Below are 288358 nucleotides of genomic sequence, written 5' to 3'. Positions count from 1 at the left end.
GCTGGAAGGGAAAAGCAAACTGTGCCACCATAGAGGCTCTGGGGTATAGATTTGAGGTGTCTGTCCCCCACGAATAAGGATTTCAAAGTGGATGAGCTTCCCTCAGAATATGGGTTTATTTCAGGAAAGAGTAGAAAGAGCACTGAGCAGCAAGGAGGTCTGGGTCTTTGCCTACCAATTTGTGAAGCTTTGGGAAAATCACTTCATCTCTACCTCAGGTGCCTCATCTGTCAAATGAGAGTGCTGAGCTAATTGGTTCCCAAGGTTTCCTTGAGCACGTGGCCTGGCATTTGTGTCCAATGGCACATTTAGTGATGAGTTGTCAACATCTGAGGTTGTTTCCACCCACTCATTCTTAGTGGGAAACTACTTCTTAGACGACCCTTGGTCTTTCCAACAAGTCTTAACCTCCAAGCATTAATTTTTTCAGTCCTGTCTCTGGCCTGGCCTTACTAAATCAAGCAGTTCACCCCACAGACTCCATTTATACATCTACTACGAGATGGTGAGTGGCAGTGGGCAAGTGACAAGAGCATGAGTGCCCTGGATAGTGGCTGCATCTTGTAGTGATTGGCTTGGGTCAGCCAGCTAGATGACCTTCAGCTTTGAACAACTTCGCTTTGACTGGGAAACACATTAACCCCTATTGATCTCATGTGCTGGCTTTCTTCCCCGCAAATAATTTTTTACTTAAAAAAAATGCGGTTTAATGTACATACCATGAAATTTACTATCATAACCCTTTTTAAGTGTACAATTCAGTGACAGGAATACATTCACATTGTTGTGCAAGTCATCCATCTCCAGAATTCTTATCATTTTTCCAAACTGAAACTCAATACCCATTAAATAGTAAGTCCCCATTCCTTTTACCCAAAGCTCCTGGTAAACACTATTTTCCATCCTGTTTCCATCCATTTGACTACTCTAGGGACTCTGGAAATTTCTAGTAAAATTAAACATGTAGAAACCTGTGTCTCAATTCCACTGTAGGCATTTGTCCAAGAGAGAGAAAAAAAAAAAGATACAACAATTGTTTGCAGAAAGACTGGCACAAAATTATTCTTAAGAGCCTTACTCATGATGATCTCAAACTGAGAACAGCTCAAATGTCCATCAACAGAAAAACAGATTTTAAAATTGTCTTATGCCCACAAAGGAATGCACAAAAGAATGCACTCTATGATTCCACTTATGAACTTCCAGAACAGACAAAACTAATCTATAACAATAGATATCAGAAAATGGTTGTCCCTGGGTTGGGGTTGAGAGGTGAGGGTGGACTGGAAAGGTACATGGAAGAACTTTCTAGGGTGATGGAAAGTCTACATTTTTGCCCTGCATGTACAATTGAACTTATCACTTAAGATCTTTTTATTTCATTGTATGTTAATTGTATCAAAAGGAAGGAAGCGAGGGTGGGAGAATGGGCTAGGGGAAGGCAGGAAAGGAGGAAGACAGCCAGGCACCTGTTCTGGTGCGCTGTGCAGAAAGAGCCCCACCTTGCCCATTGGGACAAAACTGACTATGACTTTTTTTTTCCTTCTGTAGGCAAAGGCAGGCTGAGTGATTCAGACAGGTAACTTACATGTGTGCCTTAAAAAGGTAACCTTGATAGATGAGGTTTAGGAAATTAGGCATCTGCTGTGATCAGGGTGATGTTACAGAAGATAATTTGGAGATTCCAGTTGGTAACAGTGGCACATACTATGTTATTTTTAACCTCCGCAACAAGAAGCAATAACATTTTCCTGGTTGCTAGGGAAATTGTGATCTTAGTGGTTACATATTGGTTCCTAATTTAAAAAAGTCTTAGTGGGGAAAGAAAAGTCTTGGGGAAAACTGGAAACCTTTATAATCCAGCACCAGCACAGCATGTTAAGAATGTCCACCTGTCAAACAAAGTGGCTGTTTTTCTCTTAATGTACTCTGGGGTGATGTCACCAGAGCAACAATGAGGCTGAGCCGTGCTGGGTCATTAATGGAGGAATCCTGCTGGCTTGTGGTGGAGGCCAGTGTGGGAAGTCCTTGTCAGAATTGGAGGCAGGTGCTGGAACAGATGGAATACACTGGTATGCATGGAAGTGCCAGGGCTTGGGGAAGAATGTTTGGGTGCAGAGGGTAATTGGACAGGAGCACAGGCCTCTGCCAGCCCTTGATGGTCATAACAACCATTGGGCAAAATCCTGCATTTTAGGATTTGCATTTCTAGCCTGGGCATTAGGCTGAAGCTTAGTACGGCTTCTTGGGCAAAGTCATCTCGTGGCTGTCCAGTTAAAGGCATGCTCTAGTGGCAGTGGGAGAAGAATCCCAAATCACCTCTGAATTTGGAGACAGAATTAGGGAAGTAATAAGGTTAACTTTGGGGCTCTATCTTCCCCACAATTTCCATAAATACTTGTCCCAGTTTAGTAGCATGGACAGCAGACCTAAACCATTTTCTTTTTCTTTTAAATTACTAAAAAAAATTGATTTACCATCATCTAAACAACTATATAAATTTAGGGTTGCATCTTCACCTTTCTGTGCATGTACGTCTTACTTCCTCCTCCCCCCACCAAAGTTCAGCGTCTCCCCTTCCTTCTGCCCCTCCTCCCTCTGGTAACCACTACGTTTTTCAGAATCTAAGAGTTGCTTTGGTTGTGATTTCTTAGATTATTTGCTTTGGTTATTTATATTCCACATATGGGAGAAATCGCCTGATAATTATCTTCCACTTTCTGATCTTTCACTCAGCATGATCACTGTGAACACTATGCATGTAACCTACATTTTTTGTTAAAGTGCTAGTCAGACACAGCCCATCCCCGCTCCCCTGTGGAGAATATGCAGGCTTCTCAGTGGCAAAGTGCAGGGCTGTACCCCAGCAGCCTTGACCTGTTTCAAGCCCAAATATAGTCTTCTCTGTTCTCCCCGCTGGAAAGCAATTTTAGTCAGCTTCCCATCATTGTCCAAAAGTGGTTCTATGATGAGATAAAGGGGCTTCCCTTTGGTTTCTGACTTTCATCCTATTGGTACAAGTGGGAGTAGTGGCAACCCCCCATCTTTCTCTCACCCATTCCAAGACTAGCCCAGCCTCCCTGGCAGGGGTCAGAAGGAGCCTTCAGAAATTACTTAGACCGACAAGTCTCACTGTTTTTCCCCTGCCACATCACACATGATGGATGAAGTTCACACGCTTCACAGGATTCATTGGATGCACTTAAATTTTGATGGGATAGCAAAAAAAAAAAAAAATTGTGTGTGTGAAAATAAGGGCCTGCAATGCACTGTAGACATTAACCCCTCCTGGGCGCCTGAGGGAAGGCTGCTCCTTGCATGAGACGGGGGCCACAGGTGCACTTTGCCATCCCACCTTGTCCTGACCATTAGGACACTTTGAATGCAGGTAAGTTAGTATGAATTTATCTTGTGGTAATAGCAAATTGACACTTAATTCATTCTGCAGTATTAAATCATCCACAAATCTTACTGAGACCGGATAATCACAGAACCATTAGCAGCTCCCATCACCCACAGAAACCCATTTGTCATCTGGGCAAGTCTCTCGAGCTACCTTCATGTGCTACTCTGTCCTCTGCTCTGTGCTACATACAGTCTTCATGGTTCCAGGCTATGGAGGACAGATACCCTATTTATCTGCTTTTGTGTGACATTAATGTCCAGGGAGAAAGAAGTTTGCACCCCACCCTTTCTTGCAGAATGCTGACTTTTGGTACCCATCTCAACACCTCCAGAAGAATCTAGACACTTGCATATTAATTTCTTGTACATTTTCTCCAAGCTGTCCTAAAGGACACAAGAGAGAGGACAGAGATAAGACCCTCCAACACAGACACCCCTCACCATCTGTCGAATCCTCCCAAGTGTTCTCAATACACCTGAATGGAGCTCCCAGAATAGGTCATTTCCTAAGAAGATTGGAAGGGAGGGAAATACCCCCAGGGGGGGAAAATTAGAACTTTCTAGAAGGAAGGTGAAGGCAGGGCTTCATATTTAATTAGAGACAACACTGTCCATACCTCCCACATATTTGAGACTCACTGCTTTAGGGACTAGCAAGACATCCGTGCAAGAGTCACACTTTTTTAAAAATTGTGTTCTTATGTGGAAAATAGTGTAATACAGGAGTGTGTGGAGACTGTCAGTCAGGATAGAGGTTCTCCCAAGCAGTACTTAGATGGCTAGACATTGGCAAGAAGGAGGAAGGAACACTATTATCACGCTGGGACGTCCCGTGTTAGCTGTGACCTTGCGGGGATGCGCTCAGCAAACTGAATCATCTTCACTCTCATTCATGAGTGTCTGCGGGAAGATTGCCCATCGACACCATGAGCTGCCAGTGAGGGCCCTGGAAGACGCGCACCCGGAGTGGATTTAACGTGAATTCTATGTATTTAGGACAAGTTAGAAACTGTCCACGTAGAAAGCAAGTCATTTTTTTGTGTGTGTGTTTTATTTTGTGTTCCGCCTCTCTCCAGGATTAAAATGTCCTGAATGCCCTCCTGACTCCTCCTCCTGGGAGAGAAAAGGGGAAGTTTGAAAGACAGATGGGAAGGAGACCCGGGGGTGGGGGGGTGTGTTGGGAGGTGGCATCCAGACTGGAGCTTCTCCAGGCCCTACAGGTTGGATGAGACAGACGTGCTTAGTTTAGATGCTAAATTAAGTGGAGGGGAGACCTTATGATAGGAGCTGGGCAGAGGAATAAATCAGATAAGAAGGCAAGCAGTTATCCAAGTATAATAGGCTTATAGCCATGGATATTAATGAGGCTTTTACTTTAAATGGATATGTTTAATCAAGCAACGTTGATCCATGTTGGAAACTGGGGGAATTATGGTGATTGTGTTGGGATTATGCCAAAAAGATGTTTGACTGTGCTATCTTGTGTGAACCGAAGTGGCCAGTGGAGCGAAGGAAGCCCTGAGCAAAGGGCTAGGGGTGCTGTGCTGGGGCAGGGGAAGTAGAGGTGCCCCCTCGCTTCTTTGCCCTGTTGTTGGGGAGGGCCCAGGCCCTGGATGCAGGCTGCCTGCATTTGTATCCTGGACCCAGGTAAGCAGGAGGCTGGGCTGGAAAAACCTCAAGGCAGAAGGCCAGGAGAAGCCAAATGACAGGGTGGGAGGGTCATGAGGACCCCAGAAGGAAAGGAAGAGGAGAGTGAAAAACTCTAAGTCAGAGCGCTTGCCCCCCCTGCCCCTCACTCTCCCCTCCAAAAATTCTGGCCTGGTCAATATAGGACAGTATTCACAACACATGACAGGTTTTTGTACTTGTCACGTTAATAATGTGGACAGTAGGTATTTAAAAGTAGTGCCATTTCAGTGGGAAAACATGTCCGAACAGCGTTGTAGAATTCCCTTCTCAGAAAAAGCAGGCCAGAATTGCATTTTAGAATCTGGTAGTTGACATTATGACACAAACAGATAAAATATAGCATTCAAATCACAAATCAAAGAATGAAATGTGTTATGCCATCAATAGGCATTTCATGGGCACCTGTGTAATAAAAGAACCTATACTTTTCCAGGGGCTTGTAACATCAAAGCGTCCCACTTCTGGTTGTGGTGCACCCTCCTGGCCAGCACCTCTGGGAGCAGGCAGGTGGAGCAGGTCCTAGTGAGCATAGTTTCCCACACCGGAGTGCCCTGCCCTGCAGATGGCGGCGGGGAACGTGCTTCCGCATCCTCTCACCTTTGTCACCGAAGCATTTAGGTGCTTCCAGGAGGGCGGACCCTGGAAGAACAGAGAACTGAGAACCTTTACTGATCTCGGCAGTTGGGTAGGAAACCTGAGAGGCTGAAGGGGGACATGCATGAAGGGTTAATTTTGATGGGCTGAGCAAATGGTAAGAGTAGGGATTATAGAATAGGAGATCACAGGAATATATGGCATTGAAAGGGATTTCAGAAATTTGAGGGCGTATGGGTGGTCCCCACTGTGCTACTCCAGCTCAGGGAGTCTTTAAGAAAAACTTGGTAGTGATTTTAGTTACCAGGTCACAGTGGTGGGGTCTTGATGGGCTCTTAGACTTTTAAAGTCAATGGATTTTAAATATTCATTTCAACCTCTTCATTTTTTTTTTTGTTTATTAAATGTATTTATTTTCTTACATTATTGTTAATTTGGGGGCAGTTTCTGGTTTCTCCCCTCTGCTGTAGTCCTGTAGTTCTCCCACCGCCAAAGTACCCATGACCCCTCGCCCTAGTCCCTTGAGCTCTTCTTCCCTGGTTGGTCCTCTCTCTCCCACCTCCCCTGCTGGATGCCTCAGATCTACGGTCAGCTTACATGTTTTGTTTTTTCCCTGACCCTTTGTTTGATTTCTCTATATTCCACATGTGAGTGAAACCATCCGATACTTATCTTTTTCCTTTTGACTTATTTTGCTTAGCATAATTCCTTCCAGCTCCATCCAAGTTGCCACAAATGGCATGAGTATACCATTCCCATTGTGTGTATAGACCACATCTTCATTCATTCATCTGTTTGGGGGGATTTAGATAGTTTCCATATTCTGGCTATTGTAAGGAGTGCTGCAGTATACAGGAGTGCAGGTTTCCTTTGAATTACTGGTTTTGTGTCCTTTGGATAGATTCCTAGGAGTGGAATCACTGAATCATGTGGCAGGCCCATTTTCATTGTTCTGAGGAACCTCCATAAAGCATTCCATAGTGGCTGGACCAAGTTACATTCCCCCCAGCAGTTTAAGAAGATTCCTTTTTCACCACATCTTTGCCAGTGTTTGTTCTCTCTAGTTTTTGGTGTGTTTTTTGTTTTGTTTTGTTTTTCAATAATATGGGCCATTCTCACAGGTGTGGAGTGGTACCTCACTGTGGTTTTGATTTGCACTTCTCTGAGAACAAGTGATGTTAAACATTTTTTCACATACCCATTGGCCATTTGCATTTCTTCTTTGGAAAAGTCTTTTTAGTCCTTCTACCCACTTTTTGATTGGGTTATTTGCTTTGTTTTAGTTGAGTTGTGTGAGCTCTTTGCAGATTTTGATATCAGTCCCTTATCAGTTGTATGGTTTGCAAATACTTTCTCCCACTCAGTACGATGTCTCTTTGTTTTGGTTATAGTCTCTTTTGCTGTACAGAAGCTTTTTAGTGACCATTGTCCTTGCAAGAAGACATGAGGGCACAGACATACCTAGAGACAACACCTTGTCAAGACATAGGGAGAATGGCTGATTATATACCAAGGAGGGAAGTCTTGAAGGAGGGAACACCTTTACCTTGTACTTCTAGCTGCCAGAGTTATGAAACAATAAAACTTCCCTTTATTATGTCAACCCCTGAAAACTAAAGTAGCTAGTGTTGTAATAGTAGTTTTAACTGTTTAAATTTAAATTGAACCAAGAATCACTAAAGCCCTTCATTTCACTAAGAAGTACTTTTTCTTACCTTCCTGCAAAGGATGGTCAGTGGCCTTTTAAGGCATTAGAATAATGCTTTTGTTTATGAGTTCACTTGAGCAGTCCAGAAGCCACAGGGAGTTAAATCTAGCAGGCTTTGAAAAATAATACAAGGAAGGCTACTTGATATCACAAGTACTTTATTATTTCTTCTTTTGAAAATCTGCAGAGCATATGTGTGAAATTTTATCTCTATTTAGGATGTTGTTGCTTCCTCGGAAGGCTCAGCTGCTTTCCTTTAGCTGGTAGGGAGGGAGGACAAGAGAGAAATTTAGTCTTTATTTTCTCCCTCTTCTAATCACCTTCCCCATATGGCCTCTGTGTATGATGCATGAAATCAGCCTTGAAAAAAAAATATATCCCCAATTATAGGTTTCCTGCCCCCAGGGGGAATGTGAATTTTGAATTGATTTTTACCTACTTATTCAATCTGATTTTAATCCCTCTAAAGCACACAACTCCCCACAGTGCCAAACTGGAAGGTAATAGAGACAGCCCAATGAAGGGGAGAGAACGAACATTGTAGCTAGAGCAGCCTTAGGCTCGCCTGCCTAGTGAAGCAGTTTCGACTTGTAATGAAATAGTCTGCTAATGATTTTCAAATCTTTCCAAGCAATTCTGGGGAGGAAAAGGCTCTTGGGCTTCTAGGGGGTGCCCTGGCCCTTTCCCACTGACCTCTGTCCTCATGGATCACTTCCCTTCAGTGTTCAAAGCTATGGTCAACTCCTGGGTGCACTTTCCCTCTCCAGGGTCCCTGTGGGGATCTGGGATCCCAATACACTGTGACCAGCAGGGAGGAGGGCCCTGTGTGTTCACATGTGTATCCTCAACGTGATGCTGGCAACAGTGTCACTGAACAAATGGATGAATGAATAAATGAACAAAGGATTGAGTCACTCTATATAGAGTAAGCCCTTTCCTAGGATAACACCCTATCTACTCAAGAATGGCACATGGAGTGTGACTAGACTTAATTTCTCACCCAACTTTGTTGCTAAGCCTGGGTTTGCTTTGGAATATTTACCATGTGGTTTTCCCCTAAAGTCTGTGTTTTCAAGGAGTAGATGAATCTGACTGTAGATGATACTCCTGTTGCTTGAGCCATGTTCTCATTCCCTGGCTCCTTGGTTGCAGCCAAAGCTGGAGGGAGTGTCCAGGTAATTATTGTGCTTTGAGTGTTGTAATATAGATTTTACTATTATTTAAGTAAAGTAAGGCCAACAGACCAGGAGATGATTGCCATTGAAAAGAGCTTGTCACAGCTCCCAAGAGAAAAGGGTACACACTGGGGGCTGCACAGAGAAGCACCGGGGCTGGTCAGGGGGAGTGTGGTTTCTGCAAGGGGAACAGGCAGAGTAAGCAGGCTCAGGATTGGCCAGTTTGAGTAATTTCAGGGCTCTTGGGCGTAGAACTGTCCCTAGTTGCCTGATACCCGGTCCTGGGAGATCAGGGCCAGAGGGTAGAGTCTTGGAGCATGAGAGCCCATAGAGGGTATGGTTGGGGTATGAGTTCTGAGTGGGTGGGCTTGCAAGTATAAGTCACACTTGCAGCTTAGTTGTTTACTATCTCTAGGAACTGGCTAACCCTGGGAGGGACAGTCCCTCTAGAGTTGCAAGCTCCCAGATGTCAAATGTTTCCAGAAATAGAAAATTAAAGACAATATAGGACAAGCAGAATTTTTTTTTAGGGAGGGTAAGAAGAGAAGGAGAAATCCTAGAGAAAGCTGACAGAGAGGAAGTGGCAGGGTGGGTATTGCTGGGATGAACTCACAACCCAGAATCTCTACCTGCTCCCTCGTGGCACCGGCTGGCTGTCATTTGTCCATGACGGCAGCTCGGAAGCAGAGTAAACAGGAGCAGGGCCTTTGCATGCAGCCATTTTGGTTCAATGACCATTACAAATATCAACACGCTTTTTGTTGCTGCTAGTAAATTTCCAAACTCATGCTAAGGCATATTTTGTGTGGGTTTCATCGTTTTCTGTGCAAATGAATTAATCAGTGGCTGCAACAGCTTTACAATTTTTTTAATCAGAATCTGAATTTTTTTAAATTTTATAGCTAAAAGTACCCAAACATTACATCATCCAAGCCTGTCATTTTATATACAAGGAAAGGAAGGCTCAGAGATCCCACGTGGAATGCATACTAATTGCAACAGACAACCTTGACATCTCATCTGACAAGGCTTGGCAGAGGGGAGGCCATCAGGGAATGGGTAAGGATGACTGGTTTTGCTGTCATTTAACAAAATAAACCTGGAAGAGAGTGCCCTTTTAAAATTACAAAGCAATTCATTTAGATGAACTACAGAACAAATTTAAGATGAGAAATAGCTTTCTAAGTAAGTTGCCAAAGGTTAGGGGGAAAAGCCACATATAGAGAGATTGAATACCTGAGGTAGAGGGTTGTCATTTGGGGGGGTGCCCAGCACCAACAGCCCCTGGGGGAAATCCCTCGCTATGGGAGCTTCGGGAGGAAGCGGATTCTAGGTCCCCGTGCTGATAAAGTCAAAGTGGGCCTCCTTCTTTCCGAGTGGACCACACCTTCAGAACCCAGCATAGACACAAAGTCCCCGACTTTGTCCTCGGACACAGACACACACACAGCGCAGATGCCGTAAGGATTCGGGTAAAAGATGACCACCTGTTAGCCCAGGGAGAGGGCTCAGGAGAAGTCAACCCTGCTGACACCTTGACCTTGGTCCTGTGGCTTCTAGCACTGGCTGGTAGCTTCCAGAGGAAACAAATGTCTGCTTGTAAACCACCCAGTCTGTTAGGTGTTATCATGGCAGCCAGAGCAGAATAGCACTGTGTGTGTGTGCACGGTGTGTGTGTGCACGGTTGTGTGTGTGCACGGTGTGTATGTGCGCCCGTGCACATGCATGCTTATATTCAGTCTTTTCTTACAGGGACTAAAATACACTGTGTGGAAAGCTGAGCTCGGTGAGCCTGTAGAACTGCAGAGCTGTGTGCAAACCAGGCGGGAACAGTGTGACCACACTCTGTACCCCCAAGCTCACCTCAGCTATCTTGGTCTGGGGACCTCCCTGCCAAAGCCTCACCTTTCCTCCTCCTTTCTCTGCCGACTCCCTGCTGCCTGGCTAGGCTAAGGGAGGTGTGCCAGACAGACTCGAGACCAGCAGGCCTCCCTGGGGACCAAGGCAGGGACAATGGTGAAATGGCAGGAAAACATTTGCCCATTCAGAGCGGGAGGGGATGGAGTGATTGAAAAATAAACAAAGGATATTTTACGCAATATGACTCAGTTAAAAAATGAAAACAAAACAGATACATTTTCCTCACCATCAACATCCTTTTGCTAAAACTGAGCTAGTTGCAATTCCAATTACACTGACGAAGATAAAGAAATGAACTAATAAGACAAGAAAAGACATGGAGGACCCGCACATGCATGTTACTGTACAAGTCCAGCTACAGGACAGTCTGTAAAAGGCAAAGCAATGGAGAAGGTGAAAAATTGAGTGGTCTCCAGAAGTTAAAGGGGATGGTGGGTTGAATAGAGAGAGCAGAGTATCTTCAGGGTGGTGAGGGCTGTTATGAAATACTCTGCTAACATGTGTCAGTGTACTCCTGTCACCTCCTGGGGCCGATGACACTGCTCAGAGCCCCAAGTAAGCTGTGGACTGGGGTGATGAGGATGTGTCAGTGCAGCCTCATGGATTGTAACAAATGTGTTCCCTGGGTGGGGGCTGTGGATAGTGAGCGTGCAGGGGTGGGTGGTACAGGGGAAATCTCTTCTTTATGCTCAATTTTACTGTGAACCTAAAATAGCTATAAAAATAAAGTTTAACAAAATTAAGGAAAGTTAGCAGGAAAAACACATAGGTATAGACAGAAATGACAGTCTAGTTTTTATTGAACTGGAGAATAAGCAAAGAAGCTGTGAGCTGGGCCAGGGCAGGTACCCCACCCTGTGCTGAGGGCTAGCGTCAGGACAGGGCCCCTGGCTGTTAGGGTGGTGTTAGTGTAAGGTAAGGGACACTATGGGACCCTGTTCCTAAGTGAATGTGCCATCTGGGAAATACCTTGGGGATGTCGTGAAGGAGATGGAGGATCCCATGTGAACAAAGGTGTGCTGAGCGTTTGGGAGTTTATTTTGTAGTTAAGGTTGCTAGAGGCTGATGCGTGATCACATTTTCAGCATGAGAGGCACATGAAGGGGAGAAGAGGACATTCTTCAGAAATACCCACGAATCTCTTCCCCTTAGGTTTAGGAACTTGGGAAATTCCTTCCAACATTATGTTTGTTTAGTTTTTGTTTGAGTCTTATAGGAGGTTTGAGAGACTTGGGGCTGATCAAGGAAAAAGGTAGGACCAGGAGACTGAATAACACTCCAGCTGTGTTGAATGCGCCGCGACAGAAGGCTTGAATGGGAAGGGAAGTCCTCCAGCCCCGATGTCCACCTTTCCCTGGCATGAGACCATCCAGAGGCTACCATGAAGCTTCCCCACCCAGAACAGGAAAAGGTCAAGGGAACACGGGGTAGAAGAGGGTTGACGAGGAGTCTACATGTCTAGGTGATGTTACTCAGTAGCCCAAAATCAAGCCTCTGGGCAGAACACTCCATAGGGCCTTAGCACCTTAGGGCCTTATAAATTAGGTTCTACCTTACCAGTGGCCAGCAGATATAAGATGAAATTCCATGAGAGATGCAAAGTAGGCAGTTTCTAAATGATTAAGAAATGTGCTTGTTTGGAGTATTTTTAAAATAATTGGATGTGTAAAAGCTTGGCACAATTGACTTTGAGCTAAAGGGTCTCAGCCTGCAGTAAAGAAATAAATAACCTAGGCACAATCAGGGGTGCCATCTTTGGCACATTTATATGGCAAGTCTATAAGCTTGTACCCTAGCTTTTCAAAAAATACACCTTTGGTGTTTAAGCTGGTTGAGTTGAAGCTCTGATAAGGCAATCAAGAGGTCTTGTCCAGTGCAAAGGTCTAGCTTAAGTTTTATTGTCTTAATGATGCTGCTTACAGTAATTTATCTCATACTCTGCTTGCCTGGGGCTGTGAGGCTGCACCTTACACAGTCCTGTCTAGTGCCATGCTTGTAAAGGTTCATGTTTTGTCTCACTGACCTCCCTTGCTTGTTAGCTCTTCAGGGGTAAAATCTTGCCTGTTCACTTTTGACAGACCTTCTGTGCCCCTCCTACCTGTGGCTCCTTCCTTTTCTCAGCAATTAGAAGCATTCCTGTCCCTGCCCGAAGGCCTCAGATACCCCAGCCTGGGGACAGACTTCCTGCAAGATGGGAAAGGTGTAAGAGTGCTGGAGTTGACCCAAAACATTGCCTTGGTTTTTGTCCTTTGAGCGACTTTTCTTATTTCAGCTCCTGCATGCTCCCTGATGCCTTAGATTTTTTTTTTTTAATCACCTGCCTTGTTTATTCCTCTTGGTACCTTCAACAACTAATCACTTAATCAACCCTTAAAAAAAAAAAAAAAAGTGCCCAGATTCCTGGTTCTGTTCCTGGGACTGTGTGACCTTGGATGAGACTCAGGTTTCTTACTGTCTCTACTAGTTGCTGTAACTCCTGACTCAAGCTGACCACCTGTTGGGAGCAGTGCCTGCATTGTCATTGTAACCAATAATATGGTGGATATGTGATAAGGACCCTGGGCTCACCAGACATGGGCATATGGTCTGGGATCACGTGCCAGGAAGTGGTGAGGCTGCAGACGGCCTGCCCCTCTCTACTACCCCAGTGTTCACAGCTAGGCTCCCCCCAGATGCCTTCCATTGCTAAACCCCGGCACCATGTCTCTCCTGCCTCGCTGGCCCCAGGCTGGCCATGTTCCCTGGCTCTTGACTGAGGATCCATTTGGACTCATGGTGTTCTGACTGAGCACAAGACACATTTGTGAGACTTTAGGCAAATCGTTGTGTCTGGGCTTTGTCCCAGAAGACAGAAAACATTAAAAAGGCAGTATTTAAAATGAGTTTTGCCAGTTCCTTGTTGTGTCGAGAACAATGTTATTTCAGGGAATGGCTCTGATAGCTATGTTGTGATGCATGTAGAGAAGTGTCCAGAATCACTAGTAATGAAGATAATTGTGAGTGCTGCTCAAAAAAATAATAAATAAAATGGGGTTTGATGTGCCTGTGGTGAACAGAGCTCTGGAGCACCCAGAGAAGGGGTGTTGATTTGTCACTTAGTTATTTCTCTCTGTCCCATCCATTTCAATCAGATGGGCATCTGCTCAGGGAAGAACAATTGGAACTGACTGCTTTGGAAGAGCTGCAAAGTGTCAATACTTTTTTTGCTTTTGGCATGGGGTGGCAGCGACACAGAACTGGCAGCACAGAGGGGCCTGGGGGACTATTTTTGGAAGCTACATCAGGAGAGCAACCTCACGAGTCTGTGAGAGGACTTTTTTCCCTTTTCAAAATATTCTTTAGTGTCTCAGTGTTCCACTTTCCCGGGAATTGAACGGCTGCTGCCTTTCAGAGGAGCTATAAATAGTCCTCACCAGTTTGAATAAATAATGCAGTAGAATGAGGGTGAGGAGAACCAGGTGTGCCGGGAAATCTGACTTGGCTGGCGGACAAGAACAGGGTGTGAGGAGGGATGAGGGCCCATCTTTAAAGCCAAGGGACAGAGGGGAGAGAGCCATTGTGATATCCCTGGTCTGGCTTTTGAGTGGCCTCGCTGCCCAAGTGAACAGAGCCAAGCACAAGGGGCTGTGTTGGAGCTGACACAACCAGGTGTGCAGGTATGCTGGTGCACCTGCTGTAGCTGCTGTCAGAAAGCTGGTCTGAGCAGGGAGGTGCTCAGTGGGTATCAGGGCTCAGCACTCTCCCCTTGGGGCTGGGTGTTCATGTTGACCTTGTTCCATACTTGCCTTAACCAACAAGAACACCCTGGGTTAAAGATCACAAAAACAATAATTTGAACGGAAACCTGCACTCCTATATTTATTGCAGCACTATTTACAATAGCCAATATATGGAAACACACTAAATGTCCCAAAACAGATGAATGGAAATGTGGCATATATACACAGTGGAATACTACTCAGCAGTCAAAAAGATAAACTCATAATATTTCAGCAACATGGATGGAGCTGGAAGAGATTATGCTAAGCAAAATAAGTCAGAAGGAAAAAGATAAACATCAGGTGGTATCACTTATGTGTAGAATATAATGAAATCAAGCAAAGGATCAGGAAAAAGACAAAACTTGCAAGCTGACCATAGATCTGAGGCATGCAGCAGGGGTGGGGGATGGAGAGAGGTCAAAACAGGGGAGGGAAGCGCATAAGGGACTGTGGTGATGGATCATGGGTGCTATGGTGGCAGGAGGACTATACCTGAGAGAAGAAATCAAATACTGTACAAAAATGAACAATGATGTAAGAAAATGAACGTATTTATTACTCATGCACATAAAAATATTAAATCATGTCATTGGGTAGTTGTACTAAAATTTATTTAAAATTGTTCATTTGCCTTTTTTAAAAAAGATTTGTTTTTTTATGCATACAAGAACTAGGGTACAGGCCAGAGGTGCAGCGGGATGAAAGGATTCACCAAAGACTGAGCAGGCAACAGAACAGGCAGACCAACTGAAAGAGGCTGCAGACAGCTTCACAGTGCTGTGCTTAACCCCTTGCCCCACCAGGAAGGCCCTCATTTGCCTTTCTTAAATTGTCTCATAAAGTTTTTCAAAAACATCATGTAGTTTGAAAAGGAATGCTTAGAAAAAAATATAAATTGTCTGAGCAAGGTGATAATCTGCAAATAAAAAAAGAACATCCTGGGCTGTTTGAGTGCTCTGAGTCACAGCAGATAAGGCGCAGGCGATTAAGCCCAATGATGTGAGGCTGTCAGCAGCCTCTGCAGCGCTGGTTCAATCCTGGCCGGCCAGTGAGGGTCCCACATGGCGTGGCAGACCTCTCCTGTTGTGCCCGCTGCTCCCCTCAGCAGTGTATTTCATCAGTCTGTCTGTTCTGCTCCCTGCTCTGGCTCTGGTGAATCCTCTCACCCTCCCTCGAATCTGGCCTGTACACCGGTTCTTGTATAAATAAATAAATAAATAAACAAACAAATGAATAAATTTTTTTTAAAGTTTTTAAAAAAAAGAGAGAGTAGGAAAGTTTCTCTGCATGCACAGAATTATCTGGGGGTCAGTGATCAGGGAGCCTGATTTGGAATAAGTCATTGCATCAGCGGTCCCCCTCTCCCTCCCCTCTTACTGAACCCCTGATCCTATTGCCATCAGGACATAAATGTTCTGTCCTCACTGTTTTCTCCTGTGTGATTGGAGAAGCTAACCACTGGCTTAGGAGAGGCTGTGCTTCCAGACTGAGGTAAGCTCATCCCTGAGGACAAAGGAAAGGTTTGGCCAAACTCTCAAGGGATGTCATGTTCAAACTGGTCCATGCTAGTTGCCTTCTGCCTGCCTGGGAGGGCCTTCCCTAGTGGGTACAGGTGTGGCACAAAGCTCCCTGCTGCCTCAGGCTTGTGACAGAAGTGGAATAGTTGTGCTGCCAACAGCATTCTTCAGGATGTATTAGTAACTCCAACTTCTGTGTCCACGCAATCCTGACCTGGATGTTCTGCCACCTGTGTGGAAAAGACCGTCCGTTGTCTGAAGACATGAACTCTCACCAAAGCCTCTGTTCTGGGCCCTGCAACAGAGCAGGCACATGTGTCATTCCAGGTCCCTCCCCAAGTAAAATGAAGAAAACAGAAGAGGGTTCTGAAGAGTTAAATTGCTTGCCTGGGTGTACATGTGCAGAGAGCACCCTTGGTATTGATTCCAAAAAGAAACTGGGAGCATCCATGGTGAAAGTTAAAGGTCATGTGGGAACCTGCAGCCTGTGTCCCTTAACCTGTTCCCTCATCCCACAGACCAACACCAGCAACCAGTGCTTGGGAGTGAGGCTATTTGTAAACAAGTCGAGAAACTCAAGTCTGTTTTAATGAATCATCCTGTTTACTGACGATGTCTTCCTGGTAGCAGGAGCTAGGAAAGCTTTGCATTCTGATGGTGAGGCTGGTGATTTCTTTAATAGGGGTAAGCATTGTTTAGTCTCAGTTGGCTGTATTGCTTATAGAAAAGATACCCCTAGAGATATAACCCTAGAATGGCTTATGGGCTTACACCCAGCTGAGGTGTGACTCTACATCCTTCCAGTAGAATCTTATGGGTCAAAAACTTGATAGGAGGGAAATAGATAAAGGATATTGATGGGTGTGACCATGTCTGCAAATGTCATGTCCAGTCAGGGCCCGGCAGATTTCTCCTTGTGGTGTAGGGATAGTCAGAGGAGACTCCTGCAAGGCTCTACTGGCCTGATGGAAGGCCAGTGTAGACTCCCTGTCTCTGACCCCACAGGAAGCTCTCTCATCTCAGAAGGTCAATTAAACATGCATTGCAAAGTGTTGCCCTGGGCGGCACAGTGTGTAGACACCAGGAGGTAGGACAAATTAGGGGTATCCAAACAATTACAGTGCTCAATTTCTCTGAGGTTCTGAGCAAGTGGCAATAGTGACTTTCACCCAGTACCCAGTCAACCCCAGTGCAGCATACAGTGGAGTCAAACATGGCACAACCTCCTCACCTTGACCTCATTGCCTCCTGGTCTGAGCCTGTCCTTCCTCCTTTTTCCTCCATTGCTCCTCCTCATGAGACCTGCTGTGTTCGCTGGCTGGGTGCACTGCTTAGGCCTGGCACACATGCCACCCACCACATCATGGCTTTCTCTCTTGGTTAACACTCACTTTTCAAGTTGGAATCTCCTTTCTTCCCCACCTCTACCTAGTCAAATACTACTTCTTTTCCAAGACCCAACTCAATTGTCATTTGATTTACTCATATCGATTTGCATCTACTCTCTCTTCATTGAGTTCTTACTTTGTGCCAGAAATTTTACATATATCAATTCTACTTCTTTCAACAATTTCCTAAGACAGAGGTTATTATCCCCACTTTGTAAGTGAGGAGATTGAGTTTCTAGAAGCTAAGTAACTTGTCCAGCATCACACAAAACTGACAGACCTGGAACTCAAATATATGAATATATTAATAAATTATTTAGAGTCTATGTTACCAATAAGCAAAAAAAAAGGAAAGAAGGAAAGATACTCAGCATCATTAGTCATTAGGAACATGCAAATGAAAGCCACAATGACATACCTCTTTATACCCCCTTGGAGGGATGAAGTCAAAGACAATAACAAGTGCTAGCAAGGATTTGGAGAAATTGGAATCCTTAAACATTGCTGATAGGAATGTGAAATGTTTCAGCTACTTGGGGAAGTCATTTGGAATTTCCTCAAAAAGTTGAACATAGAGTTAACATAGGATCTAGGAATTCCACTTTTGGGTGTATACATGAGAATTAAAAACATATTCATAGAAAATTTCATAATAGCATTGTTCATAGTTGACAAAAAAAGTGAGAACAACTCAAATGTCCATCAGCTGATAAAGGGATAAATATAAGTGGTATATTAGTCATAAGAAGAAAGGAAATTCTGACATGTACAACATGAATGAACCTTGGAAACATTATGTTATATGAAAAGGGCCAGTCATAAAGGAATATTGTAATAATACCATTCCTATGAAACACCCAAAATAAACACATCTTGATATCAAGAATACAGATTGGTGGTTTCCAGGGGCTGGGGAATGGGAGAAATTAAAATTACTGCAAATGGATAGTAGGTTTTTTTTTTTTTAAAAAAAAGAGATTTATTTATGCATACAAGAGCTGGGGTACAGCCCGCAGGTGTGTGGGGGGATATAAGAGGATTCACCAGAGACCGAGTGGGGAAGAGAACAGGTAGACTGACCGAAGTACATTGCTGAGGGGAGCAGCAGGAGAGTCAGGAGAGGTCTGCCTCGCAATCTGGGCAGCTCCCTGGCCGGGGATCAAACTTGCACTGCAGTGGCTGCGGACAACTTCGTATGCTCATTGGTTGCGTCTTAACCGCTTGCGCCACCAGGGAGGCCCCAAATGTGGGTTTCTTTTTGAGTGAGGAAATTATGGAATTAAATAGTGATGATGATTGCATGACTCGGTAAACTAAAACCCACTGAATTGTATACTTTAAAATTATCAATTTTATGGTCTATGAAATATATCTTACAAAAAATTTATACTATCTAGATTCATTCCCCAAGTATTCATTGAACTACTAATGTGTTCCTAGAATAGTGTGATCCAAACCTAGCACATAGTAGGCATGCTACAGTGTATGTTAGCTCACTGATGGCTTGGTCTTGCTTAACCCTTAGGGTAAGGACATGATTAAGGTTTGGTTTCCCAAGAAGCTAGACCCTCTCCCATCAAGAGTAGATATATTATTCCATTTCTATAAAATTCTGTAAAATGCAAATGAAACCACAATGATGCCAAGCAGATAAGTAATTGCCTGGAAATGGGAAGGGAGACCATAGAGGGAAATGAGGGAGAGATTATAAAGAGGCATTAGGAAAGTCTTAGGAATGTAGATATGCATTGAGAACACATAAGTCTTCACACCTGCGGCTCCATTTTTATACTGAAAAGGTAACATGATTTGAGAGATACCAAAAGATATTAACCCAGAAATTCTTTTAACTGGCTGTTTGTGTGAATGGCATTGCATGATATCCAGAAAGTCTTAACTAGGAGAAAGGATAAAATAAATGACAAAGTCATAAGCATTTTTATTAGTGAAAATGATTTCACCACACAGTAGCTTTCTACAAAATGATATACATGGTGAGAAACTTGAAAGGAAGAGTGAAGAATTCGTCAAAATTACTTTTTACTTTGTTTAAAACTCATTTTTGGTTCAAATATAGTTGAAACAGGGCCTCCCCAGTGGTGCAGTAGGTTGAGCGCAGTGCTGTGAAGCTGTCTGCAGCCTCTGCAGCACAGGTTCAATTCCCGGCCGGCCAGGGAGCTATCCATATGGTGAGGCAGACCTCTCCTGTCTCCCTTACTGCTCCCCTCGGCAGTGTTTTAGGTCGTCTGCTTGTTCTGCTCCCCACTCTGTCTCTGGTGAAAATTCTCACCTTTCCATGCCTCTGGCCTGTACCCCAGTTCTTGTATAAAGAAATAAATCTTTAAAAATATATATAATTAAAACATTCACAAGGAAAAGTAATTGTTCTTTTCAGTTAACTGTCTTTAAGAAGTTATGAGTAGAAACAGTTTGGTAAAATGCCGAGACTTTAATAAAAATAAACAAATCTTTCTCACTGTTAAAATAAGCATTATTCAGTGCTGGGAGATGTTGGAGGATATGCTGGGAGAGGAGGTGAGACAGTGAGTATCCTAGTTCCACAGTGATTATGAAGTGAGAGATAAAGTATCTTGCACACACCATCCGCATGCTGCGTATAGCAAATGCTGGAATGAACCCTGAAAGCAACCCACAGATTTCCAAATGTATCTTTTCAAAGCCAGCCTAGTTTCACAGTGACTTCAAAGTGGGAGATAAAATATCTCATCATAACTGATTTAATGCCTCCCTTCGCCTCCATAACTTGGCCCAATTCCAGGCAAGGTGAGGGTATGGAGCAGAAGTTAACGTTTTGGAGGCAAGAGAGAAGCTAATATTCAAGGGTGAGACAGCAAAGTTTGGAAATGATGGTAATTATCCAAGCACATTTCTTCTTTTTTTAGCAGATGTTTCTCTTAAATCTCCTGACCAAGACTATCCTCCAAACAGCTATGGGCCATGAAATACATTGCTCTCCCTTCCCTTTTTTCAAACTTCAGTTCCTTTCAACTGGTCTCCAAATTCTGAAAAATCAAAGATGAGCATTTTCCAGGCCAGGAGTCAATCTAGACAAAGCAGCCAGAGTTGCCACAAGTACTTTTATACCCATAGCCAAGAGATGCAGAAACTAATCTTACTTCTAAGCATGATGTTATGAGACCAGGGCACCTGTATCCTCACCACTTAATCTGTCAGGCCAGCAACTACCAATTTTATTTTCTAATTACACAGAAGTTTCCAATCCCCTCCAGAAATGGAGTGCAATCTAATCACCAGGCAATTGTTAGTGCCCACACAGCATTCCCACATCTTGGTTCCCATCTTTGCTGAGACCTATATCCTCTTCTCCATGTCTCCAGGAGCCTCCTGACCAATCATGTAGTCCAGACTGAGCCATACATCTCACTCCTGACCCAAATTATCTAACGCAGCACCTCAGATCCAGACTCCCACTTAGTCCTGTGTGTCGAAGTCACTGACATGACTGAAACCACCCCAGAATTCCTCCTCTGACCCGTGCTGAACCAGCAACAGGACAGACTTAACCTCAAAATGGTATTTTCCAAGCAAATGTTTTTCCTCCCTTGACCTCCACTTGTCAAAGGAGAAAGTAAAATGCCCTTTGCCCCTGGGGGACTTGCAGTGCTTTGACCAGTCTAAGAAGTAGGTGGATGTTCTGTCCAGTCCCCAGGGAGGGCACTTGGAAGTGCTCAGTTACATCAGGCTGCCCCTCCCTTTCCTAAACTGCTGGCTCAGCTTCTACTCATTGTTCAAGTATGCATATACATTAAAATCCTTGGGGGGCCTCCCTGGTTAAGGAGGTTAAGCACTGCACTATGAGGCAATCCGCAGCCTCTGTAGCATGACCAACCTCTCCCTGGCCAGCCAGGGAGCAACCCACATGGCACAGCAGACCTCTCCTGTCTCACCCGCTGCTCCCCTCAGCAGTGTATTTCAGTCAGTCTGCCTGTTTCTGTTCCCCACTCTGTCTCTGGTGAATCCTCTCACCCTCCTGCACATCTGGCCTGTACCCTGGTTCTTGTACGCATGAATAAATAAATCTTTAGAAAAATTAGAGAAGTGATTAGTTACCAAAGTAACACTCTTCTAGCTGGGAAAAAAGCCCTGTGGGAGGCAGGTTGCAGGCTTGTGAGGATCCAGGCTCCTTCCCTGTGCCTCTTCCCTCACTGCAAAAGGGGGAGGAATGGATGCTGAGCAACCACACAGAGAACGAACATCTCCCGTCTCCCCACGTGACTGCAGAAGGTCCTGACTCAGCTCTGGCCTGGATGGACCTGGAAAATATTAGGTTAAGCTGAAATAAGCCTGTTGCAAGAGGACAGATACTGTATAATTCCACCTACATGAGGTAACTGGCATCGTCAAATTCACAGAGACAGGAAGTAGAATGGCAGGTGCCAGGGCTGCTGGAGGGGCGTGAGGACACAGTTACTGTTTGGGAAGGTGACACAGTCACTGCCCTAGAGATGGGCAGTGAAGATGGCTGCACAACAATGTAAAAGGAAAAAAGGTCTAACATATTTTGTTAGACCTTTTATTTTGTTTGCACTTTAGCAAAAATTGTCTTAGAATACTTGCTAATGGCAAGGGCATTTTTGTAGGGAATCTATGTATCATTTAAAACTTCTGGAAAAAACCAACATCAACAACAAAAGAGAGATGGTCAGTCTTACAGTTTGTCTTTGATCCTTTGTTTAGTTTCTCTATCTTCCACATATAAGTGAAAACATCACTGTACCTCTAAGACACTCAGGAAGAGAGGGACTAGAGGAGGGAGGAGTAGAGAATGGGGGGTTAGGAAAGTGGGTGGAAGGTGGAGGGCAGTGGGCACTTTAGTGGTGGGAAAACTATGGTGACTGCACCTGAGGGGAGAAATCCTATATTGTGAAAAATTAAACAAGGATGTTGCTGAAAAACTGACCTTGATAACTGACTACAGAACTGAGATACCAAGGAGGGAGGGTGGAGGGAGGTCTGTGGGTGACTTGGTGGTGAGTACACCATGGTGGTAATACCTGGTGGGGGTACCCCAGTTAAAAATAATTAAATAAAAATTTGGTAGATTTTATCACTATTTTTTTAAATAAATGAAAATAAAATAAATACGGTAAAAAACAGATGGGTCAATTTTTTGACTCCTTACTAGAAGCTTACATTGTAGTGCCTTTTGTTGTATGCCAATCCAGGTTGTGGGGTGGTGGAAATGCAGGATCCTGAGTCGGTAGGATGTGGGAAAGTGCCTGCGGGGGGGGGGGGGAGGGGGGGCTGCAGGGGATTGGCCCCACAGAAGGAAATGAAGACACCAGGAGTTTTGCCCCCAAGCAAGATCTTGAGTCTGGGCCCCCCCAGAGGAGAGTGGGGAGGGGATTCTAGGGCTAGAGTGAAGCTCAGGTAACTTCCAGGGGGGAGACTAAGGCCCAGTGACAGCAACCAGAATGTGGGGGGCACCACCCTGCTCCTCACAAGGGCTAAGGGAGGAGGCACTGAGAAAGCAGGATCCCTAACACCAGGCCCCAAGGAGGAGACTATGTCACTGCCAGGGCCCCAGTGTTCATGGCTTCTCCTCTTCCATGGTCTCCAGGAGGCCCCAGCCCCCTCTGCAGCACCTTCCTTTGCAGGTGGTCTTTTCTATTTTACGCCTGCATGTTCTTTGCATTTCAGAATGTTTATACTGGCTGCGTGGTCATGGTGGGACCAAGAGCAGCCACCCGACAGTGCATTTGATTTCCCAGCCCTCCGGGAACCTATGACCTACACTCGCTCCAGCCCTGACCCCCAAAACTGGGTCCACTGATAATGTGTTGAAAAGGAAATTGTTTAAAAAAAAAAAAACAAAAAAACTGAAATAAACAGGAGCCTGGCCCTGAAATGTCCAAACTCCTGACTGTTGACATTTTTGTATTATAAATAAAATTCAAAAGAACTCATGTTTGACATGTGTGTGCCTGACACCCAAGTGAGGAGTGGAGATGCAGGGTGAGGACACTGGCTGGTGAAGTACAGATGTTGCTGTGCCCCTTAGAGAAGGTCCTCCAACCTCCTGAGCCCCAGCCCTCCCCCCTTTTCCAACAACATTCCTGGCTGCTGGAGAACCTGGTCAAATCTGCTGATGCAGATTACTCTACTTTCAGCTCAGCCCCAGAACCCTGGCCCAGCTTCTGCCCTTGAGCTACAGAGGCCGGACTGAGGCAACAGTTTCTGGGCCTAGGTGGGTGAGAACAGAAGGAGTGTGTAGTTGGCAGTGGGGCAGCTGGGGCACCGTGACCTTTGGGGCTTTGGACATGTCCCAGGCAATGGTTGAACTTTGCATAATGGGTCCCCACCACTGCCTGCAGGACCACAGCTGCAGCAGTTTGTAAGCCCACAGGGTGTCGCGCTTTACCCAACCTTATACCCATTCTGAGCCAGGGCTGTCTAAACTCACAGCCCCTGATGAAGAGTCATTGATGTCAGGCACCAAGACTGCAGATGGAGGTCCAGGGTTAAGAAGCCTTTCCCATCACTGGTTATTAAATCTGTGCACAGTGCCAGAAACTGTTAGGCTCCAGCCAGACAGAAGAGAGTCTTCTACCAAAAGAGCTCAGATGGTCGACGTGTGTGTATTTCACAGGGATGCCCCGCCCCCTGGACCTGTGTGGTCATTCTGGAGACCTAAAAGTGGGAGGGACAGAGAGACTTAGGGTTGACAGGGTTTAGTTATCAATGGGACTAAGTTCAAATTCCATTTCTGTCCCTTCATAGCTGTGTGACTGCTCGAGGCCAACGTTTCCTAGGCTGTGAAGTAGTGTTGCTATTACCTACCTCAAAAGGTTGCTGTGGAGGTTACATACATAAAGCCCCCAATGTTACTTCTGGGATGTGATGCCTATTAATGGCTAATTTGATGATGGTAATGAGGATCTGCGGTGCCTTGCATTCTAGAATCACAGAATGGTGAAATCTCATTGAAAGGGAGATGATGGAGAAAAGCAATGAATTGAATCTGTATTCATTGTACAGGTGCTGTAAAAAGTGCCAGCTATAAACAAAAGGAAATGAAATAAATGCTATATAAACCTGCACATCACTGAGCTTTCCCAGTCCCCACTTGATACCATCCAGATCCCTCTGATTCTGAGTGTGCTCTTCAGTCTAAATTTTTTAGGAACTAATAATTTCTCTATATGATTTTATTTACTTATTTTACATTGTTCATGCTCTGTGACTTTTGATCTCTATTGATTCAAAGTAATTAGACATGACCTCTCAGTGAAATCATTGACCTGTTCATGACCTAGCTCAGTGTCCTCATTTGACCTTTCCAAGGACCCTGAGCTCTTACCCTCTAAATTTTCAGTCGGAAAAATCCCCATGACCCCAAGTTACTCTGAATGACCTCTTCATGAACTCACTGACCTTTTTATGAGCCCAAGTAATTAGGAGCAAACTCTTGGTGAACCCTTGACTTGTTCATCATCCAGCTTAGTGTTTTCATTTGACCCTTCTGAGGACCCTGAACTCTTTCTAAATTTTCAGTCAGAAAACATCCTGATGACTCCCAATGAACTCTATGCGAGCCCAAGTAGCTCTGAATGACCTCTTGGTGGGCTCACTAACATTCACGACTTTATTTACTACTTTCATTGCCGACTGTAGGGCAGGAAGGATCACGGAGCAGGTTTTCTGATCCAGCAGACCAGGTAAAGGAGGAGTCAGAGTCCTGGAGCCCTCAGTGGGTTTTTGTAGGTTTTTTTTATTGGGATTTACTCAGTACACAGCAGGCACGGATGCTGGGGGGCCAGGAGGCTGGCAGGCCTCCCAGCCCCCAGCAAGTCTTCACTCTATCTGGGCTCTCTGGTGTTCTCTGCTTCTCTCTCGGCTTCTCTCCTTCTCTTTTGGATTCTGCTGGCATCCCCATGATGCCCTTAAAAACCCAGTCTTAGCCCAGGTGAATCCCATCTACCTATGCCCACACCCTATTCCAGGTGCCCGCCATCAGGCATGCATTCAGGACTGCAAGGATCCATCATCTATCCTGATGGTGGGAGGGCAGAAAAGCCTGATACCTTTTCCTTACCCTACACCAACTTTGAAATTAAGATTCAGAATCTAATCTAGTACCCTGAGGCTTTCCTCATTAGATCTGCCACAGGTATGGCCAGAGGAGCCTCTTCACTCTGCCTCCAAGTTTCTGCCTCAGAGCAACTTTAGTATAACCTGTGAGGAGGTAGTCTAGCCCTGTTAAGTGACTTGCCGGCTACCACCCAGAACCCCAGGAGCACTTAGGACATTGTAACGCAACCAACACATACCAGGTAGGTTCTTTACTGGTTCTAGCAGCCATGTTGTCTTCATGCTGTCGCTGTTCCTTGTTGCTTTACTCCATCAGGCTCTGCCACTCTCCGCCGCACTCCTCCATCCTCTGCACCGCATCACCACACTGCACTCCGCTGCGCCACCCTTGTAGGCCCCGGCCTTGGCCCAGGTGAATCCCATCTACCTATGTCCACACCCTACTCCAGGTGCCCGCCATCAGGCATGCATTGAGGACCGCAGGGATCTACCATTATGCCTAATGGCGGGAAAATAGAAAAGCCTGATACTTTTTACCTTACCTTACAGATATTCATGCTGTTTAAGTCAGAGTCTCCACTCCTCCCATTCTTTCCTCCTCTCTGCAGGGTCATTTTTGGCTTGTCTTGCTGTAAAGCAACCAACCCATTCTGAGCAGGTTTATGAACGGTTCTAGCAGCCACATGCTCTTCGCCGTGGTTTGTAGTCGCTCCAACACTCCTCCGTACACTCCACTCCTCCACCCTTAACACCGCACTACCACCACACCGCACTCTGCTGCACCACCCTTATATTATCAGTCTTTTAGCGCAGGTGTACCCACTTCAGGTGCCCACCATCAGGCATGCACCCAGGATCACAGGGCTCTCTCATCTATCCTGATGGCGGAAGGGCAGAAAAGCCTGATACCTTTTACCTTACCCTACAGTCCACCCCCTCAGGGTTTTCTGCCATATAGTCTACGTATGTACAATTTTTTTAAGCAAACATAAACAGTGCAGCCCTGGACCACAAAAGCAAATACATCACAAAATGACTAAACTTAATTTTCCTAGGGGCGGAAGGACAGAGAAGTTACTGGTACCAGCAATGGGAGATCCCTCCCATCGGGCAATATACATGCCAATTTGGCATCCAAAGACAATATTGTTGCTGGCATCAGTGGCCTTCCAGGGCGTGAATACCACACTCGCTTTGCCAGTGAAGAGGCATCAGTGGGTTCTACATGCAGCAGGAGTGGAGAGCTCATAATGGGCCACAGAGTTATTACAAATGTCCCCTTGAAGACTGCCCGCTGATCTGTCACTCCAGGGTGGGTAACACGCACCCGTGGCGGCCACTGCGCACTCACCCATGGTTTTATCTGTAAATTGGCCTCCAGGCCACGACCCCAAGGGGCTATCAGAGCCACCCACCGCATGTGGGGAGCCTTCACTGTCCAGGGCCATTCCCAGTCCACAGTCTGCCCTGGGTCCACTCCAGTTGGGGCTGGCAATAGGATGTTGCCCTGCTGTCCAAGTCCCGGTTTTAATAAGATGTCTGACGTCTTTATTTGTAATTGGATGGGAGCAGCGGCACGATGTAGCAATGCCTCCACTGGAGCCAGGCCGCCTCTCCTGCTCCTCTCATTCAATGTCTGCAACACCTCCCATAGACGTCAGCTCCACCCGGCCAGCGTCTGAGTGGGGGCAGTGGCTCTTAGTCCTTGCTTCAGTAGGCCATTATACCTCTCTATAATCCCTGAAGCTTTGGGATTATAGGGAGTGTGAAACTTCCATTCAACACCCATGTTCTTGGCCCACTGCTGCACCCGGGCTCCTGTAAAATGAGTCCCTTGATCGCTCTCCACTACCAGCGGACGTCCATATGCAGCACATAGACGTGCCAGTGCTGCCAAAACTGCCTTTTGGTCCGCATGTGGAGCAGGGTAAACTGCCAATAACCCGGTAGCAGTGTCCACACAGGTGACAGCATATTGTTGTCCATCGGAGCGAGGTAGTGGTCCAATGATGTCAATCTGCCAGCGTGTCAGGGGTACCTGCCCCCGCAACACCTGGCCTGTAGATGCAAAAGGTCTCCGGGGGTAAGTCCTAGAACATACCACACATGTTTCACATGCAGTCTGGATTTCTTTTAAAGTTACAGGTAGACCCCAGGCACGTACAGTGGCCCACATTGTCTTCTGCCCTGCGTGGAGCAAGCGTCTGTGTAGCCACTGCGCAACATCCTACCCTGGAGCAGTTTCAAGCCATCGAACCCGGGCTAGGGTATCTGCCTCATCGTTGCCTGGTGAGGCTAATGGGGCATGTCCTGTGACATGATAAACAGTCACCTGCTTCTGATGCCCCAGATCCCATAGATCTTTCCATAGGGCCTGGCCCCACAATGGCCGATGCATAACTGTCCAGTCATTTAAATTCCATGTGGAAATCCACAGTGTCAGACCCCTGTACACAGCCCAACTGTCAGTACAGATTACTAGAGGGGAAGGCTCATGGGCCACCACCATCCATACTGCTCGCAGTTCAGCCCATTGGCTGCTCTGTCCCGTCCCGGTTTCGAACCAGATAGTGTCTGTTTCTGGGTGTACAGCCACCGCTGTCCAAGAGGCTGGCTGGCCCTGGCTGGAGCCATCTGTATACCAGGCCTCTACTGGAATCGGTGCTCGACCCTCCTTGTAGGGACTAGCTTCAGGTTGGGCTTCTATACAGGCTTCTGAATTTGGTTCCATACTAGTATATGTCACAGGACCAAGAACCTCCTGCAACTCCACCCTTAAGGGGCTAGTTGACAGGGTGCAGCGCTGTTCTAAGTATGCCCCCCACTTCGCCAAAGTGGGCGTTTGAGCAGTGCCACTATGGGGCTATTGGGTAAGTGGTTCTCACTGAGACAGGGGCTGTGGTAGTTATACTTTCTGTGGCTAGTAAGGCTGCATATACCGCAGCTAACTGTTTCTCAATTAAAGAATACCTAACCTCAGCCCCCTTCCAGAATTGGGACCAGAACCCAATAGGCTGTCGTAGCCTCTCTGATTTCTGCCAGAGTCCCCACCCGAACCCTTCCTGAGTAACATGTACATCGAGCTCACAGGGTCGGGCTGGGTCAAAAACCTGCAAGGCCTGAGCAGTCTTTATAGTTCGTTTGGCCGTGGCAAATGCTGTGTCTGCCTAGCTGACCAATCCCACCTGGCTCCCTTACGTATTAACATATACAAGGGTCGTAAGAGCTGGGCCATGTGAGGTATAAATGCCCTCCAGTAACCCAGCAGACCCAGAAAGGCTTGCAGCTGCTTCACTGTGGTTGGAGTGGGGTAAGCTTGAACTTTATCTATCACAGCTTCAGGGATAACCTTTGTCTTACCCGACCAAACAACTCCCAGGAACTTAACTGACAGTCCAGGCCCCTGCAGTTTGCTTTCGTTGATTGCCCAGCCGCATGTTTTCAGGTGTGTTAATAAGAGAGGTACTGCCTTTTCCAGATCTGTAAGAGAGTCACTTGTCAATAAAATATCATCAATATAATGGTATAAACGCACTGAAGATGGCCTTTCCCACCGGGCCAAATCTGCTGCCACCAGCCCGTGACACAGAGTCGGGCTGTGCAGGTATCCCTGTGGCAGCACAGTGAATGTCCACTGCCGGCCTTCCCAGGTGAAGGCGAATTGGTCTTGACTTCCTGGGGCTATATCTATCGAAAAAAAAGCATTTGCCAGATCGGCTACAAAATGGTACATTCCCAGCTCGTGGCTCAGACGATCCATCAAATCTGCCACTGAAGGCACTGCAGCATGCAAGGGGGGAACTACCTTATTCAATTCACGATAATCTACTGTCATGCGCCAAGAGCCATCGGGCTTCTTCACTGGCCACACTGGCAAATTGTAGGGGCTGTGGGCAGTACGCACAATGCCCACTTTCTCCAGCTCTGATATTGTGCCTGTAATTTCTTTGTAGCCTCCGGGCAACCGATATTGCTTGGTATTAGTCACTCGCCTAGGGACTGGCAGTTGTAGGGGCGGATGCTTAGCGTGTCCTCTCACCACTGCCTTTACCACATGCACTCTAAGGCGAAACTCTCCGACTGTGGTTTCTAGCCATAAGCCACGTAGTACATCCACCCCCAGGATGTACTCCGGGATGGGCGATACATACACTTTATACTCTTTAGGGGGTAATCGCCCAATCCCCAGAGATAGTTTTACTGCTGTCACCTTGACACTCTGGCCTCCATAGCCATCAATATAACAAGTAGACCCATGAAATCTTTCCGGATTTCCATAGAGCAGAGTACATTCTGCTCCTGTGTCTACTAGCGCTAAAACCCTTTGTACGTTAGTCGGGGACCAGTGGATGGCAAGCTCCACATGTGGCCTCCGGTCCCCGCCCGTCCCCTGTGGATGGGTTCCTTGGCCCTCACCCTATTCAAAGGATATCAGGCCATCACCCGAGGACGGGGCTGGCAGCAAGTGGTCTTCCAGCCGCAGGGCGCGCGCCTGAGGCCTGGGGCTTCCAGGCTCCCCTTGAGCAGCAGTCCTTCTCATGGGTGTGAACCTCTGGTCTTCTCGCAGCTGCTGCCATAATTCCAACAAATATGCATTGGGCTGTGCGTCTATTTTAGTGCTATCTACGCCTGCTCTTATTAAATCCATCCACATTTGTTTACGGGTGACTTTTATAGGTTCTGTGATGCCAAGAGGCCTCCTTGCCCTCCTTGGCATTCCTTTTGACCTTTCTGAAACTACCCGTATTCCTTTCTGAGAGCGCCGGCTCTCAACTTCTCCCAAGCTGGCTATCATGGTGGTGACGTCATGTATCTGACGTCCCACATAGGGTGCTAGTACTGCCATGAGAGATCCAAAGGTAGATGAGGGGGCATCCTTTAATACCAAGTCTCTCATTCCTGCTGTGAAACGCTCGTCGTCAGGACCACGCGTATTCACATTAAACATGGCCTGCCGCATCCCCAATTCCCGAAGTACCTGCACCAGCTCGGCGTACGTCTGCCATCCGCTTACTGTCTCCGGCACGTCTCCCGCATCTGCCCATATTGTCCGTATGGCAGCCATTATCCACTCCAGGAGGGTGTGGTCGCCCTGGCCATACCGCCGGCTGTTCTGCAGCCTCTGTCGCAAGGATGGGTGTGAAGTCACGGAGGCCAGTCTCTCCATCTCTTGAGCCGTGCAAATAATCCCATCCACCCCCAGCTCCCATAAACGTAGCAGCCAGGCTGCCAAGGGTTCCCCTGGTTTCTTGCAGAACTGTTTGCCCAAGTCCACCAGTTCCGCCTGGGTGTAAGGTCGGTAGGTAGTAAATTCCGTCATCCGTGGTGGTCCCGCAGCCAGACCCCCTGGGGCCATGGGTCGCTGCCGCTTCATTTTCTGAGTCACCACCGGGCGGGCCCGGAGCATGGGCCCAGCATCCTCCTCCTCTCCAGAGGAGTCCGGCATCTCCGGGGTGGCGGGTTGGTTTACCACTGCTGGTTGGGACTCAGGCAAAGGTTCAGCCTCCCTCTCCTCCTCTCCTGAGCAGGGGTCTGGCATCTCTGGAGTCGCAGGCTGGTTTGCCACCACTGGCTGTGATTCGCGCAAAGGGCCAGCCTCCCTCTCCTTCCTTCCTGAGACGGAGTCTGGCATCTCCGGAGGGGTGGGTCGGTTTCTCCGAACTTCTTCCTCCAGAATCCTCAAATGTTGTTGCTGTATCCGCATCTCTTCTCGTATCTCTTCTCGCATCTCATCCAGTACTTGCTGGATCCTAGATTGCTCTTTCCACCTGGACTCTCGCAGAGCCGTGAGAAACACCCATCCCACGGCTCCTGCCGCCTCGTGGGCACTGCATCCACTCAGGGTTTCTTCTATTTCATACAGGGCCTGTTCCAACTGCCCCGGGGATCCATCTACCTCTGGCCATTGCTGGGGAGGTGCCCACTGGGTGAGGAGGTCGGCCACCGGGTACCATCTGCTCGTGGCCGGCCATCCAGGGATCCCTCTCCAGATTTCAAAGGGTTTCGTCTGCGTAGAGCTGTCCTGCCTCGAACCGTCCTGCCGTCTACGCTAGTTGTAAAGCAACCAACCCATTCTGAGCAGGTTTATGAACGGTTCTAGCAGCCACATGCTCTTCGCTGTGGTTTGTAGTCGCTCCAACACTCCTCCGTACACTCCACTCCTCCACCCTTAACACCGCACTACCACCACACCGCACTCTGCTGCACCACCCTTATATTATCAGTCTTTTAGCGCAGGTGTACCCACTTCAGGTGCCCGCCATCAGGCATGCACCCAGGATCACAGGGCTCTCTCATCTATCCTGATGGCGGAAGGGCAGAAAAGCCTGATACCTTTTACCTTACCCTACACTTGCCAACCCTCCAAAAGTTCCATCTAGTAACAGTGACTGCCCGTCCCCTGCCCCACTAGACTGTGAGCCCCATGTGGACGGGCAAGTGATCCAGTCCTTTTCTCACCACAGTATCCCCGCCAACCAGTACAGTTAACCTCACTGAATGAAAGGATGAAGGCTCAGGAGATGCTGTGGTCAAGAGTCGGCCCCCAGAAGACCAGGAGCCCCAGGCCATTTGCCACACAAATCACTAATGGCATCTCATCTTCCATCCTCCAGTCCCGGGCTTCCGACAGTACTGGGAATGGGCATATTAAGGGCAGAGGTTATGGGAGCACATGATGGTCCTTTTGAATGGGGGAGGGGACTAGAATTTTGATTTAGATTTATTTTTGTCTCTTTTTAAATCTCAAATTTTGTATATGTTTTATAATGGACATAATATTTTAGTAAAGTAGTACATGAATATAATTTACAATAAAAATTATACAATTAAGAAAGTGAACTAAGCTTTTCTTTACTGCTGGGAGGCACAACCTGTGCTCAAGGGAGCACATGTGCCTGTGGAGGATAGAGCTCACTTCTCTCACCCACTGTCATGAGGTAGAGTGTGGGCGCCGACCCCAGAAATCAAGGGACGTTTGAGATAGTAATGAGGATCCCCATTACTATGGAGAAAATGCAGAGAGCTCTTTTAGGTTGCTGCATTGCACTTTCAGTTTCATTTAAAAGAACATTTACTTCCCCTCTGCAAAACAAATGGGCCAGATGGTTTGGTTAAAAAATATACTAAAACTGATACAAATTAAATAATCTGGATTGAAATCACTGTGTCTCTCCACAGAATCAAGTGTTGCAAAGCAGCAAATGTGAGTGGGCTTGTAAATGTTGGGTATTTAGTTGCAAGGTTGGCTTGCATTATTAAATAAATACAGTGTTGCAGAGGTCAAACAGATTATTGTTTAACAAATAGGATTTGCCCATCATAGCTGCAGTGAAGGTGCCATCACCCTCATCACTTGTCAGTCTGAGGAATTCAGAGTTTAAAGGAAACTAGTCTGTAGTCACATGTGACAAATTTCTGTTTTTCTGAGACATGTCCTTATATAGCATTTCTTAGTCACCAGAAGGGTATAAGAAATATCAGCATATAATAGATAAGCCTGAGAGTGAACTTAAATTGCCTACCTCTTGAGGCAATTTCTCTCCTAAGGGATACATTCTGGGGGTTATCTGCTCACAGATATAGCCCCACAAATAGTTCCTCTGTGGGAAACATGGAGACCTTATTCTTCCAATTCAGATGTCACATGAAATGATATAGTCCTTTATTTTTTAAAATATTAAATCAAATCTGAATCCAAGCTCCCATATGCCATCATTGGGACTTTCTACCTCCAGAGTGGTAAAAAGATCCCAGGGTTCCTTGCCAACCAAGGAGATTATTTTCTGCTGTGTGAGCCCACAGGCTCCCTTCAGTTGAGGCAGGGGCACTGGCATCTTTGACAAACTCAGGCACTGGTTCCCTTGATCCAGTCCCATAGGGCACATCGGACTCCACTCCTTCTGAGGTGTGTCATTCCTGTGCCAACATCAAGTTGCCCTCTGGGCCTAACCCCCTACCTACTTCTTTTTAGTTAGAGGGAAATAATCTCCCTTGTTCTCGCCTCTTGTTACCTGCAAGTCATTCTTCCTCTTCTTTTCTCACTTACAAAGACATGTTCTAGTGTAATCTCCTTGGTGAGTTTATTAACTTCCAATAACCTCTATTTTCTGCCTGCAAAAATCACCAAAGCACGAAATTACTAAGGATCCACGTGCCCTTGAGATAGGGGGTAAACAGAGAACAATGCACAGATAATGCAACACCCACACAAATTGAACAGGATCACATAAATGGGTCCTATTGTACATGATATTCTTTAGTTTGCTTTTTTCACTGAAGAACATATGAGACATAGTTCTTTGTCTTCTTTTTAAAACAGTTGAGCAATGCTTTATCCCATAACTTATTTATCCATTTCTCTCCTAATGGAGATGTCAGTTTTCTTAAAAACAAAACACCACCAATCAATTCCTCACCTGCACACATATATTTATGCATCCATTTCTGCACACAAGAAACTCAGGAGTGGAATTACTAGATAACTGGCTTAGTGACATATGTACATTATGTTTAAATATTGCCAACTCCTTAAAAATGCTGAACCAATTTATATTTATGCAGGAAAATTACATTATTAGTTATTTTCTTTTTTTAAAATCCATTTAAATTTTTTTGTGGGTGAAAATAACCTCTCATTATTATTTTATTTTGCATTTCCCTAGTTACTGGAGAAGTTGAGCATCTTTTAAAATTTAATACTCATGTCTATTTCTTGATGAATTATCATCTCCTAGCTTTATCTATTAGTTTTTAAAAGTCCCTTTCTTACTGATTCTAAGGAGAATACATATTTCTCTTTCATCGGTATTAAATCTTTGTCTTATTTAAGTTACAATGTTTTATTCTAGTTTCTGTACTATTTTTTGTGGTGGTGATTCTGACTTAACTGATAAAGGGTAGGCCAAATCAGTGAAATTTTCAAAGCTTCATCAAATAATTCTAACCAGCCAGATCTGAGAAGCATCAGCACAAAGAGTAAAAGATCAAGAGATGCACACCTGGGTCATTTTCCTTGTAGTTCTGCGGTGTGAGAGGGGAGAGAGTTGGATGGGTTTCAGGCCAAGCTTACACTGAAGGTATATTTCTCTGACATCCCAGCTCTGTGGAAAGAGTCTCCAAGGATGTGTGGCTTTGGCTGTCCCATGCTGTCTCTACTGGTTCCCCCGAGCAGGGAAAACTGCAGCTTAGCTTCCCCAGCTTGGCTAATTCCCCTGGCTCAGAGCTGATTCCACACGGTCTCACATGTTCTCTCAGTTCTCACTTTCCCCTGTATTTTGCCCAGTGTATTTTTTGGTTTCTTGCCAGCTCATTCGTGCTTTTAAGAAATCTTTGATTTTCAACCTTTTAAGCTATTTTCAGCAGGAAGGAGGATTTGGGTGATTCGATAGCCATATTGCCAAAGAGAAATCCCTAAGGGCAGGTTTTTGTGGGTCCTAAAGCAAAGGAAATGATGTTTAATAAAATGCACAGGTTAATAAACAAAGCTGAACTATTAATTTTGTAAACAGATATCTGAATCCTATGTGAATAAAGCACAAAATGACTTTCCCTTTCTTCCCAGGTGGCATGAAGTGTTACAAGTCAACTTCATGCCTTTCTAAAGAAGAGAGCAAAGCCATGTGATGAAGGAAATGGATCACAGAATTGAAGTGGGAGGATTTCTCCCCTTGCTTAGGATTGTGGCATTTCCAAGTAAAAGTGAATAAATCTAGACCAGTGCAGAATAATTATAGGAATGTAAACAAATAATCCTGAATACATAACATGATCCTTTGCTACTCTCAAATAAAACTTATAAAATTATAGTTTACCTGCTAATGTTCCCCTAATAATAGACACAAAAAATAAACTAAACATGAGTCTCTTTTCTCTTTTACCCACATATAAAAAAGACTTTTCTATAATTAGATCAAGTTCTTCTATTTTAACTTATAAAAATATGAGCAAAAGCATTCCACTGACAGTCCCCTTTCTAAGAAACATTGCACTAATCTATGGACACTCCTCTTTGATGCAGGTGGACACTGAGGTTTCTTCTACGGAGGCAGAGGTCAGCTGCAGGTGCTGCTAGTCTGGTGCGGGGGAAGTCTGCATGGACCGTGTGAGGAACAGGCTTCCCCATGAGAGATGTCCAGATAGGCCTTCCCAAGCCGTGCCACTTCGGCATGTGGATATTTCAAGCTGAGCTTAGCTGAGGCCCTGCAGGTTGACAAGAAATTTTACCATTCCCTTAGCTGCTTAGAAGAATGAAAATTGGATATTTAAGTCAGAATTAGAATTTTTATCAGAAATAACCTTTCTGTCAGAGAAACCTATTTTTATGGCAGGGCAAAAAGGAAGTTACAGGGTACCTGGTCTTTGTCATGTGGGTCACCCTCTCCTCCTCATGTGAGTCCCCTACCTCCCCCCTTATAGCCCCAGGTTCTAGTCATTTCTTATCTCAAAATATAGAGATATATAGACATACATATCTTCATTTTGCCCATGGACTTTAGAATCCACATCCATGTACATTCTCCATATGTATGTAGTTAAATTCGGTTTTTCTCCTATAATCTATTGTTGATTTGATTGAGTAGCCCAGAGTAATCCAGAGGGGTAGGGAGAAATTTCCTCTCTGTCCCTACAGGTATATGAGCTCAGTGCTTTTTTCAGCCACTATGAACTGACCTAGATTGGCTCTGAGGTCCCTCCAGCACATCAGTCTATCTGCAGGGATCCTTTGCTCTTTGTAGAGCCACATCTAGAATCAGTAGTCTGACTTTTCCTTCTGATGCTCCTTCCTAATGTCGGGGAGGCTGTTGGCCCTTGCTCTGCAAGGATTTGACACATACCCTAAGCTCCCCTGCAGGCCCACGTTGGCCCTGGTCTCAGAATGTCCACCAGCAGTTCAGATGGGCATCATCCCCTAGAATGTCCCTCCTTTGTGTGTCCTTTTATGAAGGAGTGAATGGCCATAGGAAGAGGGTTTTCTCATTGGGGTGAGGTCATAGCAGGTCCTCGAGAATGAAGAAATTAGATGCATCTCTGACACTGAACTAGTCGAGGGTTCTGCTATATGAAAACTGATATCCTTACCCAGGAAATAAGTCATGACTTTCATTGTTTCTCTCACTCAAGTTCACATTACAAGCTATGGTCAGTTTAACTTCCTAAACATTGTTATTATCATTGACTTCTCATGCCCAAATCTCTATAGCTGCTGCTTCTTGCACAGGTTCAAAATGCATGTCCTGGCTGTCAGGGTCCTCCTGGACCCATGGCCAGCTATAACCTCCCCAAATTCTAGCACCCTAGAAATGCTTGGATCCACATCTACCCTTGAGCATCTTACTCTGTAAAAGTGTTCCACTCAGCTCTTTCTATGAAACATGGTGGGACTTTATTCTAGAGTTGGCTTCTACTTGAATAAGAAGGTAGAATATTCCAGGACAGCGGCAGCCAACTGCCTCGGCATTGAAAGTACTCTATATCTGGCTCAGGACATCCCCATCTTGCTTCTTTAAAACTTCCTCATTTGTGGCCAAGTACCCCTCTGGCCAAGTCCCACATGGTTACCTGTTTCCAGTCTCCCTCCCAGGGTGGGAGGCACCGGCAAGGTCTAAACTGCTTAGGGAGAAGGCCTAGACTCAGATGGACTTATCTATTTCTGAGCTGTGGATTCACAATTACCAAGCACACACATGGGGCAGAGCATTCATTGATTCCAAGTATCAGCTCTCTATGGCTGTGTGAGAAATTACCTCAAAGTTTAGCAAATTAAAACAACACATAATTGGGCCTCCCCTGGTGGTGCAGGTGGTTGAGCCCAGTGCAGGTGGTTGATCCCAGCGCTGCTCTGCAGCACCAGTTCGATTCCAACGGGCCTGCGAGGGTCCCACATGGCATGCAGAACTCTCCTGGTGCGCCCGCTGCTCCCCTCAGCAGTGTATTTCATCAGTCTGCCTGTTAGGCTCCCCCTCTGGCTCTGGTGAATCCTCTCACCCTCCCACGAATCTGGCCTTGTATAAATAAATAAATAAATCTTTTTAAAAATACAACAACACATAATTAAGTAACTGTTACCTCACACTGTTTCTGGGGGGACAGGCATCTGGGAGCAGTGTAACTGCTGGGACAGGCAACTGGGCGCTTCTGTCTCAGGGCTTCTCGTGAAGTTGCCATCACATTGAGTCAGCTGTGTCATCAAATTCATGACTGCTCTGTTCCCTACGACATCCACAGTTTGTGTGGGAAAGGCATTCACACACTCTAGCACAGAGAACGGGGGACAGGTGCCTGGTATGTTTTCACTCATAAAAATAGGAGCTTCATCAGACCAGGGGGTTAGGAATAAAAGAACAGACACTGAACGGAACTCTTATAAATGGTTTAATTTGTTGTCTTTTACTTTTTTCAGGTTCAATTTAAATAGTAAATTGATTTAGTCTACAAAAAGCTATTGAAAAAAGAAGGGATAGAATGCATGAACTGCAATTAAAACTGACTGGAAACTCAGTAGAGAATATTGCTAAATTTGAGAATTTTCTTTCAGTTTCTTGGATAATTTCCCACCTATCAGAAAAAAATCAGTGCTAGATTATTGCAAGAAAGACGTCAGGAAAGACCTTGGACTGGCTCTTTTCTGAGACTGGCTGGAGAGCATTTCCATCACTGGAAATATGTGTGGGGATAAGAATCACCATCCTCTTCTCATGCCAGAGAGAGATAGATCATAGGCTTAAACATAAGAGCTCAAACCATAAAATGTCTAAAGGAGGACATAGAACAAATCATCTATTTGGGATGAGTAAGGCTAAGTTGGGCCAGGTAGACTATTCCTTGGGCACCACTTTTCAATATGGGGGCAGAAAATAGGTCAAGACTCTATTTGAGGGGCCTCCCTGGTGGCACAGGGTAAAGTCTCAGCACTATCAAGCTATCCCAGCCACTGCAGCATAAGTTTGATCCCTGGCCAGGGAGGTGACACACATGGTGTAGCAGACCTCTCCTGTCTCTCCCACTGCTCCCCTCAGCAGTGTATTTCAGTAGATTGACCTGTTCTGTTCCCTACTCTGTCTCTGGTGCATCCTCTCATGCCTTGCACCTCTGGCCTATACCCCAGTTCTTGTATGCATAAATAAATAAAAATAAAAAGACACTATTTGGGTCCTAGGTCTAAGCCATGTTGGCCCATCTAACCTTAAATACCTGTCACATATAACTGAATTATCAGTCTAGGTTATATGGCCAGGAGAAGAATGACTCATTGGCATCTTCCCTGAACTCTCTCTCTCTATTTTTTTAAAGATTTATTTATTTTACACAAGAACCCGGGTACAGGCCAGATGTGTGGGAGGGAGAGAGAATTCACCAGAGCCAGAGCAGGGAACAGAACAGGCAGACCGATGAAGTACACTACTGAGGGGAGCTTCGGGCACGTCAGGAGAGGTCTGTGTGCCATGTGGGATCCTTGCCGGCTGAGATCGAACCAGTGCTGCAGAGGTGCGGACAGCTTCGCAGCCCAGCACACAACCGCTGCGCCATCGGGGAGGCCCATCTTCCCTGAACTCTTAAGAGCTCATGGGTTTAATATTCTTTAATTCTCCTGGAGTTGGGAATATCAATTATATAGAAAGCACTACAAGAGTAGATGAGTGTCTACCAAACACTGAGGTTTCTAGAAGAAGGATATCTAAGATTCAAGGGACCACAGGAGTAACTACTCTTCCCAAGAATATGTTCTGACTTGCTGCCAAGGGCTGTCCATGACCTGTCTTAGGACATCTGTGTTTAAACACTTGCTGCCAGTGGGATGGGGGGAAGGCGGGGGGGATGTCATACACTGCACAGTACCCTACCTGCTCTGTGCCCTCTATTTTCCTTCCTGTTCCGTAGTTCTCATTTAGTATGTGACAGATAAAAATTAGCTTGAAAGCTCTCAAAGAACTCTCCCATCAATGTGTCCCCGGGTATCAGAGGAAACGCCTAAGTCCCTGTAACAGGAGATGGAGACATGTCCCAGCTTAACAATGTAATAGATGTGATACCCCCATCCCTTGCACGCGGTGGGGAGCACTAATCATATCCATTAGGGAACAAGTTGCAGAGCATATATCAAAGGAGGAGGACAGGAGTGAGGAAAAATAATTATATTTAACAAATGAACTAAAACAATTATGCAGCCACCCACTGAGTGCAGAGCTTTGAACTCTGCTTCCAAGGGATATGAAATAATCAGCTGAGAGGCGGTGTTGCAGTCAAACTGGACAGTATTTCAGAGACCCTTTCCTACGAGGACGCAGACATTATTGGTTAAGGAAGTTTTAAAGGTGCCCTCTCATCAAATCACCTGTGACTCTACAGTGATTCTTTATAATCATCAGAAGCTCAAAAATAGCCATTTGGAAATATTGAAACCCTAATTCTGTTGGTTTTGTGAGTCATGTTTGTCATAACTTGTGACTACCAGCAGCTTTTGGATACACTACCTATGTTTGAGGAATTTCCTCCATTTTACCTTTCCCCCCAAAGTAGAAGCCAGAAAAGTACTTTCCCACCTTCCCCCCTTGCAGCTAATGAGAGGCTAAGACCTAGCTCCTCCCCACCAGATGCACACCCTGTCTTAGAATCCACCTAGAAATAATCATTTGGGGAACGTTAAAAAGGACCACAAAATGGATGATTTTCTTTGGGGGGGCATTACTTTGTGTTATTCCCTACCACTATCTCATATATTCCTTTGTGTTCTTCCTCTCCCTTTTAACCTCAGAAACCCCACTGAAAGCTTATTAAGGACCGCTAGTTTTTAGAAGTATTTTTGCTTTATCGAAGTGTGTTGTGTAAGTTTCCAATATCTGTCTTAATCTTTCTCACTTGCTTTACCATAAATAATTTCCTCAAACTCATTTCATTTTGCAGCAAATGGAAGCATTTTGTCTTTTCTTATGGCTGAATAACAGCCTGTTGTGTGGATATGACACTTTTTTGTCTTTTGTAACTTTTAAATTTAAGGTAACATTGGTTTACAACACTGTATATTTTTCAGAAATATAGGAGTCCACCTCTTCAGCTGTGTGTGGCCACAGCACACCTGCCACCTGCAGCCCCCCACCACCGCGCTCTGGCTTCTGGTTTATCCTCCCTCCCCTAGTAGCCTCTGTTTTACAGGGAAATTTCTAGGGTTTGTTTTTGATTTGGTGTTATCTGACTCCTAGTTTTGTTTCTGTGTTCCATATATGAGTGAAATCATCCTGTAACTCTCTTTCTCCTGGCTTATTTCACTTAGCTAATTCATTCCAGTTCTAGCCATTTTGTTGCACATGGCAAGAGTTCATTATTTTTTTTAAACAGCTGAGTAATAGTCATGTGTGAGTGTGTATGTGTGAGAGAGAGGGGGGGGGAGAGAGGGGGGGAGAGAGAGAGAGAGAGAGAGAGAGAGAGTGTGTGTGTGTGTACACCACATCTTAACCCACTCCTCTGTCCTTGGGTACTGAGGTTGCTTCCACAACTTGGCTATTGTAAATAGGACTGCGGTAACATGGGAGAGCTTCTAGCTCAGGCAGGTCCTCCCGGATGGATTACGGAAGACATTTTTACCAGAGGAGGTGCCAGCTCCATGCAAGTTACTGAGGACCCCCGTGTGACAGGGGCTGTCACTGATACTGATGGTCATGACCTGGATGGGCCAATATGTTTGTGTCTTAGATTTTAAAAAGTGTAAAAGGCTTGGTTTATAGTTGCTTGTTGATTTTGATTTTTACTTTATTATAATTAGTCTTTTTCCTAGTCCCTATTTAGGGTTTCTAAATTCCTGCTATGAGTGAGACCATCTGGTATTTTTCTTTTTCTTTACAGGGGAGGGGGGAGGCTGGAGTAGGATCAAAACAAGGGGGGATGGGAATTGTATGGGGACTATAACCGAGATGAAAATGCATATTGTGCAAAAATGAAAAATGAAGTAAGAAATATATATAAAATTTAAAAAAAAATAAGTAAACTGGAATAAAAAAGTTAAAAAGGCTTGAAAGTTAAAAATTAAAACTTTCAAAACAAAAATAGAAGTATATAAAAAAGAACATTTGGACAGCTGTACAATGTATTGTGTTTTAAACTAAGTGCTATTACAAGAGTTCAAAAATTTAAAAAATAAAGTTTATAAAGTAAATATTTTAATAACCCTAGCGTGGCCCGGGCACGGCGTTTAGCGTCCACCCCACGCACAGCGCGGGCCGCGCGTCGGCCACCCCCCAGGCCCGCTCCCGCTCCCGCTCCCGCCGGCGGCGCCGGCCCCGCAGACCCCCGCGCGGCAGCGCCTCTCCGGGCGCCGTTTCCGTCTTCCCGCGCCCGTCCGCGCGCGGCGGGGTGAGAGACACGGCCCCGGGGTCCCGACGGGAGGCCGCGCGGGAGCAGGACGCCCGCCACAGCGCCGGGGCAGCGGGCCCTGGGCTCGGGCCCGCGGGAGCCCCACGGCCGACCGCGCGGGGCCGAAGCCCGAGAGGCCACGTGTCCCGGACGCCGCAGCCGGCCCGGGGACGGCGCCCGCGGAGCCTCCCCCCGCCGCCGCCCTCGCCCCCCGCGCGCAGCCGCGTCTCCCCCGGGCGCCCCAGTACGGGCCCCTGTCAGCGCCGGGAGCGCCGAGGGGCCGGCGCGGGGCAGCGGGGGCAGAGCGTTGGGACGTCGGGGTCCCCGCGGGCAGACGGAGGGGCCCGGAGGGCGACACGCCCAGGGCGCGGGGACGTCTCGCCCCGGCCGCGCGCACCGCGGCCCGCGTCCCCCGCCCCGTCCCTGCCGGCGCGTCCCCTGCCCGCGCCTCCCCGAGTCTCGGGGTCGCTCCCCAGGGGTCCGCGCTGCTGGACAGAACGGGATTCTCCTGGTATCGCCCGTACAGCCCGGGGAGCTGGGAGGTCAGCCCCGCTCACGCTTCGCTGCTTGGCAGACTCGCGGCTGCCCGCGCCGGGCAGATGAGGGGGCGCGGCGTCCCCTGCGGGCGGCTGCCTCTCCCCGCCTCTGAGGGCGCGCGGACCCCCTCGGGCAGGCGGGACTCCAGATTCTCCCCCGGTGGGAACCAGCCCGGCAGCGGGTGGCGGACCTGTCGCCCCCACCCATCCTGGGCAGCCGTTGTGGGTCGGGAGGGTTTGCCAGCTCTCGGGAACCCCAGGCCTCAGAAGTCCGTGCCCCGGGGGCTAGAATTCTCCGGGGAACCTCGGGGGAGGTGGGCAGCCCTTCGGTTTGGCTACCGATGTCTAATTAGCTGTTTGTAAAGGGAGAGGAAACAGAGGAGCCCTTTACGCAGCCCTGATGCTGTGTCCCCGTCCCTGTGGCTCACCTCACTCCCTCTTGCTCTTCACCCCATTCCAAACAACCCCCATCAGCTTTTTGTCACAAGTCAATAGATGTGCAAACCACTTACAATACCACTTCTGAGCCCAGCTGACTATCCACTGCCCGTTTTGGATTTCTTAGGAGAAATGGAAACCCTATACTCAAGCAACCAAAGAGAGCGGTTGAAAGTCCGTCGCCCCCCAGCACCCTTCTAAAACACTCGCCCTGACCCCCAATACACATGGCTTTGTCCACCTTCCCACCTTTTTGTGCAGGCTGGCAGCTCCTCATCCTCCGCATCTCTTATTGGCCAGAATATACACTTACATTCTGTCAACTTCGTGGTGCAGCATCAGCTACCAGGTAAGGATGGTCCTGCTTCCAGGTGAGTGTCTGCCTCAGCACATCCTGGGCACTCATCTGACACAGACGCATCTGGAGCAACGTCCTGCAGCAGGAGGATCAAAGAGCTCGATTTTCACCCACCCTGCTAGTAAGGAAGCAGCGCCAGCGTAGTTAAGTAGTGTAAGAATAGAAGGTAGTGAGAGGGACCATTCCTGGGGCCCAGCAGGTAGAATGGCATGCTGGCAGTATCGGCTTCACGTGTCCAAAGTTTCACAGTCATAAAAATTTTGATGAAGTCTTTTCATAATTCCTACAGCTCATTTCATAGGCTGCTCATTACTATATAACCAACGTGTCCCCTCCCCCCTCTAAGGGACGTTGTCACTTTTAACACTTTCTATGTTTTTCTGATTTTTGAGATTCTAAGAGCAGTGCTTCTTAGTGTCATAAATTCTCAGATTCTCTCATAAAATTTGAATAAGCAGAGTTGTCAGAGAATGGAAGGAAGGAAGGTACAAAGGGTCTCTTGCTTACGTGCTATAACACTACAGTATTTCTTTTTTTTTTTTAAAGATTTATTCATTTTTTATACAAGAGTTGGGGTACAGGCCAAAGGGGCAGGAGGGTGAGAGGATTCACTACGGGCAGAACAGGGAGCAGAACAGGCAGACGACAGAAATACACCGCTGAGGGGAGCAGTGGGAGAGACAGGAGAGGTCTGCCGCACCATGTGGGATTCTCACCGGCCTGCTGGGATCGAACCTGCACTGCAGAGGCTGTGGACAGCTTCACAGCATGGCACTCAACCCGCTGCGCCACCAGGGAGGCCCAAAACTACAGTGTTTCTAAAAGTGAGGTACTCTGAGACTGTACTTCTGACTACTCCACATTACTAATTTCATTTTATCCACCAAAGTTTTTGGTCACTGTTAGAACTCATATTGCTAACATTGTGTTTTGTAATTTACAGCAGATACCAAGGTGATATTTTGAATTTGTGCTTAACTTTGGGGAATTTTTTTTTTAATCTAAATGGATAAAGTTGATTTCTTTTTTTTTTAAGATTTATTTTTTATTTTTTATTTATACAAGAATTGTGGTACAAAGCTGGTTTCTTTGTAAAGACAGTTGACAAATTAAAACAGTGAGAAAGAAATTTTTACCACGACTTTCAAACTATCTCATTTCTCATGCACCTAACACTATCAGCATGAAGTCATCCTGGAAGGTGCGTGTGGTCACATGGGGAACTTTCTGGAGACATGACTGCTGGATAGGACCTGGTGGACGAATGGAAGGATGGATGAGGACACACCCCCATTCCCCATGACAGGGGTTACTTGGCACTGGCCCCGCTGGCAGGCAGGACCCTGGGTAGGATCTAGGGCTAGCTGAGGCTCCAATCCCCAGACATGGGCACTGGACACACTTGCAATTTTTGTGATGGGAACCCAGTGAGTTTTCCTGGTGCCCATCTGCCGTGAGTTCTTCCCTGGCTGCATGTGTGCCTGCACTCAGCTCTGAAGGCTCTACTCTTGAATGCGCCCTCTACTCCCCTTCACGTCTGGTCTTCCCTGGCCTTAGAACTGATGACCCAGCAGGCTTTGCCCCAGCTGCCCACAGGGGTGGGATGTTGTAGTGGCCTGCCCCAGTGACATACAGGGGGTCATCAAAGCTGGCAAACAACAGGTTAAAAGACCTGCTGACTCTAGGCCAGGGCACCTGCTGTCAGAAATGTCTGGTTATTTTTTTGTTGGTGGTTTGTTTTTGTTTTTGCTATTTCTGAGCTCTTTTTCCACAGCTTTATCAAGTTGCTGGGAAATAAGGGAGTTGCAGACCCAGAAGAGTCACAGACCTTGAGGCCAGACAGGTTCACATAGTGTCCATGAAATGCTCACCTGGACACGGTCAGGGGCCTGCACCATCCTCTGCAGCAGCTGACTGGCCGCACATCAAGCAACAGCACATGGACTTTGGCCAAGTCACAGTTCTTACTTTCTCAGCCAGTACAATTTAATACCTTTGTTCTCCAAGCTCAGTCCTGAACCCTCCACTCTCATGCCCAAGGAGGCCTCCCCAGAGAGCTCTTTGCTTATTCCCTAATCAACAGATTCCTCGCCTTCCCTCTCCAGAGTCTGTGGAGTCCTCTCATCAGTCCTGACCAGAGCTTCTCAAGAGCCCTTTCGCTGACAACCATGGGAAGGTCGGCAGGGGCTCAGGTCTATCCCTCCAATTCCCTGCAGGTGGAGCAGTGGACCGCGGCGGGCCGGCCCCTCGTTTATCCGCCTGTGATGGAGGCGGGACCCGGCTGAGGGGATCCCAGCGTCCTCCCTATACGGCGACTCCGTGGGATGCCCCTGCGCTCCCAGGCTCGGGCGATCAGACCGCGGGGGTTTGCCCAGCGACTGGGTGTGCTCCCGGCTCCCCTGAGGCCTGCGGCGGCCCACAGGCCCCTCCGCGCCACCTCTCCAGCCTTGCGCCTGCTGTGCGTCCTCCCCGCCCTGCAGCCCATCTGCCCCGCTGCCGGCTCCGAGGCTCGCCCCTTTCTGCATCGCTCACGTGGCCGCCGCGGTTCCTCCCGGCTCGCTACAGCCTCCAGCCCGCGGTCGCGTCGGGTGCGGACAAGGAACGAGTCCCCGCTGCGTGTGGCCCGGGCTTCCCCTGGGTTCTGGTCCAGGTTACCGCCGGCACAATCCATCAGGCAACGCCAAAGGACCGCAGGCAGGTAGCCGCTCCAGCGCGGTGGAGAGCCCAGCGCTGCCCGCTAGCAGGTGCTGAGATTTGAATGTCGCGGCCTCGCACGTGCGCTCCGGGCACACTGGCCACTCGCCTCTGCTCAGGCGCACTGGCGTTGCGTGGTGAGCTTTCTGGAGTGAAAGTTTCCAAACCTTCGTTGGTTAGGGTTTGCTCCTCTGTAAGCCTTTGGCTCATTGGCTCCTCCATAAGCACCGCTATGGAACCAGTGAAAAGCTGGGAGGGAGGTGAGGTGTCTGAAGCCCACCAGCTGGGCCATGAAGAGCATTATTGGCTTCAGTAAGAAGAGCAAATGGCACTGTGCACCCTTCCTCAAGCCACAGCTTTTCCGCACTGGTGTCAGTTCAAGGCGGGTAGGGTACAGCAAAGTCCAAAAGAAAGATCTCAGGAAGATCCACAAAGCTGAGATTGTAAGGGATGTAGAGAGAATGCAGCAGCTTCTTCTGATGCAGAAAAGCCATTTGACTGAGAGACAAGTGAAGCAGGGCCCTCGAAGCAAGGCCCCCTAAATTATTATACCTAGCCTGGCTGAGGGGCATCAGGTGCAGTTTGCCTCTGACCCCACTGAGTCTCCTGGAGCCTGCCAGCCCCGGAAGCTGCTGTGCTGCATGGCAACCACAGTCTTCTGAACAAACTGAAAAACTGAACCATACCTTAAAGAAAACATTGTACTACTGAACTGTGAAACTGTGCCAAGAAACACAACTGCATTGGGACCAGGTACTATCCCCTGCCCTTCTCCGGATAAGAGTGGCACCTAGAAGTGGGCTACAATTACGCCCCTTTGAAATTGTCTTCAGAAGACCCTTCCAGGCCTCAGTTCTGAAAGCTACTCCAGAAACAGAACAAGATTGCAGGATCACACAATATGTGAAACATATCCAGGACGTTCTGGCAGTGATTCACAACTTTGCAATCTCAAGAATCTCTATGCCTCCTGATCAACCATTGCATCCCTTCAGACCTGGAGAAGTCTTACTGAAGACTTGGCAGAGTGGGGATGCCCAAAACCAGCTGTCAGAAAAACGGACTGGTCCATGTGACGTTTTACTAAGCACATACACGTCTTTAAAACTTGCAGGCATAAAAGCCTGGGTACACCATTCCAGAATTAAGAAAGCCCCAGAAAGAATTAAGAAAGCCCCAGAATTAAGAAAGCCCCAGAAAGAACTGACAAGAGATGAAATCCCATTGGTCTTGGAGCCCATCAAGGACCTGAAACATTTATTTAAGAAAAAGACAAAAGCTTTAATGTTACTGACTTCTTCTCCAACTATCGTAGCAGGATACCCAGGGATTCACTTTTCTGAAGAAACCCTCAGGTGACTCACATGCTCTAACCAATCTCTTTCCTTTCCAAGTTTAGGAGACGTGAAATAATATCTAGAATCACACATATGCTGGCAGTACTTTTTTACACAGAAAAGCTTTCAATCTTGATTTTGGTTTTTTCCTTTTCACTTTTGTTTTTTAACTTTGAGGTTTTTTTCCTGCTTGTTTTTGTTATTTTGATCTATGAGTGAAACTGCAGTTGTATAAGATATCGTGGGATATCTTGAAATGAAAATGAAAACTAAAAGATAAATGAAAACTAAAGAGCTCTCTGTGTCTAGATGTTGTATGTCTGTATGTCCTTTCCTTGTATCCTTGTCTTGGCCTCTAGTGGTTGACAAATTGGTATATACAGTGCCTGTAGACACTGGGGGAAAAAAGAGAAACTAAAGGTTATGGCTTGATTGTCACCATTGTACTACTGAACTGAGCCACTGCCTTCATAGAGATTGAATATTGTTGTTGCTGCTGTTTTCTAATATTTATGGCAAAGCATCCCAGAAATCTAAATTGAAGTAAAATTTGGTAGCCTGTTATTTGGTTGATCGAAGGAAAGTTTGTGGAACCTCAGTAGAGCTCCTAAGACACTCCACAGAATTTCTCCCTTTCCTCCTGGGAAAGGCATTAAATGAATTTGTCCTGTTTGGTTTACCTAGTAAAGTAAAAATAGAAGGGAAGCATTGTCACTTGGGAAATGGTAAAACTTTGGCATGCACAGAAATGTTAACATTGGTTTTCTGAAACGCGTATAAAACCTTTCAGTACCTGATACGTATGTAAATTGTCAATGTTGATTGTTGCCTCACAATATTGTATACTTCAATGGTTTGATAACTACAGAAGTTGTTTCTGGAGAAAATAGGGGGGAAAGGCCTCAACAGATTCCTATTGATGGAATTTTTGATGGTAAAAACTTTCCTACAAGGACTGAATAGGCCTGGAGATACACCTGATTTTACTAAGTTTTGTTTGACATAATACTGGTAATTTTTTGCATTTTGTTTTGATTCAAAGAAAGTTTTCTTGTTTTGACTGACAGGACCTGCAGCAATGTTCCTTTTTTTTTTTTTTCCCAGCAGAGCTAACTTGTATTTCCATTTTCTCTCCCCTTGATACCAACACAGCATGAAAGTAGTGGTAGTAATTTTTTACTACTCATGTCAGAGTCTATTTTTGCATAACTTCAGTAGGGAATTTTGTCTGCTCAAACTATAAATTGGAGACGTGTTTCATTGTGTGACTTTGAGTGGAATTCTTCCTAAAAGTTGAGATAGAGCTGAACCAAGAAGAGGAGGACCTGGTACTTTGTTTGTAGGGTTCCAGAAACCTCCAAAGAAGGTGAGGCAGCTTGCCTCCATGGGCAGGACTGGACAACCTGGGAAAAAAAAAAGCCCTGGTACCCTCAAGAAGAGTAAAACCCAGGTAGAGTCTAGTGAGACCAACTTTGTTCTTGAAGCCTACATGGATTGAATGTTAAGAGTTCGCTCGGCTCCTGTATGGAGTATTCCAACAAAGCCAGCTAAAATTGCTGTTTGGTTATTCTGCTCTATGATTTTACGCAAAAATAGGTAAAATGGTTTAAAAGTGGATTTAGTTTGCAAATTTTTGCTATGCTGTTGAAAAAAATTGGGATCAAGGTGGAGAAAACTTGATTTTAGATAAGTTGAACCAATTTTAAGATCTTTTTCTTCCTGTGATTTTGATATATTTGCTGTCTTGTTTTGGCTAATGCCTCCAGATGTTTTCTTTTTCTTTTGGCTTGGACTGATGTACTATTTTCTGGCAATGAAGGACTTTTGTTTTCCACAATGGACAATACCTGGAGAGACTGATTTTTCTTTCAAACTAGAACCCTGGAAAAATTTTCATCTGAGGCTGCACCCCAGCATTCATACATTTGATCTTCATCACCATGGTAATGGTGGCAAAAAGTAAAAGGGGGGAATTGTTAGGGAGAAAAAATGTCCTGAGCAAATTCCATACAGGTTTTGTGGACTCCACCCCACTCCATCAGGACATTGGGAACTATAAATCCCATGATCACCAAAGGGAGAGTAGTGAGGACCTGTGGGTGGAGTTAAGCAGCCATGTTTTTTGTTTGAATATATAACCAGCCATGTGAGCTGGGGTCACTCTCTTGGCCCCATGGCACTTGGCTTTTTGCTAGCTCTCTGTGGATCATTGGGATTCCAGGTCAGCGGAATGGGTAGGATGCATTTACAAATTTATCTTCCTCTTTTTCTCCCTGAGTTATTCACTTCCTTATTTCCCCTTCCCTTTTATTAACCTTTTGTGTGTACCTACAGTTTAGCATTAATAAGTCCCCTTTAAGTGTGCAGGTGAGGACCCACAGTCAGGCAACCCGGTTGCTCTGTAACAGATCCAGTCTGGCCGGGGATTGGCTTTTCTGTTTTATATCAGGCTCCAATTTGATTGGAACGACCAATCAAACAGCTGGGGTTGGAGTGCCACACTTTCCTAGTGCTCCCAACTGTTGCAATTCCTGCATCTCACCACCCTTTTGGCAGTCATGCAAATATAAGATTGAAACATTCCAATCTGATTGGCGCTCCCATGGCAGTTATGCAAATAGAGCATGGAAAACCCTTCTAATCTGATTGGGACTCTGTGGGTAAATAATTATCAGGCTTATCTGCCCTCCTGCCATTAGGATTGATGATGGATCCCTGCGGTCCTGAATGCATGCCTGATAGCAGACACCTGGAGTGGGGTGTGGGCATGCATAGGTAGGTACACATGGGCTGAGAGGCTGGGCTTATAAGGGTGGTGTAATGGAGATGCCAGCAGAGAGAGCGAAAGAGAAGAACCACAAGAAGGAGAACAGATGAGAGCAGTACCAGCAGAGAAGAAGAGACCACAAGAGAATGCTGGACAGCCCAGAAAAGAGTGAAGATTCACTGGGGACTGGGAGGCCTGCCAGCTTCCTGGCACCCCTGCCTGCTGTGTACCTGGTAAACTCAATAAAAGCCTGAAAAAGCCACCAAGGGCTCCAGGACTCCTCCTTTACCCCATCTGCTTGGATCATAGAGATCCTGCCCTGTGTCTTCCTGCCACTACAGAGTCTTTTTTTCCCTAAAGATTTACTTTTATTTATACAAGAACTGGGGTACAGGCCAGAGTCGTGAGAGGATGAGAGGACTCACCAGAGACAGAGTGGGGAGCAGAACAGGCAGATGGACTGAAAACACTGCTGAGGGTAGCAGCAGGCAAGGCAGGAGTGGTCTGCTGTGCCATGTGGGTATCTCCTCAGCCAGCCAGGAATCGAACCCATACTGCAGAGGCTGTGGACAGCACTTTGCTCTACCTGCTGCACCACCGGGGAGACCCCACTACAGACTCTTAATGGTGCCCATCAATTAAAAGGGCCTATCAGGTTCAAAAGTATTTAAGCCAGGCTCCAGCTAGCTTGAAGAGAGAACTGGAAGAGAGAGCTGGAAAGGAGGTCTTGGAAAGATCTTGGTGGCAAAGCTTGAAAGAAGACTTGAAGAGGCAGTTGGAGGAGCAGTAAGATTTGTCAGGAAACTGTTACACTGAACCTCATGCTCTGGCACCGTACCTTCACAGATCTGACCTCTGACATCACCTGCTGAATGATACCAGGTGTCCCTGCAAGAATTAGCTGCTGCTGGCTTTATGCCCAGCATCTCTGAACACTGTAACACTAGTTCCTGCTTCTGACAAGTTGGCATCACCCCCTGGTGCTGGTGCCTTGGTGCTGTCTAGTGTTCAGTGCTGCCCAGCTTATAATGTGAGGGTTCAGGTAGGCTTTGCTTAGAAAACTTGAAATATGTGCCGAGTAGTAACTTGTAATCACTTTCCCAGAAGTACTAATGGAGATTAAGATTAAAAATGGAGATTAAAGATTTTATATATATATATATATATTAAAAAGAGTGGTGAAAGCAAATGCCAAAAATATCCTTGAGGGAAAGTTTGTTTTTTAATCTCTTAATTGATTTACTAAATATATCTCATGGCATCCTTCTTAGAGCTGCCCCAAAAGGCAGGAAGGCTACCCTGGGAGTCATCTCCATCACTGACATTTCCCCTATTTGAATTACTTGTGAGTCAGGAGTCCCCCTAGAAACATAGGCACTTCTTCAGAACAAGTTTAGACCTATAATTGTAAGCAGACCTATGCTTCAACACATTTTCAGGGTTAAAATACTGCTTAATGGGAAAGTCCATTCACTGTTATTTTAAAAAAAAAAAAGGTCATTAGCAAAAATTAAAGTCTGTTTAGTTTTATTTTTTAAAATGCAAGTCATTAGTGAAAAATGAAATGTTAAGCATTTTCCTGTTGCAATCCTCACAAGTCTCACCTGGCACTGGAGACTTACAATAATAGCCTAGTGCCAAACGTTTAACTTACTGCCAGAGAATATGTGGCAATTTCCCCTTCTGCCTCAAACCAAGGCCTTCAAATAACAGCATGGAGACTTACTTGACCCAAGGTAAGTCATGTTGCATCCTGTCTCACCGCGTTGGCTGGTGCAGCTTCTCCTTGTCACCTGGACAGGGCGTTCCCACGGTTACAGGACCACTGCACACTTGCTTTAGTCGACCAGCCGGTGGCAGCACCTGAGTCATACTCTGTCCACGGGGAGGGCCAAGGGAGGGCGCCCCAGGTGGCTTCAGCTGAGGCTGGCAAAGGGTGTTCCAGGCAGAAGGAACTAAGGAACTTTTCTGAGATCTCTCATTTTAGTGGCATGGAGTGAGAGGATGCAATGACAGGGAAGAAAGCTGGCGGAATGACTTAATGTGATATACATGCCAAGGAAGGGATTTCGTCACCACCACCCCCCCTTAAAATTTTCGCATGGCCTTTTGTAAATGTGACTATAAACCAGTACTTTATTTGAATATTTCAAACTTAGAAAAGAATTTTTAAAATATCTTTCCCTCTCTCTCTATCCGCATAGGAAACGTAATTGACAGCCATGGACATTCCCTAGGGCGGATTTGGATTCATGCTGACTTTTGGCAATTTGGTGTGTGTCCCATTTATCTACAACTTCCTAGCCTTTTATTTAGTCAGTCATCAAATAAAGCCACTGACCACTGACTTCTCTAATTATGCTCTGAAGCTTGAGTATACATTTCAGTCCCTGAAATGTTATTTACTGTGTCCATCTGTTCTGGTAAGTGCAAGTTTGTAACATACCCTTCGCAATAGCTATGATTAGCTCAAGTCTGAAGTAACTTATATCATTTTGAACCAATCATTTTGCTTTCAAATTTAATAAATTTAATTCAAAACTACCTCTGCCACACACTAGTAGAATTTTACTCATCAGCTTAGTTGTTTTCCCCATTATTGGAGAAAATGAAGTAATCTTACGGTTCATTCTTAGAGGATTTATGGAAAAGCAAGAAAAACTTAATATTGTATAATGGCGATAAAAACACCTAACCCTATCTACCTGTTATTATGCACAGGTTTTAATCACATTCTGCCTAATTGCTATGTGATTTGTTTCACCAGGTTGCTTGTCCACTGAGAAACTCAGGATGAACTTTATTCTAAGAAGAAATATGTCTGACTTGGGGAAAATCCTCTGTGCTGCATATTTCCATATTTACTAACTTTGCTCTGGCATATTTGACATGACTGCAATGGTGACTTCCACTGGCAAAAACAAAAAGAAAAATCTAAAATGAACCAAACTTTTTTCACTGCACTGAGAGTATCTTTACGGTTTTCTTCTTGAGTCAAGACTATACAGAGCCGAGAAGTGAGTTACTCATAACAATTCATAGAGAAAATAAAGATGTTAAAATCTACATTCTAAAAGGAAATTTTTAATACTTAAAAATCTGAAGAGTCTTATAAATGGACTGAAATTAATATTCGTGTTTGATTTTGATTATCATTTACATTATCGTTTGTTGTTGTCCCTTGGTGTTTCTTAAATGAAAACGCTGCTACACTCCAAGTATACACATGTCCATTCAGAGAATGGACTTTTCATTTGTTTCCTTTAAATCATTTGCTAGTTATATGATTTGAAAGTAAAAATTGGTCCTGTAGTGAAAGCTCTATGTGAAGAGTGATGAAAGATTATTAGCACTGTGTAAGGAAAGAGTTTGACTAACCTCAACTTCCAAAACCATGTTTGAAAATGTAAATATGAAGCTTTATGTAATACATGATGACTGCAGATTTTCCTGTACAGTATTGTGCATGTGAGATAATTACCAGGACTACATATCATTTTAATAGAAACAATCTCAGTATTTTAAATTAAGTTTGTAAAATAAAAGTTGTGAATTAAAAATTCTGAAACAATTAGAATTTACTTACTATTGCATAAAAGATGCTATTGAGACATAGGAGGGTTTTTTTTTTTAAATGATTCAGTAGAAGACAGTCTTTTCTTTCTTTCTTTCTTTTTTTTTTTCAAGATTTATTTATTTATTTATACAAGCACTGGGTATAGTCAGAAGCGCAGGAGGGTGAGAGAATTCACCAGAGCCAGAGCGGGGAGCAGAGCAGGCAGAAGGACCGAAATACACTGCTGAGGGGAGCAGTGGGCAGCAGGAGAGGTCTGTGCGCCATGCGGGACCCTCCTCCGGTGGCCGGGGAGCAGCCGGGGATCAAACTGGCGCTGCAGAGGCTGCGGGCAGCTTTGCAACCCAGCGCTCAACTGCTATGCCTCCGGGGAGGCCCAAGAGGGATCTTTTTCTTTATCCAAAGTTCATGAATTTGGTTTTGCTACCTCAACTGCAAGTGTTTATTTGTCTTTATAAACAGTCGTAAATAGAAAAATAAAATAAGTATATTTTCAGAGTTAACATCAGTAAACATTTTTACAGTTTGGTGTTTGAAAATTAGCCATTTCAGGGCCTCCCTGGTGGCGCAACAGGTTGAGCACTGCACTGTGGGCTCTGCAGCATGGGTTCCATTCCCAGCCAGCCAGGGAGAAACCCATATGGCGTAGTAGACCTCTCCTGTATCGCCCGCTGCTCCACTCAGCAGTATCTTCGATCCGTCTGCCTGTTCTGCTCCCTGCTCTGTCTGGTGAATTCTCTCACCCTCCCACACCTCTGATTGTACCTCAGTTCTTGTATAAATAAAAAAAAAATCTTGAAAAAGAAGATTAGGCATTTCAGACTAATATTTTTGTGTGTTTTTGATGTTTTTAAATTACATAGTGTTTTGTTACTATCTACCTTATGCAGTTTAATATTGTATTCTTTATATCTGTAAAGGAGCATTGTATTCATCTTTAGAAGTCCATTCATTGAAAATAATTTAACAATTTAACATCTTTTAGCTTAATAGATATGTGTAAGGTAGCTTTAGCCATTAAATTATTGATAATTGTTGATATAGTCTTGTCAATTGTTCTATCTACAGTGTTCTACACTGTGATTTGAAATGTGTGACTTACCTCATGTTAACATGATCATGAAGTTAGTTTACTCCTGAATTCTGCATCCTATATAGTCTTTAGACATTGTTTTGTTGAAACTGTCAGTGTTTTATTATGTACTGATGTAAGCAAGCAGGTTTTTTGGGTTTTTTTTTAAATTACATTTTTCTCCTGGTATCATGAAGTGGTGATCCAGCATATCCTGTGCTAGATTCACCAGGGAAGCTTTGGGGAGGAAGAAGGACATTGAATTATTTTCTTTATAATGAAAGAGAGCCTGTTATCAATAGTGCTGCAAATTTTGGGTATCAACTACAATTTGTTTTTAATTTTTGACATATTTGACAAGTTTTATAATGAAGTTTTAAGTTGGAAATTAAAATTTTTTTTAATGTTGCTTTGGTCACTTTGCAGCCTTGTTTTTTTCTTTTTCCTATAACCCTGGAATCACTGGGACCAAAACAGAAGGCCTGAGTACCAGTCCCCACCTTCCCCCTTTTTATTTTCTAGTATCCTGTGCTTGGAATCTTCCCAGGCCCCAGGCAAACCAGCTGTCTGCAGTGAGGTTCTCAGAAAGTTGGCAGTTGGAGGGTTAGTTGAGGGTCCCAACTCCCACATGATGGTCATTTACTCAGTATTTAGTATTTGAGGGACAATAACAATAGGTCAAAACTATTGTAGATTCAACAATGTTTTCAAGTGAATATCTATTAATTACAGAAGCATCCATGTATGTTTTAAAGACAATCCATGTGTGAACGGTATTAATGGGTCAGTGAGATGCGCTCACACCCAGCTCCCCGACTCCATCTCTTCCCAGCATGACCTTGCTGTACAGGAGGTGGGTGCCAGGATCTGCACCAACACTAGGTAAGTTAAAATGCCACATTGTGTGAGTCTTGGTCTTTTGCACTGTTTAGAGAAAAGCCTGTGTATCATGGTGTTCACAGATCATGACTCATCTAGCAAATCGTGGATCATTCTTAAAATTACTTTTGCAAATGAATTGGACCAAAATAGATCTCACCTTGTATTTTTGTTGAAGTCGTGTGTTTTACCATTTTCTTACTGATTCCTAAATGACAGGATTAGATCTTTATAAATCTTTTCCATAGTTGTGTGTGTGATTAGGTTCTAATAAATAGCTTGGTTGATGATGTTACTTTCAGACATTACAATTTCTTAGACACAGAAGTAAGTAGATGTTGATGTTTTGTTCATGGCGGTTACAGTTTAGTTCTGGATATGACCCCCCCCCATGCCCTACCTCTCCTTCTCCTTCACTCACAGAAAGAACAAATTGTGGGTCTTCATTTTTGTGTACATGGGATGTGTTTTCTGTCAATGGACCCATTGCCAGGGTAAAGGGACAATGACTGTGGCTTTGAATCCTGCCTCTGTTCACTTCAAGCATTATGGGCTCGGAGAAGTCACTGACTCCCTGAGCACCTGCTTCCTCATGTAGCAAACTTGCCTGGGGTCTCACACAGTATATAGGTGGTCTGAGAGGTAGAATTCTCATCAGTGCTCAACAGAGTGCACAAAAAAAAATTAAAATTCTACCTGCAGAAGCACATTTTGATGTTCATTCAATTAGCTGCATTCTCAGAACCCCTTTTCTGTGGATAGAGAAGGTCTAGTGAAGTCAGGAGAGACAGTGTCATACTTTAGGGGAAGAAGAGCCTCCTCTGTTGTCTCCAAGTCTGCAGTCAGGCCTGCATTGTCATGTTCTGTTGGCTTAGAACAGCCAGGGAGGCAAAGTATTCCAAAGAGCTACTCTTCACAGGAATATTTTAACCTATCAAATGATACTGTATCTTGATTCCAGAAATATCTGGGATCAAGTTCACGAAAATACGATATCTTGCCAGCTGCCATCATTTTTGCTTTTGGAAAGCAAAAGCTGCTTTCCTGGACATGCTCAGTCACCAGAACCAGAGCCCCACTACAGCGCCTCTTCCTGGAATAAAGAGCAGCTGGAAGATCCCCTGCACATTGCATCAAGGCTTCTATATGGGGTGTTGCCTACATGTGAGTCTTGAATCATGTAAATCCAGGTAAAGTAAAAAAGTAAACAGTTTGGTCTGGAAGTTTATTTTTCCCTCTTCTCACACAGCAGTGCAATCTGCATGGTGTTCCAGTGACTGGGAGGCTTCCTTGTGGGCAAGTAGACTGACGCAAAGAAGCTGGAGGATAAGCTGGTGCTTGTCGAAGTTCTTGACCTCTCTGGTGTCTGATACATGGGGCATTCAAAAGTGTAGAGCTCTGCATCTGTGTGAATGGAGGCACTGGGCCTTTCAGTAGAAATCTGGAAAAGAAAGTCCTTAACTGAAATGGCATAGCTCAAGCATACCAGTGACTCCCCTTTTTATGTTAGGTTTGTGGGATTTGCTACAGCATGGTTGTATGACTAGTAGTAGAAATAATGCTGAAGAATGCACTTTAAAGAGTAATTATCATGTCCTTCCAGTGCATATTCTTGAGAAATAACTTTGGATGTTATTGTAGCATCTATTGATATTTTGGGTTTTAGCAATAGTTTGGCCTGTTTTCAATGTTTGCTGTCTGAAGCATATTGCCAAATTTCCCAAGTGAAGCTGCAGGGGGTGGGGATAGAAGGAGTTGGTCTGTAGGTATTGCTGAGGGAAGTTCAAGAGATTTAAGACCACAATAACAGGTGGGTAGTTACCTTTGTGGGCAGGAAGTATATCTCAGGAAAATCACAGCACGTCTCAAAAGGAAGTGAATCTTCCAGTACTTTCTTTTCATGATTCCACCTTGCCCCCTCAATGAATAAACCAAAAACATGAGCGCCGACGTGTGTGAGGTTTGTGCCCTAAGATCAAAGCGAGGTGGTGTCAGTGGGTCCCCAGAGAGGAGGCTCCAGTGGGTGGGTCACCTCCCTTCCACCCTGGGGGGGACCGCGCCCCCACCCCTAAGACCTGTTTCCTCAGGTTATAAGCTGTCGGTGCTTTGTAGGCTTTGGTGTATATATATGAAGATACTATACTGAAAAGTATTTCAAATAGTGAACCCCCAAGTTTCTAGAGTTATCCTCCTTAGCCCAGCTTTTTAGAAGACAGAAAAATTAGAGTCAAAATACTCTGCTTAAATTTATCACCTACTTCTATGTGCTACAATGATTGATTTAGGCTCTGAAAAGTTTAGAAGGCTAGGAAGGATTCTTTATCTTATTTTTGGATGATATGAAAAAGGTTAATAGATTTTGTATAAGTTCTGGTAAGTAGAAAATGTACTTTTCTGGGTGACTCCAGGATGCCAGGGGCTCTCTCAGATGTGTGCAGTAGCCATGTGATCCAGCATGATCCACCCGGTTCCCCCCAACCCCCTTATTAAAAAATGGGCAAAGGGCTTGAATGGACATTTCTCCAAAGAGGCACAGATGGTCAATAAGCACATGTCAATACTGCTAGTCACTAGGAGATTGCAAGTCAAGCCCTCAGTGAGCTGCCTCTCACACCCACTGGCCACCAACAGCCAGGAGACAGCAAGCACTGGTGAGGATATGGAGAAACCGCCCTGGCATCTGGGGGTCTGTGGGCACTGGGCTTTCTTCCTACGCTGCCTCCTGGTTATCCTCAGCACACCCTGGGTGCCATTGAGTTTCACTGCAGGCTGGCTGGGGGTTTCTGCTGGGAACCTGCTCAACTCTGGAATAAGGGGCTCACCATGAGAAGTTCAGGCTGATGGCAGCCGAGAGGAGAGGCCTGCCCCAGAGTGTCTAAACACACATTTACACCCTGATTGCTACAGTGTCTGGTCATTTGTTGTGGTTATTTAAATCTTTTATCCATTTCATTTACTCATTCGTGATTATTCCTATCCTCTTAGGGAAAGAGCAGGAGGATGAAGCAGAGCTTGGGGGCCTGCCTGGTTATGCTGCCCCTTTCACACCTATGGCAGGCCTGGCCCCTCCTAAGTGCCAAGTGAGGGTTTGCTGAGGGGATGACCATGTTTGAATGAACAGTTGCCCTTCCAATCTTTTAATCATTCATCACCTTAAAGGCTCTCCTGAGGATGCTAACTTTCCTCTGGATGGTGATGGGGAACTCCTCATCATTGATGTCAGGGCTGTCGGAGATCACGTGGTGAGTAAAAGTGAGGGCATTTGTAGAGATTCCTTGGGACCTCCCATAGTCTTGAAGCAAGGCAGTAAGAAAGGCTTTGGAGCAAAACACACACCAACAAATACCTTGTGAGTCCAAGGGGCCAAAGTTGTGCACCTCCCAAATGTTCCCATGGAGGCTACAACAGATATGTCTTGTGGGAGCTGAGAGTGGAGAGCGAGAGACTGGTGGGGAGTCAGGAGGTGGGCACAAGTTGGCTGGGCAGGAGGAGACTTCAATCCAGCCACCTCACCGCCTTGGTGACATTAGTCTGGCTAGTTGATGGGCCTCTTGGGGAACAGTGGTTGCTTTTGTAGAAATGGTTTCCCACCCCCATGTGGGTTTAGAGGACCCTTAAATACTTCTGACCAAGCTTGACTGATCATGTGTCATGCTCCTGACAATCAGGATGGCTCTTTAGGAACAAGCACAACACCCAAGGGTGTCTGTCTTTCTTAAGAAATGTCACATTGACTTAGGGAAAAGACAGAGTCTAGAATTGCTAAACAGGTTGTGGTCATTCCCTGCCCTCCACCCCTTGGTTTCTTGGAGAAAGGCTGTGGTCAAGAGACACACCAGGCCCCTCTGGCCTGCAGTCTGAGCCCAGAGGGGGAGCGGGAACTCACCACCGGGGCAGACCAGGCACTCAGGGGAGTGTGTCCCCGCATCGGATTTTAGAACAGGGAACTTTCTTCAGTAAAGACTGCTTGAAACCGACAGATGGTTCCCGGAGGAGCCAGAGGGGAGCAGAGAAGTTCACCCAAGATGCCAGCCAGTCCCAGCAACACAGTGTCCCAATGCATACGGCAAATTAGAAAACAGACAGGGAGTAGAAGAACCACACGCAACCTAGCAACTCCTCAAAAAAAAGCACACCACAAAAAGAAAGCCACCCCCCAGATGGAAACAACAGTAACTTGGAAGAACTTCTGAGCCTTCCGGAAAGAGAATTTAAAATTGCCATGATTAAAAAACTGACAGAAGTCATAAAGGAAAACAATGATAAGGGAAAAATAATCAACGATCAGAAGAATGAAATTGAGTCCCTAAAGAGGGAAGTAAAAGAAATGCAGGAGATCAAGGAATTAATGGAGGCACTAAAGAACTCTGGGAAAAGCAATGAAAGCAGAATAGATGAAATGGAAGAACGAATAAGTACTCTTAAAGACACAGAAATAAAAAGAACCAAAACAGAAAAGAAAAGAGAAGTAAGAAGGAAAAAGACCAAAGAAAGACTTTGGGAACTATCTGACTCCATGAGGAAAGGAAATATAAGAGTTATAGGAATACCAGAAGGAGAGGAGAGAGAGATGTAGGAATAGAGAAAATATTCAAGGAGATAATTGAAGAGAACTTCCCAAATGTGAAGAAGGAGCTGAAAATTGATATACAAGAAGCAAGAAGAACACCAAACTTCCACAACAAAAGGAAAAATACAGCAAGACATATAATAGTAAAGCTCCCAAGAATCCAGGAAAAGGAAAAAATAATGAAGCTGAAAAGAGGGAAGAAACAGGTAACATTCAGAGGAAAACCAATCAGGCTGACATCAGACTTCTCCAGAGAAACACTACAGGCAAGGAGAGAGTGGAGAGACATAGTCAACAGACTCCAAGAAAACAGATGCCAACCAAGAATACTCTATCTTGCAAAGCTCTCCTTCCTCTATGAAGAAAGAATAAGGACCTTCCCAGACAAACAGAAACTCTGGAATTTCATTGGGGGCCTGCCTGGTTATGCTGCCCCTTTCACACCTATGGCAGGCCTGGCCCCTCCTAAGTGCCAAGTGAGGGTTTGCTGAGGGGATGACCATGTTTGAATGAACAGTTGCCCTTCCAATCTTTTGGACTACAAGGAGTCCAAAAGCCAGAACCTCAGAGGGATGAATAATAACGAAAGAAGGCCAAAAAAAAAAGTTATTAAAAGAATAAATAAATAAAATCAAAGTAAAGACAAACACAATGGCAAATACAGATGGTAACATATCATAATTAGCTCTAAATGTAAATGGACTAAACTCTTCAATAAAAAGACACAGAGTCGCAGGCTGGATTAAGAAACAAAACCCAACCTTTTACTGTCTCCAGGAAACACATTTAGCTGCAAAAGATAAAAATAGACTCAAAGTTAAAGGATGGAAAACAATCCTACAAGCAAATGGAACAAAAAAGAAAGCAGATAAAACAGATTTCAAACTCAAAAAGATAAAAAGAGACCCCAACGGTCACTACATTATGATCAAGGGGACAATACTTCAAGAAGAAATAACACTCATTAACATATATTCACCAAAAGAAGGAGCACCAAAATATATCAGACAACTATTGTCATCTCTGAAAACAGACATCAGAGAAAACACCAACGTAGTGGGAGACTTAAAAACACCACTATCAACAATGGATAGATCAATGAGACAAAAAATAAGTAAAGACACTAAAGTTCTAAATAAGATCTAGAGCGCTTGGGCTTAACAGACATCTATAGAACACTATACCCCAAAAAAACGGAGTACATTTTTCTCAAGCGCACACAGATCATTCTCCAGGATTGATCACGTATTGGGACACAAGACAAACATCAACAGATACACTAAGATTGAAATCATACCAACCATCTTTTCTGACCATGAAGGAATCAAACTAGAAATAAACCATAAAAAGAAGGCAAGGAAGTCTCCTACCTCATGGAGATTGAAAACCACACTTCTGGAAGACCACTGGACTAACGAGGAGATCAAAGAAGAAATTAAAAAATTCTTTGAATGAATGACAAGGAGGACACCAATTTCCTAAATGTATGGGATGCAGCAAAAGCAGTAATAAGAGGAAAATATATAGCAAAAGAGTCTCACATCAAGAAACAAGAAAGAACTCAAAGAAACAACCTAATCTCAATGCTCAAAGATCTAGAAAAAGAACAACAAAAAAACCCCAAAACCAGTAGAAGAAAAGAAATAATAAAAACCAGGGCAGAAATAAATGAAATCGAAACTAAAAACACAATCCAAGGATCAATGAAACCAAAGGCTGGTTCTTCGAAAAAAATCAATAAAATAGACAGTTCCCTAGCCAGGCTCACAAAAGAAAAAAGGGAGAAAGCACATATAAACAGGATCACAAATGAAAGAGGAGAAATCACAACGGACACAGCAGAAATCAAAAGAATAATCAGTAACTACTATGAACAGTTATATGGAAACAAGTTCAACAATCCAGAGGAGATGGACAAATCCCTACAACTCTACAATCACCCAAAGCTAGATAAAGAAGAAATAGAACACCTAAACAGACCAATTACAAGCAGCGAAATTGAAATGGTAATCAAAAACCTCCCCAAAAACAAAAGCCCAGGACCTGATGGATTTACAAATGAATTCTACCAAACATTCAGAGATGAATTAGTGCCTATCCTTCACAAACTCTTCCAAAAAATTGAGAAGGAAGGGACAATACCAAACATGTTCTATGAAGTCAACATACACTAATACCAAAACCGAACAAGGACAACACAAAAATGGAAAACTACAGGCCAATCTCCCTAATGAACACTGATGCAAAAATCCTCAATAAAATTTTAGCTACCAGAATCCAACAATGTATCCATAAGATAATTCACTACGACCAAGTAGGATTCATGCCAGGGACACAAGGATGGTTCAACATCCGAAAATCAATCAACGTTATCAACAAAAAGAAATATAAAAACCATATGATAATATCAATAGATGCTGAGAAAGCTTTTGACAAGCACAACACCCATTCATGATAAAAGCCCTTGAAATTCTTGGGATACAAGGAACATACCTTAACATCATAAAGGCCATATATGACAAGCCAACAGCCAGTATCATTCTCAATGGTGAAAAGCTGAAAGCATTTCCATTAAGATCTGGAACAAGACAAGGATGTCCACTCTCACCACTGCTTTTCAATATAATACTAGAAGTCCTAGCCAGAGCAATAAGACAAGAGAAAGACATACAAGGAATCCAAATAGGAAAAGAAGTCAAACTATCACTATTTGCAGATAATATGATAAATACATAGAGAACCCCAAAAACTCCACAGAAAAACTAATTCAACTCATCAATCAGTTCAGTAAAGTGGCAGGATACAAAATCAACACGCAAAAGTCAGTAGCCTTCCTATTCACAAACAATAAATCTGAAGAAGAAGAAATAAAAAATCTATCCCTTTTATTATCAAAACAAAAAAAAATCAAATACTTGGGGAATAAATCTAACAAAAGAGGTAAAGGACCTATACAAAGAAAACTATAAAACACTGTTAAAAGAAATAGAGGAAGACAAAAAGAAATGGAAAGACATCCCCTGCTCATGGATTGGAAGAATAAACATTATTAAAATGGCCATCCTACCAAAAGCAATATACAGATTCAATGCTATTCCAATCAAAATTTCAATGTCATTCTTCAAAGAAATACAACAATTATTGATGAAATTCATATGGAATCACCAAAAACCCCGAATAGCCAAAGCTCTCCTGAAAAAAAAAGAAGGGAATGGAGGTATCACACGCCCAGAGTTCAAACTATACTACAAAGCCATAATCATCAAAACTGCATGGTATTGGAATAAGAACAGACTCAGAGACCAATGGAATCAAATAGAAAATCCAGAAGTAAACCCACAGATTTATGGTCAACTAATATTTGACAAAGGAGCAAAGAATATGCACTGGAACAAAGAAAGTTTTTTCAATAAATGGTGCTGGGAAAACTGGGTTGCTACATGCAAAAGAAAGAAGCTTGACCACTACCTCACCCCATACACAAAAATCAACTCAAAATGGATTAAAGAACTAGACATAAGACCTGAAACCATAAAATACATAGAAGGAAATATAGGCGAAACACTACGTGATATGCACATCAAAGACATCTTACAGTCACATCACCCAAAGCAGTGATAGTTCAGGCAAAGATAAACAGCTGGGACTACATCAAATTAAAGAGCTTCTGCACAGCAAAAGAGACAACAACAAAAACAAAGAGAAACCCCACCAACTGGGAGAACATTTTTGCACACAACACTAATTATAAAGGACTGATCACAAAAATCTGCAAAGAGCTGATGAGACTCAACAACAACAAAGAAAATAATCCAGTCAAAAATGGGCAGAAGAGCTAAAAAAGAAACTTCTCTGAAGAGGAAATGCAAATGGCCAACAGGTATATAAAAAAATGTTCAACATCACTTGTAATCAGGGAAATGCAAATCAAAACTACCATGAGATACCGTCTGACACCAGTGAGAATGGCACATATTAAAAAAACTAGCAACAACAAATGTTGGCGAGGGTGTGGAGAAAAAGGAACTCTCCTGCACTGTTGGTGGGAGTGCAAACTGGTCCAACCACTATGGAGAGCTGTGTGGAGATTTCTGGACCTACTAAACATAGAGCTTCCATATGATCCAGCAATTCCACTCCTAGGTATTTACACAAAGGACACAGAAACATCAATTCCAAAGAGCACCTGCACCCCTATGTTTATAGCAGCACTGTTTACAATAGCTCAGCATTGGAAACAACCCCAATGTCCAAAAATAGATGACTGGATCAAGAAGATGTGGTACATATACACCATGGAATATTACTCAGCATTCAAAAAAGATAAACACATGCAATTTGCAGCAACATGGATGGCGCTGGAAGGGATCATGCTCAGCGAAATAAGCCAGAAAGAAAAAGAAAAAGACCGGATGGTCTCACTCATAGCAGCAATCTAGAAAACTTAAATAAGGGACCAGGAAAATGAATAACTATAAGAAAGTGAAAATCAAAAATCAACAAACAACTATAAACCAGAGACACTCTAAGGGGGGTGAGGTGCGGGGAGGGGAGGGATTGGGATCAAAATAAGGAGGTTGCAATTGTATGGGGAATATAAAAATAAAATTTATTTTAAAAAAAGGCTGTGGGCAAGAGATAGAAAAGGAGGTGAAGATATCGTGGAAACAGTTGATTTAAGAGGAGGCAGGTGGAGCGTGACACAGAGGATAAAGGACTCCCTGCATCTGGACATGTCACAGGTCAGACCCTTATTTCCTTCTCCTTATAGGTAGGGCCTATACCTCCTCCTCTTGCTACCAACTCTTCTTTCCCTACTTAATCCATTCTGCATAATTGGCCAGTTTAGTAATTTCATGCTACCTTTGATCATGTAATGCCTAACACCCAGAATATTTTGGCCACCTCACCCCACCAGTCCTGCCTGAGCCTGCCATGGTGGCTCATCTCTGCTCTGCTCAACACAAGATATCTGCTTAGATAGGACATTTGCCTTGGTGTCTGCACTCAAGCCACCTACCTGCAGGTTGCAGGAGACAAGACCTGGGTTTTGACAATTCTTATGCCTGTGGTGGCAGCTCTCACAGTGTGGCTTTGCCTGAGGTGTTCAGTGGCTCCTGGTCACATGGTCTCTCTACAGCTGCACATACCCAACAGCTTACCAGACATAGGGTTTGTTCATATTCTCTGAATGTCTCAAACCTGACATGACTACCATTTTACTCCTCTTCAGTTTGCTTCTCTCCCTGTGTTTTCTATTTCAGTAAAAGACATCAGCATCTGCCCAGCCTTGTAATCCCTGGGAATCAAGCTTAACCAACCCCTCCTCTTTCTCATCCCACCCTTATCAAGCTAGGGGTACACCGGGGAGTAAAATCAGCCTTGTCTCCTGCCCTATGGAGTTTACAGCGTGGCCCTGTACATTGCCTTGCTAGTTCTTATTAAATGGATAAATGGCTGAAGCACAAAATCAAGCCCTGGCTAAGTGCCCATCTCCAGGAGTCCTCCCTTATGGTGCAGTGACCTTTGGGCGGGGGGAGATCTGATGCCAGTCAACATCTAGCATCATAGAATCAATGGCTTAGAGATGAAAAAATGAGACAGTGCCAAGGTTTGGGTGAGACAAGAATAGGTCTATTTTGAAGGGGGGGCGTGGTTCTGGAAGGAGAAGAGACCCTGCTTCAGTGCGTGTCTGCCCTGGGACTCAGAGGGCGCAGGCGCTGACATGTCCAGGGGAGGAGGGGGGAGAAAGCGGAGTCAGGGACAGACACAGTCGGTCAGGTGTGGGCTGGTGCTTGTTCTCACGCTCACCTTGTGGAAAGAAGAAAGCTGGGAGCCAGTACCTTGCAGGACATCCCTCAGAGAAACAGCCGTTCGCATCATCAGCACACTGGGGCAGCTTCCTGGATGGTGGGGGAGCAGCCTTCCATATCGAGTTTAATCTCATGTACCTGTTGGAAGGAAGACCCCAGGCTGCAGCGGGTAAGGGTCAGATATCCTCAGCAGTTTCCTCTACTCTCTCCTACGTTCCTCCTTTCCTTTTCACCTCAAGCTCTCCCCAGCTCTGGACCCATGTCCTGTACTTTAATGGAAACCAACTCCAGCTATGGTTTTAAGGGGCCTCTGAGATCATAAAAGGCTGGGGAACAGGGATGTTGATATTCCAGTGGGAGTCGTGGCTGGGCCGTGTGGAAACCTGTGGGCTGTTTTCAAGTTACTGACTTCTCCAAAAGGATATCTAATTGCACTCATAGTTAGATGGCACAAAAGGCTGATTCACACAGACTTTGGAACCAGCTTTTCTGGGTTCAGATCTCAATTCTGCCACTTTATAGTCAAGTTACTTCATGTTTTTGTGCCTCATTTTCTTCATCTCTAAAACGAGGGTGGTGACAAATGGCAGGACTCGCTTCAAACATACGGTTACTATAAGAATGAAGTGAGTTAGTATGAGCAAACACACTGCAAAATGTTGCACACACTTTCAGGTACTCACAAAATATTAACTACTCTCACATCTTTCAAATTATTTTCTGTGAGGTAGTAAAACCACCAAAAAATTACATGTTGGTAATATTTATTTTCTTTCATATTTTCCTCTGCTACCTTCACAGAACTCAATAAAGAATAATGGAGAGAGACATGTGTGGGATTCTGGTTCTATCCCTGACTCTCAGGGGAGGTGACCTTGGATGAGGCTCTCAACTTCTTAGGCCTCCATTTCCTCATCCTAATGTCAAGCTAAGGATCCATTCCTTGCTTAATCCACAGTGGCAGTGAGAACCCAAAAAAGTCCAAGCATGGGAAATCATGCTGCAAAATGGTAAATGCTAAGCAAAAGTAAGGATTTAACATAAAGCACTTTCATTCCTACCGATGATAGATTGCAGTGTAAGCCATTTTGGCCCAGGTATTGAAGAAATTCACTCGTTGGATGAGATCATCAACCCAGGAACTCAGGGGCTTACATGACTTGTAGGCATACTTCTGTTGGGATTTAGAGAGAGACACATCATTTTCTTTAGATTTGTCTTTGGCATCACTAGGGCATATCTGAGAACTTTGGTAACAGACTCAATTGTCAGAGTGAAAAAAACTTGGCAGGAGGAAGTCATTTCCATCAAATCATCATGCTGTATACTTTAAATATATTCAATTACATTATTCAACTATTCCTCAGTGAAGTTTTATTGTTTTTTTTTTTAATTCTATTTATTTGTTGCAAGGGAAGAAGAGGAAAAAAAAAACAAAACAACACAACTCCTCTGCAGGCCTCAGTCTCCTTTTCTTATAAACAGCCTTCTGGAAGAAGTTCATTGATCCTTCTTCCCTAATCCTGCTCACTTCCAAACCCATGGCCTTTCAGCGATTTCATCAGGTCCTTGTGTTGGTCGTGATGTCATCCTACCTTATCCCACCTGCACCTCTCCTGTTTGCCTTATTTGCATTTTCTGTAGTTCTCCACTCCTCCTCTCTTGCCTTGGTTTCTGTGACCACATGCATCCCAACTTCCAATTCTCTGATTCTTTCAAGGCGTCAATAGGCCTTTCTTCTCTTTTGGTTGATGTTGCCTTGGATCCCTTCTGTCCTCTTCTCTTCCTACTTTATATTCCTTTTCCCAATGCTAACCCATGGCTGGTCTGTCTAGGCCACTGATATAAAAATCTTGCTTTGCAGCCTGTACTTTTAATACATCTCTCTTCAGTAGGTCCACTGGAGGCCCCTCTAATTCCTCAGATTCTGTGTGCCCAGGACAGGATGGCATCACCTGCCCTCACACAGCGTCTGTCTCTGTCCAGCCCATGTTTGCATGGCACTGCACCCACATGTCCAAGCTGACAGTTCTATCTGGATAATTTTAGCTCTTGTTACTGTTGGGTATGCCCTTGTCTCGGCCATCAGCATCCCAGAGGGCCATATTCTCTCAACCTAACGTTGAATCCCAGGTCTTACCCAAGTGGGCTTTCTCAGCAGCTCAGAAAGCCTCTCTGTTCCTCAGCTTCCAAATCTGTATAAAAGCATTGAAGGGATATATCCCTAAGTTTCCTTCAAACTCTACAATCTCATGATTGTAAATGTGTGAAGACTGCAGACTCCACAGCTCATTTTTTTTCAGCAGTTTTCACTCAGTTTTAAAGAATTAACAATTGTTATTGCTCTTTTTTTTTAAGATTTTATTTATTCATGCATACAAGAAACAGGGTATAGGCCAGATGTGCGGGAGGGTGAGAGGATTCACCAGAGACAAAGCAGGAAACAGAACAGGCAGACTGACTGAAATACACTGCTGAGAGGAGTAGAGGAAGAGGTAGGAGAGGTCTGCTGCGCCATGTGGGTATCTCACCAGCTGGCCGGGATCGAACCCACACTGCAGAGGCTGCAGACAGCTTCACAGTGCTGCACTCAAGCCCCTGTACCACCAGGGAGGCCCTGTTATTGCTCTTTTAACCTCTATAATTCCTACATTTTTTTTTAAAAAAAGCTATACACAATATACCATTTAAAGTGTACATTCAATATTTTCAGTATATTTACTGAGTTGTGCAAGCATTATTATCAATTCTGGAAAATTTTCATCACTTCAAAATAAAACATGCCACACCTTTTAGCATCACTTCTCAAGCCTGCTGTCAAACTCAGCCCATGCCAACCGCTAATCTACTTTCTACTCTATGGATTTGTCTACTGTGGACATTTCAATGTTTGTGTTTTTACAAATTGGTTTTTACAAATTTCAGTGTTTGTGTTTTTACAAATTGGTTTTTACAAATTGGTTTGTAAAGGGTATGGCCTTGTAATCATTTCTTTTTGTTTTGTTTGTATGCTTTGTGTTTTTTTATTTAGAAGGTGTTCCAATTTTCTGCTACAAAACAATATATTATCATCATCAAAATATGAAAAGATCAAAAAGCAAAAGGCAAAAATAGAAATCACTCATAATTTTATCACCCTAAGGAAATCTTTTATTTTCGTATGCATTTTCTTTCAACTCTCTCTGCTCTCCCTCTCTCTCTCCCCTTACCCCCATTGATTTTCCTTATCTGCAGTAGTTATATTCCATAAAGTTGATTGAAAATGACATTTTTCTGAAAGTAAAAAAAATAACAATATATCTTTTTTTTCTTTTCTTAATTTTATTTTTATATTCCCCATACAATTGCAACCCCCCCATTCTGACCCCAATCCCTCCCCTCCCGACCCTCACCCCCCAAAAAGTGTCTCTGGTTCATAGTTTTTTGTTGATTTTGATTTTCACTTTCTTATAGTTATTCATTTTCCTGGTCCCTTATTTAAGTTTTCTAGATTCCTGCTATGAGTGAGACCATCCGGTATTTTTCTTTTTCTTTTTGGCTTATTTCGCTGAGCATGATCCCTCCCAGCGCCATCCATGTTGCTGCAAATTGCATGTGTTTATCTTTTTTGAATGCTGAGTAATATTCCATGGTGTATATGTACCACATCTTCTTGATCCAGTCATCTATTTTTGGGCATTTGGGCTGTTTCCAAAGCTGAGCTATTGTAAACAGTGCTGCTATAAACATAGGGGTGCAGGTGCTCTTTGGAATTGATGTTTCTGTGTCCTTTGGGTAAACACCTAGGAGTGGAATTGCTGGATCATATGGACGCTCTATGTTTAGTAGGTCCCAAAATCTCCACACAGCTCTCCATAGTGGTTGGACCAGTTTGTACTCCCACCAACAGTGCAGGAGAGTTCCTTTTTCTCCACAACCTCGCCAACATTTGTTGTTGCTAGTTTTTTTAATATGTGCCATTCTCACTGGTGTCAGATGGTATCTCATGGTAGTTTTGATTTGCATTTCCCTGATTACAAGTGATGTTGAACATTTTTTCATATGCCTGTTGGCCATTTGCATTTCCTCTTCAGAGAAGTTTCTTTTTAGCTCTTCTGCCCATTTTTTTGACGGGATTATTTTCTTTGTTGTTGCTGAGTCTCATCAGCTCTTTGCAGATTTTTGTGATCAGTCCTTTATCATTAGTGTTGTGTGCAAAAATGTTCTCCCAGTTGGTGGGGTTTCTCTTTGTTTTTATTAAAAATAACAATATATCTTAAGGATCTTTCCCTATCAGCATATACCTCACTACTGTATCATAATTTAGCTAGCCAGATTCCCATGAATTCAAGTTGTTTTCAGCTTGATGGTATTATATACATTTCTATGATAAACCTCTTTATTTAAGTAATTGCCAAATTGCCTCCTAAGAGGTTATATTGACATGCATGTACTCACTCCAATCATGTCAGCATCTTTTAATGGTTACATAATATTTCATCATGAGACTAGACCATTGTGACCTTATCCCTTCCCTGAAACTAGAACATTTATTTCAATCAATCAAACAAATAGGAAAGAATCATTGCTTACCAGCCACAATGCTGGCATCCTCATATCAAGGAAAGAGTTATATATTTCCTCTAGTTCTTGGGTCAGGATGATCATTCCTTTCATAGCAAGTTGAAGGTCATTCAAAGATTTATGTATAATAAATAATAACTTATCAAAGCGTCCAATTTCTTGGCTCAAAAGGGTCAGTAAGACACAATGGACTAGGGGGTCATAGCCTAGATTAAAAAAGAGATAAGTTGATGATGTTTGGACAGAGGCATATCCATGTTCCCTGCCTCCCCACCCCCATGAGGGGCAGAGGTGAGCAGCGAGGGGTAGCTTGAGACATAGGGAGGGGAGACATCTGGAGAGAGACAGAGAGAGACATGTGGAGAAGGAGGAAGGGCCTGCTTGCTTCTCAGCTTTGGACTTGAACCAGGGACTTGGAGGACTTGGAGCAGAGACACATAGAGACACCAGCAAGGGACATGTGGGTGAAAGGCACGTGCAGAGGCTGCCAGTGGCAGCTGTTATTTGTATTTGTACTTTGGTTTTGCTCCTTTTGTCCCGGCCTTGCCTGGCCCCTTTCACTCCTTTTCTGTGGTTCCCCTCCAGAAGGTGCCTGCACCGTGTGGCGACCTTTCAGGCCTCAGTGGACCCATTTCAGGCCAAATCTGTTTGGCTGGGTATTTACACAGCAGGGGGTGGGTAACTTTGGGTGTTTTATTGGGAAACTATTATCCTTTCTTCTCTTTCTATGCACAAAAATTGGAGTAAAGATCTTTTACACTGAGATTCGCTTTTCTTTGTGACAGAGATGGCCAGACCCCTTCAAAACTTGCAAGTTTGAGAGTTCTGGAGCCCCTAGGTGAGCCCACTAACAATATTTTTCTAATGAAATGAAGTTTTGCATGTAGAGATAGAGGTACTGGAAATTAACAAAACCTTATGTATCTAGACTGGGAGTTAGACACACTTGCACAAAGGCCAGTGGAGGCCATTCTTTGGGGGCCATCCTTTTCTATCACAACTTCTTAACTCTCCCAGTGCAACGTGAATATCTAGTGTGACTACACAGACATTATGTAAACAAATAAGCGTGGTTGTATTTCAATAATGCTTTACTGGTGGGCACGCAAATGTGAATTTTATATAATATTTATGTATTATAAAATATTTTTCTTTTGATGTTTTTCAACCACTGAGAATAGAAGAAGTATTCTGGCTTGCAGGCTGGGACAAAACAAATGGTGTTCTGGGTTTGGTCAAGTCTGAGTTTGGTCAAGTCTGAGTTTGCCAACCACTGATCCAGACTTAACAATATTAACTATTTTCATAGTTGACCAACTAAGTGTTGGTCAACATTTAGTTCCAAAATGAATATTTTTCAAAGGGTTGAAATATGAACACTCAAGTTCTACCTGGCAAACTGGTACAACCCAACACGTTAGTCCCTGAGCGCTGGGCCTGGGGCCAGCTCTGGGCAACCAGACTCACACTGGCCTGCCCTCCCTTCTCTTATTTCCTCAGGGTCCAGAGGTCTCCCATCAGAGGACCCATCTACACCTCCCCGCCCGAAATGCTGTTCTCACAGGCAGGGAGGACAAGAGAGCAGGGACGTAGAAATCAGAGTTGCGCCTTTCTAGTTCGCTATAATTATTATTTCTTCACGGTTAGTCTTGGGGCCATGCCTCCCTCCCCACAAAACAAAACCAAAAAAACCTTCTGGCATTATTTTCTCCTCTGCTCCCCATCCCCAACTTGGACAAAGAAGGAGATGGCGGAGATCTAGTTCTCCAATTCACCTCGGCCTCTTTGTCCTGTCTCTACTCTTCCTCTCTCCTGATGCCAGAGGCCTTCCCTAAGGAAGATGAGGGGAGGGGGTAAGCTCACGGCCACACTGACCTTTGAGATGCTTACTAAGAGACTCCCAGATGGGGCCGGACATGATGCCCTTCAAGGTGCTCTGGGTGCCACCACAGTTGTCCTCTACACACCGCGGCAGCCGCTTTTGTAAGTCAGATAAAATTTCCATCACAAATTCATTATCGTTCTTCTCTTCACTGCAAAGAAATCAAGAGAAGAAAGAGAAACAAATCTGTCCAATCTGGGAGGACCCTCTAATTAGGTCCTATAAAGTCTTTTTTTTTAATTTATGCATATGTAGGGTAAATGATTTTCAGGCTTCTCTGCCCTCCCACCATTAGGATTGCCCTGCCTGATGGGACACCTGCATTTTGTTACATTCTTATAAGTTGTGTTGTTTGACTTCTGTGAGCCCTGGCTGTAGTATTGAGATAGTCACAGAGAGAAGCAGAGGCAGGAGAGAGGAGAGGAAAGAAGCCCAGAGAAGCCCAGAGGGAAGACTTGCTGGGGGCTTGGAGGCCTACCGACCTCCTGGCCCCCCAGAACCCCTATACCTGTCGTGTACCTGGTTGATGCATTACATGTAAAAGCTCAATAAAAGCCTGAGAAAGCCACCGAAGGCTCCAGGACTCTCCTTTACCTGGTCTGCTCAAATCATAAAGAACCTGCCCTGAGCCCATCCTGCCCCTACAGTATACAAAAACTGGGGTACAGGCCAGAGGTGAGGGAAGTGAGAGAATTCACCAGAAACAGAGTGGGGAACAGAACAGGCAGACTGACTGAAATACACTGCTGAGGGGAGCAGCAGGCAAGACAGGAGAGGTCTGCTGCATCATGTGGGTTGCTACCTGGCCAGGAATTGAACTCAGCTGCAGAGGCTGCAGATAGCTTCATAGTGCTGTGCTTAACTCTGTGTGCCACCAGGGAGGCACCTATAGGGTCTTATGGAGGCTATGGTGTTTATTTTACAGGTAAAAACTGTCCATTGCACTTCAGACATCTGCAAGGAAATAAGTATTTTTTAAAGTTTTCTTTGGATTTCTTTGTGAAATAGCCTTTATCTGAATGCATGAAGGAAATGTGAAGATGGAAATGAAGAGGAGGAGACAAGCAGACCAAGCATGTTAAGTGGGCTTATAGGTTATCCAACTGTTTGTCAAGTTCCTCTGTGTTCACACAAGGGTCTCTTGATCGCACTGAGAGAGTGATGATGGGGCAGAGAGTGTGCACCAGTCAGGTTGTGATATTAAACAATTGAGATTCTATATTTTTAGACTGTATGTTGAGTTTATTTTGGACTATCTTTTTCTATAAGTTCAATACTGTATCCTTTCAAATAAATGTTTGATAATTTTCAAGTTACAATTTTTCCCAGGGAGTTCTTTACCTGGTCGTGAGGCTGGAAGTGACAGTTCTTGGTTGCATGGCAATGAGATTGTCAATGAACTTCTGGGCCTGGACCTTCCTGACATTCCCTGTGGCCTCAGGGTGCATTCCTAAGAGCTCAGGAGGGTCATCGTCAGGTAAGGAGTGGATAATACGCATGCAATCCTCTATGCTTGCAGACTGTGACACTGGCTGACATATCTGAAAATTTAAGCCCTTTTTAAATTTTTGCCTTGGGAGATGTGCGCTTTCAGTAATAGGTGAACACAATGCTTTCCCATGAAATTTGACACAAAAGGTGGATTTTGGAAGCTTTAAAACATTTTAAGTCAAATTATTTCATTCTCTTCCTATCAGTCTGATTCTGTGGCTGCTTGACTAGTAGAATGTAGAACAAAGATTTTGTATCATTTTCTGGTCCTAGACTGGGGGAGGGGAGGGAGGGGAAGAAGAGAAATGCATTGTTCATATGGCCAGGAAAGTGAGTAGTGGTAACTTTCTTGATTATCCTCAAGCAAAACTGATGTATTAATGAGGACCACAGAGAAACATCAGGTAACAATGTCATTGATTTAAAAAAATACATATATCTTCTGAAGAAGCTAGGATTATGATGAGCAGGAAGAGCTGGAAAGTTCAAATTGTCATAAAAAGCCAGTGTTTAAAGCAGCTAAATAACTGAAATATGTGACTTCAGAACACAAGTCTGCCAATGGTATTTTCTGCTGTATGGTACAGTACACTTTATTCATGTATGCACATTTAATGCAACAACCTGTACACAAAAGCTTTTCTGGCAATTTAAAAGATTTTCAAGGGTAATTTTATCTTATGAGCTAAATTTAGTCTCTAAACCTAAAATGTTACTTAAACAGACTTTTAAATGGAATTAAATCTTAATAACTCATAGCTTTCCCCAACTTAGCAAATATATTCAAAGGATATAATTTAAGTCTTCTTGTTGACTCAACAGACTGTTCTATAGATCTTACAAATGAATCTTCCTAAAATATCACTTTCACCATTTCATCTCTCCATCCAGCAGTCTCCACAGATGACCTGGATATGACCTCTGTTCCTTTGATCACTCAGGGCCCACAATCAACTTACAACAATCACACAGTGAAACTGCTTGCTTCCTTACCATTCATTCATCTCTCTTGTGTAAGCTCCCACCCATCAAAACTGGAGTCAAGTCCAGCCTCCACACTCCCAGGGCAGAGGTCTACAGAATTTGTTTCCTCCACTAGCTACCATCAGCCAAGGCACAACTGTTGATATCTTACCAGGGGTTTTTGTGCCACTAAGGTGGAGTTCCCTGCAGGACAGACACTGTGTGGGAAGAGGCAGCAGGGAAGGGACAAAAGAAGATACAGTTTCATCTTTTTGCATGAGGTAGGGGCAAAACTGAGTCTCAGCTCTGCGCACATGGTGCATGAGCTTGCCCCCTGTCTGTCACTGGGGATAACATCTTTTTTTTTTTTTTTTAAGATTTATTTATTTGTTCATACAAGAACTGGGGTACAGGCCAGAGTTGCAGGGGGTGAGAGGATTCACCAGAGACAGACTGGGGAACAGAACAGGCAGATCTACTGAAATACACTGCTGAGGGGAACAGTGGGCAGGTCAGGAGAGGTCTGCTGTGCTATATGGGTAGCTCTCTGGCTAGGGATTGAACTCGTGCTGCTGTGGCTGCAGCGAACATCACAGATTGCATCTTAACCTCTTGTGCCACCAGGGAGGCCCCTGAGGATAACATCTTTTTCACATGGCTGCTGTGAGCATTAAATAAGAAGGACATGGAAATTCATGGCAGGAAATAGTTGAACAGAGCTTGCTCTGCTCCCTGGGACTTTGTATTTGTATACTACTCCGGGTTCTCAGAGAACATCAAGCATTTCTTCACCATCCTTTTTATTAACTGCCCAACATAATGCTGTATCTAATAGAGTGATGGCAACTCATAATGAAAATTAATATGACATGAAAAGTGAATGTTGGGATTGTAATACAGGTTTAAAAATAATTCAATAATGGTGAGTTGAAAATAATCAAATAGATAAGAAAATAGATCCCCTCTTACCTCGTCACTAGAGAAACTGAAGCTATCTTTCAACACTTCGGGATTAAAAAATTTGTAAAGAAGGGTGTTTAGACACCGCTGGTCCCAGCAGTCGGTGACCCAGCCACCGTAGATCACCTCCCCAAACAGGTAGCGCAGCGTCTTCCAAGGCACCGTGGGGTGTGTGCTCAGCGTATTTCCCAGCAGCTTGATGGCGACCTTTAGGAAACACACTCATTTTTATTTCATTGTGTTTGTAATTGACATTGATGTTTTAACATAAAATCAACAACTCTCAAATGGCTCTTTAAAAATAGATGAACATAGCAGGAGGAATAAAAACATTAGGATACACATTTCTAACCATTAATTCTTCATTAGTTGTTGATCCAACATGTAACTTCTTAATTATTATTTCAAATAGACAAAACGAGTATGTGGTGCTGAACTCAAAACGTACAAAAGGATAAACAAGGGCAAGTACGTTCTCACCTAAGCATCCTCCAGCCAGCAGATCCCTACCCCGGAGGCCACTCCTGTGAGCAATTTCTTGGGCACCTTCCCAGACAAAGGATGTGACTATATGCACACAGATGGATTTTACCACTGTCTGCTCCTCTCTTCCCTCTGGCACTCACCAATCTCTCATCTCTCTTGTCCTCGCTACTTTTCATCTTCTTTATTTTCCTGTCTTCCTTTCCTCCACAAATGCAAATTTTATCAATTTTGAAATCTCTCTATTAGGGTTCTCATGAAAACTGCATTGAGGAGTCTCCTTGGTGGAGCCAGGTTTAAGTCACAGTGCTATTAAGTTATTGCTAGCCACTGCAGCACGAGTTCGATCCCCAGTCAGGGAGCTACCCACATGGCACAGCAGACCTCTCCTGTCTTGCCCACTGCTCCCCTCAGCAGTGTATTTCAGTCAATCTGCCTGTTCTGTTCCCTACTCTGTGTCTAGTGAATTCTCTCATCCCCCACACCTCTGGCCTGTACCCCAGTTCTTGTATGTATAAATAAATGAAATTTAAAAATAAAAGAATTGCTTGTTGAATAATATTCCATTGTGTATATATGCCACATCTTCTTGATCCAGTTATCTATTTTTGGGCATTTGGGTTGCTTCCAGGTTTTACCTATTGTAAATAGTGCTGCCCATTCACAGCAACGTGGATGGAACCAGAAGGCACTATGCTCAGTGAAATAAGCCAGAAGGAAGAAGAAAAATATCGGATGGTTTCACTTATAGAAGGAATATAGGAGACCCAAATAAGACATCAGTGTAAAAAAATTATAACAGTACAAAACACAACAAAGCAAAAATGGACAATTATAAACCAGAGACATCTTGCAGGGGAGGAGAAGGGAGAGGGATGAGAGGGAGGGATGGAAGAGCACAGGGGACTGAGGTGATGGTGCACAGGTGCCTTGGGGAAGGAAACTCTATGGGGACTACACCTGAGGGGGTGGGGGAAGCAATTATTGTTCAAAAATGAACAATGGTGTAAAAATTAAAAATAAAATTAAAAAAAATATAAAATAAAATTCAAAAAAAGAATTGCATTGAATTTGACTAGCAAATTTTGTAGAATTGATACTTTATACTGTGGGAAATCTCCCCATTCAAGAGCATCTGATATATTTATTTAGAGAAGTCAGGATTTTTTAAATATTATTTTATTTTATACAATTCGTACATCATTTTTCATTTTTGCACACAGTCAGGATTTTAAAAAAAGAGGTGTGGAAACAGACTACCTCCCCTATTGACTTACAGCTTGGGTAAGTTCCTTAGTGTTCTGTGCCTTTATTTCCTTATCTTAAAATGAAGATAATTACAACATAAGGTTGTTGTGAAAAATAAATAATTCGTATAAGTAATTGGAAAATTTTAAGTTTTCCACAAAAGTTCTTTTTCCTCTACTAATTTACAAGAACACATACATTTCTTGTTACATTTGTTCCTGAAAATTTAAATTTTATCATTATTGTAAATATGCTTTGTTTTCTCTCCTTCCATTTCTAAGTGTTTATTGATAGAAGTCATTGGTTTCTATAAGTTCATATTTTATCCAGCTACTTTTATAAATTCTCTAATTAATCGTAGTAATTAAAACAACTTTCTAGATACAAGATTACATCATTGACAAGTTTCTCTCTTCTTATCCTATCTTTTATCACATTGTATAGAGATGTACTAGGTTCCTGTTTGTATCTTACTGTCACTTACTTTACTTACTGTTATGTCTGCTTTCAAGATTCTACACTTACCTCCAAGTCTGAGAAGCTAAACTCATAAGCAATATTCCAGCCCCACGTGCCATAATGTTTTCTTTCGTTGATCAGAGCATTGAAAAAACACAAGCTGAATAAAAGTTTTTTCCACCATGGTCCACAGTTAGGTTTTTCGAATATCTCTTCCGATACTACTGTACTCCCATTGTGCCCAAACGTCTGCAGCAAATTGTTTTTCAATCTCTGAGGATTTTCCACTGCGATCTTTTAAACAAATTGTGAATAAAAATCAGCTGTGAGCACAGAGGCAGGCACCGAGACTAGAGGGGTCTCTGCATAGCACTGACAAAAGCATTAGCTGAGGATGTAAGCATTTTTTTTAAAAGATTTATCAATTTTTATACAAGAACGGGGGTACAAGCCAGATGCGCAGGACGGTGAAAGGATTCACCAGAGACAGAGCAGGGAGCAGAACAGGCAGACTGACGAAATACACTGCTGAGGGGAGCAGCGGGCAAGACAGGAGAGGTCTGCTAGCCATGTGGGACCCTCACAGGCCGGTGGGGATCGAACCGGCGCTACAGAGGCTGCTCGCAGCTTCACAGCGCGGTGTTCAACTGCCTGCGCCACCAGGGGAGGCCCACAAGATGTAAGCATTTTTAAGATTCAGTGGCAAATCAAAAATCTTGTGTTAGTCTTCCTTTGTTTGAAAACTTCTGTGAAAGGAGTGTACCAGATTTCTTTTGTTCCAAGTCATATATTAAAATGAGAATAACATTGTCATTAAAAGCACTTTGATTCCCTCTAAGTATAGAGTTGTGAAAACACAAAATTTTAGGAAGTCTGACAGTGAGAGTTACTGTAGTCTAAACTTTGAATTAGAGTTGTGGGTGAAACAGAGCCAGACCACGTGGCCTCAGCGAGGCAGCTGATACAGGAAGTGTCAAGTCACAGGAAACAGAGGACTACGGAATCAATGGAAGTATTAGTCATCACTTATATTAATGAGAGTAGTAATTAAAAATCCTTTGGTTGCCTTTTTAAATGGAATAGTTCAAGTGAGGAGGGACTGAAGGTTAAGTAGGGGAAAGAATTAACTGGCAGGCATTTTTAAAAGTTTGGTTGTTGAGTCTGAAACTATGAAGTGTAAGAAATATTATTTACTTGAATAATGACATATACATACATGAGTACATTCAATATATAAAAATTGGGTGTATATGACCTATATGTATTGTATGTATATATGTATGTGTGGAGACATACATGTGATACTTGATTCTGTGTGTGTATGTGTGTGTTTGTGCATGAACATGAGATTTCAGGATCAGTAACAGTAAATGTGTTTGGGTCAATATACAGTATCAACTGGGAGGAGCAGGGGGAAGCTCATTTCTTTGTTTCCTAAGAGTGAAGTTGAATTATTCTCAGGCTGGGGAAGGATCCTGTTGGGAAACTGCCCTATCCACCTGACTACCTCTATCTCACCTGCTTCTGTCGATGCTGGAAGTGTGTATGTGCTCATGTGTCTGGGCACAGCCATCTGTCTGTGCCATGGTCAGTGTTCTTTTCTATTAGGGTTCCATTTTTTGGTCAACTGGACATTTGTGTAACAGAAGTGACCAAGTCTTAGTGTTTATTCAGACTCAATGAAGGATATAAGTAGAAGTCATAGATAATAGTGAATGAGGACTTTGCAGTTAATAATTTCAACCTTCCCCAATGCACCAGTGCACCATCACCTCGGTCCCCTGTGCTCCTCCCTCCCTCCCTCTGATCCCTCTCCCACCTCCTCCCCTGCAGGATGTCTCTGATTTATAATTGTCTGTTTTTGCTTTGTTCTGTTTTGTACTGGTATTATTTTTTTTACACTGAAGTCTTATTTGGTTCCCCTATATTCCTGCTATAATTGAAACCATCCGATATTTTTCTTTTTCCGATGCACTGGTACATTGGTGAAGGAAACTCTATGGGGACTAACCTGAGGGTGTGGAGAAGCAAATATGGTTTAAAAATGAACAATGATGTAAAAAATTAAAAAAAAATTAATATAAAAAAAAGCTAGTGGAGGGGCCTCCCCAGTGGCGCAGCGGTTGGGCGCTGGGTTGCGAGGCTACCCTCAGCCTCTGCAGTGCCTGTTCGATCCCTGGCCTCTGGGTGAGGGTCCCATATGGTGCGCAGACCTCTCCTGCCGCCCGCTGCTCCCCTCAGCAGTGTACTTCGTCAGTCTGCCTGTTCTACTCCCTGCTCTGGCTCTGGTGAATTCTCGCACCCTCCCGTGCTTCTAACTGTACCTGGTGCTTGTATAAATAAATAAATCTTAAAAAAAAAAAAAGCTGGTGGAGCAACCAAAAAAAAATAATAATTTCAACCTGCTCTTTAAACCCCTTCTAGAGAACTAGTGAACTATAAAATGGTTAGAGCGAGCAGAGATAGGAAAAATAAGAAGCAAGGGGCAACACAAGTGCACAAATTCTATATTCTGGTTTAGAACAGTTGGAAGACCAAGCATCCTTGTAGGAGAAAAAAAAATATTTAATAAAGCAGGGATCTTGTCTACTGCTTTAGTATCCTTCCTGGTCCATATATAGGGCTGAGCAAAGAAATTTAGCATACTAGAGCAGAAATTTAGCATTTTCTTCTTAATTTAGAATGATGAATGCAAGATGATTTATATTCCTTGTTTATCAATATTAAACCTGTTACATTTTTTCATTTAATAAAATTTTATTGATAATGAAATTGAGAGATTTTATCAATTTACAATTGATTTATAGACTCTATAAGTTTGGGGGCACATCTTCACTTCTACACATGTACAAGCTACACCTCAACAATCACCAAAGTTCCAGTGCCCTTCCTACTATAGAGATGACACCTCTAACATTCCCTTCCACCCCACTTCCCCCTTTTGGTAATGTCTATTACCTATATGTCTCACAGAGGCTAAGAGATATTTTTGTTGTGACAAATTTGTCATACTTTGTCCTTACCTTTAAACTCTTTTGAAGAATAGGAACTGGGAAAGAACGGTCTGATTTTGAGCTTAACCATAGTCTAAATTTAGGGTCGATAGTGACAGCTGGGCTATTAAATCTGCAAAACAAAATATTCATCAATATTTTAATGTGAAAAATTAAAAACATTTCCTAAGAATCATAATACTTTAATGTTTGAAGTGACCTTAGAAATCACTTAAATAGGGCCTCCCTGGTGGCACAAGGGGTTAAGTACCACACATGAAGCCATTCAAAGACTCTGTAGCACACATTTGATCCCCAACCAGCCAGTGAGCAACCCACGTGGCACAGCAGACCTCTCCTGTCTCGCCCGCTGCTCCCCTCAGCAGTGTATTTCAGTCAGTCTGTCTGTTCTGTTCCCCACTCTGTCTCTGGTGGATCCTCTCACCACCTGCATCTCTGGAGTATACCCCAGCTCTTGTATGCATAAATAAATGAATCTTTTTTTTAAAAAAAGAAATCACTTAAATAATCAAAGGTCTTATTTAGACTACTCTGATTATCTCCCGACCACTTTTGTGTTGCAGAAGGATTAGCACAAAAACCCAATAATTTTTATTTTATAAAAGCATTTTTGACCCCTCAAGTAGAAAAGTTTATGTACTCATTGCAAAGAACATAGAAAAAAATGAAAAGAGCAAAATGAAGAGTTCCCCTGGCTTTATCTATGTAAACTGAATATCAAAATAATGAGGATAGTAACAGATTTCAACTTATTAAATAAAATAGAAATCCATGAGCCCATGCAGATATAAACAAGTAATAAACAAGACAGAAAGAAAAGTTCTTTCTTCTAATAGAACATTATTTACAAATATAGCAGAATTATGCAGTTAGAAAGCCACAATTTAGCAAATAATATAAGAATAACTCAGTCAAAAAGTATCCATGGATATTGAAAGTAATGGGTGAAAATTTGACATGGGTACATGTTTTGAAAGTCATGTGTCATTTTAATGAAATCATTAGGTATCATTTTAATGAAATGGTCAAAGTTATTATCATGAATAACAGAACAGACTGACATGGTATGTTTCGTGATAAATGTATTAAGGAGACAGCACCCCTGCTGTGGTATTCCTGCCAAGACTGCATAAACTTGATCCAGCCATGAGAAAAGAGCAGACAGGCCCAAACTGATGGGCATTAGAAAACAACTGGCTTGTGCTTCTCAAAAAAACTTCAAACTTATGAAAGACAAAGACTGACTAACTCTTCTAGAATAAAAGATATTTAAGAGACATTACAGCTGAATGCAAAGAGAAATCCTGACTTAGAACTTTTTTTCTTTTTTCTTTTCTTTATTGTTTTTTTGGTTTTTTTGCAGTAAAAGATATTATTGGCACAATAGGCTACATAGGACTAAATTGGGTTGCTTGTATAATCACTAAATACACTGAAGTATTTAAGGATCAAGTAGCATCATGTTTGCAGTTTACTTTCAAATGATTCAGAAAAAAAATTACCTACATATGAAAGAAATGATAAGACCAATGCTAACAATGGGGAAGTAGAAATAAAAGTTTCAGAGGAATTTTTGAACTCTTCTAGAAACTTTTCTGTATATCTGAAGTTATTATTTTAAAATTTACAAAACCAAAAAAACAAAAGCAAAATAACAGCAGACAGAAAATTAAAAACAAAAATAATCTGCAAACTCAGTAAGAAGTTATAGTTTCCTCCACTTTCGCTCTCCCTCCGTTTCCTCCACTTTCTCTCTCCCTCCGCATCTTTCTTTTTTCCTCTCATTTTTAAAATGAATATTTTAATTGTGAATATTTTCTTTTTTTTCTGAATCTAAGAAATTTATTAAAAATCCACATTTTTCTCTCCTACTGTGGGTTTCTAGAGTGCTAGTCTTAAATATTAAAATCTTGATTTGGTAAAGAAATATGAATTTCTTTTTAGTTACATTGCGATTATATAAGAATTTTTTGTTTATTATTAATTACTGTTAGTAAAACTTTGAAACTGTTTTAAAAGTCATTTCTCTAATTTCTTTTTTTAAAACCAACCATCACTATCTATTATTCTATTGTTTCTCTCTATGTAAATACACTTTTTTTTTAATAGAGGCATGTTTTATTTATTTGTTTGTTTTGTTTATGCATGCGCTGGGTACAGTCAGAAGCGCGGGAGGGTGAGAGAATTCACCAGAGCCAGAGTGGGGAGCAGAGCAGGCAGAAGGACCGAAGTACACTGCTGAGGGGAGCAGCGAGTGGCAGGAGGGGTCTGCGCGCCATGTGGGACCCTCCTCTGGTGGCCAGGGAGCAGCTGGGGATCGAACCGGCACCGCAGAGGCCGCGGGCAGCTTCGCAACCCAGCGCTCAACCGCTGCGCCACCGGGGAGGCCCTATGTAAATACACTTTTGAAGAGTGATACAATATCCGTCTGGTCCATACTATGTCCTTAGTTTCTAGAATGATTCTTGGCAAATAATAGGTTCTCTATAAATACTTTTAGAGTGCATATGAATAAGAGACCTGGTAGAAACTATTGTATCATCCTTCTAAAATTTATATGCATTGAAATCACATAACTAAGTAGTCTTCTTCTGATGATGAAATAAATGTGAAAAAGAAAAATTATATATTTAATATAACATATTTAGTTTAATCTGCTAAAATATGAACAGAGAATGGAATAATTAGCAAAGATTTTAGAAATTTAAGTTAGGCAATTGTGTTTTGCTTTTATAATTTCCTTGAGCATGTTTACAACAAAAATAATAGCATGAAAATTGCACAATACTTTATGTGCACTACTGTCCCTATAAAGTAAAGAAGACAGAAAGGCAAGGTTGAGGGAGAAAGTATAGGGTGTAAAGGACTGAAACATTACTATTTCAACACATGGAGAACTCTTAACTCAAAGTTATAGCAACCAACTTCTTCATACTTTCACTGCAAACAAATAAGCAAAACAATATTTGTGATATGGAAATTTCTGCTTGAATAAGTGCTTTGGACCATACAGCCTTTCAGTGAATGTGTTGAGCTACAGAAAGTCAGAATAAACTCAAGATAAGCCATAAAATAAATCATCACTGAAAGGCTAGTTATGAGTTTTTGCATTCTACTGTTTGGAATCTTATAATATGACTATCAAAAACCAGGTTATAGGGGAGCCTCCCCAATGGTGCAGAAGGTTGAGTGCAGCACTGTGAAGCTGTCCGCAGCCTCTGCAGTGCAGGTTCGATTCCCAGCCAGCCAGGGAGATAACCACATGGCATGGCAGTCCTCTCCTGACTCACCCGCTGCTCCCCTCAGCAGTGTATTTCGGTCAATCTGCCTGTTCTGCTCCCTGCTCTGTCTCTGGTGAATTCTCTCACCCTCCCACGCCTCTGGCCTGTACCCCAGTTCTTGTATAAATAAAAATAAATAAAAAAAAACACAGGTTATAGATCTATACATCTGTATGTGTGTGTAGGTATATAAGTATATTTATTGAAAATGAAAATCTGATGTGAGAAAGTGATAAACCATGTGGAAAGTAAAAACTAAAGAGACCTCTGATCTAACAAAAGCTTATTTACTTAGTGTAGTTTTCAAATTCTTGGAGAAATGGAAACCCAAGGAAGAAATGGAAACCCAAGTTTCCTCTGAGTGTCCCAAAACATTATCTTATCATTGTTGAAGCACAGTATATCTTGCCATTTCCAGTTTTACCTCCCTGTTTATAATTAATATGATTACTTAGAAATAAACATAAAACTCACGATTCCACAATAGCACAAAGCCTCATCATAAATGATGCTGCAAGGTGGCAGTTCTGGAGGAAGACCCACTGTTCTGTCTCTCCTTGGGCCTTTGCGATGAGGTCTTCTGCTTTAGCTGCCTGGACATCACCAAAAGAAATCACTCTGACATGTTTCGTTGTTCCTTTTAACTCTTGTGCAAATTTCAGGAGAATATTTGTGATATCAATCTCTGTATAACAACATGGGAAGTTATATGTAGTTGTAAATTCACTTACATAGTAGAAACATTACACTTTTTAAAATTATTACCCAGAGTTCACATTTTGGCTCTGCCAGTTACTGTCGAGATGGCCTAGGATAACACAGGAATGATAACATCTCCCCACAGTGGCAACTGCTGGTTACCTTCCCCACAATCTGCTCCCTCCTCTGCAGCTAGCTGAGCTGTGACACTACTCAACATGGCTGTGAGTCCAGCTAAAATAGATCATTTTTAGCTTCTCTTCCAACTACTCATGGGCATCTAAGTTTTGAACAAGGTTTTTGTCCAATAGAATTAATTTTGAAAATGGTGAATTGTAAAGACCTACTTGATTTGGAGATGATAAAATACATTTCGCCTAGGAGAAAATATTTTGTTTTGACTTTACAGAACAAAAACAAAAAAGACATTTGCAGTTTTGAGGAACACAGCATTGGATAGTAAGGTCAATTTCTGATTGGTTGTAACATTTTTTTCTCATTAGTCAACATTCATCAAACAATTAACAAATGCAAGGGAAAAAGTCAACTTTCATATCAATGATACATGTTCAGGCAGTATTTTCTGCCCAGAAAATTAATTTCCATATTTGTGAATCTTAGAAATCGTATTCCTCTTTGTTAGCTCATATTTTTTAGAATGGTTCACTCTTAATATAGTTTAATGTTTTTAATAGGCCCCTTTCCCAAAATATTTAAAAATAAAATAGGAAAATATTTTAAACATAGAATAACTGGACACAGAACCTATTTTTCTACATCTTTTGATGAATATTGTTTATCATCTTCACTATTCAAAAACAGCTTACCAGGGGAATGAATAAGTATCAGTGGAGTTTTGGCACTAGATTCCTTATATACTTCATTCAAATTAGTTCCACTTGTATGAAGATAATGACTTCCCATTTTTTCAGTTATAAACTTTCTCACTGAATTCTCTAAACATTCTGGTCTAAGAATTTTTATCTAAAGAAGAAAATTTAAAGATTAATTTTCAAAACCACTCAAGGAAATATTCCCTATGGTAAAATGAGACAAAATGAACAAGTATTTATTATTTAGATTGCCAGAGCTTGAAGGTGCTCCTGTGTTGGGAAGTTTAATGGGAGCAAGACTATGTGCGAGAGCAAACGGCCACCACTGCTCCTGAGCCTCGACAGCCCTTTCCAGACCTGGGGCTACCTTGTTCTTCTTTCTCTCTGACACTGACCAAGATCTCTTTTTGAACCTAACTTATGGTCCCTGATTCTGCAAAAAGAGACTGTTTCTTGATTTTATTTCTGCTCTTACCTAGAGAAAGAAAAGCACATTCATGTTGAGGATATGAAAATCCAGAGTAGCACGAGTGGGAGAATACTCACTGTCCCATTAAGACATTAAAATGAAGAGAGCACAATATTTATATGTTTGTGATAACTTAATACAGATCTAAGAACTCTACAGGGACTGAAAGATTTTGAACAGTATACAAATATTAAGTTCAGGTGCTACTGGAAATCACTGTAAATTTTATAAGAAAGAAATTTTCCATGGAAACTGCTTTATGCAAGGCATTACATGCTATTTCTGGACAGAATGTCAGGAGTTCTGCCCTGAGACTTTTCACCATCACAGACACCATCATTAAGCCCAAACTGTATGTGTCTGTGCATCACCAACCTGCCAGTGAGATGCTGAAGCAATTGAGAAAAAGAGGAGTTAGGCAAAATATCACCTTTACAGATAATAAGGTCAAGGTGGCAGATGTGGTTTAGGTGTGTGTGCTTCCTGATGCCAAACCCCAGAATGAGATAGATTTACCTGTCACAACCAGTGCTAGGCAGCTATTGGCTTCTTCCTAAGTGGCCAGAACCTGTTTTTATAAAATCTATGGCAGTGAGAAGTATCCTCATAAGGAGCAGAAAATGTGATTTTTGCAGTAAAGCAGATCCCAAAAGGGACAAAGGAGAAAGGGCTTAGCCATGCACTCTGAATTCATCTTTCAAATTTCCCTGTTTTGTAAGAACTTTGTCCTCTCAGGGAGGAGTGAATGAGGGTGGAGGGAGGGAGGGAAGGTACCAGAAATATTATTCTAATTGGACTTGCCCCAATTAGAGGAACATTAAGATGGATTATAAGCACTTCCCTCTGCCATTAATGTCAATTTGAAACATAGATATCTCTTGCATATATAATTTTAGATCTGAAGGTTTAAATTAGTAATAAAATGCTCAAAACAGTCATAATGTCAGTATTTTCTCATAGCACATCTTACCAAAATAAGTCTTTGAAATGGAGTAAGGTTCTCCCAGGGAAAAGTTACAGGACTCTGAATTTCTTCATCTTCATTAACTACATATAATTTAGAGGGAAAGCATGAGATTAATAATCAAATACCTTGGTTCATTAAAAGTTAGCACAATGAAAATATTTTTTATAAAAATTTTAAAAGCATGGCTAACTTATTTTAAAGGGAGCTTTATTTCTATAGGATTTGAATATCAATAACTATCTTTTAACTCACAAAAGAACTAGTCATTATTAGGTATTTAAGTTTCAACTTGGTGAAGTGGTTGATGAATACTGTAGGATGCTGGACATCTGAAGGAAATAAAAAGACAAGCAAAGGGCAGAGCCAGCATGTTATAACTTGCTCCTGCATATGTGATGCTTTTCTGATGAACTGTAGAGATTTCTACTGATAATCTAGCTACGATAGATAACAAGAAATAAGAAACAAATGGAAATGCAAAGATTCTCAAATCTTTTTAAAATTGAATAATATGTAATATTATATATGTTACATTAATAACATAAAGATAGACATGTGTATATAGTACCCCTCTAACCACTGCAATCGAGTCCTAATGGCTCACACACTCATGCAAGGTAGGAAGCCTTCTAGACTTCATGTCCATCTATCCCAGATAATAGTTATCATTTCTACCTACCTCTACCTTATAGTCTATGGCATTTTCCCAACGTCTACCTTCAAGTACAACTTAGATGACAGAATAGGTTATTTGAATATGTTTAAAATAGGATTGACAATCTTTAAAAAAAGCTCACAATATGTGAAAATCTACTTACAAATTGATAAACTGGTATCACTTGTAAAGTAAAAAGATCTTCACTTTACAAAAAGGTCCAGAAAGAATTGCTTTAAATAAAAGATATTGACTCATAGTATAATAAGTAATGAACCCAGGATAGATTAGTGATGCATGTAAGAAAACAAAACAGTAATATTCCAGACTGACTACGCTAAGAGAGGAGGAGAGCTTATCAGAATAGCAAATCAAGAAAGCATAAAAGAAAAAAAAAAGACATGATTTACTGGACAAATATTTAAACATTTGTATGGTACAGATACAATGAACAAATCCAACAAACCTTGACAGATTCTAAAAAAATATTTGAATGAACAGTGAATATATTTAACAACACAGAAAGAAATTACCTGTTAAGCTGATGGAGTTTTTACAAACGGACAAAAATGAAATAAATTATCCTGCAGAAAAATGAGCAATGTACATGAACAACTAGTTCAAATGCTCAACAAACATCTGAAAAGGTACTTAAACTGGCTAGTAATCATGGAAATTCAAACTAAAAGTAACTTTAAACTTTTTAGATTGGCAAAAGTTAAAAAATAATCAATACTGTTCACTGGGGAAAAAAAGGGCACTCATGTATTGGCAGAAGTAGCAATTATGATTTTTAAAGAAAACCAACCTAGTAGCAATTTTTAACATAAAAGTACACTTTTGATCCAGCAATACCACTTCTTTCTATCCCATAAGGAATACATATAAGGATGTTTTATGTTATTGCATAACATACTTGCATATTGTAGCAAAAAGTCTAGAAGCAAAGTGGAGAAAAAAGTGGAAGGAAACATGTGAGAAGGGTGATGTGACTAGATGAAGCAGGGAAAAATAAGGAGTTTGAAGTGCAAAAACAGGGCCTCCCTGGTGGCACAAGGGGTTAAGCACCACACGGTGAAGCAATCCGCAGCCTCTGCAGCACGAGTTCGATCCCTGGCCGGCCAGGGAGCAACCCACATGGCGCAGCAGACCTCTCCTGTCTCGCCCGCTGCTCCCCTCAACAGTGTACTTCTGTCAATCTGCCCGTTTTGTTCCCCACTCTGTCTCTGGTGACTCCTCTCACACCCTGCATCTCTGGCCTGAATCCCAGCTCTTGTATGCATAAATAAAAATCTTTAAAAAAAATAAAGTGCAAAAAGATATGCTAAAAATAGCAAAGCATTTAAAGTAAGTTCTATTTCTTATGCAATTCTTAAACACATATCTATTATACAAAGTAATATGTAAACTACTTCTCTGTTATATAAAACACATATCTGTTATATGTGTAGGCTCATTCAGATCTAAGGTTCAAAACAAGTGTGATGTAATAAAATTTAGGTTGTATATTCATCTATATGAAGGTTTTAACTTCTCATCAGCATTTCTCATCAACAACAGCGATCTTCATGATAATGTTGCAAAAGTGCTGTGAGGACTATATTAAATAACAGAGATATGTTAACAACATAGTTATGTTCCACCTTTCAATTTTTTCAATGGGAGATGCAATTTATTAACATTTATAAATTGTTAATCTTTGCAAACATATATGGAAGTTAGATGAAAACAATAAATGCTTTCTTACTTTCCTCTGGTGATTTGTCACTTTTTTCCAGTGAAACATTTTCTGAAGAGAAAGGTATGCTGATCAGAGAATATACAGCATTACTGTTACTAAAAGCACTCCATTGCAACACATTTGATACCAGGGATTTGCACAAAAGGGAAAATGTTTCTAGTTCACCACTGACATACTGGCACTGCTTCCACCTGGACTCTGACAGCCACTGTAGATGCTGATACATGCAGACTTCATGCATGCCTAGCAGAAAAGGAGAAAATCACACCAGAGAGATGCAACCTTAACCTTTAGTTACTACACAGTAAATGCTTAATAAATATTTGTTGTGGAGGGGAAAGTCAGATCATATAAAAATTGATTACAAAGAAGGTAACAATTTTTTATATTGGTAAAAACATATAGCATTAAATTTACCATCTTAACTATTTCTAAGAGTATACAGTTCAGAAGTGTCAAGTATATTTATATTGTTGTGAAACAGATCTCCAGAATTTTTTCTGCAAATCTGAAACTCTGTTTAAAAGAAGCTCCTCCCACTCCCAATCCCCTCATAATCACCATTCTATTTCCAGTTTTTATGACATGTAAGTAGAATCAGACAGCATTTATCTTCTTATGACTGACTTATTTATTTATTTTTTTTAAGTTATATTATCTTTATTGCAGTAACAGTGGTTTATAACTTTGTATATAATTTGGAGATATAGTTTCACACCTTTCCAGATGTATGTTACCACATCACACTCACCACCAAAGTACCCACAATCCTCCATAAGAGTGCATTAGGCCTCCTTTCCCTCTGTCTCTGACACTGCCTTCCATAACTCCCTCTCCTACACCTTTCTCCTCCAGTGGCTTCATGACTGACTTATTTAATTTAGCATAATGTCCTCCAGCTTCCTCCATGTATCAAGATTTCCTTCCCTTTTAGGGCTGAATAATATTCCATTTTGCCTATATACTATATTTTGTTTATTCATCCATCAATGGATATTTGAGTTGCTTCCATCTACTGGCCATTGTGAATAGTGCTGCTAAGAATATAGATAGGCAAATAGATCTCCAAAAATATATCTCCAAGACCCTGCTTTCAATTCCTTTATGTGTGTGTGTGTGTGTGTGTGTGTGTGTGTGTGTGTGTAGTGGAACTATATATGTATATGTGTATGTGTGTATGTGTATATAGATGGGGTGGATTGATAGGTCATATTTCTAACTTTTTAAGTAACTTCCATATGGTTTTCTATAGCAGTAGCACCATTTTACAATCTCACTCAACAGTGTACAAGGATCCTAATTCTCCACATCCTTGTCAGCGCTTGTTATTTTCTACATTTTTAGTAGCCATCCTAACGGATGTGACATGATATCTAATTGTGGTTTTGATTTGCAATTCTGTGACTAGTAATGTTTAACATCTTTTCATGTGGTTGTTGTATTCAAGTCATCTGTCCACTTTTAAAGTGGGATGTTCGATTTTTTATTGTGGAAGTTTAAATAATTTTGAATATGTTTAAAATAGGACTGACAATTTTTAAAAAATATTCTGTATATTTTCTTATCATATAGATGATGTAAACTATTTTCTACCATTCTACAGACTGTCTTTTCTCTCAGTTGATTGTGTCCTCTAATTCACAAAGTTTTTAATTTTGATGTGGTCCCATTTATCTGTTTTTGCCTTTGTTGCATGTACTTTGGGTGTCATATCCAAGAAATCATTGCAAGTTCAAGTTAAGAAACTTTCCCCTGCTGTTTTCTCTTAGGATTTTATAGGTTTAGGTCTTATATCTAGGTTTTGTATTTTGTAGAAGATGAGGGCCCAATGCTTTTAGCACTTTTCAGGATACATGTTTTTAATGTGTTTGTATGTTTTGTTTTGTTTTTTACTAAATCCCAAGCAATTAGTTTTACTTACTATTTAGTCTAGGCTGGGGAATTAGACCTTTACTATTTATCAATATGCCAGAATACAAGAAGATATTCCATTCTTCATCTGGAAGGGATCCAATTTCATCCTGCATTAGATTTCCCTTAGCATTATTTTGCATGATTGTAGTGCAAAGAAGAAAGGAGAAGCAAAGTTTATGTTCATTAAATAGAGCTGAAGAGACCACCTGTAAGGAAAATATCACTATTACACTGATCTTGTTAGGTGAAATAAATATGTAAAAATCTTTTTTTTTAACAAATGTCTCACCTTAAAAATGTTTCTTGTCAACATGTCTATTGAATTTTTAAGATACCTGTCTAAAAGATTTGTCTTGCTTTCTAATTTAGGCTCTTTTGAGATATTTGTAACTTCATGAAGTTTTTTCGGATATTTTTTCTCCTTTTTCAAACTTTGTTCTTGTTTCAACTTGTCTTTGGAAACTATTGCTAAAACAAAAACTTGATGAAACCAGTCTAGGGAGAACTGGTACATGTAATTGATTTGTGTAAGACCAGCCACTAGAAAGTAGAGCAGGGCTCCTCGAGTAGCAATGGGGAGATATGTACTGCGTGTTTCTTGAATTGCTCTTTCTGCTATTTCTGTTGATTTGATGCGTCTTGAAATTTCATTTGAAGTCATTTTGGATTTTCTTAAATTGTCTGCAATTTCCATGTCATCTTGTATAGCCCCTAAAGGTGAACAAATAAAAAACAAACTGAAATAAAGTCCTTTGGAATATCAAATGGCAGTTTCCTTATTATGTACTACTTTACCTGTACACTTGTGGTGGTTTTGATTTGGAAATAGGCCTTTAAATGAAGATAGATCATGTTTCTTAAAAGTTTGATAATGACAAATGGTCTCCTTCTCATTCTCTCACCTTTTCTCTATATTTTTTTTGTGTTTGTGGATTTTATTTCAAAATTAAATTTATTCTTTTTTTTATTGAGGTGACATTGGTCTACAACACTGTATCTGATTCAGAGGTACAGGATCATACCTCTTCAGATGCATGTTACCACGCCACATCTACCACCAATACACCTATGGTCCTCCTTGTGAATTTTATTTTTATTACAGGCACATTAGTAGTCATTCTATCATTAAAAATAAATTTCTAATGTAACCCATTATATACATAGAAAATGAAAATTAAATTTTCAGGAAATAAAAAGCTCACCATTATTTCATGGGATGCATTCTGACACTTTGCATTGTGTTTTGTTTTATGAAACAAAGTTGACAATGACCAATGAAACAGATTTCTGCTACTACTGGTAGGTTGCAACTCACTTTTTGGAAAAAAAAAATGCCGCTCTAGGAACACAGATAATAATTTTATCTCTTTCAGATATTTAAGGTAGATTTCCTATTTCCATTATAAACTTCTACTTTATGGAAAAACATTTCTATTTTCCTCAACTGCTTATTTTTAAATAATATGATTTCTGGACACCTTACAACTTTTGAGGCTTACCTCTGGACACACTTCAGTTTGAAAATAGCCCTTTTCAGTTGTGGTATTGAGAACTAAACATGGTTTGATTGCAAGGAGTTCTGGGATTATTATATTGCATGATCTAGATACCATATTCTTAAAGATGCAGATGAAATTTCTAAGTAATGTCTGGACCTAAGGTGTGGCCCACCTTTCTCAGTTCTCATCCTATCACACTATTTTCCATAAGCAGAAGATCATACCAAAGATAAAATATTTCAAAAGTATCCTAAGGATGATCTGTTTTATTAAAACTTGGGGAAAAGGAAGAAAAATATGTACAGAATCAAGGAGACTTTTTATTTCATTTTTTATTAAAACCACTGTTAGTAAGAGGTTACAATCTTTTAGAAATATTACAGATTTCTAATATGGGGAGCAAGTGGTAGTGAATAAATAGTAACACCATAATAATAGCATAGATCACTCTGATGTGTGTTATCTAAAACAACTTTCTTTTGCCTCATTATGTTTGTCTTTTGTCCAATTCAGACAGAAGTCATAGCAAAAATTGACATTTGTCATATGAATGGTTTATATAATACAAGTGACTGTGCTTCTGAATCTTGGTTTGTTTGTTTTTACCATTTTCACTGATTATAGGGTGTGCAGAAAATATCCTATGACATAATGAGCTACAGAAGAAGTAGGAATTGAGGAACATAAAAATTCAGTGTTTTAGTTTTAGAAATGGGGTAGTTCTGAAAAGATGGCCTGATAGTTTTGGTACCACTTTATAAAATCATCCTTCCCTATAATTTTTATTCTGTCCTTCACAAAGGTAAACAAAAGTCTCCTACTATCACTAAGTATCTTAACTTACCTAGTGCATTCTGCAGTAAATTTAATGTTTTGTCCTCCAGTTCTTCAAGAGTTCTAGAATCAAGGAAAATACTCTCCAATAACTGGAAACGTTGGTTTTCTAAATGAGGGGCTTCATGACTTAATACAGTAGATAACAGTTGATCTTCCAAGCCTTGGAAAGTTACCATAAAGTTGATCATAGTAACAACAGTACAAACTGATAGAGGAAAATGAGGGTTGTCTATTTCTGTAGACATGTATAACCTAAAACAGGAGAAAGGAACCAGTTACTTAAAGGAGGAACAGGGGAAAAAGTGAATCTGATGCATCAAATAATGAAAAAAATTATCTGAAAATAATTATCTTTGATTTTTATGACTGTAAAAAATACAACCATGGGGGCCTCCCTGGTGGCACAAGGGGTAAAGTCTTAGCACTATGACGCAATAGGCAGCCACTGCAGCACGAGCTAGATCCTCAGCCAGGGAGCTACCCACATGGTGCAGGAGACCTCTCCTGTCTTGCCTGCTGCTCCCCTCAGCAGTGTATTTGTCAGTCTGCCTGTTCTGTTCCCCACTCTGTCCCTGGTGAATCCTCTCACCCCCACCACTCCTCTGGCCTGTACTCCAGTTCTTGAATGCTTAAATAAATAAATCTTTAAAAAAATACAACCATAAATTATGCCCATACTTTATTTGGCTAAGTATACAGAGTAAATAAAAATATTAAATAGTAGGAATTCTGACCTGCCATTAGATCACTGTAAAGACTAGTTTCTACTTTGAGTAAGAAGCCATTGGAGAAATTTGAGAAGAGAAGAGACAGGATCACTCTAGCTATTAACTTGAGAATATGAGGTTGGGGTTTGGTAACAAGATGGAGGCTGGGAGACTGTTTACAAAGTGGATGATAGAGTGACTTGGAGCAGGGTAGCTCTGCTGGGAGTGGTCAGATTTTGAATCTTGTTTAGCATGCACAGCAACCCAATGAAATAGGGGTAATTTCTGGTTCCACTTACAAAGGGTGAAGTTAGAGACATCAAAAAGTTCACGATGTCACATGGTCAGAAAGTGACAGAGGGCAGTTTTGATCCCTCTCCCTCTCCATCCCCTGCCGAATGTCTCCAATTTATAGTTTGCCTGCTGTGGAATCAAGCTTAGCCGAGGTTTCGCCATTTTGTATATCCTCCACATTGATATGTTAGTACTTGCACAGCCACATTCCGGAGATAGTTTCAGCAGTCACAACCCTCACTCCACTTGGTGACGAAAAAGCAGATCACCCCAGCCGCCAATGAGGGCAGTCCTATCCATAAATGGGACAGCATATCTAACCGTCCAATCACTTTGAAACTGTAACCACTCGTGCCAAAATGTCTTTGTAGTAGCCAATGAGTAATTGCCAGCTTCTTTCAAAATTTGCATCGCTCGTGATCCTATAATAGACCCCTGCTTCCTCTGTTCGGGGCTCTCGTTATCTGCCACTGCATTGATAGGTGCCGTGGGCCTGGACTCGAGCCTGTAATAAACTCCCTTTTGCATTTGCATCAGCTGTCTTTGGATTCTTGGAGGCTATGCTCGCCGAGTCTGCTGATCTTGGGCACAACACCTGCTAGTTTTGCCTTTTTTTTTTTTTCTAATCCCTTGTACGGTTTCCCTATGTTCCTCCTATAAGTGAGGTTTATAAAGGTTTCCCTGCTATCAGAAAGTATCAATAGATTATTCCTATGAAATCTTTTGGAAGCCAAATGATATAAAGAAAAGTAACTGCCAGATCTCAAAGCCTTCACACTCAGATAAAGTTGGCACTCTCCGACCAACAGCAAGGAGGAGGAAAAAAAAAAAAAAACTAAAACAACCAACAAGAAAAAACTATGCATCAAGCAGGACTGGGAGCAGAGAGCAGAAAGGAACTATTTCAGCCACCACACCCTGTGAACTGGAACTGTAGAGAACCATGTAGGAATCACCCTGGAGGTGAGGAAATGGCTCCAGGCACCATTACAGAAAAACAAAGACTCCAAGGAGCCCTACAAATAGCCCAAGGCCAGCCTGTAAGCTTGTGCAGAAAAGCAACTCACTTGAAAAGCATATGCAGATTGCAGCTGCCGAGGTCCCAGCACCTGTGACCTAGGCTTGCAGGGAGACCCAAGGGATTCCTCATTGAGGTGAATGTCCCTCACTGAGTAATCAGAAACCACGCACCCAGACACGGGAGCAGGGTACAAAAGGCACCATTTCTGCAGACACTGAACTGGGCTACAGCCCACGTCCTGGACCTGAGGGTTTTTGGAACTGAGACCCAGGGCACAAATTTCGGGGTGTGGAATCCCCACAACGGTGGAACACAAGGCAGACACAGCACCCCCACACCGTTGAGGCGCTCCACACCACTCCCACTCTGTTCCCCCAGACCCACGGGGTAAAAAAAACAGTTCCCCAAGATATCTGGTACCACCTAGAGACCAGAAAAAATTACCAACACCCTATAGTTGGAAATCAGAGATCCCAAAAACACCCTCAGGTGCTGAGAGAGGGTGGGCCATGCAAAAGGGGGTAAGGAGGGATAAGGCGTGGAGCAAGACCCCATCCTGGAAATGAGAGCTAGGCACGGGATCCGGGGCGTGGGACATGCCATAACATCGGGCACTGCTCAGGGTGAAAGCCAGCGTTTTGGATCTGATAGCCCTGGAACTGTGACCTAGAGTGCAGAATTCAGGGCGTGGGATCCATACAGCTGTGTGCACAACACTGGGTGAACACGGGGCAGACACAGCACCCAGCTTGAATAAGAGCCCCTGTGTTGAGGAGCTCCCCTGAGAAAAAGCACAGGTCAGCAAGTATGGGTCTCTGGCGCCACCTCGTGACCAGAACGAAATCACCAACTAGCATATTCCCTTTTGGAACTGAGTAAATACAGAGGGAGGTAACTGTAAGGGACAGAGCCCAGAAACACTGGTGGAGTTTTGGCCAAACAGTGCTGGTCTCAGTCTGGTAAACAGTTTCCAACACCCCTAAAGGAGCACTCCAAAGAGATGCCCGCCAACACCAGTGGCACAAAGCCTCAATGCATGGAATTAGTTAGAAAGCAAACAATAGGGAGAAGAAAAAATATAAATAACCAAGTAAGCAAGCAAGACACACCACAAAAAGAAATACAGGCACCAGTGCTCAACAATGACATGGAAGAACTTCTCTGCTTATCAGATAGAGAATTAATAAGCATCCTGATTAAAAAAGCAGAAAGAAAACGAAAAGGAAAAAAATGATTTGAGACAAATAATAACTAAACCGAAGAATGAAATTGAGAACTTAAGAGAAGAAAGAAAAGAAATTCAGGAGATAAAAAGATTACTAGAGGAGATAAAGAACTCTGGGGAAAGCAATGAAAACAGGATCGATGAAATGGAAGAATGGATCAGTACTATAGAAGATACAGAAATAAAAAGAGCCAAAAGAGAAAAGGAGAGAGAAGTGCAAATGAAGCAGTATGAGGAGACTCTTAGACAATTATCAGACTCCATGAAGAGAGGAAATGTAAGAGTTATAGGCATTCCAAAAGGTGAGGAGAAAGACAAAGGAACTGAGAAATTATTCAAGGAGATAATTGAGGAAAACTTCCCAAGCATGAAAAAGGAGATGAATATAGACAAACAAGAAGCAAGAACTCCCAATTACCATAATGAAAAGAAAACTACAGCATGACAACTAATAATAAAGCTTGCAAGAGTCCAAGACAAGGAAAAAATAATGAAACTGGCAAGGGAGAAGAAACAGATAACATATAAGGGAAAACCAATCAGGTTAACTCTGACTTCTCCGAAGAAACATTACGGCAAGAAGAGAATGGAGTAACATATTGAGCAAACCTCAAGACAGCAAATAAATCATGAAAAGAAAACTGGTCCAACCACTTGGAAAGCTGTGTGGAGGTTCCTCAACCTACTAAAGATAGAGCTTCCATATGATCCAGCAATTCCACTCCTAGGTATCTACCCAAAGGACACAGAAACATTAATTCCAAAGAGCACCTGCACCCCTATGTTTATAGCAGCACTGTTTACAATAGCTAAGCTTTGGAAACAACCCAAATGCCCAAAAATCAATGACTGGATCAAGAAGATGTGGTACATATACACAATGGAATATTACGCAGCACTCAAAAAGATAAACATATACAATTTGCAGCAACATGGATGGATCTGGAAGGGATCATGATCAGCGAAATAAGCCAGAAAGAAAAAGAAAAATACCGGATAGTCTCACTCATAGCAGGAATCTAGAAAACCTAAACAAGGGACCAGGAAAAAGAATAATTATAAGAAAGAAAAAATCAAAATCAACAAACAACTATGAACCAGAGACACACTATGGGTGGGGCCGGGGAAAGGAGGAGTTGGGGTCAAAATAAGGTTGTGCAATTGTATGGGGAATAAAAAAATAAAATTAAAAAAAGAGAAAGTGACAGAGGGGGGAGTTGGTCATCAAACTCTACCTTCTAAAATAGTTCCCTCTTTATGAAAAAGTGATCAACATCATTTATCATTGGGAAAATGCAAATCAAAATGATGAGATACCACCTCATTCCTGTGAGAATACGCCATATAAATGAAAAGAAAAAACACAAACAGAAACAAGAAATGTTGACTACGGTGTGGAGATAAAGGAAAACATTACACACTGTTGGTGGGAATGCAGACTGATTCAGCCCCTATGGAAAACAATATGGAGGTTCCTCAAATTATTAAAAATAGATCAACCATCTGACCCAGCAATTCCATTCAGTATCTGCCCAATGAATGCAAAAACACTAATTTCAAGAGATATATGCCCACCTATGTTTCTTGCAGCACTATTTAAAGTAGTCACATAATGGAATAGCTCAAGTGTCCAACAAGGTAGGAAGGAGTAAATTAAGAAGAAGTGGTATATAGACACAATGGAATACTATTCAGCGATTAAAAAAAATAAAGATAAGGCTAAACATAAAATTACCACATGACCCATTTGTTTCATTAATAAATCTATACTCTAGAGAAATGAAATATTTGTTCACACAAAAACTTGTACATGAATGTTTATAGCAGCATTTCTAACAAGAATCCAAAAGTGGATACAAAACCCAAAGATCTGACAGCTGATGAGCAGATGAACAAAAGGTGGTATGTCTATACCATATAATATTATTCAAGAGTGAAAGGACATGAGGTATTGATACCTTATACAAAATACATGTACCTGAAAAACATTGTGTTAAATGAAAGACAATCAAGAAGGACCACATATTTTGTGAGTCCATTGATATGAATTGTCCCAAAGAAGCAAATCTAAAGCGAGTGCGTGTGCAGAGGAATGGTTCCCAAGGGCTGGGGAGAAAGAAGGTGAAACTGGCACGGGGTGATGGCAGAAGTTTGGGTTTCTCTGTAGGTTGATAAAAATGTTCTAAAACTTGTGACAATGATTATGTCAATGTCTAAATACATTCAAAGGCACTGAATTGCACATTTTAAATGAGTTAACTGCATGGTATGTTCATTACAATACAATAAAGCTTCTACCAAAAATAAGTGAATGAATGAATGTCTCCATCCTCTACAACCTTCTTAAATACACAACTCAAACACAAGGACCATACTGACAATTCAAAAAATGTAACTTCATTAGCATTTCTAGAGCTACTGCTTCAGCATAATGCATTCAATGAGAAAGAATGAGTTAATATGATGTTTTCTAAAGTGTATTTTGAAGAACACTATTTTCTAGAGAAGGTTCTCTAAATAAAGGGATTTTAAGTTTGGATGGGAAGAATGCTGTTTAACTTTGCTATAAACTACTATTGGAAACCAGTGGATTAAAACACTAAGGGAAATCTTTTCTTGAGTGACATTTATTAAATCACTGGAAATATTTGAGAAACATACTTTAGAAAATGTTTTCTTAATAAAGGAAGGAGACCAGGAGAGAGAATTCTAAGGAGTAAGAAGCTGATGAGCAATAACATGTGGTAGCTCTGCCCACAAGAGAGGCCCACTGGCCACACGGCGAGGAGCCAGTCCGTCAGTGCTCTGCAAAGAAGTTAAGTGCCCAGGCAAAGGATGTGAAAATCTTCTCGTTCTCCTGGCTAATTACCAGCTTACCCAGCAATCTTCTGATTATGAGTTGAATGACAGAATGCACATGACTGATGACTCAAATGTCTTATTTTCTTGAGAATTTTATTTTGTAGTGATTAAACTTGACAATATAATAGTGCTTTGTGAAGTTGCCTGGTGGGAATCAGTTTCCTGGAAGCCCATCACTGTCTAGGGCATGGATATCTGCCTAGACAAAATCTTGATTTCTTTGCTCTAGATATGAAACATAAATTTTGTTTTTGGAAGAAGTAGATGCCCTTCCTGATTAAATTGACAGACCAAATACATCTCCTCTGGATCCAGCAGCCATATTTCCTGCTTGGTACCTTCCCTGCACTGCTTCTGAAGATTATTCATGGAAACCATAGTTTTCATCAGGGCACCATTTGAAAAATATTGGTTTGAAATGACTTCATAAATAAAAATCTGCTCTCTCTTCTCTATACTGAGAAGTGCTGCTGTTGAGTATGGTGAGTGCTACTGGGAACATGAAAATAGAAAAGAATATTCAAAGTGTAATCTCACTTTTTCCTCCAGAGAAGCTTGTCAAGACTGAAATACAGGATGAGGATGATGATGATGATGATTATTATTATTTGTCTTAAAAAACATAACTCTTTGACATAATTTAACTGTGAGAGACATTACCTAAATTTGGGATTGTATTCAATCTCAGAATCATCAACCCTTATGAAATATTGTCCTCTTTTCTGATAAATATCCTTCTTCAAAATGGCCTTTAAACTTGGAGTTAATGTTTCAGAGAGATTCTGAAAAACACAACAGACATAAACAAAAAATTCACTTTTCAACAAATAAAATAAGATACAGCATTAAAAGGACATAAATACCTGGACACCACATAATACCTGGACACCACAGGAGGAGAGAACTAAATATTGAAAAAAAATTTATTTATTTACTTACTTAAAAATGTCCTTTTACAAAGCTACTTGTCACTTAAAGCTTTTAGTCTTTATGCTCAATGCATGCAATACATGTGCCAGCTGTATGGAATTAAGAAACTAGACCATTTGGTCCAAATACCTGCAAGAGAACACTCCCTCCTGCTTTTATAGCATTTTCAATTTTTTTGATGTAATTACTATCTTTGGTGGAGAGTTCCTGCAGCTTAGATCCTTCCATCTGACGGATCCAATTGTGTGCTTGCTTGTGTGGGTCAATTATCAGTGGCCACTGCAGGGCATTCTTGATCAAGATGGCATTCTCTGTTGAAAACTGACCAAGAGGCAGTCCTTGATGATTCCATTGTTGTATCTGGAATGAAATTATTAATACTTTCACTGTTTCATATAATTCTTCACATCCTAATACCCTACAGGATACTATGGATCCTACAGGATCACTGCCTCTAGATCAAGCAATCCTTTATATCAAACAATCTCCAAAAGGGCTAGGAAATGAACATTTTTAACACTTGAGATATGACATTTTGAGTCAGGTGAGTAATCACACACTAAATTACAATTTTCTGTTCATTGGTAAATTTAGGATGCCCATCACAACAATGATGTCATGGAAGACAGAAAAGAACTAGAAGATTCTGGGCCTCCCCGGTGGCACAGCAGTTGAGTGCTGGGTTGCGAAGCTGCCCGCAGCCTCTGCAGCGCAGGTTCCATCCCCGGCTGCTCCTTGGCCACCGGAGGAGGGTCCCACATGGCGCGCAGACCTTTCCTGCCGCCCGCTGCTCCCCTCAGCAGTGTACTTCGGTCCTTCTGCCTGCTCTGCTCCCCGCTCTGGCTCTGGTGAATTCTCTCACCCTCCCATGCTTCTGACTGTACCCAGTGCATGTATAAACAAAACAAAACAAACAAACAAACAAATAAAATGCCTCTATAAAAAAAAAAAAAAAGAACTAGAAGATCCTGTCCCCCAGGATCTTAGGCTAGTGCATGTGTGAAATACATGACGACACAGAAACATGGAGACATAATAATGGCTGCTCAACTGTGCTCCTATCGCCTGCCAAGCACAGTAATAAATGTAGCTAAATTACTGGAATCACCTCCATTTCTCAGAAGAAGGAACTGAGACTAAAAGAGGTTAAGGACTTAGTGATGGTCACACTGCGAGATTGAGAGACAGGCTGAGGGTTTGACTGAGATAGTGAATCCAAAACTTTTTTTTTAAATATATTTATTACATTATCCTTCATTTTTGTACAATATATGATTTCCCCGTGATTATACTCATCAAAAGAAGTCGGAAAGAAAAAGAAAAATATTGGATATTGCATGGTTTCACTTAGAGGAGGAATGTAGAGGAACCAAATAAGGGATCAGGAAAAAAAATAACTATAATAAAGTAAAAATCAAAATCAACAGGCAACTCCAAAACTTTTATCCTCCATGGCCTCTCTTTGCCACCATGCCTGCCTCGGGCCATCACCAGCAAGCTGGGAGAAAAAGCCAGGGCAGCCCGTAGACAGGACCTCTGCGAGAAGCCAAGAGAGGTTTTAGTTTTGAAATGGAAGAAGAGGCTTTTTGCTTAAGCCTGCAAAAAATTGTGTGCTCTCAAATTCAACAACAACAACAAAATAGGAAATATGAAACATGAAGAATCCTGAAAAGCACAAGTATTATTGTAATATTGCCATTCAGATATAATCTGAATGGCAGAGAAGAGCATGAAGGTCATTGTGGTGAGAGAAGTCAACTTTGAAACCAACAGCAAGTTAGCGTTTCTATTTTTGAAAATGATTCACTCACTTATTAATGTTATTTTATGGTTCTATCCCTTCTCATATTGGTAGAGCATTCCATTTTATGAGTATAACTCGATTTATTCATTCTTTTGTTGAATGCAATTGTATTGTATCATTTGTAGCTATTAGGAAATGCTACAATGAACATTCCTTTATAGTACAATGATTTTTTTCCTCCCTCTCCAGTTTTATTGAGAAATAATCAACATAAATCACTATATAAGCTTAAGGTGTACAGAATGATGGCCTGATTTTCATAAAATGTGAAATGATTACAATAGGTTTAGTAAACACATCACCTCATAGATACAACAAACAGAAAAGAAAAAAAAAATCTCCTTGTGATGAGAACACTTTCAGTGTGAAATCTTCTAAGAGCAAAATTTTGAGCAGAATTAAGCCAATAATTATTGCAAAATAAGCTTAGTTAATCTAACAGTCCTTTTTTTTAAACTTAGAATCTATTTTTTGGTATTCTATATTTAATTTCTTCCCCTTTTTTACTGTGAACATTTTTATGTCTTAGATATGTCCTTCCTAAATAACATTTGGTTTCTGTTTTGTGCCTTGGTTTTATTTTTATTTTTTTTTTTGTTCTCAAATGACTTTATTGTTTTTTTTTAGCATTTTCAATATTTTTTATTTATTTATTTTTTTAAATAATAAATTTTATTTTTATATTCCCCCATACAACTGCACATGCCCCATTCTGACCCCAATCCCTCCCCTTCCAGCTCCCACCCCCCAAAAAAGTGTCTCTGGTTCATAGTTTTTTGTTGATTTTGATTTTCACTTTCTTATAGTTATTCATTTTCCTGATCCCTTATTTAAGTTTTCTAGATTCCTGCTATGAGTGAGACCATCCGGTATTTTTCTTTTTCTTTTTGGCTTATTTCGCTGAGAGCTTCCATATGATCCAGCAATTCCACTCCTAGGTATTTACCCAAAGGACACAGAAACATCAATTCCAAAGAACACCTGCACCCCTATGTTTATAGCAGCACTATTTACAATAGCTAAGCTTTGGAAACAGCCCAAATGCCCAAAAATAGATGACTGGATCAAGAAGATGTGGTACATATATACCATGGAATATTACTCAGCATTCAAAAAAGATAAACACATGCAATTTGCAGCAACTTGGTTTTATTTTAATGTAATCCTCCTATTTTATCGTTATAACTGGATAATTTAGTTCATTCACATTGAAAGTAATCACTAATATATTTGGGTTTAAATTGGTTATTAGTGCTTTAAAATGAGATGTCAGTACTTGCTTTTGAGATTTTGTAGATTGGATGGTCAATTTATTTTTTATTTTTTATTTTTTTACATGATAAGTCCCCAAAGCTTTACTTATGGATACACATATAGCCTTAAATTATTTTATTCCTAAAAATCATGAGACTGGATGAATCAGGACGAAAGTGGTCACCAGGGTCAGAGAAAAGAGGTTCTAGAATTTAGTTGGATTCTCAGTGGGTAAACTAGACCAAAATCACTCTCTGAGGATGAAAAAAAAGGTGTATTTCTTCTTTCATCCTCTCAACATGAGTATAGAAAGAACTTACATAGACAATACCAATAGATAGTTACTAGAACTATGTTTTTGACTATTTCTAATAATATTACCTGCAGGCCAACAAGTTAATCAATTTTACTAATTAAAGGGGTTTCAGGGAAAGAAATTGACTATATTTGTTAGGACAGGGTGGTATGATTATAATGTGAAAAAGGATATTTTGTGATTTACGCAGAGGATGAGAAGCAGGAGATTTAAGTAATTGAGGTACTGAAACTTAAAAAAAAATTTAAGGCTTGTATTAAACTTCAGCATTTTTTTTAATAAAAATAATTTCAAGAAAAGATCCAAGCTGAAAAGATGCACATACACACAAAATACAAATCAACAAGTCACTTAACTGGAATATGTTACTACCTCAAGTTTCTGTGCCATGACTTCAATTAAAGAAAAATTGGGAGAAAAAGAAATGTTGTTTTCGGTACAGAGTTTCTCCCATTTCTTCACAATCAACTTGCGAAATTCTTCTGTTAACACTCCACTGTAGACAATGCATGCTGCTGATATGAGGATGTCACCCAAAATTCCTTCCAGTTTCACGTCTATTTGATTGATTATTTCTTGCCATCGAGTCTAAATGTTAAAGTAAAAATAGCTATTCATATTTGTTATAAAACATACTATTGAGACATTATAGATACATATATAGGAGATGAAAATATATTCTTTGTTTACATATAAAGCACTGATGTACATACAGCATGTAAACAGATGTGTAATAAATCAGCAGTATTATAATCTATAAGAAAAAATATCTAAAAGGATACTTTAGGAGGTGGTACAGTTGTATGATCATGAAAAAGGGCTGAAAACACTAATTTAAAGGAAGGGAGTGGGTAGCAGGAGGCTAGAAGACCATAGCTGAAATCAACTTTGTTGTGTTCTCTCTTGTAAACTCTGATCACTCCTTCATTTTTCTAAGTTTCAGGCTGTTCTCAAATCTAAAATCAATATTAGACTGAATGACCTCTTATGTTTTCTCTAGCACTAAAATTACAAGGAGGATTTGAATTTGACTATGGGATGTGGAGGCATTATAGATATTAATGGTTTCCAAGTTGAACCTATTATTACTATTACTATTAGTGTTTTTATATTGTTGAATTTAAAATTAAGAATGGAAGTTGTTTAAGAGCAGGCTTTTCTGCAGGGAATATGAGTTGTATTCTTGAATTGTCAATAGTATCATGTATGGTAAGGGTGATGGATAACCATTTCAAATCCTTTGTGAATAATGTAAAACATATCAGTTAACTAAAATATATTATTAATAGTGTATGTTAATAATAATAATATTTATTGAATTTATTTATTGAAAATATTTATAAATTTTTTTATTTATTGACTCTACTTACTGTACACTTTACTTTGAAAATCTCATTTGATGTTTTCAATATCCTGTTAAGTGAAAGCAATTGATTTCAATTTAAGATGAGAAAGTTGAAATTTCAAGAAGTTAAGCACTTGTTCAAATTTACAGTTTCTGAGGGTTATAGCTGAGACCTGAAGTCCTATTCCCTGGCAGATGACCTTCTTCTACAACTATGGGTATGCTTGATTGGTCAATAAATAAATAAAGCATGTTGAGCAAGAACCCTCTTTTCTGAATATGTAAAATCTGGAACAATGTTGATGTCCTACTGTCGTTCAACATATATTTTCACTCTCAAGGACAAATTTTGAGGGCTGTATTTTCTTTCCCTTTGATTGGTCTGATTTTATAACCTCCTTCTCTCTATACTGTAAGATTCTTTCGTGATATTTATTTAAACAATGGAACTGACCTAAACTGCTTTTGAGAATGATGTTAGATGGTTCTGAGACAGCTGAGGCATGACAAAGCAGAGCTGCTCACCATCACAGAGGGGATTCCAATACAGAAAAGGCAGACGGATCAGAAGAGAAATTATAAGACCAAAAGATTTAGAGCAAAATGAAATAATCTCTTTTTTTCCTAAACATATCTCCCTTTCAGTCCCACTGAGCTCCGGCTGTTGCTATGCTAGCAGCAGGTTTGCTGTGGGCCTCGTCAGACAAAGTATGCTGAAGTTTTTAGAACAAAAGAAAATAATTTCTGAACTTTGTAGTCTGTTACTTCTGTTTTAAGACTACTTGACTGGGATTTCCTTATTGTTAGTAAGACTGCCTACTGTTTGCAATAAGAAAAAGGATAATTAGTTTTAGGAGGCATATATCATCATCGTCAATGGAAAGAACATTTGGAGTTTGTGAAGCCCCGGGGAAATTAACAAAGACAATGAAACCAAAGGCAGACGCGCCTTCTCATCCTCCAGGGTGGTCAGCAAGACAGAGGCGCACTGCAAACGCCTGGTGGCCCGTTGCTTCCGATTTGCTAGCTGCTCCGTATCAGCGACAATATCCTTGTAGGCTGCCTGCAAATTTAGCAAGTGCTCTTCAATCTGAAAAATAATTATTTTGTGATTGAGACAAATCTTACACTCATTTTGCCTTAGCTCTTTGCCTTTCAATTATGTCCCCTTTAACTTACAGTATGTCACCACAGTTCTTCATGAATGGATGGGTTACATTACCATTGAAAATGTACACTGCAGGAATTTAATGAACAAATCCTTGAAAGCAGAGTTTGCTCTTTAAAATACCATATTCCTACAAGGAGTCCTGAAGCCAGAAACTCAGAGGGACAAATAACAACAAAAGAAGGCCAAAAAAAAAAAGTTATTAAAAGAATGAATAAATAAAATCAAAGGAAAGACAAACACAATGGCAAATACAAATGCTAACATATCAATATTAACTCTAAATGTAAATGGACTAAACTCTTCAATAAAAAGACACAGAGTCATAGGCTGGATTAAGAAACAAAACCCAACCTTTTGCTGTCTCCAGGAAACACATTTAGCTACAAAAGATAAAAATAGACTCAAAGTTAAAGGGTGGAAAACAATCCTACAAGCAAATGGACCAAAAAAGAAAGCAGGAACAGCTATACTTATGTCAGATAAAACAGACTTTAAACTCAAAAAGATAAAAAGAGACCCCAACGGTCACTACATCATGATCAAGGGGACAATACTTCAAGAAGATATAACACTCATTAACATATATTCACCAAACGAAGGAGCACCAAAATATATCAGACAACTACTGTCATGTCTGAAAACAGACATCAGAGAAAACACATATGTAGTGGGAGACTTCAACACACCACTATGAACAACGGATAGATCAACGAGACAAAAAATAAGTAAAGACACTAAAGCTCTAAATAAGGATCTAGAGTGCTTGGGCTTAACAGACATCTATAGAACACTAATCTCAAAAAAAAAACGGAGTACACATTTTTCTTAAGTGCACACGGATCATTCTCCAGGATCGATCACATACTGGGACACAAGACAAACATATCAGATACACCAAGATTGTAATCATACCAACCATCTTTTCAGACCATGAAGGCAACAAACTAGAAATAAACCATAAAAAGAAGGCAAGGAACTCTCCTACCTCATGGAGATTGAAAACCACACTTCTGGAAGATCACAGGACTAACAAGGAGATCAAAGAAGAAATTAAAAAATTCTTTCAATTGAATGACAAGGAGGACACCAATATCCTAAATATATGGGATGCAGCAAAAGCAGCAATAAGAGGAAAATATATAGCAAAAGAGTCTCACATCAAGACAAGAAAGAACTCAAAGAAACAACCTAATCTCTAAGCTCAAAGATCTAGAAAAAGAACAACAAAAAAACCCCAAAACCAGTAGAAGAAAAGAAATAATAAAAACCAAAGCAGAAATAAATGAAATTGAAACTAAAAAAACAATCCAAAAGATCAATGAAACCAAGAGCTGATTCTTCAAAAAAGTCAATAAAATAGACAAACCCTAGCCAGGCTCACAAAGGAAAAAAGGGAGAACGCACAAATAAACAGGATAATAAATGAAAGAGGCTAAATCACAACGGGCACAGCAGAAATCAAAAGAATAATCAGTAACTACTATGAACAGTTATATGCAAACAAGTTCAACAATCTAGAGGAGATGGACAAATTCATACAACTCTACAATCACCCAAAGCTAGATAAAGAAGAAATAGAACACTTAAACAGACCAATTACAAGCAGCAAAATTGAAATGGTAATCAAAAACCTCCCCAAAGACAAAAGCCCAGGACCTGATGGATTTCCAAATGAATTCTACCAAACATTCAGAGATGAATTAGTGCCTATCCTTCACAAACTCTTCCAAAAAATTGAGAAGGAAGGGACAATAGCAAACACGTTCTATGAAGCCAACATTACACTAATACCAAAACCGAACAAGGACAACACAAAAAAGAAAAACTATAGGCCATTCTCCCTAATGAACACTGATGCAAAAATCCTCAGTAAAATTTTAGCTATCAGAATCCAACAATGTATCCATAAGGTAATTCACCACGACCAAGTAGGATTCATGCCAGGGACACAAGGATGGTTCAACATCCAAAAATCAATCAACGTTATCCAACACATCAACAAAAAGAAATATAAAAACCATATGATAATATCAATAGATACCGAGAAAGCTTTCAACAAAGTGCAACACCCATTCATGATAAAAGCCCTTGAAATTCTTGGGATACAAGGTATATACCTCAACATCATAAAGGCCATATATGACAAGCCAACAGCCAATATCATTCTCAATGGTGACAAGCTGAAAGCATTTTCATTAAGATCTGGAACAAGACAAGGATGTCCACTCTCACCACTGCTTTTCAATATAATACTGGAAGTCCTAGCCAGAGCAATAAGACAAGAGAAAGACATACAAGGAATCAAATAGAAAAAGAAGAAGTCAAACTATCACTATTTGCAGATGATATGATAATATACATAGAGAACCCCAAAAACTCCACAGAAAAATGAATTCAACTAATCATCAGTTCAGTAAAGTGGCAGGGTACAAAATCAACACGCAAAAGTCAGTAGCCTTCCTATACACAAACAATACATCTGAAGAAGAAGAAATCAAAAAAACCATCCCTTTTATTATTGAAACAAAAAAAAACAAATACTTGGGAATAAATCCAACAAAAGAGGTAAAGGACCTCTACAAAGAAAACTATAAAACACTGTTAAAAGAAATAGAAGAAGACACAAACAAATGGAAAGACTTCCCCTGCTCATGGATTGGAAGAATAAACATTATTAAAATGGCCATCCTACCAAAAGCAATATACAGATTCAATGCTATTCCAACAAAAATTTCAATGTCATTCTTCAAGGAAATACAACAATTATTGATGAAATTCATATGGAATCACAAAAAACCCCGAATAGCCAAAGCTCTCCTGAAAAAAAAAAGAAGGGAATGGAGGCATCACACTCCCAGACTTCAAACTCTACTACAAAGCCATAATCATCAAAACTGCATGGTATTGGAACAAGGACAGACACACAGACCAATGGAATGGAATAGAAAATCCAGAAATAAACCCACAGATTTATGGTCAACTAATCTTTGAAAAGGCAAAGAATATGCATTGGAGCAAAGAAAGTTTGTTCAATAAATGGTGCTGGGAATACTGGGTCACTACATGCAAAAGAATGAAGCTTGACCACTACCTCACACCATACACAAAAATCAACTCAAAATGGATTAAAGAACTAGACATAAGACCTGAAACCATAAAATACATAGAAGGAAATATAGGCGAAACACTACGTGATGTGCACATCAAAGACATCTTTACAGACACATCACCCAAAGCAGTGATAGTGAAGGCAAAGATAAACAGCTGGGACTACATCAAATTAAAGAGCTTCTGCACAGCAAAAGAGACAATAACAAAAACAAAGAGAAACCCCACCAACTGGGAGAACATTTTTGCACACAACACTAATGATAAAGGACTGATCACAAAAATCTGCAAAGAGCTGATGAGACTCAGCAACAACAAAGAAAATAACCCAGTCAAAAAATGGGCAGAAGAGCTAAAAAAAACTTCTCTGAAGAGGAAATGCAAATGGCCAACAGGCATATGAAAAAATGTTCAACATCACTTGTAATCAGGGAAATGCAAATCAAAACTACCATGAGATACCATCTGACACCAGTGAGAATGGCACATATTAAAAAAACTAGCAACAACAAATGTTGGCGAGGATGTGGAGAAAAAGGAACTTTCCTGCACCTTTGGTGGGAGTGCAAACTGGTCCAACCACTATGGAGAGCTGTGTGGAGATTTCTGGACCTACTAAACATAGAGCTTCCATATGATACAGCAATTCCATTTTAGGTATTTACCCAAAGGACACAGAAACATCAATTCCAAAGAGCACCTGCACCCCTATGTTTATAGCAGCACTGTTTAGAATAGCTCAGCTTTGGAAACAACCCCAATGCCCAAAAATAGATGACTGGATCAAGAAGATGTGGTACATATACACCATGGAATATTACTCAGCATTCAAAAAAGATAAACACATGCAATTTGCAGCAACATGGATGGCGCTGGAACGGATCATGCTCAGCGAAATAAGCCAGAAAGAAAAAGAAAAATACCAGATGGTCTCACTCACAGCAGGAATCTAGAAAACTTAAATAAGGGACCAGGAAAATGAATAACTATAAGAAAGTGAAAATCAAATTCAACAAACAACTGTGAACCAGAGACACTCTATGGGAGGTGGGGGGCAGGGAGGGGAGGGATTGGTGTCAAAATAAGGGGGAAGAAAAAAAAAAGAAAAAGAAATAAAATAAAATACCGCCTTCTGGGCCTTCCCTGTGGTGCAGCAGGTTGAGCGCCGCACTGTGAAGCTGTCCGCAGCCTCTGCAGCGCCGGTTCGATACCGGCTTGTGGGTGAGGGTTCCACATGGCGTTGCAGACCTCTCCTGGCTCACCCGCTGCTCCCCTCAGCAGTGTATTTCAGTCAATTCGCCTGTTCTGTTACCTACTCTCTCTCTGGTGAATCCTCTCACCACTTCACCCCCCCCCCCGCATCTCTGGCCTTACCCCAGATCTTGTATAAATAAATAAATAAATCTTTATTTTTTTTAAAAAAAGGGCACCAGATTATATTTTAAAAAAAAATACCATCTTTCCCAGTAGGCTTTCTTACAGTCTTAGCATTTTGAGGATACATAATTTTCTGATTTATTTTTTACACAGAAAAAAATTATTTCAGCTTTTTTCTCTAAGAAAATTATTGAACTCTTCATCCCAGATACACTGACAGTGCAGAGTAACTAATGAGTTTCTGAAATTAGTCAGGTAGGATTGAGTGACTGTTGAATGTATCCCATTTCAGTGGCCACTTTGGTTCAGAAAACAAAACCCCACTTTCTGTTGTCTCTCAGGAGATGCATCTGAGTTCCAAAGGTAAAAGTAAAAAAAAAAAAAAAAAAAGTCAATTCAAAGCAAAAAAGTTGGATAACAACTTTATAAATATTTAAAATATTTATATATATTATATATATACTTTTATTTACCCATTAACTCCATAGTATACCAACACAAGCTAGCTTTCAGCAGCTACATGGGGTTCAAAAGCAAATGGGGTACAAAAAAAGGCAGAGGAAGAGATGCTTCTATCAGATAAAAAAGACTACCAGATAAGAAAAGTAACAAGAGGAAGAGGTGAACATTAAATGATGAGGGGATCAATATCTTCAAAAGATATAACACTCGGGCCTCCCTGATGGCACAGGGGGTTGAGAGCAGCGCTGTGAAGCTGTCTGCAGCCTCTGCAGCACAGGTTCATTCCCTGGTGGCCAGGGAGATACCCACATGGCGCCCCGACCTCTCCCACTGTGCCCCTCTGCAGTGTATTTCCGTCAGTTCTGCCTGTTCTGCTCCCCACTCTGTTGCTGGTGAATCCTCTCACCCCCCCACACCTCTGGCCTGTACCCCCATTCTTGTATGCATAAGTAAATAAATCTTTAAAAATAAGATATGACACTCATTGATATATGTGCACCAAACAAAGAACCCTCAAAATATATAAGGCAACTGTTATCAAATCTGATACAAGGCACAGGCAGCAACAAAATAGTACAAGACAGGCTTAAGAGACAGTTTCAGGAGACTGAACCCCCCCAAAAGCTGAGAACACAGTGTCATAAGTGCATATGGGACATTCTCTAGGATAGATCACACGCTGGGTCACAAAACAAGTGCTGGTAATTTCATGAAGACTGAAATTACATCAAGTATATTCTCCGGTCAGAACCCACATGGGGAAAGGACACAATAAACTGCAGTGAAGGACTGTGGGTGCCGTGGTGGTGGGTGTGGTGTAACAACATGCGCCTGAGGAGGTGTGAGCCTATGTCTGTGAATCACATACAATGTTTCAAACCAACATTAACACAATAAAAAAAATTTTAATAAGTAAAAAAAAAAAAATTCTTACCAGCTGTAAACCTCTCTGTTTTTCAGTCAACCTCAGTCGATTAATATTTAGGACATTTTGAGCCTCAGCTATTTTGACTTGCTTGGGTCTTGCCAGCTTCAAATAGAAAGTCACATCATTTAAGCGTTAAAGTCAAGTTCACTGTTAAGAATGTTCACTGCTAAGAATGTTGCTTATGTTTGAAAGACATTTGTGGATATCAACTCTTTAAAACCTTTCCCAGAATTACGCATACAAATATGTGTACAAAAGGGATACAGTTATTTTAATATGGTGAATAGTAAAACAAAACAACATCATAGTTGATTTAAATAGACTAATTCAATGGGTGCACTGAGTTAACAAAGGCGTTGGCTAACATCGTATGTTTGATTGAAGTGCTTTCATTAGGTACTCTGTCACAGAAATTCATTTGATCATTGTTAAATAATAACTATTTCAGGGACTAAGTGTGTCACTTTCACATTGTTAGAGATATTTGGGAGGTGAACAATACCTTCTGCACATCATGGTAGTTATTCAATGCTATAACCCACTGGCACATAGAGCAACAAGCAACAGAGACTAGAGCAATCTTGTTTGGGTTGAAATCAGGCAAAGTTAAAATTTTTTTCAGCTTCGCGAAAACCTAGAGAGAAGATAGTTCATGTATGACATGAGAACAAAATACAATTGATCTGAAATTTTTCTCAATCTAGGTTAGAATGAAATTTTATGTAAGAAATACTCAACAACTCTTCAACAGTAGAATCAATGACACATAACTAGGTATAAAAGGGCCCTAAAATGGCACTCAAGGTGTGTCTTGGCAGAGCAGCCCTGATGCAATGGTCTCTGGAGACAATGATGGTTGGCCTGGGACACTCTGCTGCTCAGCAGGGATATTCTCTAGCTTTGTTGTGTCACATACCCATAGACCCACTGCACCGAAACCATACAAACTAGCTGAGATACATGGTATTTCTCATCTGCTTTTTTGAACTATAACCAGAATAAAATTCTCCTCAGACTAAGATTCATTCCTTTTCTCTTCCTTTCCAACCAAGTATTTCCTATTTTAACTATAAGTACAGAACCATTTTGCTGAACAATTTAGATATCAGGTAGTCCATTCTCTATTTTTTTGTGCTCTCCTTATAGTACAATTACCTTTTTAATCATTTCTATAAATGAGCTATTAATTGTTATTAGCTTGAAATATTTAATTAACCAAATCCATGTTTTTGCTAAAAGTGCTTCAGAGAGTAGTTGTGGCATTAATTCATGAATATGAATATCAGCACTAACATTCTGCTAAAAAATTCACCTTGTTCTTTTACTACCCTCTACTTATTAATTGCACATTCCATAAAATTTAACTAATTAATTATAGTATTAGTTATTTAATGTCTTTTTTCCTATTACAATGTAAACTTCATACTATCAAGGAGTGAGTTGGTCTTGAAACTATCTTAATGTCTCATCATGTCTCTTACAAACAAGAACTATAAATACTTTTCGAATGAATTAATGAATATTCACTCCTTCAGTTTAGGACTGTGCCCTTTACATGTCCACAAAATATCCCAGTCCCTCAACATCCATGTCAGGTCAACTCTGATGTAATATTTGCATTTGGATACTCTTCAACCTCTACAGTATTCAGTTCATTTCTACCAGGGTTTTGCTGTGGCAGCAGCCACTTTCTGGCACTACTAAATAAATTAGTTTCTTAGGGGTATTGTAAAAAAATGCCACAAGAAAAAGAAAAATACCGGATGGCCTCACTCATAGCAGGAATCTAGAAAACTTAAATAAGGGACCAGGAAAATGATTAACTATAAGAAAGTGAAAATCAAAATCAACAAAAAACTATGAACCAGAGACACTTTTAGGGGGGCGGGGGCGGGAGGGGAGGGATTGGGGTCAGAATGGGGGGGCTGCAATTGTATGGGGAATATAAAAATAAAATTTATTATTTATAAAAAAAAATGCCACATGACTTCAACTTAAATGTGGAATCTAAAAAAAGAAGTAATAACCTATAAAACTAACTTGTAAATCTAGAGAACAAGACTGATGGTTGCCAGAGATGGGACTGGGAGCTGGGCAAAGTGGGTGAAGATGATCAAAATTCCACAAACTTGTAGAATATATACACAATGGAATATTCCGTTATTAAGAAAGATGAAATTTTGGCATGAAATGGATGGATCTCGAGGTGATCATGCTGAGTAAAATAAGACAGTAATTAGATAAATCTTGAGGATGTACAGTATTGACTATATTTAATAATAATGTATTGCATATTTGAAGTTGAGGGAGTAAAATCATAAAAGATCTCATAACAAGGAAAAATTGTAGCTGTTTGTAGTGATAGATGTTCACTCAAATTACTGTGGCCATCATTTCACAGTACTGCACACAAAATTGTATCTTTATATTATAGACTTGAATTACTATCATCTTATGTGTCCAATGTATGTCAATAAAAAAGTATCAAATATCTTTATCCACTCAATGTACTTTCACAATATAATGCAATTCATCCATAAGCTTTCTCTCAACATTGACCTGTTCTCCATTCTTACTATTTAAAGAGATTTTGAGACATGATGTTTTCTTTTTTTTTTTGTTGTTGTTGCTAATACTCCATTTATTGATGAATTAAGCTTATCCATCTTGATAGTTAACATGTTTTGGCAATTATAAGCATTTTTATGCTGATTTTTTTTTAAATAACAAATGTTATTTTTATATTCCCCATACAATTGCAGCCCCCCCATTCTGACCCCAATCCCTCCCCTCCCGCCCCTCACCCCCCAAAAAAGTGTCCCTGGTTCATAGTTTTTTGTTGATTTTGATTTTCACTTTCTTATAGTTATTCATTTTCCTGGTCCCTTATTTAAGTTTTCTAGATTCCTGCTATGAGTGAGATCATCCGTTATTTTTCTTTTTCTTTTTGGCTTATTTTGCTGAGCATGATCCCTTCCAGCGCCATCCATGTTGCTGCAAATTGCATGTGTTTATCTTTTTTGAATGCTGAGTAATATTCCATGGTGTATATGTACCACATCTTCTTGATCCAGTCATCTATTTTTGGGCATTTGGGCTGTTTCCAAAGCTGAGCTATTGTAAATAGTGCTGCTATAAACATAGGGGTGTAGGTGTTCTTTGGAATGGATGTTTCTGTGTCCTTTGGGTAAATACCTAAAATGGAATTGCTGGATCATATGGAGCTCTATCTTTAGTAGGTCCAGAAATCTCCACACAGCTCTCCATAGTGGTTGGACCAGTTTGCACTCCCACCAGCAGTGCAGAAGAGGTCCTTTTTCTCCACACCCTCGCCAACATTTGTTGTTGCTAGTTTTTTTAATATGTGCCATTCTCACTGGTGTAAGATGGTGTCTCATGGTAGTTTTGATTTGCATTTCCCTGATTACAAGTGATGTTGAATATTTTTTCATATGCCTGTTGGCCATTTGCATTTCCTCTTCAGAGAAGTTTCTTTTTAGCACTTCTGCCCATTTTTTGACTGGGTTATTTTCTTTGTTGTTGCTGAGTCTCATCAGCTCTTTGCAGATTTTTGTGATCAGTCCTTTATCATTAGTGTTGTGTGCAAAAATGTTCTCCCAGTTGGTGGGGTTTCTCTTTGTTTTTGTTATTGTCTCTTTTGCTGTGCAGAAGCTCTTTAATTTGGTGTAGTCCCAGCTGTTTATCTTTGCCTTCACTATCACTGCTTTGGGTGATGTGTCTGTAAAGATGTCTTTGATGTGCAAATCACGTAGTGTAGTGTTTCGCCTATATTTCCTTCTATGTATTTTATGGTTTCAGGTCTTATGTCTAGTTCTTTAATCCATTTTGAGTTGATTTTTGTGTATGGTGTGAGGTAGTGGTCAAGCTTCATTCTTTTGCATGTAGCGACCCAGTTTTCCCAGCACCATTTAGTGAACAAACTTTCTTTGCTCCAATGTATAGTCTTTGCTCCTTTGTCAAAGATTAGTTGACCATAAATCTGTGGGTTTATTTCTGGATTTTCTATCCCATTCCATTGGTCTGTATGTCTGTTCTTGTTCAATACCATGCAGTTTTGATGATTATGGCTTTGTAGTATAGTTTGAAGTCTGGGAGTCTGATGCCTCCATTCCCTTCTTTTTTTTTCTGGAGCGCTTTGGCTATTCGGGGTTTTTTGTGATTTCATATGAATTTCATCAATAATTGTTCTATTTCTTTGAAGAATGACATTGAAATTTTGATTGGAATAGCATTGAATCTGTATATTGCTTTTGGTAGGATGGCCATTTCATAATGTTTATTCTTCCAATCCATGAGCAGGGGATGTCTTTCCATTTCTTTGTGTATTCTTCTATTTCTTTTAACAGTGTTTTATAGTTTTCTTTGTAGTGGTCCTTTACCTCTTTTGTTAGATTTATTCCCAAATATTTGATTTTTTTTGTTTCAATAATAAAAGAGATGGTTTTTTTGATTTCTTCTTCTTCAGATTTATTGTTTGTGTATAGGAAGGCTACTGACTTTTGCGTGTTGATTTTGTATCCTGCCACTTTACTGAACTGATTGATGAGTTGAATTTGTTTTTATGTGGAGTTTTTGGGGTTCTCTATGTATATTATCATATCATCTGCAAATAGTGATAGTTTGACTTCTTCTTTTCCTATTTGGATTCCTTGGATGTCTTTCTCTTGTCTTATTGCTCTGGCTAGGACTTCCAGTATTATATTGAAAAGCAGTGGTGAGAGTGGACATCCTTGTCTTGTTCCAGATCTTAATGGAAGTGCTTTCAGCTTTTCACCATTGAGAATGATACTGGCTGTTGGCTTGTCATATATGGCCTTTATGATGTTGAGGTATGTTCCTTGTATCCCAAGAATTTCAAGGGCTTTTATCATGAATGGGTGTTGCACTTTGTCGAAAGCTTTCTCAGCATCTATTGATATTATCATATGGTTTTTATATTTTGTTTTGTTGATGTGTTGGATAACATTGATTGATTTTCGGATGTTGAACCATGCTTGTGTCCCTGGAATGAATCCTACTTGGTCGTGGTGAATATCTTATGGATACCTTGTTGGATTCTGATAGCTAAAATTTTATTGATGATTTTTGCATCAGTGTTCATTAGGGAGATTGGCCTATAGTTTTTCTTTTTTGTGTTGTCCTTGTTCGTTTTTGGTATTAGTGTAATGTTGGCTTCATAGAATGTGTTTGGTATTGTCCCTTCCTTTTCAATTTTTTTGAAGAGTTTGTGAAGGATAGGCACTAATTCATCTCTGAATGTTTGGTAGAATTCATTTGGAAATCCATCAGGTCCTGGGCTTTTGTTTTTGGGGAGGTTGTTGATTACCATTTCAATTCTGCTGCTTGTAATTGGTTTGTTTAGGTGTTCTATTTCTTCTTTATCTAGCTTTGGGTGATTGTAGAGTAGTAGGAATTTGTCCATCTCCTCTAGATTGTTGAACTTGTTTCCATACAACTGTTCATAGTAGTTACTGATTATTCTTTTGATTTCTGCTGTGTCTGTTGTGATTTCTCCACTTTCATTTGTGATCCTGTTATTTGTGCTTTCTCCCTTTTTTCCTTTGTGAGCCTGGCTAGGGGTTTGTCTATTTTATTGATTTTTTCAAAGAACCAGCTCGTGGTTTCATTGATCTTTTGTATTGTTTTTTTAGTTTCAATTTCATTTATTTCTGCTTTGGTTTTTATTATTTCTTTTCTTCTACTGGTTTTGGGGTTTTTTTGTTGTTCTTTTTCTAGATCTTTGAGCTTCAAGATTAGGTTGTTTCTTTGAGTTCTTTCTTGTTTCTTGATGTGAGCTTCTATTGCTATATATTTTCCTCTTATTACTGCTTTTGCTGCATCCCATACATTTAGGATATTGGTGTCCTCCTTGTCATTCAATTGAAAGAATTTTTTAATTTCTTCTTTGATCTCCTCATTAGTCCAGTGGTCTTCCAGTAGTGTGGTTTTTAATCTCCATGAGGTAGGAAAGTTCCTTGCCTTCTTTTTATGGTTTATTTCTAGTTTGTTGCCTTCATGGTCAGAAAAGATGGTTGATATGATTTCAATCTTGGTGTATCTGTTGATGTTTGTCTTGTGCCCCAGTATGTGATCGATCCTGGAGAATGATCCGTGTGCGCTTGAGAAAAATGTACTCCTTTTTTGGGGGGTTTAGTGTTCTATAGATGTCTGTTAAGCCCAAATGCTCTAGGTCCTTATTTAGAGCTTTAGTTTCTTTACTTATGTTTTGTCTTGTTGATCTATCCATTGTTGATAGTGGTGTGTTGAAGTCTCCCACTACATATGTGTTTTCTCTGATGTCTGTTTTCAGAGAGGACAACAGTTGTCTGATATATTTTGGTGCTCCTTCGTTAGGTGAGTATATGTTAATGAGTGTTATTTCTTCTTGAAGTATTGTCCCCTTGATCATAATGTAGTGACCATTGGGGTCTCTTTTTATTTTTTTGAGTTTAAAGTCTGTTTTATCTGATATAAGTATAGCTGTTCCTGCTTTCTTTTTTGGTCCATTTGCTTGTAGGATTTTTTCCATCCTTTAACTTTGAGCCTATTTTTATCTTTTGTAGCTAAATGTGTTTCCTGGAGACAGCAAAAGGTTGGGTTTTGTTTCTTAATCCGGGCTGCAACTCTGTGTCTTTTTATTGAAGAGTTTAGTCCATTTACATTTAGAGTTAATATTGATATGTCAGCATCTGTATTTGCCATTGTGTTTATCTTTCCTTTGATTTTATTTATTTATTCTTTTAATAACTTTTTTTTTTTGGCCTTCTTTCGTTGTTATTCGTCCCTCTGAGGTTCTGGCTTTAGGATTCCTTGTAGTATTTTTTGGAGTGGGGATTTAGTCATAATGAAATTCCAGAGTTTCTCTTTGTCTGGGAAGGTCCTTATTCTTTCTTCATAGAGGAAGGAGAGCTTTTCAGGATAGAGTATTCTTGGTTGGCATCTGTTTTCTTGGAGTCTGTTGACTATGTCCCTCCACTCTCTCCTTGCCCGTAGTGTTTCTTCAGAGAAGTCTGATGTCAGCCTGATTGGTTTTCCTTTGAATGTTATCTGTTTCTTCCCTCTTGTCAGCTTCATTATTTTTTCCTTGTCCTGGATTCTTGGGAGCTTTACTATTATGTGTCTTCCTATATTTTTCCTTTGGTTGTGGAAGTTTGGTGTTCTTCTTGCTTCTTGTATATCAATTTTCATCTCCTTCTTCGCATTTGGGAAGTTCTCTTCAATTATCTCCTGGAATATTTTCTCTGTTCCTACATCTCTCTCCTCTCCTTCTGGAATTCCTATAACTCTTATATTTCCTTTCTTCATGGAGTCAGATAATTCCCGAAGTCTTTCTTCATTCTTTTTCCTTCGTACTTCTCTTTCCTTTTCTGTTTTGGTTCTTTTTATTTCTGTGTCTTCAAGAGTACTTATTCATTCTTCCATTTCATCTATTCTGCTTTCATTGCTTTTCCCAGAGTTCTTTAGTTCCTCCATTAATTCTTTGATCTCCTGCGTTTCTTTTGCTTCCCTCTTTAGGGACTCAATTTCCTTCTTCTGATCATTGTTTTCCTTTATGATTTCTGTCATTTTTTTAATCATGGCAATTTTAAATTCTCTTTCTGGAAGGCTCAGAAGTTCTTCCAAGTTACTGTCGTTGCAATCTGGGGGGGTGGTTTTCTTTTTGTGGTGTGCTTTTTTCCTGAGGAGTTGTTAGGTTGCGTGTGGCTCTTCCACTCCCTACTGTCTGTTTTCTAATTTGTCGTATGCATTGGGACACTGTGTTGCTCGGACTGGCCGGCATCTTGGGTGAACTTCTCCACTCCCCTGTGGCTCCTCCAGGAGCCATCTCTGGCTTCTGAGGGAGCTTTCTGCTGCCTTCAGGAAGTCTTTACTGAAGAAATGTCCCTGTTCTAAAATGGCAACGCGGGACGCAGTCCCTGAGCATCTGGTCTCAGGCACACTCTTCTGCGCGCCCGGTCTGCCCCAGACGTGGGTGCCTGCTCCCTCTGTGGGCTCAGACTGCTGGTTGGAAGGGGCCTGGCGTGGGCTAACTTCCCAGCTGTCCACTGTCTCCTCCAGGAGCCTTCTGCCCTTTTCAAGCAGTCTTAAGAAATTTCCCTGTTCTATGGGGTGTTAGTGACTTTTTTTTTCTGGTCGCTAGGTGGCGCCAGAGAGCTCTCCTATTGTCCTTGGGGGGCTGTTTTTCGCCCCCCCCACCTCGTGGGACAGGGAACAGAGCGGGAATGGTAGGGTAAACCTCAACGGCTTTGGGGTGCTGTGTCTGCCTTGTGCCCCACCGTCGTGGAGAACCCACGCCCCGAACTTCGTGCCCCGGTTCTCAGTTCCAAAGCCCTCAGGTCCAGGACGCGGGCTGTAGCCCAGTTCAGTGGCGCGGGAATGGCGCCTTTTGCACCCCGCTCCCGTGCCTGGGCGCCTGGTTCCTGCTTACTCAGTGAGGGACTTTCACCTCATTGAGGGCCTCCGCGTGTCTCCCCGCAAGCCTAGGTCGCAGGCACGGGGACCTGTGATCCCGATCCGCGTTTGCTTTTCAAGCGTGCTAAGTGCCCTGCTTTTCCGCGCAAGCTTACCGGCCGGCCCGGGGCTGAGTGCAGGTCCCCTCCAGAGTCTCTTTGTTCTCTAATGGCGCCGGGAGCCGTTCGCTCACCTCCGCAGAGAATCCTGCAGGGTTCTCCACAGCTCCCGTTCACGGGGTGTGGTGGCTGCAATAGTTCCTTTCCACTCCCAGTCCTGCTTGCTGCGTAGTTTGTTCCTGTTGGTCGTTTTAGTTTGTTGTTTTCCTCCTCTCTGTTGGTTGGAGTGTGCCGACTCTGTGGGTGGGGCAGGGAGCAGGGTTCTGCGCTTTCCTCCCTTCTAGTCCTCTTTTATGGCCACTTTCTTCTTCGGGTAGTTTGCTGGAGTCGTCCGTTTATCTTCCGTGTCCCAGTTCTCACTGGGACCTGCCGCTTTTCTTCTCTGTTAACTTTTTTTTTAATGGGAGATCTTACTCGCAGCGTCTCCTCGCCGCTATGTTGCTCCGCCTGATTCACATGATGTTTTCTTATCTGGGTGACATGTTGCTCTTGCTTGAAACTTTCAGGAGGTCTAAAAAGTTTGGATACCCACCTCGCTCTCTGACCTTTTAACTTTTACCATTGCCTTTGAATTTTAATATGATTCCAATTCCTAATACACCTATTTGATATATAAATTGTATAACTGATTATAAATACAGACTGCATCAGTTATGCATTAATTATGGTTAAACTTTTTACCTTATCAGGTATGCTGTCCTTGTCAAGGTTAGTCAGTTTTTTTAGGAAACCACTTTCTAAAAGAAGTAACTTTGCTGCAGTCCAGCTTGGCTTCTTTTGCAGGAGGATGCAAACTGCATTCATAACAGTCAGTACAAGGTATGGAGGTCGTGTGTATACTCTGAAATAAATGGTAAACATTCAGTTAAATTTACAATTAAATCAAATGTACTCTGTAAATTATCTCAGAAGACAATATGCACAGTTTTTAAATAAGCATTTTGATAACAACTTGCCAATAAATTGCTATTTCATTATTTGATTATCTTTTATAATCTGTTTATCTTTAATATAACCGTATCTTTGCTTTAGGAAGATGACATGCATAAAACATCTGAGTTTTATGTAATGCAATTCATCCAGAAACTTAATGTAGAACATTTGAGTTAGAGAAAATTCTTTTCATTATAAAAGTTTAAAAAGTTCTTACTGAAGAGTCCCCTAAAGTTGAAACCCCCCTAGTTCATCTCAGTCTTGATTTACTGAAAACTAATTGAAAAAGATAGTGTGTGAACATGAAGGTAGAGGGGAGAGTTAGGGGTTAGCCTGATTTTTGTGATTTAAGGGATGCTTTAAGGTGCAACCTCCCTTAAATACATCCTGATTTTCCTTCATTCTGATCTAAAATTTCTACCATAAATATCACTGATAGAACGGTGTGTGTGGGTAGGAGAGGGATAAATGGAAATTTGTCCCTAAAGTGATCAAAATGTGATTATTGGAACACCTAAAGCTGCCTCTGAGCTATGTCCTAATCAGTTGATGTGCGGCTGGCCTTGCATTGGAGAATGGGCAGCCACGGGTCAGAATAACACCCACAGAAAGTAAATTTCAATGAAGGGCCACAATGGGGTGATAGTGTTTGTGCAACAACGTGTGGAACTTGGAAGCAAAGAGACAGGGTAATGAGGCTCCCCCAAATAAGAATCACATAGACTCTCCAAAGGAAGAAAGGAATTTTTTTATATTTTTTTTAATTTTATATATTTTTTACATCATTTTTCATTTTTGCACAGTGTATGCATTTTCATAAAAAAAAAAGAAAGGAATCTTTTGAGAGGGAAAAAAAGGCACATGCAAAGACTTCCAGCTCAACACTAGTTTTCTTTTTTTTTTAAGATTTATTTTAATTTATTTATGCATACAAGAACTGGGATGTAGGCCAGAGGTACAGGGTGGGAGGTGTTGAGAAGATTCACCAGAAACGAGAAGGGAGCAGAACAGGTGGATCTACTGAAATACACTGCTGAGGGGAGCAGCAGGAGAGGCAGAGGAGGTCTGCTGAGACATGTGGGTTAACTCCCTGGCCAGGGATTGAACTCAGGCCACAGTGATGATAGCACAATGTGCCACCAGGGAGACCTCTCAAGGCTTATTTTCTTGACCTTTGTAGTACTAGGGCAGGATACAGGGTTTGATCAGAGGAAACCTCTAATTGGCCCTACAACCCAAATGCCCAAAAATAATGACTGGATCAAGAAGATGTGGTATATATACACAATGGAATACTATTCAGCAATCAAAAATGATAAATTCATGCCATTTGCAGCATCTTGGATGGGGCTGGAAGGGATTATGCTCAGTGAAATAAGTCAGAAGGAAAAAGAAAAATACCAGATGGTTTCACCAACAGGAGCAATATAGGGGAAACAGATAAGGGATCAGGACAAAAAATAATAATTATATATATATTTTTTAAATTAACAGGCAACTACAAATCAGAGACATTCTACAGGGGAGGGGGAGGGAGAGGTATCAAGACAGGACAGAGAGGGAAGAGCACTAGGGACTATGGTGATGGTGCATGGATGAATTGGATTTGGAAATTTTACAGGGACTACACCTGAGAAGAGAAAGCAAATATTGTACAAAAATGAACAATGATGCAAAACATATGTAAATAAATTTTAAAATAAAAAAAATAAAGTAAACTTATTGAGCACCTGCCTTATACCAGACTCTATTTTAAGCATTTTTACATTTTATATTAATTCTTCCAAACTTCTCAACTTCTGTTATCTTTGTTGTATAAAAAAGGAAACGGAGGTATGAAGATGCTACACAACCAGAAGGTGATAGTGACAGGATTCTAATCCAGGAAGCCTGGTAGCAGAGTCCAAGGGCTTAAACAAAATGATGTACTGTCCCTCAGAAATCAGGCTACTGGGAATTTCAGCTGATTTCTCTCTCAGGAAAATCTGCCACAGAAAAAACTAAGAGAACAGAATTTCTGAAACCAAGTCCCAAGATTAAGGGGGAGCTACGTTGGGGTAGGGCTGGGTCCTGCTGCTTCCCTCGTGTCATCTTCTGCTACTCCCCTTGCTAACTAAGCTTCAGTCATCCAGGTCTTTTGCAGTTCCTGAAACCCACCAAGCATATTTCTGCCTTAAGACTTGTGCTTTCCATTTGTGCTGTTTAGAATACTCTTTCTCTAGATACCTTCCTGGTTTATATTCAGCTTCATTCCATTCTCTGCTTCAGTGTTACCTCATCAAAAAGGCCCCCCCCCAGCTGTTAATTGCTGTAACCTCAACCTCTAGAGTGGGGACCCTGTTCATAGTGTGCACTGGATATATTTGCTGAATAAATGAATAAATTAAAGAATGCTAAGACTAAGTACATACCAATGAGGTAACTGAGGGGAAAAGAAGTAAAAAAATTGCCCTCTTCCTATTTGTTTTTCAACTTTAGGTGGAATGACTTCAGCATTGTGAGAGTCTGTTCTTAACCATAAAACACACGGATGACTGAAGGTGCCGTGGTGGCGGGTGAGCTGTGGTGACATTCATGTGAGGAGGTGTGACACTATCACTTACCGTGCTGCAAACAATGTTACCACAATAATAAGATAAATGGGAAGAAAAATCCTTTTTTGCCATTTTCTGTTCTTATCCCCAGAGTTAATAATGTTTATACCTATTATAATAGATTTGCTTCACATTTTCTGCATCTTAATTAAAATGCTATTTCCTATATGTAAGAGGAAGTAATACATTCTAAGGTGTGCTAGGCAAATTCTGATTATTTGTGAAATTGGAGAGTCCAAGTTAAAAATGATCCCATCCTAATATTCAAATCAAAACTATCAGGTTCAGATCTTTGTACCTTAAAGTATTTCATTTCTTATATTCTCTTGTGAATTTCTCTTTAATGGATTACCACGACACTGAAGATGTTTGTGTTTGAGAAAGAACATAGGGGAAGTGCTTTATTAACTTTTTTTCGGCAATGGCCAGCATTACAGTATCACATGTAGTATCCATATTTTTACAGAATCACAAATATTCTGTCCTAAACTGGTAGTGCCATAAATATTGTCTTCATATTTTCAAAAATGCAGGTCAGGTGTTTATATAACCACCATGGCTTTTGTCTCTAGTCTACAGAACACAGTGTTTTACCTATTATAAGATGCACATTTTCACATCCTTGAGATGAGGACTCAGTTTATAATCAATGGCACATCATACAGGGTACTTGGCAGTATTTTATTCTTTCTTAAGAGAATATTGACTACTGATACACCTTAAAGTGGATGGCATCATTAAATTGATGAGTATATAACACATGTAAAGAAAAACGTAAAGTAACCAAGATGGGTAAAAATAATTTAATGGAATACAGAGTTAGTAACTTTTACCATGAATTTGTGCTTTTTTTCTGAGACTTTCCAACTCAAAAGAAATATAGGTAAATTCCTCACCTTAATTCAGCAATATAAGCTTTATCCAGGCCATTTAGAGCCGCAGTTGCCTTTTCTATAGCTGACAGTACACTTCTTAGTTCATTAGCAGTTTTCTGCAATAGAGTTATAAACCCACCAACACATACAAATGAGTTCAGTTGCATCCTTAAAATGTTTATACTGTGAACTTGGAAAATATCATTTAACATTTTATGATGCACATGAGTTTTGTACCACACATTGCTTATGAATATACATGTATACTTACACTGTTGGCTATATGTGGCACAATCCTAAATGTAGTATGTTACCCAAACTCTGATGAGAAGCAAGAACACAGAGTCGCTTCTGCCTTCTATTAATAGTGCCCCTTTGATGAGTCATCTAGTTAAAGGTGGAATTACTTTCAAGCGAAGGAAGCTTAAGTTTCAGAGGCCCTTACTTGCATGGGACCCTCCCAAGACCCTGAACAGAGTTCTACTAACATGTTTTTGGGTCATTTGTTTTTATTAGATTTTCAAAAGTGAGACCTTTTAACTGCAATCAGTTAAGACCAATTTCCTTGTACACTTTGATTTGAGGTGATAGGTTTCCTATCATGTCAAGTGGTCCTAGAATGGCTGTGGACATTTTGGGGACCTGCCTAAGGAACTGAGTTGGGAATTCTAAATATTTGCTCACAGTCACCCCTCAATCAAGTTATTGCAAGATAGCTCAAATAGTAATGACTCTCTAGAGATGCTGCCAGTGTCTACTGTTCCAACTTCCTCAGTCATGTGATATTAAAGTGCAGAGTGGGAGATCATGTTGTAGTAAAAACTGATACCAGAGTAGAAAGAACTCCATCTCTTGTATAGTGGAGTAGAAAGAGTTTGCAATGTATGGACCCAGAATCTAGTCTGTGGAAAATCCTTCCATTTATTAGGTATGTCAAATTGTCAGGAGAGATGAGGGACTAATTCTTCTCTTCAACACTTACTCAAGATGGAAGTTTCCTCCTTCATGAGCATATTTGATAATGCAGCAAAAACTTTCTAACTCTACCATACATTTTCCCTCTTTTGATGGCAACTGTGCAAAAAGGATTAATCAGAATCCCTAGATTGGCAATGATTATCGCAATTCAAAAGGATGTTTTGGAGTGTCTCAACGAAGTAAGAAATGATAGATTCCTTAGATAGATACATGTGAAAGAGGCCTTACTTTATCATTTTAATTTTTTTAATAATTTTAATTTTATTTACAATCAAATGAAGACAAAATTTATGAAATATTATGTAAAAGTGATTGAGTATTTATAAAAATAGAGATTATTCTAATGTTGAGGAACAAAATATAATGCAAAATTTCAGAATACAATGAAAGTAGTAGTTTATTAAGAAGAGAAATAAATTTAGGATAGAAGAATGAGCTGACTCTTGGCCTGTTCAATAATCCAGTTAATGAAGAAGAATGCATCATATGGTCACATTGGAAAAATTCAAATTTCTGGCTGAGTTCGCAAGAAATATTTACATGAATGAAAATATAAATACCAGGGCCTCACTGGTGGTGCAAGGGGTTAAGCGCCGCACTATGAAGCAATCCATAGCCTCTGCAGCACAAGTTCGATCCCCGGCAGGCCAGGGAGCAACCCACATGGCGAGGCAGACCTCTTCTATCTCTCCCACTGCTCCTCTCAGCAGTGTATTTCAGTCAGTCAGCCTGTTCTGTTCCCCACTCTGTCTTTGGTGAATCCTCTCACCCCCCTCATCTCTGGCCTGTACCTCAGCTCTTGTATGCATAAATAAATAAATCTTAAAAAAAGAAAAATTAAACACCAGAAAACACCTCTATAATTTTGTCATTGCTAGAAAACTGGTTAACAAATTCTCTCAATTCAAACAATATTTAAAATTAATAATTGCACAAGAAATCTTGAAATGTCCATGCTGCTTATACCAAATGCAATAGCAATACCAAAAATGTACATGATATTATCAATGACAATTTATGCTGAATGAAACTTATCTAAATTATCAAAAATGAAAAAACATTTTAATCAACTAAGCCAAATATTCTATAAGAAATAGTACAAAATCATTACAATATGAAGTGATGATGGAGTATATGCAAAAAAATGTATGAAAAGAGCATTATGGGGTACGTAAATCCATTAATTGCTAAATGTTATTTAAAAGTGTTTCATTTGATTTCTTTACTTCTTCTAAATAAATATTTACTTTCATGTCTCATTGGGAGAACTAGCAATTTTATATTCTTTAAAATAAAATACGGGCATCAAAATTATTGAAGCTTAGGTCCTCTGAGGCTTGAATTTGTCTCTCAAGTCAGATTATCCCTTCAGGCATGGCAAAACAAAATGAAACAAAATCCACTAATTCTTACATATCCATTTTATATTGACCTACTACTCAGTGGCACTCATATTCAATGTATTGATTAACAGCGGCATTTTCACCTGGTGTTGCAGGCTGTAGCTCACTCATGTGGCATCTTGAGGAAAGAGGGGACATTCCACAACTGTGAGGGTTGGCGGTGGGGGCTTCCCCATTTCCTAAGGCTCAACACCCTAGGAAGCACTGCAACTTACTTGTGTGTGCGTATAGGGATTTACCTACTGTGTTATCTAGTGAAGTAATTTAGCCCTTAACACATGGAGGAGTAGCTTAAGGCTTTTGAAAGAAACCTTAGATTTGAAAGAAACCTTATGCTACTAAAGGAAGTTTGAGTGAGAAAAAGGCAGGCTGAGACTCCTCTTATTGCTGGTCAAAACAATGATGATGTGGGCCTCCATGCTGGCATAAGGGGTTAAGACGCAATCTGTGAAGCTATTCACAGCCACTGCAGCATGAGTTCGATCCCTGCCCGGGAGATACCCACATGGTGCAGCAGACCTCTCCTGACTCACCTGCTGCTCCCCTCAGCAATGTATTTCAGTCAGTCTGCCTGTTCTGTTCCCCACTCTGTCTCTCATGAATCCTTTCACCCCCCACACTTCTGGCCTGCACCCCAGTTCTTGTATGCATAAATAAATCAATTTAAAAAAACAACAATGACAATCTAATCAAATCAGCCAAAACTTTTGAAATACCAAGAGAACTATTTGTAATATGTAGTCATATTCATTATTGTCCATTATTGTTCGAGTATAGCTATTTATAGTTCTTTGGAGTTTAGCAAATGACAGTAGCTCATGTATATAATTTATAAATAATTTTTATAAAATGATATAAATTCACACATATTGGGAATATCCATATATGCATTAATATATTTTTAATCAAGTTGCTTGATTCAAGCTCTGCACAGGCAGGACACATGAAATGCCAGCCTGTACCGTGTCTTGGCAGGAGCAGCTTATCCCACCAGGGCAAAGGTTTGGAAATTGGCTAAACCAGACCCATTTCCTGTTGATATTCTGGCTGAAGAGTATGGAGGGGAACTGGCCAGTTTAAAAGAGAGGATTATTCAGTATAAGAGAAATAACACTCACAAGATAGACCCTAAAGGTTCCTCACCTATAGATGTTCCTGTCAAAGGCCTCAAGTAATTTTGATCTGGCTTGAATGAGTTTCTGTTCAGTGCAACCAGGAGAATTGTCCTGTCTGTCTCTTCCTTGTATTGTAAGTTCCTCACAGATGGGGATCAGGTATCTCTGTATCCCCTATTAAATATAATAGTGTCTTGCATGTACTAAGCACTCAATATATGTTCATTTGGATAAAAAAGGAAAAGTATTCAAAGTTGGGGCACAATATATTTAAGAGCAGTCAGCCTGACCTTTAAATTTTAGGTTTAGGGAATAATTTTTCAAATCTCCAAATTATTTTTATTAATCGTATTATAATTTACCTGAGCATAATCTTCTACAATTCTTATTGCTTCTGCCATAATATCTTCATCCTGTTTAACAAGCATCTGAACTTGCTCAAATACTTGTGAATCTTTCTGTAGTTTTTCCATTAGGATTTCCTTTTCCTAGTGAGACAATTTTTCTCAGAATGAATTATGTGATATGATATCTTTGTTTAAAGAGAAATTCAGATATTTCATTCCATTAAAAAATGTATCAAAATCAGCTTGAAATATATTTGTTTATATTTGTTAGCAGACTAATAAATATGGCAACAATAAATATCATTTCATGTAATACACATAAAAAAGTTGATTAAGTAATGAATTTTTTATTTTTTATTTTTTATTTTTTTATTTTTTAAGGTAATGATTTTTATAATACTCTGCAGACTGTAAGTTACCATAGCACATTTCAGACAGGTTTAACTGATAAATATGGAATTTTTCTACATGAGTACCTACAGTTAGCTATTATCACATTTAACATACCTATTATCACATTTAATTATTAAAATATGATGTCATTACTATTTTGCTATTGATGTTAATGTTTTTCGCATTATATAGGTAAGAAAATCTAAGTACACAGCTACATGATAATAAAGCCACATTTGTCAAATAGCAGAGCCTTTGTTTTTCAAACACTGCTCTATATTAAGTTATAAAATCTGGGCCTCTCAACCAAGAATACTCTATCCTGCAAAGGAGACTTCCTCTATGAAGAAAGAATAAGGACCTTCCCAGAAACAGAAAATCTAGAATTTCATTACAACTAAACCCCCACTCCAAAAAATACTACAAGGAGTCGTGAAGCCAGAACCTCAGAGGGACAAATAAAACAAAAGAAGGCCAAAAAAAAAAGTTATTAAAAGAATAAATAAATAAAATAAAAGGAAAGACAAACACAATGGCAAATACAGATGCTAACATATCAATATTAACTCTAAATGTAAATGGACTAAACTCTTCAATAAAAAGACACAGAGTCGCAGGCTGGATTAAGAAACAAAACCCAACCTTTTGCTGTCTCCAGGAAACACATTTAGCTACAAAAGATAAAAACAGACACAAAGTTAAAGGAGGGAAAACAATCCTACAAGCAAAAGGACCAAAAAAGAAAGCAGCTATACTTATATCAGATAAAAAAGATTTCAAACTCAAAAAGATAAAAAGAGACCCCAACAGTCACTACATTATGATCAAGGGGACAATACTTGAAGAAGAAATAACACTCATTAACATATATTCACCAAACGAAGGAGCACCAAAATGTATCAGACAACTATTGTCATCTCTGAAAACAGACATCAGAGAAAACACCTACGTAGTGGGAGACTTCAACACACCACTATCAACAATGGATAGATAAACAAGACAAAAAATAAGTAAAGATACTAAAGCTCTAAATAAGGATCTAGAGTGCTTGGGCTTAACAGACATCTATAGACAACTAATCCCCCAAAAAAATGGAGTACACATTTTTCTCAAGTGCACACGGATCATTCTCCAGGATGGATCACATACTGGAACAGAAGACAAACATCAACAGATACACCAATCAAAATCATACCAATCATCTTTTCTGACCATGAAGGCATTCAAACTAGAAATAAACCATAAAAAGAAGGCAAGGAAATCTACTACCTCATGGAGATTGAAAACCACACTTCTGGAAGATCACTGGACTAACGAAGAGATCAAAGGAGAAACTAAAAAATTATTTGAATTGAATGACAAGGAGGACACCAATTTCCTAAATGTATGGGATGCAGCAAAAGCAGTAATAAGAGGAAAATATATAGCAAAAGAGTCTCACATCAAGAAACAAGAAAGAACTCAAAGAAACAACCTAATCTCGAAGCTCAAAGATCTGGAAAAAGAACAACAAAAAAACCCCAAAACCAGTAGAAGAAAAGAAATAATAAAAACCAAAGCAGAAATAAATGAAATTGAAACTAAAAAAAAAACAATCCAAAAGATCAATGAAACCAAGAGCTGGTTCTTCAAAAAAATCAATAAAATAGACAAACCCCTAGCCAGGCTCACAAAGGAAAAAAGGGAGAAAGCACAAATGAACAGGATCATAAATGAAAGAGGAGAAATCACAACGGACACAGCAGAAATCAAAAGAATAATCAGTAACTACTACGAAAAGTTATATGCAAACAAGTTCAACAATCGAGAGGAGATGGACAAATTCCTACTACTCTACAATCACCCAAAGCTAGATAAAGAAGAAATAGAACACCTAAACAGACCAATTACAAGCAGCAAAATTGAAATGGTAATCAAAAACCTCCCTAAAAACAAAAGCCCAGGACCTGATGGATTTCCAAATGAATTCTACCAAACATTCAGAGATGAATTAGTGCCTATCCTTCACAAACTCTTCCAAAAAATGGAGAAGGAAGGGATAATACCAAACACATTCTATGAAGCCAACATTACACTAATACCAAAACCAAACAAGGACAACACAAAAAAGGAAAACTACAGGCCAATCTCCCTAATGAACACTGATGCAAAAATCCTCAGTAAAATTTTAGCTATCAGAATCCAACACTGTATCCATAAGATAATTCACCACGACCAAGTAGGATTCATGCCAGGGACACAAGGATGGTTCAACATCCGAAATTCAATCAACGTTATCCAACACATCAACAAAAAGAAATATAAAAACCATATGATAATACCAATAGATACCGAGAAAGCTTTCGACAAAGTGCAACACCCATTCATGATAAAAGCCCTTGAAATTCTTGGGATACAAGGTACATACCTCAACATCATAAAGGCCATATATGACAAGCCAACAGCCAGTATCATTCTCAATGGTGAAAAGCTGAAAGCATTTCCATTAAGATCTGTAACAACACAAGGATGTCCACTCTCACCACTGCTTTTCAATATAATACTGGAAGTCCTAGCCAGAGCAATAAGACAAGAGAAAGACATCCAAGGAATCCAAATAGGAAAAGAAGAAGTCAAACTATCACTATTTGCAGATGATATGATAATATACATAGAGAACCCCAAAAACTCCACAAAAAACTAATTCAACTCATCATCAGTTCAGTAAAGTGGCAGGATACAAAATCAACATGCAAAAGTCAGTAGCCTTCCTATACACAAACAATACATCTGAAGAAGAAGAAATCAAAAAAACCATCCCTTTTATTATCAAAACAAAAAAAATCAAATACTTGGGAATAAATCTAACAAAAGAGGTAAAGGACCACTACAAAGAAAACTATAAAACACTGTTAAAAGAAATAGAAGAAGACACAAACAAATGGAAAGACATCCCCTGCTCATGGATTGGAAGAATAAACATTATTAAAATGGCCATCCTACCAAAAGCAATATACAGATTCAATGCTATTCCAATAAAAATCTCAATGTCATTCTTCAAAGAAATAGAACAATTATTGATGAAATTCATATGGAATCACAAAAACACCCGAATAGCCAAAGCTCTCCCGAAAAAAAAGAAGGAAATGGAGGCATCACATTCCCAGACTTCAAACTATACTACAAAGCCATAATCATCAAAACTGCATGGTATTGAACAAGAACAGACACACAGACCAATGTAATTGAATAGAAAAATACAGAAATAAACCCACAGATTTATGGTCAACTAATCTTTGACAAAGGAGCAAAAACTATGCATTGGAGCAAAGAAAGTTTGTTCAATAAATGGTGCTGGGAAAACTGGGTCGCTACATGAAAAAGAATGAAGCTTGACCACTACCTCACCCCATACACAAAAATCAAATTAAAATGGATTAAAGAATTAGACATAAGACCTGAAACCATAAAATACATAGAAGGAAATAGAGGCGAAACACTACATGATATGCACATCAAAGATATCTTTACAGACACATCACCCAAAGCAGTGATAGTGAAGGCAAAGATAAACAGCTGGGACTACATCAAATTAAAGAGCTTCTGCATAGCAAAAGAGACAATAACAAAAACAAAGAGAAACCCCACCGACTGGGAGAACATTTTTGCACACAACACTAATTATAAAGGACTAATCACAAAAATCTGCAAATAGCTGATGAGACTCAACATCAAAGAAAATAATCCTGCCAAAAAATGGGCAGAAGAGCTAAAAAGAAACTTCTCTGAAGAGGAAATGTAAATGGCCAACAGGCATATGAAAAAATGTTCAACATCACTTGTAATCAGGGAAATGCAAATCAAAACTACCATGAGATACCATCTTACACCAGGGAGAATGGCACATATTAAAAAAACTAGCAACAACAAATGTTGGTGAGGATGTGGAGAAAAAGGAACTTTCCTGCACTTGTGGTGGGAGTACAAACTGGTCCAACCACTATGGAGAGCTGTGTGGAGATTTCTGGACCTACTAAACATAGAGCTTCCATAGGATCCAGCAATTCCACTCCTAGGTGTTTACCCAAAGGACACAGAAACATCAATTCCAAAGAGCACCTGCACCCCTATGTTTATGGCAGCACTGCTTAGAATAGCTCAGCTTTGGAAACAACCCCAATGCCCAAAAATAGATGACTGGATCAAGAAGATGTGGTACATATACACCATGGAATATTATTCAGCATTCAAAAAAGATAAACACATGCAATTTGCAGCAACATGGATGGCGCTGGAAGGGATCATGCCAGCGAAATAAGCCAGAAAGAAAAAGAAAAATACCGGATGGTCTCACTCATAGCAGGAATCTAGAAAACTTAAATAAGGGACCAGGAAAATGAATAACTATAAGAAAGTGAAAATCAAAATCAACAAAAAACTATAAACCAGAGACACTCTATGGCAGGTAGGGGTGGAGAGGGGAGAGATAGGGGTCAAAATGAGGGGGTTGCAATTGTATGGGGAATATAAAAATAAAATTTATTTAAAAATAAATAAATTAATTAAAAAAAAATCTGGGCCTCCCTGGTGGTGTAGGGGGTTAAGTCTCAGCACCACCATGCTATTGCTGCTGCAGCCTGAGTTGATCCCTGGCCAGGAAGCCAATCCACAAATGGCGCAGCAGTCTGAGGTCTGTCTTGCCTGCTCCTCTCCTCAACAGTGTATTTCAATAGGTCTGCCTGTTCTGCTCCCCACTCTGTCTGTGGTGACCCCTCCCACCTTCTATACCTCTGGCCTATACCCCAGTTCTTCTATGCATAAATAAATCTTTAAAAAAAAGTTATAAAATCTTTAAAAGAGATTTCAAAACATACCTTTATGTTTTGTTCTATTTGTGGACCAACAATCAAGAGCTCCTGCTGCATATCTGTAATAAGCGTGGCTGCTTCTAAAATCCTGGATAGACCCAGGTAAAAATGATCCCTGAATGGAAAAATAGCACTAAGGTATAAGATATAACCAAATATTAGCCAATACAGTTCATCAACACTTAAAAAGAATTATACTTTATAGCTTAATGAGGTTTGTTCCAGGGATGCAAGATGGGTTTAATATTTAAAGGTCAATCATTTTTTTAAATAGAGCTTTTTTTTGGGATCAGTTTAGGTTCACAGCAAATTGAGAAAACACAGACTCACATATAACCCCTGCCCTCACACAGGCAAAGCCTTTCCAACCAAGTGCACATTTGTTACAATGGATTGGGGTCAAAATGGGGGGGTTGAAATTGTATGGGGAATATAAAAATAAAATTTATTATTAAAAAAAAACAATTGATGACCCTACATTAACACATTGTTATTACCCAAAGTTTCCATATTTTATTTTTGATGTAATCCTTACTTGTCACACACAAACTAGTCTAAATGTTTTAGCCTGAGTTATAATGAAAAACGCCATTACCCTGGACTGCCTGCTGGAAGTTTGGGGCAGATTACGTGCAATTGCCAACGCATCTTGATGACATTGTTAATGGGTGAGCTCCAGAGAAAGAGCCTGGCTGTGGTCTATGCTCCAAGTGGGAGTCATAGCCAGGGTCACTCTCATGCAGTGGGGCCTGAGAAAAACAGAATGGGATTTGGTTAAAGCCCCTACCCATGCAATTAATTGGGGTATCAGACAGAGCATCCGCTTTTTCTTCGTTGATATATGACAGGTTGAATGAAGGCATTGCAGGGTGATGGCTCCACCACAGTGCCCTGGAAACCCTCCAGATCTCCAGGTAGGTCACGCACGGGAGACTTAACAGCAACTCACCTAAGTCCTCACAGAGCACTCTGTGAGCCTCCTAGAACATGAGCAGGAGGGATGCTTGTGAGCAGATGTTACACTTTCTGTCCTTCTGAGAGGCTGGCAAGAGACCATTTCTCAGTGTTTGCTGGTTCAGACTTGGTATGAGGTCTGGTGCCACAAATTTCCCCCTTACCTTCCCACATGCTCTGGGAGCTGTAAAGTCACCAAGCTGCTGCAAGACTTGGGCTCCCCAGCAACAGGGTGTGCCACTCTGTGTTCATGGTTTCTTTTATTTTGGTATTTTCCCATGGGACATGGGGGTGGCGGGGAGGGCCTCCTTGGATACTCTCGTTTTCATTGTCAATGAAAGTAATAAACTGTGAATCTGAAAGAGCTCGTTTGTTCTTTATTGGCTCAATCTGACAGCCTTCTTTCCACAGACAGAGGCTTTGTTCACAGGGGAGTTATTCACCTCCCCTCTTTTAAGGTCTTCCACAGCTTTTCTGTCCGCTCCCCCACCACACACCCCACCCAAAAAAGTGAATTTGGGATCATTATTTTGTATTTGTGTCTCTCTTTTTTACAAATAAAAGTGTGTGCATGCACACACACATATTCCTGATTTGGTCTCTAGGTCTTACCTTTTCGTTTGCATTTCCTTTTCTCGTGACCTCAAAATCCGTGCAAATGTTTCCATGAATTGCAAGTAGCTACTGGGAGTAATATAATAATACCTCCTAGTTTGTTTAGAGAATTTTGTGCTCAAGTCTTTTACACTTTTATGAATTTGGACACATGTTGAGGCAAGTTTTTCTTTTAAGTTCTGAAAAATAATTATTTTTAAGAATTCAGAGAAAGCAATCCAAATGTACATGAAAAATTAAAAATTGAACACAGAATAACTAAAAATAGTTGATCATTTTTGAGATGTGGAGATGTAGGTCTGGATAAATGAGACCAAGAACAATTTTGGGGATGGTGATAGGATTGATAATGGTTGACAGGCCAGACTCATTTTCCAGCCTTTATCCTCATTTCCACCAAAGTCATCCAAGGACTTAGGGAACCAGTGTCAATGGCCAAGAGTTATGGTGTTTTCTTCAATCTTCCTTTCTTGAAGGTGGGTTACCAAGGTACTCAACTTCCTTCAAAAAGCTAGAATAGAAAGAATTTCCCCTTTGCTTAGCTCCAGGGTGAATTATAACTGAGACATATCCTAGTGCTGGTTACCCTTCTCCAGTCCAGTAAGCCTAGCCAGTTTGGGCTAGGCTTTTAATCCAACAGCACTTTCTTCCTGGCTCCTCCCTGTTGCTACCTTCTTGGCCTTTGCATTCCTTGACTACTTGGGCAAGTAAGGATGCAAGCCCCTTTCTAGGTCATATACTGAAATTCAAGACTCAATGGATTCGATTCTTCTGCAGTTGAGTCTCTCTGGAATAGATTCTAATTTACTGTGGTCTAAGTTCTGAGCTAATTTTTGTATGTGGCGTATGCTTTCATTTTTTTGTGGCAGTCAAGCCAAAGAAGTCTACGAGGACTTCACAGATTGCAGTATCCTTAACATAGGATTTGGAGTGAAAAAGGGAGGTTATTCACCATGGAGTCAGAATAGTTGCTGTTTCCCATAGAGGCAGAATAGTAAAGAGACCCAGGCAAAGAGGAATCTAAACATTTTTGACATCAGGAGAATTAGATGGCAAAGGGGATGGGGAAATGATAAAAGTCAATATAAACAATGACCTATTTTATGATTTTGTCTAGACTTGTCTACATTTTTCTGTCCAGGAATTTTTTTTTTTCAGAGAGGTGATACTGTCAGATTCTGTTAAAAGATTGAAACTGTCAGTTGCATTAGATTTTAAAAGATATTTTATTTACCTCTCTGGACTCTAAATCCACATTTTCCCGTAAGAAAGAGTTAGCTACATGAAAGAGAGCTTCTTCTGGCCATTTTTCATACCAATCAATTGTGCAGGAGCTAATCAAGGAAGGATACACTCGACAATTATGGCGGAAGTTAGGTTCTGTAGGGCTCATGGTCATAAAAATATGAAGATTTCTATGTATTCTCTGAAAATTAATGAAGATAAAAGATGGTAAAATATAATCCATTATGTTGAAAATATTGTTTCATTCTTTCTTTAAGAAAGACTAGATATTGATCAACTTTTTCTTTGAGTTCCTGCCATAACAAGATTCTTTTTAAGGGAAACCACAAGTCCCACACAATACTAACAGGAAAAGCAACCAGGTTCTGCTCTATGTAATCCCATTCCATCCTCTTGACTTAAAATGACTCCATAGTAAGCAAAACTGGTACCAGGAACAAGCTGACCTGTTGAACTTCCCCATGAACATTTTGGTTTGCACAATCTTATGTATCTGTTTAACAAGTCATTGATTAGTCATCATGCAATAAAGATATAGAAAACTTAGTTCACTGGTCTAGTACACATCTCTCATCAATCTGGTCCTTTCACAGTTACCCTACTGCTACATTTATTCTGAATACCACCTGTTCTACTAGGCTGATTTCTTCCTGACCCTAGACCTCTTGACAATTATAGAGCCATTCAGAGGGATAAAAGAATTCCTGTATCTTGCTTTTCCAGAGTTGTAACTCAAACGACTGTAATTATAACTTCACTGGCTAGGAAAGAATCTTAGAGTAAGAAATAGTCAGGATCTTCTTTCTCTTGTCATTGCCTTTATCTGTTATATTTTATTTTATTTTTTTATTTAAATTTTACTTTTATATTCCCCATATAATTACAACCCCCTTATTTTCACCCTAAGCCCTCCTTTCCCCACCCCCCACCCAACATAGAGTGTCTCTGGTTCATAGTTGTTTGCTGATTTTGATATTTTCTTTCTTATGGATAGTCAGGCCTAAGACCCTTGTTAATCTTTGGCCTGCCTAAGTATATAATGTGCCTGTGCATAGGGATTACAGTCATTATTTTAGCTTCAAATACCCATTTAAAGGGCCTCCCTCCCTGGTGGTGCAAGTGGTTAAGACGCAATCTATGAAGCTGTCCACAGCCACTGCAGTAAGATTTCAATCCCCGGGCAGGGAGCTACCCACATGCACAGCAGACCTCTCCTGACTCACCAGCTGCTCCCCTCAGCAGCGTATTCCAGTCAATCTGCCTGTTCTGTTCCCCAATCTGCCTCTGGTGAATCCTCTTAAGCCCCTGCACCTCTGGTCTGTACCCCAGTTCTTGTACATATAAATAAATGAATCTTAAAAAAAAAATTTTAAAGATCAAAAAACAATTTATCCAACTTGAAAAGCATGTGCAGAATTATAAACTTAGTCTTCTTTTAACTTAACCTGATGATTTGTTAAAATAAAGCCACGCAAAAAAGTGTACCTTTTTGAAGAATAAAAGTAAAGATTGTCTATTGTCAGTATAACCAGACTGTTGAGCAACAGATCTAATCTTCAGTGCAATAGAGTCCAGCTCCTCATTTTCAAACAAATCAATTTTTCCCAAATTGAGAATTTTATTCAAATCTTCCAAAAATGGTTCCTTAGGTGAAACATATATTAAATCAGTAGTGAGTAAATTATTCAAATAGCCTACTCTATATAGACCAAATTGAGAAAGCAATAGTGTTTAGGAGAACTATGGTTGATTAAAAAAATTCTTTTAATTTAAGCTCACTGAAAACATTTTTTGTTGAGTCAAAATAAGCTTCATCTATATATATGTTTATTCAAACATTAGAGAAACATGTATTTGGTAGTGCCCCCTTGAAATTTCAAAACATAAAATGCAACTGGAGATGATATTCCTGATTATGTTTGGGCAATGGAAGAATACCACTTATGCAAAATAAAAGAAACAATTGGGTGATTAACATTTTTTTCTTGTATGAATGACAAGTATGTCATGAGGAATGTCCTAAAGTGGATAGTGAAATTAAAGAAGGATAAAGGAAAGAAACACAAACCTCAACTTTGTAAGAACACACTATAGATTACATAGCCAGACAGTTGAGGCAGGTGATAGCATTTTTTTAAATGCAGTTTTTTTAAACACAGTTCAGATGTAGGAAGGGTGAACTCAGCTACATAAATTGTTTCCCACATGTCCGTTAAAATGAAAATTATAAAATAGAAAACGTTTTTGTTGTAATGCTTATGCAAAACTGTCGACAGCATGATCACAAGCATACAAACTCTACTGTCGCCACTGGGTGAGGAAGGAGAATGATGAAAAGAAAGGATGTGATACTCAATATGACTATTGATAAATATTTTCATTTCAAATATAAAACTTTGAAGTTCTACTTAAATATCAAACCTTAGCAAATACAATAAAGAAAAAGTACTGACCTGAGCTATGTTTAAAGTAATTATCAAAACAGTTGGGCTTCCTTCAATTCCTGCATGAATAAACACCTTTTTAAATTTTTCTTTAAATTCTATGTAGGCAGATCTGTGAGATAGAGACAGTCGGTATAGCTTGTTATCGGCCAAATAACCAGCCAGGGTGGCACAAGTTTCCTTTCCACATCCATCTACTCCAATCTTTTGAAGAAAAAAAGTCCAAACATGATTCCAAAATATGCCCTGGGAGTTTTTCTAGTTATATGTGCTAGAAATTTAGACAGTTAAATACCTTAAACTATTTTTTATTACTTTTGGGGGAGATACATTAAAATATTAAAGTACTTTATCAAATTTTTATAAGGCACTCATATGCATTCAAAATTTCCATCTTTTCTCATCGTAGCCTCTTGAAACGTACCCAATATCTTCACTGGAAAAAATTTAATAATCTGGAAAGTTAGCACAGATAGCCTTAAGAATCATCCTTATGACATTGTCAATATTTGATTCTTCATTTTTAAGAATTTAGATAGATCTTTTCCTATTTATTTTGAGCAATAAGCAACAAGTGTTCTTTGGAAATAATGACAAAGTATTACCTTTTTTTTAGATTTATTTATTGATTTATACAAGCACTGGGTACAATCAGAAGCGTGGGAGGGTAAGAGAATTCACCAGAGCCAGAGTGGGGAACAGAACAGGCAGACTGATGAAATGCACTGCTGAGGGGAGCAGCAGGCACGGCAGGAGAGGTCTGTGCACCATGTGGGACCCTCGCCGGTGGCTGGGGATCAAACCAGTGCTGCAGAGGCTGTGGGCAGCTTGGCAGCCCAGAGCTCAACCGCTGCACCACCAGGGGAGGCCCGACAAAGTGTTACTTTTATAACAGCTTTACTGAGGTACAATTACAGACTACATCTATTTTAAGTGTACAATTCAGTGATTTTTAATAAATTTATAGAGTGCTACAATAAGTGTTACAATAATTGCTACAATCTATTTTTATTGATTTTTTTTCTTTAACAGAAATTTTAATCTGTACTAATTTACATTGGTTTACAATATTATATACATTTCAGTAGTACAATTCACACTTTACTTGTGTATACCTCAGTGTACCCACGACTATAGGAAAAGGGAGGTGGGAGGTGGGGGTCAATTTGATAATGGTGAATAGAACAGTCCATTTTTAGAACATTTCCATCACCCCCCAAAATCCTTCAAGACTGTTTGCAGTTGATTTTCATTCCAACTCCCAGTCCAATGAAATGAATGATATGCTTTCTGTCTCTATGGATTTGTCTTACTTTGAAATTTCCTATAAATGGACTCACACAACATGAAGACTTTTTTTGTCTGACTTTTTCTCATTTAGCACGATGTTTTTGAGGTTCTTTTATATGGTAGTATATACCAACAGTTCTTTCCTTTTCATTGTTGAATATTCTATTATACAAAGTTTACTATATATTGTATTATATGGATACACCACATTTTGTTTCTCCATTTGCCTAATGCTATGAACATTTGTGTACAAATCTTTCAGTGAACATTTGTTTCACTTTATCTTGGGTAGATATGTAGGGATGGAATTGTTTGGTTGTAAATCTATGTTATACTTTATATGAAGTGGCCAAACTGTTTCCTAAAGTAATTGTATTATTTTACATTCTTACCAGCAATATTTGCAAGTGCCAGTTATCTACAACCTTGTCATACTTGCTATTGAACATCTTTAAAGTGATAAGTCATTCAAGTGGGTATGTGGTGGTATTTCAGTGTGGTTTTAACTGCATCTCCCTAATGACTAATGACCTTGAGTATATTTTCATGGGCTTATTTGTATAGGGATGTGTTTTCTTTTATTCAGGTTTTCTATTTCTTCCTGATTCAGTCTTGGATTGTTTTATACATCTAAGAATTTGTCCTTTTTTTCCCCCAGATTTTCCATGTTTTATGGCATTAAGATGTTCATAGCAGTCTCTGAGGATTCTCCATATTTCTGAGATGTTGTAACTTTCCCTTTATCATTTCCAATTCTATTTATAGAGTCTTCTCCCTTTTTTCCTTCATGAATCTAATAGACAGTTGTCGATTCCATTGACTATTTCAAAGAACCAACTTCTGCTTTCATGGATAGTCTCTATTGTTTTTATGTCTACTTTCTTCTCTATTTTTTTCCTTCCATTTGCTTTGGATTTAGTTTTTTTTCTTTTTCATTTTTGTAGCTTCCTAATTTCGAAGGTTAAGTTGTATAATTGAGATTATTTTCTTTTCTAAATATATGCATTTATAACTATAAATTGCTTCTAAGCACTGTGTTCAGTATCTTGTGTTTTGTTTTCTTTCCTCTCTAATAAAATCTAATAAAAGGACTTTCTAGTAAAAGTCCTTCTTAGATAGAGACCACATCTGAGAGGAGAAAGCAAATATTGTACAAAAATGAACAATGATGTAAAATATATATGAATAAATACATTTAAAAGATGAAAAAGGTCCTTCTTAGAAAAAAATAGTGTCAAATAGTTTAGAAAGTATAAAGGAATTATAATAGGTATAAATAATTTAAAGAGTCATAAATATATGGTACACATAAATGGCTGAATATGTTAGTTTATTTACCTATCTCTATGAAAACATTTCTCTATCAAAGTTTTTGGGGATTCTCCAGAACTTAACTCCCATTGTTCTCACAGAGAAATAAAACTGTGCAAAGATTGTTACATATCGAAGATCAAGCAGGTGTACTATTCTCAAAGTCAGGATCCACTGTACAAATACTATGTAAATGCTGAAGATGTTCTAGAGATGGTACCAGAACTACTTATTTAATTCACATCAAATGTATTCTAAAAAAAATTACATTTTTATCTGCTGATACATTTCTTACACAAATGCTAGAAAAGACACAAATTTTGTTCTGTGACTCCATGACTGTGCGCTTCCATAAAAGGAAATGTTAACTAAAGAAAACTTATGGTAGAAAAGTAGATTTTTATTAGAGTGGCTTAATTTTTACTTTGAAAATTTAAAAACATTTGAAAAATTCAACTTCTTACCAGTAACATGTGGCTTGCTGGTTGTCGAAGGACTCTTGCAGCTCTTGTGATGTGTGCGATGGCTTCCTTGAAGAACACCACAGAGTAAGATCTCTAGTAGAAGAAATGGGACACATGAGCTGGCTGTCGGTATAGAAAAGCCACATGCTCATTGTGGTTTTACATGCAAGGGCAGTGGTGTGAAAACAACAATCCTAGTGATTCCATAAAATGGTTTACATTATGAGAAATCAATTGGTAAGGTGAGGATTGTTCCCATGCCAACATTCTAATTAGTGAGATTAGGGAAAGTCGTGGACTTGAGAGAAGAGAATGGTGGAGAAGAGCAAACCCAGACTGCTTTTCTACTGCCCTGTTTTGGAGGAGGATGAGTAGTGGGAGGGGAAAGTTTAGGAAATTGGTTTATGGTGTCTAATTTTGTTGGTGTTTCTATTCTAGTACATCTCTGCCCACAACAATGAGAAAGATGTAGAAGAATCAGACCCATTTTGATGTTCCTTGTTACTAGTTTGGATCCTCTTATCACATGCTCTTGTGTTTCTTAATTCCATTAATTCTAGTCATTCAACTCCCTACAGCATCAACTGTGCACCTTGTATTTAAAATTAAACCCTAACTAATAAGACAAAATAACATGAAATTAGGGGCCTCCCTGGTGGCGCAGGGGTTAAAGACAGCCCTATCAAGCTGTCACCAGCCACTGCAGCAGGAGTTGGATCCCAGGTCCTCCAGGGAGCTACCCACATGGTGTGGCACACCTCTCTTGTCTCGCCCGCTACTCCCTTCAGCAGTGTATTGCAGTGGATCTGCCTGTTCTGCTCCCCACTCTCTCTGATGAATCCTCTCACCCCATTCCACATCTTTGGTTTACACCCCAGTTCTTGTATGCATAAATAAATAAATCTTTTAAAAAATAACATGGAATTATATTTCTAATAGTCTTTTAAAACCTGAATACACACATTTTTCCTGACCTCTTTTACACACACATCTTGAATATATTTGAATTTATATACATACATGTGTGTACAATAATTTGCATACACATTTAGTACTCAGATTTTATAAGCTATACATTTTTACCTCTGATGTTGTTGAATTCAACTTTATTTGGAATTCATTGAGTATACTAGCAAGTTTGTCATAGTCATTGGTATTCTGATACAATTTTTTTTTGTGAGACTTGTTTATATCCAAGAAATCCACAAATACAACTGCATCATTCATCAGTTTTTCATTTGTCCATTGAATCTATTATAAGAAAATAATTTAGTAGCATCTGTTAATAGCACAATTCTAGCTGTTAAGCTAATGTAATATATCTGTAACAGATAAACTTTTGGTCCAATAGGTCTAGGTTATGGGTTATAACTTCTTAACTAGTTTGTGCCATGAACTTTTTTTTGGGCAGTGAAACCTGTGGGTCCCTTCTCATAACAGTAACTTAAAATGCATATTGCAGAACATAAGGGTTACAAAAGAAACCAAATATATTGAAATTCAGTTCCTATAAGGACTCTGAGAGTCTGTGAGTTCCAGGTTAACAATCTCTGTTTGTATCTGTTTGTACCTTGAGGCTCACCAACAATCTGAAAAAAGAATCTTCTGGAAAGGGGTAATGTTGGCCAGAAATGGCAACAAGAGACAGAAAACATGAGTTGAATCTTGCAAGGATGGTAATCAGTGAGCCAGGGCAAGGGACCTTCAGAATAAAGAAGACAATAGAAATCATGATATACTCTGGCTAGAATACCAGCGTATGAGGCTGAGATGCTCAGATTTCTGGCACAGATGGAGGCTTATATGATAATGTCAGTTACTGAGCTAAGGAACTGAGTCAGGGCAGAGTATTTGGATGGCAAAAAGGGTGCAGTGGATGAAGTCTGCAAATTGTTTTGCAAATGTTTTTGCATGTTGAATTTGAAGGGCCTCAAGTAACAAACATCCAATTTAAAGGTCAACCTAAGGACTTACTTCAGAGTTAATACCTGCCTGTATTTGAAATGTTGGTATAAGGTCTTACATTCTTTTCAATATTATGATATCTTACATTTATTGAACACTTATTATGTGTCAGAAGTTGTTCTAAGCACTTTCCATGAACTGTGCCAGTAATTCCTACCACAGTACTCTGAAGTAGATAAAATTATGACCTTTATTTTAGAGATGAGGAAACTGAGACACAGAATATCACGTGCCCAAGGCTCTGCAGCTCTTAGGAGTGGTTGAGCTTTGGCCTTGGGCCAAGTCTGTGCCTGTAACCTTTATATTCCAATGCTTCCACGCTATTAAAGTGAGAACAATAGGGGAGTTACCTGGTAGTCTAGAGTCTTGAGTGAAGGAAAGTAGAAATAAGATGAGTATGAAACATCACAAAAGAGTAACACCAGGGAGGAAAAGGAAGAAGAACTGCATGCTGGGTAGAGTTCTGAGAGATTCTAGATGAGTGAGCAGAGGTGATGGTGAATGCAGAGATGGCAAAGAATTATCCAAAAATCTTTATGGAAAGGTTATTTTGCCTGATGTGAAAAAAAAATTGGTGAATTGAAATGATGTGGATTAACACTAATAATTACATCAAGAAGGGTCTGAACTAAAGAGCAGAAAATCTGGACAAAAATATGTGTGTGTGTATGTGTCTAGACAAAATTTTTTGACTTTCTGAATTTTTGATTCACATCATGTAAATTAAGACACATATATACACTTAGGTTTATATCTATGTAAATGTTTGTATTCTGAGTTTATATGCATGTCTGTATACCTACCTCTTTATATATCTCTTACATAAAGATTTTATTCCACATTTCTCTTACTATGGTAAATACAGTTGTGCCTTTGAATTTATTGTGTACCCAGACTTCTATGAATAAAATGAGAGAAAGTAACACACCAAGAAGAGAGAAAGGGGGAGTCACCTTTTGAAAAGAATTTCGATGTTAGCAAGAAGTACAGTAACAGGACCAAGTTCATGGCTCCATTTCATTAAATCCTGATAGTGTGAACCTGAAGCACTATCTTTTGTGCTTCAGACACTGCAGAAATTAAAATTCAAAGAGCTGGGGAGAAGTAAGGGATCTTGTTGAGGTATCAAGAGAATATATACTTCTACTAGCCCTGGAGAAAATGAGCATTTTTGAGGTTCCTAACAGGTCAAGGACATAAGCAAAGGCATCAAGACTTTATCACTTCTATTGAATATCAATCAAATCTATACTTATTCAGACATTTTCAGGTTAAAGTAGAATGTTAATAAAGTTTCATTAATATTATTGTACCTGGGGACTCTTATTAAACATTTTGCCTGAGATATCATTTAAAATAATTTTTTAAATACAAGTTTACCTGAAAATAATTCTCAAGATCCTTTGAAAGAAACTGATGGAAAAGCCCCCTTTCGGTATGCTCAATTAAGCGATCATGAAATACTCGGGTGGCTTCATGAACCAAGAACAGAGCAGCCATCTCTGGGGAGTCAATAACCTTCTTGTCAGCTTGTAGCAATCCCAGGAGAAGCTATTGGGGATTTTAAATAATGTTTTTTAATTAATAAGATTATATGTGAACTAAAGCCTCAACTTTTGCTAATTTTGTTTCTCTAATTCTTATCCAAGGTAAGATTTACCAATTTCTACAAGTGATAGAATGTTGATGAAATGGGGAAGGGTAAATTGGCATAGCATCCACCCTTCAGGGGCCAGGACTTGAGGCTACTCAATCTCATCTGATAGAGAGGCTTTGCCAGGAAGGAAAGCCAGGAGTCTTAACTATGATGATGATATGGAGGTTGAGAGTGATATAGTTTGATATGTTCTAACTTCTTAATTTGGATTTAAAAAAATTTTTTGAAGGGGCTTCCCTGGTGTCGCAGGGGTTAAAGTCTTGTGCCGCTATCAAGCTATCACCAGCCACTGCAGCATGAGTTCGATCCTGGACAGAGCCAATCCATATGGCATGGCAGACCTCTCATGACTCACCCACTGCTCCCCTCAGCAGTGTATTTCAGTCAAATGCACCTGAAATACACTGTGCTCCACACTCTTCTCTGGTGAATCTTCTCACCCCCACATCTCTGGACTATACCTCAGTTCTTATATGCATAAATAAATAAAATAAATCTTTAAAAAAACACATTTAACCCATTTCAAACATTGTATGTGCCATTTTGAGCTTAGGTCCTAAAGCAAGGGGAAAAAAGAAAAAAATCCATAATTAAAAAAAACATTTAAATTCTGAAAACTGAGGATGATGACTAAATCAGCACTGTTGGCAACATTCCTTGGTGTAAAAAGCAAGAACTGTGAAAAAACAAGCATGTTTATGAAATGCACACTTGCTTTCATTTTCTGGGAACCATATTAAAATCTTAGAAATAGATCAAAACCAAACATCTATGTTATAATCTTGCCACTTATCCCTGCTGAAGACCCCAGTCAAACTTGTAATAGTCTTAGAAGTTTCACCAATGAATTCTCTGCATGGAATTATTTTAGCAATTCTTTTTAATTGATTCATGGGATAATCAGCTAATCAACAGCAAAAGTAATCAATTTAATTTCTCCTTTATTTCTTTTCTAACAGTTTAATGTTGATTCTATCAATGAGTTGAGAAATGTGAGAGAATTTAGTAAAATTGCATTCCTTCAACTTATATTTTAAAATGAAGCTAGAGAGTGAATTTTAAAACAAACCTTAAACACATCTCGAAGATTAAATATGTAGTGACATTTCATTGGAGTTGGTAACATATTCTGACACACTTGATAGTATAGAGCTAAGGAACAAGATATTATATTATCAGTGCTTTTCTGAACATCAGATGTGAAGTTATTGATGGAGAAATACATTCCCAAATGAGCCTGTAAAAAGAAATTTCATAGTGTAGTTGCCAAAAATGTTAAGGATAAACTATTTTAGCTAATCAAAAAAGATGTATAAAGTATAATGGAGGGTAAATAGAGGATAAATTTCATTTAAAATGTTAGTAATTAGAATCCAGTTTAAACAGATGGCAAGTAATATAAATATGTTGTGGGTTTTGTAAACTGGGGACAATTGGTCCTACTGTAATGAATGGTGTAAAGGCATGAATTCTGTGTACTCTGGGACAAAAAAAAGTATGTGGATATACCCTTTATACATGCATTAAATAAAAACCACATGTTTCTTTTTTTAATATTCTTTTTTAAATTTTATATATTTTTACATCATTTTTCATTTTTGCACAATGTATGCATTTTCATCTTGGTTATAGTCTCCATACAATTCCTACCCCCCCCCTTGTTTTGATCCTACTCCCTACTCTCCGCCCTGTAGTGTGTCTCTGGTTTATAGTTGCTTGTTGATTTTGATTTTATTATAATTAGTCTTTTTCCTGGTCACTTATTTAGGTTTTCTAAATCCCTGCTATTAGTGAGACCATCCAGTATTTTTCTTTTCTTTCTAGCTTATTTCGCTGAGCATGATCCCTTCCAGCGCCATCCATGTTGCTGCAAATTGCGTGTGTTTATCTTTTTTGATTGGTGAGTAATATTCCATTGTGTATATGTACCACATCTTCTTGATCCAGTAATCTATTTTTGGGCATTTGGGTTGTTTCCATAGCTGAGCTATTATAAATAGTGCTGCTATAAATATAGGGGAGCAGGTGCCCTTTTGAATTAATGATTCTGTGTCCTTTGGGTAAATACCTAGGAGTGGAATTGCTGGATCATATGGAAGCTCCATCTTTAGCAGATTGAGGAATCTCCACCCAGCTCTCCATAGTGGTTGGACTAGTTTGCACTCCCACCAGCAGTGCAGGAGAGTTCCTCTTTCTCCACATCCTCTCCAACATTTGTTGTTTGTAGTTATTTTAATATGTGCCATTCTCCCTGGTGTAAGATGGTATCTCATTGTAGTTTTGATTTGCATTTCCTTGATTACAAGTGATGTTGAACATTTTTTCATATGCCTGTTGGCCTTTTGCATTTCCTCTTTGGAGCTCTTCTTATTAGCTCTTCTGTCCATTTTTTGACTGGATTATTTACTTTGTTTTTGTTGAGTCTCATCAGCTCTTCATAGATTTTTGTGATCAGTCCTTTATCATTACTGTTGTGTGCAAAAATTTTCTCCCAGTCGGTGGGGTGTCTCTTTGTTTTGGTTACTGTCTCTTTTGCTGTACAGAGGCTATTTAATTGATGTAGTCCCAGCCTTTATCATAAATGGGTGTTGTACTTTGTCAAAAGCTTTCTCAGCATCTATTGATATGATCATATGGTTTTTATATTTCTTTTTGTTGATGTGTTGGATTACACTGATTGATTTTTGGATGTTGAACCATCCTTGTGCCCCTGGAATAAATCCTACTTGGTCGTGGTGAATTATCTTATGGATATGTCGTTGGATTCTCTTAGCTAAAATTTTATTGAGGATTTTTGCATCAGTGTTCATTAGAGGGATTGGCCTGTGGTTTTCCTTTTTTGTGTTTCCCTTGTTCAGTTTTGGTATGAGTGTAATGTTGGCTTCATAGAACATGTTTGGTATTATCCCTTCCTTCTCAATTTTTTGGAAGAGTTTGTGAAGGATAGGCACTAGTTCATTTAAATGTTTGGTAGAATTCATTTGTAAATCCATGTGGTCCCGGGCTTTTGTTTTGGGGGAGGGTTTTGATTACCATTTCAACTTCACTGCTTGTAATGGGGCTGTTTAGGTGTTCTATTTCTTCTTTATCTAGCTTTGGATGGTTGTAGAGTTGTAGGAATTTGTCCATCTCTAGATTGTTGAGCTTGTTTGCATATAACTGTTCATAGTAGTCTCTGATTATTCTTTTGATTTCTGCTGTGTCTGTTGTGATTTCTCCTCTTTCATTTGTGATCCTATTTATTTGTACTTTCTCCCATTTTTCCTTTGTGAGCCTCGCTAGGGGTTTGTCTATTTTATTTATTTTTTTCAAAGAACCAATCTTTGGTTTCATTGATCTTTTGGATTGTTCTTTTAGTTTCTATGTCATTTATTTCTGCTTTGATTTTTATTATTTCTTTTCTTCTACTGGTTTTGGGGGGTTTTTTGTTGTTCTTTTTCTAGTTCTTTGAGCTTTGATGTTAGGTTGTTTCTTTGAGTTCTTGTTCTTGATGTGAGCCTGTATTGCTATATATTTTCCTCTTATTACTGCTTTTGCTGCATCCCATACATTTAGGAAATTGGTATCCTCATCATTCAACTAAAAGTATTTTTTAATTTCTTCTTTGATCTCCTCATTAGTCCAGTGGTCTTCCAGTAGTGTTGCTTTCAATCTCTATGAGATAGGAGAGTTCCTTGCCTTCATTTTATGGTTTATTTCTAGTTTGATAGCTTCATGGTCAGAGAAGATGGTTATATACCACTGTTTCTTATGCCCATGAAAATATGTTCTTTATACTTAGTGACAAATTGTAACAATGGGATAGAAAAACGGGGGAAAATCCATTCATTAAGAGAATTTTCTTTGTATGTTATGGTTTTAAGTTCTCATATTTATCTTATACTATGCATTAACTTTTTTTTTCAATAGAAAATTAATTCGCTGGGTTACCTGGAATATAGCACATAAGGCACTTTGTGGAGGATGAGGCAATACCAGAATGGAAAAATGTTTGAGGAGACGTGGGCTAATATCCCTCCTCTCAAGGGGAGGAGCACATGATGCAACAAGAGAGAAATCTTGAATAGTCTATGAAAGAGTAAAACACAAAGGTAATTAAATATACCTGTATAAAGTGAAATACACACCTGACGCCAACCCTCAAAGTTGAAACCCATCCTAAAACTAGCCCTGCATTCTTTCTGCCCATCAGTTAGCTATTAGCCATGTTTAGTCACTTTCCAATTTTCAGCCTGGCTGGTTCAATCAGATACCTTATGACTCCCATTGCTTCAATACCAAAAATAATTTGTTCTTCACAAGCAATTCTGCCTGTCCAGATAAAGAAAACCCAGTAGTCCTGGTCCAACCCTTGCCCAAGAGGCATCCATGACTCAGAAGGATCTGATCCCAGCCCAGTACAGATAAGAGCCTACCACTGCCAACTACCTTCAGCCAAACCTACATTCTTGCATCCTCAGCTCACCCTCCACCAATAAAATTCAACTCTGATTTTACAGTCTTAAAATATAATATAGCTCACTCCCCTGGCCATTTGGAGAGGCAGGTCTGAATCTGGGGCTCCTGCCTCCTACTGAGTGGCTCTGTAATAAAGTCCTTTCTTCTCCTAAATACCAGGGGGGCATATCTTTGGCATTACTGTGCATTGAGTAAATGAGCATTTGATTTCCTGGTAGCATGACCATTTTTCTGGCCCCAAATGGACAAAAAAATTTAAAATGTTTAGGCAAAAAGATTAAAATTATTATTTACTGCAAAACAAAAATTATAATGGTAATAAAAATCTATCTTCTTTGAAATAAACCAATCTAAATGTAATTTCAAGATATGTTACTTCTAGGAGGCTTTCTAATGTCATCAGGAAATAGACTATTTTTCAAAAAGCAATCACTGGAAAACAAGGCTGACAAAGAGAATTCTGGTGACAAAATCAGAATAGCCTAGTAAGTGTGTCTCCAGAAAGCCCAGGGTTGACACGGGGTGAGAAGAAGGTTGATTGTTTACAGAATAGCCATGTGACATACTGAAACATCACAGTATTATAGAGTTGGGTGGAATCTATCATCCACTCCTCTCAATGTGGTCCTTCAACAGCTTTCTTTCTGCCTATCCCAATGCCCAGCATCACAGAAATCGCATCAAAGGCCTGCCACGCTATTTCTGGTCAGTTCAGGGAATTTCTTCAGGTTGTGCATTCTATATCCACTTCTTGATTTCTCTTTTCTCCCATCTCCTAGATTCTCCCTGGTGGGCTACTTCTAGATTCTTATCTCTGCCTTAGACTAATAGTGGTTCAAGCTAGTGTGGATCACCCAGGACCCTGGGTTGAAGTCTGTCGGAGACATGAAGCTGTAACCACCATCTAATTTTTATAGATGAAGAATGAAGGTCCAGAAAGTTGCAGAAAAGTTGGTTCTGGAACACGGGGTTGGTGATTTCCAGAGAAGACAAGAAATAGGAAGAAAACTGCATTTATTTTATTTTTTTTAAACTTAAGCCATTCTAATTTGGTTCAATGTAACAAAAATAAATGCACAGAAGTTCTCCCTGGGCAATTTTTTGACTTTGCAATACTTCTGAAAATCTGTGATCTAAGTTCTTAAAAACAAAGATGAATTTAATTTCATTAATAAATATGTAAAGTAATCTCACATAGAGATTAAGGATGTATTTGTTACACTGCATTTTTACTAGCTTTTCTCATGTGTTTTAATGGCTACTGCATTAAAAAATATAATTATTGATCATTTAACAACAGTGAGCATTACTTGACTTAGAAACAAAATCTGTAGGACATACTTGTAATTTTTACTAAGACTTAATTCTACTAAAAATAGAATTTCTATAAGCTTATGGACCTGTACAAAATTGCAAAGATGCAGCTGGCATGGTTAAGGATTTAACTGTGCTTTATATCTCCACCTGATGAGGTTTTATCACTCAATTTACCCAACATTGTTACAAATGTTTAATTTTTTAAGTAACAATATTTAATGTGAACAAACTTTTAGTATATACCTACCTTCCATGTAAGTTTTTCAGTATCATAAACTCCTCCCAATTCTAGTAACTGTCTGATTAATTCCAGGGCCGGCTGTGTTCCATAGACATCTGGTTCTGGCATACTCAGATCATCAATGAATATTATAGTCTTAAGGAAGAAAAAGTACTTTAAAACATATTAGTACTGTCTTTCTTTAAGTTACAAATTAGAACTATTAATTATGCTATGGCATAAGAACAAAGTTGCCTGTGATGTCTGTTTTTCTATCAAAAGGCAACTGGGGGGGGGGGGTTCTCCCTGGTGGTGCAAGGGGTTAAGATGCAACACTGTGAAGCTATTGGCAGCCACCGCAGCATGACAGTTTGATCTCCAGCCAGGGAGTTGACCCACATGGTGCAGCAGACTTCTCCTAACTTGCCTGCTGCTCAGTGTATTTCAGTTGATCCACCTGTTCTGTTCCCCACTCTGTCTCTGGTGAATCCTCTTACTGCCTGCACCACTGGCCTATACTCCAGTTCTTGTAGCATAAATAAATAACTCTTTTTTTTAAAAAAGGCAACTGAAAATTTCTATTTTGAAGACGTGATTTTGGAAAATAATGCTACCTATAGTATTATGTCAAATAATACCTATAGTTTTATGTCAAATAATAGTTACAATAGTTAGTTGATATTGGATAAAGTCATCTATTTTTAGGTATTACAAAGGAATATGGCTCAAATAATTGTTAAAAGGACTATTCATTCAACACTTACTTATTGAGTGCCTACTATTTAGCAAGACACTGTCTTAGATTTTTATTTCATGTGTACACCAGTTTAAGACTAAGACTATTATCTAGAACAATTACATTTCTACTTCAAATGCTGTTGTCATGAATAACCAGCAGAAAATTCAGACACATTTCCAATTTTTAAGCTTGTGTTACTTTTTCACTTTTGTAAGTATTATGCATTGAAGTATGACTATATTCTCTATGCATTAGTTTTAGATTGCATACATTTTTGTAAAAATAGTAAAATGTTTTAAAATACAAATAATCACTTATTTTGAATTATTTAATTTGCTACTCAATTTCATTTAATTAAAACATTCAATTCCCCCTTTTTTGTATCACAAACCAGATGATTAAAGATAATTTGGCCTGACTGAAATTTCTCTTGCTTACATTTTTCATTTGTGTGATTTGGTTGCCCAATTATTATCCTTTCCAAAATCCTAAAACATACCAAATTAGACAAAGACCTCCAAATTTATCCAGCCAAAATCAAGGAAATCTAAAGTAAGCCCTTAAAAGCTCTTGAAATCAGTAGCCACTGGGTTCAATGCATGCATGAAGGAACAGCTGTAATTTTCTTATTAATGTATCTTGCAAATCTCTGGACCCTGAAATGGTTTAAGGCTACAAAACTAGAGTCAATAGTTGGTAATTTCAACTTTGACACAGGGTTTGGTTTAACAACAGGACAGTTAATAATGTGCTAGGCAGACAGAGAGTAAAAAGAAGAAGCATCTATCACCATTTCAAGAAAGAGTTGCCCAAGTTATAGTAAGGCGATACTCTTGATACCTTCCCCTAGGGCTTCAGATACCACATTTCTCTTCTTCTTAGAGTTCCGAGCCATGGTAACATGAAGAAGTGTGCTAAAACACACAGTAACCAAACATTTAGTCATTTTCCATCCTTCCTATCTGCTCATGTTTAATTCAGATCCCAGTTGCTTCTTTTGCTTGAGTAATTCTGAGTCAGTGTAATTCATCATGATGGAAACTGAATTACATTGATTTTAAAATTAAAGTCTCCATTATAAAGTGCATTTTCCAAGAACTTTCAGGAACATCCATTCCTGAAACTTACCTTTTTCTGTTTATGAGCATCAATTAAAATATTTATAATTATTGCTTGGGATGTGTTTTACTTACCCTTTTGCTTTTTGGTGCTCCAAGAGTGTCTTTAGTTCTTCTTACTAACTTCTTAAGGATCATCTCCTTGGCTTTGGCAGCTGTCGTATTGATGCTAAAATTTATTGCAGAGACCACAATTTCTTTATTATCATATCTGGATGAATTTTTATCATCCTTGATTTTAACTCCTGGATTTGTAGTTTTATCTATAATGCCAAGTATGGAAGAAATGTGGAAACATATTGAAATAACACTCAAAGAATATTTTTCTTGAAGGTGTTAAGAAACATGGAAATTAATTTTATTATATTGTTATCATTTTCAAAAATTTACTCTGGCTATAAATCAGAGAAGGAACACCAACTTTGAAATGTTTCCAAATGTTTCCTTACTTTGCATAGTAAACAGTGCCTCTTAGCAACAACAGCCAAACACAACAGCATGAAAGCTTAGAGAACCCTCTGTCCATTTATTTACATATATGCATAACTCTTTATAGTTTAAAAAAATTTAGATACAACACACAAACAATTATATTTGTTAAATTTATAATGAAATTGTTCATGAAAGAAATAGCACCTAGGTGTATCCACCAAAGGCATGTCCATTAGGTCATAATCTCTGAGTGGAAATCACAGAGAGGGGTTGTTTGGGATGGTGCTGTAACAAATGTAAAGATAAAAACAAAACCATAAAACTCATCAGGCAAGAATCTGGTGCACAGGCCCCTCTCCTTTCTTACAGCCATCTCTCGACCACTCCTTGCTTTCTCTTAAGAAGTAGAGTTTCTGCTCTCTCTCCAAACTACTGAGTCAAAACTTTCGAGGATAAGGTTCCTTAAGCTCCACATGTTCTATTTCATATGTATATATACTTTTCTATATATCTATTATATAGATTTGAAAGCGCCCCACAGAATCATAACTATTTCTAAAAGCATCAAAGAACTGAATATTTTTTTCAGTATTCCTAGGCTTAGTCTACAATTCCATTGATACACTAGTTTCTGTTTTCTGGTAAGTAGGTAGACTACTGTTCTACCAAAACATTGCAGCTTTGGAGTAGATAGAATGGTTTGAGAGGATTTTGGATATTTTTCAGGAATTTTTAAATTGCCAACTGCAATTTTCATTCTGAGGTTCGAATGATGCGAGATGACCCGTGTATGTCTGAGACAGGAAGGTGTTGGAGCTGTTGTGTAATACATACCTTGGCTTCCTGTCTTAGGAGTTTCAGAAATCAAGATGCTGATATTTTGTTTCAGACTGTTGAAGTAAATGTTTCAGCAATTAGTTTCTTTAACACAGTAGCCATAAAACAAAAACCAAGTAAAGGATCAGTGTGTGCTTAATTTTCTATCTCTTACAAGGAAACAGTCTTTCTTTTTCTTGGTCACATTTTACAGATAAAATTAGTGTCACCATTAGAACAGAGAAACATTAGAAAACATGGTCATGCTAAAAAAACAAGCTGGGGAAATTCATAGGCTATGGGGCTATTGGGTGTTTTCTGTAGATAGTAAGCCATTCACTCACTTTCCCTTTATAAAATGCATTTGCCCTATGGATCACTCAACAAAAGCCTCATTCACCTTTATTTCAATATGACTTGAACAAAAGTGGTGCTGAGAATAAAGCAGATGATTCCAAGCTGTATTGTGAAGATAGAACATACTGAACTAGTAGAAAATTTGATGTTGGTTAGGGGAAAAAGTGTTCTCAAGGAGTGTCCATTTATGGGAGATAGATTGGTGCGAGGAAAGGGAGGGATTCACAGATGATCCCTAGGTTTCAGGCTTGAGTAACTGGGTTTCACTTATTGCAGTGAGAAACACCAGAGGAAGAACAGGTTTGGAAGAGAAATCAAGAGTTATGTTCTGACTATATTAAGAGGCTCATGAGATATCCAAGTACACATGTGACATCAGCAATTGATGTGAGTCTAATAATTACAAGGAAGGTCTGGCATGGGGCTCCCACAATTCCATCTTCTTATGCAATTCCATAATAGTGGGCTGCCCTAATATTTTAAAGGAATGGAATTAACTTTAAAATTTTCACATTTTTTGCAATTTAGATTTTGTTTTCATTTGTTTTACCTCAAGGAATGACAGAGATAGCGTTTTTTTGTAAAAAATATTTTTATATTTGATAGCAAAGAATTATATCTCTAGTACAACAAAACCGATTATATGCAGTACTTTATTTGTGCATTTAGGTATTTTTTCCCATGAGGGAAAATAAGTTATAGCTGTACTTTGCTATGGAAAAAAAAAAGATTTTTTAATTTAGTCATATTGAAAATAAAAACAAGAAGTTCTATTTAAATAATTAATCTAGTTATTAATATTTTAGAAAAGTGACAATTATCTTCTTAACACCTAAATCACTGCATTTTTATGTAATAGGTTTGCTTTTTAAAATAGGGGACATTTACATATGAATGCAAACATTCTTTTTATCAGACAAATTAAAATTAGAATTTAATATATACAACCTTTTATTTTTAATTTCATTATGTAATAGGACTTCCCCTAAAGTTGATCCATATTTCACATCAAATGTTCCAAAATCCTCTAGTTTTTCCAGCATTTGATTAATGGTAGTTGTTTTCCCAACACCAGAATCTCCTAAGGGAAAAATATACATTAAGTTAGATTTATATGCAAGAAAATGAATAGATGCTAATATATTAAAGTTAAGCAGTAATATATTCTTGTATTTGAAAATTGCATTAAAATTACCTTTTTACTATTCCCTTTAAAAATGTGGTTAAGAGTAAACCAGGAACTTAATATGAAAACCACACAAATTATTTGATTACTACTTATCTCTCTCAAAATCTAATGTTCATATAAGTCTATCACAAATTATTTTTGCTTATAGCACAGCAAAACTACTTTACCACATGAATTAATTGCCCTAAAATTTGTTGCCAACACGAATTTGATGATAAATTCCTAACTGTAACATAACAGGGAGTCATAGCTTTACAATTCACCAAATGGTAGGTAAAAATCATAACTAAACTGGAGGCAACATATGGGTTATCCTAGAGTTCTACCTTCATTTTTCTTGAATTTGAGTATGGTCCTGGGAAAAATATTGTCATATAGTCTCTAGCGAAAGGCTACACAACTTAAAAACTGGGAAACAGAACCCACTGAATGGGTTGAAATGAATGTTAAGGAAGAGTAGGAAGTGCATTGAATTACTCAGTTGATAATGGAAAAGGATTGAAAAATTTTATCATAGGGTTGGGAAATTGTTAGGCCATTTTTAGAAAATCAGGTAATTTCATTTTATTCTTTCTTTGATGCAGTGATGTGTGTAAATTCAAATTAAGCCAGTCAATATTACTGTCATTAGTAGCCCTCTAAGGACCTTGGCCAATAGGCCATGGAGCCATATATATAAATTATTATATATTGTTATATATTAATCTAATTATTTATATTAATCTAATAATTCTGCTTCTGGATTTGTCTTGATGGTAGTGAAAAGATGAAGAAGATTTATAATGTCCTGGGTTGTCAAATTTGTGAGGAAAGAAGTATTCACCTAACATTGGTAAAAAAACATAATCAATTTTGTCATAAAACTTTTAGGGCATATTTATTCCCTCTTACAAAGTACAAATAAAATGGTTAGGCTGACTGATTACTAATCAGCCTGAAATTCTCCCTCTTTAAATATTTTCAATACCTGTGAGAAGTACAGGACAGGAATTCTTTAAAAGAAGGCTTATGAGAAAAGAAAGGCATGTTGTTTCTCTGGTAGCAGTAAAATTCATGTTCTCTCCATACCCTGCTATCTTCAAGAGATTTTCACTGTATCCTTGAGGATCAGCTATTATTAAAGTTCCTAAGTTAAAAATTAAAAATGTTTCAATTTCTTCTTAATGTATTACCCATAAAAATATCAATAATATTCTTCAATAAAAATAGAACAAAAAATACTAAAATTTATATGGAATCACAGAGGCTTAATTAGAAGCAATCCTGAGAAAAAAGGAAATGGAGGCACCACATGACCTGACTTTATCCTCTATAAAGTAACAGCTTTGATCTGACCCAAGAAACAGAATCAAAAACCCCAAACCCAAAAATACATCCACATATATACTTATACTTAATTAATGACAAATGTGTCACAACCGTACAATTGAGAAAGGAATGTCTCTTTAACAAATGGTGCCAGTAAAACTGGATGGTAAATTTAAAAGAATGATTTGAATCATTCTTTAACGCCATCTGTACAAAAATTAATTCTAAATGGATTAAAAACTTTGACATAATATTCACAATATTAAAAAATACAGAAGAAAACATTAGCAATGTGTTTCATGACTTTTATGATAAAGGTATTTTCAGAGACTTGGCTGCTATACCAAAGTAAATAAAAGCAAAATAAACAATAGGAATTAACTCAAATTAAAGCTTTTATACAGTGAAAGAAAACATTCTTAGATTAAGATATCCCACTGCCTGGAGAAAATATTTACACATTACACAACTGGCCAGGGGTTGATATGCAAGATGCACAAGAAACATACACTATTATATATTCCTTTCAATTGTATAATCTAAAAGCTGCAAGTTCACTTTGTTCATACACCACAGTCTTGAATTGTGTCATGAGGCCATCTTAGATATAAGGGAGGTTTAGCTGGATGACCAAGTGCCAATGAATCTTCTATAGATAGAGAGTCAGGAAATAATGAGAATTGACCCACAAGTAGTCTGTGCGACACAGGTATCAACAGAAAAAGTATATGGAAAGATAAGTGAAGGTCAACTTAACACAATATTGCCAATTTTTATTATCAATTAACTTCTCCATCATTTTCCTTTGTATTCATCAAAGTCCTATTTTCCCATCTTGTTACTGAAAACAGAAATACTTTATTTCCCTATAGCCCCACACAATGAATATGGCATACACATTAGAATATTGCTGTATTAATGCATATGGAATGTTTATTAAACATTTAAAAATACTGGGCCTCCCCAGTGGCACAGCAGGTTGAGCGCAGCGCTGTGAAGCTGTCCGCAGCCGGTTTGATTCCCAGTCAGCCAGGGAGAGTCCCACACAGTGCACCAGTCCTCTCCTGTCTCGCCCGCTGCTCCCCTCAGTAGTGTATTTTGGTCCTTCTGCTTGTTCTGCTCCCTGCTCTGTCTCTGGTGGATTCCCTCACCCTCCTGCTCCTCTGACCTATACCCCAGTGCTTGTATAAATAAATAAATCTTTTTTAAAAAATTATTTAAAAAACATTTAAAAATACTGAGTTTTAAAATACATCCCCTGATGACAGATTAGATTAGAAATATTCTTTTGGAAATTAAAAAAAATCTTATCATAAGAGGTGATTTTTGAAGCATGTGAAGGATCTGACGTTTAGATCCCTGTTAAAGATTTGAGTTTGAAAGCTGGGGGTGGAGGGAATAAATTTCTTCTAAGTACTCTACCAGCTGTTAGGGCATGTTGGGATTACAGGAAGTAATGTTTTAGATTAGAGAAAATACCTCTGGTTTCCACAGACACATTTATGTTAGTGCCAACACTGGGTCATTTTATATATATATATTTCAGAAGTATTTTAAATATAGCTACATGTGACAAATATTGTGCAATAGAGCCTTGGTATTTCCAAAGGAATTTCATTCATGTAGACCTTTGTGGATGTTTCATGATTTTGATATAGCTGGTTGCTTTCTGACAGAAAATCTTACAGCCATATTTTGAAATTCTTTGATTAGGAAAACCTGCCCTCAAACTTATTCAATTCAATTTGTATTTATTGAATTTCTTCAAGAATACTTCATGAAACTTGATGACTAAGTTCCTGTCTCAAACGTCAAAATACAACAATTTTCTATACAATTTTTCTTTTGTAGAAACAGAAGATTGAATAATTTATTGTATATGTGTATTTGTCAAATTATGTTTATACTTTTCTAATTAGCAGTTTCCTTCACAACCAAGTATAGCTCTTCATGCATGCTTTTCCATGTTGGAAGTGGTTCCTTATTTATACAAGAACTGGGGCACAGGTCAGAGGTGCAGGAGGGTGAGAGAATTCACCAGAGACAGAGTGGGGAACAGAACAGACAGATGGACCGAAGACACTGCTGAGGGGAGCAGCGGGCAAGGCAGGAGAGGTCTGCCACACCATGTGGGTATCTCCTTGGCCGGCCGGGAATCAAACTCACACTGCAGAGGCTGCGGACAGCTTCACAGCGCAGTGCTCAACCCGCTGCACCACCGGGAAGGCCCGTTTCTCTTTTCTACTTTCAAAAATATTCGTTGATTAAAATGATAAGTATTTCCATTAGTAAGACTTTCAGTGAAGCATAGCTTTACAGTGGACAAGAGCATCAATCGAATATATTCCAACTTTCTCAGAAAATAATTTTCAAAGGTTATTTTTTATTTTTTAAAAGATTTATTTGTTTGTTTGTTTGTTTATTTATTTATGCAAGAACCAGGGTTCAGGCCGGATGCACAGGAGGGTGAGAGGATTCACCAGAGACAGAGTGGGGAGCAGAACAGGCAGATCTACTGAAATACACTGCTGAGGGGAACAGTGGGCAGGTCAGGAGAGGTCTGCCGTGCCTTGTGGGACCCTCGCCAGCCAGCCAGGATCGAACCGGTGCTGCAGAGGCTGCTGACAGCTTCACAGCGCTGTGCTTAACAGCCTGCGCCACCAGGGGAGGCCCAAAGGTTATATTTTAAAGGGACATGTCTTGTACATATAATAGCTAAACAGATTCCTATACAACCTTTGAATACATCAGTCCTCAAAGCTGCTGACATGAATACCTATACATATAAATGTAAATATATGAGTATGAGTGTTATAATTATTACCTCGTTGAATAATGGTTTGAATATTAGGAAGTAATTCAGACCATGGTATGAATTCACATTGCTGTATATCCACAAAATACCCAAAGACAGAACATTCACCAGTTGGTAGGCTGATGTCTACATGCAGAAAATATAAATAAGTAAATCCAAGTAAGAAAGATGTGCATTTATGGAATGTTTCACTATGATATGATCTTTATCTGGAAGATATTTTTGAAATAATATTCACCAAGGGTGTATCTCTAAGATGGGCTTAATGAATATAAGCCCAATGATTAAAGAGATCCAAAGTAATAGTCTAGAGTAAGCATAATTGGCATATCTCCCTCCTCCCAAAACTTACTTATATGTGGGTTGTATTCAAATAATTCACGAACAAGTTTGTCAAAATCACTGGTTACTTTTGCAAGAGAAGTAGATTCAAAACCCGAATACAAGAGTATATCATCTTCATGTTCATCTTCACGTTTTAAAGTTCCTCCAAATGCCCACATAAATGCAAACACATAAAGCTTTTGAATCATTACTTTTAATTTATCAGGATTTTCCTTCAGACTCACTGCATTTTCAGTCCTGGGGTAGAAATACATATGAAAGTGTGAAGGTTTAAATATGCACAAGATACCTTTTGCCTTTTGGGACTCTGCATAAATATTTTTGGATTAAACATGCAGCATATAAGATTCCAAAAGTGACTCTCCTGTCCTGCAAAAATGGCACAATTCTAGCACTCTAGTTTCTATAATTTATTGAGCACAAACTAAATACCAGGCATTATTCTAGATACCTAGCACATCACATTATTATTCCAGTTTTATAAATGAGAAAATCAAAGCTCAAAAACATTTAGCAACATTTCTTATCTCATAAATACCACATTCATGAAATGTATTAATATCAATTTTATTTCTTTCTAAAATTTGTACAATCTGGAAAAATGTATTTATATTATTCATATAACTCAGTATCAAAATTTGATGCTCTATTATTAGATAAAAAGGACTCTGAGTTGGAATATAATTAATTCAAAATGGGTTTTCAGATTAGGAAGTCACAAAAGTGTTTTTGGTTTATTGACAGGTAATCAACCCTATGCCTATATGAATATCTGGTACGTTTTAGGGACTAAAACATATTGAAAGAATGTAGCTGACCTCTTTTCTGTATGTTCAAATTTGACCAAAGCTTTTTCTAAAGGTGGAGAATTTGTTTCTTCAATGGAAATGTCCTTCAAATCTTCACCTTAAAAGGAAAAGAAAAATTTTCTAGAATTATCAGTAGACCTAAGATTTAGCAGGTTAATTACTGAGGTTAAGTCTTTAACATTGTTTCTATGTGAACAATCATAGAACCATTTTGTTTCACATCTGGTATCTAGAGTTAACTAATAAGACCATATTAGGAGTAACTTTCTAAGCAAAAGAGGAGCAGAGAATGCCCCTGGACTGTCTAAATCAATCTGTACTTATTAAGTATAAATTTGCACATTTTGGGAGCCTTCATTCTGTTCTGACACCTTTTTATATTTGATCCTAAATGCAAATTTCAGAACATTTAAGTGACTACCTCCAAATATGGTGCATATTACAAACTAAATAATAAATAGGTATTTACTCTGACTTTTTTCCTAGCTTCTTCCACTGATCACAGTTCATTTTCAGTCTTCTTTATTTTAGTATTTCAGGTTATAAACTTCATTCTGAATTGCCCACAAACTTTGAAATATAATTCTTTTGTTCTGTATGTCTTTATTACCTACCTCTCCCTTCAGAATACAAACTTCATTATGGCTGAGATTTTGTCTTAGAGGAAAAATTCTCTCACTCAACCTTGGCTATACAATACAGATAAAACCCAAGGAAAAAAAGCTTAAATAAATTTAATGAGAAATCTTTAAAAAAATAAACACTGTAGACAAAGCTTCCTTGAGAAGACAAGGCACTCATTCAACCATTACTGTTATTATCTCGTTAGCTAAAGTCGACTAGTAAATACATACATACTGATTACTATGTTATTTCTATTATTTTTTTCTTATGAAAAGGTGCATTCTAATTTTATTTGTGAGATAGGGAAAGTGATTTTCTATAATATTGGACATTTTTGTTTTAAACTTTCTAAAGACTGTGGACTCTAAATATTTCTTTTAGGAACCTACATTTATTTAAATGTTATAGAAAACTGCATTTGTTCATTTGATGATTTTCACTAAATTTGACATAGGAGGTTCTTTGGCCAATAATATTATAACAGTTAATTCACTACTTGTAATACTATCTTTACTCGGTAACTTCATCAGTATGTGGATAGCTTGACTTCACTGGCAGATGAGTGTGTTGGCTTTCTCCCTACAGACCTTGTGTTTCTGAAGAGTTTGTTTCCACAAAGTAATGGAAATGTGAGTTTTTCTTTATCAGTCTATTTTGTTTCCTGCTGTATCCATGGTGCCTAAAACAGTGCCTGGCACATAGAAAGTGATCACTAAGTACATATTGAATGAAATAATTCAGTTCTTTTAAAGAATTTTTAATAAGCTCTCCCCTTTGACCCAAGCATTACTTAGGACCTAAGCACTTTTTAATGTCTAATCTTTATGGGTTTTTTTCCCCTTTAGTTATATATCTTTTTGATTTATCATTTAATGGTGGAGTGGTCAGGAAACATAGCCTGTGTAATATACTTGAAATATTTTGAAGCTTTTTTTTTTTTTTTTTGGTAAATGATCTATGGATGCTCAAAAGAACAAATATTCATTTCTTCAGTACAAATGTCTATCTCCCTCTTACTATCTTGGCTGGGGTAGGAGATAATTTCGAAGACTTTCACTTGCCTTTCCTATGACAGCATTTATTACCCAGGCCAATGATCTAAAGTGGTCAAATTACTTAGTGTGACAAATCTAATTATACATTGGGGATCAGGAATATAAGCACCAGTTTTTGTTGTTGTAATTTAGGGGTGTCCCAGTGGACTCCAGTAAACTGAGCCCTAATCAGGATTCCATATTTCATTCATTACCTAATCCTCATATACTCTACTCTAGTGGAAGAGGAGCATAATGATGCTTCCGGTTGCTAAAACTGTATTTATCTCTCCATAGTACAAAATATTTAATTAAATAACTCCAGTTGCCTTTGGAGAAGGAGCATTTTTGTAAACATGCTCCATGACTCTACAGAGGGTCTAAGCCTCCAGAGAAGTAGTTGAGTTCAGTGGGTTCTGGTCACAAAAACTTTGTTCAGGTCTAGAAATGGGCAAGGATCATGATATTTAATTGAGAAAACTATTCTTAACTTTCTGGTCCTTGATTTCTTCTCATGGTACAAGCTAATGTTTGATAATATATTTTGTTCCTAGGGGTGCTATAGTCTATTAATCATCTTCATAGTTCCCTAAGAGTCCTATTTGCCCACATACCACACCCTCTTGCATTCTGCTGGTCACCATTGGACCCTCTTGTTTCAGGACCCCACTACCTCCAGTACTATCAGTGAGCCCAGTTCAGTAATCGTTTTCCCTGTTGTCAGCTCTGTTCTATAGAGAGCCACCAGTGAACATTTTAATAAATACATGCCTTTGTGGGTTTACAGCAGTCTGGGGGTTCAAAATGTGAGGTGAGAATTTGTTCAGATGCCCAAATGTTGGGGTTGCTTGGTTAATATTCTTTGGGATTTGGTCACTTGGTTTATTAAATCCTAGTCCTGTGCTTTCACTGCCCTCCACCTACAAGAAGTAAGCATCTCTTTGTACGCAATCTGAGAGGCCTTCTGAGAAGGGTTGCTAAGATATCTTAACTATGATTATTGATTTGTTTATTTAACACTGTTTGGCTAACACTGGGTAGGCTCTTACCATTAATCTACATGGAAAAGATTTTGAGTCTTCCCAGACTCATAAAATAACCTACCAAACCATAGGAGATAAGAATGTTCTACTTTCAGGGCCTCCCCTGGTGGCACAGCAGTTGAGTGCTGGCCTGCAAAGCTGCCCGCAGCCTCTGCAGCGCAGGTTCCATCCCAGGCCACCAGCGAGGGTTCCACATGGCACACAGACCTCTCCTGCTGTGCCTGCTACTCCCCTCAGCAGTGTATTTCATCAGTCTGCCTGTTCTGCTCCCCGCTCTGGCTCTGATGAATTCTCTCACCCTCCTGCACTTCTGACTGTACCCAGTGCTTGTTTAAATAAATAAATCTTAAAAAAAAAAAGTTCTACTTTCAGATAGTGAGGGAAACCTGTATACTATTGTGATATTTTGGCTTCTTCTTATTTATGTTTTACTATTTCCATGTTCTTACTTTTGCATAATTACAGCTTACCCTAGGATTTTGGATAGATGTTTCCCACAATTTCTATCTGAGAATCTTTAAAACACAGTAAAACTATTCTTCCCTAATAAAGACTCTATGAATTCTTTGAACTCATTTTTCTGTTATCCTTCAAAACTTAATGTGTTTCATTTTACTTTATTGATATGCTCCTCTGTAACTGAGTTTTAGTTGTACCATATGCATGTCTGCTGTTGTTGTAAGTAAACTAAAAATTCCTTTTTCTTTTATAAAATCTAATTAAAACATGATTAATAATTGGCATTTATAAGCTCAGCTATTGTATCATTAATATGGTTTAGGGAATGAACAACTCACTTTGTCCAAAGCCTCCATTTTCATGAATGAATTCAAAGAAAGCATCAAGAATTCTGCAGAGGGTTATAACAATTGTTATGTCCTGTACAGGAAATGGCTGAAATTTCTTGTATTTCTTTATAAACTGTAGTCCATTTGTGATGCTATTTTTAATCATGAATTCAAGACAATCCACTCCCGATTGACTCATAATTTTAGAAGTCTTCATAAGCCATGACTTAATGTAAGGCTCCCAACCCAGATCAATGGGATCCTAACAATAAAAAGTAAAAGATCATTTTATGTCAATCAGTAAAAATAGTGTCTTCCTGCTTTCTTACTATCTCCCCACTTCACAACTGCCCCCTGCCAAATATGGTTTTAAATTATCATTCATTAAAGGGCAAGTTATCAAAAATCATTACCTTCCTCTGAAATTATTGGTGATTTTTAATCATATTCTTAAAAGGCAAGCATCTAGGTGATGTCTAAGGAGGTAAACTGTGTATGTGGTCAGGGGAACTGCTGTTCCCCTGAAGGTCAGCATTGTCTTTAGCTTTATTTGTTATATTACATTAAGTAGATCAAAACATAGAGCTGATCTAGACTAATAATTTAATTTATAGAAAACACAATTATTTGTGTCTTCTACCTCCTCACCTTTCTTTTGATAGTGTTTCACAGGCCTGAGAGTATGGAATGCGTGTGAAAAGGATAATCTTTCCTCTTTTGGAAAAAGAATTTACATAAGCAGCCTAACTTGTCTACTGAAAAGTATGACTTATAGTTGTGGAAAATACTAATAACACTCCATTTACTTTGTAGTATTAATTATAGTAGTAATTATATCATATTCATTTCTGGGTTAGGAGGCTTTAAGGAACACAAAACATAACTACTGGGATCACCATGCTGGATATAGAGGCAAAAAAAAAATAAGCATAAAAATTTCTGTAAAATAGGTGCTCTCCGGTGGCGCAGCAGTTGAGCACTGGGTTGCGAAGCTGCCCGCAGCCTCTGCAGCGCCGGTTTGATCCCTGGCCACCGGTGAGGGTCCCACATGGCACACAGACCTCTCCTGCTGCCCGCTGCTCCCCTCAGCAGTGTATTTCGTCTGTCTGCCTGTTCTGTTCCCCGCTCTGACTCTGGTGAATTCTCTCACCCTCCCATGCTTCTGACTGTACCCAGTGCTTGTATAAATAAATAAATCTTTAAAAAAAATCTCTGTAAAATAATAACTGGTCTTTATACTAGACAACAGATTTTCTTTGTTAGGAAATTTGTTTTTGAAAACTCACCATGTAGACTATTGCACATCGACTGACAATAGCAGGGCTAGCCTGGGAAAGAGTGTCCACTTCAAAAATCACTCTTATTTTTTCAGTTAAAGCTATTCTCTCACTATTGGCTAGGCATAACATTCCAGTTTCATCTAGCATAGAGTTTATATTTTCCACCCAAGAGGCATCCATGGGGCCATCTAAGATAATCCACTGCCAATCAAAGTCTAGAGAGAAAAATATTTTTAATGTAACAGAATGATCTCAGTCTTCTTCATTACAATCTTGCACATTTTCTATTTTATTTAGAAAATACTCATTAGAATTTTCATTAAATGAAAATGATAGCCTAGAAAACACTAGGGTGAATGTGTTTATAAGCAGTCTCTATTATCTATTAAAATTAATATTCATGCCATATACTTAATGTACTAGATATTGCTTTGATAGTCTTAGATTGCTTAAAATCTGGATAAGAAACTGATCTATGAATATATCTTTTGTATAATAATATGATTTGCAAGTTTCTCTCTGTCATCCAGGAACATACTTAAGATATGCTGCCTCTGGGAAATAGCAAACAGAAGTAAGAGCCCTTCGAAAAAAGAAGGAAATAAACAGACTTAAGAGCATTTTACATTGGGAACCCACTTACCTCTCTTTCCACATTTATATCCATTTAGAAAATATGGATCAGGATGTGGGGGGCCATGAATGGTTTACCACAGATGAAGATAAAAGTTAAGCCCTGATGATAAGCATCCCAGAAGAACAGGAGAGCAGAGCCAGGATCCAGGTGCCACCACTGTAAAATGCTCTTAAGTCTGTTTATTTCCTTCTTTTTTCAAAGGGCTCTTACTTCTGTTTGCTATTGCCCAGAGGCAGCATATCTTAAATATGTTCCTGGATGACAGAGAGGAACTCGCAAATCATATTATTATACAAAAGATATATTCATAGATCAGTTTCTTATCCAGATTTTAAGCAATCTAAGACTATCAAAGCAATATTTAGTGCATTAAGTATATGGTATGACTCTGACTGGCTGAAATACCTGTCTTGGGCAGTCTCAAAATCCCATTAAGGAAATTTATTATTTGCAATCACTGTACTCTCCCAAGCCAAATACCAAAAAGTGGCATGCAAAGCTTCATGGATTCTAAGAAAGCAGGCACAATAGTGGAAGTCTCTGTTTCAGAGTCTGGAGTAGATATGGCACACATGTTGATCCCGTAGGTCTGACGTGGAATAAAGGAAGCAATGGTTGGGCTTCTGCAGTAAGCCATCTGCTCCGGCTGGTGAGGCACTCGTCATGCACACTCTCCATTTCCCTGGTTCATGGCAGAGTGTAGGGTGTATAATGTGTGTACCATTCATTTTAGATGAATATGCTTGCATTGTGTGATTGGGCCTGGGAATGTGGATGTCTGGAGTCCTACTTCCAAGGCCATACTGTTGTAGTCACTACGCTGCTACTCACTCCACACCTTTAATGTCATTCTACCTTTAACATATTTTGGTTCTTGTGAGACAAAAATGATCCTTTATTAACTGAAAGATCTATATAAGTCCAAGCATTTAGATAACATAATTATATACATCTAAACTGCAGTATAGTATATGGTCATACTACACAAATTTAAAATAAATACATTAGAAAAATACAAATAGTACAAGAACAAAATATCACTGATTGATAAATGTTCTTAAAAATACAAGTAAAGCAGCTGTTGGTTCAATTTATCTTCAATGTTGATTAGTCATCTTTTCCAAATTTAATGTTAATACTTACTTTCTGGAATTTTACCATCTTTCTCTATCTTCTCAAAAATATTATCATTACTATTTGCTGTATCAATGGATTGAAGTTTGAAAACCTAAAACATGCAATCGATTATATTAAATTTTTATAGTATATTGATACTTTCTTGAGTGAAAAAGTATGAAAGGCAGATATCAACATATACCCAGCACAGTAAAATATATCAGATTTGTGACTACAGGTCATTTCCTTTCAGAAAATACCTTTAAGTTTTTTTGTTTTTCCCATAAAGATAGTACACACTTATTGAATAATGTTTTAACAAGTAACAAAGCACAAAAAGATAAACATGGCCCAAGGTGCTGCCAGAGAAGTTTCCTTGCTTCATTCTGCAGAGTGTCATCTATAGAGGAAGCAGACAGACACTACACCCAGAGAGTCCCGTGGTCTGGGACATAACAGGAACACCTCCTGGACATCAGAAATCAGCACAGACTACTCTAGAGGGCCATGAAGGAGACTAGTGTTTCATTCAATAAGAAGTAGGGAGGAAAGAACGCCTGGAGACAGGTCTGGGGAGGGAAGCCATGGTAAGAACTACAGCACTGCTCTTGTCAGTGACCCCAGACGGGGACAGCAAAATGAGGTGGGGGCACACACCTTTCCTGAGGGGAGCTACATTCGGAGAAACTGGGGTGCTTCATACAGGCTGGGTTCCCGTGAAAAGAACATGGACAGTACATGGAACTGAGCCCCAATCCTCAGCCTCTCCAGGACTGGTACTGACCCAGTGAACAGCACTGACAGCACAAAGACTACAGGATCTGAGGTCTGAAACATGAGAGGGATAGCGACAGTGCCAGGAACACAAGTCCGCCCTCACCTCCAGCACATTTATACCAGCAGCTGGGCCTTTCCAGACCCCTCCCCTATCTCTGACCCAGCAGCTGCAAGATCAGGTCTCTGGACCTTAGAAGCCAACAAAGGTCAAAAAACTAAAATGCTAGCCCTTCGAAAAGTAGTAGTAGTTCAAATCTCACAGTGACTGCTGTAGATAGCTTTAAAAAATATATAGAAATCTAAAGCAGCAAAAGGGCAGACCAAAAAAAAAAAAAAAAATTTTCAAAACATGATTCCCTGAAGTCTCAAGACAATAGGAAATAAAGGGAGAAAATAACTATAAATCCAGGGCCGCCCCTGGTGGCACAGGCGGTTGAGCGCAGCGCTGTGAAGCTGTCCGCAGCCTCTGCAGCGCCAGTTCAATCCCGGCGGGCTGGCGAGGGTACCACATGGTGCAGCAGACCTCTCCTGTCTCGCCCACTGTTCCCCTCAACAGTGTATTTTGTCAGTCTGCATGTTCTGCTCCCTGCTCTGTCTCAGGTGAATCCTCTCACCCTCCTGCGAATCTGGGCTGTACCCTGGTTCATGCATAAATAAATAAATAAATCTTTAAAAAAAAAAACTATAGGGCCTCCCCGGTGGCGCAGCGGTTGAGCGCTGGGTTGCGAAGCTGCCCGCAGCCTCTGCGATGCCGGTTGGATCCCCGGCTGCTCCCCCGCCACCGGAGGAGGGTCCCTCATGGCGCGCAGACCTCTCCTGCCGGCCCGCTGCTCCCCTCAGCAGTGTAATTCGGTCCTTCTGCCTGCTCTGCTCCCCGCTCTGGCTCTGGTGAATTCTCTCACCCTCCCGCGCTTCTGAATGTACCCAGTGCTTGTATAAACAAACAAACAAAACAAAATAAATAAATAAATAAAAAACATGCCTCTATTAAAAAAAAATATAAATCCAATAATAAAGACATTGACTATTTCATCTTCCTATCAGAGAAAGTTAAAACTTGCCATAATAAAGGCAAAGAGCTAGAAGATAATGCAGAAAAACAAGTCAAAGTGAAACAAGAAGGATGAAGCGCAGGCAAGCACCCTCGAAAGGCAAATATCCTTAACTTCATTCAGAAAAGGGAGTAACAGACATACAACAAAATTCAGAAAAACAAATGAATGACCTGAGAAATAAAATGAGTGAACACAATAAAATCAGCAACATAAATATCCTATTATTTGAGAACTTAAAAATGTTTTTTCTTAAACGATTCTTGCATCAATGAGGAAATGAAACATACATTCAGAAGAGCTACAAACTAAATTCTAAAGGTAGTGAAAAGAAACTAGCTCTTCTAGATATTAAAATATATTGTAAAGCTATTGTAATTAAAATTGTGTCATTTTGTTATGTAAATGGAGAGGCAGAAAAAAGAATGTAGAAATACCTATATACATATGGTATTTATAATCATGTCATATTAGTGGGAAAGAGATGAATTTTCAATTGTCAGAACAATATTCCATCTGAGAAAAAAATTCAGTCACTTACACAAAATAAAATAAAGAGGTCTAAAATTTAAAGGTGTTTATTTTATGTCTGCAATTGAGTAACCTACAACGTACCAGAATAACCTTAGATTAGGGAAAGCTGTGACTGAAAACCTAGACTGTACAAAAGACTGTATTTATAAGATTATTTTCATGGATTGCAGAAAATAAGTATAACACAGTTCAAAAATAAATGATTACTTTTCAAGACAGAAAATATTTTAAGTCAATATCAAAAACAGCAACAACACAATAAAATTTTTTGTTTCCTTAGAATAAATTATTAGAGCATATTTTTAAAAGTTAAAATAGCTAGTTAAAAATCTCAATATGCAGCCACTAAATTAATCCTAGATGTATATGAACTTCTATTTCACAGCCTTGTGATTATGGCATATCATTAGAAAAACTACTAATAAGCTTGGTTCAAAATACCATCTTTTTGTTAGTATATTTTAGCTAATGAAATAAATGTACTAGTAATCTCTACTCGTTAATAATGATAACACAACTTTCCAAGTGTGTTTTTTCTATTCATATTTATTCCTTGATAAATTTTATATCAAATATTTTATTCATCTTAATGAAGTTTTTCAAACCCCATTATTTTGTAAGGTATATTGGTGGTGCCAGAATCAGAAGGGTATCCTCCACTTACAGATAATCAAGTATTCCTTGTCATTTTTCTTTTTTCAAACTGATATTTTAAATTTATTTTTATGTGGGTAAAGCATCTAATAATTCTTTAATAATATTTAGATAAACAACAAAACAATCCCCAATAATCAAATAAAAATACTCATTCCAAACTAAACTTACATTAGATTTATGCAGTCCTTGGAGGAAGTGTTTCTTTGAGTAATTTTCAGTGTTTGAATGCACATAATTTCGAATTGTTGCTGATAATAATCCATCAGTCCATTCCATAGTATTAGACTCCAACTGTCCATATAACTCATTAAGAGTGATACACTTTGGATTTAAAACACAAACATCTACTTTTCCTTTTCTTCCTGCAAACTGAGAAAAATCCAGTGTAGTTTCCAAAGTACAATTAGTTGATTTTTTTTTACACTGTTATTACCAAAAGATTTTAGGAGAGATCTTTTACCCTAAAGAAAGATTCTCAATAAAGGTGGCAGGATAAATAGGAATAGGAAAAATAGACTTATTGAGTAAAATTAGCGAGAACAGTCAAATGATTATTTTTTTAAGACTGTTAAATATTATAAATGCTGTTGTTTTTCAAAAATGAGGGTAATACACTGTGCCTCACCCAAGAACACAATATATTAGCTGAGATGTGGTGGGTTTTTTTTTAATTTTTTTATCTTATTTTTTAAGACTTTTACTTTTTATTTATACAAGCACTGGGGTACAGGCCAGAGGCACGGGAGGGTGAGAAAATCCACCAGAGACAGAGCAGGGAGCAGAACAGGCAAAAGGACTGAAGTACACTGCTGAGGAGAGCAGTGGGAGAGACTGGAGAGGTCTGCCTCGACATGTGGGAATTTCCCTGGCCGGCCAGGAATCGAACCGGTGTGGCAGAAAAGCTGCAGACAGCTTCACAGCACTGTGCTCAACCCACTGCGCCACTGGGGAGGCCCCTGAGATGTGGTGTTTTTGGAGCAAGGGTTGGATATAAATGTAAGGGACGATTTTATTTGCAACATTTTAACAAATCTTGGGCTGTCAGGAGAACTGGTGTCTGGTCTATCTCAGATTTCTGGAGGAAAAATGGCAGGTACTTCTTGTGAAGGGGGCAGGAAGACAACAGGGACCCTCAGAAGCTGAAGACAAGAGATTATGGCTAGAGACATAAAATAGACCAGAGAGACATGATGGTAGGAATTGGTGGGAAATTAATACATTCAAATGCAACTGTGTCTAGAGGGTAACTGTGAGTGCCACACACAGCGCCAGTCAAGATGTGTGTCCAGAAAAGACCTGAAAAGAACTTAGACCTCACCTTAGACTAACCCTTAGGTTCAGGGCAGTGAACAACTACTTTAGTAAAGAGCAAAGAAAAACCACAAACTGATAAAACCCATCGAAGCTCAGCCATTGTACATATTAGAAAAGTCTTTAATTGTCTTGAATATGTTCAAACAGTTGAAGAAACCATGGCCAAAGAACTCAAGGAAATATGAGAAAAACTAGAGAATAGAATAGCTAGAAACTGTAAAAAGAAACCAAATAAATTATGAAGCTAAAAATACAACAGCTGAAATAAAAAAATCAACACAGGTACTACATTAAAAATTAAACAGACAGAGAAAAGACACAGCAAATTTGAAGATCAGGTTAATGAGATCATCCAGACAGGAGTCACCCTAAATAACAGAGATGAGGGCCTCCCCGGTGGCGCAGCGGTTGAGCGCTGGGTTGCGAAGCTGCCCGCGGCCTCTGCGGCGCCGGTTCGATCCCCGGCTGCTCCCCGGCCACCAGAGGAGGGTCCCGCATGGCGCGCAGACCTCTCCTGCCGCCCGCTGCTCCCCTCAGCAGTGTACTTCGGTCCTTCTGCCTGCTCTGCTCCCCGCTCTGGCTCTGGTGAATTCTCTCACCCTCCCGCGCTTCTGACTGTACCCAGTGCATGTATAAACAAAAACAAACAAATAAAGAAAGAAAGAAAGAAAACGTGCCTCTATATATATATATATATATATATATATATATATATATAAAAAAAAAAACTAAAAAAAAAAAAAAAAATAACAGAGATGAAATACACATTCTCCAACTGCAATGGTATAAAACTAGAAATCAATAACAAAAAAAAAGGAAATTCTGCAAATAAGTCACAATCAATGGCAATCAATGGCTCAGAGAACAAATAGCTAGGGAATTGAGATAACAGAAAATGAAAACAAAACATAACCAAACTTACAGGAAGCAGGAATGAAGTTCGAGGAGGAAAAATTATGGCTGATAATTAGGGTAATTATGGTTATCTTAAAACAAAAAAACTAATTAAAATGAGAGGATTATTAATAAATTATAGTGTAGTCATATATTAGAACACAGTCATTTAAATAACATTGTGAGGCATATTTAATGCCATCAGTTTAATTCTCAAGATATAAAATTAAGTGAGAATACCAATATTACAAATATTGAGATCACTTATATGCAGTATGATCTCAATTTTTTTAAGACTTATTTACCATAGAAAAATAAAAGAAATATGGAAAATGTTTGCAGTCATCCTCTCTAGGTTATTAAAATTAACTATTCACAGTTCATTAATTACTTATATTTCCAAATTCTTCACCATTGTACAACCTGTGTTGTAAATTAAAAAGTGTTTTGGTAAGGTATCAGAATAAAAACAAATATATAGACCAATGGACTAGAACTGAGAGGCACAAAATACACCACCACATATATGAGCAGTTAAACTTCAACCAAAAAGTTGAGACAATACAGTGGCAAAAGGAAAACCTCGTCAACAAGTGGTGCCAGGAAACTGGCTGGGAGAAGATATTTGCTCTTCATGCATCTATTAAGAGCATAATATTCAAAAATACATAAACTCACACAACTCAACCAAAAAAACAAACAACCCAACCAAAAGATGGGCAGAGGATTTGAATGGACATTTCCCCAGAGGATATTCAGATGGCTAATGGGCACATGATAAAAGTGTTCATTTATTGGGCCTCCCCTCCCCGGTGGCGTAGCATTTGAACGCTGGGTTGCGAAGCTGCCTGCAGCCTCTGCAGCACCGGTTCGATCCCCCGCTGCTCCCCTGCCACCGGAGGAGGGTCCCACATGGTGCACAGACCTCTCCTGCCGCCCACTGCTCCCCTCAGCAGTGTACTTCGGTCATTCTGCCTGTTCTGCTCCCCGCTCTGGCTCGGTGAATTCTCTCACCCTCCCATGCTGCTGACTGTACCCAGTGCTTCCATAAATAAATAAATAAATCTTAATAAATAAATAACTTAAAAAATAATTTAAAAAAAAATGTTCATTTATTATTAGAGAAATGCAAGTCAGATCCACAATGAGAGCCTCCCTGGTGGCACAGGGATTAAGTCTCAGCACTATGAAGCTAGGTTTGATCCCTGGCCAGGGAGGTGACCCACAGGGTGCAGCAGACCTCTCCTGTCTCTCCTGCTGCTCCCCTCAGCAGTGTATTTCAGTCGACCTGCCTGTTCTGCTCCCCACTCTGTCTCTGGTGAATCCACTCACTCTCTCACCTTTCTGGCCTGCATGCCAGCTCTTGATTGCATAAATAAATAAAATAAATAAAATCTAAAAAAAAAAAAAAAAAACACCAAAACCACAGAGACACCACTTCAAACCTCGGGATGGAATTTTTTTTAAGATGTATTTATTTATGCATACAAGAACTGGGGTGCGGGCCAGATGTGCGGGAGGGTGAGAGGATTCAACACAGACAGAGTGGGGAGCAGAACAGGCAGAGTGACTGAAATACACTGCTGAGGGGAGCAGTGGGTGCGAGTCAGGAGAGGTCTGCTGCACCATGTGGGTAGCTCCCTCCTGGGCCTGGGATCCAACTCATGCTGCAGTGGTTTTGGATAGCTTCATAGCACTGTGCTTAATCCCTTGCGCCACCAGGGAAGCAGAGAATTTCTTGGTAGTATGCTAATTCTATATTTAGCTTTTGAGTTTGAGAGCAGCAGTACCATATTACCACAAATGATGTTATCAAGTTGGCTATTTTCCACATCACAGAAACTTGATGTGGGTTTTTTTTTCTATTCTAGTGGGTGTAAAATAGAATTTCAAAGTGTATTTGTATTTCCTTAATAACATACAGATATTTAACATGTGTTCATGTGGTTACTGGCTATTTGTAAATCTTCTTTGGAGAAATGTCTATTTACCTTTTTGTTCATTTTTAATTTGAATGGTTTGCTTTTTTTGTTGGTGAAAGAATGAGGTGACTAAATACAAAAGATACACAATTAAATAGTACACTAGCAATTACCAGTTTGAGATTCAAATAAAAAAATCCCATTTACTGCAATGATTCCTAACTATAAAATTCCTAATGATAAATTTAATAAGAACATATTCAGTAAGGAAAACATAAAATGTTACTACAGTATAAAATAATATGGAAATGAGAAATATTTTATTTTGCAGAACATTTACCTGTGAACTACGTTGCAGTTGTTCAATTGACAAGAAATCTACAACTGGTAAGTGTATTAATGCTTTTTCTAAAATTCTTCTGACTGCTGTCTTTCCTCCACCTGTTGGACCCACTAACATCACACCAACATAATTCTAAAAAAAAAAATTGCATATTATGGTTTAATCGTACTTTACTTATGGTTCCAGAAAACTGAAATCTGCAGGTTCTTATTTACAAATATGTCAAAAACTATACTTTTGAACTCCTTCAAATTATCATTCAAACAATATTCTCTTTTTTTTTAAATAAATTTTATTTTTATATTCTCCATACATTTGCAACCCCACCATTCTGACCCCAATCCCTCCCCTCCCACCCCCCACTCCCCAAAAACTGTCTCTGGTTCATAGTTTTTTGTTGATTTTGATTTTCACTTTCTTATAGTTATTCATTTTCCTGGTCCCTTATTTAAGTTCTCTAGATTCCTGCTATGAATGAGACCATCCGGTATTTTTCTTTTTCTTTCTGGCTTATTTCGCTGAGCATGATCCCTTCCAGCGCCATCCATGTTGCTGCAAATTGCATGTGTTTATCTTTTTTGAATGCTGAGTAATATTCCATGGTATATATGTACCACATCTTCTTGATCCAGTCATCTATTTTTGGGCATTTGGGCTGTTTCCAAAGCTTAGTATTGTAAATAGTGCTGCTATAAACATAGGGGTGCGGGTGTTCTTTGGAATTAATGTTTCTGTGTCCTTTGGGTAAATACCTAGGAGTGGAATTGCTGGATCATATGGAAGCTCAATGTTTAGTAGGTCCAGAAATCTCCACACAGCTTTCCATAGTGGTTGGACCAGTTTGCACTCCCACCAACAGTGCAGGAGAGTTCCTTTCTCTCCACATGCTCGCCAACATTTGTTGTTGTGTTTTTTTAATATGTGCCATTCTCACTGGTGTAAGATGGTATCTCATGGTAGTTTTGATTTGCATTTCCCTGATTACAAGTGATGTTGAACATTTTTCATATGCCTGTTGGCCATTTGCATTTCCTCTTCAGAGAAGTTTCTTTTTAGCTCTTCTGCCCATTTTTTGACAGGATTATTTTCTTTGTTGTTGTTGAGTCTCATCAACTCTTTGCAGATTTTTGTGATCAGTCCTTTATCATTAGTGTTGTGTGCAAAAATGTTCTCCCAGTGGGTGGGGTTTGTCTTTGTTTTTGTTATTGTCTCTTTTGCTGTGCAGAAGCTCTTTAATTTGATGTAATCCTAGATGTTTATCTTTGCCTTCACTATCACTGCTTTGGGTGATGTGTCTGTAAAGATGTCTTTGATGTGCATATCACGTAGTGTTTCGCCTATATTTCCTTCTATGTATTTTATGGTTTCAGGTCTTATGTCTAGTTCTTTAATCCATTTGGAGTTGATTTTTGTGTATGGTGTGTGGTAGTGGTCAAGCTTCATTCTTTTGCATGTAGCGACCCAGTTTTCCCAGCACCATTTATTAAACAGACGTTCTTTGCTCCAATGCATAGTCTTTGCTCCTTTGTCAAAGATTAGTTGATCTGTGGGTTTATTTCTGGATTTTCTATTTGATTCCATTGGTCTGTATGTCTGTTCTTGTTCCAATACCATGCAGTTTTGATGATTATGGCTTTGTAGTATAGTTTGAAGTCTGGGAGTGTGATGCCTCCATTCTCTTCTTTTCTTTTCAGTAGAGCTTTGGCTATTCAGGGTTTTTGGTGATTCCATATGAATTTCATCAATAATTGTTGTATTTCTTTGAAGAATGACATTGAGATTTTTATTGGAATAGCATTGAATCTGTATATTGCTTTTGGTAGGATGGCCATTTTAATAATGTTTATTCTTCCAATCCATGAGCAGGGGATGTCTTTCCATTTCTTTGTGTCTTCTTCTATTTCTTTTAACAGTGTTTTATAGTTTTCTTTGTATAGGTCCTTTACCTCTTTTGTTAGATTTATTCCCAAATATTTGATTTTTTTTGTTTTGATAATAAAAGGGATTTTTTTTTTATTTCTTCTTCTTCAGATTTATTGTTTGTGTATAGGAAGGCTACTGACTTTTGCGTGTTGATTTTGTATCCTGCCACTTTACTGAACTGATTGATGAGTTGAATTCATTTTTCTGTGGAGTTTTTGGGGTTCTCTATGTATATTATCATATCATCTGCAAATAGTGATAGTTTGACTTCTTTTCCTATTTGGATTCCTTGGATGTCTTTCTCTTGTCTTATTGCTCTGGCTAGGACTTCCAGTATTATATTGAAAAGCAGTGGTGAGAATGGACATCCTTGTCTTGTTCCAGATCTTAATAGAATTGCTTTCAGCTTTTCACCATTGAGAATGATACTGGCTGTTGGCTTGTCATAGATGGCCTTTATGATGTTGAGGTATGTTCCTTGTATCCCAAGAATTTCAAGGGCTTTTATCATGAATGAGTGTTGCACTTTGTCAAAAGCTTTCTCAGCATCTATTGATATTATCATTTGGTTTTTATATTTCTTTTTGTTGATGTGTTGGATAACGCTGATTGCTTTTCGGATGTTAAACCATCCTTGTGTCCCTGGCATGAATCCTACTTGGTCGTGGTGAATTATCTTATGGATACATTTAAACAATATTCTCTTGATCCTGTATTTAAGTTAATGTTAAAATTACCTGGGCCCATGAGTAACCAAATGGATTTGGTCCCAGGCTCTGTCAGATTAAATACGAGTGGTCCCCAGAGTGGCTTACTCATGGGAAATTTCACCAGTAGCCAAGATAATAAACAAGGGGTAAATGTTGTTGGAATGAACTTTTTCAACGTCTCTGACATTTATCACATACCTCTGAGCAAAGGCAGTAAAAGCTTTCTTTAGAACTGTCCTTTCATGAATGTTTGTTTAGCAAACAATTTGAGAAGACAGAAAATTGGAATAAAAAAATAATGTCTCCTTCCTGAACAAAAACTGGGAAAGTTTGCAGGTAGCACCATTATAAGATTGGAAGGTTTCTAATTTGGGGTTCTGCTGATCAAGCTATCTGAATTACCAGTTGATTATACAAGAAAATAGTAAAAATAGCAAAGATGGAAAATTACAATGGGGCAGTGGACATGCTACATAAAATTTGGAGTTTGGCATTTTAGTTTACTAATATAACCATAAGTGAACTTAAAGTTTTAGAGAAATATAATATCCAGATTTTTCAAACGTGGAAAATTCTAACATTAAAACACAAACCATGATAAAGATCAATAGGTTTTACTGCATTAACAATGGTTTCTGCATAACTGCACACCATGATATTTCTAAAAAGCCATGTCAGAGAATGTATTTAGTATTTACAATGCACATAAGCAATAAGAAATACGATATAAAAATACATAATGAAGAGTCTACATATTTACTATGAAATAGATAAACAATCCAGGCCTCCCTGGTGGTGCGCTATGAAACTAGCACCAGCCACTGCAGCATGAGTTCTACCTCTGGTGAGTGAGCTGAGCCATATGTCGCAGCAGATATCTCCTCTCTCACCCGCTGCTCCCCCTCAGCAGTGTATTTCAATCAATCTGCCTGTTCTGCTCCCCACTTTGTCTCTGGTGAATCCTATCACCACCCCGCACCTCTGGCCTACACTCCAGCTCTTGTATGCATAATTAAATAAAGTAAATTGTTAAAAAAAAAAAAACCCAATTGAAAATAGTAAATTACATAATTTGGCAATTCATGGAAAATTCACATGGCTAATAAACATTAAAAAGCACGTGTAATTTCACTACTAATCAGGGAAATGCATGATATGATAGTTTCCCCAATGTTTCATTCACGGAGAGCAGAAAATTCAAACAAGGTGTAGCAATGAAATGCAGAACATTTTATACAACATTTGTAGGGCTTCTCTTACTTACAATTATGTATTAAGAGGGTGTATGTGAATAAGACTCATCTGTTGAAAAATCAGCAAAGGGTCAAGTAACAAAGCCCAGCGAATTAGTCAATATACCTCTTTAATTTGAAGAACATTATAATAGTCATTCATTATTATTGTATTTTTTTCTTTCATCAGTCTATTAAAACCAGAACAAAGAAATGTTAACATGGCATTCTACATTTACCTGAAGTTGATTATAAAACTGCATTATTTTCTCTTTCTGAGCTGGCCATTGTTGTAAGCCCAGTTGTTGGGTTGCAGTTTGTATTACTTTCTAAGAGAAAATAAAAATATTAATTTAAAATCATTGCAAGTTAAACTCAACATATAATCCCACAAAATGTTTCTTAACTAGCTTCCAAATACTGCACTTCAAGACCGTTCTTAATATTTTAGTTTACCAACCGGAGAATGATGACAACTTTTATTACTTTCCCTTTAAAAACACAATCCATATAAAATTTTATGTTCACAGATCCCTGGTAGCAAAAGCACAGACCCTACTCTATGTAAAGATGTACTAAAGGGAATATTATAAAGCAAAAGGAAAACAAATACAGAGGTAACAGTCACCGAAATCACAAAAACTGGAGGAAGTAGTGCTTAACAATGTGGCCCATCAGAATGAATTGAGATCAGACTATATAATGAGCAACAAAAATAGGCCATCATGTACTAACATCAGCAGAACCTTCAAAGAAAAACCAATACAAGTAACATATAAGACAATGAGAATGGAACCTAAACTTAAAAGATGTCAAGAGATAAAAAAACAAAGTCAAAATAAGAAAAAAAGGCAAGTCATTATACTACAATACAAAGTTCACCTTCTGCTATTTACAGGAAACCCAACATACCAACAATGGCAAGCACAGACCTATAAGCAAATGGCCATCCAAAAAGTTAGGAAGACCTATATACACAAGTATTACATTATATAGATGTTTAATTAAAATAAATACTAAGAATACAGATGGGCATTACATCATAATGAAGGGCCTAATACAAAAAGATGATACAATACTTACAAATGCATCAAATGATGGAAAATTAAGGCACACAAGGCAATTATTAATACAACTAAAGAAAGATATTAACAAAACAATAATACCAGGGATTTTAATAACTGCTTACCAAAACATTAACAGCTTACCAAAACTTTGCTCTTTTTGGTTTGAATTGACCCATCTAACCTTAGCAGGGGAATCCCAAAGCACTCCACCCACAGACCCTAATAAAGGCTTGTGCCCCTAATGCTGGCATGTTCTCTCTCTGAACCCTGATTTGACCTCCCTGTGTGGCTCCTCCAGGCATTTAGCATACGCTTCCTCTAGGACTATGAATAATAGTCCCTCAATTTCTCTTGTGATCTTTTGCTAAACTGTGGCTCCCCATCTGCACCCTGTGCCCCACTGTAGAGGCAGGACTGGACACCGAGCAGGTTTTCTGATCCAGCAGACTGGGGTAAAGGAGGAAGGAGACCTGGAGCCCTCAGTGGCTTTTGCAGGCTTTTATTGGGATTTACCAGGTACACAGCAGGCAGGGGTGCTGGGGGGCGGGGAGGCTGGCAGGCCTCCCAACCCCCAGCAAGTTTTTACTCTTTCTGGGCTCTCTGGTGATCTCTGCTGCTCTCATGGTTCTTCATGCTTCTCTGCTGCTTCTCCCATTTGTTCTGCTTCTGCTTCTCTGCTTCTACTGCTTCTCTTCTCTCAGCTTCTGCTGGCGTCCCCGCGATGCCGCCCCTAAAAGCCCAGTCTCAGCCCAGGTGAATCCCATCCACCTATGCCCACACCCTATTCCAGGTGCCCGCCATCAGGCATGCATTCAGGACCGCAGGGTTCTGTCATCTATCCTCATAGCAGGAGGGCAGAAAAGCCTGATACACCCACTTAACAAAGGTTAATCTAAAAGAGTCATAACAAATGGAGATAAGTGCATCTCTATATCTCATATTTTCAGCTGACAAGAGAAAATACTTTCTTATGTGCATATGATATATTGATAAAAATTACTTTAAGTTAGACAATAAAAATCTAAATTACATTGTTAAGGATAAAGATAATACCATTTGGTCATTATATTAAGACTAGAAATTAATAACAGAATAAAAAAAATGAAAGGTCCTGTAAAGTAAGGTAAAAAGTATCAGGCTTTTCTGCCCTCCCGCCATTGGGATAGATGACGGAACACTGCAGTCCTGAATGCATGCCTGATGGCGGCACCTGGAGTAGGGTGTGGGCATAGGTAGATGGGATTCACCTGGGCTAAGACTGGGCTTTTAAGGGCAGCGACATGGGGACACCAGCAGAAGCCAAAAAGAAGCGGAGAATTAGAACAGAAGCCGAGAGAGAGAAAGAGAAAACGACGGAGAGCCCAGATAGAGTGGAGACTTGCTGGGGGCTGGGAGCCCCCCCCAGCACCCCTGCCTGTTGTGTACCTGGTAAATCCCAATAAAAGCCAGCAAAGCCACTGAGGGCTCTAGGACTCCTCCTTCACCCAGTCTGCTGGATCAGAAAACCTGCCCTGTGTCATTCCTGCCTTTACAGGTCCCTTACCTGGAAATTAAAAATATGAAAAACTCAGCTTAAGAGCATACTTAGGAAAAAAGGAAGTGCTAGCTATAGTATTTCTGGAAAACAGTAATACTATATGAAAACGCTGAACTTATGGTATATATAACTAAAGCAGTGCTTAGAGGATTCTTACAGACTTATATTAGTAAAATAAAAAGAAAGTAGATGAATTCTACATCTTACTTAAAAAGTTGTACAAACAAAAAAAAGAATGGATACATAAAAATATTGATATGATGTGGATATTAAAGAGCCGGGAAGCAGAAAAAGATGTATGAAATAAATAAAAGGCTGGTTATTTGAGAAAAAAAAATCAATCTCTAATCTAATTAATGAAGAAAACCCAAATTAAGAAAATAATGACTGGGAGAATAACCTCAGTAACAGGTGTAGTGGCAGGAAGGGCACAGAACAGGTTTCTCTATGATCCGAGCAGACCGGGTAAGGAGGAGTCCTGGAGCCCACAGTGCCTTTTTCAGGCTTTTATTTGCACTTACCAGGTACATGACAGGCGGGGGGGGGGGGGGGGGGGGAGGGACTGGGGGGTGAGGGTTGTGCAAGGGAGGAGTTTGGGCAGGGGCAGTGGGGCGGTTCCGGGAGGCTGGCAGGCTTCCCAACCCCAGGCAGGCAAGTCTTTACTCTCTGGGTTCTCTGGCATTCTTTCGTGGCCATGGCCTCTCTGCTCCTTTAGCTCTGCTCTTCTGCTGTTCCGCTGGTGTCCCTGTGAAGCCACCCTTATAAGCTCAGTCTTAGCCCACCTATGTATGCCCACACCCTATTCCAGGTGCCCACCATCAGGCATGCATTCAGGACCACAGGGATCCATCATTTATCCTAATGGCGGGAGAGCAGAAAAGCCTGGTACTATTTTTTACCTTACCCTACATAGGAAATTGAAAGGATTATGATAGCAGTTTGCTCTAATCCACACAAACACATATTACAACTTGAATGAAATGTGAATATTGTCAAGTTTAGCAAAATTGACTCTAAAAGACATATAAACTCTAAATGGACTAGAATTGCATAAGAGCTACCCTGTATAAAACTCCTGGTCCAGATGTTTTTCAAGGGAAATTCTTCTAAATTCTAAAATCTTCCTCCTACATAACCTAATAAATGACCTTTTTCTGTAAGTGCTACATGTGTGCTCAAAATTAGTATGTAGTCTGCACTTGTGGGCATCAAGTTACATACAAAACTGATTCATTGCCTTTAAGGAATGGCTAATCATGAAACTTTTAAAATTTATTTTCTAAAATAAATCAAAAACATTATTTTTTGAAGATGAATAGGATCCCAGGGACGGGAATCAATATGATCTATGGCCTGGCACCTGATAAAGGGCTAGGGAGACCCAGAAAACAGGGAGAATTCAGGGTAAAAGAACATGGAGTAGAGAAAAGGGTGGAGGGAGGGAAATGGATCTGATATATGGAGAGAGGACCTGATCTAGCTACAATGAAAGACATGATATGCCAAGGTAATTAATTTGGTTCTTATACTACAAAGCAACACTGATTCAGCAGCAGTTTCCTGGATGTGATCAGGAAAGAGACTCTGGTGGCCACAGGGCAACACTTTACAGTGCAGGGAGGGCAGGAGGCTGTGCAGCAGCAACAGGAGGTAGTGAGATTCCCCCCAGTCCAACAAAGTGACTGCACGATTGTATAATTGTATATATAAAAGAAGTTTTATAATTACAATACGTAGATGTGATGTGACAAATTATTTACATTTAAAAGTCTTTTGTCATAACTCTGATCTAATTTGATTCTCAAAGCACCCTTTTAAAGTTAGAGCAGGCCTCCCCTGGTGGCGCAGCGGTTGAGCGCTGGGTTGCAAGGCTGCCCGCAGCCTCTGCAGCACCGATTCGATCCCTGGCCACTGGGCAAGGGTCCCACATGGCGCGCAGACCTCTCCTGCTGCCCACTGCTCCCCTCAGCAGTGTACTTCGGTTGTTCTACTCCCCGCTCTGGCTCTGGTGAATTCTCTCACCCTCCCATGCTTCTGACTGTACCCAGTACTTTTATAAATAAACAAATCTTTAAATAATAATAATAAGTTGGAAGAGCAACACTGGCAGCAGGAGAAGAGCACGCCAGAAAACCTTAGGAGAGGGCAGCTGGGCAACCACCATTTGGTCCCAGGGTTCATGGCAGAGCCTCAGGCTGCAGGGACTCCCCCTGCTGGCATCTTGCAGGGCTTGGGCACACTCTATAAATGGAGACCCCAAAACACTGGCTATCAATTTAACACTCCAATGTGAAAAGTGTTTTCTTATTCATTATCAAACTTAATTGATATTATTAGAAATAATCATAATGATACAAATGTGTCCACTAGTACTTGTTCATTTTTTAATTGAAGTGATATTGCATCATAATATTAAGTATTAGGATTGCATTGTTGAGAACAAATGTGTACATACAGACAGCAGTAAGTTCACCATTAAATATCCAATTCTATGTTTTATCCTGCTACAAAAAAAAAATAAAATTGGAAGAGCAGATGTTATCATTCCCATTTGAAAGATGAGAAAATTGAGGGGATAAAATATGTAACAGCTTTCTTTTCCTAAAAGTACATAGTTCTTTGCTCTTTCTATTCGGCTACAATGCACTGTGAGGAGAACGTATCTCTAAGCATTTAATCCCCCAAATCATAACATGATGAGTACTTCAGGAAAAACTATTATCTTTAATCTACATTTAGCTTCTTAATTGATATTCCACATCTAAATCATTTGTGATCATTTGCAACTGTCTCATTACCTCCAAGGCGATTTGATTTACTTTTGAAACTATCCTTTCATGAAAAATATCTGCTGTAAATTTTTTGAAAAGTGAAACATCTTCAGGAAGAAATTTTGGCAAAATAGCCTCTCTCAGAACTTCAATAATGATCATTACTTCCTCTGTTTCCAAAAGAGTGTCACTGTTGTTACTTTAATGATACAAGAAAAACAAATATGTTAGCAAGCATACTTTGCTGAATATTAAAGATCATTAACATTCATTTTTAGAGGTGGCTATCCTTATATGCTTTTCTGCTCTCTTTCACTACAAAGCAGTGACATTGGCTGGATAAGGCTAACCTGGTCCCCACCTCTAAGTGTGGCCCTGATTGATCTAGAAGGGTCAAGGTAATGCCACTCAGTCACTGATTCAGGAATGGGCATTGCACCTGCCAAGCTTTACAGCTGCAAATAACAGAAATACATTCAGGCTAATACTAAATGAAAAATAAGTTTATTAAAAATATCTAGGAGGCCCAGAGATGTAGGCTTTCAGGAGAGGCAGCTGGAAACTACAGCCAAAATTATGCCACAGAACTGGTCCTGTGGAGACATGATTGCCACCAGTCCAGAAAGCTGTGCCAGGCGTGCCAGTACACTGATGCTGGCACTAGAAATGCTCACTGTCCCTGCTGTTTTTGGTCACTGGCCATAGCTGCTGGCCAACATTTGAGTAGTTTTTAACCAGGCACTCTGCTTAATTCTTTAAGTCATTTCATTAATCTTCAAACTGCCTAAGAAGAAGGGAGGGTAAGACTCAGAAAAAATAAATAACATGCCCAATATCATATAGTTAGTAAGTGTCTGAACTAGGATTCAATGAGATTCGGATTTCAAAGTTCTTTCTTAAAATCACTAGTATTATATTTATTTTATTTAGTTTATCATCATTTTCTCCATGTACCACATAAGGGATATTGAATGGTGTTTTTATTTCTCCTTATGACTTATTTTACTAAGTCTAATAATACTTTGCTTGTTTAGTTTTCCCAACATCATTAAATAAAAAGTCTGTTCTTGCCTCCCAATTTAAGATATACTAAACACCCAATGCATATCATACTGTTTCTGGACTTTTTGTCTTATTCCAAAGGTTTGCTTTTCTACTCATAAGCCAGTGTCACATGATTTCATTATTAATACTTGAATTTTAATACTTAATATTAAATACTTAATACTTTCTTTGTGCTTGTTTTTCAGTATTTTTCATTCTAATGTAATAGCTTATTTTTCTATGTGAAACTTAGGATTAGCTAACATACCAATAAAAACAAAAAATAATACCATTTAGTATTTTCACTTATACTGTTAAATCTTTTAAGATATTATAGTAAGTACATGGTGTATTATTTCACTTATTCATGTGTGTCTTTCAGTCAAGTTTTAACATTTTATCCATATGTACTTTACACATTTCTCATATACATATGTTCATACAGGTTTCACATTTATCATTAAGTTGCTGCTCTTCTACATGAGTCTTTAATTCCAGTATATCTTTTATTATGTAAAGGTAAATCACTTTTACTTTTTTTTTTAAGGAATAGGCTCTATTGGGGAAATGGATCCAGAGATTTTGTACATTTTTTCCTCCCTCTTCTTTAATGTTCTTAATAATCTCTCCCACATTTTACTTGGACACTCTGATATCTTCCTGTTTAATCTTGTCATCGTTACTTAAAATTTACAAATTATATTCCCAGTGTTAGAGAAGTCCTTTTGACCTAATACTGAATTCAAAATTCAACCGACCATTTCAACGTCAGTCTCTTCTTTCCAGCCATTTTTAAAATTGTCTTCAGAGACCTCAAGCTAAAATTATAATGAGCCTGTCAACATAAAAATATTTGAGTTACTGTTTCTTAAAGAAATATGGAACAATTTGAAAATTAATACATATAGTATATAAATCGCTAATTATATTTTGTAAAGAGAAACAGGGATATGAGTTTAAGAAGCCCTCAATTCTGTTTCTGATGCTTTCACTTCTCTCCCAAACTGGTGCTCATAAAAATCTCCTTTTTATTTTTATTTTTTTATTTTTTTTTTAGATAATAAATTTTATTGTTATATTCCCCATACAATTGCAGCCCCCCCATTCTGACCCCAATCCCTCCCCTCCCGCCCCCGCCCCCCTAAAAGTGTCTCTGGTTCATAGTTTTTTGTTGATTTTGATTTTCACTTTCTTATAGTTATTCAAAAAATCTCCTTTTTAAAAGAAAGAGTCACAAGTAAGAAAGATGTTAAAATAAATCATCAGTATCCCAATAAATTTTCTCTGAAATGGAAAGAATTGAAAGAATATTGAAAAGAGGAGCACTGTGGCGATCATGTGGTTAGCTGTCCAAAACCTTTTGGGTTATAAACAAATACTTGTTAAGTTGACAAATCCTATAGTAAAAATGTTCCAAGTATAATACTCAGATCAGCAGCATCAGGAACACTTGAGAACCTTTAGAAATGCAAATTCTCAAGTTCCATCACAGACAATTAGAAAGCTGGTCATAAGCCCTGACAATTCGTCTTAAGAGTTCCAAATTTCTTTGCTGCACAATAAAATTTGAGAACCACTGCTCTAAATGTTAACTTCCTTGTGTGGAAAAAGTTTTAACAGATCCTTAATTCCGCTCTCCAATTTGTAGAGGAAAGGTTTGGAATCCTGACTGATTTTAGGTAAGTTAGTCTTATATATAAGTTAGTAAATAGACCTGATATGCTGATAAGAATCATATCCAAACATTTAGGCAAGTCTTATTTATAAAGTTTAACATAATCATCTTTGAGAAAAGCAGTTCCTTACCTCTTCTGAGAGCTGTTTGTCAGCTAATTCAAAAAGGTTAACTAGCTTTCCAGAGAGTGAGCTTGCTGATTTAAAACCAAATGAAGACAGTATTACTTCAACAATCACTTCATAATGGGGGGCCATCATTGCCACTGGGCGAAACAGAGATTTTAAATTAGCTGGGAGTTCTACTCCATGTTTGTATCTTAAGAGGATAAGAAAAACAAAGAAACACAAAACACCACTTTTCAGTCTTTAGAATAAGGAACCACATAACTGACCCCTTCTCCCAGTAATTCTACTGACTGTCTATGTGACCTTCAACTGAAAACAAATATACAAAAGGGTTTCTATTGTGCTTTTCATCTCATAGGGCTTCCTCGCTTATGATCTTTTCTTCCTTATGATCTTTTCTTCCTTTTCTTCCTTATGATCTTTTCTTCTAATATTAGTGCCTCCACCCACAATTCACTTCACATCAGTTCCCCTGCTCCCCAGGGTCATCACAACATACCATCCATCAGCAGGCACTGATTGAGTCTGCCCAGCCTGCACTCACTGTAGTCTTATTTCTTTTACTACTCTCATCACTTTTTCTGCCTGTGTCCTCTTGGACAAACTGCTAATCTTTTCACTTCTTGCTGGCTGTTCGCAAAGTGAAAATGTCCCTTGGTCAAGATTTAAATGTGAGATAACCCATATGAATAAAGGCAGAGTTAGAGTTGTTTCTAAATGGTATGAGTAGTGGAGGAAAAGCGGAGGGTGACTGATAAATATACAATGTCAGACAAACTTCAACTGTGGATAAGATTTAAGAAATGGATTTTGGCTTGTGTTCACTCCTCACACACATTAACTGGACTTACCCAGGGTTCATGGTGATAAATACTGCACAAGACATATTGATAGAAATTTCTTTTCCTTCCATTACAAACCTACAAGACATTGAAGTATTCATCATTAAGGAAACTGTTTTCTCTAGACCAAAGTATGAAAGAAAAAGAAAAATAGCGGATGGTCTCACTCATAGCAGGAATCTAGAAAACTTAAACAAGGGACCAGGAAAAAAAATAACTGTAAGAAAGTAAAAATCAAAATCAACAAACAACTATGAACCAGAGACAGTCTATGGGGGGTGGGGGGCGGGGAGGGGAGGGATTGGGGTCAAAATAAGGGGGTCACAATTGTATGGGGAATATAAAAATAAAATTTAAATTAAAAAAAATTAAATAATAATAATAAAAAAAAAGCTAAGAAAAAAAAAAAACTACAAGTATAGACATTTTCCTAAGGCTGGATTATATTTAAATCCAAACAGAGAATGTTGGAAAAAAATAATGGTAAGAGGAGAAAGAAGAGGCTCATCTTGAACCAAAGCTGTAAGCCCTGTTGGAATTCAGATTTATTTGGTCATGGCTTTAGATGTCTGAAGAGTTTTGTGGGACTTGAGGCTGGAAGGGACCCTCTTGAAAGAGTGAACTTACACAGGGAAAGGAAGCCAAGGAAACTCTTAAGAGCACAGAGCTCTGCCGGATGACACAGCAGAACACAGAATGGCGACAGCATCCTCTTCGGCTATTAGCCTGGAACAAAGCCTACCCACTAGTACCTGATTAAACAATTTTGAAAACACTGTGAAATAGAAGTGTCCTGGGCCTGGACATAAGCGTCACGTTGTCAGCATCAGTGGTAGAGAGGATGGGAAAACTTTCTTTAGTGATTTCCTGTAAAACTAAAACCAATAAAGTGGGAAAAACAAAAAAGAAAGAACTAGAACAAAACCCAAGGATTCCCTGAACATAACAGGAAAACTTTGCAGAAGCTAAGATGTGATAAAGAACTGGTAAAATGTGGGTTACTATGATCCCCCACTTATTTCCACAGATATAAATCTTTTGCAGCTTGAACAAAATCCTTAAGAGTAAAGACAGAATGTCTATTCGTAACCTGAGTTATAAATACTAGATTGTAATAGAATGTTTAAATCCAGAAATCCAATTATGCCTATAAAGTAAATCATGTGAGTTTCTGAACTTATCTGAGGAGAAAAAAAGTTTTTGCCTAGATTAGTAAGCATTAGTAATCCAAATACTCAAATATTATTATTACAAGATTTTTCAATAAAAGTCCATTAGGGCCTCCCCTGGTGGCACAGTGGTTGAGCACTGGGCTGCAAAGCTGCCCACAGCCTCTGCAGCACCGGTTCGATCCCCGGCCACCAGCAAGGGTCCCACATGGCGCGCAGACCTCTCCTGCCATGCCCGCTGCTCCCCTCAGCAGTGTATTTCGTCAGTCTGCCTGTTCTGTTCCCCGCTCTGTCTCTGGTGAATTCTCTCACCCTCCCGCGCTTCTGACTGTATTTATTTATACTGCTTGTATAAATAAATAAATAAAATCTTTAAAATAAACAAATAAATAAAAGTCCACTAGTTCAGAGTAATGGGTGTGTGACCAATGTAATTTTTTTTAAGATGTAGAATTAATTAAAAAGAACCTTGGTTTCTTCAAACGAAATATCATAAGAAACGGCACTAAGAGAGTTTAAATTAAAAATAATTAATTAAAAAATATACTACGTCAAGAAACAGTCCAAGCCTGGATAAGAATTTGGACACCTCCAAGTTGGCATTGAAAGCTGGTTATACATATTTTCAGGTCATTTGCCAAGCAACTAAACAGTAATCATAGCTCAAATTTTCCATTCCAAAAGTACAAACATATTCAATAAATACCTGACAGAATAACTGTCTTTTGCAGCTTTAATGGTTAGGATCTGTGAGGCAATCACGGAGATGACTTCTGTACCAACTCGATTGAATTCATCCAAACAACACCACACTCCGGACTGAACCACTCCGAAGAAGAATTTTACCATTATCTTAAAAAATAATAATAATAACATTATATAGGTGAAAATCTTTAGTAAGGTGTTAACTTGTGAATGTCCTTTCCATTTTATCCAGACCAAGCAAACAGGGTTCGCCTGTTCTCCCCTCCTGCACTTCTGTAGGGCTGAAGGCAGAGTCAGAGTCAGACTCTGAGTTAGACTCAGAGTCTGCTACTCTGCCTGCCTCTCACAACAGCATCAAGAATCGGGGCGTGACTTACATTCCACAGCATAGCACCCTCTCTTTTTTCCAGGTCAGGCTGAGACTCCTTATGGGATAGTGGTGGGCTGCTGTGGGTAATTTATAGTGATTACTGAATCAGGTCCAACTAAAGACAAAGGACGGTTTTGGTGAAAGACTGAAGGTCTGGATTGAAATCTATTGATTTGTATATGTTAGCAGTTAAAACAAAACCAAAACACTGTCCCCTCAATCAGAGTATCTGTGGACTCAAGGCAGAGGGGTTTAGAGAGAGCCCTCAGGCCAAGGATAGGGAGTAGGTTCCTCCCACTGGCTGAAGGAATCAGTTCTTTTCTTTTAAAATTTTAGCATTTTGTTTACCATAGGGTTTTGGGCATTAATATTGATATTTTAAAAATATTGATTTCACCAGGTTTTTGGGACCACGCCCCTGACCCCCCGCCCCACCGCTGCAAGTTTCACTCACCTAATCCTAGCCCTGCTAGGCCCGACTGTAAGGGGGGAGACAAGAGCCTACTTGTAAAATGTCTTAAGAATAGTATTTCAATCAACTTATTTATGTTTATTGATTTTTTTCTAATGTGAGCACACACTGGAAATACAAAATCTCAGGAAATAGAGAATCTCAGAGGTAATGTGCTTTACGCTGCAAGCAAATGGTAGCAAAAAACTGTGGTTTATACTTAGCCCAAAAATCAAAATAAACTGGAATGTTTTGAAGCTGAAAAACTTTGTGATGGGTACAGAGGTACATTAAATTTAAAAAGTATTTCTAAATGCTGTAAGAAATTGCTCAAGCAGCCCCAGGGCACTTAAGTCCTTCAAATGATTGAAGTGTGGCCTCCTCTGCTGGGCAGGATAAGGGGTCAAAATCTGCCCCCAAGTCCAGATACTGCCCAGACCTGAGACAATTGCCTCAGGCCCTGATCAGAACTCTGTCCTTGACTATGTTAAGGAAGGAGGGGGCTGCTAGGAAGGATATAGCTAAAAGGGCATTTGGGGAGCTTTTAAAAGAAAGTAATGCATGTGAGCTCTCTTTTTGTGCAGCTACTGCAGACAGCAGCCATCCAGTCTGCTGGATGGGTGGCAGGCCCTCACCCTCTCCACCATGGGTGGGGGGGATTCCCCAACCTCAGCAGTGACAGCCTTCAGCCACTCCCAGCCACCCCAGTATGGCAGGACCTGCAGCCATACTGTGAAGGCCAGCTCCTGCAGCAGCAGCTCCACTTTTCCTTCATAGTAACTGGACCATCTCCCTCTCTCTCTCTCTCTCCTTCCAGTTTTTCTCCTTCTCCCTCTCCCTGTACCCTGCTGGAGAATAAATCAGTTTTATTTTTTCAGTACTTTCAGCACTAAAGTGCTGTGGTGGTGGCTGGCTGGACCAAGAACTGGTAAGAGGTTCTGATGCAATGATAGGTTTTAGACATTTTGCCGGTAACAGTACGTCTTAGATAATGAAAAAGGCCGACACAAAATTGTAATCATCTATATAAAATCTTACTCAAATTTCATGCTAATCATAATAGTCTCATTGTATTTAACGATTACATTGTCAGTAAATAGAAGTTAGAAGTTATAAAATAGGGCCTCCCTGGTGGCGCAAGGGGTGAAGCACCTTACTATGAGATAATCCACAGCCTCTGCAGCATGAGTTCAATTCCTTGGCTGGCCAGGAAGAAACCCACATGGTGAGGCAGACCTCTACGATCTCGTCTGCTGTTCCCCTCAGCAGTGTATTTCAGTCAGTCTGCCTGTTCTGTTCCCCACTTTGTCTCTGGTGGATCCTCTCACACACACCCCCTCCACCCGCATCTCTGGCCTGTACCCCAGCTCCTGTATGCATAAATAAATAAATATTTTTAAAAAAGAAGTTATAAAATAAATGTATATGATATATCTATAGCAGTACTCTTCATTCTTTTTACATATGTATTCTGTTCCATGTCAGATTTTGTCTGGAAAGATCCCCCATCAAAAAATCTTATAACTACTGTCTTAAGAAGTAGTTTAGAGAGACCTCATCAACATGGAGGCGAGGAAACGCTGCGAGTAAGACCTCTCATAAAAAAAATTTAATAGGGAGGAAAAGCGGCAGGTCCCTGCGAGAACTGGGACACAGAAGATAAACGGACGACTCCAGCAAACTACCCGAAGAAGAAAGTTGCCATAAAAGAGGCCTAAAGGGAGGAAAGCTCAGAACCCTGCTACCCTCCCCCACCCACAAAGTCAGCACTCTCCAAACAACAGAAAGGAGGGGAAAAAAAAAAAAAAAAAAACAACCAACAAGAACAAAAAACGCATCAAGCAGGACTGTGAGTGGAAAGGAACTATTTCAGCCACCACACCCTGTGAACTGGAACTGTGGGGAAACATGAAGGATTCACCACAGAGGTGAGCAAAAGGCTCCAGGCCCCATTGGAGAAAAATACAGACTCCCAGGAGACCTACAAACAGCCCAAGTCCAGCCTGTAAGCTTGTGCAGAAAAGCGGCATGCTTGAAAAGCACATGCAGATCAGGGCTGCCCAGGTCCCCTCGCCTGCAACCTAGGCTTGTGAGGAGACACGCAGGGGCCCTCAATGAGGTGAATGTCCCTCACTGAGTAATCAGAAACCAGGTGCCCAGACACAGGAGCTGAGTGCAAAAGGCACCATTTCTGTGGACACTGAACTGGGCTACAGCCCGCGTCCTGGACCTGAGGGCTTTGGGAACGGAGGAGACCAGGGGGCACGAAATTCGGGGCATGGGTTCCCCACGACGGTGGGACACTAGGCAGACACAACACCCCTACGCCATTGAGGCTCTGCACACCACTGCCACTCTGTTCCCCTGGACCCACGGGCTTAAAAACAGTTCCCAAAGGACACTAGGAAAGATCTCTGGTGCCACCTAGTGACCAGAAAAAATCACCAACACCCTATAGTTGGAAACCAGCAATCACAAAAACACCCTCAGGCACTGAGAGAGGGTGGGTTACAAAGACAGGGGGTAAGGAAGGAAATAAGGCATGGAGCAAGACCCACTCCTGGAACTGATAGCTAGGCACAGGATCCAGGGCTTGGGATGTGCCATAGTAATAGGCACTGCACAGGGTGACAGCCAGCGTTTTGGATCTGATAGCCCTGGCTGAGACTAGAGTGCAGACTTCAGGGCATAGGATCCACACAGCTGCGGGCATAACACCTGGTGAACACAGGGCAGACACAGCACCTGGCTTGAATAAGAGCCCCTGTGTTGAGGTGCTCCCCTGCGCCCCCCATCCATCACTCAGCTAACCACTGGGAAAAAGCACAGGTCAGCAAGTACGGGTCTCTGCCACCACCTCATGACCAGAACTAAATCACCAAGTAGCTGATTCCCTGTTGGAACTGAGTAAATACAGAGGGAGGGAACTGTAAGAGACAGAGCCCAGCAACACAGCATCAACACTCTTGTGGAGTATTGGCCTACAGAGCTGGTCTCAGTCTGGTAAACAGTTTCCAACACCGCTAAAGGAACACTCCAAAGAGCTGCCAACCAACACCAGTGGCACAATGCCCCAACTCATAAAACTAATTAGAAAGCAAACAACAGGGAGAAAAAAAATATATAAATAACCAAGAAAGCCAGCAGGAGGACACACCACAAAAAGAAACACAGTCACCACAGCTCAACGATGACATGGAAGAACTTCTTGGCCTATCAGATAGAGAATAAATAATAATCCTGATTAATAAGCAGAAAGAAAACAAAAAGAAAAAAAAATGAGTTGAGACAAATAATCAAGGAAACTGAAGAATTAAATCGAGACCTTAAGAAAGGAAAGAAAAGAAACTCAGGAGATTAAAAGATTACTAGAAGAGATAAAGAACTCTGGGAAAAGCAATAAAAACAGGATCGATGAAATGGAAGAATGGATCAGTACTATAGAAGATCAGAAATAAAAAGAGCTAAAAGAGAAAAGGAGAGAGAAGTGCAAATGAAGCAGTATAAGGAGACTCTTTAGACAATTATCAGACTTCATGAAGAGAGGAAATGTAAGAGAGGAAATGTAAGGCATTCAAGAAGGTGAGGATAGAGACAAAGGAACTGAGAAAATATTCAAGGAGATAAATGAAGAAAACTTTCCAAGCATGATAAAGGAGATGAATATAGACATACAGGAAGCAAGAAGAACTCCCAATTACCATAATGAAAAGAAAACTACGGCAAAACACCAAATAGTAAAGCTTGCAAGAGTCCAAGACAAGGAAAAAATAATGAAACTGGCAAGGGGGAAGAAACAGATAACTTATAAGGGAAAACCAATCAGGTTAACTTCTGACTCCCCCGAAGAAACAGTACGGGCAAGAAGAAAATGGAGTAACATATTCAGCAAACTTCAAGACAGCAAATGCCAACCAAGAATACTTTACCCTGCAAAGCTCTCCTTCCTCTATGAAGAAAAAATATGGACCTTCTCAGACAAACAGAAACTCCAGAAATTCATTACAATGAAACCCCCACTCCAAAAAAATCTACAAGAAGTCCTAAAGCCAAAACCAACAGAAGAATGAAGAAGAACAGAATAAAGCAAGGAATAAAATCACAAAAAAGACAAACAAAATGGCAAACACAGATGCCAACATATCAATATTAACTCTAAATGTAAATGGATTAAACTCATCAGTAAAAAGACACAGAGTAGCAGGCTGGATTAAAAAACAAAATCCAACCTTCTGCTGTCTCCAGGAAACACATTTAACCACAAAGTATAAACACAGACTGAAAGCAAAAAGGTGGAAAACAATCCTACAAGCAAATGGACCAAAGAAGAAGGAAGGGACAGCCATACTTACATCAGATGAAATAGACTTCAAATTGAAAAAAAGTAAAAAGAGACATTGATGGACACTACATTATGATCAAGGGGACAATACATCAGGAAGATATAACACTCATCAACATATACTCACCAAATGAAGGGGCACCAAAATATATTAGACAATTATTATCAGCTCTGAAAACAGATATTAAAGAAAATACATATATAGTGGGGACTTCAACACCCCACTCTCACCAATGGACAGATCAATGAGACAAAAAATAAACAAAGACACTAGAGCCCTAAATAAAGACATAGAACTCATGGACTTAACAGACATTATAGGACACTGCGCCCAAAAAAATTCTGAGCACACATTTTTCTCAAGAGCGCATGGATCATTCTCCAGAATCGATCACATACTGGGCCACAAGACAAACATCAACAGATACATGAAAATCAAAATCATTCCAACTATCTTCTCCAATCATGAAGGCATCAAGCTAGAAATAAATCATGAAAAGAAAACAAGGAACCTTCCCACCTCATGGAGATTGAAATACACACTACTGGAAGAACACTGGACTAATGAGGAGATCAAAGAAGAAATTTAAAAATACTTTGAGTTGAATGATAAGGAGGACACCACTTTCCAGAATGTATGGGATGCAGCAAAAGCAGTGATAGGAGGAAAATATATAGCACTACAGGCTCACATCAACAAACAAGAAAGAACTCAAAGAAACAACCTAATCTCACATCTCAAAGAACTAGAAAAAGAACAGCAAAAAAACCCTAAAGCCAGTAGAAGAAAGGAAATAATAAAAATCAAAGCAGAAATAAATGAATTAGAAATTTAAAAAACAATCCAAAAGATCAATGAAACCAAAGTTGATTCTTTGAAAAAATAAACAAAATAGACAAACCTCTAGCAAGGCACAAAAAGAAAAAACGGGAGAAAACATGTGTAAATAGGATTATAAATGAAAGAGGAGAAATCACAATGGACTCAGTAGAAATCAAAAGAATTATAGGAGATTACCATGAACACTCATGTGCAAACAAATTTAACAATCTAGAAGAGAGGGACAAATTCCTAGAATGATATAATCATCCAAAGCTGGACAAAGAAGAAATAGAACAAGTAAACAGACCAATTACAAGCAGCAAAATTGAAGCAGTAATCAAAGCACTCCCCAAAAACAAAAGCCCAGGCCCAGACGGCTTCACAAATGAATTCTACCAAACGTTCAGCAGTGAATTAGTGCCTGTCCTACACGAACTCTTTCAAAAAATTGAAAAAGAAGGAATACTACCAAATACGTTCTACAAAACCAACAATACACTAATACCAAAACCCAACAAAGACGGCACAAAAAAAAGAAAATTACAGGCCAATCTCCCTAATGAACACTGATGCATAAACCCTCAACAAAATCCTTGCAAACAGAATCCAACAATGCATCTATAAGATAATTCCCCACGACCAAGTAGGATTTATTCCAGGGACAAAGGATGGTTCAACATCCGAAAATCAATGTAACCCAACACATCAACAAAAAGAAATATAAAAACCATATGATAATATTCATAGATGCTGAGAAAGCATTCGACAAAGTAAAACACCCATTCATGATAAAGGCCCTTGAAATTCTCGGGATACAAGGAACATACCTCAACATCATAAAGGCCATCTATGACAAGCCCACAGCCAATATCATTGCCAATGCAAAAAGCTGAAAGCATTCCCATTAAGATCTGGAACAAGACAAAGTTGTCCACTCTCACCACTGCTTTTCAACATAGTACTGGAAATCCTAGCCAGAGCAATAAGACAAGAGAAAGACATACAAGGAATCCAAATAGGCAAGGAAGAAGTCAAACTATCACTATTTGTGGATGATATGATAATATACATAGAGAACCTCAAAAAACTCCACAGAAAAACTAATTTAACTAATCAATCAGTTTAGTAAAGTGGCAGGATACAAAATCAATGCACAAAAATCGGTAGCCTTCCTCTACACAAACAATAAATCTGAAGAAGAAGAAATCAAGAAAACCATTCCTTTTATTATTGAAACAAAAAAAATCAAATACTTGGGAATAAACCTAACAAAAGAGTAAAGGACCTATACAAAGAAAACTATAAAACACTCTTAAAAGAAATAGAAGTAGACACAAAGAAATGGAAAGACATCCCCTGCTCATCGATCTGAAGAATTAACATTATCAAAATGGCCATCCTACCAAAAGCAATCTACAGATTCAGTGCTATTCCAATTAAAATTTCAATGTCATTCTTCAAAGAAATAGAAAAAATATTGATGAAATTCATATGGAGCCACCAAAATCCCTGAGTAGCCAAAACCCTCTGAAAAAAATAGAAGGCATCACTCTCCCAGATTTCAAACTATACTACAAAGCCATAATAATCAAAACTGCATGGTATAGACCCAGAACAGACACATGGACCAATGGAACTTAAAAGAAAACCCAGAAATAAACCCACAGCTTTATGGTCAACTAATCTTTGACAAAGGAGCAAAGAACATGCACTGGAGCAAAGAAAGTCTGTTCAGTAAATGGTGCTGGGAAAACTGGGTCACTACATGCAAAAGAATGAAGCTTGACTACTATCTCACATCATGCACAAAAACCAACTCAAAATGGATTAAAGAACTAGACATAAGACCTGAAACCATAAAACATATAGAAGGAAATATAGGCGAAACACCACATGACATGCACCTCAAAGACATCTTTAAAGACACATCACCCAAAGCAGTGATAGTGGAGGCAAAGATAAACAGCTGGGACTACATCAAATTAAAGAGCTTCTGCACAGCAAAAGAGACAATAACAAAAACAAAGAGAAACCCCACCGAGTGGGAGAACACTTTTGCACCCAACACTAACAATAAAGGACTGATCACCAAAATCTACAAAGAGCTGATGAGACTCAACAAAAACAAAGAAAATAATCCAGTCAAAAAATGGGCAGAAGAGCTAAAAAGATACTTCTCCAAAGAGGAAATGCAAATGGCCAACAGGCATATGAAAAAATGTTCAACATCACTTGCAATCAGGGAAATGCAAATCAAAACTACAATGAGATACCATCTTATACCAGTGAGAGTGGCATATATTTAAAAAACTAGCAACAACAAATGTTGGCGAGTGTGTGGAGAGAAAGGAACTCTCCTGGACTGCTGGTGGGAGTGCAAACTGGTCCAACCACTGTGGAGAGCTGTGTGGAGATTCCTCAATCGACTGAAGATAGAGCTCACATATGATTCAGCTATTCCACTCCTAGGTATTTACCCAAAGGACACAGAAAGATCAATTCCAAAGAGCACCTGCACCCCTATGTTTATAGCAGCACAATTTACAATAGCTAATTTTTGGAAACAACCCCAATGCCCAAAAACAGATGACTGGATCAAGAAGATGTGGTACATATACACAATGGAATATTACTTAGCATTCAAAAAAGATAAACACATGCAATTTGCAGCAACATGGATGGAGCTGGAAGGGATCATGCTCAGCGAAATAAGACAGAAAGAAAAAGAAAAATACTGGATGGTCTCACTCATAACAGGAATCTAGAAAACCTAAATAATGGACCAGGAAAAAGAATAACTTTATAGTTATTCTTATTTCTTTAAGAAAGAAAAAATCAAAATCAACAAACAATTTAAACCAGAGACACACTATTGAGGGTGGAGGGCCGGGAAAGGAGGATTTGGGGTCAAAATAAGGGGGTTGCAATTGTATGTGGAATATAAAAATAAAATTAAAAAAACAAATAAATCAAAAGAGTAAATAAAAAAAGTAGTTTAGTTTACTAAAAGCATAATGCATAATGTTTTAAAGGTTTTAATTAAAGTTTAAATTTCCATAGTTTAAAAGAATAGCATTATACTTCTATTAATACTAAATGTCTGTCCAAGATATTTTTTATCTCAGTCCTCCACAAATTATTTCTTCTATGTGCACATTATTTTTCCTAAGTGTATGTAATTAAGTTTTACCTTATAATCCAAATTCTCAAAACAATTGAAGATCACACAATATTTGCCTAAAGCCTGGGAAACAAAAATAATATTTTAATATTTTTGAATTATAGCACATAATATTAATGTTAAAACTTTCAGAGCAGTAAAATGTCTTTATATTCTTTTGAAAAAAATTTTTGCGATTTAAAGGTGAATTAGGTACCAAATTAAGAAATTCACAAGTCAACATAGTATAAATATACATATACTGTTATAGTTCAGTTCTCACTCTCTCATTTCCCCACAAATAGACACATACACACACAAACTTGAACAGCCCCGCACATGCTATTAATCACAAAGACTAGGCAAAAGTCTGTGTATATGTCTAAAAATAAATGAATTACCCCTTCAAGAAGAGTAGGGAAGGAGACCAATGGTGCCATTCATATGTCAGTTGGTTAGTACAGTGGTATTCCAAGAAAATACAAAGGATCCACTCGCTTACTGAGATGCCAAGTCCCACTACACAACAGACATCCAAAAATTAATTAATTGTATGAATCAATGTGTTAGTGTGTTTGTTAAATGTTACGAACATCTTAATAACAGTAGTATGGTAAAGATAACATTAAAGAAAGAGGTTTTCTATGTTGGATATAGAAGCCACTTACTTTTGCTAGATCTTTAACACTCTCTGTTTTTCCTATATCAGTTGGACCAGCAAGGTAGCCTCCTAGATTCAAGTACAGTGCTCCTGTGAGAGTTAGCCAGCATCTGTCAGTGAGAGGTGTGATGACCAGTCTTGAGGTACAACCCAAGTACTCATAGCCATAAGTAAATATGGCGCCTCCTTGACTTATGTGGCACAACTTTTGTTTTTCATTCCATTTATATTGCAAATGTCTGAAAACAATATTTTAAATGTTCATATTATATGGGCAAAATTATTTTTAGTCTTTTTCAAAAGTAGAAACATAATAAAAATTGAAATGGAATTTTGATTGAAAGAACAGAAATCTGAGAGACATCATCAACATGGCAGCAAGGAAATGCTGCAAGTAAGATCTCCTATTAAAAAAAAAGTTAATAGGGAGGAAAAGCGGCAGGTCCCTGAGAGAACTGGGACACGGACGATAAACGGGTGACTCTGGCAAACTGCCCAAAAAAGAAAGTTGCCATAAAAGAGGACTAGAAGGGAGAAAAGCTCAGAACCCTGCTACCCAACCCCACCCACAAAGTGGCACTCTCCAACCAACAGAAAGGAGGGGAAAAAAAAAAACTAAAACAACCAATAAGAACAAACTATGCATCAAGCAGGACTGTGAATGGAAAGGAACTATTTCAGCCAACACACCCTGTGAACTGGAACTGTAGAGAAACATGTAGGATTCCCCATGGAGGTGAGCAACGGCTCCTGGCACCATTGGAGAAAAATAAAAACTCCCAAGAGACCTACAAATAGCCCATGACCAGCCCATAAGCTTATGTGGAAAAGCGGCATGCTTGAAAAGCATATGCAGATCAGAACTGCCCAGGTCCCCTCGCCTGCGACCTAGGCTTGTGGGGAGACACTCTGGGGCCTTCTATGAGGTGAATGTCCCTCACTGAGTAATCAGAAACCAGGTGCCCAGACACAGGAGCTGGGTGCAAAATGCACCATTTCTGCGGACACTGAACTGGGCTACAGCCCGCGTCCTGGACCTGAGGGCTTTGGGAACTGAGACCCTGGGCACAAAATTCGGGGAAGGTATACCCACGACGGTGGGGCACAAGGCAGACACAACACCCCCACACCATTGAGGCTCTGCACACCACTACCACTCCACTTTCCCTGGACCCACGGGCTTAAAAACAGTTCCCGAAGGACACTAGGAAAGATCTCTGGTGCCACCTAGTGACCAGAAAATGTCACCAACACCCTATAGTTGGAAACCAGGGATCACAAAAACCCCCTCAGGCACTGAGAGAGGGTGGGTCACACAGACAGGGGGTAAGGAGAGAAATAAGGCATGGAGCAAGACCCCCATCCTGGAACTGATAGCTAGGCACAGGATCCAGGGCGTGGGATGGGCCATAGAAGTGGGCACTGAACAGGGTGACAGCCAGCATTTTGGATCTGATAGCCCTGGCTGAGACTAGAATGCAGACTTCAGGGCGTGGGATCCATAAAGCTGTGGGCATAACACCTGGTGAACACAGGGCAGACACAGCACCTGGCTTGAATAAGAGCCCCTGTGTTGAGGTGCTCCCCTGCGCCCCCCATCCATCACTCAGCTAACCACTGGGAAAAAGCACAGGTCAGCAAGTACGGGTCTCTGCCACCACCTCATGACCAGAACTAAATCACCAAGTAGCTGATTCCCTGTTGGAACTGAGTAAAATACAGAGGGAGGGAACTGTAAGAGAAAGAGCCCAGCAACACAGCATCAACACTCTTGTGGAGTTTTGGCCTACCAGTGCTGGTCTCAGTCTGGTAAACAGTTTCCAACACCGCTAAAGGAACACTCCAAAGAGCTGCCCGCCAACACCAGTGGCACAATGCCCCAACTCATAAAACTAATTAGAAAGCAAACAACAGGGAGAAAACAAATATAAATAACCAAGCAAGCCAGCAGGAGGACACACCACAAAAAGAAACACAGTCACCAGAGCTCAACGATGACATGGAAGAACTTCTTGGCCTATCAGATAGAGAAGAAATAATAATCCTGATTAAAAAGCAGAAAGAAAACGAAAAGGCAAAAAATGAGTTGAGACAAAAAATCACTGAACTAAAGTCTGAAATTGAGACCTTAAGAAAGGAAAGAAAAGAAACTCAGGAGATTAAAAGATTATGAGAAGAGATAAAGAACTCTGGGAAAAGCAATGAAAACAAGATCAATGAAATTGTCCATTGATCAGAAAAGGTCCATTGATCAGAACTATTGAAGATACAGAAATAAAAAGAGCCAAAAGAGAAAAGGAGAGAGAAGTGCAAATGAAGCAGTATAGGAGACTCTACACAATTATCAGACTTCATGAAGAGAGAAAATGTAAGAGTAATAGGCATTCCAGAAGGTGAGGATAGAGACAAAGGAATTGAGAAATTATTAGGGAGATAAATGAAGAAAACTTCCCAAGCATGATAAAGGAGATAAATATATACAGTAAGTGAGAAGTGTGGAACCAAGCTTAGCTAAGTTTTCGCCATTTTGTATATCCTCCACCGTGATATGTTAGTACTTGTACAGCCGCATTCCGGAGATAGTTTCAATAGTCACAACCGTCACTCCACTTGGTGATGAAAAAGCAGACCACCCCAGCCACCAATGAGGGCAGTCCTATCCATAAATGGGACAGCATCTCTAACTGTCTAATCAGTTTGAAACTGTAACCGTGCACGCCAAAATGCCTTTGTAGTAGCCAATGAGTAATTGCCAGCTTCTTTCAAAATTCTCGCTGCTCATGACCCTGTAATAGACCCCTGCTTCCTCTGTTCGGGGCTCTCGCTATCTGCCACTGTGTTGGTAGGTGCCGTGAGCCCGGACTCGAGCCCGTAATAAACTCCCTTTTGCATTTGCATCAGCTGTCTTTGGATTCTTGGAGGCTAAGCTCACCGATCTCTGATGATCTTGGGCACAAAAAGAAGACCTCCCAATACCATAATGAAAAGAAAACTAAGGCAAAACACCTAATACTAAAGCTTGCAAGAGTCCAAGACAAGGAAAAAATAATGAAACTGGCAAGGGAGAAGAAACAGATAACTTATAAGGGAAAACCAATCAGGTTAACTTCTGACTTCTCCAAAGAAACATTACGGGCAAGAAGAAAATGGAGTAACATATTCAGCAAACTTCAAGACAGCAAATGCCAACCAAGAATACTTTACCCTGCAAAGCTCTCCTTCCTCTTTGAAGAAAAAATATGGACCTTCTCAGACAAACAGAAACTCCAGAAATTCATTACAATGAAATCCCCACTCCAAAAAATTCTACAAGAAGTCCTAAACCAAAACCAACAGAAGAATGAAGAAGAACAGAATAAAGCAAGGAATAAAATCACAAAAAAGACAAACAAAATGGCAAACACAGATGCCAACATATCAATATTAACTCTAAATGTAAATGGATTAAACTCATCAGTAAAAAGACACAGAGTAGCAGGCTGGATTAAAAAACAAAATCCAACCTTCTGCTGTCTCCGGGAAACACATTTAACCACAAAGTATAAACACAGACTGAAAGCAAAAAGGTGGAAAACAATCCTACAAGCAAATGGACCAAAGAAGAAGGAAGGGACAGCCATACTTATATCAGATGAAATAGACTTCAAATTGAAAAAAAGTAAAAAGAGACATTGATGGACACTACATTATGATCAAGGGGACAATACATCAGGAAGATATAACACTCATCAACATATACTCACCAAATGAAGGGGCACCAAAATATATTAGACAATTATTATCAGCTCTGAAAACAGATATTAAAGAAAATACATATATAGTGGGGACTTCAACACCCCACTCTCACCAATGGACAGATCAATGAGACAAAAAATAAACAAAGACACTAGAGCCCTAAATAAAGACATAGAACTCATGGACTTAACAGACATTATAGGACACTGCGCCCAAAAAAATTCTGAGCACACATTTTTCTCAAGAGCGCATGGATCATTCTCCAGAATCGATCACATACTGGGCCACAAGACAAACATCAACAGATACATGAAAATCAAAATCATTCCAACTATCTTCTCCAATCATGAAGGCATCAAGCTAGAAATAAATCATGAAAAGAAAACAAGGAACCTTCCCACCTCATGGAGATTGAAATACACACTACTGGAAGAACACTGGACTAATGAGGAGATCAAAGAAGAAATTTAAAAATACTTTGAGTTGAATGATAAGGAGGACACCACTTTCCAGAATGTATGGGATGCAGCAAAAGCAGTGATAGGAGGAAAATATATAGCACTACAGGCTCACATCAACAAACAAGAAAGAACTCAAAGAAACAACCTAATCTCACATCTCAAAGAACTAGAAAAAGAACAGCAAAAAAAAACCCTAAAGCCAGTAGAAGAAAGGAAATAATAAAAATCAAAGCAGAAATAAATGAATTAGAAATTTAAAAAACAATCCAAAAGATCAATGAAACCAAAGTTGATTCTCTGAAAAAATAAACAAAGTAGACAAACCTCTAGCAAGGCACAAAAAGAAAAAACGGGAGAAAACATGTGTAAATAGGATTATAAATGAAAGAGGAGAAATCACAATGGACTCAGTAGAAATCAAAAGAATTATAGGAGATTACCATGAACACTCATGTGCAAACAAATTTAACAATCTAGAAGAGAGGGACAAATTCCTAGAATGATATAATCATCCAAAGCTGGACAAAGAAGAAATAGAACAAGTAAACAGACCAATTACAAGCAGCAAAATTGAAGCAGTAATCAAAGCACTCCCCAAAAACAAAAGCCCAGGCCCAGACGGCTTCACAAATGAATTCTACCAAACGTTCAGCAGTGAATTAGTGCCTGTCCTACACGAACTCTTTCAAAAAATTGAAAAAGAAGGAATACTACCAAATACGTTCTACAAAACCAACAATACACTAATACCAAAACCCAACAAAGACGGCACAAAAAAAGAAAATTACAGGCCAATCTCCCTAATGAACACTGATGCATAAACCCTCAACAAAATCCTTGCAAACAGAATCCAACAATGCATCTATAAGATAATTCCCCACGACCAAGTAGGATTTATTCCAGGGACAAAGGATGGTTCAACATCCGAAAATCAATGTAACCCAACACATCAACAAAAAGAAATAAAAAAAACATATGATAATATTCATAGATGCTGAGAAAGCATTCGACAAAGTAAAACACCCATTCATGATAAAGGCCCTTGAAATTCTCGGGATACAAGGAACATACCTCAACATCATAAAGGCCATCTATGACAAGCCCACAGCCAATATCATTGCAATGTGAAAAGCTGAAAGCATTCCCATTAAGATCTGGAACAAGACAAGGTTGTCCACTCTCACCACTGCTTTTCAACATAATACTGGAAATCCTAGCCAGAGCAATAAGACAAGAGAAAGACATACAAGGAATCCAAATAGGCAAGGAAGAAGTCAAACTATCACTATTTGCGGATGATATGATAATATACATAGAGAAACTCAAAAAACTCCACAGAAAAACTAATTTAACTAATCAATCAGTAAAGTGGCAGGATACAAAATCAATGCACAAAAATCGGTAGCCTTCCTCTACACAAACAATAAATCTGAAGAAGAAGCAATCAAGAAAACCAATCCTTTTATAATTGAAAAAAAAAATCAAATACTTGGGAATAAACCTAACAAAAGAGTAAAGGACCTATACAAAGAAAACTATAAAACACTCTTAAAAGAAATAGAAGTAGACACAAAGAAATGGAAAGACATCCCCTGCTCATCGATCTGAAGAATTAACATCAAAATGGCCATCCTACCAAAAGCAATCTACAGATTCAGTGCTATTCCAATTAAAATTTCAATGTCATTCTTCAAAGAAATAGAAAAAATATTGATGAAATTCATAGGGAGCCACCAAAAACCCCGACTATCCAAAACCCTCCTGATAAAAAAAAAGAAGGGAATGGAGGCATCACTCTCCCAGATTTCAAACTATACTACAAAGCCATAATAATCAAAACTGCATGGTATAGACCCAGAACAGACACATGGACCAATGGAACTTAAAAGAAAACCCAGAAATAAACCCACAGATCTATGGTCAACTAATATTTTTTGACAAAGGAGCAAAGAATATTCACCGGAGCTAAGAAAGTTTATTCAATAAATGGTGCTGGGAAAACTGGGTCACTACATGCAAAAGAATGAAGCTTGACTACTACCTCACACCATGCACAAAAACCAACTCAAAATGGATTAAAGAGCTAGACGTAAGACCTCAAACCATAAAATATATAGAAGGAAATATAGGCGAAACACTACATGACATGCACCTCAAAGACATCTTTACAGGTGCATCACCAAAGCAGTGATAGTGAAGGCAAAGATAAACAGCTGGGACTACATCAAATTAAAGAGCTTCTGCACAGCAAAAGAGACAATAACAAAAACAAAGAGAAACCCCACCGACTGGGAGAACATTTTTGCACCCAGTACTAACAATAAAGGACTGATCACCAAAATCTACAAAGAGCTGATAAGACTCAACAAAAACAAAGAAAATAATCCAGTCAAAAAATGGGCAGAAGAGCTAAAAAGAAACTTCTCCGAAGAGGAAATACAAATGGCCAACAGGCATATGAAAAAATGTTCAGCGTCACAGGGAATCAGGGAAATGCAATCAGGGAAATGCAAATCAAAACTACAGTGAGATACCATCTCACACCAGTGAGATTGGCACATATTGAAAAAACTAGTAACAACAAATGTTGGTGAGTATGTGGAGAGAAAGGAACTCTCCTGCACTGCTGGTGGGAGTGCAAACTGGTCCAACCACTATGGAAACTTGTGTGGAGATTTCTCAGCCTGCTAAAGATGGAGCTTCCACATGATCCAGCAATTCCACTCCTAGGTATTTACCCAAAGGACACAGAAACATCAATTCCAAAGAGCACCTGCACCCCTATGTTTATAGCAGCACAATTTACAATAGCTAAGCTTTGGAAACAACCCAAATGCCCAAAAACAGATGACTGGATCAAGAAGATGTGATACATATACACAATGGAATATTACTCAGCATTCAAAAAAGATAAACACATACAATTTGCAGCAACATGGATGGCGCTGGAAGGGATCATGCTCAGCGAAATAAGCCAGAAAGAAAAAGAAAAATACCGGATGGTCTCACTCATAGCAGGAATCTAGAAAACTTAAATAAGGGACCAGGAAAAAGAGTAACTATAAGAAAGAAAAAATTCAAAATCCACAAACAACTATGAACCAGAGACACACTTTAGGGGGGTGGCCAAGTATAGGAGGGATTGGAGTCAAAATCAGGGGGTTGCAATTGTATAGGGAATATAAAAATAAAAAAAAAAAGAACAGAAATACAAACTCTAAAATCAAATGAAAGGAATGATGGAATTGTCATCTGATATTGAGTAAAATATTAATTGGTATTTTATTTTATAGATATTATTCAGCAAGTACTTTTAATAAACAAACAAAAACTTAAATATTCTAAGATTTAAAAACTTCAGGGGCTATTGCATTAACTGCAGGTGTTCTTGCTAAGTAATTGACTTGATTTAGTTAGTTAGGTAGTTAGTTTTCAGGTAGCACTGGTTTACAACACTGTATATGATTTAGAATTATAAATTCATACCTCTTCAGTAAGAGTGAGGCACACTGCACCCCACCGTAAGGCATTCATAGACCTCAACTATAGTCCATCTGGTCCTATTCCTCCTTTGCTCTACACCATCCCCCTTCCTCTCTGGCAGCTTCAAATGCACTCTCAGATTTCTAGAGTTTTAGTTTGGTTTTGTCTGGCCAGTGTTTTAATTCTCTAGAGTACACATATAAGTAAAACCATCTAGCATTTGTCTTTCCTTCTGGCTTATTTAGTTTAGCCTTATCCCTTCCATTTCCATTCATGTTGTTGCAAATGTCAGGACTGATTTCATCTTTTTTATAGCTAGGTAGTATTCCATTGTGTGTGTGTATGTGTGTGTGTATACTGAATCTTTTTAATACACTCATCTGTCCTTGGACATTGGGTTGTTTCCATAACTTGGCTATTGTAAATAGTGCCATACTGCACATGGGAGTGCATATATCCTTTCTAATTATTCTTTTTATATTCTTCATGATGCACACCTAGAAGTGCTAAACATATGCTAAATCACGTTAGATCAATTTTTAACATTTTGTGAAACCTCCATGCTATTTTCCATATAGCTGAAACAATCTACATTCCCACCAAGAGTGCATGAAGGTTCCCTTTTCTCTTTACCCTCACTAACACTGGTTATTTCTGGTCTTCTTGATATGGGTCTTTCTCATAGGTGTGAGATTGGTTTTTCACTTCCTTATTGTTTTTCATTTCCTTATTGTTATGTTTTTACAGTAAAATTAACATGTCAATATACATTAAATATAAAGTTTTTGGATAAAACATACTCAACATTAGTATCTGTCAAATACATCAGCCTCATTCTGTTTCATTTTCCCTAGAGTTTTAAGGAAATTATAACCCTAGTTAAGGAAATTCATGTAATGTAAAATTTCTCAAAATTTAACTTTTTTTTTTTTTGTGGGACCCTTGTCGGTGGTGGGGGAACGAACCGGCACTGCAGAGGCTGTGGGCAGCCTCACAGCCCAGCACTCAACCACTGCACCACCAGGGGAGGCCCTCAAAATTTAACTTTTAAGAATCAAAGACAAGACAGTGTTGTTGTTGTTTTCTATGAACAAAGGAAACTTTAGAAGACCTTAATTCAAAAGTTTAAAACTTCATTTTTATTGTAGGAATCTTATGGCTGATCTCTCTAAAATTAGTGACTCTGTTTTTCTATACTTTCATATTTGTATTTGAAATAATACAAGTGTCTGAATATATACTAATTGACTTGGTTAAGAGGAATTGCCTAGAAATGTTCTCTGGTTAGTTTTCCAGCTTAGTCTGTTCCAGAATTCATAGCACACAGGGAAAAGAAGCAGCTTGAAGTAGAACTTCTCTCTCTAACCATTGAAAAGTCCCCTCCAGTTGAGTGGAAAAGGAAAAATGCAAGTATAAAAAGGGTGCAGTCAATTCTTTTTGTTTTCTTCAAGCAGAAAGAAATTAAAATAAAGAAAAGCATAAAAGAGAAAGGAGAGAGCAAGGAATGATACTCAAATTGGCACAGTTTGTTTTAAACTCTAAATCACAGAATATTAATTTATACTTGACAAAAATTAAGGTAGGGAATTTTCCTAGAGATGGGAATATAACAAGTTATTTTATATAGTTATAATTTAGATCTACCTACCTCGTCCACTCAAAATCCTCCACATTCAAGATATTTTTAAGTAGTAGATTTTTCACTATATCTCTGCAGTAAACATAAAGGGTGAGCAATGCCCCTAGTACAGCTTTTGTCCGAGAGTTACTAGATTGCAAGACTACCAGCGCTGCTATCTCATCTAGACGACATAGCACTCCAGCATGGACATTTTCCAACTCTTCTCTTGAATGAGAATTGAAAAAACTTTTGATACAATCACTAAAAAACATGATCTGGCTCTGAAAAAGTCAGATATAAATATGATAGTTGAAACAATGTTTATAAATTTAAACATTTTAATGAAGCATAGATTTTATGTGTGCACATGTGCATGGGTGTGTGTGTGTGTGTAGAAGAGAAACTTACATATTGTATGTTCACATATTGTATGTATTTCCATTATAGATTGAATTTTGATTAATGCTTTGGGAATCTTATTCATTAATTAGTGAGAATACATTTATTACCAATGTTTATATTCTGTAAATCCTGTATTCTTAATCATCACTAACCTAAATCATAACCTGGGGACAGTAAAAATGATAAAAGACTTTATAGTGAAATTAGTACTATTTCCTCAGTTGAATCCAGAGTATTATGCCTGGAATATTTTCTGTAACAGTTTCCGGAAATTTTATATAACTTCTGTTACTTGATTCATCTTTTGAAAATCGCTCTTCCCATACATAATAGAATGATTTTAAGATGGTTACTTGATTAATGTCAGATTGACCTGAAAGTTAATGGAGGGGGAGAGGTTAGGAGGCTTATAGATTTCTGGCCTGTAATTGGGTGAAATGTGATTCCAGTCACCAAGATCAAACATAGTGAAAGAAAAAGTGTGTTATAGGTGATAGAGCATAATGAATACATCTTATGATATACTGAATTTGAAGTGCCTAAGGAACATGTGAGCAGACCTGTAAAAAAGTGAATATGGGAATAATTAGCATAAAAGTCATATGTATAGTAGTGAGATTTCTTTTTTCCCAGAGGAACTATTTGACTTCTATATGACTACAAATAATGGGCAGAGAGATGCAACATTGTTAGCTTTGAAGATGAGAGGGCCACAAGTTAACATCAATGGCCTCTAGAAGTCTCCAGAAAGGAATGAAGTCCTGCTGACATCTTGATTTTAGCCCAGTGAGACCTGTGTTGAACTTCTAAGCTACTAAACTGTAAGATAATAAGTCTGTGTTGTTTTAAACAACTAAGTTTGTAATAATTTTATAATGATAGTAATAGAAAGTGACTATAAAGCAATATACTGACATCCCTAGAAAAATAGTGATTATTTTCATTCAGTAAATCTGTTATGGAAAAATTTTAAACTATGGAAAAGTTGAAGGAATTATGAAATGAATACCCATATACCCACAGTCTATATTTGACAATTAAATTTTTGTTATATTTCCTTTATCTATCCATCTGTCCATCTTATTTTTTTTTATGTATTTCAAAGTAAGTTACACATAGCAGTAACTTCAAAGGGATTTGTTCCTAAATGGTTTTTTATCAGGGTAGCCACAAATTAAATACTTGATATCAAAGCATTAACTTACCACAGTAAGCACCACTTGGCCTATATGTGATGTCACAAATAAAGAAAAATTTTGGTTGTTCCAGTCTTCAATCCCTTGATTTATAAATCTATAAATAAAAAAATTATTTATATCTAATCATTGCCTATGGTCATTGAATCACTGAGCATGGTAAGATCATAGAATTGTCCTTTTAGATCTAATTATTTTGTGCTTAATTAGGTATTTATATAGGACCAAAGAGAGTTCCTAGAGCCTTAATTCATGCATAATACATATTCCTTAAATTCTTCTTTAACATCATGTGCACTTTTCCTATGAGATCATGGAGTTTCCAGGATGATAAAGCTAATTTAAATTAGGAGAGGACACATACTAACTTTGAATTGTTAATTCTTGCAATGACAAAATCAGGATTTAAAATAATTTCTACTACATTTTTAAATACTAGAATAAAATCAGAATTTAATAGCAAATTTCAGCATTTAGCTTTAAAAATTAAATATAATGGAGAAAATAGGCATTAAAATATCATTTTTTAAAAACTAAAGTTAATGCAGGTCAACAGAATGTGTTTTGATATTCTAGGAGTTTTTTTAATTCTATACAGACACTTTAAGAGTCTATATAGTGAAACTGATCAATATTTTGCTTTATATTTTATCACTGATGACTTGTTTTAGAAATTCTCAACACCAAATTAATTTTAATACTTCAATAACTTCTTTTTAAACTTACCAATGTTAAATTTATCTAGAATTAATTTGTGATATATGTATTGATATTATAATGATCAAGAAATGGGTATAACTTAGGGTTAGGGTCAGGGTTAGGGTTGGCGAAAAGAAAGAAAAAAGAAAATAAATGGGTATAACTGAAATGGAGTGACTTTGTAATTTAAAATGAAAGTGACCATTTGTTCAGAGGACATTGATAAACAGACATTTGAGGGAAAGAAAGATAAAAGTCTAACTATGCTGAGTCCATGCCCCCAAATTAAACAGTAAATGCCATACCTCTGAAAGCAGTATAAATACAGGAGTTAAGCCAATCAAGATTCTTGGACTCCATGCCTCTGAGAGTGTCTAATGCCTTCTCAAGGTTTTGGCGAAAGCCACCAGAGGCTTTGCCCAGAGGAACAACCCTTGCTGATGAAGGACCAGAAGCTCTAAACATGAATACTGCCCTGCTTGCATGCTGGCCTCTTGGATCTCGCCTTAGTGGTTCATAACCTTCCCCCCACCCCATTAGTGCCTATTAAATCACATACTTACATCATTATAATATGGACTTCCCCCAGTAAATCATAGTGTAATTATATACACAAGGCTTGAGTCATAGCAGTGAAAGCACAGGGATCCAAACCACAATTTGAACTTGTGGTTTGAATACTTAAAATGAATCTTTTACAATCAGAATATTTAAAATGAATGTAAAACATTGATTCTTTTTACTTTTGCTAAATAGCAAGTAGTATTTATTATTATTACCATTTTCTTATTTATCACTGCCATTGAAAAGAAATGTTAATAACAACTTCATTATAGTTCAAAGCAATACTTGTTTTTTTTCCGTATATTTATATAAATATATAAGGACATTATATTTTCTTTATTTTTTTTCTCCGAGGTTTGGGAAATTTTTATTCTGATTATTTATAGTCTATCTGGAAAGAGTGGATCAAATATTTGGAATAAATTAAGGAAGAGCTCCCTAAATAGGGAGACTAGCGTTCCTTCACTGCTCCCAAAAACCCGGTTCCCATACTGGGCAGCCATTCAGAACGAAAATTTGGAGATGTGTTTGGTGGGAATCCCCTAAGGTAAATGCTTAGGGCTGGAAAGAGAAGCAGAGTAGAGTGTGAAACAACTCTGTACATCCTAAAACACTACAGAAAAGAAGGAAAGGAAGCCATGGAAGCAGAGAGAGGGGAAAGAAGGAAACAATGGAGGATGACCCTGGCATTTTCCCATAAGAAATGGACTTTTTCAAAGAGCCCAGGAACTAGAAGAGCAGTGAAGTATCACAAGTAGTTTTCAAAATCCAGGAGAAATGGAAAAGGTTCTCTCCATGCACTAAAAGATGAGCTAATCAGAGTCTGGGTCCAGCACAACCAGTGAGTCCACTGTATCTCTGCAGGTAAGCTGTTGCTCACAGGAGAAGAGGGATGCTCCAATACAAATATGAACAGTTAGGGCCTCCCTGATGGTGCAAGGGGCTAAGCACAGCACTATGAAGCAATTCACGGCCTCTGCAGCAAGAGTTTGATACCAGCCGGCCAGGAAGAAACCCACATGGCAATGCAGACCTCTCCTGACTTGCCCACTGTTCCCCTCAGCAGTGTATTTCAGTCAGTCAGCCCATTCTGTTCCCCACTCTGTCTCTGGTGAATCCTCTCATGCCCTGCATCTCTAGCCTGTGCCCCAGCTCTTGTATGCATAAATAAATAAATCTTAAAAAAAAAACATGATTTGACTTCTTCTTTTCATATTTGGATTCCTTGTATGTCTTTCTCTTGTCTTATTGCTCTGGGTAGGACTTCCAGTATTATATTGGAAAGCAGTGGTGAGAGTGGACATCCTTGTCTTGTTCCAGATCTTAATGGAATTGCTATCAGCTTTTCACCATTGAGAATGATACTGGCTGTTGGCTTGTCATATATGGCCTTTATGATGTTGAGGTATGTTCCTTGTATCCCAAGAATTTCAAGGGCTTTTATCATGAATGGGTGTTGCTCTTTGTCGAAAGCTTTCTCAGCATCTATTGATATTATCATATGGTTTTTATATTTCTTTTTGTTGATGTGTTGGATAACGTTGATTGATTTTTGGATGTTAAACCATACTTGTGTCCCTGGAATGAATCTTCCTTGGTCGTGGTGAATTATCTTATGGATACATTGTTGGATTCCGATAGCTAAAATTTTATTGAGGATTTTTGCATCAGTGTTCATTAGGGAGATTGGCCTGTAGTTTTCCTTTTTTTTGGTGTCCTTGTTCGGTTTTGGTATTAGAGTAATGTTGGCTTCATAGAACGTGTTTGCTATTGTCCCTTCCTTCTCAATTTTTTTGAAGAGTTTGTGAAGGATAGGCACTAATTCGTCTCTGAATGTTTGGTAGAATTCATTTGTAAATCCATCAGGTCCTGGGCTTTTGTTTTTGGGGAAGTTTTTGATTACCATTTCAATTTCGCTGCTTGTAATTGGTCTGTTTAGGTGTTCTATTTCTTCTTTATCTAGCTTTGGATGATTGTAGAGTTGTAGGAATTTGTCCATCTCCTCTAGATTGTTGAACTTGTTTCCATATAACTGTTCATAGTAGTTACTGATTATTCTTTTGATTTCTGCTGTGTCCGTTGTGATTTCTCCTCTTTCATTTATGATCCTGTTTATTTGTGCTTTCTCCAAACTATCACTATTTGCAGATGATATGATAATATACATAGAGAACCCCAAAAACTCCACAGAAAAACTAATTCAACTCATCAATCAGTTCAGTAAAGTGGCAGGTTACAAAATCAACACGCAAAAGTCAGTAGCCTTCCTATACACAAACAATAAATCTGAAGAAGAAGAAATCAAAAAAACCATCCCTTTTATTATCAAAACAAAAAAAATCAAATATTTGGGAATAAATCTAACAAAAGAGGTAAAGGACCTATACAAAGAAAACTATAAAACACTGTTAAAAGAAATAGAAGAAGACACAAAGAAATGGAAAGACATCCCCTACTCATGGATTGGAAGAATAAACATTATTAAAATGGCCATACTACCAAAAGCAATATACAGATTCAATGCTATTCCAATAAAAATTTCAATGTCATTCTTTAAAGAAATAAACAATTACTGATGAAATTCATATGGAATCACAAAAAACCCCGAACAGCCAAAGCTCTCCTGAAAAAAAGAGAAGGGAATGGAGGCATCACACTCCCAGACTTCAAACTTTACTACAAAGCCATAATCATCAAAACTGCATCATATTAGAACAAGAACAGACATACAGACCAATGGAATCGATTAGAAAATCCAGAAATAAACCCACAGACTTATGGTCAACTAATCTTTGACAAAGGAGCAAAGACTATGCATTGCAGCAAAGACAGTTTGTTCACTAAATGGTGCTGGGAAAACTGGGTCGCTACATGCAAAAGAATGAAGCTTGACTACTACCACACACCATACACAAAAATCAACTCAAAATGGCTAAAGAACTAGACATAAGACCTGAAACCATAAAATACATAGAAGGAAATATAGGCGAAACACTACGTGATTTGCACATCAAAGACATCTTTACAGACACATCACCCAAAGCAGTGATAGTGAAAGCAAAGATAAACAGCTGGAACTACATCAAATTAAAGAGCTTCTGCACAGCAAAAGAGACAATAATAAAAACAAAGAGAAACCCCACCAACTGGGAGAACATTTTTGCACACAACACTAATGATAAAGGACTGATCACAAAAATCTGCAAAGAGCTGATGAGACTCAACAACAACAAAGAAAATAATCCAGTCAAAAAATGGGCAGAAGAGCTAAAAAGAAACTTCTCTGAAGAGGAAATGCAAATGGCCAACAGGCATATGAAAAAATGTTCAACATCACTTGTCAGCAGGGAAATGCAAATCAAAACAACCATGAGATACCATCTTACACCAGTGAGAATGGCACATATTAAAAAAACTAGCAACAACAAATGTTGGCAAGGGTGTGGAGAAAAAGGAACTCTCCTGCACTGCTGGTGGGAGTGCAAACTGGTCTAACCACTGTGGAGAGCTGTGTGTAGATTTCTGGACCTACTATACATAGAGCTTCCATATGATCCAGCAATTCCACTCCTAGGTATTTACCCAAAGGACACAGAAATATCAATTCCAAAGAACACCTGCACCCCTATGTTTATAGCAATACTGTTTACAATACCTAAGTTTGGAAACAGCCCAAATGTCCAAAAATAGATGACTGGATCAAGAAGATGTGATACATATACACCATGGAATATTACTCAGCATTCAAAAAAGATAAACACATGCAATTTGCAGCAACATGGATGGCGCTGGAAGGGATCATGCCAGCGAAATAAGCCAGAAAGAAAAAGAAAAATACCGGATGGTCTCACTCATAGCAGGAATCTAGAAAACTTAAATAAGGGACCAGGAAAATGAATAACTGTAAGAAAGTGAAAATCAAAATCAACAAAAAACTATGAGCCAGAGACACTTTTGGGGGGGTGGGGGGCAGGAGGGGAGGAATTGGGGTCAGAATGGGGGGGTTGCAATTGTATGGGGAATATAAAAATAAAATTTATTATTAAAAAAAAACATGAACAGTCAAATGAGAATGATCAAAATTTTAGAAAAACTAATACTAGTGAAAAATAACACAAATCTTTACCAATTAAAATGAGGAACCATACTACAAAGCCATAATAATCAAAACTGCATGGTATTGGAACAAGAACAGACACACAGACCAATGGAACCAAATAGTAAACCCAGAAATAAACCCACAGATTTATGATCCACTAATCTTTGACAAAGGAGCACAGAATACGCACTGGAGCAAAGAAAGTTTGTTCAATAAATAGTGCTGGGAAAACTGGGTCACTACATGCAAAAGAATGAAGCATGACCACTCCCTCACACCATGCACAAAAACCATAAAATATATAGAAGGAAATATATCAAAACACTGCAGGACACACACCTCAAAGACATCTTTAAAGACACATCACCCAAAGCAGTGATAGTGAAGGCAAAGATAAACAGCTGGAACTACATCAAATTAAAGAGCTTCTGCACAGCAAAAGAGACAATAACAAAAACAAAGAGAAACCCCACCAACTGGGAGAACATTTTTGCACACAACACTAACAATAAAGGACTGATCACAAAAATCTACAAAGAGCTGATGAGACTCAACAAAAACAAAGAAAATAATCCAGTCAAAAAATGGGCAGAAGAGCTAAAAAGAAACTTCTCCAAAGAGGAAATACAAATGGCCAACAGGCATATGAAAAAATGCTCAGCGTCACAGGGAATCAGGGAAACGCAAATCAAAACTACAATGAGATACCATCTCACACCAGTGAGAATGGCACATATTAAAAAAACGCAACAACAAATGTTGGCGAGCAGGTGGAGAGAAAGGAACTCTCCTGCACTGCTGGTGGGAGTGCAAACTGGTCCAACCACTGTGGAGCTGTGTGGAGATTCCTCAACCAACTGAAGATAAAGCTTCCATATAATCCAGCAATTCCACTCCTAGGTATTTACCCAAAGGACACAGAAAGATCAATTCCAAAGAGCACTGCACCCCTGTGTTTATAGCAGCACTGTTTACAATAGCTAAGCTTTGGAAAAAACCCCAATGCCCAAAAAGAGATGACTGGATCAAGAAGATGTGGTACATATACACCATGGAATATTACTCAGCATTCAAAAAAGATAAACACATGCAATTTGCAGCAACCTGGATGGCGCTGAAAGGGATCATGCTCAGTGAAATAAGCCAGAAAGAAAAAGAAAAATACCGGATGGTCTCACTCATAGCAGGAATCTAGAAAACTTAAATGAGGGACCAGGAAAATGAATAACTATAAGAAAATGAAAATCAAAATCAACAAAAAAAATATGAACCAGAAACACTCTATGGGGGGTGGAGGGCGGGGTGGGGAGGGATTGGGGTCAAAATAAGGGGGTTGCAATTGTATGGGGAATATAAAAATAAAATTTATTTTTAAAAAAAAGGTGGTGGGAATTATACGGGGATGTTAACCAAGATGAAAATGCATACACTGTACAGGAATGAAAAATGATGTAAAAAATATATTAAACATTTTTTAAAAAGGGCGTCCCTGGTGGTGCAGCGGTTGAGCTCTGGGCTGCAAAGCTGCCCACAGCCTCTGCAGCGCCAGTTCCATCCCCGGCCACTGGCGAGAGTCCCACGTGGCACACAGACCTCTCCTGCCGCGCCAGCTGCTCCCCTCAGCAGTGTATTTCATCAGTCTGCCTGTTCTGCTCCCCGCTCTGGCTCTGGTGAATTCTCTCACCCTCCCGTGTTTCTGACTGTACCCAGTGCTTGTATAAATAAATAAATAAATAAATATTTTTTTAAAAATGTAAAATATTAAAAAAAAAACTTAAAAGACGAATAACATTCTGGAAGCCAACAATAAGAAATGTAAAAGACCATTCTAGTCAAATTAGTTTCTATAAAGTTCACACTCTCAAGCTCTTTTTTCACTCTAGGATTTAGTGATGATAGATTAAAATACAAAAAGGAGAACACTGGAAAGACTGAACTAAGTAAACAATTTCAGGAAGCAAAAGTGGGACAGAAATGTAAAGCAGTGAGGCCTGCTGCAGCCAGAGGCTACTGAGCTCTGGGTTTTATGAAAGTAGGGAGAGCTGGACATGAGTCTGGGTCTGAAAGTTTTCAGATATGTATGAATCTCAAAGTACTGTCTGACTATTGTCCATGATTACACACTCAAGCTGACTTTTACTCTGTAAAAGTGAAGAGTTTCCATTTAGTCATACGAATCATCTTCTAGCAAAACTCATTTCATAAAGCATTTTAGTTCATATATTTCTCTGGATACTTCCCACTTAGATTAGATAATTAGCCAAGTTAAATATATATGTGTATGTGTGTGTGTGTATATATATTATATATATATATATTTACATATGTAAGTAAAACTTGGCTAGTATAACTATATACAATATAATTTTAGGATTTGGAAATTGTACTTACTTTTTTAGTACATCAAACATGCTTTTCTCTACGTTTACCAGCCACTGTTCTACAGCACTTCTTATACGAATTTTCCTATAATATTTTTCAAAAATAATACAATGAGGAATTATATTTTTATTCGTGTTTCATTCCCTTGGTAAGCCTACAGACACGTACGCATGCTAAAGACAAACAAGTCCTTATACTAGAAGGACCTTGCTTAAAATAATTGCCTGGGAACCATTTATAACAAAACCAGCAGTCAGTGTAAGCAGCAGTGGGGAATAGGAACAATGACCCCAAGTAAATAGCAAATTTCCTTCTTATCTATGTTTGTATAATAAATCCTTTTGTTGACATTTAGAAGGTTAAATAAGTAAATACATAAATAAATGGGATGCTAAAGTTCTGCAAACACACATTATATTTGAAGAAAAAATTTGCTTTGCAAACTTCTATGAAATGTCAGATATTTCCAAGTACAGCTTTTACATAATCAAGTTTTATATAGTCTCAAATACTTCATTTATCACACATGTATCACACCCCATTTATCATCATACTCCATTTATCACACATGTGTCATACTTTGGCAGCAAAAGTGCTTCTCCTTCAGCAGAGATGAACATTACTACAACAGGAGGACCAATTTCTTGTTTCCATATCAATAATTGATTTATATTTTCAAAACATTTCACAAGATGAGGCTGAGGACCAGAAACAAAAGTGAACATTATAAAATTCTTACCTAGTTGGAAAATAATACTGCTGAGCAGATAATAATGTTATTACCTGTATAGATTTCGGATTTCTGCTATTAGCTAGAATATCGAGAAGTTCAGCATTACTAAGAAAGTAAAATCGTGGGAAAACCATTCTTTTAATTTCAAGGTAGTCCTGTTTAGAACCAAAAGAAATGCAATTCAGTTTAATTATGATATTAGCCATACCATTCTTTGGGCCTCAATTACAAACAGAACCCACAATATAAAAGTGAGAGTATATAGTATTATCAGTCAAAATAAATCCCATCCTCAATGAAAGCATACTTGAATTGCTAAACAAATTTTTCATTAAAACTAACAAACAATAAAATTGCACTTATACACACTTACACACACTTTGTTCTATTACCGATTATTAATAAAACACCGTACTTGAGTATTACCGGCATTGTTTTCCCATGCTACCAACTCTCTGCTCTCATTTCCCTATCCAAGTCCTCACTTCAGCAGGTCATCTCACATTCTGTTGTCAAGACAATTCCTGAATTTTCATCCCCGCCCAAAACTTATCTTCATTCACACTAGTCTTAATTCTTTTCCTTCTATTCAGAGGAGAGATATCCATTCATTACAGCAAGCTAAGCTAAACTTGTTTTTAAATTAATCCTTTATTTTCCTCACTCTCCTATATCTGCAATTTCTCCTTTGCAATAGGATAACTTCTAAAACTGTCCTTGTTGAAAATATATAAGAAATCCCTCTCGCTTTGTTGTTCTTTAGCTACTATATACTTGGCCATCCATTCTCCACAAAGGTCTTGAAGAGATAATATATAAACTCAATGTCTTATTTTACTTACAGCTCAACCTCATGTCTGCCACGTGGCTCCTGCTGTTACTAGATCCAGTCTGCATGCTACATGATATTTTCATAGTATTTGACTCTGTGGACTCTGCCCTTTTGATGTCTGAGATTTCACTCTCTTGTTTTCCTTTATGCCTCAGTCAGTTATCATTTCTTTCAAGATCTCTCTTCACCCTTTACACTTTAATGTTGATATCTCTTGAGTTCCACCCTGATTACTCTTCCTAGCTTCCTTTAGAAACATGTATATCTATTATTCTTTTCATGAATCATTGATCCACACCCACTTTCTCTTTGACTCACATACACCCATCTTCTGATTGAAGATGTTCATTTGATTGTCTCATAAACACTAACTTTTCAGTATGTACAAAACTTGTTTCCACACACACTTTCCTCTCTTGTATCTCTACCTGGTAGAACAATTATCTTCCAATGTGTTGGTCAAGGCAGAAATCTAGGCACAAACCTAGACCTATTTCTTTTATCCTCTATTTCTCTACTTGATGCTCCTCGTACTACCTGCTTTCTTTCTCATCATGGTCTTTCTGCCTTTTAATTGATTTCTTTGTATCTGTTCTCACTGCCCCCAATCTCTATATCCTCTATGCTTCCTTCCAGGGAGATATTTCTAAGTTAAATCATTTCATTCTCCTGCTTAAAATCCTTCAGTAGATATGCAATAAAGTCAAAATTCATTGTGATATTCAAGGGTTTCCATCACCCATTCTCTGCTTCCCTGGAGAATATTATTTTTTTCACCACTTTTCCACTTTCAACCTATGTTTCAGCTGTACCATCTTGGTTACAGCTCCAGAATGTGGCATGCTTGCGAATGACTTCATAGCTGCACTCTTCCCTTTGCCTAGCATGCTCTTTCTTCCTGCCTGCCCCTGCATACCCTGACTCTTTTACCTGGCTAACTCAACTACTTCATTCCAGACACAGGTTAATTACCACTTTCCCTGCCTGAGTTAATTTCTCTTCTTTGATATGGTCACACCATCAAACTTAGCATAGCACACATCATATTATAATAGTTCTACATTTTTTGTTTGCTGTAATAAATTTTTGAGTAGGGAGTAATAGTGGAAAGTTGTCTTTTACCTTTGTAGTCCCAGCATCTATCATCAGTGCCTGGTGTAAAGTAAGTACTTGATACATGAATAAATGAAAAGCTCAATGGTTGTTAATTATGTTTAGTAGCAGTCCAAATATATTCTAGAAATAATTAGAAGACTTAGCTCAACGATCATTCAGTACCAGCTCTTAATAACCAGATCCCTGTGGGGCCTCCCCGGTGGTGCAGCGGGTTGAGCCCAGGGCTGTGAAACTGTCCGCAGCCTCTGCAGTGCCGGTTCAATTCCCACCAGCGGCGGAGCAGCCCACATGTTGAGCAGACCTCTCCTGGCTCGCCCGCTGCTACCCTCAGCAGTGTATTTCAGTAAATCTGCCTGTTCTGTTCCCCGCTCTGTCTCTGGTGAATCCTCTCACCTGCCCGCACATCTGGCCTGTACCCCGGTTCTTGTATAAATAAATTTTTTTAAAAAATCTTTCAAAAAAAAAAAAAGGGCCTCCCCTGGGGACGCAGTGGTTGAGCGGTGGGCTGTGAAGCTGTCCACAGCCTCTGCAGCGCCAGTTCAATCCCTGGCCGCCGGTCGAGGGTCCCACATGTCTCACAGACCTCTCCTGCTGCCCGCTGCTCCCCTCAGCAGTGTGCTTTGTCAGTCTGCCTGTTCGGCTTTTCACTCTGTCTCTGGTGAATTCTCTCACCATCCCGTGTATTTGACTGTGCCCAGTGCTTGTATAAATAAATAAATAAATCTTTAAAAAAATAAATAATAATAATAATAATAATAATAACCAGATCCCTGTGAATGTAGTCCCTCACAATTGCCCAGGTCATGGATTTATATACCAGGGGGTCTTCTGGGTAGAAACCCTTCTATTGGCTGCAACTGCCATATGCACATACTCTGGATGGGTCATCACAACTAGTCAGACTTGTGTCCATCTTGGAAAATAGATGAATGAATACCTAAGGGAAAATCTTTGTTTATGAAGTGAATGTGTTCACCATGAATCTAAAATATTAAAAGCCAGTAATCAGAATTATGTGTCTGGCTGAGAATTTGATGTTCTGAAAGTATAGTAATGTATGAAATCAATAATTTAATTATAAAATTATAAAAATATTCAATTTCAACTTTTGCTGATTTTATTAACAAAATAATTATAGTGGTCATAAAAATAGTTGGCACTCATTAAGTACTTTCTTTGTGCCAACTCTCTGCTTTAAATGCATTCTCTCATTTGGCACAAAGTTTCTCAAAATAGGCACTATCGTTATTCCTAGTTTCAAGATAAGGAAACCTAGGCACTTAAAATTTGGTACACTGCTGTAGGTCAGTTAGATTGGTCCATCCACTTTTTTCCCTTTTGATAGTATTCTGTAGATGGTAAGAGTTTGAAATACTGTTAGCAGCTAATAAAGAAAATCTGCATTAAATTATTTTCCTCAGTTAGGTGCATAACATTTTTATAAAATTAAATGATTCTCCACCTTAGGATTGCTGTAGTTTTACCTCAAGACTCTTCTTTATATATTCAAGATTCGTATTGCAACTTTTCAGAGTTTCAATAACTCTTTGAGAAGTGACTAGTCTCAAAGCATTCAGTTTGTTTTGTATTTTTAGCATTATTTCTTGCCACATGAAAATCACTCTGGAGAAGAGATCTGCTTCTGATGGGAGCTGCCTTTAGAAAGAAAATTAGAGATAATTTTTTGAAAGCACTATAGTCAAAGTCTATAATACAAAATGCATTAGTCACAAAAAAATGCTCAGTTTACAAAATGTTATGAAATGCTGATCAATCATTAATCAGAGATATATTTTGAATGCTTATTATGTACCAGTAATAAACATGCTAGGAAACACTAGAATCAATTAGCTATGCATTCATCATTTAACAATGGTATGTTTAGGCATAAGATAGATATAGAAAAGTTGTAAATAAAGTAGAAGTCATCAACACCCTAGGAAAGGTAACAAAAGAAAGGGTTACTAAGATTCTAGGAGGAAATGGGATCTGGAGAGAGGGTCTGAGAGAAGCTATTGGGTCTGGTTTCTAAAGGAGAAACAGTGATTTCACCTGAAGAGAATTACAGAGAAGGGATCTTGCTTAGCAGCAAGAGTTTAGAGATTTGATTTGTATAAGAAAATATAATTTCTATTAGTGATTATCTAATCTTAGAGGATAAGATAAAGTAGGCTCAGTAGAGGTAAGGGAATTTTCCTTTACAGAATATAATCATGATTTTCTCCCCTTGGAAAAAGGAAGCCAGAACTACACATGTCATGGTAATTCATCGATATGTTAATTGATATCTGCTGTTGGGGTTAAGTGAAGAAGTATGTCCAATGGTCTAATTCTTTCCTTTCTCTACTCACCTCTATTTCCTACTTCCATCCCACACTAGTCCCAACCTAATTCAAACTTCTCATGGTTTGGAGATTGAGATAAAGAAAAATTAGAGGAAAAAAGTTATTGTTATTATTATTTGCCTACATTTAATAAAATTTTATTTATTTACTTCTAATTTCCAAAACTATATAATTCACACCTTGAAATGTGTACATGCTCCAGTCACCCATCACCAAAGCGCCAGTGCCACTACCTCCAATATTATATTCCTAAGCCTATAGGTAGGATTGTTGTTGACTATCCATTAAAGAAAGGATTTCTCAAGGATTACAGAAAATAAACTACCCACTATGAATTTTTTCATCTGTATATGTTGTAACTTAAATGTGTTACCTTCGAATTTCTAATGAATTAAAGATTGGTTCAAGGTAAAGCCAATTTCTTTGACATTTCATGCATGACTCAAGAGTGCAAGAGAAGAGTGCCAAGTTTATGTCCCATGCATGCACAAGATCCTACAATGATAAAAACACACAGACATGCAAATCTAAATATATGATGTTACTCTGCATCACATAATAGAATTTCAGATCAAAGGTAATTTTGCCACTGACATAAAGTAATTAATAGAGTGACATATAAGTGAATATAAATCTAGTTTTAGAATTTAGTTTTGGAAGAAGTTAGAGGTGTCTTGTTCATCCAATTTTCTGTCTTATTTAGTATTCAATATACAAATATTTTGGTATATATACTCTCAGTCCATTCTTTAAACATCTTTGCACACTTGTACATGTAATACCTTTAAGTTTGCATAAATGCAACCATATTATACATATTGTTCTGTGACTTGCTTTTTCTTTTACCTACTAGTCTCTTTTAGAGAGGTTTTATGGTAGTACAGGTTCTCTTCATTCTTTTAATTTCAGCAAATTCCATTGAATGGCTAGATCTTTTTCCACTAGTATATTACAGTAATGGGAAAATGGTTAAAAACCAAATAATATTGAATGCTACATTATTGCTTAGCCACATCTCAGAGGATTAGGAAACCACAAAATTGAGACATTTTGGCTGAGGAGGTGGTCTAGGGGAGGGGCTCACTGTGCATTCCTACTACACAACTCAGATACCTGCTACAGTGCAGGTAACATGAAACTTCGGTGCTCACTGGATGGAAGCTTTTGGTGCCCTCCTTCCCCAGTCACTACCTATTTCCCCATATTGGCAGGAGTGCTGGTCATCTAAGCAGGTGCAGAGGCATCAGTCTATAATATAACAGACACCAAAGATCCTGGTAAAAAAATCTAGAATTAGACCCAGCACCCAGGAGGAGAGATATCAAGTCAACAAAGGAAGCTTCTTATTACAATCCATGAAAACTAAAAATGAATAGAAAGAATGTACCACAAATGCTGGAGCAAAAAAAAAACCAAAAAACAAAAAACCTGAACAAAGTTTCACTACAGCATTAACTACAGAATCTGTCTGGTAATTTTAAGGAAACAACTAGTTACAACCACCCTTGTCAAGTCAAGACAAACAATGGATGATAAGAAACAGGAACACAATAAAGACTGAGAAAATGTAAGACTGCAACAAATAGAATTAATGGATCTAAAATGGATTTCTAATTTAAAAAGAGAGAAACAGCAACCTTATTACACTGTCACATATTTCTTGGTTACTTTAAAATTGCCATTTTGGGTGACTATTTTTTATATTGTTTCTCTAGGTTTTGCTTTTTTTCTGCTGTTTGTTTTTGTTTTCCTGCATGAGTTAGAGAACATAGTCAATTTGGTTTACCCTATTATTTATAGTTAGTTTTTTCTCTAAGGCTCTGTTGACATTTTCCCAAAATTTTGTGTATTTGTAAATGATGTGAATGCCATTTGTTGTGTACATATTTCTTTTACTCTATATAGCCAGTCAATAGTCAATTAATATTTTCAGAATTAAATATCTCTGTGTAATTATCTTAATTAGTTCCCTGAAGTTTTTAAATGATCCTTAGCTATGTTATTACTGTGGGGCTGCCCAAGATGGACAGTCAGAGAACAATGGATGAATACAAGCAGACCCTCTGGTGTAATTCCTAATTATACTAAAGGAGATGTGGAGGCTGCTGTCTATTCTAAAAATAATGCAGATATATGAGGTAGGATTAAGAGCATAAGCAGAGGAAATGAAAATAAAGCAATCCACCTCTGCAAGTAAAACGTCAAGGCAATGATTTTGGCATAGATACTGCTAGAACTATGGCTTTCCAGCAGTAGGTAAAACATTGCTAGTAAAAGTCATGGTTTATAAGGTCATATTTTTATATGCTCTAAATTTATCTGTCTGTGCAAATTAAACTCATATTTCCTCATGAGCAATTAAAATTCAACATCATCTCTACATTAGCACATGAATGATTAATACAGTTTTTTTTGCAGAATGTAAAATTTTAATGGTAAATAAAACTATATTCAATTCAAACATTTTCCCTTTGCCATAATATTTACCTTAATAGGTCCAAGATGGGCAGATCCTTTAATTGTTGCAAGTATGATTTGAGACTCTTCTAATTGAGCTAACATTGCATCTATAGATGAAATTATTAGGCTAGAGTAAGTCTCCGTCTGATGAAGAACTAAATGCAAAGGAGTGGTGTTCCAGAGCTCAATGACTTTATTGAGCATTTTTTCAAGAGCAGCTTCATTAGTTGCTGCAGTCGATATTTTGCTTATTTCTTTTTCATACTGAAACATCTAAAATGGAAAAACTTTTTTAACATCCAGTGGAGCAAATCACCCCTGATACATTTAAAATAGAAGGGTTAAATGAGCACGTCTAATGTACACCAGGAGTATAGAAGATGTGCTTCCAGTTAGGTTTATGTCTTATCAGAGACTTCATGGCCTAACTTTCATGACATAAACCTTTTCAGTTTTTATTCATCTTTTTTTTAAAGACTTATTTATTTATACAAGAACTGGGGTACAGGTCAGAGGCACGGGAGGGTGAGAGAATTCACCAGAGAAAGCGGGGAGCAGAACAGACAGACAGACCGAAGACACTGCTGAGGGGAGCAGCAGGTGAGGCAGGAGGTGTCTGCCGCACCATATGAGAATCTTCCTGGTTGGCCGGGAATCAAACCCGCGCTGCAGAGGCTATGGACAGCTTCACTGTGCAGCGCTCAACCCACTGTGCCACTGAGGAGGCCCATTATTCATCTATTTTTAATCATACTAACTATACTCATGCTCAGTGAAAACTTCTAAACACAGTATTTATTTCTTGATTCCAGTAAGTGTGAAAAGTTACCAGTACCTTTAGTATATATAAATGAGACATATGGTATCGCTTCCTTCAACTTACTCTGCATTAATGCCACCTGCTCAATTCCTTTGTGACATGCTTTTACTTTCTAAAATAATTCTTGGACTATAATGATCTGAGAGAATGTAACTTTAATGGACCCAGGTCTCTGCAGCTTCCCTTTATTTGCCATATCTATTTGAAGGTAAAGGTTTGCAGAATACATTAGTGGAATACTTCTAGATCTTTTTGTCATGTGCACTGACTGTTGATTCCTGTAGAAAAGATAGTTTCTCATTCCAAATCTTGAAATTAACTATCTGCGCTGATTGTTTTTACCCCGAAAAAAAGTCCTATTCTTTTAGAGAAGGTAATACTGCTCCTATATGTCATCTATATGAGGTTAAAGAGTGTTACCTAATCCCTATGTTTTGGTAATGTAGTTCAGTGAGGATGATGATTAACCAGGATTAGTCTTCATCATCTCTCTTATGAATGGAAACAGCTCCTGACTAAGTTAACAACTTTGGGAAAGAAGTCTGCCTCTTGACACACATTTTCCAGTCAAAGGCAAATAAGGGCCATGAAGTTTCTGTGTTGAAGAACTTTGTGCCTAATGATGACATTCTGAAACTGCTAAAAAGAGATACAGAAACTGATTAACATACAAAGAAAATTTTCAACCAAGTGAATCTAGCCTTGTCAAATCTCTGTGGCCAAAATTTGGGACCTCACTGATAAACAGATTTTCTGGGAGGTTTGAGATGGCTCTTAATGCCTATAATAGATTATCTGCCTCTGTTATAAAGCACATGGCTTTCTAAAACGAAAACTATCAACCCTAAGAGATTATGTTCTTCTTATGCATATCACTGACCACTTCCTCTTCACTTACTTTGTGACATGCTTTTCAAGTCACATGTTTTTCTGAGCTTGCCTCACATCTTGGACCAAATGGTTATAAGATCATCACATAAGAAAGCCAGTATTACTGTTTTCTAGTCACTTAGATAGTAATGGCATAATGAATAGTTTCCCCGACATCCCCAATTAAACATAATTTCTGGGCTTCCCCTGGTGGCACAGGCGGTTGAGCTCCGCACAGTGAAGCTGTCCGCAGCCTCTGCTGCGCTGGTTCGATCCCAGCCAGCCGGCAAGGGTCCCACATGGCACAGCAGACCTCTCCTGTTGTGCCCGCTGCTCCCCTCAGCAGTGTATTTTGTCAGTCTGTCTGTTCTGTTCCCTGCTCTGTCTTTGGCGAATTCTCTCACCCTCCCGAGAATCTGGCCTGTACCCCGGTTCTTATATAAATTAATAAATCTTTATTTTTTTATTTTTCTTTTTTAAAGATTTATTTATTTATTTATACAAGCACTGGGTACAATCAGAAGCACAGGAGAGTGAGAGAATTCACCAGAGCCAGAGCGGGGAACAGAACAAGCAGACTGATGAAATAGACTGCTGAGGGGAGCAGCGGGCACGGCAGGAGAGGTCTGTGCACCATGTGGGACCCTCACTGGTGGCCGGGGATCAAACTGGTGCTGCAGAGGCTGTGGGCAGCTTTGCAGCCCAGCGCTCAACCGCTGTGCCACCAGGGGAAGCCCAATGAATAAATCTTAAAAAAAAAAAAAAAAACATAACTTCTCACCTATTGTCTAGACCTGCTTTCCCAGCCCATAAACTTCTCCTTTTTCTAACTCCATTCTTCAAAGACTGACTTGCCTACTTAATATTGGCCTTTTTTGGCTATTTCTTTCAAACTATTTCTATTTACCTTGAGGGTTACAAGATTTTCTACTGTGCAGTTTTTATCAAGAGAAATTGAATTTCCAGTAATCTCCTGGATAGCCTCCCAATGCCGTGGCCTGAGACAGGGGTTTCCCAGAGCAATGAAAACAGGCAGCTCTTGTTTAAAACCCATCACTGACTGTTTAAGATGTTTGACGACGTCATTTTTTGGTAAACCTATAAATAACATTTTTTTAAACCAGAAAACAAATTTGTGATTTAATGTAATACCAGTTTATCAGTTATCAGTCTACATGAAAATAAGTTTTATTAACCTTGCCTTACCATAGGAATCAACTATGGATTAAAATAAAGAGAAATAATTATGAGAATAGTGATAAAAACCAAAGACCTTTAGACACTTGAGAACTAGAAGGACTGAAACTATGCTTATATTCTTGAATATCCAATTTGTTTAGATGGGCCCTCTTTTTATAAAACCATGTTGACTAACCAAAATGTTTTTTTAAGACTTGGTTAAGTAAAAAAAAAAAAAAAAAAAAAACCAAGAGAATAACATTGAGTTTTACGTTTTACACTCTGGCAAACAACAGGCCTTAATCTAGGAAACTTTGGGGGAAAAGAAGGTGTTGTCTACTTGTTACTTTATATATGATTCTCTGAAACAGATATAAAGCATGACTTTAGGAATGCACAAAATGAGTGTTAAAGCAGTGGGACCATGAGACTTGTTTCTAATTTTTTCTCTTTTCTACCTCTGTGATACCGTTACATTTCTTGTATAATTTAAAAACATGCAAAATATAGTTTTTCTGGAAAGGGAATTATATCTTGAAGAATAAATGAGAGATAAAGGAATTTAAAAAGCAAAAACTTTCTTTGGGAAGAAAAAATTTTCTTTTGGAGAGGATATAATGTCACAGAATGATTACACAGAAACACCATTGGCAAAATTTCAAATCATACAAGAATTTGAGTGAAAAGCCTGCAGGTCAGCTCTTATCATCAAAATATCTCTAGATTCTCTGGCTCAAAGAAGATCCAGAATCATAAGGGATCAATTTTTAAGTGACACAAAAATTATTATTAATTACTATTTAAAACTTCATTAATGGTCAGCGCAAGGGAAGAGGGAAAGAAAAACTGCCAAGGACAATGATCTTGCTGGCTCAGAGGCAACTTAAAAAGACACTTTTACCTTTTTCTAGTACAAAGATTTTTTGCATCCATTTTGAAACATTTCTTTGTACTGAGGTTATATCAATACTGGAAAGAGTACTACCCCTCCATTTGCAAAAGACTGCTCCCCATTCCTCTTGTGCATTCCATAGTATTTTCCTTAAGGTTAAGTCATATTCAATGTCTGAGATCTCTGAAATCACAATCTGTGTAATCTCTTCAATATTCAGAGACTGTATTTGAGATTGGCAATCAATAAAGCAATTTTGAAAGCTTGAACAGGTTTTAGCTTTGTTAGCTAAACTTGCAGTTTCCTGTGAGAGAGTCTGGATCATTTCCTTTGCTGTTGACACTCGAGTATGGGTGCACAACAGAACAGGATTTCTTACCTAAAAAATAATAGCAAGACATTGTAAGAGATCACCAGGTTCAGAGTTTAAACATATTTTATTGACAGAACTTCAGTATTCAGTCTAAACTCTGACATGATTTGCATCCATAATGTGAAAATGTGGTGCTTAATTTATATGTGTTTATTAGGATTAACTTATTTAATTACTATTACTATTAGAATGGGTACTGTTCTATCTATAATTTATTGTGTATCTTCTCAGTGGTAAGTAACACAATACCTCACCAATTAAATCCATACAACAATCTTGAAGTTGGTTAATACTTTTCTCAATTTTTCAAGGAAGTTCTGACATAATAAATCATTCATAAAATGATAAGTTGAGGTTCTAGGGTTTGGCCCTCTGACAGCCTGACTCCAAAGCCCATTACCTTATTCTGGTCTTATTGAATTTTGTAATACTTAGATGTTGTAGAGTTTATTAGAGTTTTATGATTGCACATGACATTGTGGACATTTGCAACAATGACCCCTAGGTTGAAATGAAAGTAAAATTTGCCTTAATTTGTCCCTTACTAAACTGTACTTACATAGTCTGTGGATTCCAGTTTAAGAATACTTGAATTCAATTGTTTACTAAAAATTTCACAGAAAACAAAAATTTACATGCTTAAGACTTACATGACACTAAGATCAAACTGATTTATAAAGAAAAACAAGAACTTACTTTGGCCTTTAAATTACTAACATCAGCCCGCAGACCACTGACATATGTTTCTAGATTGTCTCTGAATTTAGCAAGAGCAGCCTCTTTCTTTGCTTCACTTAACTTCACAGCAATTTTCAGTTGACCAAACTTGAAAAGAAGAATCTTATATAAGGCTTTTTCCTCTTCTGAAATATGGATCTGGAAATGCTTTATAACAGAATGCAATTCAGTAATCGATAAGCACTCTCGTTCTAACTCAGGTAATTTTGAGGAAATCACACCCAAAAAAGTAAAATGTTCCACAAATTCTTCTATTTCAACAGGGTCCTGTTCCAGCTTCTGCACTGATGAGTCTACAATCTGAAATCATTACCACATCAGTTATAATTATATAATTATGTTCACTATTTTAAAAGACTACTGTTTTAATATTACTCTCCAACTTAATATTACTCTCCAACTTTTCAGAAAAAAACAAAGATATCATCTAGACATTATTCTAAATATTGTTTAAATATGGGCATAGTAAGATGATAAAATCCTTTCTATTGTTAACAACAGGAACTTGAATGTACATAAAATAAATACTACTAAGACATAAGAAAGTACGATTATGAATAATTTTGTTTCTAAGAAATAAAATAACAATAGAAAAGTCATGACTAAGCTGTGAACACTGCATAAAAATTACTACATTTTAAGAACATTTATTTGCTAAATACTTTATAAACATTTTACTTTGTCCTGGTAACATGTTTGCTAATTATTATTTTCTCTAACTTACACACTGAGTCTTAGAGGGATTAATTAGACTAAGATAAAAAATTTAGAGTTACAGAGTTATTATTCAAACCTAAATCTGATTCCAAATCCCATTTGTATCCATTATATGTATAAAATCTACACTTTTCCTAAGTATATGTGTGTCATATGAAATTCTGAATTGCTTATCTATGCTCAAATTATAACTTATTATATTTTCCTCATGTTCCACTGGTTTTTAATGAATACTCATGAATAACTTTACAATCAGTCCGTTCAGTTTTCAGTATCTCAGACTTGAATTAATCTCTGTTTTTAATTTCCAAATTCTTTGTTATTTCATTATAAAACAGATGCCTATGTAAACATTGCAATACAAAACAGTTCATAAAGTAGAAAATACCTATTATTCCATCACCCAAAGATAACTGCTGTTAACCCATCAGAAATTTTACTGCGGTCTGAGTGTACACATACACATACATTTGCATATACATTTTAATCACAGGATTTACAAGAACAGGCTTTAAAATCAGAGAGACTTGTATTTGAGTCCCAGCTCCAAAATTTAGTAAGTGTAAACCAAGGCAGGTAGCTGTATTTCATTAAAGTTGGTGCCCTCCCTGCATCCTTATGTTTATAGCAGCACTATTTACAATAGCAAAGCTTTGGAAACAACCCAAATGCCCAAAAATAGATGATTGGATCAAGATGTGTAAATATTCCATTTACACAATGGAATATTACTCAGCAATCAAAAAAGATAAACACATGCATTTTGCAGCAACATGGATGGAGCTAGAAGGGATCATGCTCAGAGAAATAAGTCAGAAAGAAAAAGAAAAATACCGGATGGCCTCACTCATAGCAGGAATTTAGAAAACCTAAATAAGGGACCAGGAAAAATACTAATTAATACAAAGTAAAAATCAAAATCAACAAGCAACTATAAACCAGAGACACACTACAGGGCGGGGGAAAGGGTAGGGGGTGGGGGGAGGGGCAGTGAGAGAAAGGACTAAGGTCAAAATAAGGGGGGGTGCAATTGTATGAGGAATATAACCAAAATGAAAATGCATACATTGTGCAAAAATGAAAAATGATGTAAGAATCATGTAATATAAAATATTAAAAAATAAGAAAAAAGTTGGTGCCCTCATACGTAATGTTGAGAAGCAAATTACATAATATAGGTTTCTAAGGGCTCCTGCCACAAGTAAGTGCATTGAAAATGATCGAAACAGCAGATTGAGTAAGACCACATAGTAACCTTCCATCTAATAAACACATTTAATCCTTTCTTAGAATACTGTAGCATTAAACACTATTAAACATTCCCACTTCTCAAAATACTCTTTTGTTTTCATCCTAATCTCTTCCGTCACTCCTTCCCAATATACTGTGCTGGGTCCACTTTCTCTGGCAATTCCTTGTATGTTGATAATTCTCAAATTTCTGTTATAGGTCCCTTTTTATTCTCGCTATACACATAATCAGGACATTCTTATTGACCCCAATGATTTCAATGGCCACCTTTACATTGATCATTTAAATATTTATTTCCAATTTAGACTCTCTCCTGATTTCCAGACATTTTACAAAGACTGCATTCCCTTTTCCAGTGAATTGCATCCCAATTTATCCTGTTGCTTAACCAAAAACCTAAATACATTCTGAATTACTATCTTTCTTTCTTTATAGTCAGTCAATCACTAAGTCCTACTGATTCCACCTCCTAAATGTATCTCAAATGCACATACTTCTCAAAGTCCATATTGTTATTGCCCTACTTCAAGCTTTCATCACCTCTCACCTAGATTACAGAAACAGCTTTCTCCTGTCTTGTCCCGATTTAATCAGTTTTTTGCACCGCAGCAAGAGTGCCCTTACAAAATTACAAATTGCTTTCAGATCTTACATCCAAGTCTTGTATCCATTTTGAATTGATTTTTGTGTATGGTGTGAAGCAGTGGTCTTAATTTATTCTTTTGCATATGGCAGTCCAATTTTTCCAACACCATTTATTAAAAAAATTTTTCTAGTTCAGTGTATATATTTTTTGCCCCTCTGTTGCATATTAGCTGTCCATATATTTTGAGTTTATTTCTGAGTTCTAAATTTTATTCCACTGGTCTGTGCACCTGTTTTTATAAAAGTACTATGCTATTTTAATTATTATGAGTTTATAATAATAATAATGCCTGCCACCATTTTCCCCTTCTTTTGTCAGAATGGAATGCTGCTCAGTGACCAAAACAGATAAAGCCATGCCATTTGTAGCAACAGGGATAGAGCTGGAGGGATTATGCTAAATGAAATAAACCTAGAAGAGAAAGATAAATTCTGGATGGTGCCACTTATAGGTGGAATATAGAAAAAACAAACAAAGAGTGAGACCAAATAAAACCTTTAAAAACCAACGCTTGAAAACTGACCATAGATCTGTGGCTTTCAGAGGGGGGAAGGGAGAAAAGGGCAAGAAAGGGACCACAGTGGACTCTAGCACAGGACTACTGGTGCCTCAGTGGCAGGAGCACCAATGCTGTGGTGAGCTATGGGAACTACACATGAGGGGGGAAATCCTATCTGTCAAGACACTACACTGACGTGGAACAATGGTACTTAAATGACAATAAATACACAGGGAAAAAGGGGGAAAAAATCTACAAATTGCATTGTTTCATTTCCCTGCTTCCTTGCAATGGTTTCCAACAGGGAAAGGAGGTGGAAAGTGACATGGGTACAATTTCAGACACAGTGGTCAGAGAGCTTTACTTGGGCAAGTAATATTTCATTATGGCCCAAACAAATGTCACACATATTAGAACTGTCTGAGGATAATAATAATCAAGTATGCTTCTTAAATATGTATTTTAAAATTATTATCTACTAATTTTAAATATTATCATGCAATAGGAATTTTCAAAGTACTTACTTTCAGCAGATTTGTATTCTTTTTTGTAATTATAGATTGCAAGAGGTTATGGCTTATACATATGATATTATCAACATATGGTAAGCATTCTGACTGATAATCAAGACTTAGAACCTTGAAAATGCCAATACGCTTCTCAATGACCATATCAGCAATATATATAAGATAGTTCCTGAATATATTTAGTATAGTTTTAAACTGTGTTGAAGTCAGTTCTTCCATAAATGATAGTTTTGTCATCATGAGTTTGGACTTCTCTACTATGGTACAGTATTTTAAAAACTTGTGGCTATAAAGAGTAACTAGGCCCATTGAATCACCAATAATATTCAGGAGACTCACAATCTAAAAAGAAAAATGTTCAAAAGTCAGATTTTTTAAAGTACAATATGTATAGTAAAATATGCAAGTAATTAAAATATTTAAAATAGTTTATGTGGAGTTTATTTCATTGAGAACCACTACAATTGACTTTTCTATATTGATGTTTATATGAAGGCTTAGAAGCTATTCAACTTCATAATTATGATATTATTTTGAGCCATGTATTAAATATACCATTCATTTGTTCCTTTGCTTTAACCCTGTTTTAGGATACATATGATCTATGCAAAGCCCCCCCACCAAAAAAACAGTTCTATAGTTTATGTGGCCTTACCCAATTCCCAAGACACACCTACTTTAAGGGGGTAGAATCCTGATCCAATGTAAAAAAAAAACTTTAAAAACTAAATTCTATACTGAATTGAACAAAAAGACACAGTTAGATGGTAATGGGAAAGACTGCAGCCATGTCAAGTCAACATATTGGCAAGCCAATATTGAGAGACCCATAATAAAGAAAGCTCATTTTCATAGTATAAGTGGGAAAAAACACATAGCAGTGAACAGATGAATGAGAATGAGAAAGACACATAAGGAGATAATCTGGGGATAATTTTCTAATTGCCAAAAAATATGATACTATAATTTTTCAATAAATTCCATTCACCTAAAAATATCAGTGGGTTTCTGCTCCAAATACTTCCTAAGACAAACTGTTTTTAAACTTACTTTATTTTGGTAAGAAGTATCCATTTCAAAAAGTTTCTGACAATCTGGCCATCTGGCTTGCTTCTTATATTCTATTTCACCTTCTGTCTTATTAGATAAATCCACATTTAAAACCGAATTAGTGAAGATAGATAGGCGGGGATCTTGGCAAAGAGGAATAATTGTGGCTAAAATATATAATTCAGAAGTTAATAGTTTCAGAAGTTCTAATAAAAACAGTACCTTAAAATTATCCATGATATCTAGGGCTATTGAAAACCAAGACTGATTTATTATGAGAGTTACTTAATATTCTATACTGATAAACAGAATTTAAAGGCAGGTATAACCATTGGATTTAACATGAAAAAAAGAATCACTCATAGATACCTGGATGGTGGTGATGGAAGGCATGATTAAAATAGAAACTAGAATAAGCATTAAGTAAACAAATATTTGAAATGCATCTGCTATGTGAAGAACAATGCACCACCATAAGTATAAAAAGATAAGACACGGGCCTCCCTGGTGGCGCAGCGGTTGAGCGCTGGGTTGCGAAGCTGCCCGCGGCCTCTTCAGCGCCGGTTCAATCCCCGCCTGTTCCCCGGCCACCGGAGGAGGGTCCCACATGGCACGCAGACCTCTCCTGCCGCCTGCTGCTCCCCTCAGCAGTGTACTTCGGTCCTTCTGCCTGCTCTGCTCCCCGCTCTGGCTCTGGTGAATTCTCTCACTCACCCTCCCGCGCTTCTGACTGTACCCAGTGCTTGTATAAATAAATAAATAAATCTTCAAAAAAAAAAGAACAATCTTTAAAAAAAAAAAGATAAGACACAATCTTTACTGCCTAGATGAACAACTGTACATTCATAAAAGGAAAAAGATCTTTGATTTACTCTTTACACATAAGTCAAAAATCATCTCAAGAGGAATCACATGCGAAAATAAAATAACATAACTCTATAAATCTAAAAGAAAACATAGGAAAGAGTTTTTAGATACAAAATAAAGATATAATCCATAAAATATAAAAATTGATAAGCTATACTTTATCAAAATTAGAAAGTTTAGTTCTGTAAAAAGAATGAGAAGATAAGGTGCAGACTGAAAAAAAATTTTCAGATACAAATCTTGTAGCTAATATGAGACTTGTATCTAAAGCACAAACTCAACAAAAATAAACAAATACTCCAATTTTAAAAAATAAGAAACAGGGGCCTCCCTGATGATGCAGGTGGTTGAGTGCAGCACTGTAAAGCTGTCTGCAGCCTCTGCAGTGCCGGTTCAATCCCTGCCGGCCGTGGAGATACCCACATAGCGAGCAGATCTCTCCTGTCTCACCTGCTGCTCCCCTCAGCAGTGTATTTCAGTCAGTCTTCCTGTTCTGTTCCCCACTCTGTCTCTAGTGAATCCTCTCACCGTCCCGCACATCTGGCCTATACCCCAGTTCTTGTATAAATAAATAAATCTTTAAAAAAAAAATAAGAAACAGACATCTCCATCTCACCCCCCTGCTCCCTTGAAGCATATTTCAATAAATCTGCCTTCTCTGTTCAAAAATAAATACATAAAATTTAAAAATAAAACTAAAAAAGCAGATCTAAAGAGATATTTGACCCAAAGAAGATATACATGAATATATGCATATAACGAGCATGTGAAAACATGAACAATATCATTAGTCATTAGTGAAATGCAAATTAAAACCACAAAGAATTATTGCCACATATCTATTAGAATGGCTGATTTTTTTTTTAAATCAGACAATGGCAAGTGCTAATAAAGATGCAGAGCAACTGGAAGTCTTATACATGGTTGGTAAGATTGCAAAATGATAAACCTCTGTAGTTCTTAAAAATTAAACATAATATTTTGTATTAATTTTGTATTTTAAGAACTACAGAGAAGGGGAAAGGAAGGAATAGGGTCAAAATAAGGGGAGGGGGTGCAATTGTATGGGGAATATAACCAAAATGAAAATGCAAATGTGCAAAAATGAAAAATGATGTAAGAATTATATAAAATAAAATATTAATAGAAAATAATAACAATACAAAATACAGCAAAACAAAACAAAATAAAAAAAATTAAACATAATACCTACCATATGAATCAGCAGTCCCACCTCTGATTATTTATCCAAGACAAAAGAAAACTTACACTCATCAAGAAACCTGTATGTGAATGTTTGTAGCAGATTTATTTATAATTGCCTCAAAAAGCAAACAACCCAGGTGTGAATGGATAAAAAAGTGCTATGTCCAGATAATACAACTTCATTAGTAAAAATGAGCAGACTATTCTTCATACAATATTACAGATGCATTTTAATTTATTCATTTGTTTGCATTGAGGCAAAATGGGTTTACAATCATTGCATATTAAAAGCATAGGCCCCCCAATCAGTTTTACGTGGGGCCCACCACCAAGACACACATCGTCCATTCTGCTCTCTTCCCACCATGCTCTAGTCACCCCCTCTCCCACTCTGGTAACCTCATTTTTAAAGTAACATAGGCAAATTTTAAATGTTTCTTTTGTAAGTGAAAGAAGCCAAATCCAAAAATCTACATATCAATTTATATAAAATTCTGGAACAGGCAGAACTATAAGGACACAAAACAACAGTTGCCAGGATAAGAGGGAGAGGCTGACCGGAAAGAGGCAACATAGAGGAAGTGGCAATGAAGGAACTGATCTGTATGGAACTGTGATGGCAGATGGCAGATATATGATTGTCAGACCCGTAAAACTGTACACCATAAAGAGTGGTAAGCACAATACCCTGTCATGCTGTAACATAAAAGATACTGGCTATTTGTTGAAGGTCTCATAAAATTCCTGTTGATACAATAAAATACACTGTTGAAACAATTCAAGTCTTGAGTTATTTCCCCAAATTTTATGCATTCTATGACTATGTGTCAAATTTATACACTCTCAAATAATTCCAAATTCACATTGATTGGTCCCAAGAAGGCAAATTTATTATCTAATGTAGCAAATGTCTGCCACATTCCTTTGTAAAAGTACCGGATGTCTAAATCTACAAAAACATTTCCAGAGAAGACAATGAATACACACTTTTAAAATACTTACTTATACATTTTTCAATATCTGCCACCATATTTTGAATTTTTCTTGAAAACTCCAATCTGTTGGGAGTTATAAAGAGATTTGTATGGAATTGTGATAATCTAAAAAAAAAAAAACATAAAAGCATAGTTCAGAAGAAAGTAGTAACTAAAATAAAATACAATTATTTATAATTTCAAAAATGTCTGATACTTACTGATCACATACAATTTTATCAACCTCAGTCACAATATCTAGATCTATTCAAATCCATTGAAAGAAAGAGAGAAAAAAAATGGTGAGTTGATACATGTCAGGACTTTCTAAACACCTTAAGAGTAAAGTGGAAAGGTCATTTGAAAGACTGTACTGAAAAAAAATGTACCCCATCCCTAGGTTCACATAAGCAGGTCAAACATGGAGTCCAAATGTCTACATTTTTAAGCAAGTCTCTCAGGTGTTGTTCCTCCTAATGAAGGGGGTCCTCAGGTGCCCCTCAGTTAGAAGTAGCATTTTGAGATTAAAAATGTTATTACTTACATGTGCCACAAATGAGCTGTACATTATGCTCGCTTTGACCATTCTTACTTTAATATTTATAAATTATAACCTATAAAGTGAAAATATGTGACTAAAAATTTCCTTTATGTTATTTTCTAGCTATTAGAATATTTCCCCTTCATTCTTAATAGTCTTATTTACCTGAAAATAGGTCTCCAAGATTGTAACTACATGTTTTGGGTTTCTTCATTGCTGGGAACAGTTCTTCACAAAGGTTTTCATGGTTTTCGGAGTTGACTTTATTTTCTGATATTTCATTTTCTGATTTTTCAGATTGGGTGTCAGACTCATTAAAGTCTTCTTTAGAATTTTCTGAAGAATCACTTTCAGCAGGAATTCTCAAGTGTAGATTGACTTCAAATATCGCTGCACATATTTTTTTCTTATCCACTTTATCACTAATGAAAACCTAAAATAACAGATATATTAGAATGCCAGTGACTATATATAACTGAAAGTACATTTACTATAACACAGGACTAAATTTTCAATGATAAATAGTAACTTTATTATAACTGAATAACATCATATTACCATACAGGTGGTATTTGGATGTTCAAAAAAGTAAATTAATGTGAAATAAATGGAGTATTACAATGTAATTCCTCTAAATGTAGTTTAATATTATGATGTAGTTTTCCCCAAAACACTAAGTAAATTGATGCTAGAGTGGTTTGATATTAACAATTTGAGAACTTATTAAAAATGCAAATTCTTAGACCCTATCCCTGGAGATATAAAGAGTAGACAGACATTCACTTTTAAGATATTGAAAATATGTCCAATGTTTTTAATATTAGTAAATATTAGTTGAGATAATTTACATGGTTTATTCATTCAGCTCAAATTTTTAACTTGGGCTTATTTTACCACAGTGTTTCAAATTATTTTACACCTGCCTTTAATTCTGCCTGAAAAGGAATTCAGAAGATTCACATGAAATACATACTTTGACCTTCTAAGAAATGTGTATTTGTATATGTCTTGTCAATTTGTATATGTCAATATAAGGAAGTTACAGTTTTGAAATAAACTTTTACTTTGGAAAAATAAAGTCTTTGAACCACATGAGAAATGATATACAAGAGTTTGCTTAATTATACTTGACATGGTACATGTGCAGCATATTTTTGCAGGTAAAATGTATATTATAAATACAATGCATATATTGTACAAAGTCTGGAGTGCAAGAAAATGCAGTCATAAGAAGGTAAAATGTATCTAGATCCCTATCATCCAGCTAGCCACTGTTATTTGTTGAATATATTTTCAAATTTCAATCTATAAAAGTGTGGATATTTGCTTTTATGTACTATTCATGGACATTCTCCCTTATTACCAACTCAACATAAAGTATTTTAAAAGAAAAAATACATAAAGTACATATTACATAATACTATTAAAAAACACTACTTGTGCTAAATAGGATCAATATCTGCTATACAAATTCCAAGAAAATAATGCCAGGGTGGGGTAGACAATTCTTCATGGCAAGATTTCCTAATGAAAGTTTCTCAGTGATTCTCTCAGCATTTCATATTTAGCTTTTGTCATTTTTAGGTGCTCTGAAGAAAAGCAAAAAGAATTAGAGAATATAGAAGGGGCGCAAGAAAGGATGGCCACTACTTTAGGTAACAATTCCCATGTAAAGGGAATTCTCTTATCTTCCTTTACTTTTCTTTATTCATAGTACTCATCTCTTCATTACCTGTCTCCCTCAGTAGAATATAAACTACAAAAGGTCAGGGATTTTGTTCTGCCCATTGCTGTGTATCAGTGCCTCCTTCAATAACTCCAGAACAAAGAAACAAATGAAATAAGCATAATAATAGTTTTCTATAAAATAGGAGTGTGTGTGTGTGTGTGTGTGTGTGTGTTCACATGCACACACGTGGGGAAGGGCAAGAAATCTTGAGTACTAATCATAAATCACATTTTTAATTCTAAAATGTCTCATTCATTTTACATTAAAAATCTGTGCTGGGCCTCCCTGGTGGCACAAGAGGTTAAGATGCAGCCTGTAAAGCTGTTTGCAGCCACTGCAGCACAAGTTCGATCCCCTGGCCAGCTAGGGAGGTGACCCACATGGTGCAGCAGACCTCTCCTGTCTCACCTGCTGTTCCCCTCAGCAGTGTATTTCAGTCAGTCTGCCTGTTCTGTTTCCCACTCTGTCTCTGGTGAATCCTCTCACCCCCCACACCTCTGGCTTGTACCCCAGTTCTTGTCTGCATAAATAAATAAATCTTAAAATAAATAAATAAAACAAAAATCCATGCTTAATGCAGCCAACTTTATTCTAATAACAAAACCAAACAAACACAACATACAAAGAAGAAAATTACTGACCAATCTCCCTAAAGAACACAGACACAAAAATCCTTAATAAAATCCTAGCAAACCAAATCCAACAATGCATTAAAAAGATCATGCACCATGACTGAGTAGGACTCATACCAAAAACACAAGGATGTTTCAACATATGAAATCAGTCAATATAATTCACCACTGACAAAAAGAACTGGAGAAAATAATACTCAAACCCATATGGAATCACAAAAGGCCCCAGATAACAAAAGCAATCTTGACAAAGAAGAAGGAGAATGGAAGTATTATACTTCCAGACCTCAGGTTATATTATAAAGTCATAATAATTAAAACATTCCTGTGTGTATGGAACAAAAACATACACACAGACCAATGGAACAGAATTGAGGGCCCAAAAATAAACCCACACATATATTGACAATTAATCTACGACAAAGGAGCCAAAAACATACACTGGAACAATGAGAGGCTCTTCAATAAATGGTGTGGGAAAACTGGACAGCTGCATGCAAAAGAATGACACTAGACCACTATCTCACACCAAGCACAAGAATCAATTCAAAATGGATCGAAGACTTGGAAGTAAACCCTGAAACTTTAAAACACATAGAAGAAAACATAGGTAAAATGTTTCATGATAATTCTTACCTCTTTTTTCATCTTTGCACAATGTATGCATTTTCTTTTTGGATATATTCCCCATACAATTGCACACCCCCCCTTATTTTGACTCTAGTCCTTCCTTTCCCCGCCCTTCCCTTCCCCCCTCCAAAAAATGCTAAGATTATATAACCTGAAATTTTCAGAGGTGACTATCTAAGTTTCAATTATACAAGTTCATCTATCTCCTGGAAACTTAATGTTCCTTTTTTTAAATAGTAAATGCAAAAATGTTTTCATAAAAAAAATGTTTCATGATAAAAGCTTTAGTGATTAATTTAGGGATTTGTCCCCAAGAGCATGGAAAACAAAAGACAACATAAACAACTGAGACTACAACAAGCTAAAAAGCTTCTGCACAATTAAAGAAACCATCATTAAAGCAAAAAGACACCCTACTGAATGGGAGAAAATATTTGCACACCATACATCCAATAAAGGACTGATATCAAAGATATATAAAGAACTCATAAAACTCTACAGAACAACCCTATCAAAAATGGCTCCTCTCCAGTGCCTTCCCCGTGGCGCAGCGGTTGAGCACTGGATTGCGAAGCTGCCCGCAGCCTCTGCAGTGCCGGTTCGATCCCCGGCTGCTCCCCGGCCACCAGAGGAGGGTCCCGCATGGCGCGCAGACCTCTCCTGCCGCCCGCTGCTCCCCTCAGCAGTGTACTTCGGTCCTTCTGCCTGCTCTGCTCCCTGCTCTGGCTCTGGTGAATTCTCTCACCCTCCCGCGCTTCTGACTGTACCCAGTGCATGTATAAACAAACAAACAAATAAAGAAAGAAAGAAAACATGCCTCTATAAAAAAAAAAAAAGATATATTTAAAAAAAAAAGAACATGAGATATATATGTGTGTGTGTGTATGTATATATATATATACACAATTACATATATATGTATATATATATTGCATATATGTAAAATACATATATACAAATATATATGTATGTGTTTATATAAAGTATTTGTTTTTACATACATACATATGGAATATTACTCAGCAATCAAAAAAATAAACTCATGCTATTTGTGGCATGAGCTTCAATAGATAATACTAAGTGAAATAAGTCAAAGAAGAAGAAGAAAGATAAATAATGGATGGTGTCACCATATGTGGACTATAAAGTAACTAAACTAAAAGTCAGATAAAGACAAGCTTAAAAACTAACCCTTGATAGCTGAATACAGAATTGAAGCACAAAGGGGGGAGGGTAGGGGAGGGTGAGAACAGAAAGGAAGGAAGCAGGTGGCCTATGGTGGTGGAATGTGGGTGAGTTGGTGGTGGGTACACAAAGATGGTAATATCTGATGGGTATCACCTCCCAATATTACCTCAATTAAAAACAAGTATTTTTTTAATTTTGTAAATTTTTTTTTTAATTTGTGTTTATATTTTCTAAAAACCATTTTACCTCATCAGTATACGTTTCTGGTTTTACTTCTGACTTTTGAAAAGAAGTTGATTTTGAATTAACAAGTTCTTCATAATCATTTGTTATCTTTTCAGCAGAGGCAAAAATATCCTTGTATTTTCTAGATTAAGAAATGGGAAAGAAAACACCAGTCTTTTTAAATTCTTATATTTCATTAATGTCCAGAACACATTAATAACTAGACATTCCTCCAAAGAAGATATGTAGATTGCCGGTAAGTTCATGAAAAAATTGTTAGCACAACTTAATCATGAGGAAAATACAAATCAAGACCACAATGCAACACCACTTCACACCAGTCAGGATGACTATTATTTTAAAAAATGGGAAACAATGTGTTGATGAGGATTAGAAAGCTGGTGCTTTCTTTGCTAGTGAGAATTAAAATGGTACAGCTATTAGGAAAGTTCTTCAAAAGTCAGATGTGGAATTACCATTTGATCCAGCACTTCATTTCTAGGTAAGTAAGCAAAACAATTGAAAACAGGAACTCAAACCTATGTTCACATTAATGTCCATAGCATCATTATTCATAGTAGTTAAAACAACCCAAATGTCATGAATAGATGACTGTATAAACAAAAGGCAGCATATACATGCAATAAAATAATCAGCCTTAAACAGGAAATTCTGACACATGCTAAATACAGCAAGGATAAGCCTTGAAAATTTTATGCTGGGTAGAAGAGTCAGACTCAAAGGACAAATATTTTATGATTCCACTTATATGAGATACATAGAATACATAAACTTGGACTCAGAAAGCATAACAGAGGTTACAAGGGGTGTGCACAAGGGGTGTGTAGAACGTGATGTATGGGGAATAAGGAGCCATTATTTATTGAGTACAAAGTTTAATTATAGAATGATGGAAAAGTTCTAGAAATGGATATAGTGGTGGTTGTACAACATTATGAATGTACTTAATACCTCTGACTTTCACACTTAACGATGGTTAAAATGGTAGCTGTTATGCTGTATATGTATTTTACTTCAATGAAAAATCATATATCCCATTTCATTAGGACGAAAAAGTAAAAAATACAAGTGTTAATGGGACAGTAGGAAAAGGAAGCATTTTTATGAAAAATTAAGGACTTAAAAATACATACTAGTATTTGTATGTAATTTTAATCATAATTTATTAGGTAGGTGGAGAATTAACAAACTGAAAAAGTATAAACAATCTAAGACATGAGAATTAGAAGACATTTTACTGAATCTACGAAAGTGGAACAATTGGAAAAGAAAAAGAAAAAATAACAAAGTGAAATAAATAGCATAAATAAAGTGGAAAGAATAAAATCAAAGTATACCAGTTATTACTAAATGTGTATTGGTTAAACTTCCCTATCAAAACACAGAAATTGTCACATTGGGTTAAAAAGCAAAAATCAAACCATGTTATTTATAAAAGGGACATCTAAAACAAGGTGGAGTAGTAAGTTTGAAAGTATTAAGAGTTTCTGAGAAAATGGCACAGAATCACTGGTTTTTTTTTTTTTAATCTTTCCAACTACCTCATAAAAATCAAAGAAAGAAACAATTTGAATAGGAATGTATCTATTAAAGAAATCAAATCACTAATTAATAAACTTCCAAAACAGAAAGTACCAGGTTCAAATGCATGTATTTACTAGTGAATTCTACCAAGCATTTAAGGGGGAAAAAGCAGAATTTTATTCTATGAGGCCAGTACTATCCTGAAGCCAAAATCAGACAACAAAGAAAACTAAAGAATATCTGTTATGAATACAGATGCAGAAATCCTCAACAAAATATAAGCAAAAACAGACTGGTTGCATACACAAAGGATTGTAAACATAAGGGTAATACATTACATTATGATTATAAATTTCTTTCATAAGTCAAAAAAGTGTGATTTACTTGATGAGACTTTCATTCTTTTTTTCCATTGAAAATTTTATTCTGGCAGAATTATCAAATAATTTCAGAAGCAGTACAACTGCTGTGTTCATTAGTTGACAGATGAGTTCCTGAAATATGTAGTCAACCAGCTTCAAAAACCTCAATACTGTTTCTAAAAAACGTCGATATTGAGGTAGCTTGAAATGGGTTCTGTCATCTTCAGAGAGTTTTGACTCAAAATATTCTTTAATATCTTTCTTTTTTGCCACCTACAATTAAATAAACAATTGAAAGACAAGTGATGATTTACTATATTGATATAGCATGATTTCTAACTTAAAGAATTTTTTTCTTGTCTAAATAACATGTTAGAGCTAAACATTTCAACATCTGTCATTGTTCATCAACAAAGAGAAAACAATTTGTGTTTTGAAGCCTATGAAATTTGGTACCTTATTTATAAGCAGGTAAGAATTCAAATGGGAAATACATACTAATGAACATCGACATATTAAGACACAGAGGAATACTCAAATACATCAAGAGTTACTAACAGGAGAGTCAAGTTTAAATACAAAGTTTCCTAAAACCCAATCCAATTCCACCTCCCTCATGGTAGGCTAACACAACTAGACTTCTTAAGAAATATATATATATATATATATATATATATATATATATATATATATATATATATATATAGGCCTCCCTGGTGGCACAAGGGGTTAAGCACTGCACTATGAAGCAATCCGCAGACTCTGTAGCATGAGTTTGATCCCCAGCTGGCCAGGGAGAAACCCACATGGCGAAGCAGACCTCTCCTGTCTCACCCGCTGCTCCCCTCAGCGGTGTATTTCAGTCAATCTGCCTGTTCTGCTCCCCACTCTGTCTCTGGTGAATCCTCTCATACCCCGCATCTCTGGCCTGTACCCCAGCTCTTGTATGCATAAATAAATAAATCTTTAAAAAAAAAAAGAAACATATATATGCTATGTAATACAAAATTAAGAAAAAGTTTAAGTTCAAGTTTGAGGTTAGTTTTATTTTTAAAGTAATTTATCTCCTAAGACAATTGACTGAGTACATTATTGGAGAATGACATGCTTTGATACAAAATACAAGGCGTCATCAGTACAACTGGTGCTACTAAATACTTCCAAATACTTATAAAAATAATCCTGAAATTACTTGAAATGATTCCTTTTAAACACATAAACATTTGTTTTTATTATTAATGGAACTTTAGATCTGAAAGCATTTTCAATTTTTTGCTATTTATGTGTTGTTCACACTTGTTTTTTCTTTTTTACTTCAAGGGTATGTTAATATTTGGTAGGTCAACTTGTATTCTAATTTTTAAAAACATAATTTCATTAGTTTTTATGTTGCAACTATTTGTGTTTCATTTTATTCATTTGTATATTCTTTTTTTAATAAGTTAGTTCAGCTGTTTACCATTTTGGCAAATTTTTTCCATTAAGTGTACCTGGACGGACGGTTTGCCAATATAATGCAATATGATATTTACTGACCAATAGTTACTTGAAGAAACTGTTTGTCTATTTGATTGTTTGTTTGTTTAAAAAAAAAAAAAGGTAGACCTCCAACAATAAATATATAGAGGAAAGCTTTGGCAATATGTTCCATGACATCAATGATTAAAATGTTTTTAGAGACTCAGCCCTTAACATGAGAAGTAAAAGCAAAAATCAACAATTGTGAAAGAAAATATAAGTAGAAAAAAAGACATCTAACTGAGTGGAAGAAAATACTTACACCTCAAAAAACAAACAAGAAACTAATGTACAAGATACATTTTAATAAAGTATACAATTCAACAATATAAAAACAAACAATCCAATTAGTAAATGTGCAGCAGATCTAAACAGACAAATCACCAAACAGTATATCCTGAAGGTGAACGGATGTATGGAAAAATATTCAGCATAACTTTTAATAAAGGAGATGCAGGTTGAAACCACAATAGGATAGTATCTCACACCTGTGAGAACGACACACACACACACACACACACACACACACACAAAAACAAGTTTTACAAGAATTATGTGTAGTAAGGCCTCCCTGGTGGTGCAAGGGGTTAGACACAACCTATGAAGCTATTGGCAGCCACTGCAGCACGAGTTCGATTCCCAGCCAGGGAGGTACCCACATGGCACAGCAGACTTCTTCTGACTCATCCGTTGCTCCCCTCAGCAGTGTATTTCAATCTGCCTATTCTGTTGCCCACTCTCTCTAGTGAATCCTTTCACACACATACCCAAACCCCCCTACCTCTGACCTGTATCCCAGTTCTTGCATGCATAAATAAATAAATCTTTAAAAAAAAAAAGAATTGTGTAGTAAAGCAAGTCAGAATCACAGACAAATATGGAACTTTTATATAACATCATTCAACAAAGTAAAATACGTATAAAATCTGTCATTAATAAGTGAAATGGTGTTTCTGAGGTTAAGAGGGATAATGCAGGGAGAAAGGATCAAAGGGGATAAAAGGGTTGATGGTAGGAAAAAAATTGTAAGACAAGGCATTTTCTATATCAATTAAGAGCACAGTCAACCTGCACTTGGCTAATGGAATACTAACTTATTTAAAGGGTGATGTTTTTATTGAAAAGGTTATATTTTATCAGGACTGGTCACATGACTTGGAAACTTTATGTGCATAACATAGATTTTTAACTGATAAAATGGCAAAGCTGAGCCTGTTAACTATTCAAAATAAAAAATTTTAGCATTAATACCAAAACAGCTTTAAACAGTCTAATAATTTTATCAATACCAAGATACAAGTGATATGCCTATAAGGACTGCTCTTTTTAATTAATGTCAGTGGGGCTGGTGGAAATTCTGGCACTTAATAGCTAACTTATTCTCTATCAACACAGGATAGATTTTGGATTAAGCAGATCTCAATTCTGACTTCAGGTTTACCTCAATGGCAGAGGCTCTCAGTTTCCATTCAGTTCGCTCATAACTGTTATGTTTTCACACAGTAATTAGAGCAGTTAAGTCTGGTGAGACTCAGAAGCCATAGCTCACATGACAACAATGAGGTTTCAGCAGCTATCAGGACACCTGCGGTTGACCCAGCCACTGATTCCTGCCCTGGCACTCATAACTACACATGTATCTCCAACTTGCTCCTGCAATGTGGGCACCTGTAAATAGACCCAACAGCTAAGTGTGTGCACACCACCAATTTCAGCCACCACCAGTACTTGCTTGGGTCTGCAGATGCTGGATCTGGAGGCATCAGCAAGGACCCCAACAGTTTACAGGATTTTGAAAAATAATCAAAAGCTCTCAGTATCAAAAAAGCCCAAATCCTTGGTGAAGTCTACAAAACATTTAAAGAAGTACTAATACTAATCCTTCCCAAACTCTTCCAAACCCTTGAGGAGAAGATTATACTCCCAAACTAATTTTACAAGGTCAGCATTACTCTGACACCAACAATCTAAATAAGGACACAGTAATAAAAGACAGCTACAGACAACATCCCTGATAAATGTAGCCACAAAAATTCTAAACTACTAGCAAACTGAATTCAACATTACGCCATGATCAGGGCCTCCCTGGTGGCACAGGAAGTTAAGCACAGCACTGCGAAGCTGTCAGCAGCCTCTACAGTGCGGGTTCAATCCTGGCCAGCCGGGAGATACCCACATGGCACAGCAGACCTCTCCTGTCTAGCCCGCTGCTCCCTTCAGCACTATATTTCAGTCAGTCTGCCTGTTCTGTTCCCCACTCTGTCTCTGGTGAGTCCTCTCACCCTCCCGCACATCTGGCCTGTAACCCAGTTCTTGTATGCATAAATAAATAAATCTTTTTTTAAAAAGAATTAAAAAAAATTACACCATGATCAAACAGGATATGTCTCTGGGATGTAAGAATGATTCAACCAATACATATCAGCAAATGGGATACACGCCCTTAATTGAGAAATAATGATCATGATTATAATAATAGATAGGAAGAAGCATTTAACAAAATACAACATCCTTAGAAGGAAAAAACACTCAACAAACTGGGTATAGAGAAAACATACTTCAATGTAATAAAGGTCATATATGACAAAACCACAGCTAACATTATACACAACAGTGAAAGGTTCAAAGTTTTTCCTTTAAGATCAGGAACAACACAAGGGTCCCCACTCTCCTATCAACATGGTACTAGAAACAATCCAGTCAGAACAATCAGATGAGAAAAGGAAATAAGGCATTCAAATCAGAGAACAACATTTTTCAGCATTTAAATATCAAATATCATAACAAAATAACAGAAGTAAAATCAGTAAAACCACTCTGAAAATGGGGAAAGTTCCCTGACTGATGCCATAGGACCCAGAAACTTAGTGGTCTGCTGGCTACATTAAAGAGCAGTGTCAAAACATGAGCCTCTGTTTGAAAGCGAGCAGCTAGAATTGTTAGGGGGAAAAGATGTCCTGAGCAAATTCCATGCAGGCTTTGTGGACTCCACAGACCAAAGCCACTCCAGACCAAAGCCATCAAGACATTGGAAAGACAAATCCCATCACCACCAAAGGGAAGGTGGCTGCGACCTGAGGGTGGAGTTAAGCAGCCAGGTTTGGTATAAAAACCAGACACGTGGGCCTTGGGGGGCTCGTTCTCTCCCTCGCCTCCTGGCTTCACGGCTCCTGGCTCGCAGCCAGCTCTCAGAGTGCCATTTGGGATTCCAGATCGGCAGATCGGGTAGGACGCATTTAAAACTTTGTCTCCCACTTTTCTCCCTGAGTTGTACATTTCCTCATTTGCCCTTCCCTTGTAAATAAACCTTTTATTAACCTTTCGCGTGTGCCTGCAGTAGAGTATTGATAAGTCCTTTTAAGTGCGCGGGTGAGGACCCACGGTCAGGCAACCCATTTTGTATCAGGGCTGCCCTATAACAGTTTCTGTATCTAGTAAACGCGCAATACTATTTGGTTGGCTAATCATCTTTGTCCCTCTAATAGCTCATTTCCAACCCTTTTTCCAGGATTGAAATTTCAAACAATTACTTTAGTCAGTACAAAAAATAACCTGATGAAGAGGATAAAAAAATATTACCTTTAAAAGTGTACTTTTTATTTCTGATATTGCTTTACTCCTGATATCCTTAAATTGTTTCAATGCCTGGATAGCTTGCTGTGATTGCTCTTCACAGAATTCCTCCAGAGAATATGTTCGAGATCTATCCAGCTTATTAAATAAAAGCAAATGTTGAGTGTTGCAAGATAAAAATTCATTTACAAGTATATACATATACATATGTATATGCATATTTTTGGTCATCTCCTCAAGTAATAAAGAGCATATTTTATATTTTGTGTTGTATACATTAAGTTTTATATACTACTACATGCATTACACATTCTTCAAATTCCAAAGCCCACAGTTAAATCTAAAACTAGATTTCAAAAAAGACAGAAAAATAATTATTATTTAAATTATAAGCACAAGTCACAGAAATTACTTTTACCTTTAAAGTACCAATTATTTGTAAAATGTAAAAATATGAGTATTAAATGTAGGATGAAGAGGTTAAATTAAATAATTCAAATAAGATAACTTCTATTCTGAATGCATTCAGAGTATACTATGGAGAAATTTCCATCAACTATGCCAGTGAACTCTGCCGCTGGCAATACAGAAACAGTGTTTCATTCAATCATGCACATGCCATCACTCTTCCTCCTTTCAGGATTTTTGTTTGTCTACTCTGTGTTAATCCTTTTGCCAAAATACATTTTCATCCATAAGTACATGCAGACATCTTTCTCCCTAATGATAGTATAATACTTAAGTGTATGCTTCCAATTTTTTTTTAAAAGAAAAAGATTGAAAAGTACTACACTAGTCTTAAAATTTTGTATTAACTTCGGGGTTTTTTTATAATTAAATTTTTTTCTTAAAATTTTTTGGTCCCCAGGGCCACCCCTGGTGGCGCAGCAGTTGAGCGCTGGGCTGCGAAGCTGCCCACAGCCTCTGCAGCGCCAGTTCGATCCCCAGCCGCCGGCAAGGGTCCCACATGGTACGACAGACCTCTCCTGCCACGCCCACTGCTCCCCTCAGCAGTGTACTTTGTCAGTCTGCCTGTTCTGCTCCCCGCACTGACTCTGGTGAATTCTCTCACCCTCCCGCACTTCTGACTATACCCAGTGCTTGTATAAATAAATAAATAAATCTTTAAAAAAAATGTTTTGGTCCCCATAGTTCTCTTCCTTCACCATATTCCCTGGTGTTCATCCCTCACCTGTTTTGTCCCTCCCCGACCCTTCCTTTGCTGTCAGCTTTTCTAGGGTCAGCTTGCTCCCTCTCCTGGTCACATATCTAGTTACTAGGTCCTGATGTATCCAGTAAAATATCTCAAAAACTCCCTTCCTTTCTGATTTCACTGTCAACTCCCTAATTGAAGTCTTTGTTGCTTACACCTTCGTTATTCTAGCACTGTACTAACTGATCTCTCTAACTACATCTGCTCACTTTCCATTTTCCCTACAAACCAGTATCACTTAAATTTTCTTGAAATAACATGTTTAGTAACTTTCAATAGTTGTTCCTTAAGAATAGTTCTCAATTCTTACTCACATAAGAATCACTTCAGAGTCTTGTGAAAAATGTAAATTACTAGCATTACTTGCTGCACCCTCCCCAAAAGGAATGGGAGACAAAACCTGTATTTTTATTAAGCACTCAAAATACTGTCCAATAAATAACTTATAATTGAATAGGAAACATGATGAAAAGTGCCAACTCTTTAGCTGATTCTCTAGCCTTGATAGGTCATCATCTCTTGAGAACTGTAATTTAAAGGTGAAAGTTGGGAGTCCAGCCCTCTGAAAGAGGTGTTTTCACCCCAGTGGAATCTATCAGCACATATGAACTCCATTCATGACACCCACTTCTGAACAATCATTTAATGTGTTGCTTCATTCTCCTTCCTTCCTCACCGCTAATCCCTCACTGGCATCTGTATCACCAGAAGACACTGGCACACTATATATGCACAATTAGCCACCTTCTTATTCTTGACCCCAGTCTCAGGTCCCTGGCTTTGAATCGTTGTTCTTCCTCCATATGACTCTGGCTTCTCCACAAATAGTCTCAGAAACTGCTGCTCTTGGCACTCTATCCTAAGAACAACTCCCACAAAAAAAAGAGTCCCTTAAGGACAGATTCAAATCCTATTTTCCCCTTATTCTGTTATTCTTGACCTGACATTCAAGAGGCAACCTAACTTTCAAATCAAGCATACATTGAATATTTTGTTCACATTCCTATTTCTTATTTGGCTGCCCTATCTCTACCTCCCAACTTTACTTCAACTCTTCAACTCTAACATCGTGCAATTCATAAAATCCTCCATGGAGCATAGTCTAACTTGAACTCCAAAGAAGGCTAATCTCTACTACCTCTCAATCCTCTCAATTTCTGTGACCAATAAATATTCCTTGCTTTATATGTTGTTCACTGTTTAGCTAGAATAATTAGCAAAATGGAGGAACTACCTCTAGAAGTAGATATATTTATATAAAGCATTATCTCTTCCAATAATCAATAAATGGATTGAAAATAGAAATGCTTTTGTATCCATTTCCTTTGCACATCTCTTTGCATAAAATAGATAATATGCATATAGCTTCTGAAAATCTTTGTCCCCTTCCATTTGTTGTTTGGATGAAAGTTGATAAAGCCTAAAGAAGCCAGGAAAGAGCCCTAATATCCCTGCTCTGCCAGCTAGCATGAGCTAACTTACTGCCATCAAATTTATTGACAAATTCTATCAATTCACTCAGCCATTCATAAAAAAAATCACGTCTGACCAATTTTCTTCTACATTAAAATTATCCCAAAAAAACACCTTTGTGAAATGTCTCCTACCTAACTTGAATACTTTCGAAATATTACTGCTCTCAATTTAACTATATAAATCATACTTCCTTTGTAATGATTTTCATCTTTATTAATTTTCTCATTTAACTATTGGGCACCTACAAGTATCAGTTACTATATACAATCCTAAAAATAAGCTGTGATTTAAAAGCAGCAATCTTATTACATGTGCACAATCAATATAAGTAATGTTGAGTTAACTGTCACATTTTAACTTGCCCAAGTCCTTTTATTTTCTTTCTAATTCTAAATAACTATCAATTTTACCTCTTAGTATTTCCCTCATATAGAAGGTAAGTGAGGTAAAAGCAACTAGAATCTTGTTCAATTGTACATTAAACACTAAATTTACAGTTTTATGTATTTAAATAGTTCTTTAAAAGAACTATTCTACAGGGCCTCCCCGGTGGCGCAGCGGTTGAGCACTGGGTTGCGAAGCTGCCCGCGGCCTCTGCGGCGCCGGTTCAATCCCCGGCTGCTCCCCGGCCACCAGAGGAGGGTCCCACATGGCGCGCAGACCTCTCCTGCCGCCCGCTGCTCCCCTCAGCAGTGTACTTCGGTCCTTCTGCCTGCTCTGCTCCCCGCTCTGGCTCTGGTGAATTCTCTCACCCTCCCGCGCTTCTGACTGTACCCAGTGCATGTATAAACAAAACAAACAAATAAATAAATAAATAAAAACATGCCTCTCTATATAAAAAAAAAAAAAAGAACTATTCTACATAAATTAAATCATTAAGAAGATCACCCTATTGTGGAAGAGGAAAATTTATAAATTTAATTCAAACCTCTGAGTTGCAAGTTATGAAAAAATTTTGACCTGCTATACTGAGAGAAAAATAACTGGTAAATAGCAATTATGTATCACAGATAACTTATTTATAAAGAATATTGTACAAGGGCCTCCCTAGTGGTGCAAGGGGTTAAGCACAGCACTGTGAAGCTGTTCACAGCCTCTGCAGCACAAGTTTGATCCCCAGGCAGCCAGGGCGCTACCCAAATGACACAGCAGACCTCTCCTGACTCACCCGCTGCTCCCCTCAGCAGTGAACTTCGGTCAATCTGCCTGTTCTGTTCTCCACTCTGTCTCTGGTGAATCCTCTCACCCCCCCCCAACACCTCTGACCTATACCCCAGTTCTTGCATGCATAAATAAATAAATCTTCAAAAAAAAGACTATTGTACAAGTTCTGAAAATAAAGGGCCTCATAACAGACTTAGGTTAAATATGTGGGAGAAATTACAAGGAATGTTGGCAACTATTGAAATTCACTACACAAGGGAACAATGTTCTCTATATATTTTGCAAGATTAGCCATCCATAGGGACGGTCTCCTTGTGGATCTAGAAATCTGTATTCCTCTAATTCAAACCATCATTTACTCTTTCTATTTTCTTTATGCCAGTCTTAGCTTATAGTAGGATACTTCTACCCACCTTTACAAGGCATATGGCAGATGAATTACCTTCATTTCCTTTACCATTTTGGGGATTAACTGCATCTTCACAAAGGCCCTTCACAAAAAACAAACATCCTAGAAATAACTCATCAGCCAAAAAAAGCTCGTGGGATAAAAATGACCTGAAAGTTAAAAATATCCCAATTTATCTCTTATTCAATAACATGAAATTCAGAGATAACTAGTATAATTTGTTTCATATACCCATAATTAATATGTATTACATATGCCACATTTTAAGCGACACTGACAAAGCCTTAGTAAGCATTACTGATTTTGTTTGGTTGAGATTGCTGAAGGCATGGTTTGGTACTGGGTGTGCTGACTAAGAAAAACAACAGGAGAAAACAAGTGATGGTGTTACTCTGTAAACCAGTGAGTTCTAGTAATTTGGAATAGTAAGCAGTAATATCCAAAAGGAATTATATTTATTATTTATGAAGTTTAAGTAAATATCCTCAATTTACTAAATTCCCAGTTACAGGAAAAAAATAACTGGATTAGGGATCATTTGGAGAATGTTTCTTAAATTTGCCCATCACCTATATCCTAAATAGAGCAGAAGGGCCCTTTTATTTTTCTCTGCCCCTTTCTGCTGGTTTGATTATGGTGATGAAGGTGAGACAAATCATTGCTAACAACACTGGAATGAGGAGAAAAAAAGCACTGAATGAGAAATAAGCACATTGTGGATAGAATTGGAGGGAATATTTCTAAGTGAAATAAGCCAGAGGGAGAAAAACAAATTCCAAATGATTTCCCTCACATGTGGAATACAGAGAAACAAAACCAAGGAAGTCACAAAACCAAACCAAAACAAAGCCTAGAAATATGACTGCAAAATTAGGGGTGCACTGGTTCTTCACAGCATTACAATTTCTTTATACCAAGAACAGTACACTACGAAATAGAGTGTTTATGTATGTTTATTATTTATAAGATTAATTTCCTTTTTTAAATAAGGTGGGTTAAATTTAATCATAAAGGCTATGGAATGTGGCTTTCAAACCATTGAGTGAAAATTAATTTATATCTGCTTCCATATTGAATATTTAAAATAAGGATTTTTTTTCTTGAAATTTTTATTAAATATATCACATATCAAAACTTACATGCTTTAGGTCTCCTTGGTGGCACAGGGGTTAGGGGTTAAAGACACAGCACTATCAAGCTATCCCCAGCCAGCCAGGGAACAATCCACATGGTTCAGCAGACCTCTCCTGTCTCACCTGCTGCACCCCTCAACAGTCTATTTCAGTCACTCTGTCTGTTCTGCTCCCCACTCTGTCTCTGGTGAATCCTCTCATCCCCCACAACTCTGGCCTGTACCCCAGTTGTTGTATGCAGAAATAAATAAATCTTTAATAAATAAATAACAACTTACCTGCTCCTCTCTATCTTAATCCTTTTAATATTCAATTTCCAAGCAACAAATGATTTTTTAATTCTGAAACAAAAAAATACCTCTTATATTATGTATTTTATTCATAAATGTATTTTTATGTTTCATTCATCCTGAGTTAAAGTAAATATCAAATCATGCTACTTTTCCACCAAACAACAGAATATAGAGCAAAAGGCGAATGTATACAAAAGTCATTATGATTTCTATAGATGCGTAATTCATTTAGCTGCAATACTGCAACATTCCAATAAATATAAAATCTATGTAACCTATTATTTTCCCTTGCATCTTTATTGGCTTACTATTTCAAAAAGAGATTTATTGCAAGAAGACTCAAGATTCAATTTCAATTATAATGAAGATACATTGATCAGAAATCACTGTATTGTGTTAAGTAAAGAATTAGTTATTTTGATATTATGTAATAATCATTTTTTAACGTATTTGTAATTTTAAAAACTCAAAGAGGCTACATAAAGCAGGAACTGGAAAGTTTCCCTGGTGATTATTCATTATCCTTTAACTTTCACACATGAAACACTTGTACTATTTCTGCAAATCTCCCTCAACTGTTCTAAATTGCCACCAACTATTTCATGCACTTGTAGGACTAATCTAGTGCCATATCATAATCCACCCCCACTCCCCCAGTAACTTTTCCATTTTTTTTTAAATTTAGAAATGTTTAATGGTTACCAGAGGAAATAGGGGAAAGGATGGAGAGGGGAGGAGAACATGGCACATGGGGTATGGGCAGAGGTGGTCAGATGAAGGGAAAAAATTACAGAAAAAACATTTTTTAAAGAAATGGTTTTATGTGTAAATAATGTCTAGATGTTCTAATTCTCACAAATTTGATTTTCCAAAACCAAGTAGGTGTTATTTAAAAGAAAACCAAACAAACATTTAAAGGCACTGGGCTCCTCTGCTTCTAAATAATTACTAAACTAAAAAAATTAAACTTGTGCTACTAGGAATCTCAAGTTAGAATTAAGTATTTTCCAAAGTAGAAGTTAGAGTGTAGTGCCACTACAGAAACAGACAATTCAGCTCTCACCCCAAACATTCACAAATGCCTACCAAAACAGTTAAACTAGGTCAAAATAGTACGATGCAATTAAGCTCCAATACATGAGGCTATTATGTTCTTCTAAAATGATAATAAACCAAAACAAATAGATTTTACCTAAGGCTAACTGTCAAATAGCCTTCTACTGAGCCCCACCTTCTATAACATTAATAAAGGGAATATTATTTTTGAACATCACTAGCCATGAATTTTTGTCAATAATTATGACATAAATGCTACCAGTGCATTATCCAAATGGCATGAGCATTTTATGCCCACAATTCACTTCTGCAGCTTCAGTATTTTCATGATTTATGTAAGTATATTTATCAGAAATGTTTACCAGTGAGATGCAGTCTAGCATCCATAATATCTGACATTTCTCAGATGTCAAAGCAGGAGATGTATTTGTAATCACCTTATGTAAAAAATAAATCAATAATTTATACTCTCCAAAGGAGGTTTTCAAATGCACTTATAAAAATTTGTTAGTAGGGTTTTTAAGAAACATCTTCATGTCCACATCCTGTTGTGATTTCTGCACCATTTTTCTTCCAACTGCTTTCCTTTGCCTGCAGGAGGGCCCAGATAAGATGGATGTTTTATTTGACTTCTTTGATGTCCTGAACTTTCTATAGTTCTTTATTTTTCTTCAACCTGTTCATTATCATTTTGGCTTGGCAATTCTGTTTGATCTCCTCAACTCTTTTCTTTGCATCAATAGCTTTATTTCATAGCTCTTGCTGATATTTGACAGATTCATTTCTAAGCTTTTGAAATTCAAATGAAGCTCTTTACCAGCTGCTTTCTAGAGTGCCTTTGTCCATCTGACTTTTTGAGGATTGCATTTCTTTTTAAAGTTTTTATGACACTTGGATTTACAGAATCTGAATATTCATTGCGGATGAATATCATATGTGGCCAGGATAGAAAGGCCCCAAACAGAAGTAACACTTCTACGAACTCATGTGGATACCCTCTGATCAGTTTTCCATTAATGAGAATAATCACTCTTAACCAACTGTAAGAGCCAGTGGAAAGAGGAAAGTGGCAGGGATAAGAGAGCTCCAAAGTCCAACCAGCCAGCCAATCTTAGTTATGTCATTGGCTAATTTTGAATCTAAGAAGGCAAGAGAACTGAAGCCATCCAAGCAGTTCAGAAAGAACCCATCATACAAACAAGCACAACTGGAGTCTTAGAAATCAAAAATGCCTCAGACAAATCTAGTAGTTTGACAAATCCAGTAGCCTTCCTGATGGTAAGGCTCCAAAGAGGAGTTACAAATAAATTCTTATCGCACTTTAATAGAGATTCACAGTATATCAGGAATCCAGAAGATTCCTGGAAACCCAAGTATCAGAGGGGAGCCCAATAATGATGTAAGAAGCACCTCCGCCAGACCACAGAAGTGAGCTTAAAGAGGAGAGGGGGACATTGGGCTACAGTAGAGGATTATTAGGGTACTAGTGGTGGGTGGATAACACATTTGTAGAGGTATGAACCTGTACCCCTAAAACATACACAGTATTGTAAACTAATATCTCAATAGACATAACTTTATGTATTTTTTCAAAAACCTAAAATTTGAAAATAGAGTAAATCTACAAGTTTAAACCTGACTAGAATTTAGTTACATTTGCCTTAACGTGATTAAAGAAAATGAATCATTTTGACTGTGGACTTAATGATGTTAAACATCATAAGAAGATAATTCTTGTCCCAGTTCCAGCTAGGTTTCAAAGGTTTAAAAATTAAACATTATAGAGTCAACTAGAGCCTGCAAATTTATACACCAGGACAAAGATCATGGTCCAACAGTTACAGAGTTTAAAATAGATATAAAATATAGCAACATGAATATCATAAGCTGATACACCAGAACATGCAGCCTCTTACCAATACCAGCTTTACAGCTACACAACTTGTGAGTATTTTCTCCCAAGGTCCAATCACCTGGTGTCTGCTTAAATATCACATATCAGGCCATCCTATCTAAAGTAGCAACACACAGACAGACATCTTTGTCTCTGTGTTATTATTTTGCTGGTCCTTATCACTATCTGAAAGTATCATATTTGTTACTCATTACCCATGTCCCTCAACTAGAACATAAGTTCTCCAGGAACAGAGCTCTTACGTAGTTTTTTCATGGTTGTATCTCCAGTGCCCTTAACAATTGAACAAAGCAGGTACACATTAAGTATTTGTTCATTAAGTGTGAATACTTCTCTGCCACAGTTTGATTGACTTCTCTTACAGAAAAGTTCCTCAAGTTCTTAGTTATTTCAACAATTTGCCACATTAAATGCAACAATTAAAAAATGTTGTTTATCTCTTTTCCGAATCCCCAGCAAACAGTAGCAGGACCATAAGAAAAGACAGACATTAAGGAGGAAAAAAAATCAAAACAAGTTTCAAAGACTAAAAGAACAACAGTCTGGAACTACTTTGTCAAGGATCAGTCTCAGGAATCCTGATGTAACATAATGCAGTGTAGTGTAAGGTAATGTAATCTAGAACTAGAAAAAAATTAAATGATGACCTTGAATCAACTCCCTAATTCTGTTTTATTTTGATAACATTACTCTCTATATGAAATTTTACATATTTACATATTTCTTTTATTATCTCTCCCCCACAATATTCTAAGTTCTTCAACAGTATGACAATTTTTGGTTTGCTCAATACTGGACCCCCAGAATCCAGAACAATGCCCAGTTCTTAGTGAACTCTCAGTAAATATTTAGTGAATAAAAGCATGAAAAACAAAAGGGAAATCAAGGTCATTATAGTCAATTTAAGTTTGCCTGATTATAAAGTATATTTTTATCTATAAAAGCTCTTATTTATCCAAAAGCATTAACATTAAAGAGTTTCAATACTTAAATGGATAAGCTTCCTTTTTTTCCAAAACAAAATTGCCTCCAATACCCTTTTTTTTAATTTTTTTAATTTTATATATATTTTTTACATTGTTTTTCATTTTTGTTCAATGTATGCGTTTTCATCTTGGTTATTGTCCCTGTAAAATTCCCACCACCCTTATTTTGATCTTACTCCCTTCTCCCCCTCTGTAGTGTGTCTCTGGTTTATAGTTGCCTGTTGATTTTGATTCCTTTATGTAAAAAATGTTTATGGAAAACTCCCACTTGTACTTCCCCATATATATGGCATTACTGTGTCAGAATCAGATGTTATCCAGGCAATTGCTATTTCAATACTACAAAAAGTTAGTTTCATTTATCTCACCTAAAATTGCAAAATATCTTGAATTTCGTCTGTAAAATATAGTAACATCTTCTTTCTAATAGCCATTCTGAAGTTGGTATGAGTTCTATTTCTTCTGCTTTACCTATTTTAACAACCTGAAAATATAAAGCACACAAAAAAAGAACTTTCTTTAAAAAATACACACTATTCCCAAGAAATTAAGAAAGCCTATATTTGGCTCATAATTACTTGCCTTTATAAACAAGCTTTTTCTATATCGACCTCATTTCATCTACACCCAAACTTTTTCATTAAACATTGCCTTTTACTTGTCATTTTCGTTTCTTTACAAATACATTTCAGTTTTAATAAGATTCTCTATATACATACATATGCTACTGAAAATTGCAATTGCACATCAAACATTTTATCACAATTCAAATGTTTGAAAGCCAGGAGATCTATTAAAACACCTTGCCCCGATTAGGCGCTAATCAAACCACCCGATAGTGGCTTACTTTCCTCCCACACAAGTTATTTTGCTCAAAGTTCCTGTGTTGCATTTCATCTCTCCAACCTCAGGCTTCTCTAAGCTACACAGACAAGACCTACCAGTACCTCCTGGAGTAACTGAAGACACTGAGGTCATTTACGTATAAGCAACATTAGGTTTCTTCTAAGTTATTGGAATGAAGTTAGAAAAGAGAAGCAAGAAAAAGACATCACAGAACTTGTGTCGCAGGTTACAGAACACGGGCTCAGGGTCCCTCACAGCAATGAGCAGCTCTCCCAAGCTGCTGTGTAATGACCCCAGAATTACTGTCAAAAAAGGACAGTACAAGAATAAGGTTTTTTGCTTAATCGATTCCGTGTCATAATTTTCCTCCATGGCAATCTTCTCTTCAGGAAAATTCTGTGACACCGGCAACCAACAGCACAGTGATTGTTTTTTATTCTTTTGTCAGAGAAAATTGGTTGAGGATTGAGTATCTGATCTTTGGCCTCTTTCCCCTCAATTCTTTCTGAGCTATCATCAGTGTCCATGCTCCCCTCCCTTAGGGTGTGCCAGCCCCAGTCCCCTGTAAGATCTTTTCTTGGTGCTGCTGTTGGGGTGGATATTCAGGGCAGGGAGCTTCATACTAGGTTGAGTCCAGTCACTACGATTCTTTATTAGCCCTTCTGAGGTAGGTTGCGAGGCAGCTACATCTTCCTGGGAACTGTCTTCATGGACTTCTGAGATGACTCTGGGGTCAAGGCTGGGTTACACTTCTTTGATGACTCCATTGGAAGTCTAGTCATAGCTTGAAGCTCCTTCAAGGTTTCTGGGTATGGGCAGAGGTGATGTTCCATTTATCAAAAAAAAAAAATAGCCTGAAAAGAACTAGATAGCCCAGAAAAGAAAAAAAAAATATTCAAACTCCAACATAGCTTGGTGAAAGAATGAACTCACTAGCCATTTTCTAATGCCATTTTTGTGCTCAAGAGAGAAAGACAAGAGAAACATTTTTTTCTCTCTGAAGTACTTTAAACAAAGACATTCATTTTTTGTCTCATAATTTTTATGTTTTCTATAAAAGTAATATTGATAATTTAATCTTAACTACAGGAATGTAATAATTCCAAATCAGTTAATAATAATCCTATTACCCCTTGACATTCAAAAATGACATGCCTTTCATCAAGGAATTCTCTCTTCCAAGAGTTGTTTTCCCCTATCCAAATGTTAACGTTTTCTTAAATTTCATCCAGAAACAAAAGTATGCACCTACGCATTTATGAACATATGTTATTTACATAGATGTTGTTCCATTTTCAGGTGATAACGCCTATTAGAGGTATTTCCAAATCTGCACACACAGGTCTACTTCATGTGCAGATGTGGCCTTGCCCACACACACTTAATTGGGAGTTTAGTTGGGAGGTTGGGATCATTAAGTGATCAAAACAAGAAACTGTATAATTATAACTTGTAATAAGTATTAAAGTACTGTGAACAAGCATTATAAGGGTATTTATACATCTGGGAATGAAGTTCTAATAAATCTGATTACACTGTTATCTTTACAGTTCCAACTATGCCAACAAATGTCTGTTTTCTAATTCTTTTTTTAAAAATTGCATAAAATATTAATATTTGAGAAGGAAAAAATGTCTTAAAATTGAGTTCTCAAAGCTAAATATTTTTAAAAAATGAATAAAATGTCATTAGTAAATATATTTTCCCGAGGAGATTCTTAAACATAAATTCAAATGACCAAGTTTGTCTGAAATACACAAAAATAAATTTATCCAAATAAATTGTATACATTTCCATTTATTTCTGAAAGTTAGATACATCCATTGTATATTACCTTTGAAACAAATGAAGCAGTAATAATCCAAAATTCTTTGCAATGTCTAGCTTTATGGGCAGACACTACCTGAAGATCATAAGGATTATAAAGGACTTTATGACTTTTCCGAGGAAGGCAATATATAAATTCTCCATCATCTTTCAAAGGTTCCTGAGGTTAAAAAAAATTTTTTAATTAACTTGACCAAATTAAGTAAGAAGATAACTGAACAGATTACTCTGTAAGTAAAAATAACATTAATATATATATAAAATATAGAATAAGAGAGAGACGTCATCAATATGGCGGTGAGGAAACGCTGCGAGTAAGACCTCGACCTCCCATTAAAAAAAAAAGTTAATAGGGAGGAAAAGTGGCAGGTCCCCACGAGAACTGGGACACGGACAATAAACAATAAACGGGCAACTCTGGCAAACTGCCCAAAGAAAAAAGTTGCCATAAAAGAGGACTAGAAGGGAGGAAAGCTCAGAACCCTGCTACCCTCCCCCACCCACAAAGTCGGCACTCTCTGACCAACAGGAAGGAGGAAAAAACAAAAACTAAAACAACCAACAAGAACAAAAAACGCATCAAGCAGGAGTGAGAGGAAAGGAACTATTTCAGCCACCGCACCCTGTGAACTGGAACTGTGGAGAACCATGCAGGATTCACCACGGAGGTGAGCGAATGGCTCCGGGTGCCACTGGAGAAAAATAAAAACTCCCAGGAGACCTACAAACAGCCCAAGGCCAGCCTGTAAGCTTGTGCGGAAAAGGAGGGCATTTGAAAAGCATACCCGGATCAGGGCTGACCAGGTCCCTGCGCCTGTGACCTAGGCTTGAGGGGAGACACACGGGGGCCCTCACTGAGGTGAATGTCCCTCACTGAGTAATCAGAAACCAGGCGCCCGGACACGGGAGCGGGGTGCAAAAGGCGCCATTTCTGCGGACACTGAACTGGGCTACAGCCCACTTCCTGGACCTGAGGGTTTTGGGAACTGAGACCCGGGGCATGAAATTCAGGCCATGGGATCCCCACGACGGTGGGGCACAAGGTAGACACAGCACCTCCACTCTATTGAGGTCCTCCAAGCTACTCCCACTCTGTACCCCCAACACACGTGGTTAAAAACAGTTCCCCAAGGACACTAGGAAAGACCTCTGGCGCCACCTAGTGACCAGAAAAAAATCACCAACACCCTATAGTTGGAAACCTTGAATCACAAAAACACCCTCAGGCACTGAGAGAGGGTGAGCCACACAAAGGGGGTGGGGGGGGGGGCTAAGGAGGGAAATAAGGCCTGGAGCAAGACCAAGACCAGGTGCACAGGGGAGTGCATACCAGCATCGCCATTTTAGAACAGGGACCTTTCTTCAATAAAGATTGCTTGAAACCAGCAGAAGGCTCCTGGCAGAGCCAGAGGTGAGCTGGGAAGTTTACCCACCCACGCCAAGCCCCTTCTGGCCAGCAGTCCAAGCCCAGAGGGGGAGCGGGCACCCATGGCCAGGGCAGACCTGGCGTGCAGGGGAGTGAGTACCCGCATTGCCTTTTTAGAACAGGGACCTTTCTTCAATAAAGCCTGCTTGAAACCAACAGAAGGCTCACAGTGGAGCCAGAGGTGCCCTGGGAAATTCGTGCAAGCCAGGGCCCTTTTGCCCAGCAGTCCAAACCCAGAGGGGGAGCAGCACCCAAGGCCGGGGTAGACTGGACACGCAGGGGAGCGCATCTCCACATTGCCATCTTAGAACAGGGAATTTTCTTCAATAAAGACTGCTTGAAACTGGGAGAAGGCTCCCCATGAATCCAGAGAGGGAAGGTTCCCTGCATAGTCAGAGAAGAGCTAAAGGCCCCGACAAGCCTAGTCCCACCTGGAAGGAAATTAGAGCCCAGAGGGGAATCCAGTTTTTTTTCGGAACCCAGGTGCAATCCACCTCTAGGGAAGTTTGTGGGACTTCAAGACACACCTTTGTAATTAAACACAGAAGGAGGAAATATTCTGTGACAGTGACCATTAACATACTCAAAGTACCACTGCCTCACTAGACTTCTGGCATAACAGTATTTGACTTGTTTGGACTGCCAGTTTCCAAAACCCCACAAAGAGCACACAAAAAAGATGCCGGCCAGTACCAGCTGCACAGTGTCCTAACGCATATGGCAAATTAGAAGACAGGCAGCAGGGAGAAGAAAAACTACATGCAACCTAGCAACTCCTCAGGAGAAAGACACACCACAAAAAGAAAACCACCCACCAGATGGCAACGACAGTAACTTGGAAGAACTTCTGAGCCTTCCAGAAAGAGAATTTAAAAAGGCCATTATTAAAAAACTGACAGAAGTCATAAAGGAAAACAATGATAAGGGAAAAATAATCAATGATCAGAAGAATGAAATTGAGTCCTTAAAGAGGAAAGTAAAAGAAATGCACGAGATCAAAGAATTAATGAGGCGCTAAAGAACACTGGGAAAAGCAATGAAAACAGAATAGATGAAATGGAAGAACGAATAAGTACTCTTGAAGACAAAGAAATAAAAAGAACCAAAACAGAAAAGGAAGGAGAAGTACGAAGGAAAAAGACCAAGACTTCGGGAATATCTGACTCCATGAGGAAAGGAAATATGAGAGTTACAGGAATCCCAGAAGGAGAGAAGAGAGATGTAGGAACAGAGAAAATATTCAAGGAAATAATTGAAGAGAACTTCCCAAACATAATGTAGCTGAAAATAGACATAAAAGACGCAAGAAGAACATCAAACTTCCACAACGAAAGGAAAAATATAGCAAGACACATAAGAGTAAAGCTCCCAAGAATCCAAGACAAGGAAAAAATAATGAAGCTGCCAAGTGGGAAGAAACAGATAACATTCAAAGGAAAACCAATCAGACTGACATCAGACTTCTCCGAAAAAACACTACAGGCAAGGAGAGAGTGGAGGGACATAGTCAACAAACTCCAAGACAACAAATGCCAACCAAGAATACCCTATCCCACAAAGCTCCCCTTCCTCTATGAAGAAAGAATAAGGACCTTCCCAGACAAACAGAAATTCTGGAATTTCATTACGACTAAACCCCCACTCCAAAAAATAAAGCAAGGAGTCCTAAAGCCAGAACCAAGAGAGGGATGAATAACAACGAAAGAAGGCCAAAAAAAAAGTTATTAAAAGAATAAATAAATAAAACTAGAGGAAAGACAAGCACAAGGGCAAATACAGATGCTAACATATCATAATTAGATCTAAATGTAAATGGACTAAACTCTTCAATAAAAAGACACAGAGTTGCAGCCTGGATTAAGAAACAAAACCCAATCTTTTGCTGTCTCCAGGAAACATATATAGCTACAAAAGATAAAAATAGACTCAAAGTTAAAGGATGGAAAACAATCCTACAAGCAAATGGACAAAAAAAGAAAGCAGGAACAGCAATACTTATATCAGATAAAACAGACTTTAAACTCAAAAAAATAAAAAGAGACCCCAACAGTCACTTCATTATGATCAAGGGGACAATACTTTGAGAAGAAATAACACTCATTAACATATACTCACCAAATGAAGGAGCACCAAAATTATCAGACAACTATTATCATCTTTGGAAACAGACATCAGAGAAAACACATATGTAGTAGGAGACTTCAACACACACTATCAACAATGGATAGATCAATGAGACAAAAAATAAGTAAAGACACTAAAGCTCTAAATAAGGATCTAGAGCACTTGGGCTTAACAGACATCTACAGAACACTAAACCCAAAAAAATCTGAGTACACATTTTTCTCAAGCGCACATGGATCATTCTCCAGGATCGATCACATACTGGGACACAAGACAAACATCAACAGATACACCAAGATTTAAATCATACCAACCATCTTCTCTGACCATGAAGGCATCAAACTAGAAATAAACTATAAAAAGAAGGCAAGGAACTCTCCTACCTCATGGAGATTGAAAACCACAATACGGGAAGACAACAGGACTAATGAGGAGATCAAAGAAGAAATTAAAAATTCTTTGAGTTTAATGACAAGGAGGACATCAATTTCCTAAACGTATGGGATGCAGCAAAAGCAGTAATAAGAGGAAAATATATAGCAATAGGGGCTCACATCAAGAAACAAGAAAGAACTCAAAGAAACAACCTAATCTCAAAGCTCAAAGTAATAGAAAAAGAACAACAAAAAAACCCTAAAACCGTAGAAGAAAAGAAATAATAAAGCCAAAGCAGAAATAATTGAAATCGAAATTAAAAAAACAATCCAAAAGATCAATGAAACCAAAAGCTGGTTCTTCGAAAAAATAAATAAAATAGACAAACCCCTAGCCAGGCTCACAAAGGAAAAAAGGGAGAAAGCACAAATAAACAGGATCACAAATGAAAGAGGAGAAATCACAACGGACACAGCAGAAATCAAAAGAATAATCAGTAACTACTATGAACAGTTATATGGAAACAAGTTCAACAATCTAGAGGAGACGGACAAATTCCTACAACTCTACAATCACCCACAGCTAGATAAAAAAGAAATAGAACACCTAAACAGACCAATTACATGCAGCGAAATTGAAATGGTAATCAAAAACCTCCCCAAAATCAAAAGTCCAGGACCTAATGGACTTACAAATGAATTCTACCAAATATTCAGAGATGAATTAGTGCCTATCCTTCACAAACTCTTCCAAAAAATTGAGAAGGAAGGGATAATACCAAACACATTCTATGAAGCCAACATTACACTAATACCAAAACCAAACAAGGACAACACAAAAAAAGAAAACTACAGGCCAATCTCTCTAATGAACACTGATGCAAAAATCCTCAATAAAATTTTAGCTACCAGAATCCAACAGTGTATCCATAAGATAATTCACAACGACCAAGGAGGATTGATTCCAGGGACACAAGGATGGTTCAACATCTGAAAATCAATCAACGTCATCCAACACATCAACAAAAAGAAATATAAAAACCATATGATAATATCAATAGATGCTGAGAAAGCTTGACAAAGTGCAATACCCATTCATGATAAAAGCCCTTGAAATTGTTGGGATACAAGGAATATACTTCAACATCATAAAGGCCATATATGACAAGCCAACAGCCAGTATCATTCTCAATGGTGAATAGCTGAAAGCATTTCCATTAAGATCTGGAACAAGACAAGGATGTCCACTCTCACCACTGCTTTTCAATATAATACTGGAAGTCCTAGCCAGAGCAATAAGACAAGAGAAATACATACAAGGAATCCAAATAGGAAAAGAAGAAGTTAAACTATCACTATTTGCAGATGATATGATAATATACATAGAGAACCCCAAAATCTCCACAGAAAAACTAATTCAACTCATCAATCCGTTTAGTAAAGTGGCAGGATACAAAATCAACACGCAAAAAATCAGTAGCCTTCCTCTACACAAACAATAAATCTGAAGAAGAAGAAATTAAAAAAAATCCCTTTTATTATTGAAACAAAAAAAAATCAAATACTTGGGAATGAATCTAAAAAAGAGATAAAGGACCTATACAAAGAAAACTATAAAACACTGTTAAAAGAAATAGAAGAAGACACAAATAAATGGAAAGATATCCCCTGCTCATGGATTGGAAGAATTAACATCATCAAAATGGCCATCCTACCAAAAGCAATATACAGATACAATGCTACTCCAATAAAAATTTCAATGACATTCTTCAAAGAAATAGAACAATTATTGATGAAATTCATAAGGAATCACCAAAAACCCCGAATAGCCAAAGCTCTTCTAGAAAAAAAAGAAGGGAATGGAGGCATCACACTCCCCGACTTCAAACTATACTACAAAGCCATAATCATCAACTGTATAATATTGGAACAAGAACAGACACACAGACCAATTGAATCAAATAGAAAATCCAGAAATAAACCCACAGATTTATGGTCAACTAATCTTTGACAAAGGAGCAAAGACTATGCATTGGAGCAAAGAAAGTTTGTTCAATAAACGGTGCTGGGAAAACTGGGTCGCTACATGCAAAAGAATGAAGGTGTTAGGTGTTAGGGTACTACCTCACACCATGCACAAAAACCAACTCAAAATGGATTAAAGAATTAGACATACGACCTGAACCATAAAATACATAGAAGAAAATATAGGTGAAACACTATGTGATATTCACATCAAAGACATCTTTACAGACACATCACCCAAAGCAGTGATAGTGAAGGCAAAGATAAACAGCTGGGACTACATCAAATTAAAGAGCTTCTGCACAGCAAAAGAGACAATACAAAAACAAAGAAAAACCCCACCGACTGGGAGAACATTTTTGCACACAACACTAATGATAAAGGATTGATCACAAAAATCTACAAAGAGCTGATGAGACTCAACAAAAACAAAGAAAATAATCCAGTCAAAAAATGGGCAGACGAGCTAAAAAGAAACTTCTCTGAGGAAGAAATGCAAATGGCCAACAGGCATATGAAAAAATATTCAACATCACTTGTAATCAGGAAAATGCAAATCAAAACTACAATGAGATACCATCTGACACCAGTGAGAATGACACATATTAAAAAAACTAGCAACAACAAAGGTTGGCGAGGTTGTGGAGAAAAAGGAACTCTCCTGCACTGCTGGTGGGAGTGCAAACTGTCCAACCACTATGGAGAGCTGTGTGGAGATTTCTTGAACTACTAAACATAGAGCTTCCATATGATCCAGCAATTCCACTCCTAGATATTTACCCAAAGGACACAGAAACATTAATTCCAAAGGACACCTGCACCCCTATGTTTATAGCAGCACTGTTTACAATAGCTAAGCTTTGGAAACCACCCAAATGCCCAAAAATAGATGACTGGATCAAGAAGATGTGGTACATATACACAATGGAATATTACTTAGCAATCAAAAAAGATAAACACATGCAGTTTGCAGCAACATGGATGGAGCTAGAAGGGATCATGCTCAGAGAAATAAGCCAGAAAGAAAAAGAAAAATACCGGATGGTCTCTCTCACTCATAGCAGGAATTTAGAAAACCTAAATAAGAGACCAGGAAAAAGACTAATCAATACAAAGTAAAAATCAAAATCAACAAGCCACTATAAACCAGAGACACACTACGGGGGGCATGGGGGAGAGGGAGGAAGGGGCAGGGTAAGGAAGGACTAGAGTCAAAATAAGGGGGGAGTGCAATTGTATGGGGAATATAACCAAAATGAAAATGCATACATTGTGCAAAGATGAAAAAAGATGTAAGAATTATATAAAATAAAATATTTAAATAAAAAAATATATAGAATAAAATACAAATAATATCATTGAGAAAGATAATATCCAATTGTGTCTAATCAGAGTTTCAACAAGAACAACTTAATAAATTTAATTACACATTATGTGGTGATAAAACATTCATGAAAATTGACCTATATGCTTAGTAAGGAATACTTATTACTTGAGTAACTTGACAATAGTACCTTTTACATCTATATGCTGCACTTTCCGTAAATTTGTCAACACCAGAAGTTTTTGATAATTTTAGTTTATCATTTGTTTTGATAATATGGTGGTTTAGTACTATAATAGCAACAGTTAAGGTCTTTTAAGTAATAAATATCTAATAATAAGCTTTTCACGTATATTATCTTTACAGCCATGAGATTTTAATCCCTCAAATTTAAAGATACTAAAGTTTGATCTTTTTAATCTCATTAAACAGATGCAAAAATTAAAAGTTTTAGACATTAATTTGAGAAAAGTCACAAAGACAGTAAATGGCAAAGTGAGGCTTGAATACAAGTCTGAATTTTAACCCAGGTTCTGAGCTACTGGAATGTGCAATAATGCAACTGACATTACTGGAGAATCAGCCATTGCCATTCCACCTTAACAAAATTGGTTAAGTAAAATTTATTTATTTTAGCTTTGAAACTTTTAACTTCTATTGATGAAAACAGTTCTAAAATTATTCTATAGGGAGGTTTAATTTAGATCAGCTGTTCTCAAAGTGCAGTCTCCAGACAAGCAAAATTTCTGGAAAATTAAATTTTATTTTAAAAAAGCATTTAGTTTTCTCTTATAATTCAGTGATGTCTTCGAAGGTACTGAATTGAGTAAACAGTTTCTATAGGTACAGTAATTTTAAAGTTTGAAACAGTTTGACTCTTAAATTTTATCTTCCTTGAGGACTTATTGCTTCTTCTCAATTCTCTCAGTTTTTTCTACTTTATTTTGAATTCTATTTTGTACCTCGAAACCTTAAAATACCACATTTTAAAATTGCAAATAAAATGAAATAAATAATCCCTGAATGGTAACTTGCATAGTACATGGGTTTTGTTATATAGTTATTTGGTCACTTGAAACATTTTGGTTTAAATAATGTTCAAAAAAGTTGAGATTATTTAATGTAGACACAATTATTCAAAATAGATGATATATAGAATTAAATAATCCAATTATAGATGCATATTACAATTATTCTTTTTTCAATTAAAAACAAGTACCTTATATTTTTAATCCTTTTTTCACATCCAATTAAAACAGACCTTATTTGAGAGTCCAAGGATATTAAGCTCATGCATAGCTAGGGGTTTCTTAAACCATTGTGCCCACTCTCTGCCAGGCACCATTCCACATGTTTTATCTCATTGCATCTTCACAGTTCTCTAAGGTAAGAATTATCATCTCCATTTCAAAGTCAAAAAATCTAAAGCTTAGAGAAGTTAGGGAATCTCTAAAATAACAAAATAAGTATATAAACAGATTCAATATTAAGTGAATCTGATTCCATTAGGCATTCCTTTAAATTATACTGCCTTTGGCAATATCAATAGGCAACTTAACTTCAGGGTAACAGTCCAGAGCAGGGGTCAGCAAACTATATCCAGGTTAAGGTAACAATTTCAGTAAATAAAGTTTCCTTGGGACACAGTCACACCCCTTTTTTCATGTATTGTCTTTCTACTTTTGCACTATAATGGCAGCCCTGAATAATTGCAACAGAGATCATTTGGCCCTTTTCAGAAGGCCTATGGACCCCAGGTAGACAACGGTGATCTCAATTGCACATTATAATCACCTAGAGCTTAATAAAATACAGATTGCTGAACTCCACCACCAGTTTCAGATTCAGAAGGTCTGGGGTGGAAATGAGAATATGTATTATCTACACACATATGTTATGTATGTAATGTTAATGCTGCTTGTCTGGAGACTGCACTTTGAGAACAGCTGATCTAAAAGTATAAAGAAATAATCTTGGTCTTAGCTCAGGGGTAGTAAATGAGGTCTCAGGTTACAGACATTAGTTCTTATCAGAGTTTCCATCCTCTGATCATGTGACCTTGGATAAGATAAAATTTCTCCCAAGAGGCTAAATGGGTAAGGGAAAAACAAGGATAAGGAAAGAGAGATAATGAGATAGAAAATCACATACCAACAAAAAAAAAAGGTGGGAATGTTACAAAGTACATTAAGATTTCTTTGTAAAACACAAAACATTGTTAAACAGGAACATCATAGTAGATTCAAACTTCCCATGATGGCTCTCCTTCTGTAACAGGGTGGTCCCCAGGAAAGGGGGAGGTTCCAGGTTCCCTGCTCCAACCAAGGGAGGGTAGAGCTGAGCAGGGAGAAAAGCAGCTGCAGAGGAGACTGAGGAAGGAAGGAAGCAAGATGGAGCCAGAAGGAGACCTGGAGGAGGTGCATGGAGCCTAGAGACACGTGAAGAAACTGCGCTTGTCTTTTGGTCGTGGACTGGGTGACACAGATGTGGGTGAGACCTATAGGGAGGAGACAATGGCAGCTTTTATCTTGATGTTGATTTTGATCTTTTCCTTCCGGGCTTGTCTGGTTGTTTCTGGCCCTTTTCTGTGGGTCCCCACTGGAAGATGCTTTAGACTTGCGGCATGCTTTGGGGCCTTGCTCTGGGCCAATCCCATTTGAATGGAGTTTTACCCACGAGGGGATGGGTAACTTTGGGTGCTTGATTTAGAAACTAGATTCTTTGCCTTTCCTGTATTGTTTCCTAATTGTATTAAAGTTCCCTCCCATTAAAGTCTCATGTTTTGAAAGGGAGAAAGCACAAATAAACAGGATCACAAATGAAAGAGGAGAAATCACAACAGACACAGCAGAAATCAAAAGAATAATCAGTAACTACTATGAACAGTTACATGGAAACAAGTTCAACAATCTAGAGATGGACAAATTCCTACAACTCTACAATCACCCAAAGCTAGATAAAGAAGAAATAGAACACATAAACAGACCAATTACAAGCAGCGAAATTGAAATGGTAATCAAAAACCTTCCCAAAAACAAAAGCCCAGGACCTGATGGATTTACAAATGAATTCTACCAAACATTCAGAGACGAATTGGTGCCTAGCCTTCACAAACTCTTCCAAAAAATTGAGAAGGAAGGGACAATACCAAACACGTTCTATGAAGCCAACATTACACTAATACCAAAACGGAACAAGGACAACACAAAAAAGGAAAACTACAGGCCAATCTCCCTAATGAACACTGATGCAAAAATCCTCAATCAAATTTTAGATATCAGAATCCAACAATGTATCCATAAGATAATTCACCACGACCAAGTAGGATTCATTCCAGGGACACAAGGATGGTTCAACATCCGAAAATCAATCAACGTTATCCAACACATCAACAAAAAGAAATATAAAAACCATATGATAATATCAATAGATGCCGAGAAAGCTTTTGACAAAGTGCAACACCCATTCATGATAAAAGCCCTTCAAATTCTTGGGATACAAGGAACATACCTCAACATCATAAAGGCCATTTATGACAAGCCAACAGCCAGTATCATTCTCAATGGTGAAACTGAAAGCAATTGCATTAAGATCTGGAACAAGACAAGGATGTCCACTCTCACCACTGCTTTTCAATATAATACTGGAAGTCCTAGCCAGAGCAATAAGACAAGAAAGACATCCAAGGAATCCAAATAGGAAAAGAAGAAGTCAAACTATCACTATTTGCAGATGATATGATAATATACATAGAGAACCCAAAAAACTCCACAGAAAAACTATTTCAGCTTATCAATCAGTTCAGTAAAGTGGCAGGTTACAAAATCAACATGCAAAAGTCAGTAGCCTTCCTATACACAAACAATAAATCTGAAGAAGAAGAAATCAGAAAAACCATCCCTTTTATTATCAAAACAAAAAAATCAAATACTTGGGAATAAATCTAACAAAAGAGGTAAAGGACCTATACAAAGAAAACTATAAAACACTGTTAAAAGAAATAGAAGACACAAACAAATGGAAAGACATCCCCTGCTCATGGATTGGAAGAATAAACATTATTAAAATGGCCATCCTACCAAAAGCAATATACAGATTCAATGCTATTCCAATAAAAATTTCAATGTCATTCTTCAAAGAAATACAACAATAATTGATGAAATTCATATGGAATCACAAAAAACCCCGAATAGCCAAAGCTCTCCTGAAAAAAAGAGAAGGGAATGGAGGCATCACACTCCCCGACTTCAAACTATACTACAAAGCCATAATCATCAAAACTGCATGGTATTGGAACAAGAACAGACACACAGACCAATGGAATCGAATAGAAAATCCAGAAATAAACCCACAGATTTATGGTCAACTAATCTTTGACAAAGGAGCAAAGACTATGCATTGGAGCAAAGAAAGTTTGTTCACTAAATGGTGCTGGAAAAACTGGGTCGCTACATGCAAAAGAATGAAGCTTGACCACTACCTCACACCATACACAAAAATCAACTCAAAATGGATTAAAGAACTAAACATAAGACCTGAAACCATAAAATATATAGAAGGAAATATAGGCGAAACACTACGTGATTTGCACATCAAAGACATTTTTACAGACACATCACCCAAAGCAGTGATAGTGAAGGCAAAGATAAACAGCTGGGACTACATCAAATTAAAGAGCTTCTGCACAGCAAAAGAGACAATAACAAAAACAAAGACAAACCCCACCCACTGGGAGAACATTTTTGCACACAACACTAATGATAAAGGACTGATCACAAAAATCTGCAAAGAGCTGATGAGACTCAGCAACAACAAAGAAATAATCCAGTCAAAAAATGGGCAGAAGAGCTAAAAAGAAACTTCTCTGAAGAGGAAATGCAAATGGCCAACAGGCATATGAGAAAATGTTCAACATCACTTGTAATCAGGGAAATGCAAATCAAAACTACCATGAGATACCATCTTACACCAGTGAGAATGGCACATATTAAAAAAACTAGCAACAACAAATGTTGGCGAGGGTGTGGAGAAAAAGGAACTCTTCTGCACTGTTGGTGGGAGTGCAAACTGGTCCAACCACTATGGAGAGATGTGTGGAGATTTCTGGACCTACTAAACATAGAGCTTCCATATGATCCAGCAATTCCATTCCTAGGTCTTTACCCAAAGGACACAGAAACATCCATTCCAAAGAACACCTGCACCCCTATGTTTATAGCAGCACTATTTACAATAGCTAAGCTTTGGAAACAGCCCAAATGCCCAAAAATAGATGACTGGATCAAGAAGATGTGGTACATATATACCATGGAATATTACTCAGCATTCAAAAAAGATAAACATACGCAATTTGCAGCAACATGGATGGTGCTGGAAGGGATCATGCTCAGCGAAATAAGCCAAAACGAAAAAGAAAAATATCGGATGGTCTCACTCATAGCAGGAATCTAGAAAACTTAAATAAGGGACCAGGAAAATGAATAACTGTAAGAAAGTGAAAATCAAAATCAACAAAAAACTATGAACCAGCGACACTTTTTGGGGTGTGGGGGGCAGGAGGGGAGGGATTGGGGTCAGAATGGGGGGGTTGCAATTGTATGGGGAATATAAAAATAAAATTTATTATTTAAAAATAAATAAAGAAATAAATATGTAAATATGTAAATAGATAAAAATAATAAACATTGTATCCATTATATCTAAAAAAAAATAAAAATAAAGTCTCATGTTTTGTGTTGATGCAGCGGATGGCAGAACCCATTTAGAATAGGCAGGTTTGTGGGGTTTGGGCTGCCCCTCTCCCTGCCCTGTAATGGATTAGAGGAAGTGATGAGAGAAGACAGGCACAAATATTTTGATGTGCTATAGACTTAAATGTTGTGTCTTATCTGCTCTCTATTTTTTTAAAAAGTGAAAGGTGTCATGAACATTTAACATGAAAGTGATTTTAATTTGACATAAATGTAAAGTCTAATTTTAATGTAATATCTAAAATGAATGAAAAAGATTAAGATACAGTTTCAAATATTAACTTTTATGGTACAAAACTGAATAAATTAGAATAATACCTTTAGAACAATCTTCTGAGCTGCAATCTTGGAACTTTTATATTTGACATCATGCTGTGGTAATACCGTTTGCCAACCAAGCTTTTCTCTTAGTCTATTAATATGTTTTATCACATCATCACCTTTTGGTTCTGGTTCTGATTTAGAACATTAAAAAATATCTAATGTAAGTGCAAATGTAGATATCATTTAAGGATAATATTCTAAATATTTTTGCAGAGAGAAAAAATTTAAATGATAAATTATACTTAGAGTTTATACAGACTGTATAATTGCAGGAGAAAATATAAAATAAAAGTCAATGTTCACAGAAGCTGGAAAGAAGAAACAGTATTTTTTTCATTTAAGAAAGATACCACAAAAGAACTACTTCTACAATTACATAGGGAGGTAGTAGTCAGCAAGAGAAAACACTAAGAAGGAGCCAGTTAAAAGGCTTTTCTTAATCAAAAGAAGGGGGGGCAGGAGTGAGGGTTATGGGAGGCTTATTGACTTAATACAGTATTCATTATCTCAGTTTCTGTGGGTCAGGAATTCAAAAGGACCTTAGCTAGGTGTTTCTGATTCAGAATCTCTCATAAGGTAGTATCAAAATGTTGGGTGGGGCTATATTCACTGATCTGAAGGCCTAAGTGGAGCTGAAGGATCACTCCAGGACAGCTTGCTCAGAGCTGTTAACTGGAAACTTCAGTTCACTGAATTGTTAGCTGAATTCATTTCTTGTGGCTGGATGACTGAGGATCCCATTTTCTTGCTAATAGCTCGGTACTAGTCTCAGTGGCTAAAGCTGGGTACTAAACTCAGCTATTCCATTCCTGCCATCTGGCCCTTTCCACAACGCAGCAGTTTGCTCCTTCAATGGGGGCAAGATGTCCTCTGTTAGAGGCTCATCTGATTAGATGAGACTTGCCCTCCATAATCTTCCTTTTGATGAACTCAAAGTCAACTGATTCAGAGCTTTAATTACATCTGAAGAATCCCATTTTGCCATATAAAACAATGCAGTCATAGAAGAGATATTTCAGCATATTCAGAGGTTCTGCCTTCACTCATGGAGAAGGAATTAATTATACACGGTGTATACACCAGGGGATGGGAATACTGGAAGACATTGTAGGAATCTGACTACTACAATTTCCTTTTACAAAGTTGACAAAACATTGACATCTGTTAAATTCAAGTACATGCATATATGTTAAATTATATTTTTCTACTTTTTAATGTTTAAGTTTTTTCATAACTCTCAAAAAAATCTCTTTAAAAAATCCTAAGTACTAAATTCTTTATCAGTCAATATTTTAATAGGTTTATGGAAGTTAAATGAGAAGAGCAAATAAAGAAAATATAATCAGTAAGAGATTAGATTGTCAAAAAAGATAAACTCATGCCATTTGCAGCAACATGGATGGCGCTGGAAGGGATCATGCTCAGCGAAATAAGCCAGAAAGAAAAAGAAAAATACTGGATGGTCTCACTCATAGCAGGAATCTAGAAAACCTAAATAAGGGACCAGGAGAAAGACTAATTATAATGAAGTAAAAATCAAAATCTACAAGCAACTATAAACCAGAGACATACTACGGGGGCGGGCAGGGGGCCTGAAGGGATTACAGTCAAAATAAGGGAGGTGGGAATTGTATGGGAAGGGACTATAACCAAGATGAAAATGTATGCATTGTACAAAAATGATGTAAAAAATATATAAAATAAAATAATTAATTAAAATAAAAACATTAGATTATTTTTGTTTGGCAGCCATTATGTTTAAATTGTTGCCCTTTGTTACACTAACATCAATTTCCAGACAACAAAGAACAATGTGAGCAAGTGCTAGGAATGTGTAATGCACAACAACAGTTACTGCATTTGTTGCAACAAGATCCATCCTGTCCGTTTTCCAAATGTATAACAAAATTACCATAAATTAAGTGTTTTAAAGCACATTTCTGTGGGCCAAGAGTTTGGACATGGCATAACTGAGCCCTCTATTTGGATCACAAAGCCTGAAATTGAGGGGTTGGCTAGGCCTGGATTCTCATTTGGAGACTACCATGGGTAAGGAAGTGTTAGGGGGAAAGGATGTCCTGAGTTAATTCCATACAGGCTTTGTGGACTCCACCCCTACTCCAGACCAAAGCCATCAAGAAATTGGGAAAAACAAATCCCATCACCACCAAAGGACCTGAGGGTGGAGTTAAGCAGCCAGGTTTGGTATAAAAACCAGACACGTGGGCCTTGGGGTCTCTCTCTCGCTTGCCTCTTGGCTTCATAGCTCATGGCTCGCGGCCAGCTCTCAGAGTGCCATTTGGGATTCCAGATCCACGGATCGGTTAGGACGCATTTAAGACTTTATCTCCTACTTTTCTCCCTGAGTTGTGCATTTTCCTCTTTTCCCCTTCCCTTGTAAATAAATCTTTTATTAATCTTTTGTGTGTGCCCGCAGTGGGATATTAAGTCCCTTTTAAGCATGTGGGTGAGGACCCATACTCAGGCAACCTGTTTTATATCGGGGCTGCCCTATAACAGAAGGATCTGTTTCCAGGACAACAGATTCATTTCCATGTGGCTGCAGGAGTCCAAGCAGCTTGTTTCTCCAAAGGGAGCAGGGAGAACCTTTTGAACAATTCCACTAGCAGGACAGTCTTATGTCACATAACGTAATCAACTGAGTTAGAGCTTGACCTTTGCCACATTCTATTGGTTAGGAGCAGACACAGGTCCTGCCCACACTCAGGGGCATGAACACCACTACATCTATGTAAGTTTTGCGCTGTCGGAGGCCTTTGTAATTTTGAGGATATTCTTTTAAAGAAATGAAGCCTGTTTAAGAGAGTGGCCTTGAAATTTAGGTTTTAAAAGCTTTATGATAAATCTGCCTTGTACCATGGTATTTCATTGAAAAATAGAAAAGTTTCTTTTATCCTGTAAAACTTAAAATAATAATACAATTAAAAATTTTAGGTACAGAGAAAGTACAAACTGGAAAATGTTATTGGAGGAAAAATCTATTTAAATAAATTATTTATTTGGAGATTTAAACTTTATGTCAAGCAAAGACACATTATTATTAACTCCAAGGACACTATCAAGATTTACTAAAAAGGGGCCTCCCCTGGTGGCGCAGCGGTTGAGTGCTGGGCTGAGAAGCTGCCCACAGCCTCTGAAGTGCCGATTCGATCCCGGTCGCCAGCGAGGGTCCCACATGGCGCGACAGACCTCTCCTTTCTCGCTCGCTGCTCCCCTCAGCAGTGTATTTCATTGGTCTGCCTGTTCTGTTCCCTGCTCTGGCTCTGGTGAATTCTCTCACCCTCCCGCGCTTCTGACTGTACCTAGTGCTTGTATAAATAAATAAATAAATATTTAAAAAAAAATATTTACTAAAAAGGTAAAACAAAAGTATGCAACTTCACTTTATAGCTCTAAGGTGTCTTATACCTTTCAGAGATGTCTTAATTAAGAACATAGTCACTGAATAGTCTCCATCAGTTTTTTAATCTAATATCTTAGCCTTTAAAAAAGAATTAAGTTTTTAACTATTATTTAAGAAACCAAACACATAAAATTCAGTAAGACTGTGTCAAATACAAAGACAGAACCAAAGAATAATTTGAAGAAGTGTAGCATCTTCCAAACACACTGGGTTAATGGTCCACATACCCATTCTGTCAAATGACACAATCTTGGTTGCCCTAACTTTTCGACAAACATGAGTTTGATCCTTTTTTCCCTTTGATTTCTCTTTCTTCTTCTTATGGGGAACTGGTTCTGGAGCAAGTACATCTTGTTGAATTATATTTTCTTGAAGGTAATCTAAAAATAAAACGGACATTGACAGAATAACCAGCATGACCGATAAATAATACCATGGCAACACCACCAAGTACACAGCCAGGCTTTACATAAGAGGAATACTATAGAACTGAAGAGCACAGGTTCTAAGTCAGATCCCTTTGCTTCCAAGCTCAGTTACACGCTTTTACCACTCATAGCTCTGTGTTACTTTGTGAGTCACCTGCCTGCCTTAGTTTATTCAGTTTTCAAGTAAGGATTATTACAATAAGAAGCTCAAAGAGATGAAAAGAAAAACAGAGGGGGCTCCCTGGTGGCTCAAGGGGTTAAGTCTCAGCACTAAGAAGCTATCAGGAGCCACTGTAGCATGAGTTTGACCCCCAGCCAGGGAGCTGACCCAGTGGCTCAGCAGAACTCTCCTGTCTTGCCTGCTATTCCCCTCAGCAGTATATTTCAGTAGATCCACCTGTTCTGCTCCCCACTCTGGTGAACCCTTGTCAGAGGATTCTGGTGAATCCTCTCATTCTGCCCCCCCTCCCCCAAACTCTGGTGCTACATCTCAGCTCTTGCATGTATAAATAAAATAATTTAAAAAGAAAAAAGAAAAACAAAGCTAAGTCTGGGAGGGGAAACCAAACAAAGACAAAGAATTTGGAGTTCTCTGAAGACAGTCCCAGAGAGATGATGCCAGGAATGTGACAGAGAAAGAAAACAGAAGAGTAAATAAAAAAAAAAGAACCTCACAGAGTTGTGGCAAGGATTAAATTAGTTAACACATTTAAAGCACAGATAAGTGATTACTAAGGTGAATTTTAGTTTATTTTATTATTAAACTTTAAAATGTGAATCCTGTGAAATAAATGCATAACCCCTTTGACTCAAATTTGACAGCTGAATCCAACTGTACTTGTTTAGCTACAAAAGCAGGAAAAAAAATAGAACCTATTTCCCTTACTTCTTCTAGAATAGCTGACTGGTGGATTTTTCAACTTCTAGAAGGATAGGGAAATTATTTTAAAATAGGGACTTTTAGAAGCAAATAAAATTTACTTGTTCTTGTGGGGGTCAGTCCTCTCTTCCCCAAAGGGGTGAGACAGAAAGGGTCAAAGAGACTTTTCTTAATAGGCCCTGAATGGGCCTCTTGTCATCCTGGTATGGGCTCTAGAGATTAATCAAGCCCCTGTGAGCTTCAGGTGATCTGTTATCATTACTTAAATAATGCAGGTTGTTTTGTATTATAGCTGGGAGAAGTTCTGTTTTTGCCAAAATTCTCCCCCCTTCCCTAATAGGAGATCATCATGTCCTGAGCTTCTGCCCCTTTCCTAACCAAAAAAGTAATCACTGATCACTGCTCTTCCTTTTATGACCCAGAACTATGCAATTTGAGGGTCTTCAGTTACAGGTTTACAGGTAAACATGTTTTCTCTAATAATCTCATCTCACCCCCTTCTTGTCCGTCATGTGAGGACTCCCCTTTTTTCCTGATACCCATGCCCCAAAACACAATAAATACTCCTGCTGTGCTCCATTATTCCTTAGAATTTGCATTGGCTTTCCTTTGCTAACTCCTCTGAAGCTGTTTTGATTACTCATACAGTCTGAGAGGAATGCAGAGGACTACGGAATGATTTCTTTTGCACCCCAACATTTGTCTCATTCATTTAACAATTAGTTATGTACTGTGAGGCACTGAGTTACAATCCAGTAGGGAATAAGACACAAAAATTACAAACAAATCAAAATGAATATAAATGAAAGCCAATAAATTCTCAGCTAATTCATATATTACCTAGTTCAGAGGAGGAGAAAGAGGAGTAGAGAGAAGGATTCCCCATTTGTATAATCAGAGATCATAGACCTGTTCCAAGAAATCAAATGTCAAAAGATGTTAAGCACTTTAATTGTGCAGTGGGGACAGTGCCAAGGACAAGACAAGAGACAAGAGAACAGAAAGACTGTTCAGGAGATCTCGATGAGAAAATGTGGGCTTCAGTGTGAGAGTTGAAGGGCTTGGACACAGGCATTTCATCTGTGGGACCCCAGACTTATCCACACTCTGAGGCCTGAATCCCAAGGAAGCCTAGTGTTATGAACATGGAGGTTTCAGGAGCCCCCACATTGTTGAACTATTTGCTTAAACTATACAATTCTCACAACATTATATTTCCAAGCTATCTTTGCAGAATATCAGGACCCTGTGGACACCAAAGGAGGAAGCAGCAAACCCCAGAATCAAGCTGGTTAAGGTCAGATTAAAGTGCGTGCACAGGGGAGAAAAAGGTGACGAAAGTAACTGAGAGATCATTATAATGTTAAAATCCCCACTGCTGGGTGGGATTTAGCTGCCATTTCCTGCACATGAGATGTATGATGAAGCATGATCACAAACTGAGCAGACACCAGGAGAGGAACCCCCAGAACACACCAGAGGGAGGAACACTGTGCTGTGGCAACCACGACCACGCCCCTGATCTCCTTGATGACAACTCAATATAATCAGTTCCTTTGAAGGCAAAATGGGGCCCCTCTCACACCCTGGAGCTCTGCATCTTGCTCTTTTGCCCTGAAATAAACCTCAACCCCTCTTAATGGAGTCTGGAGTCCTCATTTCATTCCTGACAGGGGTTCTCAAGAGTCCAACAGGCAGGTCTGGTATCTGGAAATATACAACTTAACCCAGAACCCCTGGCTCCCGTTGGGTGAAGCAGTGAGCAGCAGAAACTCACTTGGGTTAACTTCTGCTTCCATAGGCTTGGGTGATGGGTAGGGAGGAATGTGGAGAAGTACCCAGGACCTTGGCAGATGAGAGCAACAAAGGAGGTCACAAAACAGCCAGTAGGTACTGAAAACTTGAGAGAATGTCCACTCACTTTAGGGTCTTAATATCTTCCCCCGACCATACACACACACACACACACACACACACACACACACGGGATGACAGATTTGAAAGAATAATGTAAAATGTAAATTGCTATGGAAATGTAATATATTTTTGGTAGTGGTAATACCATTAATGTTGTTTTTATTATTATGATCATTATTTATATTAAGTTCCCTTTAAAAGGCAAACTTGGTGTCTGATGGTACTGCTTGCTGCTGTGACTAACGAAATTAGCAAAAACACTAAGCCAGGTATTTTGAAAGAAGAATCTACTATTGAAATATACTTCATTTGTTTTCTTGATTCAATGCTATGAAATCTTTCTCTCTGAGCCATAAAAGAAAACAAGTCTACATGCCTGCATGATAATCTTGATCAATCTCCTCTGTTTTCTCTGATTTCAGTGGTACAGCGCATGTTCTAAATGTTTTATATTTCAATGTTTCCTTTTCTCTTGTTTTAGCTGCTTGATTCTTTGGTGATGTGACATCTTCGGGAAGTCTAATATAACAAAAAATAAGATGTTATGGTTAACATTCTCTACAACTTAAGAGTTTAAATCTTTATTCTGTACTTTACAATGTAATATTTATCCTTTAAAGCAATTTTTGACAGCTACTTTGAAAATCAGGAATGAAACATTTATATTAAGAGTCTAGTTAACTACTAAATAAGTGCCACTGGTATTATCATTGAAGTTTTAAGGTTGGAAGGGACTTAAAAAAAATCTTCATTCTAATTTTAAAAGATGAAGAAGTGTTACCTAATGAAATTAATAAAAAAGCAAGGTAAAGATGCAGTTTTATGAAACTTAATATATGAATGTATTCCTTTATAAAACCAACAGCAGCAACAACAACCTGTTATCAGGATTAAAACAAATATATTTCCATAAAACATCAGCCAATTGTTTACTTGGTACATGTTAGGAAAACCTTTTCATCAGAACAGATTCCAAAATCAGTGCCTACAATTGACTTGTGTAATAGACCTTATTTTTATAAGGCAATAGGAATGCAGGGTTCTACAATCCATATTTATACTTTTCATTGGGAAAAAATACCCACTGGTATTTAAACAAAACGCTTCATCACACAATATAGCATAACTTCTTTGAATTTGTTTATGGAGAGCTTTATTAGGTATTCTTAAATCCTTTTCCTTTACTGACCTTTTGAATCCCTTGTGTTTTATAAACACCTTCAATAGTTTCCTCATCATTGAAATGTCTATCCATGTGCTGTATTTCTTGCACACGCGCACACACACGCATGCTGACTTTTTTACTATTTACTTAACGTGTTTAGTTCTTTAACAAGTTGGATAATTATCTTTTGTCATCTTATATGTATTGAAAATATCTTCTGGTTTGCATAAAATATATAGAAGGAAATACAGGCAAAACACTACATGACATACACCTCAATAACATCTTTAAAGACACATCACCCAAAGCAGTGATAGTGAATACAAAGATAAACAGCTGGGACTACATCAAATTAAAGAGCTTCTGCACAGCAAAAGAGACAGTAACCAAAACAAAGAAACACCCTGCCCCCACTGAGAGAAAATTTTTGCACACAACACTAATGATAAAGGACTGATCACAAAAATCTACAAAGAGCTATGAGACTCAGCAAAAACAAAGTAAATGATCCAGTCAAAAAATGGGCAGAAGAGATAAAAAGGAACTTCGCCAAAGAGGAAAGGCAAATGGCCAACAGGCTTATGAAAAAATGTTCAACATCACTTGTAATCAAGGAAATGCAACTCAAAACCACACTGAGATACACCAGTAAGAATGGCACATATCAAAAAAAAAAAAAAAAACAAGCAACAACAAATGTTGGCGAGGATGTGGTGAAAAAATAACTCTCCTACATTTCTGGTGGGAATGCAAACTGTCCAACCACTATGGAGAGCTGTGTGGAGATTCCTCAACCTGCTAAAGATGGAGCTTCCATATGAACCAGCAATTCCACTCCTAGGTATTTACCCAAAGGACACAGAAACATTAATTCCAAAGAGCACCTGCACCCCTATGTTTATAGCAGCACTATTTACAATAGCTAAGCTATGGAAACAACCCAAATGTCCAAAAATAGATGACTGGATCAAGAAGATGTGGTACATATACACCATGGAATATTACTCAGCATTCAAAAAAGATAAACACATGCAGTTTGCAGCAACATGGATGGAGCTGGAAGGGATCATGCTCAGTGAAATAAGCCAGGAAAGAAAAAGATAAATACCAGATGATCTCACTCAAGAAACTATAAACCAGAGACAAACTAGAGGGAGGGAGTAGGATCAAAACAAGGAGGAGGGTGGGAATTGTATGGGGACTACAACCAAGATGAAAATGAATACATTGTGCAAAGATGAAAAATGAAGTAAGAAATATATATAAAATTAAGAATAATAATAATAATAAAAAGAAAATATCTTCTGGTTTGGACACAACGCGTTTTGATAAAGTCTTGACAAAACAGAAGTTCTTAACTTTGTATAATTGAATCTATCAAATGTATAGTTTGGATTGTGTGTCTTGTTTTAAGAAATCTTTTCTCACTCCAAGTGAAAATTCTCTTATGCTTTTTCCAAACAGTTTTGAAGTTTTGCCTTTTACCAGCCTTATAACTCATAGATAAGTACTTAAATCCTTGAGTTTTAGGTTTGGAATGAGGAGTAGATCCCTCTTCATTAGAACATGCAATGATTGCCTCACCATATGAAAAGAGCCTCATCCTTCCCCTCAGTGATCTATACCACCAAATCAGTCACCACCCAAAATGTGAAAAAGGAAAAAAAAACAAACCCACACGACTCTCTCCAACTTTTTCTCCATCTATCCTGTGCTGCCCTCTTCTGCTCTGACTTGCTATTTTCTAGCCACAGTTCACAGCTAGAAATAAGCACCTTTTGCTTCCTGGGATTTCTCAGTTACAGGTGAGTTTCTCCTGTCCATCAATCTCTTACTTTTGGGGCATATTTAAGGTTGGTGTGGGGAAAGAAAGCCAATAGCTAGTGTTAATTTGCCTATCTTACCAGGAACCATTCCCTCATAAACAGGTTTTCTAAACTCTAATACCCTTATTCAATCCTCATATGATACTTTACAGTTTTCATTGTTAGAATATGATATTACTAGTTAGAACTTACCATTTTCATGTAATGTTGAAATTTTAATTTATTGTACCTTATTTTACCTTGAGTTTGTGTTGATTTCCTCCTGGTTTATGTCTTCATTTATATGTGTCAAATCAGTGGGTACATATGTCTCCATATTTTCTGAACAAAATTATGAATAGCTGTAAAAAAACACATTCACATTGTCTTTTCAATATAAAAGATTTGATGACCATGACTATTACTATTCAAAACTGCATATATAGTTTCCAATTTCTCACTAGGCCTTATTTTAAATCCCCATTAACTTAGAGTATTTCTTGTATAATATCTAAAACCTTTATTCTACTTCTCCTTCTCAAGGCAGTCACTATATTGGCTAACTTCCTCTCTAAGACAATACTTTTCCATTCTTACATTGATAGGTGGTATATGTGTATATAATTTAAATTTACCTTAAATTCCATACTAAAGATAGTTATAAGCTTTAGGATTATCTTCTTGGAGAAAATCATCAGAAGAATTTACAGAAATCTCCAGAATCAGTAGCCTGAGCTGTTAAATTTATTTCATCACTTACTAAGCACACAAAGGCCACATCCGTATACTACCAGCATTCTTAGAATAGAACAGAACAACAGGGATTAGGTTTGAAATATGAAAAAGAGTCTGTCCAATTATTAGGAAATCTAGTAAGATACAGAAAGTCCCTAAATGAAAATGATATGCTTCATGGAAGTACATTTTAACTAAATAATTTAAGCCAAGATGCTAGCCTAGAATCAATGCAGGAGAGAAAAAGCTTTAACTGTCAAATAAATAATTCCTAAACAATTCAAAGAAGACAGATTTAAGTAGACCACGGCAAAAGCAGTTCTTGCTGTTACAGAAATGACAGAAATCTCTACATCAGGTATGAAACCAATAACTATAGTATCAATGAGGACAGTCTAACTAGTGATGAGATTTATAGTGCAGAAAGGGTCCAGTCAGCACACAAAGAGTGCCAAGAATGGCCACAGAAGGCTCATTCACAGCAGCAAGAACTGAAGGGGTCCACACTTGAAATAAACAATGAAGAAATGGATCTAATGGGAGGTCCCACTAGGTTCAAAAGCATCCTTCAATCAAATTATTCTGGAGTCGCAATAGAGTAAAGGCCAACAAAATTCTTATGAGAAAATGTCCAAAGATAAAATCAAAGCTATCACACAGGTATCCATCAATATAACAAAAGAGAAGATACACTTCCCAAATGTTTTATTAATGAA

General features: G+C 38.7%; 1 protein-coding gene across 1 annotated transcript; it reads right to left on the bottom strand.

The window, feature by feature from the left end:
* Nucleotides 1-56398: 56398 nt before the first annotated feature.
* Nucleotides 56399-287244, bottom strand: DNAH14 (dynein axonemal heavy chain 14; the record flags this gene model as incomplete). The annotated part of the gene is made up of 83 exons (XM_084254058.1): nucleotides 56399-56670; nucleotides 57052-57198; nucleotides 58382-58545; nucleotides 65611-65750; nucleotides 66674-66786; nucleotides 70185-70381; nucleotides 72051-72208; nucleotides 73399-73709; nucleotides 75481-75678; nucleotides 77728-77955; nucleotides 80685-80787; nucleotides 84431-84641; nucleotides 85483-85639; nucleotides 86928-87004; nucleotides 89327-89563; nucleotides 91242-91440; nucleotides 91524-91945; nucleotides 93578-93822; nucleotides 100340-100461; nucleotides 100739-100969; nucleotides 104356-104571; nucleotides 106278-106418; nucleotides 112381-112476; nucleotides 112877-113008; nucleotides 121647-121806; nucleotides 125389-125483; nucleotides 129226-129351; nucleotides 134457-134565; nucleotides 136017-136198; nucleotides 137254-137445; nucleotides 138750-138908; nucleotides 139718-139912; nucleotides 142774-142866; nucleotides 143857-144024; nucleotides 146119-146289; nucleotides 147465-147632; nucleotides 150326-150463; nucleotides 152418-152546; nucleotides 154323-154510; nucleotides 155514-155569; nucleotides 156801-156933; nucleotides 158009-158167; nucleotides 161174-161290; nucleotides 161517-161746; nucleotides 162328-162415; nucleotides 165817-166069; nucleotides 167094-167302; nucleotides 168868-168952; nucleotides 172029-172229; nucleotides 176331-176465; nucleotides 180438-180527; nucleotides 185601-185772; nucleotides 187376-187452; nucleotides 188424-188610; nucleotides 189272-189340; nucleotides 191138-191283; nucleotides 200313-200366; nucleotides 200951-201182; nucleotides 210271-210524; nucleotides 211851-211938; nucleotides 219595-219669; nucleotides 220165-220283; nucleotides 220369-220473; nucleotides 223751-223922; nucleotides 224985-225106; nucleotides 227099-227344; nucleotides 229669-229859; nucleotides 230842-231211; nucleotides 231902-232243; nucleotides 235581-235925; nucleotides 236634-236800; nucleotides 239709-239806; nucleotides 239902-239944; nucleotides 240387-240654; nucleotides 244647-244767; nucleotides 246555-246805; nucleotides 251630-251761; nucleotides 255890-256034; nucleotides 261637-261752; nucleotides 263949-264101; nucleotides 277283-277413; nucleotides 284338-284456; nucleotides 287168-287244. 83 exons carry the CDS (start codon nucleotides 287242-287244, stop codon nucleotides 56455-56457), a joined length of 13677 nt encoding a protein of 4558 aa, XP_084110184.1. The 3' UTR covers nucleotides 56399-56454.
* Between the last annotated feature and the right edge of the window lie 1114 nt (nucleotides 287245-288358).

The sequence above is a fragment of the Talpa europaea genome (genome assembly GCF_964194135.1).
Source record: "Talpa europaea genome assembly, chromosome: 14".
Lineage (NCBI taxonomy): Eukaryota > Metazoa > Chordata > Mammalia > Eulipotyphla > Talpidae > Talpa > Talpa europaea.
This window is presented reverse-complemented; position numbering and strand designations above follow the sequence as displayed.